Source organism: Stegostoma tigrinum, chromosome 21 (genome assembly GCF_030684315.1).
Source record: "Stegostoma tigrinum isolate sSteTig4 chromosome 21, sSteTig4.hap1, whole genome shotgun sequence".
Classification (NCBI taxonomy): Eukaryota; Metazoa; Chordata; class Chondrichthyes; order Orectolobiformes; family Stegostomatidae; genus Stegostoma; species Stegostoma tigrinum.
In genome coordinates, this window is record NC_081374.1 from 185 (window position 1) to 248409 (window position 248225).

General features: G+C 43.6%; 1 protein-coding gene across 1 annotated transcript; it reads left to right on the forward strand.

Moving 5' to 3' along the window:
* Positions 1–1034: 1034 nt before the first annotated feature.
* LOC125462951 (striatin-interacting protein 1) lies at positions 1035–172703 on the forward strand (the record flags this gene model as incomplete). Its single annotated transcript, XM_059653204.1, has 21 exons — positions 1035–1104; positions 8687–8761; positions 21111–21245; positions 24777–24897; positions 40855–40923; positions 43044–43150; positions 44321–44448; positions 45290–45472; positions 67222–67442; positions 71767–71832; positions 88651–88714; positions 101148–101219; positions 108099–108227; positions 108524–108598; positions 116930–117027; positions 118162–118288; positions 126700–126800; positions 147525–147591; positions 166144–166248; positions 166987–167191; positions 172388–172703. Coding segments are annotated over 21 exons (2466 nt in total), but the record flags the coding sequence as incomplete, so codon positions are not given.
* Between the last annotated feature and the right edge of the window lie 75522 nt (positions 172704–248225).

A 248225-nucleotide genomic window follows, 5' to 3' on the forward strand; every position in this document is an offset into this window, starting at 1 on the left:
AGTAAGATAAGACCTTTGCTGACTGATTATAGACGTGATAGGCCAAATGGCTGTCTCGTGTGCTGTAAATCTCTGGGTCTGAGGATGTAAGTTAACTGCAGAGATGTGGTTTTGTGGGCCAAAAAATGTTAGGAGCCGATATTAAAGGGTAAAAGCAAAAATTCTGTGACTGCTTGAGATTAGAAAGAAACTCCGGTACGTTCACCGAAATCATTTGCTGAAGTAGACTAAATTTGCGTCAGTAATTCATGTGCCGATGTAGATTCTTTGTGTGATCAATATTGTCTTGTGGCAGTCACTTACATACCACAGTTGAGATAAAATTGGATAGCTGTGTAAAACTTTGGATTTCAAATGAAAAGATTTGATTCAAATGAATTTATTCCATGATTAATAGAGCATTTATTCATCTAACCATTGCATGAATGCCAGCTGTTTAGTATTCATATTTCATCGTAATGACTGAGATCCCAAATTTGCTTTGTATTGGTAACTACAAAGTTTAGAGAGCTGCTTATCATCATTATTCAGTTGCTTACAAGTAGAAATTCCTGGAGAAACACAGGAGGTCTGGCAACATCTGTGGAGAGACAACAGACTTAAGAACGACTCGACTTAAAACAATAACTTTTGTCCTCTACAGATGGTGCCAGGCCTGCTGAGTTTCTCCAACCATTTCAGTTTTTGTTAGTTTCACATCTCCAGCATGTGCAGTCCTTTCTTTTAATCGTAATTCAGTTACTTACCTCCTTCTACTTGGGTTGCCAGCTTCACCTCTTTCTTAGTTTAAGTAGGCACATCCCATACTTGTCACTGATTTAGAAATGTTGACTGTTTGTGTGCTTGTACTTTAGCTCCTTGCCATTGCTGCCCTCCCCTGACCAAACAAAAATTCAACTTTGTCCCTTCCTCAAGTGCTGGTGCCTGGCATTTAAATAGCCTTAGATCTACTGTTTTCTTGTAGTGTAATATCATTTCCTCCTGTTTGTGTAATCAAATGTCTTCTGATTTTTGTTTCCCCATGACCTCCACAGGGTTTCTCTGAATCACCTGACCTTGAGTTTGAATATTCAGACAGTGATAAATGGGCAGCAGAACTTTCAGGTAAGGGCAAGAAGTAAAAGATCTCTCAAACCCCAGAACCTTTTTCAGACCCAAAAACCTGACATTGAGTGCTGATGTCTGGTGAAATGAGTGCAAATGCAGAGTTTTTATTAAGCTATCTAGCATTGCATTTATGTGTAATCCCTTCCCTAGCTCCATTCTTTTGCCACAGTCCTTCAGGACATTGCTGGATCTTCCCAGCAAGAAGCTGCATTTGCAATGTAAACAGTTAACACACACATACTTCCATTTCAGCTGGATGTTTATGTATATTTAATTGACTGCAAGTATGCAGGTACATGAGATTATTTAATCTATTACCAGCTAATTTGATCCATGCAGGGAGCTCGGGAGTAGAGATTTCTCTTCTCTCTTTATCTTCTATTTGGCTGTCATGTCTGGTTTCAGGTGGTGTAACAGCAAAAAAAAATGCCAGCGTATAGGTAGATGCCAGCTTGGGCTGTAGAGGAAAACCCTGTCCTTCAGTAACTACTGTACCTTATGAGTTACATGCTTTTTAACCCTCTTGGTCTGCTCTTGTTTTATAGGCTGTAGTGTATTTAGTTCCTCAAGCCTGTTCCACCACTCAACAAAATGATAGCTAATCTGAAACCTATTTTCATGTGCACATCCCTGTCCCATAATGCCTTCTTAGATTTAGACAATAGAAATCTGTTTTACCTTCAATTTAAAATATGCAGCTGCTCTTGTATCAATTGGCATTTGTAGTTAGAGTTTCAAACTCCTCCCACACCTGTGCAGAAATGTTCCTTATTTCATACCTGAAAGGTTTCTCCTTATTTTTTAAACTGCTTCTTATTTGTAGACTCACTAATCAACAGATATTGCGAGTAGTTGGGATAGAGGGAAAAATATTCTGAAACTTTGTTCAAAACATCTTTCAAATCTAAATTCTAGGGAGTACAACTTAATCTCATTCAATTTTATTCTGACACATTTGTGCTGTACTTCTAAACCAGTACAGTCTTCAAAGGTGTGGTGTCCAGAACTGTTCATATTACTGTTGGTGTGGCCTAGCTAGGTCTTTTTAGTTGCTGATGTTCGACCTTTCTTGAGATGAGAACTTCTCTGGCCAGGTTGGCATTTGTTTTCCATCCCCAATTTCATTGTGGTGGGCTTTTGAACCATCCGGTGTACTGTGTGCATGGTATACTTAAATTAACTAATACTGATCTCAACACCCTCATGGGACGATGTTCAATAGATGAAGTTTTGTAGTCATAGACTGACTTGAATATACCCCTTCCAATACAGAGAACTCTCTTTTTATTCTAGAAAAAGTGAAATTGTTTGTTGTGATTGACTTGCTTTTTTTTTAAAGAGTCCTACAAGATTACTAAAATCACCTCAATCTTCTCTTCCAATGACAACATGCTAAATTCATGGAAACATTTTTCATAATTTAAATCTGTCCACCCCTTCATTCATTCTGGTTGTTCTGTTGTGTATCCTTCCAATTTCTGTAATACCTTTCTGTACTGTAGTCCCACCAATATCAAGTGACAGAATTAGCTCACACTTTCAGCTCTATCTTGGCTTTCAATGTATCCTGTAACTGTTGTTCACTGTCAGTAGACTGGAGTTGAAGCGGAGATCAGATTAGCCACAATCGTATTAAATGACAGAACAGGCTTAAGTTGAATTACCTACCCCTCCTCAGTTCTTCTGTTTTATTGCGATAGTTTCCATTTCTTGATTATCACGATCCCTTTCACTTTCCGAGTAGATTATATTCCCATCAAAATAACAATTTCAAGTTCTGAAATAAATCAACTTTGAGGCCAAAGAATTGGAGTGTCAGGTGGAAAGATGAAGTGCTGTTTCTTGAGCTTTCATTGAATTTCACTGCAATAATAAGTACAGAGTAGGAATGCAATAGAGTTAAAACTGGCACGTGATCTCAAAATCAGACTTCAGAAATATTGTGGTGTGGAAGGAGGCCCCGCATGTCTACACCACCTCTCTGATTATCATGACGATGGAATTCTGCTCTTCCCTGTCAACCAGGCATATCAGCTTTGTTTAACTAATCATGTAATCCTGTCTTGAATTCCTTGATTGCATATCTACTTTGACCAGACTCCTCATGATTTTGAAAACTTCAATCCAATCTCCTCTCAGCCTTCTCCTTTTCAAGGAAGAAAGTTCCACCTTCTCCGATCTGTCTTCATAACTGAAGTTCCTCACCCTCAGACCATCATGTAAATCTCTTCTCCACACTGTCCAGTGCACCCTAAAGTGTGGTGTCCAGAACTGTGCATAATACTTAAGATTAAGTCTAATTAGTATCCTATAGATTCTGGTGCTTGTTCTTGTACACTGTACCCCTATCAATGAAGCCTATGATAATAGTGTGCTTCATTAACTCTTCTCTCCGTGTAGTCTGTCACCTTTAATGACATACTAGTGGGGAAATCTTACCACAGCTATACAGATGAAGTGAGACAAAATCTGGAATACCCAGAGCTGTTTTGGTCCCCTTATTTAGGGAAGAATATCATTTCATTGGAGGCATTCAGAAATGGTTCAGTGGGATGATCTCTGGTACGGAAGGCTAAACAGGATGGTCTCTCCTCACTGAATAACTGTTGAGAGGATGTTTCCTCTCATGGGAAAGTCTAGTATCAGAGGGCATTGTTTCAGAATAAAGGGGTGGCAATTTAAGACTGAGATGAGAGGGAATTCTTTCTCAGAGGGTTGTAAGGTTACAAGAGCTGTGGGGCAGAATCCTTGTGTTTCGTTAAGGCTGAGGTAGATTCTTGATCATTGGGAACTAAAAGTTATAAGGAAACTGTAGAAAAGTGGATGTCAGGAATTTTCAGATCAGCCATGATCGTAGTGAATGGCAGAGCCTGTTTTGTATTTTCTTATGTGCACACATGCATCCAGCGCTATTTGCTCCTACACAACCAAGGCCTAACACTTTATTTTATACTGTTTCCATGGCCCTTCTACCAAAATGTATCACCTCTCACTTCTCCGCACTGAAATTCATCCATCTTCTATCTGTCCATGACTTCAGTTTGGCCTTCCTCCAATTTAGAACTTTTAATTTTTAGATCTGGTCCATCCTTTTTCATCACTAATTTCAAAGTAATAGAATTAAGGTCGCTGGTCCCAAAATGCTCCCACACTGACACTGCAGTCACCTGCCCAGCTTTATTTCCCAAGAGTAGGTCGAGTTTTGTACCTTCTATAGTAGGTACACACATAAACTGAATCAAAAATTTCCTTGGACGCACTTAAGAATTTCTTCTCCATCCAAGCCCTTAATACTATGACAGTCCCAGTCTATGTTTGGAAAGTTAAAATCCCGTATCATAACCACCCTATTATTCTGATCGATAATTGAGATCTCCTTACAAATTTGTTTCTCAATTTTCTGTTGACAGTTGTGGGGGGTCTATAGTACAATCACAGTAAGGTGATCATTCCTTTCTGATTTGTTAGTTCCACACAAATAACTTCCCTGGATGTATTCCCAGGAATATCCTCCTTAAGTGCTAAGTACAGCCCGTAATGTTATCTCTAGCCAAAAACGCCACTCCCTCTCCTGTCTTACCACTCTTTCTATTCTACTTATGGCATCTATACCCTGGAACATTAAGCTGCTAGTCTTGTCCATCTCTGAGCCACATATGTGTAATTGCTATGATATCCCATGTTCCCAACCATGCTGTGAGTTCATCTGCCTTACCTGTTAGACCTTTTGCATGGAAATAAATGCAGTTTTAATTTATCATTCCTACCTCATTCTCTGCTTTGTTCTTGCCTGCCCTTTTTGACTTGCTCCTTGTACCAGTCAACTGTACCAGTCTCAGACTGATCTCTTTTCTCGATAACAAAGTGTGAAGCTGGATGAACACAGCAGGCCAAGCAGCATCTCAGGAGCACAAAAGCTGATGTTTCGGGCCTAGAGCCTTCATCAGAGAGGGGGATGGGGAGAGTGTTCTGAAATAAATAGGGAGAGGGGGGGAAGTGGACCGAAGATGGATAGAGGAGAAGATAGGTGGAGACGAGCGTATAGGTGGGGAGAGGATAAGTCAGTCCGGGGAGGACGGACAGGTCAAGGAGGTGGGATAAGGTTAGTAGGTGGGAAATGGAGGTGCAGTTTGAGGTGAGAGGAAGAACAGGTTAGGGAGGCGGTGACGAACTGGGCTGGTTTTGGGAAGGGGTCCCACACGCCACCCCACTCCACAAACCCTGCCAACTGCACACCCCTGCCATGCTAACTGTCCCCTCAACTGCAAGGCAACCAGATGGGTCTGTGCCCTAGGCTTGGACCAACCGAGTATGTAATAAGGACAATCCTATGTGGGCAAACAGGTTTGAATGGGCCTTTATTTACTAGTGTTTCGTAGAATGAGATGGAATCTGATCAAAATATTTAAAATACCAGTGGGACTAGACAAACTAGATGCAGGGAGGCATTTCCCATCATTGGGAGTCTACAACCAAGGGTATGTCACAGGATAAGGATAGACCATTTAGGACTGAGATGAGGAAACTTTTCATGACCAAGTATGGTCAAATTGTGGAATTATTGACCATGGAAGCCTATGGAGGCTGAGACGCTGAGTTTATTCCAGAAAGATAAACAATCTTTCAGATAATAAAGGCATCAAAGGGCATGGGGTGAAAGTGGGGATGTGGTGCTGAGCTAGAGGATCAACCTTGAAGGCTTGAAGGGCTGAATGGCTTACTCTTCCTCCTGGTTTCTAACTTTGTATGTGAAATGGGAGTTTGATGCCTTTTTTTGAATCTGTATGAGACTGTCTCAGAGCAACCATCCTGTGCTGAGACGAACTCTTTGACTCCCATCAGGGAGAGGATTCTTGGCCTTATCAAGCACAAGGAAGAAGGCATTCAGAACTCTTCGGAAAGAATCCAGGCAATCTGTAAAAGATATTACTGCAGAATTAATGAGGAACAAGAAACCTTTTGCTTTTCCATAATCCTGTTGGTCTGCTCAGTCCACTTTTACAGGCAAACCATCAACTATCTGATTACAGACACCGTCAACAGCTGTTTCCAGCACCTCTAGTTTGGAAACAGAATCTACAAGTACATCACAGACCTACAACAATCTTGGAGATGATCTATCTATCATCTATGTATGCATTCTCCATCTATTCAAGTCTTTGTATCTGTATTTTAGCTAATTTTATAAGATTTTATATGAATAATTTTCAACAGTTGTATCTAAAAATAAAGTTTCTTATTTAAAGACAAGAACTTTGCTACTTTTTTTTTAAAAGTTGAAACTGTCAAACTAAAAAAAGCTAAAATTTAAGCCAGCTGTACAAGTTCATAGTTCAAGGACCACTTGAGAACACAGGTGATCTGATCTTCAGAGTTGTACGTGAGGAGTTCAAAGATAAGTGTTGCTCTTTGTTTACTTGAGTACTTAAGCCTGTACTGGGAAAGATGGAGGATGTGATCGTGAATCACCCCTTGAGAGAGCTCTAAGTAGCATGGGAACAATCTATTTAGTGTTGAGAGAAGTGAGTAAACTATATTTGGTGTAATTAGGTTTTAAGTAATAGAAGTGTTGGAGGGTGGTTTTTAGAAATGTTGAGGCTGGACACATGAAAGTTTTCTGCGGTAAGAAAGTGTGGAACTGGATGAACACAGCAGGTCAAGCAGCATCTTAGGAGCACAAAAGCTGACATTTCGGGCCTAAACCCCTCATCAGAAAAGGGGGATGGTGACAGGCTTCTGAAATAAATAGGGAGAGAGGGGAAGGTGGACTGAAGATGGATAGAGGAGAAGATAGGTGGAGAGGAGAGTGTGGGGGAGGAGGTAGGGACGGGATAGGTTGTGCACCTCCAGTCGCGAGCCATTTCAACTACCCCTCCCATTCCTTAGACAACAAGTCCATCCTGGGCCTCCTGCAGTGCCCTAATGATGCCACCTGTAGGTTGCAGGAACAGCAACCCATATTCTGCTTGGGAACCCTGCAGCCCAATGGTATCAATGTGGATTTCACCAGGTTCAAAATCTCTCCTCCCCCCACTGCATCCCAAAACCAGCCCACCTCGTCCCCGCCTGCCTAACCTGTTCTTCCTCTCACCTATCCCCTCTCCCACCTCAAGCCACACCTCCATTTCCTGCCTACTAACCGCATCCCACTCCCTCAAGCTGTCCTATCCCCTCCCTACCTTCCCATCCATCTTCTCCTCTATCCATCTTTGTCTGCCTCCCCCTCTCTCCCTATTTATTTCAGAATCCTGTCGCCGTCCCCCTTTTCTGATGAAGGGTCTAGGCCCAAAACATCAGCTATTGTGCTCCTAAGTTGGTGCTTGGCCTGCTGTGTTCATCTAGCTCCACACTTTTTGTTATTTCGGTTTCCTCAGCATCTGCAGTTCCCGTTATCTCTGAAAGTTTTCTGTAGTCCTTGCATAATCGTTCTAGGAGTTTGGATGATGGAAACTCAGTTAGTGTAGCTTATGTGGATTTTAGCAAATTTTTTGATAAGGTCTTACATAAGAGACTAATTGCGAATGTTAAAGAATTTGGATTTGAGGGACAGTTGACCAGATGGATCAGAAACTGGCTTAGTAATAGGACACAAAGGGTAGAATGGGAAGGCTGTTTGACTGGAGGGTGGTGACCAGTGACATACCACAAGGATCGGGACTGAGACCCTTATTGTTTGTCAGACACATAAATGATATAGATGAAAATGTCGCGGGGGAATGTTAAGCAAATTCGCATTGGTAGAGTGGTAGAGAAGATAGTTGAAGATTACCGGAAAATACAGATAGGTTGGTCAGAAGGGCAGACCAGTTGTAGATGGTATTTAATCCAGAGAAGTGTGAGGTAATCTACTTTGGCAGAAGAAACAGGATGAGGGAGAATTAGTGAATGGCAGGACACTGGAGGAACAGAGGGATCTTGGGTAATTATTCACAGCTCCCTGAAGTTGCAGAGCACGTGAATTGGATAGTTAAGGTGGCATTTGGGTCATTTTTCATTAATCGTGGCATAGAGTACAAGAACAAGGACGTAGTTTTGGAGTTGTTCAGAGCATTGGTCACTCCACAACTGGAGTACTAGGTACAGTTCTGGTCACCTCACTACAAGATGAAAATGGTAGCACTGGTCAGGGTACAGAGGAAGTTCACCAGGTTGTTGCCTGTGATGGAGAAATTGAGCTGTAAGGAGAGACTATAAGACAGGTTTGGATTCATTTCTTTACAGTAGAAAAAGCTGAGGGTGGACATGATTGAAGTGTATACGATTGATGGTTATGGACAGGGTGCAGGAAATTGTGATTAGTGCACTTTTAGTCGTAGTTATGTCAGTGCAGACTCTATGGCAGAAGGTCCTTTTCTACACCGTAAATAGATGATGAGTTGAGTAAAATGAGGCAATGGTCTTCCAACTGCAATGGGGTGGAATCCATGACTACAGTAGAGAGAGAATCTAACCACTCTGCATATGCTGCACTGTGGGCAGATGCTTCCTATTAGATCTGTTTACTATTGATCACGTCTAGGTTACAAGATACATTTTGGTTTTTTTCACTCCTAATATTACTTTTGTTATGTCTTGTTAGAACTCTATAGCTACACAGAGGGCCCTGAGCTTCACTTGAATAGAAAATGCTTTGAAGAAGAATTCAAGACTCATGGTAATGATATTGCTTTTGATGTTAGATGCAAAATACAAACACTGTCTTTGTAAACTAGTTGAGTGTTATCTTGAGGATTGTTTATTTTGAGGCTTAGCCCAATTCTGGTCTAATTTAATGATATTGATATAAGTTCATTAATCCATTGCATTTTTAGCTTTTGAAGAAAATATTCATTTTAAACTATTTCATTTAATATATGAAGATGTCGTGGTGTTTGCCTTGTTAATTATGGCCAAACCTTATTTTATCTCACTGAGCGTGACCGTTTTCCAGTCCAGAGGAGATTCATTGTCCATTTCCGTCCTGACATCAAACAAAACATGTAGTCTGATGTTCTTGCACTCTTTTAACAACAATGTAAATAAACTTTCCCGGGGACTAGAAAATTTCTGATACATTTTACAAGAAGTTCCTACTTTGACATTGTACATGAAGGCTGGAATGAAAATTAGTGTGCTTAGCACCGTGTGTTGCTTCTAAGGCCGAGGCGGTCTATGTCCATATGTAGCAAGATCTGGATGACGTCTCGATTTGGACTGATAAATGGCAAAATATGGTAATTTCACACATGTGCTAGATAATTGAAATCGCCAAAAGAATCTAATCATCTCCCCTATTGTTGTGTCATTATCTAAGCTTGAGAACGTTACCACCTACAGGTTCCCCTGCACACTGCCTTGACGTGGAATTATCTTGCTTCTTCACTATCATGTGGTCAACTTACTGGAACTTTCTTTCTAACAGCAGTGTAGGTACATGTACACCCTGTGGGCTGCAGTGGTTCAAGGTAGCTCAGCACCACCTTTTCCAAGGTGGTTACTGATGGACATAAATGTTGGCTTAGTGTTTGATCCCATTTAACATCTTGTAAAAGAGATACTTACCAAAACTGAAACTCATTTAAAATCTTCAAAGGCTTAAAAGTAGATAAATCTCTAAGGCAGACTGAAATGTATTTTGTGTTGTTGCATGGGGCAGGGGAGGAAATAGGCATGCTTGCGATAATTTTACTTCCTTTCTGGTCACAGGAGAAATACCAGAGGTGTGGAGGCACATCAATGTAGTACCATTATGTGAGAAGGGAGCAAGAGATAATACAGGAAACTACAGGCCTGTCTGTCTCACTTTAGTTGTGGTAAAACTATCAGGAACAGTTCTGAGGGACAGAATTAATCAGCAGTTGGAGAAGTAGGGATTAAGCAAGAACAGTCAGGATGGTTTTGTTCAGGAGAGATCATGTCTGACCAACCTGGTTGAATTTTTCCAAGAGGTAACCAGATGTGTAGATGAGAGCAATGCATTTGATGTTGTCTAATTGGACTTCATCGAGGTTTTTGATAAAATCCCACGTAGGACATTGGTAGCAAAGGTAAGAGTCCGTAGGGTCCAAAGAAATTTGGCCAATTGAGTCCAGAATTTGCTGAGTGCAGGAAGCATAGAGTGATGGTCGAGGGGTGTTTTGTAACTGGATCCCTGTCTGGTAGAGTTCTACAAGGATCACTGTTGGAGGCTTTGTTGTTTGTGGTATACATATACGATTTATCCGTGAGGGACGCTTTGTGAGAGTGTTGGCCAGCCCCCAAAGTCAGTTGCACACGTAGGTAATATCGTTAAGGCATATGGGATACTTGTCTTCCTTAGCCGATGCATATAGTTTAAATCAGGGATGAATTGCTGGTACTGTATAGAAGGTTTGGTTAAGCTACAGCTAGAATACCGTTTGCAGTTATGAAATCCACATTATAGGAGGGATGTTATAACATTGGGCGTGGTGTTGAGCAGAGTTTCTCAGGATGTTACCTGGACTGGAGAGTTTTAGTTATGAAGAGAGATTGCATAGACTGGGGTTGTTTTCCTTGGAGCAGAGGAAACTGAGGAGGGAAATGATTGCAATATGTAAAATTGATGGGCATAGATAGGGTAGACAGGAAGAAGCTTTGCCTCTTGGTTAAGGGGTCAATGACTTGGGAGTAGAGATTAAAGGCAAGGAGCAGGAGGTTTAGAGGGGGTGTGAGGCAATGCATTCTTTGTTTGAGGTAATCTTGATCTTACTGCCTGTAAAAATGGTAGAGGCAGAAACTCTCATGACATCTAAGAAATATTTAGATGTGTACTTGGGATGGCAAGGCATACAGAGCTGTGGACCATGTGCTGAAAAATTGGATTATAATAAGTAAGTGATTTTTTTTTGACCAGCGCAGAATCGACGGATCGAAGGCTTTTTTCTGTGCTATAGACCTCTATGACAAATGAATACAATTAAGGAAATTGAAGGCAAACCAGGGAGTTTAGTGAGTGAGAGTAAATTTTGTTCTTAGTTCTTTAGTGTTAAATTAGAAGTAACTGGAAAGCATTGTGTATGTTGACTTCAGTTTTTTGTATTTTGCAGCTTACAGGATTGTGCTAGGAGAGTTTAGTCAATCAGCAAATTGGTGTGATGAGAGGTGCCCTTTTGAGAGTTTAGATTTCAGTCTAGTGGCATGTGGGTGTTGGTTATTTTTAAATGCATCAAAAAATTAACTGAACCAGTCAGTCTTTCCAGTATCATGACCTCATTCAGTGTTTGTTGGAGAGCAGTAAATTCCTGGAGTATTGATAGTTTATTTGTATTTCACTAGGTTTATGACAGTTTGAGCAGTGTATGTTAGATTTTGGCTTGGCACAATCAAGGATTGATTTTAACTTGGGAAATCCAGAGATTGGAAACTTTTAGGTTGCAGGTTTGGAACCTATGTGAAAGCATAGGGGAGATGTCAGACGTAGGTTCTTTACACAGAAGAGTGGTGGGCATGTGGAATGTGCTGCTGGCAGTGCTAGTGGAGTCAGATACTTTAGAGACTTTTAAGCGACTCTTGGGTAGGCACATGGAGGACAGTAAAATGTAGGATATGCAGGGTAGATTGATCTTAGGATAATAGCTCGACACTCCAACGTGGGCCAAAGGGCCTGTACTGTTCTATGCCCAGTGTTCTTTTGAGTAGTTTTGGAAGAAATCTGCCTGAATTTTGAGCTAAAGTAAAATTTATTTCCTAGAAAGGTTCATAGAAAACTCAGAGAAAGTTGCCTTAATGGAATGTTAATTTGAGTAACTTCCTGCCAGGAGTGTTTAGTTAGAAATTGGCAGATTGTTAAACAAATGGCAAAGCCCAAGCTTTCGGTTTTGTGATTATTCATGTAAGAAATCTTCACAATTCACACGAAGGAACTGGAAAAAATCAGTTGATTTGAACTTGAGATTTAAAATAAAAGCATAATCTTTGTGATTTGATCATGTTTAGGTTTGGGTGAAAGTTTTGTTTTGCTGGATGTTTTGTGATTTTTTTCAACTTTAAATGTTCTTTCAGTTCCTGTACATTGGAACATAGCTAACCTAAGCTCACTGTTTAAAAAGGAGACAAAGGAAATTGGGAATTACGGACAGGTTAGCCTGATGTTGGTTGCAGGGAAATGCTGAAGTCCACTATTAAAGATGTAATAGCAGAATGCTTGGAAAACAGTGGTTGAAGTGTCACCCTGTAAGACAACACTTGGAACAATCCTCTCCAGTGTTTTAGGTGAGTGGTCTCTTTGGCTGGCCAGGATTTCTTTGCAGGGTAATGATGCACATCCAGGTAGAGGAGGAGATTCGTGCTCGAAGTGAAACAACACAGCTGCTCCAGCAAGGGGTCTATCTGCCATGCACCAACCAGAAGTCCTGAACATTTTACCCCGGTTGATCCTCATGGAGGACGCTGCAGAGTAGAGGTCCTGGCACTCATGCATTCACCCTAACTCAACCAGGTTTGTGAACTTGAGGAGCATGTCATCTGCATATGCTCTCAACCCAGGCCTGTGCAGATCTGAGACGGCACGGTGGCTCAGTGGTTAGTGCTGCTGCCTCTCAGCACCAAAGACCCAGGTTCGATTCTACCCTCAGGCTGTGTGGAGTTTGCACATTTGTCCCTGTGTCTGCATGGGTTTCCTCAGCATGTTTCAGTTTCCTCGCATGGTCCAGAGTTGTGCAAGGCAGGTGAATTGGCCATGCCAAATTGCCAGTGGTGTCTAGGGATGTTGAGGGAGAGACGGGCTGAGTGTGTGCACGTTTGTGTGTTGGGAGGTGGGAGGTGGGGGGTGGGGGGGAGCGGAGATACCTGATTGTGATTGGAGAATGGCTCCTGCTGCTTGGAGGCCTTTAGAACACAGGATGTGTACACACTGGAATTGTATAGGCAGTCACTTATGTACAATCCAACCCCAAGCCTCAAAGCTGAAGGTGATGGAATTGGGATGGAGTTTTGTTAGACGTTTAAGAAGCCAAAGGTCTTAACCAAGGCCCTCAACTTCCCTACTGTTTTGAGCTGTTCTGGTGTTGCCGTGTTCCCTGCGCTTGATGGTGTGACTGAGATCTCCCCTGAGAGGAATGAATTCACCCTCACTGAAGCTAAGAAGAGTTGACCTTTCTTTGCCACTCAGGCGCTCGCCAAGGTGTGTATACATTCAGAGTGAAGCACCACACCTCTGAAACAAGCGGTGAGTTCAAACACGCAGCCTGGCACGTGCTCCTTGACCCTCGATCACTGGATGGGGAAAGGGTACCGACAAGATAGCCACCCTGCCAGAACTGGAAGCCAGGTCATTAACGTTGACCATTCCACACCATTGCAGGAGCCATGCAGCTTCATCTGAAACAGTAAGGGTTTCTCACTGGAAGCTCACCATGTACTCGTGTTCCCTGAGGAGCAAGAGGATATGAAATCTGTGCTTTTCTGCTGTCATTGACATTGAGGCTAGCTATGGATGTTCTCATGGCTGCAGTATGTACCACTATCACCAGGTGAAACAATGAAATTAATTTACTGAGCCGGCGGAGGGGCTTTCTTTCCCCTTTACTACCTGAAGATGCTATAAAGGAAACTTTGACTCCACCGGCTCATGTTCCTGTCCGTTCCGGGCACCACTAATAGCTGCCAGGCAGACATGACCTGAAGTGGTAGAGAATTCCACCGGTCTATAACCAACTGCCTTGGCGACCGAGCATCGCATGCAAAATTTCCTGGAACTCCCCAGCAGGGGGAAGGGTGTTTCATCCATGAGACCCATGTCCCCCTGTGCTTCACCTAACTAGCAGTACTCTCGACAGTTGATGTGTCTTCTTCCAAGTCATCGCCTCCAACCCCTGACCGTACGCCTGCATCAAGTGTGGAGGTTGGTCTGCGGTCACCAGTTGGACACAATCCTCCCTTGGACCTACCCCCAGGGTTGACAGCAGGCGATTACTTTGCAGAGACCTTTGAGCCTTAGATTATATCAGACTCGATGCAGGGTGGTTGTTCAAAACACTGCTCTGGTTCTGGAATCAGGCAGACGTGTTGGACATGAAGGTCTGGGAGGGAGTGAGGAGGCCTGGTCTTTCATCGCTACTACACAGCATGCCTTCAGGATACCTATTCTCATTGCAGTCCCCAGTCAGCTCAAGCAGTACCTGAGGCCTTCTAGATCTTGTGGCATGAATGAGACGTCCAATGGTGGGGTACTGTGGGGGTGGGTTTGTGACCCCCTTCCCAAGTGAAGAGGGAGAGTGGTTTTGGGGAGATGCTACCACCGTGTCCATGGCGGAGGCGTTGTTTGTATCAGACTGTGCTGGTCCTTCAGACCGCAAGGAGTGGCGCCTTTCCCAAAAAGTTGGGTGAATAAGGGACACTTCCATCTCAAACTGGCTACCCTCCGCCCTTTCTTCTTTCACAGATTTTGGGACACGAGGGTCATGGGGACGTTGCGTGTTGACTCGGGTGCTCATTATCAAACAGGCCAGGGTGGGTCTTGAAATCCTGCACTTCCTTGATGCGCCCAGGGTCGCTGTTTTCTGGAACGGGACTCGCATCAGTCTGGGGATGAGTGATCTCAGGGGCACCTGGGGAATCCTTCTGGGAGGTTGTCCCCACGTGTTTGGTATTCCTGCAGGGCTTTTCCCCCCTGCCTCACTGGTATCATTAACAGGAACGCTGGTCAATACAGACTTCCCTCGCAGGGCTTGAAGGGGGTAACAGTGGTGTCAGGCATGACTGCTAGGTTGTTGGTCGCAGCATAAGGTAGTTCCTTTTGACATGCCCCACATGTTTACAAACATGACACTGCCCACCGTCTGCCAACTAGAACACCCGGTATGCATCATCCCCATGCTCCGCTATAAATGCACCTTCCATGACCTGCTCTTGGGCTGAGCGGGGGGGTGCGGTGGGGGTTTGTCCAGGCTCCCCAGGCACCAAATGAGTAGAGATGCAGGCCACCAGGCTTCTCAGGGCAGCAGCAACAGATATTCCACACTCGAGGCCCTCCAGTCGGGCAGGCTACAGACCTGAGGCCCGAGGCCCTAAGTATGAATAAACAACACAAGCACCTCCCAGGACAGCAGGTGTTTACTCTTCAGTCTCCAACTGATGCAGCTAGTAAACAGAGTGCAAACTGCCAGCACACAGGAATTCAGCCCTCTACCACCGCCTTCTTTCTCCTAACATCAATCCAATTTTACAGCTAGTTGACCAACTCACCATGGTTCCAATGTGATCTAACCTGACTAACCACTTTACCTAAGGTTTTAGAGTAGATTTATAGCTCAGATTACGGATATTGCGGTTGGTTGGCTCACCGAGCCGGTTCGTTGTTCCGCAGACGTTTCATTACCTTGCTGGGTACCGTTATCAGTGCAGCCTCCGATGAAGTGCTGTTGCGTTTTCCCACCTGTTATTTTAAACTCTGGTGTCTGTTAAGCTGGATTACCTCACTTCCGGTTTTCCTTTGCAATGGAGTGTATATGGAGTCTAGCTCTGTGTTTATTGATGGCTTTCTTAGTGGAGAACCAGGCCTCTAGGAATTCCCGTGCTTGTCTCTGCTTCGCCTGTCCCAGGATCCTAGTGTTGTCCCAATTGTATTGGTGGTTTCCTTATCCTTGTGGATGGAAATGAATGAGTATTGGTTGTGTCTTTTTTTTTCCAGTCGATGTTCATGTACTGTTGTGGTTAATTTCCTTTTAATGTCCAATGTAATGTTTGTCTCAGTCTTTGCAGGGAACCTTGATACGACATTGATCCTGTCCATACTGGGTCTTTGGTTCGGGTGAGCAGTTGGCACAGGGTGGATGTGAGTTTTGTGCTACTCTGATGCCCAGTGGTTGTAGGAGTGTTGTGGTCAGTTCAGATGTGTTCTTGAAGTAAGGTAGTGTGATGAGTGTGTCCGGGTGTGCACTATCTTCCTGGCGTCATTCGTGTAGTAGGCATCTTCTGACCCAGTTTTTCGGGTGCCCTTTGTCTTTGAATACTTGGAATAGGTATTCTTCTTCTTTTTGGAGTAGTTCTGTGCTGCTGCAGTGTGCTGTTGCTCGTTTAAATAATATTTTCATGCAACTTTGTTTGTGTGTTTTTGGATGGTTGCTGTTGAAATTTGGTACTTGGTCAGTGTGTGTGGCTCTCCCATTTACCTTTGTTAATCTTTGTTTGGAATTCCCCGTTGGTCTTGCATTCCACGATGACATCCAAGAATGGATGTTGTTTGTTCTTTTCCTCTTCTCTGGTGAATCTGATCCTGGTGAGGGTGTTGTTTATTAGTTCAAGTGTCTCCTTAAGTTTGATCATTTAATAATGAGGAAGGTGTCATCCACGTAGCATATCCATAGTTTCGGTTGGATTAGCGGAAGGGCCACGCTTTCAAGTCTCTGCATCACCGCTTCAGCTATTAGTCCGGAGATAAGCTAATCCCTTGGGTGTCCTGTTGATCTGTTCATATGTTTGGCCATTAAAGGTGAAGTGATCTTTAAGGGGCCCTATTCTCTCTCTGCTATTCTTTTGCCCTTAATGTACTTGAATCTCTTTGGATTGTTCTTTACTCTATCCCACAAAACTATCTCAAGTCCCCTTTTTGTCCTCCTGATTTCCCTCTTAGGTGTACTCCTGCATCCTCCATAGACCTGCCGAGATTCACTTGAGCCCAGCTGCCCATACATGTCATATGCCTTCTTTTCCTTGACCAGAACCTTGATATCTATAGTAATCTAGTATTCACAACTCCTTCCAGCCTCACTCTTCACTCTAATGGGAACGTGCTGGCCCTGAACTCTTGTTATCTCACTTTTGAAAGCCTCCCACTTGCCAGAAGTTCCTTTACCTGTGAATAGCTTCCCCCAATCAGCTTTTGAAATTTCTTGTCTAATAGGGTGAAAATTGGCCATGCCCCAATTTAGAGCTTTAACTTGGGAACCATACCTATCCTTTTCCATAACTATGTTAAAACTAACAGAATTATGATCACTGGTCCCAAAGTGCTTCCCCCAACACCTCATGACTTGCCCTACTTTATTACCCAAGAGGAGATCAGATTTTTCCTCTTCTTTAAAAGGCCATCTACATATCGATTGAGAATTTTTTTCGGAAAACACTTGGTGGTGGGCTTGTCAGAATGGACTTCAGCAAGGCATTCAATAAGGCACTGCTTGTAGACTGGCTGGCAAGGTTAGAGCACATGGAATTCAGGGAGAGCTAGCCATTTGAATACAAAATTGGCTCGAAGGTAGGAGACAGGGTGGTGATGGAGGGTTGTTTCTCGGATTGGAGGCCTGTGACTAATGATGTGCCGTAAGGATCAGTGCTGGATCCACTGCTTTTGGTCATTTATATAAATGATTTGGATGTGAATATGGGAGGTATGGTTAGTAAGTTTGCAGATGGCGGTAAAATTTGTGGTATAGTGGGTACCAATGAAGGTTATCTGAGAGTACAACTGGACATTGATCAGATAGGCCAATGGGCCATGGCATCGCAGACGGAGCTTAATTCAGATAACTGAGAGGTGGTGCACTTTGGAAAGGCAAATCAGGGGAGGGCTTATACACTTAATGGTAAGTTTCTGGGGAGTGTTGCTGAACAAAGAGACTTCGGAGTGCAAGTTCATAGTTCCTTGAAAGTGGAATCGCAGATAAACAGTGTAGCAAAGAAGGCATTTGTTATGCTTGCCTTTATTGGTCAGTGGTTGAGCATAGGAGTTGGGAGATCATGTTGTGGCTGGACAGGACATTGATTAGGCTACTTTTAAAATGTTGCATTCAATTTTATGCTCCCTGCTATAGGAAAGGTGTCGTGAAATGTCAAAGGATTCAGAAAAGATGTGCAAGGATGTTGCCAAGGTTGTAGGGTTTGATCTGTAGGGAGAGGATGAATAGACTGGGACTGTTTACCCTGGATCATCGGAGGCTGAGAGGTGACCTTATAGAGGTTTATAAAATCATGAAAGGCAATGATAGGGTGCCTAGCCAGGTCTTTTCGCTGAGGTGTAGGAGTCCAAAACTAGGGCGTGTAAGTTTAAGATGAGCGGAGGAAGATATAAAAGGGACCTAGGGCAACTTCTTCATGCAGAGGGTGGTATGTGTATGGAATGAGGTGCTAGAGGTGGTGGACACTTGTACAGTTAGAAAATTTAAAAGGCTTCTGGGTATATGAATAGAAAGGGTTCATAGGGATATGGGCCAGATGCTGGCAAATGGAACTAGATTTATTTAGGATATCTGGTTGGCGTGGGTGAATTGGACCAAAGGGCCTCTTTCCATGTTGTATATCTCTATGACTCTTAACAAATTCCTCTCCGTTCAAGTCCTTAATACTGTGGCAGCCCTGGACTATATTTGGAAAGTTAAAATGTCATACTATTCTAACCCTATTATTCTTACAGTTGTTTGTGATTTCCCTGCATGTTTGCACCTCGATTTCCAGCTGACTTGGGTGTCCTGTCGTACAATCCCATTAAAGTAATCGCCCCTTATTTCTCAGTTCCACCCATATAGCCTGGACAATCTGTCAGGAATATCCTCTGTAAGCACTGCCGTTTTCCTTAATCAAAAACTCCACTGCCCGCTCCTTGCCTCCTCTGTTTCCTCCTTATTGTATCTGTACCCAGAACATTGAACTGCCAGTCCTGTCCCTGCCTCAGCCATGTTTCAGTAATAACTTTAATATCCCAGTCACATGTACCCATCCATGCTCTAAATTTTGGTGCCTTACCTGTCAGGCCTCTTGCATTGAAATAAATATAGTTCAACTCATCAGTTTTCCTTCATTCCCTTTAACTTGTTCTCTTTAATTTCTGTACTGGCCTCGACCTTCTCTCTTGTCTCACTACTGTTAAAGGTACCACGCTTTTGCCAAACTAGTTTACATCCTCCTGAGTAGCTCGAGCAAATTTCCCCACAGGGATATTGATCTCTCTCCAGTTCAGGTGTAACGTATCCCCTTTGTATGAGTCACCTTCGCTGTAGAGGAGATTCCAATGGTCTGAATCCCTGTCCCCTGTACCAGCTCCTCAGCTGTGCATTCATTTGCCTTATCCTCCCAATCCTATTTTTATTGGCACGCGGTTCCAAGAGTAGTCCAGAGTTTACTACCCTTATTCCTGCTTTTTAACTACTTGTCTCAACTCCCTATATTAACTTGGTCGAACCTCATCCCTTTTTCTGACTATGTTTTTTGTCCCAACCTGTGTTACAACCTCCCTTGAGAAATTGCTGCAACTGCTCCAAGGTGTTCTTTTTCCCCAGGCACCAGGGAGACAAGACACCAACTTGGAGTCTCACTCGTGGCCGCAGAAAGACCCATCTGTGTCCCTTACTGGAGAGTCCTCTTTCCCAGTTGCTTGCTTGGGAACATGACCGGTGGGAGCATGGTCAGTATGGACTGGTTGAAACGAAAGGTCTGTTTCCAAGCTGTATGCCTCTGTAAGAAATAATTGTAACAGTAAATAGTACTGTGTCTTGTTGCTGATCCACCGTTCAGATGATCACCGCTGATCATCTGCTTCCAGATTCTCTCATGGCTGCATTCAAGATCCCTTCATTTCTCGAGGGGTTTAAAAAATCCATACTAGTATACTCTGATGTAGAGGTGCCACCGTTGGACTGGAAAAGTCAGAAGTCAGACAACACTAGGTTATAGTCCAACATGTTTGTTTGAAATCACAAACTTCAACAGCGCTGCTCCTTCATCAGGTGGGAGCAGCACTTTGAAAGCTTGTAATTTCAAGTGAACGCGTTGGAGTATAACCTGTTGTTGTGTGACCTCTGACAACATACTCTGTGACAGAATGTCAATGACTGCTGGAGTAGGAAATTCTAAAGAAAGACAACCCTTTGAAGGAATAAATACTGCTCGCTCTGAACTTTTCAACCCCTTATCTGAGACTGTATGTCTCTGTTCTGGTTTCCCAATCCAGAGTATGCAACCTCCCCATATCTATCTTTTAGTCCCTTCAGAATCTTGTATATTTTGGTTAGATCACCTTGCATTCTTCTAAAAGTTATAAGTCAGTTAGCTTAGTTAGCTAGACAGCTGGTTTGTGATGCAGAGTGATGCTAACAGCCTTGTTTCAATTGCCTTGTTAGAACAAGAGTTGAGGAAAAACTCCTTCACCCAGAGAGTGGTGGATATATGGAATGCTCTGCCCCAGAAGGCAGTGGAGGCCAACTCTCTGGATACTCTCAAGAAAGAGATAGAGCTCTTAAAGATAGTGGAATCAAGGGTTATGGGGATAAGGCAGGAACAGGATACTGATTGTGGAAGATCAGCCATGATCATAATGCATTGTGGTGCTGGCTCGAAGGGCCGAATGGCCTACTTCAGCACCTATTGTCTATTGTCTAATTCCTGTACTGGCTGCGGTTATGATGAAGTAATCTCCTCCTGAACCTCCCCCTTTGTCTGACGTGATGTGACCTTCAGGTTAACCTCTATCAGTTTTCTCTCTCTCTCTCTTTCGCTAATAAGAAAGCAGAATTTAAGCATCACTACCAAACTCTGGAGAATATGGTAGGTTGGAGTAGGCCATGGCCTTGTGTTATCACTTGACTGTTACTCCATGTTGTGGGCATCTAGGTTTGATGACACGCGGTGGAATTTGAATTCAATAATAATTTGGAATTAAGAATCTAACAATGATCAGGAAACCGTTGCATCTCATTGATAACGCAGTGTAGGGCTGAAGGAACGCAGCAGGCCAGGCAGCATCAGAGAAACAGGAAAGTTGAAGTTTGAGGTTGGGGACCGTTCGGTTACAGATGGGCAATAAATGCTGGTCCAGCCAGTAATGCACATGTACCGTGAATGAGTTTCTAAAAAAAAAATTGCTTTGCACAGCATCCAAAAGACGACCCTCTCATTTTACATCTCTTTAGTGCAATAGAACCAAAGGATTAAAAATTACACCATGTGAACTGAACCTCTTGATGTATTTGCATTTGCTTTCATGAATGTATTTTTGAAACAGAAATAAGAGCTGTCGTAAAGTGTGATTCATGCTTACATGTATAACCAATACATCATTATTTTCTTCGTAGTGAAAGACAAGAAATGGACTGAAGTGGATATCTCAGAGCATCAGACACATGCCATGAGATTGCTGGATGGCCTAGAGGTAACTGCCAGGGAGAAGAGGTTGAAAGTGGCTCGTGCTATACTTTATATGGCACAAGGTAACATCTAGTTGTAAATATTAAACAAAATGTATGTAAATTATTGATCTCTCACTTTGACAAAGCAAATATTTGCCAAGTCAAGAAGAAAAAAACAGTGTCAACGTAAACACTGCCAGATGAAGTAAAGCGTAGGATGCAAAATAAATTTCAAATTTGTGCTAACCTTAATCGCCAATGCAGCATAAATTTTTTTTTCTGCAGCAGGCAGTTGATTACTGCATAAGGGCAGCATGGTGATAGTGTCATTAGTACTGTTGCCTCACAGCACCAAAGACAGGGTTGATTCCAACATTGGTGTGTGTTTGCATGTTCTCCTCCTATCTGTGTGGGTTTCCGCCAGTTGCCCCGATTTCTCCCCTCCCCTCATTCCAAAGTGTGTAGGTTAGGTGGATTAGTCATGCTAAATTGCCTCATTGTATCCAGGATATGGATTAACCACAGTAAATGCGAGGTTACAGGGATAGGATGGGAGTGGGTCAGGGTGGGATACTCTTTCAACGATCGGCTCAGACTCAATGTGTCAAATGGCCTCTTTCTGCAGTGCCGAAATTCTATGAAGGATAATTTATTAACATTGATACATATCACCTTATCTGTTACAAGTGAAATTGTATCCTAATCCTGGGTGAACAGCTGGAGTCAAAACTACCGGTTCACCTCTCCTATTGCTTGTAATTTTTGAATCCTGCTACGACAGAAGATAGAATTTGAATTTAATGTTAATGGAATGTTTCTGGATGAGAGGACGTGTAAGCTCCTTTTGCTAAGATTTTTGTAGTGCAGACGTGTTTATTTGAAGTGTTTAAGAGCAGCCACAAATTTGTAAGTGTTTTGTAAGGTAAAATTCAGCATCAGGGCCTTCATTGGACACAGTAAGCTGTGGACTCAGCACCGATCATGAATGAGCTCATGGGCACATTTTCCAATCTCATGTTTTAATTTTGTGAAAGCAACTATTGTCTTACTTCTCAATTTTAACTACCTGTACCACCTTCATCCTTTGTTTTATGATGTTTTAATACTGGATCAGAGTCACACAGCAATGTGTAGGCACCACCTCAAGTTTGTGCCTGACAAATGTTTTAAGGAGGTGACCCAAGTGTGTTGATGTGGGTGGTTCTGTCATGGCATATATTATGAGGTTATGTTGGAGCTGTACAAAACTTTAGTTAGGCCACAGCTGGAGTACTATGTGCGGTTCTGGTCACCATGCCATAGGAAAGATGTGATTGCACAGGAGAGGGTGCGGATGCAGACAAAGTTCACCAGGATGTTGCCTAGGATAGTGGGGAGCTGATGGCCTTGTGGATTGTTGCAAAACTATTAATCTAGAGACCAGTTAATGTCCTGGGGACCCAGCTTTGAATCCTGCTATGACAGAAGATAGAATTTGAATTTAATAAAGATGTGAAATTAATAGTCTGATGACCATCAAACTGTTGCTGATTGTTCGTTCACTAGTGTTCTTCAGGGAAGTAAATCTGCCATCTTTTTTGGATCTGATCTACATGTGACTCCAGACCCATAGCAATGTGGTTGACCCTTAAGGGAACAGCAAGAAATGCTGCCCTAGCTGGCGATGCCCACATCCTGTGAGTGAATAAATAAGGAGATGGAGCAGTTTAACTATGAAGAGAGCCTGGATATGGTCTGAGATAACAAAATGTGAGGCTGGATGAACACAGCAGGCCCAGCAGCATCTCAGGAGCACAAAAGCTGACGTTTCGGGCCTAGACCCTTCTTCAGAGATGGGGATGGGGTGAGGGTTCTGGAATAAATAGGGAGAGAGGGGGAGGCAGACTGAAGATGGAGAGAAAAGAAGATAGGTGGAGAGGAGAGTATAGGTGGGGAGTTAGGGAGGGGATAGGTCAGTCCAGGGAAGACGGACAGGTCACGGAGGTGGGATGAGGTTAGGATGTAGGAGATGGAGGTGCGACTTGGGGTGGGAGGAAGGGATGGGTGAGAGGAAGAACAGGTTAGGGAGGCAAATAGGCCTGAAACGTCAGCTTTTGTGCTCCTGAGATGCTGCTGGGCCTGCTGTGTTCATCCAGCCTCTATTTTGTTATCTTGGATTCTCCAGCATCTGCGGTTCCCATTATCACTGGATATGGTCTGGTTGTTTCCTTTTAAACAAAGGGCTGAGAGGGGATCTGATTAAGATATGTAAGATTGAGGGGTAGAGAGACAGCAAGTTTTTCCTTGAAACATCTATAAAGAGGGAGTCATAATTTTTCAGTGGAAACAAGGACATTTAGAGGGGATTTGAGCAAAGATTCTTTTCACCTAGAGAGTGGAAGGGGTCTGGATTGCTCTGCGTGTGAGGGTAGTTGAAACAAGAAATCTCCCAACCTTCAGAAAGTATTTCAAGTGAGTGAACACTTGAAATGCTATAACATTCAAGGGACGGGCCGAATTCTGGAAGTTGAGACTCATGCAGATTTAGAGTAGTTTTATTTTGTCAGTGTCCTCTTATATACTGTACTGTTCTATGAATCAATTTTCACCCTGTTTGTAAGTTTTCACCACATTGTAGGTATTTTCCTAATGAACCTGTGAGATGCTATTACGCACCTCGAGGGAAGGTGGGACTTGAATCTGTTCATGACTTTGTCTGTCTTAGATTTTGATTGGATACTTTCCTTGACTGCCTTTGTTAACCACTGGTGGTTCATCTTTCCCATTGAGTCCTTTTTGGTTGATATACTTTTGCCAAGCATTGTGAAATACCTGCTGAAATGTCTGCTACTACTCATCAACTGCCTTTCCCGATAGTCTGTTTTCCTAGCCTGTTTTAGATAATTATCGTCATACCTCAGTAACTGTTTTTATTTAAGTTGAGGACACAAATTTGAGACACAAGTTGCTCTCTTTCACATGAATTTGAAATGTTACCCTGTAATTGTTGGCCCCTGGTGGCTCCTCAACTGAAATATTCGTTAATCTTACCTCATTACCCATAGCTGGGTCTAAAATATCCTGCTCTCTTGTAGGTTCTGCAACATATTGCTCAAAGAACCAATCCCCGAATACACTAGAAATTCACCTTACATGTCCCTCTTACCCATGTGATTTGTCCAGTGAATATGCAGGTCAAAATTACCCATAAGAATTGTAGTGCACTTCTTATATACATCCAAAATTTGCCAATTTGTACTATAAAATGTAACATTGAACATCTAAAAGGAAATATGTTGGAAAGGCTGAAATCCATATTGAGAACTGTTTGTGTCTCTTTCAGGTGCTCATTCTGCAGCCGTGATATTTTCTGATTCATATTTCTTCTGGCTGGTTTTAATCGTCTGACAAGTGTTTTTGTTCATCCTTTTCCAAATATGCAACCGCCACTTCACATTCTCATATAACTGCCACAGGTATCCGGACCTTTGCCATTCATCCTGTCCACACTCCAGGCTGTCGCCATTCTCAAGTGCTTGAAACATTTTCTTTGCTGTATATGTTCAAGATGGTGTGTATGCTAGTCACGTGATGTTGAAGCAAGCTGATGGTGATTTTTTTGCTGGTTTGCAGGTACTTTTGGTGAATGTAACTCTGAAGAAGAGGTCCACCAATGGATGAGATATAATATATTTCTGCTGCTTGAAGTTGGCACCTTTACTGCATTGGTAGAACTACTCAGCATGGAGATTGAGTGAGTGCAGATTTTGTAGGATTTTCTACATTTCTACATTAAGGGTTTGTTCTGATGAGTTAGTGCAAAATGACAAACGGCCTTTAGCACAGCACTTTTGGTGATGTGATTATGACCCTCGATTAATATGCACCTGTGTGGCATGCAGTTGCTGGCCCTTTTTAAATTTCTGTTGAGGCCTACCCATCAAACATGAACAGGAAGTATACTGGCTGGTGAGCCAGGACAGAAATATGGAAACTCCGATCCAACGTTATGAATCTGTGAAAATCCATCCCACAAGGTTTTGAATGATCCATTATTCACCCTCCCTGACCCCATTCCCACCTCCCCTACCCTTTACAGACTTGCCAGGGCCTTCTGTACCAAGGGTTGGTCCTTGTGATTCATGTAACAGTTGAGGTTTGCAGCATATTGAAGTGTAATGTTTTCTGACTGCCTCCTTTGTTTTTGACCACTATTGGTGATAAGAGTTTTTGGTTGGATGAAGATGGGTTGTGGCAATCAGCAGTGGAATAGCAAAAATTAGTTGTTTCAAAAAGCAGGCATAATTGATTTGAAACACCTCTTCTGTGCTGTGTCAGTCTAATTATTTTAAGAAATCATGAGGAAAAATGTTTCTCGGATTGCTGAATGACACACTGATTGTCATCGGCATATATGTGCAACCTAATCAATGACTTTATATGTTACCAAAGGGATGCGATCAGATGAGGAATCCTTGGTGGACCTGAGTGTTGTTTCTGTTTGGCTTGAAAGGAGAAGGCATTGCCTGATGTACTCTGACTATGTTTGAATAGCTGCCATGCCCACAAGACATGAACAGAGGTCACAAATTGCTTTTAAAATATATATTTCCTTGTTTAAATTTTTAAGTGGACAATGCTGGACCAAAACACGTGAGAAAAGGAGGGACATGGACCAAGGGCAGGCAGAAGGTATTAGTTTAATTTGGTGTCCTGTTCGGCATAGCATCGCGGCCCATTCCTGTGTTATATTGTTGTGTTATATAGGTCAGGCGACACCAGGTTATAGTTGAACAGGTTTATTTGAAATCACAAGCTTTCTAAGTGCTGCCTCTTTTCACTTTACCGGAGGAAAGCTTGTGATTTCAATTAAACCTGTTGAACTACGACCTCGTGTCATCTGACTTCTGACCTTGCCCACCCCAGTCCAACACTGGCATGTCCACTTCGTGGCTTTAGTCTGGTCTGGAAAGAGGTCATTAATGATTATTGTCTTTGCCTATAAGATTCACTGTACAGAAGACCAGACTGCAGACGGCCTGCTTTTAGTTTGAACCTCTCTAAAACTTGGTTTCTGGAAGAAATCCTACGTTCATTTCGAAAATGAACTATTGCACTGCTTTGATCTCAACCACAATGAGAGAGGATTCTGCAATATCAGTTGACGGAAAAGAAGTTTGATTCATTACAGGCTTTCTGAATTCAGTCTAATCACATGAATCAATGTAATTAACTTTGAGTTTTCAAAGTATTCCTCTGCTTTCCTTTGCTTTTCGCTTTTTTTTTTCCTTAGTCTTCTTGGTAAATGTGTGTGTGGTGCAACAGTCATAGTCCAAACTTTTGAGTTAAGCCTAAAGCGAACTTATGAGACCTTTGAAAATTTGGCTTCACAAAGATAAGGCCTTGAAAGCCTAACACAGCCTATTTCAAAAGGGTAAAGAAGTGAGTAAATCTAAAATGTCTCTGTTTATGGACAGAGGAGAAAACCAAAATGAAATTAATCTTGTTACAGCGATCGTAGAGACTGCCGATGCTTGAGAATCTAATATAACAAGGTGTAGGGCTGGATGAACACAGCAGGCCGAGAGCAGCAGAGGAGCAGGAAAGCTCTGAAGAAGGCTCTAGACCCGAAATGTTAGCTTACCTGCTCCTCTGATGCTGCTCGAACTGTTGTGTTCATCCAGCTCTACATCTTGTTATATGAAAATCATCTTTCCCTCATCTGTAACAGAAATTGGGAGTTTCTGTGGGAAGTAGCTGCACAGAGGCTGATACCCTGTCAACAAGCAACGATGGCATTAGACCATAAGACGTAGGAGTAGAAGTAAGGCCATTCAGCCCATCAAGCCCACTCTGCCATTCAATCGTGGATTGGTGGCTTGATGGTTAGCACTGCTGCCTCACAGTGCCAGAGACCCTTGGTTTGATTCAAACTTTGAGTTACTGTCTGTGTAGAGTTTGCATATTCTCCCCAATGAGAACTGTCTGTCTTGCTTAGAGGAGTCTTATGTCCAGCATTAATATTCCTGTTGCCATTTCACCTTTCTTTCACATTTAACTTGGCGTGGAGTCTTCCTCCCATTAGCAATTCTGCTGGAGCTATCCCTGTAGTTGTGTAAAGGGTGATCTGACAATCAATGAAAGATGGATGGTATGGAGCTGTCCTTGTGTGCCAAGTGCCATTCGACTTTAGGAAATATTTCAAATTCCATGCTGGTAAATAGAACATGGAACATGGAACATAGAACATAGGAAAGTACAGCACAGTACAGGCCCTTCGGCCCACGATGTTGTGCCGTGGATTAATCCTAATCCAAAAATAAAATAACCAAACCTACCCTCAATTCACTGCTGTCCATAGAGCATCAAACATAGAACATTACAGCACAGTACAGGCCCTTCGGCCCTCGATGTTGTGCTGACCTGTCATACCGATCTCAAGCCCATCTAACCTACACTATTCCATGTACGTCCATATGCTTATCCAATGACGACTTAAATGTACCTAAAGTTGGCGAATCTACTACCGTTGCAGGCAAAGCGTTCCATTCCCTTACTATGCTCTGAGTAAAGAAACTACCTCTGACATCTGTCCTATATCTTTCACCCCTCAATTTAAAGCTGTGCCCCCCTCGTGCTCGCCATCACCATCCTCGGAAAAAGGCTCTCCCTATCCACCCTATCTAACCCTCTGATTATTTTATATGTCTCAATTAAGTCACCTCTCAACCTTCTCTCTAATGAAAACAGCCTCAAGTCCCTCAGCCTTTCCTCTTAAGACCTTCCCTCCATACCAGGCAACATCCTAGTAAATCTCCTCTGCATCCTTTCCAAAGCTTCCACATCCTTCTTTTCATGCGGTGACCAGAACTGTACACAATACTCCAAGTGCGGCCGCACCCGTGTTTTCTGCAGCTTCACCATAACCTCTTGGTTCCGGCACTTGATCCCTCTATTAATAAAAGCTAAAGCACTGTATGCCTTCTTAATAGCCCTGTCAACCTGGGTGGCAACGTTCAATGATCTGTGTACATGGACACCGAGATCTCTCTGCTCATCTACACTACCAGGAATCTTACCATTAGCTCTGTACTTTGCCTTCTGGTTACTCCTACCAAAGTGTATCACCTCACACTTGTCTGCATTAAACTCCATTTGCCACCTCTCAGCCCAGCTCTGCAGCTTATCTATGTCTCTCTGCAACCTAAAGCATCCTTCCTCACTATCCACAATGCCACCGACCTTAGTGTCATCTGCAAATTTATTAACCCATCCTTCTACGCCCTCATCCAGGTCATTTATAAAAATGACAAACAGCAGTGGACCCAACACCGACCCTTGTGGTACACCACTCGTAACTGGTCTCCAGGATGAGCATTTCCCATCAACTACCACCCTCTGTCGTCTTTCAGCAAGCCAATTTCCGATCCAAGCTGCTATGTCTCCCACAATTCCATTCCTCTGCATTTTGTACAGTAGCCTATTGTGGGGAACCTTCTCGAACGCCTTGCTGAAATCCATATACACCACATCAACCGGTTTACTCTCATCTACCTGTTTGGTCACCTTCTCAAAGAACTCAATAAGGTTTGTGAGGCACGACCTTCCCTTCACAAAACCGTGCTGACTGTCCCTCATCAATTTATTCTGTTCTAGATGATTATAAATCCTACCCCTTATAACCTTTTCCAACACTTGACTAACAACTGAGGTAAGGCTCACTGGTCTATAATTACCGGGGTTCTCTCCACTCCCCTTCTTGGACAGGGGAACCACATTTGCCATCCTCCAGTCGTCTGGCACTATTCCTGTAGACAATAACGAGTTAAAGATCAATGCCAAAGGCTCGGCAATCTCCTCCCTGGCTTCCCAGAGGATCCGAGGATAAATCCCATCCGGCCCAGGGGACTTATCGATCTTCACCCTCTGAAGGATTTCTAATACCTCTTCCTTGTGAACCTCAATCCCACCTCGTCTAGTAGCCTGTATTTCAGTATTCTCCTCGACAACATGGTCGTTTTCTAGAGTGAATACTGTTGAAAAATATTCATTTAGCGCTTCCCCTATCTCATCTGACTCCGCACACAACTTCCCACTACTATCCTTGATTGGCCCTAATCTTACTTTCGTCATTCTTTTATTCCTTAAATACCTATAGAAAGCCTTAAGGTTTACCCTGATCCTATCCGCCAACACATCTCATGTCTCCTCCTGGCTCTTCTGAGCTCTCTCTTTAGGTCTTTCCTGGCTACCTCATAGCCCTCAAGTGCCCTAACTGAGCCTTCACATCTCATCCTAACATAAGCCTTCTTCTTCCTCTTGAAGAGAGATTCCACCTCCTTCATAAACCACGGCTCCCGCGCTCTACAGCTTCTTCCCTGCCTGACAGGTGCATACTTGTCTCGGATACACAGGAGCTTTTCCTTGAATAAGCTCCACATTTCTAATGTGCCCATCCCCTGCAGTTTCCTTCCCTATTCTATGCTCCCTAAATCTTGCCTAATCTCATCGTAATTGCCTTTCCCCCAGCTATAACTCTTGCCCAGTGGTATACACCTATCCCTTTCCATCACTAAAGTAAACATAACAGAATTGTGATCGCTATCACCAAAGTGCTCACCTACTTCCAAATCTAGCACCTGGCCAGGCTCATTACCCAGTACCAAATCTAATGTGGCTTTGCCCCTTGTTGGTCTATCTACATACTGTGTCAGGAAGCCCTCCTGCACACACTGGACAAAAACTGACCCAGCTATAATACTTGAACTATAGTGTTCCCAGTCAATATTTGGAAAGTTGAAGTCCCCCATGACAACTACTCGGTCTCTCTCACTGCTATCGAGAATCATCTTTGCTATCCTTATCTGTGAGAAACGTCCGAGCTCAGTCAACCTCTCCTCGTAAGACAAGCCCTCCAGTCCAGGCAGCATGTGCATGTCCAGCAGTTGCTGAAACGTCAGGAATGACTTTGCTTGCACGACTGCCACTGGCAAAGCATTCCATGTGCTCTCAACTTTCTGGGTGAAGAACCTCCCTCTGAAGTCCCCTCTATACCTTCCTCCTAACACCTTAAAACTATGACCCCTCGTGGCAGTCAATCCTGCCCTTGGGAAAAGTCTCTGGCTATCGACTCTATCCATGCCTCTCATTACCTTGTACACCTCGATTAGGGCACCTCTGCTCCTCCTTCTCTCCAGTGAGAAAAGCCCAAGCTCAGTCAGCCTCTCCTCGTAAGGCAAGCCCTCTAGTCCAGGCAGCATCCTGGTAAGCCTCCTTTGCACCCTCTCCAAAGCCTCCACATCTTTCCTATAATAGGGTGACCAGAACTGGACACACTATTCCAAGTGTGGTCTCACCAGGGTTTTGAAGAGCTGCAGCAAAACCTCGTGGCTCTTAAACTCGATCCCCCTGTCAATGAAAGCCAAAACACCATAGGCTTTCTTAACCACCTTATCCACCTGGGTGGCAACTTTGAGGGAGCTATGCACTTGAACACCAAGATCCCGCTGTTCCTCCACACTGCCGAGAATCCTGCCTTTAATCCTATATTCAGCATTTAAGTTTGACCTTCCAAAATGCATCACTTCGCATTTATCCAGGTTGAACTCCATCTGCCATTTCTCAGCCCAGCTCTGCATACTGTCAATGCCTCGCTGAAGCGTGCAATAGTCCTCAATACTATCAACGACACCTGCAACCTTTGTGTCATCAGCAAACATACTAACCCACCCCTCAACCTCCTCATCCAAGTCATTTATAAAAACTACAAAGAGCAGAGGCTCAAAAACAGAGCCCTGTGGGACACCACTCAGCACTGACCTCCAGGCAGAATACTTACCATCTACAACCACTCTGTCTCCTGTCAGCCAACCAATTCTGAATCCAGACTGCCAAATCACCCTGTATCCCATACCTCCTAACTTTATGAATGAGCCTGCTGTGGGGAACCTTATCAAATGCCTTGCTGAAGTCCATGTACGCCACATCTGCTCGACCCTCATCAACCTGTCTCGTGACCTCCTTAAAGAACTCAATAAGATTTGTGAGGTATGACCTGCCCCCCCTCAAAGCCATGCTGACTCCCTTTAATCACGCTATGCTTTTCCAAATAGTCATAAATTCTATCCCGCAGAATTCTTTCCAAAACCTTTCTGACCACAGACGTAAGTCTGACTGGTTTGTGATTTCCCTATTTCCTTTCTTGAAAAGAGGAACAACATTTGCCTCCCTCCAATCTTCCGGTACGGCTCCCATGGAGAGTGAGGAAGCAAAGATCCTCGCCAGCGGCTTAGCAATCTCCTTTTTCGCTTCCCGGAGCAACCTAGGACAAATCTGGTCTGGCCCTGGGGACTTATCAATCTTAATGTTTGCCATAATTTCCAGCACATCAGCTTCCTCAATCTTGATCTGTTCAAGCCTGTTTTCCTGCTCCTCCAAGTTCTCATTCACAACAAGGTCCCTTTCCTTAGTGAAAACCGAAGCAAAAAACTCATTTTGGGCTTCCCCTATCTGCTCAGACTCCACGCACAAGTTCCCCACGCTATCCCTGATCGGCCCTACTTTCTCCTTTATCATTCTCTTATTCCTCACGTATGTGTAAAATGCCTTCAGGTTCTCCCTAATCCTTTCTGCCAAGGCTTTTTCGTGCCCCCTCCTGGCCCCCCTCAGTCCACTTTTGAGCTCCTTCCGAGCAAGCCTGTAATCCTCTAAAGCTGTGCTAGACCCTTACTTCCTCCACCTTACGTATGCTGCCTTTTTCTTTTTGACAAGAAGCACCTCCGTTCCCATCATCCAAGGCTTCTTAATCTTACCCCTTCTTACCAGTCTCAGAGGAACAGATTTATGCATCATTCGCAACAACTGCTCCTTAAACAGTCTCTACATGTCTGCTGTGCCCTTTCTGTGGAACAGTTGCTCCCAATCTGTACTTCCCAACTCCTGCCTGATAGCGTCATAGTTTCCTTTTCCCCCGTTAAATATCTTCCCCTGGTAACTGCTCCTTTCCCTTTCCATGGCTATGGTAAATGTGAGGCTGTTGTGGTCACTGTCGTCAAAGTGTTCTCTCACCACGAGGTCTGACACCTGCCCTGGCTCATTGCCGAGCACCAAATCCAAAATGGCCTCCCCCCTCGTCGGCCTGTCCACATACTGAGTAAGGAAACCCTCCTGAACACACCTGACAAAAACAGCTCCATCCAAACCATCTGCACGAAGGAGGTTCCAATCTATATTGGAAAAGTTGAAGTCATCCATAACAACAACCCTGCAACGTTTGCACTTTTCAACAATCTGCCGGCCAATGAGTTCTTCGATCTCCCAACTGCTATTTGGAGGTTTGTAGAAAACCCCCAATGAGGTGATTGCTCCCTTGCTGTTCCTAACTTCCACCCATACTGACTAAGTCGATAAACCTTCCTCGGCAACCTCAGCCCATACCATCTCAGTAGACGAGTCCTCATCAAAAGTTCTTTCAGCCACCGTTATACTGTCCTTGACCAACAAAGCCACACCTCCCCCTCTTTTACCACCTTCCCTGACCTTAATGAAAGATCTAAACCCTGGAACCTGCAACATCCATTCCTGACCCTGCTCTCTCCATGTCTCCGAAATGGCCACAACATTGAAGTCCCAGGTACCTATCCAAGCTGCAAGCTCACCTACCTTATTCTGGATACTCCTGGCATTAAAGTAGACACAATTGTCTGTGAGTGGCACTTCTTGGAGTCTATATATTATAAAAGATGCTTGCAGCTTTCCTGTCATTGTTTCTGTGTTTGACGAATGAACATTATATACGCCCAACCACTTTTAGTGGGCATCCACAGTGACTGAGAACATTGAGCCCATAACCCTGACCCTAACCCTATCGCAGGGCTGGCATAGTGGATGAGTAATCGATTCTAACTTTTACCCCCATGAATGTAGGGGAGCTGCTGATAATTTTTGTCCTTGTTGGCACTCTGGACACTGTACCACAAATCCAGTTGGGCCTGCATCTAGCCCTGGCCACCAAACATAACTTCTCACCATTAACTTCATTTTGGACGACCCTGGTGGAGTTCAACTGTTGTTTGGTGGTGATCTTTGCTTGGGAAATTAATTTTTGCTCCTCATAATAAAATGCCATCCTGTACAGTGAATTGGTCTTCCTCGCCCAGAAAGGTTTTACTTATGTTTGTGGTGGCCCTTTTGCTTCCCCCACCACTATCAGCTGTTTCAATTTTGACAGGACCGAATCTTTTTGCGCCCACAGTCTGATATTGTCAGCAGGGTCTAGAAGCGGGTCCAAAAAGTTTAAAGCCAGAACAGACTCTTCTAACGATAACACCACTGGTGGTCTATCTGCCAGCGGGAAAAGGCTCAAGCTGTCAGCATTTGCTACTTGGACTCCCAGCCAGTATTCCAACTTGTGATTGTATGGTCTTACTGCTGAATTCGACCTGAAGCTATGAGTACCAGAGCCTTATCCTCTTTGAGTAGGCCGAGCAGGGATCTATGGTTTGTTAGTATTACAAATGTACATCCATAAAGGTATTGATGGAATTTTCTCATTGTCAAAGATGACTGCCAAGCCTTATGACCTGCATCGGCCAATGTCTGGGAAGTCCGTGCTATTGGTTGTTCCTCCCCATTGGGCCATCTTGGAGCCAACACTACCTTGATACCATATGGGGAGGTATTGCACGTTAGTACTAGATCTTGCCTGAGATCATAGTGCGCGAACACTTCAGATAACAATAGCTGTTTCTTCACTACTCCAAAGACTATGTCTTGGGTATGAGACCATTTCCACAGCTGACCTTTTTACATTGGCATCATAAGGGTGCCAGGATGGAGGCCATGTAATGTAAGAACTTTGCATAATAATCAACCTATCCAAGGGAAGACCTGAACTCAGGTACAGGTGTGGGAGCCGGGGTGCCCATTGATAGCCCTCACTTTTTCTTCCAATGGGTGTGACCTGGTCTTGTCGACTCTGTGGTCAAGTACGTCATTTGGGGTGTCTGGAATACACATCATTCTTTTCTAAGGCATAAACCTGTCTTGGAGAAATGGTTAAGCACGACATCCAAGGTCTCTAAGTCCTCTTTATTGGTCTTACCGCTATTAGCACATCATCTAGGTCAATGCCGACCTGGGATAGACCTTTTAAAATGTTCTCCATCACCTTCTGAAAAATGGCACAGACTGATGATACTCTAATTTGCAGTCTGTTATATTTTCTGATTTAAAAAAAAATGTTGAGCCAAATAAGGTGAATCTTTCTTAACTAATTTCGCCCCATCAATCTTGGGCCCAAGCCTTTTACTGCAATCCGTACTGGCTGAATCAGCTGCTTCTTGTACAAGACCGGAATAGAAGTTGTGCCCTTAACCTGTAAAAGTTCCCTGGTGTAGGTTCTCAGCCTAGACAAGGTCTTATGCAAACTTAAGGGTTGGTGTACGACTTTGCTGGTATCAACCTCCATGAGAATTGGGTAACCATTTAACCAGATGTGTGTTTTGATTGGTTCTGGTTTGGGTGTTGCTAAGCAGTTTAAATGTTCCAAGCCAAGTGTAGGTTTTCCAGGGTGTGCTCTCTCTGTATACCGACCTAAGGGTTCTTTTAGTCAAATTAGGTGTAATGGGGCTCTTTTGCAGCCTTGAGTCAACATTCTGGTAGCAGCAACAATGGCTTGCCAGCCTGGATCCTGAAGAAAATGTTAACTATTTGGCTGAGGTTTGACTTTGTTTTGGGGTTTTGCTGTGAGCTGACTTAGCCCCTCTGTTAAGGATATGTCCTGTGTGAGGCTATGAATTGCCTTCACTCACGTGGCGGCCCTGAGCTCAGTTGGCCTGGTGAGGGTCTCCACTTCCATTTGGCATACCCTGTAACTCATAAGCTCTACTTTTTAGCACTTTCTGATGACAAAGCCAGTTGTTGTGCCTGTTTGAAGTCCAGTTGTGCTTCACCTAGTGGGCGCTCTTGCATTATTACATCATTAATCCCACATAGCAAATGGCCTTTCAGCATCTCATTATGGGTTAAATTTGGGGTGACATGGTGGCTCTGTGGCTCGCACTGCTGCCCCTCAGTGCCAGGGACCTGGGTTCGAATCTGCCCTCTGGCAACTGTCTGTGTGGAGTTTGTACATTCTCTCCGTGTTCTGTCTGAGTTTCCTCTGGGTGGTACAGTTTCCTCCCATGGTCTAAAGATGTGCAGGCTATGTGTATTAGCTGTGCTAATTTGCTCAGTGTCCAGGGATGTGTAGGTTAGGTGGATTAGCTGTGGGAAATGCATGGTTACAGTGTGGGCCGGGGCGGGGGAGGGGGGTGTGGAGTCAGGGTGGTCTTGCTCTTCGGAAGGTTGGTGTGGACTTGTTGGGTCATTTGGGCAGTTTTGACACTAGGAATTCTATGGATTCTATGAAAGTCACCCCCTTTTGCCAATCATCATCACCTGGTTACAAATCTTGACACGGATGCCATTGCTTCTCAAACTACTGAGTAAAACTGACAGAATCTCAGAATTAGAGGTGGCTTGGTATCATAATGTTCCTTAACCAAACCCATCAACTCTTAAAAGGTTTTGTTATCTGGTGCTTAAGGAAAAGTAGGCTCCGAATAATCAAAAAAGCTGTGGGCCCACAAGCTATCAGGAGAATGACTTGTTGCTTTTCATCTGCCCCAGTGCCATTTGCCTGGAACAAATAACACATTCTTTCCACATACTGGGCCTAGCCTTTGATGGCAGAATGAAATGACCACCAAAATGCTTACCCAAATCAGAGACAACTGTTGAGTGAATTTCTTCAGCAGCATATTCTTTTCTCTTGCCACGACTGAAATAATTCTACAGAGACTGGTATCCTGTCAGCAAGCCACCCTTTATTTACATGTGCATAGTACTTGACACTGGTCCAATTTCCTTAGAGGCAGTTCTCGGAGTGAACAGAACCTCCGACACTCCTGTTTATATCTGTCAGCCAGGGCTCCTTGAATGGACCAGGTTAACAACCCCAGTCCAGGAACTCTTATCCAGTGAGGTCCTCCTGGCTGTTCTTGTTACAGTCGCTACAACCTGCATTTGAATACATTTAAAATAAGCTAAATGCCACCAAAGTTTGCGAAAAATCTGATTGGAGTACAAATCTAAGAAATAAATCTGAATCTGATATGAAAAGGAACCAATTGGAAGTCAAAACGACAAGCGTATTGTCGAAAGTAGCCTTGAATACAAAAGAATATACAACGGTAAATTCTCTTCAACTTAATATTAGGAGAAAATGTAGAATTTTGCTGTAAAGGCATACATTTAAAAGAAAGGCTTATCTCATGAAACTGTAGCTTCTCTAAGCATTGAACGGTTTAGATTTGCAGCTTGGACAATATAGGTAAGGGAATCAGTAAAGCAAAAAGATTGTACTTCAGATATTTGAGCTTTTAAACCTCAGTTAGTCTACATCTGGAGCATGTAGAAGATAAGTCAGATCTTAAAACTGATTATGGTACTCTACACAGGATGGTTACCTTAGCAAACAAAAAGGCTGATGTTACTAAAAGAAAGGAAACTATGGTTAGCGTTGCAAGAAATTGAAAGGGAAGCTAGAGTGGAAAGAAAAGCTTCCAGCAGAAGCTGTGGGATATGGAATTAAAAACAGAAATGAGACAGAGAGAATGAGTTATGTTATTGGAGAATGACTTGGTTCGGTTCCAGGTACTGTGTCTTGAAAATCCAGGATAGTCCAAGGACATTAAAAAAAACAGAAGAGAACCAGTAACAAGAAACAGGTGACTCAAGAAAAGCTGCCCAGAATTAAAAAGTCAGAAGTCGGGCAAGTGAAATGAAAAGGGGTCAAAAAAGAACCTGATGATTTCAAAAGAGAAAACGGATTAAGCCAGAAATCAAATTGGCAAAGAACTTGTTTCCTGAGCTAATCAGGGCCCAAGGCAGTTTCCATCCAATGAATTAAGAAAGTAGATATGATGGAGGTTTTAAAAATCATAAGCAGGCAGATGATGTAAATATGGAGAACCCATAAGACATAGGAGTGGAAGTAAGGCCATTTGGCCCATCAAGTCCAGTCGCCATTTAAATGATGGGTGATGGGCATTTCAACTCCACTTCCCTGCACTCTCCCTGTAGCCCTTGATTCCTTCTGAGATCAAGAATTTGTCGATCTCTGCCTTGAAGGCATCCAACGTCCTGGCCTCCACTGCAGTCTGTGGCAATGACTTCCACAAGCTCACCACTCTCTGGCTGAAGAAATGTTGTCTCATTTCAGTTTTAAATTTACCCCCTCTAATTTTAAGGCAGTGCCCATGTGTCCTAGTCTCCCCGCCTAATGGAAACAACTTCTTAGTGTCCACCCCTTCTAAGCCATACATTACCTTGTAAGTTTCTATTAGATCTCCCCTCAACCTTCTAAACTCTAATGAGTACAATCCCAGGATCCTTAGCCATTCATCATACGTTAAACCTACTATTCCAGGGATCATCCATGTGAATCTCCACTGGACGCGTTCCAGGGCTAGTATGTCCTCCTTGAGGTGTGGGGCCCAAAATTGGACACCGTATTCTAAATGGGGCCTTATATTCCAACCCTCTTGAGATGAGTGACAACATTAAATTTGCTTTCTTAATCATGGACTCAACCTGCAAGTTAACAAGAATCCTGGACTAGCATTCCCGGATCCCTTTGTACTTCTGCTTTACAAATTTTCTCACTGTTTAGAGAATAGTCCTTGCCTGTATTCCTTTTTTCAAAGCGCAAGACCTCGTTGCTCACTTTGAATTTCATCAGCCATTTCCTGGACCACTCTCCTAAACTGTCTAAATCTTTCTGCAGCCTCCCCACCACCTCAGTACTACCTGCCCGTCCACCTAATTTCATCTCATCAGCAAACTTCGCCAGAATGCTCCCAGTCCCTACGTCCAGATCATTAATATATAGAGTGAACAACTGCAGGCCCAACACTGAAACCTGCGGGATACCACTTGTCACCAGTTGCCATTCCGAAAACGAGCCTTTTATCCCAACTCTCTGCCTTCTGTCAGACAGCCAATCCTTAATCCATGGCAGTAGCTCACCTCGAAGAACATGGGTCCTCTCCTTACTCAACAGCCTCCTGTGAGGCACCTTATCAGAGGCCTTTTGGAAGTCTAGATAGATAACATCCACTGGGTTTCCCTGGTCTTGTTACCTCTTCAGAGAATTCTAACAGGTTTGTTAGGCACAACCTCCCTTTCCTAAATCCACGCTGACTTGTTGTAATCCAACCCTGCACTTCCAAGAATTTAGAAATCTCATCCTTAATGATGGATTCTAGAATTTTACCAACAACCGAGGTTAGGCTATTCGGCCTATAATTTTCCATCTTTTGTCTTGATCCTTTCTTGAACAAGAGGGCTACAACAGCGATTTTCCAATCATCTGGGACTTTCCCTGACTGCAGTGACTTCTGAAAGATGACAATCAACGCCTCCGCTATTGCCTTAGCCACCTCTCTCAGAACTGTAGGATGTAGCCCTTGAACACTACGGTCAATTTAGCATGGCCAATCCACCTAGCCTGCACATCTTTGGACTGTGGGAGGAAACTGGAGCACCCGGAGGAAACCCACGCAGACACAGAATGTGCAAACTCTGCACAGACAGTCGCCCAAGGCTGGAACTGAACCCAGGTACCTGGTGCTGTGAGGCTGCAGTGCTAACCACTGAGCCATCTTGCCACCCCCCAATTACATCCAATTTTGCCTTCTCGCCTTTAAACTGCAGACTGAACTCTACCATATTATGATCGCTGCCTCCTAAATGTTCCCTTACTTTTAGGCCTTTTATAAAGTCTGGCTCATTACATAGCACTAAGTCCAGAATAGCCTTCTCCCAATTGGGCTCCATCACAAGCTGTTCCAAAAAGCCATCCTGTTAGCGTTCCATGAACTCCCTCCCTTTGAATCCACTGGCAACATTATTCTCCCAGTCCACCTGCATATTGAAGTTACCCATGATCACTGTGACCTTGCCTTTCTGACATGCCCTATCTATTTCCCGGTGCATCTTGCGCCCCTGATCCTGACCACTGTTAAGAGGTCTGCACATAACTCCCATTCTGGTTTTTTTGCCTTTGTGGTTCCTCAACTCCACCCACACAGACTCCACATCATCTGACCCCATGTCACTCAGTGCCATAGATTTAATTTCATTCTTAACTCACAAAGCAACCCCACCTCTCTCTGTGATGCTTACCACATCATGATCATTCAAGATGATTTGTGTCGTTAATTCATCTAATTTGTTACGACTACGAGCATTTAGGCAAAGTGCGTTAATGCTAACTTTCTTATCATTATTAGAGATATTGGAAATCATAAGATGTCCTAAGTTTTCCTTCCTTTTTGCTGCACTCCTAGTCTGCCTCGAGCTTAAACCCACTGGCACACATGCTATCCTGCTGCTTATCTTTCCATTTAACTCCGTACTCCCTGACCCTTTCACTTTCCCTTCCCCCGACTCAGAAGGTTAAGGTGAGAGGAGTACGATTTAAAATGGACCCGAGGGGCAGCTGCTTCAGGCAGAGGGTAGTGTGTATATGGAATGGGCTGCCAGAGAAAGTGATTGAGACAGGTAGAATAGCAACATTGAACGGGGAGGATTTGGAGGGATATGGACCAAATTCAGGCAATTGAAATGAGTTTAGTGTGCACCATGGTCAGCATGGAACAGTTTGGGCCGAAGGGTCTATTTCCATGCTGTATTATTCTATGACCCTAAGATTCTATAACTTACTTTCCCAACTATCTTAGTGGCTACAGTACTTTCTATCACCGCATCCAAGTCACTGACGGAGGTTGTGAATAGTTGGCTACCAAGGTCTTAACCCTGTGGCACCCCACATTTTGCCAAAGACCCATTTATCCTGACACTCCGCTTTCATTAGTTTAGCCAATACTCTCCAAGCTAATAAATTATCCCTGACCCCATCTGATCTTACGCTGCGTGTTAACTTTTTGTATCGTACCTTATAAATGCCTCTTGAAGGCCAGATATACTACATCTAATGGATCACCATTATCCACGCTGTTTCATCTTTGAAAACCTTTGGCAAACAGGGTTTACGGATCATAAAACCTCGCTGGTTCTCCAAATGTCCTGTAATTACTTCCTTAATAATGTTTTTTTTCCAATTTCCCAACATGTTAAATAAACTTATCTGTAGTTTCTTATTTTCTAGCTCCCTCTCTTTTTAAATAAATCTGTTGTGTTAGTATTTTTCTGATCCATTGGAATCTTTTCTGCATCCAAGAAATTTTAGAATATTATAAGATTCCTGGATAGGGCAGGTTTAGAGGGATATGGGCCACGTGCAGGTGTTTGGGACTAGTTCGGTTTGGGAAGCCTGGTTAATATGAGCAATTTGGACCAAGGGGTCTGTTTCCGTGCTGTACGATTTTAACAAATGGATCCACTATCTCTGCTGCCATTTCCTTTAAGACTGTAGGATATAGGCCATCAGGTGCTAGAGACTTGTCTGCCTTCAATCCTAATAGTTTGCTCAGTATTTTTCTCCTTTTGATGATCATTCCAAGTGTATTGAAACATTAAGATAACTCAAACATCTGGTTAATTGATTTAGACTTACTAAATAATTCAATTTTCACTTAATATTGGGAGTAACAATTGTTTATGTCTGTTGAGTTCACATTATTGACCAGTTGATATTGTCTTCCAGCAACAGTGCAGCATGTAGTAATGCAGTGAGAAAGCCAGCAATCTCTTTGGCTGACAGCACAGACCTAAGGTAGGTCACAACAAAATAAGGAAGCTGGGAAGAGAACTTTACTGAGTGCATTTTATTCATTTGCCCGTCAACTCTTTCATTGTGGCGTGTCATAATTTCTTCAATGTTTTCAAGATTTTTGCCTTATGCAAAGTCCTTGCGATTGGTTTTGAAAGTACCTTTTATTTACCTGGACCGCATCTCTTCTATTGTCATGATTTAATTTGAAGGAATTTTTTGGGTTTGTTTTTCCAGCTTATAGGCAAAGTCATCAACCTTGGCAGAGCATAGGCTGATCTCTCATTATAGAGACCACTCGATAAAGTTTAACTTGAGGGTCACCGTGCTTCAAGCGAGGGATGAGGTTGAGAAGCCGATGTGGGAATTAATCCATGCCGTTGACACCATTTGGCAATGAAAGCCAGCCATTCAGTCAACTTAGCTAACTGACCCATGGCCATCTTATATATCTTTGGAAAATAATCTGTTACCTATTTCCCCAACGCGCACATCTTAAAATTTCTGTAGTTTTGTTCTTGTTTTTAATGCAGTAGATTGAGTGCTCAATGTCTTCCTTATTTCTTGAAATGGTGGCATCCACTCAAGGCTCATACTGTAGTGATCTGTAGACATTTCTTTTGAATCATCTAAAGTGTTCAACTTTATAGCCAACTTTGTTATTATAGTCCAGTTTTTCAGTGTTTGGCCCAAAGCCTTGTGTGCTGTGAAATTTCAAGTGAACATCTAAATACTCATTAAATGATGTCATCACTCCTGCAGTGAATTTCAGATATTCTCCACCCTCTGAGAAAAGATGCACTGTGGACTTGGTTCTTGAAACTAAATCGCACTAATTGAATTTAGTATCAAAGGGGAACATTCAGGAGACGGTGATCATTGCATTGTAGGGCTCAGGTTAATGGTGGAGAATGACATACAGTTGCCCAGAATAAGAAAAATCAATTAACAGAGAGCAGACTTCAGTGGAGCAAGAACAGAACTGGTCAGGATTGACTGGAATGAGAGGTTTTGGAAAAAAACAGCTACCTTCAAAGAGGCAACAAGCTGTAGAGCTGGATGAACACAACAGGCCAAGCAGCATCAGAGGAGCAGGAAAGCTGAGGTTTTCAGCCTGGACCGTCCTTCAGAAATGGGGGAGGGGAAGGGGATTCTGAAATAAATAGGAAGAGAGGGAGAGGTGGATGGATAAAGGAGAACATAGGTGGAGAGGAGACGGACAGGTCGTCGAGGCGGGGATGCAGCCAGTAAAGGTGAGTGCAGGTGGGGGGGTTAGGGAAGGGATAGGTCAGTCCACGGACAGGTCAAGGAGGCAGAATGAGGCTGGTAAGTAGGGGGTGGGGGTGGGGCTTGAGGTGGGAGGAGTGGATAGGTAGGAGGAAGGATGGACAGGCTAGGGAGACGGAGACGAGCTTGGCTGGTTTTGGGATGTAGTCAGAGGCAGGGAGATTTTGAAGCTTGTGAAGGCCACGTTTGTACCATTAGGCTGCAGGCTTCCCAAGCGAAATATGAGGTGCTGTTCCTACAACCTTCGAGTGACGTTGTTGTGGCACTGGAGGAGTGGACATGTCATCCAAGGAGTAGGAGGGGGAGTTGAAATGGTTTATGACTGGGAGGTACAGTCGTTTGTCACAAATCGAGCGTAGGTGTTCTGCAAGCAGTCCCGAAGCCTTTGCTTGGTTTCCACGATGTAGAGGAGGCCACATCGGGAACAGCGGATACAGTATACCCTATTAGCAGATGTGCAGGTGAACATCTGTTTGATGTGGACGGTCTTCTTGGGGCCTGAGATGGGGGTGACGGGGAAGGTGTAGGGGCAGGTGTAGCACTTCCTATGGTTGCAGGGAAAAGTGCCGGGTGCGTGGAGCGGACAAGGGAGTCCCAGAGTGAGTGGTCCCTCAAGCAGATAAGCCCACTTAAGGGCTTGCTATTGACTGAGAAAGGATAGGCTAAAGGGCTTTTTGCTATGCTGTAAATTCAACAAATGTACTAATATTGCTTGCTGTTCATCAGTGTTAAGTCAGTGCATTTACCCTGCTCTGCACCAGGAGCCCTATATTAGTCAACGAGTGTCTAATATATTCATGGTATTCCTTTATTAACTGTAAAATCTTGTTTCTCAGAGTGCTACTGAACATTATGTACCTGATGGTGGAGACAATCCGTCAGGAAGCCGAGGAAGATAATCTGGAGTGGAGGGCAATGAGGGAGACCTTCAGAACAGACCTAGGTGTGACAATATGTTCTGTCAGATTTACTGATAATAAAAGGAAACACAAGTGAATTGCTTTTGATGCATGATATTTCATATTCCTAGCTATTTGCTTACATGTGTCATCAATTCTATTTTGAGGGTAATAAAATATTCCAAGCAATGAGGGGAGAGAAATATTTAACATGACATTTTCCCCTTACTCACTCTGTTTTTCCCTCCCTTCTGGTGTTTACTTAATGTGTGCTGTTGTTATCAAGCCTGAATAATTCATAGTTGACATAGAGTTTACAGTACAGAAGTAGGCCATTTATCCTGGGTGGTTACTGCCTGTGTCTGTTTTACATGAAGCCTCCCCCATCATTATTTACCCCAATGCAATTAGTGTATCTTACATTCCAGCTTCCCTTGAATGAATGCACTAAATTTGCTTCAATTATTCCTTGTGCCGGTGAGTTCTGTGTTCTCATCACTCTGGCTAAACAAAATTCTCCTGAATCTTTCATTTTTAGGAGTCATAATTATGAACCTTACTTCATAATTTTACTCTAGATTCTCAGCTTTGTTCTAAGAATAAATATTGAAGCTTTCCAACATCTACCTAAGTTTTTCTTTGTGCTTTGGCCTTCATGAACAAGGCTAATGTTTGATTAGTCTTCAACATGTTGCAAAACGTTTTAGTTATTTATGTACTTATATTCTACAGAGCTGGGGTGGGGACAGTATTGTGAGGAGAGTGTTTTGAAGGTGATATTTATGTTGGAGACAATATAGTTGGGTGTATCAGAAGTTTCTTGTATGAACAGAGCGTCAAAGTTGCAAAAGATCTGGTTCTGCCTGCGGCTGTGTTGAGAATGGAATCATGACATATTATTTGTATATTGTGAGTCAAAAGTTAAAGTCATAAAAAATGATGTGCAACCAGTGTTTAGTTGGAGGAATTTATAGCTCATTGAAGTCTGGATTTCTGGAAAACAGCCTAATGATGGGTGTGCGTTTGTCATGGATCATGTGAAAACTGACCACAAAGTCCCTTCAAAGTTCTGATAATGAGTCAGACTGGACTCAATGTTAATTCTGTTTCTCTCTCCACAGATGCTGCCAGACCAATTAAGTTTCTCCAGCATTGTGTTTATTTTAGATTTGCCTTTATACAAAGTCATAGCTTTGCCTTTTTCTTTTTCCAAGGTGTATCCCTGTACAACAGTGAACCATTTTCAGTTATGCTGTTTGGGATGGTGACCAAATTCTGCAGTGGCCATGCTCCTCATTTCCCCATGAAGAAGGTCCTCTTATTGCTTTGGAAAACTGTGTTGGTGAGTTTTACTAAATAGGTTTGTTTTTATCACTAGTACTTGTCATTTAAAGAAGTTTGTGCTTCACAGTTGCAGTGAAAAAACTGGCAACCTTAGCAGTGATTTAGATGGAAAATCTATTGCATAAAGTCAGAAATATGCACTTATTTTTATCCACATTTGCTTTGAATTCATTTCCTCAACCAGCAAGGGCAATAATATTGGTAATGGATGCAGAGCTGCAGTGCAATATTATTGTGATTCTTGTTTCTGTTTTATTATCTATCGATTATCATTAACCTACCAGGCAGATGGGTGCTGGACTGTGGAGGCATTTGTATTGTCCTGGAACCTTGAGCATCCTATTTTGGCAAAAGCATGAAGAATGACCACTTCAGTAGGGTTCAAATTGCCACTGATTATTGAACAAGTACTTGGGCCAATATTCATAGGTTATTAAAATACACCAAATATTTTACTATCTCACTTGTATGTGAAGTGTTCCCTTTCTCCATGCCGAAAATTCCAAAGTCAGAAATCATACAACGTCAGGTTGTAGTCCAACAGGTTTGTTTTAACTCAAGTTGTTGCAGTGTTGCTCCTTCATCAGGTGAAGAGAAGTACACAGGCACCGAATATATGGGTAAAGAGATAATGGCACAATGATTGTGATTTCAAATAAATGTGTCGAATTACAACCTGGTATCGTAGTAATTTGTGACTTTGTCCACCCCAGCACATCCACATTAAAATTCCAAAATCAGTGAACGTTGACACAAGTTTGTGTTAGCATTTTACGGTTATGATAATAGTTCATCCTTTTTGGAACCTTAATTCAGTGCTATACTTGTCTCTTTAATAGCTGTCACTAGGAGGCTTTGAAGACCTGCAGGTTCTTAAAGTTAAGAAGCGTGAGGCACTTGGTCTTCCACCACTCCCCGAAGACAGCATTAAAGTGATCCGTAACATGAGAGCTGCCTCACCACCAGCGTCTGCCTCTGACCTAATAGAGCAGCAGCAGAAGCGGGCTCGTAGAGAGCACAAGGTGAGAGTGACATGCATTGACCAAATCAAGTACCATTAGTACTGATGTTGTGATTGCACAGATATTTGCACTAGTTTTAGTTTGGCTCTTAAATTTGCACTTTATTTAGCTGATATGTAACTAAATTGTTTCGTTGCAGTAACGCAGCAGCCCAGGCAAAATTTTTGTCTTTCCGTTTGTATCTGATGTGACTATCAGGAAAAAAAAATTCTTGAGACATTCAATTTCATTTCTCCTGCACAGTTTCTAATCTCTTGGCATTTAGGAAATGTTCTAATTTGTCTTTTCTTGCATTCATGGTGTTCTCGATTGTGCCTTGGCTCCTTTGAACATGAATGGATGGTGGAGGTTGATGCAGTAAATTACAAGAGGGTCATGTGGGATTACTGGCACAGAAATGGGCTGTTTTGCTTAAACAGACTGTGTCAACATTCATACTCTACTTGAGCCATCTCATCTTTTTCAATCATCGCAACCATTTACTCCTTTTCCCTTGTATACTTGTCTTGCAGGATTTAAAATGCATGGGGGCAGGTGAAAATTTACCGTAGAAAGCTTAAAACAAAAGCTCCTGAAAACTTTATGCTAAAGGCAAAAAATTAGTCAAGGCAGGTCTGTCCTCTGTATTTTGTTTAAGGGAGAACAGCGGCAGGAGTCAGAATTCGTAAGGAGCAGCACCTTTAATTTCAGATATCTGTCCTGTATTGCTGCTCGAGCTTGTCCAGTCTCCTCACTCTTTTTGGGAAGACTGGTTTTCTTTGGTAGCACTGGCTTGGATATTGGTTAGGATGCCACCTTGGGCTGTGCTGAATTATCCCAGTGCCTTGTTGTACTTCTTATGGTTGCAGTTGCCAACCTCTAGGTGGCAGGAAATAATGCTGGTTGTATTCTTGTTCCAGGTCACGTTGCCAAGAAGCCTCAGGATTTCAGTGGCAACCAGAGTATGTTAGGGTGATAGCCTTGACATGCTCTCCATTGTGACCCTTGCACACAGCGAGGCTGCTGTAGCTAAGGGAGGAAACTGGAAATTGGCTACGGCTCTGGATCTTTGCTGTGGCCGAAGCTCGTACAAGCTTCAGAGGCCATTGTCTGACAGGGAGGAGCTGCTGAGTGGCCTATGCCTTCCCCGTCCTGTACTTGTTCCTCTGTTGACAGAGCCCTGCCTAAGCTCCTGCGGGATCTGCTTTAACTGTGCCTGGGCTCAACTTGAACTGGTGATAATGGGAACTGCAGATGCTAGAGAATCCAAGACAACAAAGTGTGAAGCTGGATGAACACAGCAGGCCAAGCGGCATCTCAGGAGCACAAAAGCTGACATTTCGGGCCTAGACCCTTCATCAGAGAGCTGGTCTAGGCCTGAAACGTCAGCTTTTGTGCTCCTGAGATGCTGCTTGGCCTGCTGTGTTCATCCAGCTTCACACTTTGTTATCAACTTGAACTGGGGCAGGTTTACCTTTGTGGGAGCAGGCAGCAGACGATCTATGCATGTGTGATTCCTTCCTATTTCACTCCCTTCTCTACACGTCATAGAACATAGAACAGTACCGCACAGCACAGGGCCTTCGACCCACAGTGTTGTGCCGAACTTTTACCCTAAACCTAAGGTCTATCTAACCTCCGTCCCTACCTTATACTATCATCCATATGCCTATCTAATAGCCACTTAAATGGCCCTAAAGAGGCCGATTCCACTCCCTTCTCTTCGGCAATGCATTCCACGCTCCTACCGCTCTGAGTAAAGAACCTACCTCAAACGTCTCCCCTATATTTACCTCGAGTCATTTTAAAACTATGGCCCGTCGTAATACCTACCTCCACCCTAGGAAAACGTCTCTGGCTGTCCACTCTATCCAAACCTCTGGTCATTTTGTATACCTACAAAGTCACCTCTCATCCTTCATCATTCTAAAGAGAAAATCTCCAGCTCTCTCAATCTTTCCATAAGACATAGGAGTGGAAGTAAGGCCATTCAGCCCATTGAGTCCACTCCGCCATTTAAATCATGGCTGATTGGCATTTCACCTCCACTTCCCTGCACTCTTCCTGTAGCCCTTGATTCCTTGTGAGATCAAGAACTTGCCTCATAAGACCTTCCCTCCATTCCACGCAGCAACCTTGTAAATCTCCTCTGCACCTTTTCTAATGCTGCCACATCTTTCTTATAATGAGGCCACCAGAACTGGACACAATACCCCAGCTGTGGTTGAGCCAGGCTTTTGTATAACTTCACGGCTCTTGAACTCAATCCCTCTATTAATGAAAGCTAACACACCATACCCCTTCTTAACAACTGTATCCACCTGGGTGGCAGCTTTCAGGGAACTGTGGACATGAATCTCAAGATCCCTCTGCTCCTCCACATTGCCAAGAATCTTTCGTTTGACCCTGTATTCTGCTTTCAAATTTGCTTCCAAAATGAATCGCCTCACACTTGTCGGGGTTAAACTCCGTCTGCCACTTCTCAGCTCAGCTCTACATCCAAACAATGGCCCTTGTAACCGAGAACAGCCCTCCGCACCGTCCACAACTCGACCCCCCCCCCCCTCCTATTTTGTCCGCGAAGTTACTAATTCACCCTTCCACTCCTACATCCAAATCATTTACAAAAATCACAAATAGAAGAGCACTCAGAACAGATCCTTGTGGTACACCACTCATAACTGAGAGCCATGTTGAATATTTTCTGTCCACAACTATTATTTGTCTTCTGATGGTCAGCCAATTCAGAATTCAGTCTGCCACATTTCCCCCATCCCATGCCTCCTTACTTTCTGCATGAGCCTACGATGGAGAACCTTATCAAACGCCTTATTTAAATCCACATATACCACATCCACTGTTGTACGTTCATTCACGCGTTTGGTCACCTCTTCACAGAACTCAATAAGGTTTGTGAGGCATGATCTGCCCCTCAAATCCGTACTGACTAACATAAGTCATTCTGTGCCTTTCCAAGTGATCATAAATTCTATCCCTGAGCCCCTTCCAATAATTTGCCCACCACAAGTAAGACCTACAATTTCCTGGGTTATCCCTATTCCAATTTTTCCACAAGGGAATGACGTTTGCGTCTCTCCAATCTTCCAGCACTATACCCATGGACGGTGAGGACAAAAAGATCATCGTAAAAGGCCCTGCGATCTCTTCCCTCGCTTCTCATAGAATCCTTGGTTAAATTCCATCAGGCCCAGGGGACTTATTTATCATTGACTTCCTCAAAATTCCTAGCACATCTTCACTAACAGTGACTTGCTGTAGCGTACCAGCCTGTTTCACACTGTCCTCCTGTACAGCTAAGTCCCTCTCAGTTGTGAATACTGAAGAAAAGCATTAATTAAGAACCCCTCCTACCTCTTTTAGGCTCCGTGCACAAATTCCCTTTACAATCCTTGATTGGCCCTACCCCTTATCTGGTGATGCTCTTATTCCTCACGTACGTGTAAAAAACCTTGGAGTTTTCCTTGATCCTGTCTGCCAAGGTTTTCTCATGCCCCCTTCTCGCTCTTCGAGGCCCTTTCTTCAGCTCCTCCTTGGATACCTTGTATCCCTCTAGAGTCTTTTCCGTTCCCTGTTGCCTAAAGTTCACATAAACATCCTCCTCCTTTTTAACCAGTTGTTCGACCTTTCTTGAGAACCAAGGCTCCCTCACTCATATTTGCATCTTCCCTGCCTGCTAGGGACAAACATACCAAGCACATGCAGTATGCATTCAAAGAACAAAGAAAATTACAGCACAGGAACAGGCCCTTCAGCCCTCCAAGCGTGCGCCGATCGAGATCCTCTTGTCTAACCCGTCATCTATTTTCTAAGCGTCTGTGTCCATTTGCTCCCCGCCTATCCATGTACCTGTCCAGATATATCTTAAAAGATGCTAACGTGTCTGCGTCTACCACCTCTGCTGGCAACGCGTTCCAGGCACCCACCACCCTCTGCGTAAAGAACTTACCACGCATATGTCCCTTAAACTGTCCTCCTCTCACTTTGAACTCATGACCCATAGTAATTGAGTCCCCCACTCTGCGGGGGGAAAAAGCTTCTTGCTATCCACCCTGTCTATACCCCTCATGATTTTGTTGACCTCAATCAGGTCCCCCCTCAATCTCTGTCTTTCTAATGAAAATAATCCTAATCTATTCAACCTCTCTTCATAGCTAGCACCCTCCATACCAGGCAACATCCTGGTGAACCTCCTCTGCACACTCTCCAAAGCGTCCACATCCTTCTGGTAATGTAGCGACCAGAACTGTACACAGTACTCTAAATGTGGCCGAACCAAAGTCTTATATAACTGTAATGTGACCCGCCAACTCTTGTACTCAATACCCCGTCTGATGAAGGAAAGCATGCCATATGCCTTCTTGACCATCCTATTGACCTGCGTTGCCACCTTCAGGGAACAATGGACCTGAACACCCAGATCTCCCTGTTCATCAATTTTCCCCAGGACTTTTCCATTTACTGTATAGTTCGCCCTTGAATTAGATCTTCCAAAATGCATCACCTCGCATTTGACCAGATTGATCTCCATCTGCCATTTATCTGCCCAACTCTCCAATCTATCTATATTCTGCTGTAATCTCTGACAGTCCCCTACACTATCTGCTACTCCACCAATCTTAGTGTCATCTGCAAACTTGCTGATCAGACCACCTACACCTTCCTCCAAATCATTTACACGTATCACAAACAACAGTGGTCCCAGCACAGATCCCTGTGGAACACCACTGGTCACAGATCTCCAATTTGAGAAACTCCCTTCTGCTACTACCCTGTCTCCTGTTGCCCAGCCAGTTTTTTATCCTTGTAGCTAGCACACCCTGGACCCCATGTGACTTCACTTTCTCCATCAGCCTGCCATGGGGAACCTTATCAAATGCCTTAAATAATCTCCACATTTCAACAGTGCTCTTCCCTGACAGCATCCGTTCCCATTTTGTGTTACCAGTTCTTGCCTAACAGAATTGTAATTACCCTTCCCCGATTATAAACCTTACTCTGCTGTATGCACCTATCCTTTTCCATGACTATTGTAAAAGTAACAAGAGTTATGATCGCTACCGCCAAAATGCTCTCCTGCCAACAGGTCTGACACTTGGCCCGGTTCGTTGCCAAGCACCTCTCATGTTGGTCTATCTCCGTACTGTGTCAGGAATCCTTCCTGAATACACTGGACAAATCCACTCCATCGAAACTATTGCAACTAAAAAGTTTCTGATCATTATTTGGAAAGTCGAAGTCACTCATGACTACAAGCTGTGACTTCTGCACTATTCCTGTATCTGCCTCCCAATCTGCTCCTCCACTTCTCTGCAACTATTAAAGGGTCTGTAAAAAAAAACCAACAAAGTGACTGCTCCTTTCTTGATCCTGACCTCAACCCAAACTGACACTGTAGATGTATAATTCTCAAACTCCCTTTCAGAAGCTGCTATACTTGCCCTGAATAGCAATGCCACTCCACCGCCTCTCTTCCCACCCCCCTTATTTCTTGTAAAGCATGTAAATCCCGGAACTTCCAACAACCATTCTTGTCCCTGAGTTACCAAAGTTTCTGTAATGCCCACAACATCGTAGTTCCAAGTGCTGATCTGCTCTCCAAGTTAATCTGCCTTATTTCTGATACTTCTAGCATTGATGTATCCACACATCAAACCATCCCTGTGTCCACACAAGTATGCTTCATCAACTGCATTTATTAACAACCTCACTCCCTATTGTAAGATAATAAAATGTGAGGCTGGATGAACACAGCAGGCCAAGCAGCATCTCAGGAGCACAAAAGCTGACGTTTCGGGCCTAGACCCTTCATCAGAGAGAGACCCTTCATCAGCCTGAGATGCTGCTTGGCCTGCTGTGTTCATCCAGCCTCACATTTTATTATCTTGGAATTCTCCAGCATCTGCAGTTCCCATTATCTCTCACTCCGTATTGTGTCTGCTGGAAGGCTGAATATTTCTTCATCTGAATTACAAGTCTGATTCCCCACCCCCTGCCAATCTAGTTTAAACCATCCCATATTGACTTGAGCAAACCCCCTCCCAGGATGTTTGTGCCCTACCGGTTCAGGTGCAACCCATCTTAGTGTATAGCTCCCACCTCCCCCAGAATGTGCTCCAGTTGTCCACATAACGGAAGCCCTCCCTCCCACACCAGTCCTCTAGCAACATGTTTAGCTACACTCTCTCCCTATTTCTTACCTCGTTATCACGTGGCATTGATAGTAATCCCATAGATAACTACCCTGTTTGTGCTGGACTTCAGCTTCCAACCTCACTCCCTGTATTTGTTTTTCACGTTCTGAGTCCTTTTTCTACCTATGTCATTGGTACCGATGTGCACCATGACTGCTGGTTGCTCACCTTCCCCCTTACTGATCTTGAAGACACGATCGAGATATCATGGACCCTGGCACCTGGGGAGCAACATACTATCTGTTCATCTTGTTCACATCCACAGAACCGCCTGTCTGTGCCTCTTAGTATTGAATCCCCCACTACAATTGTTCTCCTGTTTTCCTCCCTTACCTTGTGTGGCACAGGGCCAGGCTCAGTGCTAGAGACCTGTCCACTATGGCCTTCCCCTGGTAGGTCATCACCCACATCAGTATCCAAAACGGTATACTTATTATTGAGGGGAATGGCCAGAGGAGATTCCCTGCCTACTCCCTTTCCCTTCCTGACAGTCACCCAGCTACCTTTTTCAGGTACCTTCGGAGTGACCACCTCCTTATAACTCCTCCCTCTCACCCCCTTAGCCTCCGGAATGATCCGGAGTTCCTTCAGCTCCAGTTCCCTGATGCACTTCATTTCTTTGTCCATACAGATAATCCACATTGTAATTAATTTCAAGTACTTTTATTTTAGAAAATGAAGTACGTTTATTTAGAAAAAAAATCACATTGGAGTAAATAATAACGCGAGAATAAAACATTGCTCGACCATAGAAATCTAAAATAATCAGAGTCTGGCTGAATTACATATTCTTGTCCTTATGTAAGTTCATGAAGGAGGACGCAGTTGAGTTCAGAAACTGGTTTGCCCAGCACCAAGGGGATTGTAGTCTTTTCTGTGAGTGCAATAGTGCTGACACAAGGGGTGATCCTCATTGTTTATGACACTTTCGTTTCATCAAATTTCTTAGAGTAGATTTTGCAAGGAAATTGACAGAGTAAACAATGCGACCCTAGAAGGAAGCTACAATAATGAATGCTCAGAGATGGGTGACATCAGAAAGCTGCCTTTGTCCAGGTGAAAGATGGATCAGCGAAGATAGAGAAAAGCTGGGGATGGTGAGAGGAAGGAAACACTATGAATATAATAGATCGGCACCAGCATGGGCCATTTAAGCTCAAGCCATGTATGAGATTATGGCTGATCTACTCCAGACCTCACTTCCTCTTTCATGCCAGCTCTGTTTTTTAATTCTGTCACGGAATATGAGCATCGCTGGCTGGCTAACATTTATTGCCACCAGCTCCACAATATTCAAAAAAACCTATCTGCCTCCTCTTTGAATACTTCTACCTTCCATCACCCTTTGGGGTAGAGAACCCTGATATTTGTTACCTGCTGACTGAAGAAATTCCTTTATATTTCAGTTTTAGCGTCATAGAATTCTATAGCTCAGAAACACGCTCTTTGTCCATGCTGACCAGGTTTCCTAGACTGAACTGGCCCCATTAGCCTGCATTCGGCCTGTATCCCTCTAAACCATTCCTAGCCATTGACCTAACCAAATGCCCAAAATATCATAAATGTACCCGTCTGTACCACCTCCTCTGGCTGCTGGTTCCATACATGCACCACCCTCTGAGTGAGGGAGTTGCTCCTCAGGTCCCTTTTGATTCTTTCCACTCTCACTTTAAACATATGCCCTCTAGTTTTGGACTCCCTAAGCTGGGGAAAAGACCTTGGCTATTCACCATGTCTATGCCCTTCATGATTTTATAAACCTCTACAAGGCCAACCCTCAGCCTCCAATGCTGCAAGAAATGGCCCTACCCTATCTCGCTGCTTCTTATAACTAAAACTTGCCAGTCATGGCAATATCCTTATAAATTTTTTTGCACCCTTTGCAGTTTAATAATAGGTTTCCTATTGGCAAGATGACCAGAATTGTATGCAGTACTCCAAATGTGGCCTTAACAACGTCTTGTACACCAGTAACATGACATCCCAACTTCTGTACTCAGTGCTCTGACTGATAAAGGCAAGTGAGCTGAGTGCTGCCTTTACTACTCTGTCTCCTTGTGACGCCACTCTAAGAGCTATGTACCTGCACCCCTGGTGTCTGCTCAACAACACTCCCCAGGGTCTGAACATTTACCCTGTAACACCTGCCCACAGTTTGTCTTTGCAAAGTTCCACACCTCTCATTAATCTGAATTAAATTCTACCTGCCAATGCTTAGCCCACTGGCCCAGTTGATCATGATCCCTTAGACTCTTAGACAACTTGCTCACTGTCACTACCACCAATTTTGGTGTCATATGCAGACTTACTAACCATGCCTTCTATATTCTCATCCAAATAATTTGTATAAATGACAAACAACAGTGGATTCAGCACCAATCCTTGAGGCACACGGCTGGTCACAGGCATCTAGTCTGATAAAACAGCTCTCCACACCACCCTCTGTCTGCTGCTGCCACCAAGTTAATTTTATATCCCATTGGCTACCTCTCCTTGGATTCCATTTGATGTAATCATACTAACCATCCTGCCTACAGAGCCTTGTTGAAGACCTTTGCTAAAGACCATGTAGACAATGTCAACATTGTCCTCATCTATATATCTAGGATCTCACCCATTTCCTGTGGTTCTACACAAAACAGCCTAATTGATCTTTACCAGGCCCTATTCTCTTTCTAGATACTCTTTTACCCCTAATATATTGTAGAATCTTGTTAGCTTTGGCGGATAAAGAAGAATGAATCTATCTCATGCCTCCGTTTTGCCTTTCAGATTTCCCTCTTTAATGTACTGCTATATCCCCCATACTCCTCAAAGAATTCACTTAACCCCAGCTGCCTGAACCTGACATAGGCCTCCTTTTTCTTGATGGGAGCCTCAATATCTGTAGTTTAGTGTTCCCTACTCCTGCCAGCCTTGTTTTTCTCATTAACTGGAAAATGCTGGCCCTGAACACTCATTATCCCACTTTTGAAAGCCTCCCACTTGACAAATATCCCTTCCCCTACAAACAGCCACCCCCAGTCAACTTCTGAAAGTTTCTGTCGAATGCCGTTAAAATTGACCTTGCTCCAATTTAGAAATTTAACTTGTGGACCAGACCCCTTTTCCGTAACTGTTTGAAAACTTCTAGAAGTATGGTCTCTGGTCCCAAAGTTCTCCCCCACTAATGCTCCCGTCAATCTACCCTGCCTTATTTCCCAAGAGGAGATCAGGTTTTGCCTTAAATAGGGCAATGTACATATTGATTGAGAATTTTTTCCGGAACACTTAACAAATTCCTCCCTATACAAGCCCTGAACAGTATGAAAACTGAAAGAACTATGGATCTGTAAATCAGGGACAAAAACAGAAAAATCAGGATTATTGTTTCGGGTCCAGTGACCCTTCCACAGAAATTCTTTGTCCCAGTCAATGTTTGGAAAGTTAAAATCTTGTAATATGACAACCCTATTATTCTTATGGCACTCCGCGATCTACCTACATTCTTGCTCCTCAATTTCCCACTGACTGTTGAGGGGGGTTAAGTGATCACTTCCTTCTTATTTTTCAGTTCTACCCATACAGGAATATCCTATCTAAGTACTGTTGTGATGTTTTCCTTAATCAGAAATGCCACATCACTCCACTCTTGTCTCCCCTTCTATCCTCTTTATGGCATCTGTAACTGAGAACATGGAGCTGCCTGCCCTGTCTGTACCTCAGCCATGTTTTTGTAACAGCTATGCTGCCCCAGTCCTATATTCCCATTAATGCCCTGAATTCATCTGCCTCTTGAATCAAAATAAATGCTATTTCATTCATCAGTCTTCCCTCATTCCCTGGCATGCTCTGGCCTCCCTAGCCTATTTAACTTTCTCTCTTTAACTTCAGTACTAGCCTCAACCTTCACTTTTGCCTCACTACTGTTTTAGGGTCCCACCCCCTCTCTGAGTAGCTCTAGCAAATCTCCCCACCAGGATATTGGTACCCCTGCAGTTCAGGTGAAACCCATCTATCTTGTACAGATCATCAGTGCCCCAGAAGAGATCTCAATGATCCAAAAATCTGATTCCCTACCCCCTGCACAAACTGTAGTATCCTCCTATTGCTGTTCTCACTGGCATGTTGAACCATGTGGTAATCCAGAGATTACTACCCTTGAGCTGCTGCATTTTAACCTCCTGTCAAACGCGCTATATTCAGTTTGTAGGACGTCATCCCTTGAAATGAATGTCCTCCTATTCTGTAGTTCTGTCTCCTCTAGTTCTCGATTTACCCTACTAGTGGAAGCATCTTTTCAATATCTACTGTAGTAAGCCCCTGAGAATCTTGCATGTTTCAACAAGATCATCCCTCATTGTTGTAAATTCTGATGAGCAAAGGTGTAATCTATTTAGTGATTCTTGAGATGTCACCCCCTTAATCTCAGGAATCAACCTAGTAAATCTCTTCTGAACTGCCTCTAATGCCAGTGTAACTTTTCTTTAATACAGTGATCAAAATTGAGAACAGTACTCCAGTTGCAGTCTCACCAATGCACTATATAGTTATGTTAAACTTACACCTGCAATGTATATGAGATGATTTCTGAACCAGTACAGTGAGGAACTAACTGGAGAACAGGCCATCCTAGACTGGGCACTCTGTGATGAGAAAGGAATAAATGCACTTTCATTGTGTGAAACAGATGGTATGTTGGCCTTTGTAAGAAGAAGATTCATGTAATGAAGCAACAGTATCTTAAAACAACTTGATAGTGCCTTGGAAAGGTCACACGTGCAATATTATATGCAGTTTTGATTCCTTATCTGAGGAAGGATGTCCCTGCTCTCGAAGGAGTGTAACAAAGGTTTATCTGACTGATTTCTGGGATGGTGGGACTGATTTGAGAAGAGGTTGAATCAATGAGAATTACATTCATTGGAGTTCAGAAGAATGAGGGGGACATGTCATAGACACCTATGAAATTCTAACAGGACTAGAAGAGTGTGCACAGGAATTATTCTCAATGACTGGGGAGTCCAGAACCAGGGTCACAGCCTAAGGATGTGTGGTAAGCCTTTCAGAGCCTAGATAAGAAATTTCTTCTCCCAGCAAGTAATCAGAAAAGCTTACATCTGCTCTTTTCATATGCATCAACCCCTAAACTAATGGCCAAAATTCGATTTGCATTTTAAATTGCTTATTACACCTGTATACAGCATTGCTTTTCATACACAAAAACACCCTTATCCTTCTGAGCTTCACTTTGTTTGCAGTCTCTAGTTAATAGTCTATCTTTTGATTCTTCCCACCAAAATTCATGGCCTCTGGCGTACTAAATTATACTCCATCTCCCAAAGTTTGTCTACTCACTCAAGCTATCAATTATCCATTTGCAGATTCCTTGTTCTTTATCACAATATGCTCTTCTATCTATTTTTCTATCGCCAGCAAGTTTGGATACATTATAAAAGCATAGGAACAGGAAGAGGCCATTCGGCCCTTCGAGCCAGCTCTGCTATTAATCACGATTGTGGCTGATCTTCCAACTCAATAGCCTAACCCTGCTCTTTCCCTATAACCTTCGATCCCATTTGCCCCAAGTGACGTGTCGAGCTGCCTCTTGAATACATTCAATGTTTTGGTGTCACCTACTTCCTGTGATAATGAATTCCACAAGCTTTACCACATTTTGGGTGAAGAAATGTCTCCCGACCTCCATCCTAAAGGGCGTACCCTGTGTCCTCAGACTGTGACCCCTGGTTCTGGACATAGCCACCATTGGGAACATTCTCCCTGCGTCTATCCTGTCTACTCCTGTTAGAATTTTATTAGTCTCCATGAAATAGTCCCTCATCCGTCTAAACTTCAGTGAAAGCAATCCTAACCTAGTCAGTCTCTCCTCATATGTCAGTCCTGCCATCCCTGGAATCAGCCTGGTAAGCCTTTGTTGCACTCCCTCCAAAACAAAAGCATCCTTTCTCATAAAAGGAGACTTAAAACTTGTCACAATATTCCACGTGTGGTCTCATCAAGGCCCTGTATAACTGCAACACCAAATCCCTGCTCCTGTACTCGAAATCTGTTGCGATGAAGGCCAACAAGCCATTTACCTTCTTTTATCGCCTGCTGGATCTGCATGCTTACCTTTAGAGAGTGGTGCACAAGGGCCATCCAGGTCCCACTGCACATTCCCCTCTCCTAGTTTACAGCCATTCAGGTAGCAATCTGCCGCCTTATTTTTGCTTCCAAAGTGAATAACCTCACATTTATCCAAATTATACTGCGTCTGTCACTCACCCAACGTATCAATCTTGTTGAAGGACCCTGCATCCTCGTCACAGTTCACCTTCCTACCCAACTTGGTATCATCTGCAAACTTGGAGATGTTACTTTATTTTTTCCCCTTCATCCAAGTCATCAATATATATTGTGAGTAGCTGGGGTCCCAGCACTAATCCCTGTGGCACCCACTAGGTAACGACTGCCAATTTGAAAAGGTCCCATTATTTCCTATTCTTTGTCTCCTCTCTGCTAACTAGTTTTCTCAGTATCTCAGTACATGTCCCCCAGTCCCATGCACTTTAATCATGCACAATAACCTCTTATGTCCCCACCTCTTCCTCCGTTACATTGATGACTGTATCGGCGCCGCCTCTTGCTCCCCAGAGGAGCTCGAACAGTTCATCCACTTCACCAACACCTTCCACCCCAACCTTCAGTTCACCTGGGCCATCTCCAGCACATCCCTCACCTTCCTGGACCTCTCAGTCTCCATCTCAGGCAACCAGCTTGTAACTGATGTCCATTTCAAGCCCACCGACTCCCACAGCTACCTAGAATACACCACCTCCCACCCACCCTCCTGCAAAAATCCCATCCCCTATTCCCAATTCCACCGCCTCCGCCGCATCTGCTCCCACGATGAGGCATTCCACTCCGGCACATCCCAGATGTCCAAGTTCTTCAAGGACCGCAACTTGCCCCCCACAGTGGTCGAGAACGCCCTTGACTGCGTCTCCCGCATTTCCCGCAACACATTCTTCACACCCCGTCCCCGCCACAACCGCCCAAAGAGGATCCCCCTCGTTCTCACACACCACCCCACCAACCTCCAGATACAACGCATCATCCTCCAACACTTCCGCCATCTACAATCCGACCCCACCACCCAAGACATTTTTCCATCCCCACCCCTGTCTGCTTTCCGGGTAGACCACTCTCTCCGTGACTTCCTTGTTCGCTCCACACTGCCCTCCAACCCCACCACACCCGGCACCTTCCCCTGCAACCGCAGGAAATGCTACACTTGCCCCCACACCACCTCCCTCACCCCTATCCCAGGCCCCAAGGTGACTTTCCACATTAAGCAGAGGTTCACCTGCACATCTGATGTTGTATACTGTATCCATTGTACCCAGTGTGGCTTCCTCTACATTGGGGAAGCCAAGCGGAGGCTTGGGGACCGCTTTGCAGAACACCTCCGCTCAGTTCGCAATATACAACTGCACCTCCCAGTCGCAAACCATTTCCACTCCCCCTCCCATTCTTTAGATGACATGTCCATCATGGGCTTCCTGCACTGCCACAATGATGCCACCCGAAGGCTGCAGGAACAGCAACTCATATTCCGCTTGGGAACCCTGCAGCCTAATTGTATCAATGTGGACTTCACCAGTTTCAAAATCTCCCCTTCCCCTACTGCATCCCTAAACCAGCCCAGTTCGTCCCCTCCCCCCACTGCACCACACAACCAGCCCAGCTCTTCTTCCCCCCCCCCCCCACCCACTGCATCCCAATACCAGTCCAACCTGTCTCTGCCTCCCTAACCCGTTCTTCCTCTCACCCATCCCTTCCTCCCACCCCAAGCCGCACCCCCATCCACCTACTAACCTCATCCCACCTCCTTGACCTGTCCATCTTCCCTGGACTGACCTATCCCCTCCCTACCTCCCCACCTATACCCTCTCCACCTATCTTGTTTACTCTCCATCTTCGGTCCGCCTCCCCCTCTCTCCCTATTTATCCCTGTTCCCTCTCCCCATCCCCCTCTCTGATGAAGGGTCTAGGCCCGAAACGTCAGCTTTTGTGCTCCTGAGATGCTGCTAGGCCTGCTGTGTTCGTCCAGCCTCACATTTTATCGTCTAATCTCTTATGTGGACTTTGCCAAACACTTTCTGAAATTGCAAATATACTGCATTGACCAGATCCCCCTTGTCAACTCCTCTAGTTAATCTTCATAGAATTCCAACAGATTTGTCAGTCATGATTTCCCCTTCATAAATCCATGCTGACTCTGCCTGATCCGGCTATTGCTTTCTTTGTGCACCGTTATAAAGCCCTTGCTAATGGATTTGAGAATTCTTCCCACTACTGATGTTCGGCTGACTGGTCTATAATTCCCTGTTTTCTCTCTACCTCTCTCTGTGAATTTTGGAGTGACATTAGCTACCCTTACGTCTGTAGCGACTGTTCCAGAGACTGTAGAATCCTGGAAGATGACCACCAATGCATCCACTATTTCTAGAGCCACTTCCTTAAGTGTCCCGAGATGTAGATTATCAAGCCCTGGGGATTTATCCACCTTCCATCTCACCAATTTTCCTGGCACTATTTCTCAACTAATATTGGTCTCCCTCAATTCTTCCCTCTCACTGAATCTACATCCTCCAACAACTCTGGAATCTGATTTGTGTCCTGTTTTATGCAGACAGAACCAAGATATGTACTCAGTTGCTCAGCCATTTCTTTGTCCCCTATTATGCATTCCCCATTTCTGTCTGCTAGGGACCTAAATTTATCTTTAACCAGTCTCTTCCTCTTCAGGTACTTGTTGAAACTTTTAGCTTGAGTCTTTATGTTCCCTGTAAGCTTACTTCTGTAGTCTATTTTCTCCTTCCTAATTAATCCCTTGGTCCTTCTTTGCTGAATTCTAAACTGCTCCCAGTCCTCAGATTTTTTTATTTTTCTTGGACAATCTTTATGCATTCTGCCTGATTGGATACTCTAATTTTCTTTGTAAGCACGGACTTGACTCTATTCTGTGTCCCGGGTCCAGGAACACCCCACCTACATCCGGGACAGCACCCACGCCTTCCACCTCCTCCAAGACTTCCAATTCCCTAGCCCCCAACACCTCATCTTCAGTGTGAACATCCAGCCCCTGTACTCTTGCAGCCCCCACGTGGATGGCCTAAAAGCTCCCACTTGTTCCTCTCCCGCAAGCCTAACCAGTCCCCCTCCACCCGACACCCTCATCTGCTTAATCAAATCCATCTTTACCCTTAACTACTTCTCCTTTAACTCTTCCCACTTCCTACAGACTAAGGAGATGGCCATGGGCACCCACATGGGCCCAAGCACTGCCTGCCTCTTCATAGAATATGTGGAACAGTCCCTCTTTCACTGCTCCACTGACATTGTCACCCACCTCTTCCTCTGCTACATTGATAAATGTATCGATGCCACCTTGTGCTCCCATGAGGAGCTTGCTGTTCATCAACCTTACTAACACCTTTCACCCCAACCTCAAATTCACCTGGACCATCTTTGATACCTTTCTCTCCATCCCAGACCCCTCTGTCTCCATCTCTGGTAACCACCTCAAAACCAACATCTATTTTGAGCCTTTCTGAAGAAGGGTTGAGGCCCGAAACGTCAGCTTTCCTGCTCCTCTGCTGCTGCTTGGCATGCTGTGTTCATCCAGCTCTACACCTTGTAATCTATTTCGAGCCCACGGACTCCCAAAGCTACCTGGGTTATACCTCCTCTTACCCATCCTTCTGCATGAATACAATCCCCTACTCCCAATTCCTCCTCCACCACCGTGTCTGCTCCCAAGATGGGGTGTTCTACTCCAGCACATCCCACATGTTCTCTTATTTCAAGGATCGCAACTTCCCCCCTTGGTGATCAAAAATGCTCTCAACCGCATCTCTTGCATTTCCTGTACCTCTGCCGTCACATGCCCTCCTCACAACAAAAACAAGGACAGGATCCCCCTTGCGCTCACGTATCACCCCACTAGCCTCCGCATCCAGCATATCATTCTCCGCCACTTCTGCCACCTACAAACTGACCCCACAACCAAAGATATATTTCACTCCCACCTCTGTTTGCCTTACATTGGGACTGCTTTCTCTACGACTCCCTCGTCTGCTCCACACTCCCAAATGACCCCATCACCCCCAGCACCTTTCTCTGCAACTGCAGGAAGTGCTACACCTGCCCCTACATCTCCCACTTCACTTCCATTCAAGGCACAAAACAAACCTTCCACATTAGATACGGTTCACCTGCACATCTGTCAAAGTAGTCTACTACATCCGCTGCTCCCAATGTGGCCTCCTCTACGTTGGTGAGACTGTTTTGTAGAGCATCTGCGCTCTGCTTGTGTCAAATGGCAACTTCTTCCGATCGTCAACCATTTTATTACTCCTCTCCCACTCCCTGGGTGACACGTTCATCCTGGGCCGCATCCAATATCACAATGATGCCACTCGGAAACTGGAGGAGCAGCACCTCATTTTCCACTTTAGGAGCCTGCAGCCCAATGGCCTAAACGTGGAATTTACCATTTTCAAAATCTCCCCACCCCCGGCCTCATCCCATGACCAACGTTTCCCTCATCCCTGTCTGCTTGACCTGATGCAACCTGTCCATCATCTTTCCCATCTGTCCGCCCCTTCCACCTCACTGACCAATCCTTACCACTGTATGCCTGCACTCCCCTATCATCATTCCCACCTACCCTCCCTAGCTCCACTCCTCCTCTTCTATTTTTGAGCTCGCTTCCCCATCCCCATTTCTGAAGTAGGGTCCCGACCCGAAACATCAACTTGCCTGCTCCTCTGATCCTGCCTGGCCTGCTGTATCCTTCAGCTTTACACTGTGTTATCTCTGACCCACCCATCTACATTTTCATCTGAATTATTTGTGCATATATCACAAACAGCAGAGGTCCCAGTACAGATCCCTACAGAACACCACTTCTTGGACCTCCAGCCTGAAAAACAGTCTTCCGCCAATACCCTGTACCTTGTCTGACAAGCCAATTCTGAATCTGTGCGGCCAGGTCACCGTGGTTCCCATGCGTCTAAATCTTCTGGATGAGCCTGCCAAGAGAGACAATGCTGAAAGCCTTACAAAAATCGTGATCATAAAATCCCTAGTGTTGAAACAGGCCAATCGACCCAACAGGTCCACACTGACCCTCCAAAGGGCATCACACACACAGACCCAACCCCCACCCAATATTTTCCATGGCTGACACATCTAACCTGCACACCCCTGCGCACAATGTGGAAATTTAGCATACCCAATCCGATCTAACTTGCCCATTTTTCGACTGTGGAAGGAAACCACAGTACCTGGAGGGAACCCACTCAGACACGGGGAGAATGTGCACACTCCACACAGACAGTCACCAAAGGGTGGAATCAAACCCAGGTCCCTAGCTTTGTGAGGCAGTAGTGCTAAACACTGAGTCACTGTGTTGCCCCAAAATCCGTGTAAACAGCAACCACTGTTCTTGCGCACATTGATCACTTTCGTCGCTTCCTCAAAATTCAATCAGGCTAGTCAGACATGATCTGCCCTGCACAAAGCCCTGCTGCCTGTTCCTACTTAGGCCATGCTTTACTAAATGTGCATAAATCCTATCTCTAAAAATTCTCTCCAATAGCTTCCCAACCACCAGTCTATAGTTTCCTAAATTATCCTGTTTCCCTTCTTGAACAGAGGAACAACATTAGCTCCTTGCTAGTCCTCTGGGACTCCTCCAATGGCTAGCGAGGATACAAAGATCTTGGTCAAGGCCCCAACAATCTCTTCTCTCAATAACCTGGGTAGATACCATTGGGCCCTCAGGTGTTGTCCACCTTAATGCTCTTCAAGAGGTCCAGCAGCACTTCTTTCTTGATCTCAAAATGCCCAAGCATACTAGCACGTTCCACACACATTTTACGATACTCCATAACCTTTTCCTGGATGAATACCAATGCAATATACTCATTTAGGATCTCACCTACATCCTCTGCCTTCAAGCACAAGTTCCCTCCTTTATCCTTGAGTGGTCTTACCTTCTCCCTAGTTATCCTCTTGTTTGTAATATATATATAGAATGTCTAGAGGACTGGTTGATGAAGGTGTAAGGGTGAAGCCAGTCCTGATGAAGGGTGTAAATATAGAACATAGAACAATACAGTGCAGAACAGGCCCTTCGGCCTTTGATGTTGTGCTGACCTGTGAACTAATCTAAGCCCCTCCCCCTACACTATCCTGTCATCATCCATATGCTTATCCAAGGACTGTTTCAATGCCCCTAATGTGGCTAAGTTAACTACATTGGCAGGCAGGCTGTTCCACGCCTTTACCACTCTGAGTAAAAACCTGAAATATCGACTTTCCTGCTCCACTGATGTTGCCTGACCTGCTGTGTTTCTACAGCTCCATACTGTGTTAATGTGTTGGAGACTGTTCAGAGAAGGTTTGCTGGATTGTTGCTTGGAGCGATCATGTTGTCTTGTGTGGATCATTTCAACAAACTAGGTTTCCATTGCAATTTAAAAAATGAGAGCTGACTTCAAGTCTTATAAGATTCTAAATTGTCTTGACAAGGTGGATGTAGAAGCAATGTTTTCTCCTGTGCTCAATTTGTGTTTAGCATCAGACTCTCAACGTTACCAGTTGTTGGGAAATGTGGCATTGAAAACACAGAGATTAGCCATGAGTAGACTGAAGGGTATATTTCTGTACCTGGTCCACATGTTTTTATGTTCAAGGGCACTTGAGGATGAGCAGTGAATACTGGCTTGACCGTTGACACCCACATCCCGTGATCCTTTAGCCTTAAGTGTAGCAGAAATGATCAAAAAAATTGCAGATGACATGAAAGTTGGTAGGTTGGTGAATAGTGGTGGTAAGCTATAATCTGTAGGTGGATATCAATGGACTGGTCAGAAGGCCAGAGCATTGACAATTGGAATCTAACCTGGAAAAGTATATGGTAGTAGATGTAGAGAGTGCTAACGAGGCAAGGGATGAATGGGACCTATAAATGGAACTTTGGAAATGCTAAAGATCAGATAGACCATGATATTCATCTCCACAGATCCTGAAAGTTGCAGGGCAGAGCGATAAGATGGCTAAGAAGGCATACTTGTCTTTATTAGCCAAGACATTGAATGCAAGGGCACAAAGATTATTGTTGGAACTGTCTAAAAGCACTGGTTAAGCCACAACTGATGTCCTATATACCGTTTTGGTCACTTCATTATAGGAAGGATCTGATTCACCTAGAGAGGTGCAGAGAAAATTTACCAGGATGCTGTAGGAGTATGAGATATAAGGAAAGATTGGATAGACTGGAGCTGTTTTCTTTGGAACAGTTGAGCGGGAACTTGAGATAAGATTATCAAGGGCATAGGATGGGTGGTAGAGAATTTTTCCAATTATAGAGAGATCAATAATTGAGACATAAATTTAAGATAAAATGTCAGCCTTGAGAGAAGAGCTGAGAATTTTTTTCACTCGGGTGATGATGGGAGTTTGAAACTCTGTGCCTGAAAATGGGGTTGAATCAAAAACTCAACGTTTAAGCAGTATTTAGACATTCACTACTGTTGCCATAGCCTCCAGGGCTATGGACCAATAGTTGGAAAATGGAATAGTGCAGGCAGATTTTTGTCTCCCGGTGTAGACATGATGATGGACCAAATTAACTCACTTGTGCTGCAAAAACTGAAACTATAAACAAATAAATAAAAATAATCCTTATGGTAGTGAGCTTCACATTCATCCCTGTGTTTGTAAAAGAAATTTACTTTAATTTGCCTCTTGGATCTTTTGGTAGTTCCTTATATTGATGGCCTCTGCAAAAGAGGGATCTTTATCTCTTTCAAAATCTTAAAACCTATGTTAGCTGTACTACTGTTAACACCAGATCCCATACATAGGAGATATCTGAACTTTTGTAATTGTATATGGTAGTAGCTAAGACCAATCAGGATGAAGTTGGGAAGATTTTTTATTTTCAGTATCTAGGTCAGCATTTATTGGCTACTGCTGTGTGGCTTTGAGAAGGCGACACCTTTCTTGAACTACTGCAATCTGTTTAGTTTAGGAACACTGACAGTACAATTAAGGGGGCAGTTTGAGGATTTGCGTCCAATGAAACCAAAAGTGATGATTTGTTTCCAAGTCAGATTGGTGAGTGGCTTGGCGAGAACTTAGATCTGGATTTTTAAAATTTACATGTTATTGTCATGTGTACTGAAGTACAGGAGGGGAAAAGTGCACAATGCCATCATCTGTGGCACCCATCATAGGTACCAAGGTACAAAAACATCTTGGATACCAAGTAATAGATAAACAAGAGTTAAAAAGTTGAGCATTTCTTCACAGAATAGTAGAAAAATAAATTGGTAATAACTTACATTGAAGTCTTTTGTAGTTTAAACTAGGAAAATAAAAGGAATAAGTGAAAAGTTCAGCAGTCTTTGAGCCCTCCGCTTATCTTGCTGTCCTGGGAGACCTCAGTTGTCTGTTTTCGACGCTAGCGCCAAAGATATCATCCTTGCTGCTGAGGCTGCCTCCTCTCTGATCTTGTCCGGTGCCTCAGGACTATGCCAATCCACTCACGCACTGAGCTGAGACACAGCCATGAGCTGCTGAGAGACAAATCAACATGACGCTGAGACCATGCCTAGGCCGCCGAGAAAACAGCCCGGGGCCTGCCATAAACTGTTGAGAGACCAGAGAGCTGTGGGAATAGAGTTCTTGTCTATATTTAAGACTGAGGTAGATAAACAGCTATCCTTTCCTGAGAGAGGATTTTCTTGGTACCAAAGAGGTGCGTGAAGGTTTAACAAATTGATCCCTGGTGTGGCAAGACTGAAGTATGAGGACATTGACTTGGTTAGGATTATGTTGACTGGAATTTAGAGGAATGAGGGGGAAATCTCATTAAAGCCTATAGAATTGTAAGAGGACTAAACAAGTTAGATGCAGGAAGCATATTCACAGTAGTGGTAGAGTCCCAAACTAGGGACCATAGCTTAAAGACATGAAGTAAACTTGTTAGGACTGAGATGAAGAGAAATTTCTTCACTCAAGAGTACTGAGCTACAGAAAGTGGTTGAAGCTAAAACATTGTTTCAAGAAGGAGATACATAACAGTTCTTGTGGCTAAAGGGATCGAGGGATATGAGGAGTAGACGAGTAGAGTATTTACCTCAACAGTCAGCCATGATTGGATGGCTGAGTAGGCTTGAAGGGTTGAATGGCCTACTCCTCCTATCTCTGTTTCTTGATCAGCTGAGTTATAAGAAAAGGGCAGGAAAATGGACATGAGGAATGTCAGATCAGCCATTATCCTATGAATGGCAGAGCAGGCTTGATGGGCCCAACAACCAATTCTGTTCCTGTTTATGGTAGCCCTATGGTCTTAAGTACAGTAAGTTTGAAATTATTGAGTAAATTAGATGAAGACTTGATTTGGGACACAAGCTGATTGCTTTAAGTGTTAAATAGCTTTTGTTCCCTGACAGTTTCCTGTTCATTAAAGCTATTTTGTTCTTGTGTTTCCCAACATAGGCACTGATGAAGCAGGACAATTTGGATGCTTATAATGAGAAAGACCCATACAAAACGGATGATCCGCGTGAAGATGATGATGAGAATGATGATAATGATAACTCGATTGAGGCAGAAACATTTTCTTTAGAAAGGGAAGAGGTTTTGCCACCAGCAATCCCACATGCAACTGTTGAACGACTATCAGTCCCAAAGGGTCTACCTTGGGCCCCAAAAGTGAGGTAAACAGTTTCTGCTCACTGTCTGTTATGTAAGTCAAACTAGACTAGATATATATTTTTTAAATTTGGTTTCCTGACAACATATCTTCCTATCACAAACATTAGTGGTACTAGTAAACATAAATTAGGAATTCCCACTCCTTTTTTGCTCTCTGTAAACACTTTCTTGCACTGCCCTTTACAATTGTACAATGTATGCTCAATATGTAAAACACTACACTAAGGCCAGGATTTTCCATTTCTGCACTGGCTAGCCTTTGATTTTCATTCCATTTAGAATTGAGAGACAAGACAACTGCTAATGAGTAAGTAAACGTTGGTCTGATTATCAACACATTCAGCTGTGAAAAAAGAGAGCTCCAAGCTTGATTGTGCTTTTGATGTTTAAATGAAGTTTATGGAGAGGATCAGGGCAGAAATCTTGTCATTGCATCTCCTGACTGCAGTACAGCATGAAACATTGAAAGGTGAAGATGACAGGACCCAGCGATAGTAGGAACTTCAGATGCTGGAGAATCTGAGAAAGCAGAAAAATGAACAAAAGAGAAATTTCAGGATCCTAGATAAAAAGTTGGAGAGCTGGATGAACACAGCACGCCAAGCAGCATCAGAGGAGCAGGAAGGCTGACGTTTTGGGCCTAGACCATTCTTCAGAAATGGGAGGCAAAGGGAGTTCTGAAATAAATAGGGAGAGAGGGGGAGGAAGATAAAAGATTGATAGAGGAGAAGATAGGTGGAGAGGAGACAGACAGGCCAAAGAGGCGGGGATGGAGCCAGTAAAGGTGAGTGTAGGTGGGGAGTGAGGGAGTCATTAGGTCAGTCCAGGAAAGATGGATGGGTCAAGGGGGTGGAATGATGTTAGTAGGTAAGAGATAGGGGTGGGGCTTGAGGGAGGAGGAGGGGATAGGTGGGAGGAAGGACAGGTTAGGGAGGCAGGGACAAGCTGCGGCTGGTTTTGGGATGCGGTAGGGGCAGGGGAGATTTCGAAACTTGTGAAGTCCACATGGATGCCATTGGGCTGCAGGGTTCCCAAGCAGAATATTAGGAGCTGTTGCTGCAACCTTCGGGTGGCATCGTTGTGGCACTGCAGGAGGCCCAGGATGGACATGGCACCTGCGGAATGGGAGAGTGGAGTTGAAACGGTTCGCGACTGGGAGGTGCAGTTGTTTAGTGCGAACCGAACATAGGTGTTCTGCAAAGCTGTCCTCAAAGCTCCCAGGCTGAGGCATTCAACTCACGTACATTTCAGATGTTCTTGTTTTCGAGGATCGCAACGACCCCCCCCCCCGCAAAAAAAAACCTCTGGTCGAGAATGCCCTCGACCGTGTCTCTTACATTTCCCACAACTCATCCCTCCCCGCAATAATAACCAAAACAGAATCCCCCTCTCCTCATGTACGACCCTACCAACCTCCAGATCCAACGCGTCATCCGCCGACACTTCCATCATCTGCAGTCTGACCCCACCACCAAAGACAGTTTTTCCTCCGCACCCTTATCTGCTTTCTGGCGGGACCATTCATTCTGGGACTCCCTTGTCCGCTCCACACTCCCTCCAGCTCCACCATACAACATAGAACATTACAGCACAGTATAGGCCCTTCGGCCCTCGATGTTGTGCCGATCTCAAGCCCATCTAACCTACACTATTCCATGTACATCCTTATGCTTATCCAATGAAGACTTAAATGTACCTAAAATTGGCGAATCTACTACCGTTGCAGGCAAAGTGTTCCATTCCCTTACTACTCTCTCAGTAAAGAAACTACCTCTGACATCTGTCCTATATCTTTCTCCCCTCAATTTAAAGCTATGCCCCCTCGTGCTCGCCGTCACCATCCTAGGAAAAAGGCTCTCCCTATCCACCGTATCTAACCCTCTGATTATTTTATATGTTTCAATTAAGTCACCTCTCAACCACCTTCTCTCTAATGAAAACAGCCTCAAGTCCCTCAGCCTTTCCTCGTAAGACCTTCCCTCCATACCAGGCAACATCCTAGTAAATCTCCTCTGCACCCTTTCCAAAGCGTCCACATCCTTCTTGTAATGCAGTGACCAGAACTGTCCGCAATACTCCCAAGTGCGGCCGCACCAGAGTTTTGTACAGCTTCACCATAACCTCTTGGTTCCGGCACTTGATCTCTCTATTAATAAAAGCTAAAACACTATGCCTTCTTAACAGCCCTGTCAACCTGGGTGGCAACTTTCAACTTTTCACACCCGGCACTTTTCCCTGCAACCGTAGGAAGTGCCACACCTTCCCCCTCACCCCCATGCCAGGCCCCAAGAAGACTTTTCACATCAAACAGATGTTCACATGCACATCTGCTAATGTGGTATACTGTATCCACTGTTCCCATTGTGGCCTCCTCTACATTGGCGTAACCAAGCGGAGGCTTGGGGACCACTTTGCAGAGCACCTGTGCTTGTATCGCACTAAACAACTGCACTTCTCAGTCGCGAGCCATTTCAACTCCCCCTCCCATTCCTCAGACGACATGTCCATCCTGGGCCTCCTGCAGTGCCACAATGATGCTACCTGAAGGTTGCAGGAGCAGGAACAGCAACTCATATTCTGCTTGGGAACTCTGCAGCCCAGTGGTAACAATGTGAACCTCAAGCTTCAAGATCTCCCCTTCCCCTACCGCATCCCAAAACCAGCCCAGCTTGTCCCTGCCTCTCTAACCTGTCCTTCCTCCCACCTATCACCTCCTCCCACCTCAAGCCCCACCCCCATCTCCTACCTCCTAATCTCATCCCGTCGCTTGACCTGTCTATCCTCCCTAGACTGACGTATCTCCTCCCTAACTCCTCACCTACACTCACCTTTACTGGCTCCATCCCCCGCCTCTTTGACCTATCTGTTTCTTCTAACTATCTTCTCCTCTATCCATCTTCTATCTGCCTCCCCCTCCCTCTCTATTTATTTCAGAACTCCCTTCCCCTCATCCATTTCTGATGAAGGGTCTAGGCCTGAAACGTCAGCCTTGCTGCTCCTCTGATGCTGTTTGGTGTGCTGTGTTCATCCAGCTCTACACCCTGTTATCTAGGATTCAGCAATTTCTCATTGGTTCATTTTTCTGCTTTCTTTACAAGTGGACTTTTAGTTCAGCTTGCAGTATTTCAACGTTTCTCTTTAGGTGTCCTAAAAGAGGTGGCACTGTAAGGGGTGCAATTTATGAGCAATCTACATGGCACCTTTTCAAAACAAAGATTATTCATGGGATGTGGATGTTGCTGGCTAGATGAGCATTTATTTCCTATCCTTCGTTGCCCTTGAGAAGCTATTGTTATGCAGCTTTCCTGTCCATCAGCAGTATGGAGGCTCAGCGGTTATGCATTATGACCTTACTGTGCCTGGGACCCAAGTTTAATTCCAGTCTTGGGTGACTCTGTGGAGTTTACATGTTCTCCCTTTGTGTGCCTGGATTTGTGCCAGGTACTCTGGTTTCCTCCCAAAGTTCAAAGATTTGGAGGTGGCCATGTCAAGTTGCCCCGTAGTATCGAGGGATCGACAGGCTAGGTAGTTTATCGATGGTAAATGTAGAGTCAGTGGTAATGCTGTTTGGAGGTCTGTTGCAGATTCAATGAGCCAAATGTCCTCTATCTGCAGTTGAGAGATTCTGTTTTGGTACAATGATATCCACAGTGCTGTTAGGGAGGAGAGTTCCAGGATTCTGATCTAGTGATATTGAAATAATAGCCAGTGTAGTTCCTTATTCAGCCCTTTTTGTCAACATTTAGATACAGGGTGTAATATGTCCAACAGTTGATGGTTGTGTTGGAACTCATCGTAACGTAAACGGACAGATTAATGTTGAATAAATTCCACTTGATAGCATTGATTGTAATGCTTCCATCACTTGCTATTGATCAAAAGTATACCAATTGGGCGGTGTTTGGCCATGTTGGATTTTCCCTGCTTTTTGTGGATTGTACATGCCAAAGCAGTTTTTCATATTATAGTTTGATGTCAGTTTAGTCATTGTATTGGAACAACTTGTCTTAGAGCACTGGTGGTTTTTGAGTGCAAGTCTTTATCAGTATCCCTGAAACATTGTGAGAGCCCATAGTTTTTTGTAGTATTTCGTTGCTGTTTCTTGATGTCATGTGACTTGAATTGAATTGTGTTGCTGTGCAGCAGCATGCATGCAGTTTAAATTACATTGACCAAATGATAATGATAAAACTGTGGATCCTTACTAAAAAGGACACAATGACAGTTTTTATTTTTGCTAACTAATGTTTCAAGTGGAAATCTAAATCACTTTTAAATTTTCGGTGTTCTCTTGCCCTCATGAATATGATATTTTTTCCCCCACAGAGAAAAAGACATTGAAACATTTTTGGAATCCAGCAGGAGTAAGTTCATCGGTTATACTTTAGGCAAGTGAGTATCCAATTTGTTGGCTCATTGCTCGTTATTCCTTTGATTTTCACCTGCCAGCTAATGCAAGTAAATTGTTATTACTCTACAGTGATTGGGCACAATCTAATTTAATATTCCCTATGAACTACATTGACAAATACTTTCCATTCTTCACTGTCCAAACTGGAACAGTGCAGTAAACCAAGAACCAAGATGACAGGCCACAGTTCATTCCTGAGGACCGATATAATGTCATGCAAATTGTGATTTATATACATGATAATATCATTTATTTTAAATCTTTGAATTTTATTGTTATGGCATATGGGTTTCCTCCACACTAAAGAGGTTTAATTATTAACTTGCAGCATTTCTGCAACATGGGCTATTTTCTAAGACACTATTACAGAGAGACCTTCTGGAATGTAACGGGGCTTTTTATATTGGGAGTATTTCTGAGTGAACGAAGTAAACAGTTTTAGAGCACTAGACTGTCAGAAGGTTCTGGAATTATTATTTTGATTTAGGAAAACATCCATTACTATGAAATAAAAATAACTTTGTACTTTGGTTTTGGGCTGTTTTCAGAAGCCTTGGCTGAAGCTTGGTGTAAAACTATTGCATCTAAGAAAGCAAGGTCATTTTAGTGCTCTTAAGAAAGATCTTACCTCAGTTAAGTTTAAAAGTCCTTGACCAGAAGTGTTTGGATAATACTCCAAAATCATTATATGAAGCAGAGAAAGTCTAAGTCCAGGGACATGACAAATTAAAGAAGATTCTCTGAACCATAATCTGAAGCCATAACGGGTGTCAAACCGTAAATGGGATAGAGAAGGGATTTTTCTCTGGTGTTTGAATACTAGAATGGGATGCTATTGGGATTAAATTTTTACGAGGGTCTTTTAAACTAGTTTATTTGTAAATTGTTGGTTTGCTTCGTTACATTTTATCATTGTTTCTTTTGTGCAATAGCATTTTATTGGTAAAACCAAATTTGCAGTATCACATGTTCGTGTCTCAGTGAAACAAAAAATGTCTTTCAGCCAGATTGCAGTTTAAGATCATATTTGCTTAGTAATAACTGTGATCATAGTATAGATCAGAAAAGTTCCACAGTGCATTTCACCTCTGTTGCAGAGGAGGCCATTTTGTGAGCATTGAATTCAGTAGACTAGATTGAGAGGATTCTACTTAAGATCACTATTTTACGTGGAATAAGTGTTTGAGGCATTAGACGATGAGGAGTTAAAAGGATAGAAGTTGTATCTCCTGTGTTTGTAAGGAAAGGTCCCAGGTGAAGGGGATGGAGTGCTCGAGCTGATGGAGAAGTGGATCACTGTATCATAGTTGGAGCACTCGCTTCGGAATGCTGAAAGGACAGGGAAAAGTGCCCTTGGTAGCATTATGTTGGAAATGTTAGAAATGATGGAAACTTTTAAGTTGATTCCGAAAGCTGGTAGGGTACAAGAGGTTAATAAAATGTGAGGCTGGATGAACACAGCAGGCCAAGCAGCATCTCAGGAGCACAAAAGCTGACGTTTCGGGCCTAGACCCCTTCATCAGAGAGGGGGATAGGGGGAGGGAACTGGAATAAATAGGGAGAGAGGGGGAGGCGGACCGAAGATGGAGAGTAGAGAAGATAGGTGGAGAAGGTGTGGGTGGGGAGGTAGGGAGGGGATAGGTCAGTCCAGGGAAGACGGACAGGTCAAGGAGGTGGGATGAGGTTAGTGGGTAGCTGGGGGTGCGGCTTGGGGTGGGAGGAAGGGATGGGTGAGAGGAAGAACCGGTTAGGGAGGCAGAGACAGGTTGGACTGGTTTTGGGATGCAGTGGGTGGGGGGGAAGAGCTGGGCTGGTTGTGTGGTGCAGTGGGGGGAGGGGATGAACTGGGCTGGTTTAGGGATGCAGTGGGGGAAGGGGAGATTTTGAAACTGGTGAAGTCCACATTGATACCATATGGCTGCAGGGTTCCCAGGCGATAGACTTCACCAGTTTCAAAATCTCCCCTTCCCCCACTGCATCCCTAAACCAGCCCAGTTCATCCCCTCCCCCCACTGCACCACACAACCAGCCCAGCTCTTCCCCCCCACCCACTGCATCCCAAAACCAGTCCAACCTGTCTCTGCCTCCCTAACCGGTTCTTCCTCTCACCCATCCCTTCCTCCCACCCCAAGCCGCACCCCCAGCTACCCACTAACCTCATCCCACCTCCTTGACCTGTCCGTCTTCCCTGGACTGACCTATCCCCTCCCTACCTCCCCACCTATACTCTCCTCTCCACCTATCTTCTTTTCTCTCCATCTTCGGTCCACCTCCCCCTCTCTCCCTATTTATTCCAGTTCCCTCCCCCCATCCCCCTCTCTGATGAAGGGTCTAGGCCCGAAACGTCAGCTTTTGTGCTCCTGAGATGCTGCTTGGCCTGCTGTGTTCATCCAGCCTCACATTTTATTATCTTGGAATCTCCAGCATCTGCAGTTCCCATTATCTAGGGTACAAGAGGAACCAGTCTGTGGCTCTGAGAGGGAGGAGAAGGGGTGAGAGCAGAAATTCACGATACCTGGCAGATAAACCAAGAGTCCTGGCCATCATGTTGAGGGGATGAGGGGATAGAAAAGAAGGCATACCAGAAACACTTTTTTGTGGTAGTTTACTTCATCAGAACACACGTCACAGAGAGGGATAGAAGGTCACAGACCTGAAATGTTAACTCCTGTTTCCCTTTCTATACAGATACTGCCTAATCTATTGAGTTTATTTCCCCAGCATTTTCCATATTTATTTCTGAATGAATAACGTCTCATGCAGCTTGCCAGCTGTCTAATATTTAACCCAAAAGCAAAATGTTATTTAATTGGTATTCTGAAACATAAACAAAAATTCTGGAAATATTCTATATCTTTGATTATCTCTCGACAAACATGTTTTGAATCAACTACCTTTAAGGAGAATGTCTATTCCTTGGAGGCTGAGACCGGAGAAATTATTGTGGGGAACAAGAAGATGGCAGAGACATTAGCCATCTTCACAGATATACTTTATCAGAGAAACGCTAGAATCTGTTTTTAAAGGAATCTTAGCAATACACCAGAAATTCATAGTAAGGTCAAAGTCAACACAAAATGAGAAATCATGCTTGACAACTGTTGGGAATACATATGTATGTTTAAGGATAATCTAAATAAAATTACAAGTTTTATTTTTAACTATGTGGGTATTCTCTGGATTGAAATGGCTTTTCCCATGTGATTTAGAAATGAAGCCACTCATTTCAAGTATGCTGTGGTCTGCCTTTTTTTTTACTGGAAATCAACTAATTTTGGAAAAAAACTGAAACAAAGCTTCCAAGGAAAGAGGAAGATCTGGTTTATTACCTTAACTACTGGGCAGGGAAAACCCTAGCTTTGAGAGAAATAAATGCACCTTTGTGTCTAATTGCCTGGCATTTGCCTGAGTGGGCAAAGGTCTGGCAGATGGAGTACAATGTTGATAAGTGTGAGGTCATCCATTTTGGTAGGAATAACAGCAAAATAGATTGTTTTAAATGGTAAAAAATTGAAGCATGCTGCTGTGCAGAGGGACTTGGGTGTCCTTGTGCATGAATGGCTAAAAGTAGGATTGCAGGTACAGCAGGTATTTAAAAAATTAAAATTTTGTCTGCCATCGCTAGAGGGATGGAGTTTAAAAACCAGGGAGTCTATGCTGCAGTTGTAGAGGGTTCTGGTGAGGCCACACCTAGTGTACTGTGTGCAGTTTTGGTCTCCTTACTTGAGAAGAGATATACTAGCACTGGAGAGGGTGCAGAGGAGATTCACACTGTTAATTCCAGAGTTGAGAGGGCTGGATTATGAGAAGAGACTGAGTAGACTGGGATTATACTCATTGGAATTCAGAAGAATGAGGGGAGATCTTAGAGAAGCATGAAAGATTATGAAGGGAATAGATAAGGTGAGGCAGGGAGGTTGTTTCCGCTAGCAGGTGCAACTAGGACTGTTGGGCATCATCTCAAAATAAAGGGAAGCAGATCTGGGACTGAGGTCAGGAGGAAATTCTTCACCCAAAGGGTTGTGAATCTGTGGAATTCCTGCGGTTGGAGGGGAGTGTGGCCGGGTGTGGTGGGGTTGGAGGGGAGTGTGGCCGGGACCGCACCAGGCACCTTCCCCTGCAACCGCAGGAATTGCTACACTTTGCGTCCTCCCTCACCCCCATCTCAGGCCCCAAGATGACTTTCCATATTAAGCAGATGTTCACCTGCACATCTGCCAATGTGGTATACTGTATCCACTGTACCCATTGTGGCTCTCTCTACATTGGGGAAACCAAGCAGAGGCTTGGGGACCGCTTTGCAGAACACCTCCGCTTGGTTCACAATAAACAACTGCACCTCCCAATCGCGTACCATTTTAACTCCCCCTCCCATTCCTTAGATGACATGTCCATGCTGGGCCTCCAGCAGTGCCACAATGACGCCACCCGAAGGTTGCAGGAACAGCAACTCATATTCCGCTCGGGAACCCTCACAAGCTTCAAAATCTCCCCTCACCCCACTGCATCCCAAAACCAGCCCAGCTTGTCCCTGATAATAAAATGTGAGGCTGGATGAACACAGCAGGCCAAGCAGCATCTCAGGAGCACAAAAGCTAATAAAATGTGAGGCTGGATGAACACAGCAGGCCAAGCTTGTCCCTGCCTCCCTAACCTGTTCTTCCTCTCACCTGTGCCGCCCTCCCACCTCAAGCCGCACCTACATATCCCACCTACTAACCTCATCCCACCTCCTTGACCTGTCTGTCCTCCCCGGACTGACCAATTCCCTCCCCACCTCCCCACCTGTACTCTTCTCTGTCCATCTTCGGTCCACCTCCCCCCCCCCTCCCTATTTATTTCAGAACCCTCTCCCCATCCCCCTCTCTGATGAAGGGTCTAGGCCCGAAACATCAGCTTTTGTGCTCCTGAGATGCTGCTGGGCCTGCTGTGTTCATCTAGCTTCACGCTTTGTTATCTAGGCGGGTAAGTGGAGCTGAGTCTCAAAAAGATCAGCCATGATCTTATTAAATGGCAGGGCAGGCTCAAGCGGCCGGATGGCCTACTCCTGCTCCATGTTCTTATGTTCTTATTCCATTGCTGAATCAGCAATGATGCAACTGATGACGTAGTGGTGCTTAATTCTCAGCTCATTCCTCCCCTCATAGTTATTACTCAAGTTTATTACATTTTGTTGAATACATAATAACATGATTCTAGGGATTTCAATTTCAGTAATGTGGTTATTTTGGAATATTTAAGACTCCTTACTGTTATGGACCAGACCAGGCACTCCTCAAAATAATTTAAGAAGGTAGACTAGACCCAAACTTTTTCTCATTTTCTAGGCAAATGTAAATTGCCTTGTTCCAGAGGCAATGCAACTGGTGAAGCTGCTCGACATTAGGCAACAACAATATATTTGAACATTGTAGTTAAAATACAACCAAAGAGAGAGGAATTTGAATAACTTAACTCCATTGGAAAACTTAACAGGGCAATAGATACGATAACTGTTACTAATTAACTGTTCCAACATAGTAACATCCAATAAAAACACACCCGTTGGTAAAAAGGAAAAGAAACAGATTCTCACATGTACTTCTCCAATCCAGGAGGAAAAGCCATGGAGAAAATTCAGAGAGAGTAGCAGCCAGGAGACATTTACTGAAGCTTCCAACTCTGTTGAGACCCCAGTAACTTCTAAAGCTACTGCAAATGCAAAACTCAGTAAACCTGATCTGAGAGAGCTGGCCACACCGATTCAGGCTGTTTTTAAAAAAAAATCCAAGGCCTCCTAAGCTGTTCAATCAAGTGGTCTTCACTAGCAAGCCCAGTGCCTCTTATTCAATATCTCTCTTAAAAGAAACCCAGACTTAATAACCTCTTAAAACCACAGCATTGTCACATTAGTATGGAGAGAAGACTAAGAGGTGATGTGATAGAAGTCTTCAAAAATATGAAGGGGTGTGGTTCAATTTATTAGTAGAAACTGTTCTCTCTTAGTATGAGGACTGACAACGAGAAGTCACATTTTAGCTAGTTTTCAAAATAACCAAATGAGCTGAGAGGGAATTTATTCCACAGCTTGTTATGGTTTGGAATCCACTGTCTGGAAAGTGGTATAAGCAGATTTATATAAGGCATTTGAAGGTGTCAGATGATTATTTTAATGGAAACAATAAACTGGATTATGGGCTAAAGGTAGGAGAACAGCACTAAGTCGTCATGCTCATTTGGAGAGCAGGAGCAAGCACAGGTTGAAGAGCAGCTTACCGCACCTTAACGCATCCTTAATTTTAAGATGCAGGCGTAAGGACAAACATTTCAAAGACTGGAGATGATGCAGAATTTGACAACATCGTAGGTATGGTTGTCTTTAGTGTACAGCAGAGAATGAAATGGACAGAGGTATGGCAGTTGGAGTTTAAGTGGAGAAGTATGAAGAGATGCACTTCAGAAGATATAATGGAAAAATCCATGGAAAGAAGAATAGGCCATTGACTGTATGCCATGATTGAACTAGGTCATTGCTACATTTGCTGACACCAACTGCTTTAAATTGCACATGAGAATGTGTATGGTTTTGAGGAGGAAAGAAATCAAGGCCTGTCTGGTGGTAGGGAGAGACAGAAATATCAAGACCCTGGGAGAGAACCAAGGTGTTGGGAGGCGGAGGGGAGCCGGGAAGGGGGAGCACAGGAGGAGGAAGTCTGAAGAAAGACAGCCTCTCAGCTGCCCCCTTCCTGTTCCTGGGCCCTCCTTGTTGCGACCATCCACCCTCGTATGTTTTCTCTCCCTCCACCCTTGTTTTTTTCACTCCAGTTCCTCTCAGACTGATTCCCATTTCAGTGTTGTACCTGTTCTATGCGCATGTGTAGGACAGAACATGCACATGACACTGACATTGAGGGGGTGAAATCATGCACATGCGTGTTTCCGAGTGAGTACGCGCACGTAGTTGTTCTGCAGTTTGTGGCAGCAAATGATGTCTTTGGTCATAGTTGATAATTTACCTCAGTGCAGCTTTATGCCATAGAATCCAGCACGCTGTTGATTTCTGTGTTGAATCTTGTGGATGAATCAGCTTTCTCAGATTCACCATATTTGGAGTGGAAAATCTCATCTTTCAAAGGCCAATCCATCATTCTGAGACCATGCACTCAGGTTCTAGAGCCCAGGGAAACACACAATCTATAGCCACTTTGTCAGGCCATGTAAGAATTTTGTACGTTTCAAGGAAATTCTTTTAAACTCTAGAACACACTAGTCAAGCTTCCTTAACCTCTCCTATAAGACTATAGTGATCCCAGGGTTTAGTCTGATGAATCTCCATTGCATTGCCTCTGGTCAGTATATTCTTCCTTTGATTAGGAGACTAGAACTTTGCACAGTATTCTAAACGTGGCTTTGAACAATTGAAGCATGACTTCAATTACTTGTACAAACATCCCCTTGCATGCCCATGCTGTGGAACCCACTTTCTTGCTTGCCTGGCCCTGACTCATTCACTCTGTGCCTGCTGTGTCTCACTCAAAGATGATCACTAGCTTTGCTGCTTTCTCTTTCTCACACATCCACTCTCATCGTCCAGCTTCTCGCTGTATGTCTCCTGAGCTCACACTCTGCCTTCATTCATTCACTCACTGCCACTTGTTCACCAGCTTTTGCTAGCTCTCTTGCCTTTCACTGTGCGTTCCTTCAGTTGGCCGCTTTCAGTCTCATTCACAGATGCTCTCTTTCGACATTTCTGTTGCCATCTCTCCTTCTGACTTTACCCATTCTTAGTTTCCATGGTGCTGTCCGTTTCTATCCTACATGTACCCTGTTGGGTGTAACGTCTTGCTAAAGTGCACTCACTATCCTCCAACTGCCTCGCTGTCTCTTCCTCAAACTAAGTCAGAAATCACACGACACCATGTTATAGTTGAACAAGTTTATTTGAAAACACAAGCTTTCAGAACCTCCATCACAAGCTTTCTCTCAACCCCCTTTTCCCCCCTTCTCCCTGTCTTCTCCACATCCTGACTCGTCTCCAACTCTCTCACTGTCCGTCTGTTTCTGTCTCTCCATCTTGCTTGCTCTATCACCCACCTCTGTCACACCCGTACTCTGCCTGTTTACACCCCTGCACCTACATCTGTCTCTCTTTGTTTCTCGCTCTCTGCCTCTCTCTATCGTGTCTCTCCCAAATGATTGCCCCTCCCTGCCAATCTCTGCCATGCCCCATCTGTCTGTCTCTCTCTCTCTCTCCCCGTCCCCCTCTGTTTCTCTCTCCTTGTCCACCCTTCCCTCCCTCCACCCCGCGCGCTCTCCCTGTCCCCCCCCCCCGGTCTCCTCCTCCTCGTCTGGCTGTCTTTTTCTTTCTACCCCCCCCCCCCGATTCCTGTCTGTCTTTGTCCCCATCTCTCTCTATCTGCTTCCACCACCCTCTCCCAGCTCCGTCCGTGTTGTCTGTCTGCTCCCCGCTTAATTTCTCCCCTCTCTCCTGTTGCATGCATCTCTGCCCCGTTCCCCCACATTCCTCCCCCTCTCCATGCGTGCCTATTTTCCGTCCCCCCATCCATCCCCTCTCTCCTTCCCTCTCCCTGTTCCCCTACAGCCCTGTCTCTGCCCCTTGTCTCCATTCTGCACCACCCCCGCACACCCATCCGTCTCTCTCTATATCCCATACACACACACCCGTCCCACTGTCCCCCGCCCTCTTTCCACTCCCCCCGTCCCCCCCACCCTATTTTCAATCTCACCCCTCACCTACTTCCCTCCCCCCTCACACTCCCCCCCCCCCCCCCACCCCCCGTCTCCCATGTCACAACCCTTAAATCCACGTCCATGCACCCCCACACACTCCTCCTCACACACCCCCCCCACACCCATGCCTCTCACCCTCCCCATCACACCACCACCCCCAACTCCCCCTTATCTCCGTCCCTCACACGCCCCATCTCTGTCCCCCTCGCGCTCTCCCTGTCTCTCCCTCTGTCTCTCTTTCTCTCCCTCATTCCTGCTCCATCCAGCGCCCCTCTCTCACCTCCGCAGTTCTTTCAGTTTTCAGGAAGTCATCATCCAGGGTTCCCTACTCCTGCTCGCTTTACTTTTCATTCTCACAAAAAAATGCTGACCCTGAACCTTCATTAACAAAACCCTCCCACTTACCAGACAACCCTTTGCCTGCAAACAGCCTCCCCTGGTCAACTTTTGAAAGTTCCTGTCAAAGACCTTAAAAATTGCCTTTGCCCAAATTTAGAACTTGAGTATTTGGGCCAGATGTATCCTTTTCATAGCTATTTTAAAAACTAATGGAATTATATCACTGATCACAAAGTACTCCACCATTATCACTTCGGTCACTTGCCCAGCCTTATTTCCAAGAAGAGGTCAAGTTTTTCCCCTTCTCCAGTAGGGCCATCAGGAACTCGCCACAAGACTCCTACAACCACTGGGCATCAGAGTGGCACACAAGCCCATGCCAACCCTCCAAAAACTGCTCACCTGAACCAGAGACCCACTGCCCGCCATGAACAGGACCAGTGTCATCTAAAAAAAATCCCCTGCAGAGACTGCGAGAAACACTACATCGGATGAACAGGAAGGAAACCAAGAACAAGAGTATTTGAACACCAACTGACTACAAAAAGACACAACCAATACTCACTTAGCTCAATCCACATGGACAAGGAGAACCACGACTTCGCCTGGGAGACCACCAAGATCCTGGGACAAGCGAGGCAGAGACAATTACGAGAATTCCTGGAAACATGGCACTCCACGAAGCAGACTATTAATAAACACATTCAACTCGAGCCCATATATATTCCACTACGGAGGAAACCTGGAAGTGAGGCAATCCATCGCAATGGACCCCTAGAGTTTAAAAATCAGGCGGGAGAAAACACCGATGCTTCATTGGAGGCTGTACTGAGGATGTTAGCAAGCATGGTAACGAAACGCCTGCGAAACGACAAACCAGCTCGGCGAGCCAACCAACCTCAACACCCACAACCCGAGCTACAAAGCTGTTCTGCTTGCTCCTAAACCTTGGGGCCATCTGCATGCTGCATGAAAAATTCTTCCTGAACACACTCAACATTACGGCAGTTCCAGTCAATGTTAAGAAAGTTGAAGTCGCATACTGTTACAACCCTGTTATTCATGCCACTATCTGTGATTTCCTTACATGTTTGCTTCTCAATCACTTTCTGATTATTGGAGGGCTGGTAGTACAATGGTATCCAAGAGACCCCTCCCACAAAGTGACCTCCCTCCTCTCTTGCTTACCTGCTTGCATTCGTCTGCTCTCTTGGTAGCTGCCCCTCTCTCTCCCTCATATGCTTGGTCACTTGTTCACCCTCCCATTTGCACACAGTTGCATAGACATCCCATCAGCTACCTCTTCCTGGCTTGGGTGCGTAACTCTAAGCTTAACCATGGTCAATCTGGGGTGTGTATAGGTGGGTTAGAGACTTGACTTGCCCCACATCCAGCAATATGGAAATGCCCAGTCAGTTTCCCCAGACTTCTGTGAACATAGAGCTCTTTCTCCTGACCAGCAGCATCATGGAACCTCTTTCTCCTACATCCTTGAACTTGTTGCTGCTGTGGTGTTCAGGCCTCAGGTTGAATTAAACCACTTCCACATTCACATCTGTTCAGTAGTGAACCTATCAGCAGTAAGTGCAAGAGAACCATAGAACATTGAAACATATAAGAAAGGAGCAAGAGGGTGCCATTTGGCCCTTTAAGCCTGCACTACCATTCATCACGATCATGCTGATTGTCCGATTCGATAGCCTAATCGTGCTTTCTCCCTGTAACCTTTGATTCTGTTCGCCCCAAGTGTTACTTCTAGCCGCATCAACAACTACTTGTGGTAATGAATTCCACAGGCTCACCACTCTTTGGCTGAAAAAATGTCCTGTCATCTTCGAACTAAGTGGTCTACCCAAATCCTCGTGACTGTAATCCCTAGTTCTGTACACACCCACCGTCAGGAACACCCTCCCTACATGTATCCTGTCCAGTCCTGTTTGAATTTTATAAGTCTCTATGAGATCCCTCCCTCATGTATCTGATCTCCAGCATAACAATCCTAACCTAGTCAATCTCTCTTCATATGTCAGACTAATAAATCTTTCCTGCACTCCCTGTACAGGAATAGTATCCTTTCTCTGAAAAGGAGACCAAAACTGCACGCAGTATTCCAGGTGTGGTCTCACCAAGGCCCTGTATAACTGGAACAAGACATCCTTGCTCCTGTACTCAAAATGAAGGCCAACATGCCATTGGCCGCCTTTACTGCTTGCTGCAGCTGCATGCTTACCTTCAGCGACTGGTGCGCAGACACCCAAAAGATTCTGCTGCACATTCCCCCCTCCCAGTTTATAGCCAATCAAGTCGTAATATGCCTTTTTTTTGCTTCCAACGTGAATAACCTCACATTTATCCAAATTAGAATGCATTGGCCATTGATTTGCCCACTCACCCAACCTGTCCAGAGCATGCTGAACAATTTCTGCATCCTTGTCACAGTTCACCCAGCTGCAAAGTTGCATAATATTTATGAATTGGAAGGCAGGAAGTTAGAATTTTTCGTTGAAAATGATAATAGGGAAAAGCAGTGCCCTGGTCCCTTTAAACGATTTGTGCTTTGCCTGTGTGTCGAGATCTTTAAAATGTAGGTCTGAGTGTAACTGGAGTAATTACAGAAAGTTCTTGAAATGGAAACGTTTATAGCAAAAGGGCCTTAAACATGAAAGGCAAAACCTCAGACTTGATGTTTTGATGACAAGTTCAAATTTAACCAATCAATTTAAACCAAGGCCTTAGAATCTAAAACCCTATCAAATTTAAATCTGTTCAGGAGGATCCTTTTTCTGAAGAAGGGTCCCGACGCGTCAACTTTCCTGCTCCTCTGATGCTGCCTGGCCTGCTGTGTCCCACCAGCTCCACACTGTTATCTCTGACTCCAGCATTGTCAATTCTTACTGTCTCCAAATTAAAATCTGATTGTGTTGACAGCCTGAACTCAATAATTTTGAGAGAATTTGTTGCATCATCAGTGGTATTTAAAAAGTTTTTTTGAAAATCGGCAGAGAGGTAGAGAGAGAGAGAGAGAGAGAGAGCGAGCCAGCTGCTATAAATGAACACCTTTTGCTCTTAGAGAAAGCCCATCTAATTTAAAGGTACCATGGCAGTTTAAAACCTTCATAGAAGCAATTACAGAAAGAATATAGTCAGAAGAAAGCAGGAGGTCCCAAAAAACAGTCTGCGTGAACTTAGATTGTTTTAATTTGTTGTATTCTTACCAATTGTATTTATTATGCAGGACTTGGGTTTATTTGAGCAGCATTCCAGTAGAATTTAGTTTAGTTAGGGAGTAGATGGGAAAAATGAGGATAAAATGTTCAGTTTGTTAGTAGCTCTTTTAATTTGCTCATTGTTAAGGTTAAATAAATAGTTACTTATTATCTGTGAGGTGGATCAGAGATTTCATTTCCTTTAAGCTGCAGCACAGTGGCTCGGTGGTTAGCACTGCTGCCTGACAATGCCAGTTTTCCAGGTTCAATTCCACCCTTAAGCATCTGTCTGTGTGGAATTTGTACATCTTCCCCATGTCTGCATGATATTCCTCCCATATTTCAAAGATGTACAGGCTTGGTGGATTGACCATGCTTAATTCTCTGTAGTGCTCAGGAATGTGTAGATTAGGTGAATTGGTGGAATGGGTCAGGGCAGAAGGCACTGTTTCCATTCTGTAGGGATCCTGTGATTAATTTAACAGATTTCGAGGGGAACGGTGAGCTTCTCTGGGCCTTTCAGAGATAACTTTTAAAAGGAAACCTCCACTCCCGTCACATCAGATTTCGGGCTTGTGTCGGTTTAAGTATCAGAGGGATACAGCCATTCCCCCTCTGTAACAACCCTCTGACTCAACTTGGTATCATCTGCAAACTTTGAGAAAATAGATTATTTTCCCCTCATCCAAATCATTAATATATATTGTGATTAGCTGGGCTCCCAGCACTGATCCCAGTTACTGCTTGCCAATTTGAAAAGGACGCATTAACTCCTCTTTTATTTCCTGCCTGCCAACCAGTTTTTATCCATCTCAGTATACTTCCCTCAGTGCTGTGCGCTTTAATCTTGCACAATAATCTCTTATGCAGGATTTTGTCAAATGCTGTCTGAAAGCCCAAATATACCAAATCAACTGGCTCCCCCACATCAACTCTACTAGTTACATTTTCATAGAAGTCCAACAGATTTGACAAGCACGATTTCCCCTTCATAAATCCATGCTGACTCAATCAGATCCTTCCACTGCTTTCTAAGTGCTCTGCTATAAAGTTGTTAATAATGGATTTAACAAATTTTCCCACTACAAATGTTAAGCTTACTGGTTTTTAATTCCCTGTCTTTTCTCTACCTCCCTTTTTCATTATTGGAGTGACATTAGCTACTCTCCAATCTGTAGGGACTATTCTAGAGCCTATAGAATCCTGGAAGATGACCACCAATGCGTCCACTAATTCTGGAGCCACTTCCATAAGTACTCTGGGATGTAGATTATCACGTCCTGGGGATTTATCCACCTTTCATCCCATCAAATTTCCCAGCACCATTTCTCTAATAATATCGATCACCCTCAATTCTTCCCCCTCACTCCACCTTGCATTGTCCAATGTTTCGACGATCTGACTTGTGTCATCTTTTATGAAGTGAGAAAAAAGTATGTATTAGTTGCTCAGCCATTTCTTTGTCCCCTATTGTACATTCCTCCTGTTTCTGTCTGGTGGGGACCTTCATTTGTCTTCACCAATCTCTTTCTCTTCGCATACCTATAGAAACTCTCAATGTTAGTCTATATATTCCCTGCAATCTTACTTTTGCCCTGTATTTTCTCCTTGTTAATCAGTCCCGTGGTACTCCTTTGCTGAATTCTAAACTGCTTCCAATCCTCAGATTTATTATTTTTCTTGGCCAACCGGTACGTTTCTTCCTTCGATCGGATACTATCTCTAATTCCCTTTGTAAACCATGGATTGACCCTTTGGCCCATTTTGCTGTTGTGTCATGTATGAATAAACAGTTGTTGCAGTTCCCTCATGCATTCCTTGAACGTTTGCCATTGCCTATCCACTGTTAGCCCTTTAAATATCTCATCCCCAATCTATCAAGGCCAACTCACACCTCATACCATCATTGATTCCGTTATTAAGATTCAGCGCTGTAGTCTCTGAATTAACTACCTCACTCTCCATCTTGATTTAAGAAAAAAGTTCTACATTGTTATGGTCGCTCATCCACAAGGGATCTTGCACAGCTAGATTGGCAATGATGCCCTTCTCATTACACAGCACCCAATCTCAGATGACCTGCTCTCTAGTGGGTTCTTCCACATATTGGTCAAGAAAACCATCCCATATACACCCTAAGAATTTCTTCTCTGTGGCATTGTGGTTCATTTGGTTTGCCAGTCTATGTGCAGATTAAAATCACCCAAGATCACCGATATTCTATTATCACATACATCTCTAATTTCCTGTTTAATGACATTCCCAACATCACCATTGCAGTTTGGGGGCCTATGTATAACCAAGCGGCAAAAATCATTTGTGCGTGTATTCCTCAACTGTACCCAGTCTCCATTCTGTCAGAGCTAATATCCTTTATCACTGTTGTGTTAATTTACTCTTTAACCAACAATGCCACTCCTCCACCTTTTCCTTTTTGCCAATCCTTCCTCAATACTGAATACTCTGGGACATTCAGCTCCTAACCCTGGTCACTCTGCAACCATGTCTCCATTATCCCAATTATATTGTATCCCTTTATATCTTTCTGCGCAATTAATGCATCCACTTTATTATAAATGCTCTGCGCACAAAGGTATAAAGCGTTTAAGCTCGTTCTTTTAACTGTGTTTGCCTCGCTCTTATTTTTCTCAATAGCCCGCTGTGAATTTTGTCCTTGTTTTCTCTGCCTATCAGTTTTCTTTTTCCTTTTTCTACCTTTTGTTTTTGTCATTGCTCCCTCCTTCGCTGACTTCTTACATAGGTTCCCATCTCCTAGCATATTAGTTAAATCTGCCCCAACAGCTCTAGCAAGCATTTCCCCTTGGACATCAGTCCCAGTCCAGCCCAGGTGTAACTTGTCCAATTTGTACTGGTCCCAATGTTTCAGGAATATGAAACCCTCCCTCGACACCATCTTTTCAGCCATGTATTCATCAGATATATTCTGTCATTTCTACTCTGGCTAACACATTACACCGGTAATAATCCTGAGATCGCCACTACCTTTGAGGCCCAATTTTTTAACTTACTTCCTAGCTCCCTGTATTCAGATTTTAGGACCTCATCGTTTTTTTTTACCAGTGTCATTTGTACTGATGTGCACCACCGGCTGTTTACCCTCACTCTCCATAATGTCCTGTACTCACTCCGAGACATCCTTGTCTCTAAGCACCAGAGAGGCAATATACCACCCTGGAATCTTGTTTGCAGCCACAGAAATGCCTGTCTGTTCCCTTTACAGTTGAGTCCCCTGTAACTATTGACTTTGCACATTTTTTTTTTACCCCTCCCGTCTGCAGCAGAACCAACCATGGTGCAACAAGTTTGGCTGCTGCTGCTTTCCCTGAAAGGTCATTACCCTCACCTGTATGTCTGTTTTGCAGGGGAATGGCCACGGGAGATTCCTGCACTACCTGCCTATCTCTCCTGCTCTGTCTGGTGGTCACCCATTCCCTTCCTGCCCGCAGAGCCTGAGCCTGCGCTATGACCATCTCCCTATACGTGCTATCCACGTTACTGTTTACCTCGCAGATGCTCCACAGTGTCCCCAGCTGCCACTCCAGCTCTGAAACCCGAGCTTCCAGGAGCTACAGCTGAAGACGCTTCCTGCTCACATACTGACCGGGTAGGGGTGGGACTGGAACTGCTCCTGGCCTGTCACGTGGAGCAGGAGGAGCAAACCTAGTCTTTGAGCTCTTCTGCCATGGTTTAACTCTTTGAATTATACCTTTAAGAGTACTTTGTATTAAATTAAATCAAATCTGGTTACCTGTGGCCCTCCTTTACTGGTCTGTACTATCCTGACAGATTAGAAGTCTAAGAAGGGGTACAAGCAATGGATGTTGTGAAGACTTACCTGCCTTACCCACTACTCATCAATCAGCTCTCTTCTTTGTAGTCAGTTGCAGCAGGACAAGAACACTTACTTTCCCTTGCCTGTAGTCGTCTCAGTAACTTTTGTTTTTGGTTGGAGGAGGAGGGAGGGAAACAATGAAGTAGTATTTGGGGTTTAACTGTCTCTTGGCAACTTTCCCTCTACAGACCACGGAAAGAGAAAACTGGCCTGTGATTGGAGGGGCAGATACTTGTAGGTCCATCAGTTCTATTTCCCTGTATTTTGAAGAATTATTTCAAGGATGCATAAGGAAACCTGTGGTTGTGTGTTTGATAAAGTAATATAGAAGGGCCCAAATTAATTTTCTTTTAAATGCTGAAAGGATATAGATCTTTGACCTTGAATGCGCAGTCTCAAGACTAGCTGAGAAACCAGAAAATTAAGTGTATGGTCAACAATTTAAAGTCATGCTTGGACGCTTTAAACAGGTTTTGACATTCTGCAAATCTGCTTTTATTCCTATTGTGGAATCTTGGAAAAATACAGCAGTTGCACTAGCATGGGACCAATATTTAACATTTTGGATCAAGAATGTAGTCTGAGCGCAGGAGGGATATTGTTGTGGATTCACACGTAATAAGAGAGGTTTGCAGATGTAACTGCATCTTGAAATATTTCTTTCTTTGCAGTGACACCGATACTGTTGTTGGATTACCACGGCCCATCCACGAAAGTATCAAAACTCTGAAGCAGGTATGTGACAGATGCAGCTTTCAAATGACCACAACAACAATTCCTCTGAAAAAATTATAAATGTTATTATCAAACTTGGTTTCCTCTGTCTCTTTTGATGTGAAAAGTATACAATCTCCAGATGCTTTGTTTTATTTTCTCTATATTTTTCCATATTCTATTTATGAGGAAATGCTTTCACATGCACCAATACTCCAATAACTTGGCTGCCTTGTCCTGGCTGGTGTCAAGTTTCTTGTGTGTTGTTGGAGCTGCACCCTTCCAGACAAGTGGAGATTATTCCATCACATTCCTGACTTATGCCTTGTAGATGGTGGACAAGCTTTAGGGAGTCAGGAGGTGAGTTATTCGCCATAGTATTCATAGCCTGTGACTTCTCGTGTTGCCAGTGCATTTATGTGGCGAGTCTAGTTGAATTTCTGGTCAGTGACAACCCTGGAATGATGTTAGCAGTGGATTCAGTGATGGTAACGTGAGTGAATGTTAAGGGGCAGTTTTTAGATCTCTTATTAGAGTTGGTGATTGTCTGGCATTTGTATGACACGACGAAGATAGTAAATTGTGCTGCAGCACAATTTTGCTACTGTTCGTGGTGCACAGTGGTTCATGGATGTCCAGTGTTGAATTGCTAGATCTGTGTGAAATCTGTCCGATTTATCATGCTCCTAGGCCACATGATATGGAGGATGTAGTCAATATAAGACAGATGTTTGTGTCTGCAACGATAATGGGATGGTCACTCTTACTAATACTAGCATGAGTAGGTACATCCGCAGCTGGCAAATTGGTAAGGATAAGGTAAAGTATGCTTTTTTTCTCCCCCCTCATGTTGGTTCCCTCAACACCTGCCACAAACTCAGTCCACCAGCTATGTCCTTCAGGTCTTGGGCAGCTTGATCTATAGTGCTGATGACTGAACTACTCTTGGTACTGGACATTGAAATCCACCTCCCAGAGTGCATTTTGAGACATGCCATCCTTAGTGCTTCCTCCGTGTGCTGCTCAACATAGAGGAGCACTGATTCGTCAGTGTGGGTAGACCGTATGTGGAAATCAGGAGTTTTCCTTGCCCATGTTTAATCTGAAGCCATGAGATCTCATGGAGCCTAGTGTGAATATCAAGGGCCACCAGGGCAACTCTTTCCCAACTGCAAACCATGTGCTGCCACCTCTGATGTGTATACCCTGCCAGTAAGATAGAACTTCACCAGGGATGATGGTGATGCCAGGGATGCCATCTGTATGGTATGATTCTGGGAGTATGACTGTATCAGGCTATTGCATGACTCGTCTGTGAGTCATCTGTCCCAGTTTTGATACTAGCCCCCAAACATTAATGAGGAGGACTTTGCTGGGTTGACAGAACTATTTCTGCCATTGTTTTTCTGGTGCCCAGGTTGATAGGTGTTCATCCAGTTTCATTTCTCTATTGAGACTTTGTGGCGATTGAAATAACTGTGTGCCTTGCTCGGCCATTTCAGAGGGCAATTGAGAATCAACTACATTGCTGTGGCTCTGGAGTCACATGGAGGCCAGACCAGGTGAGGATGGCAGCTTTCCTTTCCTGGAGAGCATAAGTGAAGTATTAGTAACAAAAACAACAAATAGGGTCAGCGGAGAAAAGTGGTAAAAAGACAAAAATAGCGGCTCTTATGATTAGGAATGATCTAAATTCATTATTGGCACAAATAGATGTTGCCACCATTTTGGAAATAGTTTCAAGGACATCAAGGCTAGGAACTAATATTTAAGAATATATGATCTTTTGAAAGGATTGGCAGCAAGAGAACGGTGGTAGAGCAGTTTTTTTGAGATGGAATAGGTGCAATGGCAGGAACTTATCCAGGATTAGATAACGTAGAATCAGTATGGATTTGGAGGCATGAAATAACAAGGGGAAGAGGTGGGCATAGTATTTGTTCAGTTTAGTAGAGAATAATTGTAAGATATCCATTGTAAATTGTGTAAAAAAGGAAGTACATTAATCATGAGTGATTTAATCTTTATGTATGTTAGGAAAATCGTTTTGGCAAAAGTAGCCATGAGGAAAAATTGACAGTGTATCCTGCCCAGTTTCCAAGAAAAGTTTCCTCAGCATTCAACCAGGGTTCAGGACGTTTTGGACCTGGTGATCTGTCATTGGGTAGAATTAATCAATGATCCTAGAGTAAAAGATCCCCCTAAGGAAGAGTGACCATAAGATGGTAGAATTTAGCATTTCGTTTGGGCGTGAAAAACTTGGATTGGAAACTTTTAATGTCTTGCCTGAGAAGAGTGAATGTACTGTAGTCAAGATTGAAAGTGACACAAAAGCAGATAAGGAATGATGTGAAGATAATAGGCAGCATGGTGGCTCAGTAATTAGAACTGCTGCCTCAGCACCAGGGATCTGGCCTCACTTCCATTCTTGCTGTCTGTGTGCAGTGTGCATGTTCTCCCTGTGTGCAGTGTGCATGTTCTCCCTGTGTCTGCGTAGGTTTCCCCCAGGTGCTTTGGTTTACTTAACCTACCTTTGGAGAGTGGAAGTCAATTGGCCGTGCTAAATTGCCATGTGGTGTCCAGGGAGATGCAGGTTATGTGGATTAGCTGTGGTAAATGCAGGGTGACATGGATAGGGCGTGGGGATGGGTGTGGTGGGTTGGTGGTTGGGTCTGACTAGAATGTTTTTCAGAGGGATGGTGTGTACTTGGTGAGCCAAATGGCCTTTTTCTGCACAGAATTTTGCAATTCTGCTCTATGGTTCTATGACACAGGGTCTGTAAAAAGATGTAGGCAGATTAAGCAAGTGGGCAATTATTATGTAAACAAGAAAATACAGAAAGCTGCAGAACAGAGGGATTTAGGAGCCTGAACCCATTAATCGCAAAAAGCTACCAAACAAGTTCAGTGAGTGATAGTGAAGAAAATTGAAATGTAAGCCTTCAATTCAAAATAAATAGAGTATAAAAGAAGGGACGTTTTGCTAAAGCAACGCAAAGCACTATTCAGGCCGCAGCTGGAATACCGGGAACTGCTCGTGGCCCCTTATCTAAGCAAAGATGCACTGGCATTAGAGGCGGTCCAGGGAAAGTTCACTGTGTAGACATCAGGTATGAAGGAACTGTTTCATAAGGAGAGGTGGAGTACGTCGAGCCTGTATTTGGAGTGTAGAAAATGAGATATGACCTTATTGAATCACGCAGGATTCGAAAGGGTAAATGCCGAGAGGCGGTTTGCTGTTTTTTGTTTTGCTGTTCATTAGTGGGATGTAGGTGTCGCTGGCAGGCCAGCATTTATTGCTCATCCCTAGTTACCCTTTGAAAAGCTGGTGGTGGTGGTGAACTGCCACCTTGACCCACTGCAGTCTATTTGCTATGGGTTGACCCATAATATTGTTAGGGAGGAAATTCCAGGATTTTGACCCAGCAGTAGTGAAAAAATGGTGATATTTTTCTAAGTCAGGATGGTAAGTGGCTTGAAGATGAACTCGAAGTTGGTGGTGTTCCCATATGTCTGATACCCTTGTTCTTCTAGATGGAAGTGGTTGAGAGTTTGGAAGGTGCTGTCTAAGGATCTTCGGTGAATTTCTGCAGTGCAACTTGTAGATAGTAATCAGTGCTGCTACTGAGCGTCAGTGGTGGAAGGAGTGGATGTTTGTGGCTGTGGCGCTGATTGAACGGGCTGCTTTGTCTTGGATGGTGTCAAACTTCTTGAGTGTTTTGGGAATGCACTCTTCGAGGTAAGTGAGGAGTATCCCTTCATACCCCTGACTTGTGCCTCGTAGATGGTGGACAGGCTTTCAGGAGTCAGGAGGTGAGTTACATGCTGCAGCACTCCTAGCTTCTGGCCTGCTCCTATAGCTACTGTGTTAAGGTTGTAAGCCCAGTTGAGTCTCTGGTCATGATAACACCCAGGATGTTGATAGTGGGGAATTCATTTATGGCAACACCATTTGAATATCAAGGGACTCTGGTTAGATTGTCTTGTTATTTGTGATGGTCATAGCCTGGCATTGTGTGAGGTGATTGTCACTTTCTACTTGTGAGCCCAAGCCTAGATATTGCCCAGATCTTGTTGCATTTGGACACAGACTGCTTTAGTGTCTGAGGAGTCACAAATGATGCTGAACGTTGTGCAATAATTGGTGAACATCCCTACTTCTGACCTTATGGTAGCAGAAGGGTCGATGATGAAGATAGTTGGGCCGAGGACACTACCCTGAGGAACTCCTGCAGAGACGTCCTGGAGCTGAGATGATTTGCCTCCAGCAACCGTGACCATCTTCCTATGTGTCAGGTATGACTCGAACTACCAGAGAGTTTGTCCTTTGATACCCATTGATTCCAGTTTTGCCAGGGCTCCTTGATGTCAAGACACTCTCACCTTACCTCTGGAATTTAGCTCTTTTGTCCATGTTTGAACCAAGGCTGTAATGAGGTCAGAAGCTGAGTGGCTCTGGCGGAACCCAAACTGGGCATCACTGAGCAGGTTATTGCTGAGCAGGTGCTGCTTGATAGCTCTGTTACTGACACCTCCCATCACTTTACTGATGATTGAGAGTAGACTGATGGGGCAATAATTGGCCTGGTTGGATTTGTCCTGCATTTTGTGTACAGGACATACTTAGGCAATTTTCCACTTTGTCGGGTAGATCCCACTGTACTAACTAACGGCCCTGGAACAGCTTGGCTAAGGCAGCGGCACGTTCTGGAGCATAAGTCTTCAGTACCATTACTGGAGTATTGTCGGGGCCGATAGTCTTTGCAGTATCCAGTGTCTCCAACCATTTCTTGACATCATGTGGAGTAAATTGAATTGGCTGGAGACTGATATGTATAACGCTGGGAACCACTGGAGGAAGCAGAGATGGATCATCTACTTGGCACTTCTGGCCAAGATTGCTGCAAGAGCTTCAGCCTTAGCTTTTGCACTGATGTGCTGGGCTCTTCCATCATTGAGGATGGGGCTATTTGTGGAGCCTCCTGCTCCAGTGAGTTGTTTAATTGTCCACTATCGTTCATGACAGGATGTGGCAGGACTGCAGAGCTTAGATTTGATCCATTGGATGTGGGATCACTTAGCTCTCTATCACTTGCGGCTTTCACTTTTTGTGTGCATGTAGCCCTGTTTGGCTTTACCAGGTTGATACCACATCTTCATGTATGCCTGGTGCTACTCCTGGCATGCCCTCCTGCACTCTCAATTGAGCCAGGGTTGATCCCTTGGCTTGACAGTAATGGTCGAGTAGGGGATATGCTGGGCCGTGAGGTTACAGATTGTGTTGGAGTACAATTCTGCTGTTGATGGCTTACAACGCCTCACGGATGTCCAGTCTTGAGTTGCTAGATCTGTGCAAAGTCTGTCCCATTTAGCACGGTCATAGTGGCATACAATACGATGGAAGTTATTCTCAATGTGAAGATGGGACTTCAACTCCACAACGACTATGCAATGGTCACTCTTAGCAATACTGTCATGGGCGGATACATCTGCAGCTAGCAGATTGATAAGGTTGAGGTCAAAAATATTTTTCCCTCTTGGTTCCCTCACCACCTGCCGCAGACCCAGTCTAGCAGCTGAGTCCTTTAGGGCCCGACCAACTCAATCAGTAGTCCTGCTGCCAAGCCATTTTTGGCGGTGGACATTGAAATTCCCCACCCAGAATATATTTTGTGCCCTTGCCACCCTCAGTGCTTCCTCCAAGTGTTGTTCAACATTGATCAGCTGAGGGAGGATGGTAGGTGAGTATCAGCAAGAAGTTCCCTTGCCCATGTTTAACCTGAAGCCATGAGACTTCATGGGGTCCGGAGTCAATGTTGAGGACTCCTAGAGCAACGCCATCCTGACTTTATACCAATGTGCCACCCCCTCTGTTGGAACTGTCCTGCAGGTGGGACAGGACATATCCAGGGATGGTGATGGTGATGGTGGTGTCTGGGACATAGTCTATAAGGTAATGGGCTTCAGATTGGTATGACAGTTTGGCACAACATCGAGGGCCGAAGGGCCTGTACTGTGCTGTTATGTTCTATGTTCTATGTATCATTCCAAGACGAAGACAATATCAGGCTGTTGCTTGACTAGTCTGTGAGAGAGTCTCCCAATGTTGACAGTAGCCCCCATATATTAGAGAGGAGGACTTTGCAGGGTTGACAAGGCAGTTTCTGTCGTTGTCTTTTTCTGTGCCTGGGTCAATGCCAGGTGATCTGTCCAGTTTTGTTTGTTTGAGACTTTGTAGTGATTGGTACAATGGAATGGCTTGTTAGGTCACTAGAGAAGGCTGAGCGTCAGTCCCATTGCTGAGGGTCTAGAGTCACATGTAGGCCAGATCAAGTAAGGGCTGCAGAATAGAAGGAATGAATATTATGTAAATGGGGATACCCTGCAGAAAATTGCAGCGCACAAGGATTCTGTGGGTCTTCATTTGTGAATCATCTAAGCAGCATAAATTGGGACATGTTACTGAAAGGAATGACAGTGGATAAGGCAATGGCATACATTCAAAGACTGAATGGGTGAATGCCAAAACTTTTGTTCCAGTCTGGAGCAAGAGTGTAAAGAGAACAGTGACCAAACCATGGCTTATGAGCCAAGTTAGAGATGGTATTAGGTACAAGAAAGATATACTCATTGTCAAGATAGGATAATATACTTGAGGACTGGGAGCAGTTTAGAAATCATGAAAGACCAATGCTTTGGTTAAGAAGGGGAAACAGAGTAAGAGAGTAAGCTTGCGGACAGCATGGGAATCACAAAATCCCTGCAGTGTGGAAAGATGCAGCTCAATCCGCTGAGTATACATTGATCCTCTGAAGACCATCTCACCGAAACACCACACCCTACCCTATCCCTGTAACCCAGCGTTTGCCATGACTAATCCATCTAACCTGAACATCCATGACACTACAGACAATTTAACATGGCTATTCCACCTAACCTGCATATCTTTGGACTGTGAAATGAAAGTGGAACCCCCAGCGGAAACCCATATAGACATGAGGACAACAAGCAAACTCCACACAGTCATCCAAGGTTGAAATCGTACCCAGGTCCCTGGTGCTATGAGGCAATAGTGCTAACCACTGAGCTACCGTGTCACTTGATTGTAACCAAGCCATCCTGACTGTAGGAACTGACTTTAAAGTTCAGTATTACAGTCTTGCTTAGGTGCTTAACCATGCTGTGCTTGCATTCCGTACAAGGGCTCAAACTCCCCCACTTTGGCCCCGTACTGGCTGGCCGAAGATGCCGGGAGAACTTGGGCTGCCTGCTCTTACTATCGCTGCATTGTTCTCGACGATGCTGTAAACGCTGCAGCACCTCCGTGTTGGGCTTGCTGTTCCAACATTGGGTGGGTTTTCTGACCGTCAAAGTTCCAATCCAGGCCCACAACCATTGCCATGCACCGGACCTCTAGCTGGCCACCAAAATCCAGATCCAGGCCTTTAGGTGCTGACAAAGCCGCTGCCCCCATGACTGAATTATCTCCAGAAGGCAAGTAAGTAGAAAACCAAAATCTAAAAATTAAAAATTAGAAAAATGAGAGGGAAAAGCAGACATATTGGATGGGCCTGTGATAATGGGAACTGCAGATGCTGGAGAATCCAATATAATAAAGTGTGAAGCTGGATGAACACAGCAGGCCAAACAGCATCTCAGGAGCACAAAAGCTGACGTTTCGGGCCATGAAGAGGGTCTAGGCCCGAAACGTCAGCTTTTGTGCTCCTGAGATGCTGCTTGGCCTGCTGTGTTTATCCAGCTTCACACTTTAATTATATTGGATGGGCCTCCTCTGCCACCACCATCTTGTGTCCCTTAGGGTAGGTCCCTTACAGAAACTAGGGAATTTATAATGGGTAACAAAGAAATGCCTGACAAACTAGATTCATACCTCATTTCTGCCTTCACAAAGACAGACGTGAATAACGTACCACAAATAATGGAAAACACAGGATTTGATGACAGGGAGGAAGTGAAACAAATTTGTATCATCAAGAAATGGGGTGGAGCAACTGTGCTTAAGGAAGTGGCATAGAGATAGTCAATGCATTGATGGTCGTCTGCCCAGATTCTTTAGACTCTGAAACAGTTCCCATAGATTGGAGCAGTGTGAATATAACGCCACTGTTTAAAAAAAGGAGGTAGAGGTAAAACAGTGAATTATAGACCAGTAATTCTGAAATTGTTGGTGAGAAAAATGCTAGAGTTCATTATCAAGGACTTTATAGCAGAGCACTTAGAAAGCAGTGATAGAATCAGACACAGTCAGCATGGTTTTACCGAAGTCTGATCTGATAATAAAGGTCATCCATTTAGGGCACTGATACAAGTTTCCTCTGAGTAGTGAATCAGTGCTAACCTTAGCCACAGAGGGCTGTTGAGTTTGGTCGATAAGTATATTCCAGGCCAAGAAAGACATTTTTAATTAGTGCTGGAATTGAGGGTAACGGGGAAAAGCCAGGAAAGTAGAATTGATAGTTTCTGGATCAGTCATGATCTCATTGAACGACGGAGCAGATTCAGTGGCATAACCGGCCCATTTTGGAGTCTTTCTCCCAGACTGGGAACATCAGAAAATTGAGGATATAGGTCCAAAGGAGATGTGCAAGGAAAGTTTTTTTTTATGCAGATGGTAGGTGCCTGGAATGTGCAGCCACGGGAGGTAGTAGAAGCAGATATGATGACAGTGTTTAAGAGGCATTTAGACAGTCACGTGAACAGGCAGGGAATAGAGGGATATGAACCATGTGCAGGCAAATGGGATTAGTTTAGAATTATGTCATGGTCAGCACAGACATAGTGGGCTGAAGGGCCTATTCCTGTGCTGTACGGTTTTATGTTCTATGTTTGCTTCTTCAATCAATGTCTTACTAATACTGGGAATGAACCTGTTGTCATTGGAGGAAAGATTTGGAAGACTAATCTTGTATCTCTTGGAATTAGCTGAAACATGTAAGGTCCTGAGGGGTGTTGACAAGGTTAATGTGGAGAGGATGTTTCCTCTAATGGAAGAATTAAGAACTAAGACACAGGAGCAGAAATTAGGTCATTCGGCCCATCAGGATGCTCAGCCATTCAGCCATGAATGATAAGTTCTTCAATCCCATTCTCCCACTTTGTCCCCATAACCCTTGATCCTCTTGATAATCAAGAACCTATCTATCTCAGTCTTAAATGCACTCAATGATCTGGCTTCCACAGCCTGCAGCAGTAAATTCCATAGATTAACCACTCTGGCTGAAGAAGTTTCTCCTTATCTCCGTTCTAAGAGGTCTTCCCTTTACTTTAAGGCTGTGCCCTTGGGTCCTAATCTGTCCTACCAATGGAAGCATCTTCCCAATAGCTACTCTGTTCAGGCCATTCAGAATTCTGCAAGTTTCAATTATATCCCCCCTCATCCTTCTGAACGCCAATGTGTATAGTTCGAGTCCTCAAACGTTGCTCATATGTTAAGCTTTCCATTGCTGGGACCATTCTCATGAACCTCCTCTGAACCTGCTCCAGGGCCACTACCTCTTTCCTGAGATATGGGGCCCAAAACTGTGCACACTACTCCAAATGTGGCCTGACCAGAGTGTTATACATCAGGACTACATCCCTGATTTTATATTCCAGTCCTCACAAAATAAATGTCAATATTGCATTTGCCTTCCTTACTACTAACTCAACCAGCAAGTTTACCTTGAGAGAATCCTGGACTAGAACTCACAAGTCCCTTTGCAATTCAGACTTCTGAATTTTCTCCTCATTTAGAAAATAGTCCATGCTTCTATTCTTCCTACCAAAGTGCATGACCTCGCACTTACCCACATTGTACTCCATCTGACACTTCTTTGCCCACTATCCTAACCTGTCCAAATCCTTCTGCAACCTCCCCACCTCTTCGATACTACCGGTCCATCCACCTATCTTTGTATCATCTACAAACTTAGCCAGAATGCCCACAGTTCCTTCATCTAGATCATTAATGTAAAGTGAAAAGTTGTACTCCCAACACTGACCCTTGCAGAACACCACTTGTCACAGGCTGCCATTCTGAGAAAGACACTTTTATCTCCACTCGTTGCTTTCTGTCAGATAGCCAATCTTCTATCCATGCTAGTACCTTGCCTCTAACACCATGGGCCCTTACCTTGCTCAACGACCTCCTGTGCGGCACCTTGTCAATGCCTTCTTGAAGTCCAGGTAGATAACGTCCATTGGCTCTCCTTGGTCTACCCTGCTCGTTACTTCCTCAAAGAATTTTAGCAGATTTGTCAGGCATGACCTCCCCTTGACGAAACCTTGCTGACTTTGCCCTACTTTACCATATACTTACAAATATTCAGAAATCTCATCCCTTACAGTGGACTCCAAAATCTTACCCACGACTGAGGTTAGGCTAATCGGCCTGCAGTTTTCTGTCTTTTGCCTTACTGTTTCAAAACCAAAAGTCACCCATTCGAAACAGAGCAATGGTTTTGTTTTTTGCTCTCTGAGGCCCGTAATTGTTCGTGATTCTAAGACCATGAGACATAGGAATAGAAATGAGGTCATTTGACCCGTCAAGCCTGCTGTCCTATTCAGGCATGGCTAATATGTTTCTCAACCCTATTTTCCTGCCTTCTGCCCATAACCATGATACCCTTAACAGTCAAGAACCTATATATCTCTGTCTTAAATATACTGAATAAGCTGCCATCCACAACCTTCTGTTGCAATGAATTCCATAGATTCTTGTCCTGAAGAAGTGGTGGAAGTAGAGTCATTTAATAGTTTTAAGTCATATATCAATAGATTCTTGTTAAGCAAGAGGGTGGTAGGCTATCAGGCATAGGCAGGAATTTGAATTTAAGTTACAAACAGATTACCCATGATGATGTTGAATGGCAGTGCAGGCTCAAGAGACTGAATGGCCTACTCCTGCTCCTAATTCCTATGCTCTTACGAGCAGCACAAGGAATCCCTGAAAATGAGGTACCCACTTTGCGGCACTAAATTATACCAAATCTAATGAAGCTGCATACTCTGGACAGAGTAACTGATTTCAAATCTGATGAATTTGAAGGAAACTTTGAAAACCCGTCTATTCTCATTGTAAATATTGTTCACAATAAAGTATCTAACATGAGGATAGAAATGTGAGAGATTCCATTAACATTTCCATCTTCAAATGATGGCAGGTTCCATCAAAGGACAGTGCTGTCTGATTTTCAACTTCAGTCAGTTGTGCAGATTGGGTGATCCACAACCCTATTACCAGCAAAGCAAAAGGGGGAGCCATTTATATTCTCATTCACCAATATGCTGGTTGTAAATGTTCCCTTTGGGTTTTGCCAGGATATTTTTGTACATGTTATAACCTTGATCTAAATGTGGGCATGAGCCAAATTCTAGAGTTGACAATAAATACTTTTGATATCAAGACAGTGTTTGACTTAAGTTCCCGAAGGAATTGAAGCCTCCACTTATTCATACTTGGCACAAAGGAAGATGGTTGCTATTGTTGATATGATATCCACCCAGAATATCACTACGGGAGACTCTTTAAGCACGCATCCAAGGCCCAATAATTCATAATTGCATCATCATTGACCAGAATTCATTTGGACTAGCCACATGAATGTATTGACTGTGACAGCAAGCCATAAGTAGTCTATTCCAGACTGACTAACTCCTCAAAATGACACCAAAGTTAATAAGGCATACATCAGGACAGTAATGGAATAGTCTGCACTTCCTTTGAGAGATGTAACTGCAAAAATGTAATGAAAAGCTTGACACAACCCAGGACAAAGCATCCTGCTTGTTTGGAAGTCTATATATTACTGGCATAACAAGGCTGTGTAGTGCCTACCATTTCTAGAACACACTGCATCAATTTATGAAGGCATTTTAAATGGCATCTCCTAAACATGTGACTTTTATCACCTAGTCAGACCAAAACAACCGATTCGAAGGAACTCATTATCTGCAAGAACCCATTGAAGTTGTATTTCATCCTATCTAGGCTATGTGTCCACTGACCTTCCACTTCTGTTTGCTCTAAATTGAGAAGCTGCTGACCAAACAGTTGATTTGGAAGTGCATTCATCACATCGCCTGCAGTAGTTCAAAATAAACTTTCACCTCCAGTTCCTTCTCAAGGATATGTAGGATGGGCAATAATTGTTAACCTTTTCAGTGACATCCATTTCCTGGGATTTATTGGATGTTGTATCAAAACCCATAAGATGGTTGATATGGAAAATATCACTTGCATGCAGCGGGAGATTCTGAGATTGGAGCAGCAGAACACTAGTATTGAAATACTGCTTTCCTGAACAGTTTTAATACTTGAGATGCTCTCCCAGAATTGGAATGTGTTCTACTTCCCAAATCTAATTTTGAAATATGTATTCTGTATTCTTGGCTTTTGAAATAGAGCAACTCAGAAATGTGACAGTTTAAATTCGCTATTTTGTCTACTTCACAGCACAAGTACGTTTCAATATCTGAAATTCATATCAAGAAGGAGGAGGAATATTTGAAAAAGCCACTCTCTGCTGTATGTATAATGTTCTTCTAAATTTTGAATTCAGCTCATGTCAGTTAGGAGTAGAAATTTTAGTAATAAATTTGATTCTTAACCTGTATGCCTGTAAATATATGTAACCTTACACAGAATATTCACATCCATTACCACTGACACACAGTGTGATGTGGAGGTGACAATGTTGCGCCGGGGTGGACAAGGTCAGAAGTCTCACGACACCAGGTTATAGTTGAACAGGTTTATTTGAAATCACAAGCTTTCAAAGCATTGTTTCATCTCCAAGTGAAGTGAACCACATAGGCACAGAATTTATAAACAGAATGATCAAAATGTCATATAAATGGTGAGTGTGGAATGTCAACAGGCTGAATAATAGAGATAATGGGAACTGCAGATGCTGGAGAATCCAAGATAATAAAGTGTGAAGCTGGATGAACACAGCAGGCTAAGCAGCATCCCAGGAGCACAAAAGCTGACGTTTTGGGCCTAGACCCTTCATCAGAGAGGGGGGTTGGGGTGAGGGTTCTGGAATAAATAGGGAGAGAGGGGAAGGTGGACCGAAGACGGAGAGAGAAAAAGATAGGTGGAGAGGAGAGTATAGGTGGGGAGGTAAGGAGGGGATAGGTCAGTCCAGGGAAGATGGGCAGGTCAAGGAGGTGGGATGAGGTTAGTAGGTAGGAAATGGAGGTGCGGCTTGAGGTGGGAGGAAGGGATGGGTGAGAGGAAGAACAGGTTAGGGAGGCAGAGACAGGCTGGGCTGGTTATGGGATGAATAGTAAGTCGCTGCAGGTGATCATGTGTCACATGGTGTGAGCAAAGCGCCAACAGCTGAATAACAAGTGAAGGGATGACCTATATTCCGATTATTTCAGATAGAGATAATTACAAAAAATTAAACATAAGGTTGTGCTGGTGACAAACCAAATGGGTGGAATAACATGATGGGTATGAGTCACATGCCTAGGGTCTGACCGATATAACAAGTAATCCAAAACTGTACAAACTAATTAAAATAGAGAGATCACAACAAATTATCAAGGCGATGATATCAAAGTAGGATAGTAAGGAAAATTTTACAAATATATGGTGGCAGCAATATGCATCACAAAAACATTGTAGCAACGTCACATCTTCTTCAACTGTACCTTCTGAAACTGTGCCCTCTAGCACCCAGAAGGACAAGGGCATCTGTTTAAAAGTCCGCTACCATTAGGTTCCCCTGAAAGCCACAACCTAACCTAACTTGGGACTGTACTACCATTGCTTTACAATCATTGGATCAAAAATCCAAATTGTCTTCCTAACTGCACTGAGTGTACATGTACCAGATAGACTGCAGCAATTTAAGAAGGTGGCTTTATTATCATCTCTTGAGCAGTTAGGGATGGGCAGTAAATGATGGCCTTACCAATTTAATCCATATTTCAGAACGGAATGATAAACAACCTAACAATGGCAATAGGTGAGCTTCCAGAGTTAAAAATAGGAAATAAAATTAATTTTCACCTGGGTTAATGAATATCAGCTGGGGTGGCTTTATGAAAGGCAAATTATGTTTGACTCAAATGATTGAATGTGTTGATGAAAAGCGAAAAGTAGAAATTAAGAGTGAATTTCTAAACAAACTTGTATGTAAATAGCATCTTTGTTTCAGCAAAATGTTTCAATCCACTTCAGGTGAGTCACTTAGGACGCTCAAACATGGATTATTTCATAAACTTGGGACTTTTGGATTGGAATAATTAACATTCACTAAGGATTGTTTAATGACTTAAAGCTGTAGCGTTAATAGGTCATTTCCCAGATTGGTATTTTGGAGGTAGCAGGGTACCGCATGGATTAGTATTTGGACCTCAGCTATTTCGGATCAAAATTAATGACTTGGCTGCGTTGATTGAATGTAACATATTCAGATTAGCTGATGATACAGTCAGATGGAAAGGAAATGCTGAGGATTCATTGAGGATGCAGAAGGATACAGACAGATTTGGTATATAGACGAGAACATGACAGCTGGAATACAGCATGCCAAAGTGTGAAGTTATCTATTTGTATGATAGAGGAAAGGGAAAGCTACTTTTCTGGTTGCTGCGAGATTAGGAAATATTCATAACCAGGGTGACATTATTAAAAGGCAGGGGGAAATGGGAAGGCTCTGGAGAAGTTATTGAAGTTTCCAGAACGAGTAATAGTATGGAATGGATTAGCAATCTGACTTCAGACACAGCAGATGAGGGGGCAACAATGAGAAAGTGGTAGTCAACTCAGGATTTGAGGATGTTATACATAAATGCACGCAGTATACAAAACAAGGTAAATTAGCTTGTCGTGCAGATTGAAATTTGTAGGTACGATGTGAACATCAAGAATAGATTAGAATCCCTACGGTGTGGAAACAAGCCCAACAAGTCCACACCAAACCTCAGAGCATCCCTCCCAGACACATTCCCCTTTAACCCACCTAATCTACACCTCTCTGAACAATGGGCAATTTAGCACGGCCAGTCCACCCTAACCTGCACATCTTTGTCTGTGGGAGGAAACCAGAGCACCCAGAGGAAACCCACGTCGGCACAGGGAGAATGTGCAAACTCCACACAGTCACCCGAGGTGGGAATTGAATCCAGGTCCCTGGTGATGTGAGGCAGTAGTGCTGACCACTGTGACACCGTGCTGCCCCAAATGCTGGAAAGAATGATGGATGGGAACTAAATATCTAAGGATATGCATCCTATTGACAGGATAGGCAGAGGGATCAGTGTTGTGCTATTAGTAAGAAATAAAATTAAACTCTTTTTATTCACTCACGGGATATGGGTGTCGCTGACTGACCAGCATTTATTGCTCATCACTAGTTGCTCTTGAAAGGGTGGTGTTAAGTTGCCGTCTTGAACCACTGCGGTCCATGTGCAGTAGGTTGAGCAGTAGATACAACTGAATGGCTTGCTAGGCCATTTCAGAAGGCAGCTGAGAGTCAACCACATTACTGTGGGTCTAAAGTCTCATGTAGGCCAGACCAGGTAAGGGAACGTAGATTTCCTTCCATGAAGGATATTAGTGAGCGAGATAGGTTTGTGCCAACAATGGGCAATGTTTTTATGGTCATCAGTAGATTCTTAATTCCAGATTTTTTTATTATTGAATCTGGGTCCCTAGAACTAATTCCACAAGGCCACCTGAAAAAAACTGCGGATGCTATAAGTCAGAGACACAAAAAAAAATTGCTAGAAAAGCTCAGCAGGTCTGGCAGCACCTGTGGAAATTAATGTTTTGTTTCGAGGAAGGGTCATTTTTACAGTATTCAGCGTGCAGGTAGACTGGGAAAATCGGGTCAGCAACATATCTTCAGAAAATGCATTCATGGAATGTCTACAAGATGGTTTTACGGAGCAGCTTGTGGTAGAGCCCACAAGGAAACAGGGAATTTTAGATTTGGTGATGTGTAATCAGGCCAACTTGATTCGGGAGCTTAGGTGAAGGAATATCTAGGGGGCAATGACCAATAGTATGGTAGAATTCACCCTGCAATTAGAGAGGAAGAAACTGGAATCAGATGTAACAGTATTACAATTGACATGAGGGAATTGATTGGAAGGGGAGCCTAGAAAGGAAGACAGTGGAGCAGCATGGCAGGAATTTCTGGGGGCAATTCAGGAGGCACAGCAGAAATTCATCCCAAGGATGAAGAAACATACCACAGGGAGGATAAGGCAACCACGGCTGATGGAGAAGGCAGGGAGAGCACAGAAAGCCAAAGAAAAAATACACAGTATAGTGAAGATTAGTGGGAAGCAGAGGATTGGAAAGCTTTAGAAAACCAGCAGAGGCCAACTTAAAAAAAGTACAAAGTGGAGAGATGATGAAATGAGGGTAAGCTAGCTGGTGAGAGAAAAGATGATTGCAAGAGATTGTATTTCTAATACAAAAGGTAAGAGAGAGGCAAGAGTGGACATTGGACAGTTGGGAAATGAATCTGGAGAAATAATAAAGGGAAACAAAGAAATGGCAGAGGAACTAAGTAGGTACTTGATATCAGTTTTCATGATGGAAGATACCACTAACAAACCAGAACTTGGAGATATGGGGGCAGAGGTGAGAGTCGTAGCCATCATTAAAGAAAAGGTGCTAAAGAAACTTCAGGGTCTGAAATTGCATAAACTATCTGGATCAGAAGGGCTACACACCAGAGTTCTGAAGGAGATAGCTGAAGAGATTGTGGATGCATTGATAATGATCTTTCAGGAATCACCGGAGTCAGGCAGCATCCCAGAGGCCTGGAAATTGGCTAATATAATGCAAGTGTTTAAGAAGGGAGGGAAGCAGAAGACGGGAAATCATCGACCTGTTAGCCTGGAGGGGAGGGCTTGTCTTACGAGGAGAGGTTGACTGAGCTCGGACTTTTCTCTCTGGAGAGAAGGAGGAAGAGAGGTGTTAGGAAGATGGAGGATGAGGTTGCAGAGTTGAGGTTGTAAGTGCATAGTGAAATAGGGCTGAGCCAGCATGTAATGCTGACGCTCTATAAGGCTCTGGTCAAACCACATATAGAATATTGTGAATAGTCCTGGGGTCCCATACCTAAGGAAGGGCGTGCTGACCTCAGAGGGGTTCCAGCAGAGGCTCACAAGAATGATCCCAGGGATGAAGGACTTGTCATTTGAGGAGCAATTGAGAACTCTTGGTCTATACATGATAAGAGCTCAGCAAGATGAGGGGAATCTCACTGAAACGTACAATATACTGAGAGGCCTGGATTGAGTCGGTATGGAGAAAATGTTTCCACCAGTAGTAGAGACTGAGGACCAAGGACACAGCCATAGATTAAAGAGACAACTCTTTAGAACTGAGATGAAGAGAAATCTCTTCAGACAGAGGGTGGTGAATTTGTGGACCTCGTTGCTGCAGAAGGCTGTGGAGGTTAAGTCTTTCAGTTCCTTTAAGACAAAAATCGATAGGTTACATAGAACATAGAAAAGTACAGTACAGTACAGGCCCTTCGGCCCACGATGTTGTGCCTTGGAGTATTCCTAATCCAAAAATAAAATAACCCAACCTACATTCCCCTCAATTCACTGCTGTCCATGTGCATGTCCAGCAGTCGCTTAAATGTCACTAATGACTCTGCTTCCACGACTACCACTGGTAAACTATTCCATGCGCTCTCAACTCTCTGGGTGAAGAACCTCCCTCTGATGTCTCCTCTACACCTTCCTCCTAACACCTTCAAACTATGACCCCTCATGGCAGTCAGTCGTGCCCTGGGGAAATGTCTCTGGCTATCGACTCTATCCATGCCTCTCATGACCTTGTACACCTCGATCAGGTCACCTCTCTTCCTCCTTCTCTCCAGAGAGAAAAGTCTGAGCTCAGTCAACCTCTCCTCGTAAGACAAGCCCTCCAGTCCAGGCAGCATCCTGGTAAACCTCCTTTGCACCCTCTCCAAAGCCTCCACATCTTTCCTATAATAGGACGACCAGAACTGGACACAGTATTCCAAGTGTGGTCTTACCAGGGTTTTGTAGAGCTGCAGCATAACCTCGCGGCTCTTAAACTCGATTCCCCCGTTAATGAAAGCCAAAACACCAAATGCTTTCTTAACAACCTTATCCACCTGGGTGGCAACTTTGAGGGAGCTATGCACTTGAACACCAAGATCCAGCTGTTCCTCCACAGAATCCTGCCTTTAATCCTATATTCAGCCATTTAAGTTCGACCTTCCAAAATGCATCACTTGACATTTGTCCAGGTTGAACTCCATCTGCCATTTCTCAGCCCAGCTCTGCATTCTGTCAGTGTCTCGCTGAAGCCTGCAATATCCCTCGATACTATCAATGGCACCTCCAACCTTTGTGTCATCAGCGAACATACTAACCCACCCCTCAACCTCCTCATCCAAGTCATTTATAAAAACTACGAAGAACAGAGGCCCAAGAACAGAGCCCTGTGGGATGCCACTCAGCACTGACCTCCAGGCAGAATGCTGACCATCTACAACCACTCTCTGCCTCCTGTCAGCCAATCAATTCCGAATCCAGACAGCCAAATCACCCTGTATCCCATACCTCCTAACTTTATGAATGAGCCTGCCATGGGGAACCTTATCAAATGCCTTGATTAGTGAGGGGATCAGGGCTACATGAAGGAGACAGGAGTATGAGCTTAAGCAACACGTTAGCCATGAATGAATGGCTGGGCCAATTTGATGGGCTGAATAACCTAATTTGCTCCAATGCCATATGGCCTCACTGTTCTTGTGCATGGACTGGGCAAAGTTAAAAGGCAGGTATAGCAAGCAAATAGGAAGACCAGTAGTAGTGACAAATGGATGGGAGCATGAGTAAAACAGTCTTTAGAAACTGTTGTCTTGTAGGTAGACTTTTTACCTAAGCCAGGATATACTTGCCTAAGAGAAAGTGGAACAGAATTTCACCAGACCATGTCTTTGGGGTAAAGAGATTTTCCATGTGTGTAGATTAGGCATTGCAAAGAACAATAGGTGATTTACCAAAGTGCTGAACTTACTGCAAAAGAGGTTCCCCTGTGACTGTGGAACCTGCAACATCAATTATGGAATCAAAGGTTACTGGATGAAAGCAAGCAAGTGGAGTTGCGGATTATCAGATCTGCCATAATCTTGTTGAATGAGGTAGCAGCCTGATGGGCTGAATAGTCTACCTCTGCTCCTACAGTTTATAATTTTATAGTCTCAGATTGAGGTTGACCTTTTTGGACTGAGACCTTGTTTTATTTTATTCATTTTGAGGGATGGGGGTGTTGCTGGCTGGCTTTATAAGTCAAGGCATGGATTAGAAAGGATGTTATGTTGGAGCTAGATGGGACTTTGGTTAGGCCACAGCTGGACTACTGTGTATAATTCTGGTTGCCTCACTATAGGAAGGATATAATTGCATGGAGGAGGCTGCAGAGGAAATTCACCAGGATGCTGTCAGTGATCGCACAATTTTTAAAAGTACTTGGATGAGCACTTTAAATGTCATGTTTGAGGCTGTGAGTCTCGCGTTGGTAAGTGGGCCTTGAGTAGATTCAATGCAGCTTTGACAGTACAGACTTTTTGATCTGAAAGGCCTCTTGTGTGCTGCATGTCTCTATGATTCTATGATCCCATGCAGTAATGCTTATTACCTTCAGACTGTCCATGTGTAATGTATACAATGTAACATACATTCCATTGAAAATGCTTGCCCAGTGGAAATTACGGGTGGAATGCTCATGGTGAAGATCTGCGTCAGATATCGGACTGAAATTCAGGAAGGAACTGGAAAACTAGTTTTAGGACTGTTTTCTTTTCCTGTTTTCAGGGAGATGAAGATTTTGACCTGACACCTGCTGAAATTCTGTACCAGGGTATACTGCCCAGTCTGCCTCAATACATGGTGAGCTGAAAGTCTCTTACAGTATCTTTTTGCACAGAATTATATAGAAAATCTTAGACAACGATAGGCCAATTGAGATAACAAGACAAAGTCACCGAAGTCCGAAGGGACCATAGGATTGCTGTCTCATGAGAGAAATGACTAGTGGTGAATTTAACCTGAGGGTCACCATGCCTTCACAAGCTTTCTCTGACTTTGGTGCACCACTGGAGCCTCCTTCTATCCTTCCTCAATTAAGATGACTAGTATCTAGCTTTCCCCTTCAATACATTTGCACTGTTCAACTCAGTTGTTGTCTTTTATTTATCTAGAAATAAATCCTAGTGCTTATTTTGCTTTTATGTTCTCTTTTTTGACCTGCCTTACTACATATTACTAGATCCCTTTGCACCTTTAACTGATTTAGATCGTTATTTTCCAAGAATGCATGGTCTCCTTATTTCACTCTTGCCAAAATGTAAAAACTTGCACTGTCCTTTATTGAAATGCATTTCTAATTTTATTCCAAGTTTCATAATGCTGTTTATAATGTGTTGCAGTTTTCTTTAATAGTGACCACCCCCACCCTCTGTAATTTGGTGTTATTTGCCAGTTTGGAAATTTCAAAATTTAAATTGTTCATATAAATTATTAATAGCAGTTGACCCAACTGCTCCTGTGGGGCCAACTTTCTCCTCTGCAAATTATCTTAACTATTTGACTGCCTTTTTCTCCTTTGTATCTTGCTGCCAATTTGCTATCCTTTCAGCTGCTGGGCTTGTGTTTCTACAACCTCTAGCCTTATTGGTATATCATTCATATGGTATATTTTAAGTTTTTTTTTGTAATTTACATATAGTATATCTCCTGCACTTAGCTTTCAGTATTTCTGTTACCATCTCAAAGAATTCAGTGAGGCTGGTCAAGTAAAATTTTCACTTGAAATTCATGCTGAGTAATGGTGGTGATTACTTTTAGTATCTAGTATTTTACCCTTTAGTACAGATTTCTTATAAGGTTAGTTTGACTGTTCTGTAGACACGTACCATCTCTCTAAATATAATTATGAGTGATAAAAGAACGAGAAATACAGCACATGAATAGGCCTTTTGGTCCTCCAAGCCTGTTCCTGTCATCATGCCCTAACTAAGCTAAAAAACAAACCTCCTGCCTTGAATTGGTCTGTGTCTCTCTATTCCCTCCCTGTTCATGTAACCATCCAGATGCCTCTTAAATATCGCCAACGCGCCCGCTTCCACCACTACTTCTGGCAGTGCATTCCAGGGTCCTTACCACACTGTGTGAAAAGCTTCTCTCGCATAACTCCCTTTAAACTTCCTCCTCTCACCTTGAACCTGTGCTGTCTTATAATTGAAATTTCAATCCAAAGAAAAAGTGTCTGATTGTCCACCTTATCAATGCCCCTCATAATTTTGTAGACCTCTATTAGGTCTCCTCTTGACTGCTGTCTTTCCAGTGAAAACAATCTTAGTCTTTTTCATCTTTCCTCATAGCCAGCACCCTCGAGACCGGGCAACATCCTGGTGCACTGTCTCAGCACTCTCTCCAAAGTTTTCACGTCTTGCTGGTAGTGTGGTAACCAAAACTGCACACAGTACTCCAAGTGCAGCCTAGCAAGGGGTTTATATAGCTGCAACATGTTTTGCCAACTCTTGTACTCCATGTCCTGGTTGATAAAGGCAAGCTTTTCACATGCCTTCTTAAATCTCTTTGGCCACCTATGTGTCACTTCTAGGGAACTGTGGACTTACATGCCCAAATCCATCTGCATGTTAATGTTCCGAAGGGTTCTGCGTTTTGCAGTATAATTTAGACCTAAATTTGATCCTTCAAAATGCATCACCTTGCATTTGATTGGTTTAAACTCCATCTGCCATTTCTGTGCCCAAGCCACCAATCTAACTATATCCTGTTGTATCCTTTCACAGTTTGCTAGCACTGTTGTCATCTACAAACTTAAGTCCTCCAGATCATTGAAATGAGATCATTGAGAATGTAAGACTGATCCCTGAGAAACACCATTGTTTACCAAGATAATAGGAACTGCCGATGCTGGAGAATCTGAGATAACATGGTGTAAAGCTGGATGAACACAGCAGGCCAAGCAGCATCAGAGGTGCAGGAAAGTTTAACGTTTTGGGCCGAGACCCTTCTTCAGAAATGGGGGAGGTGAAGGGGATTCTGAAATAAATAGGGAGACGGGGAGGCGGATAGAAGATGGATAAAGGAGAAGATAGGGTGAGAGGAGACAGACAGGTCAAAGAGACCGGGTTAGAGCCAGTGAACGTGCATGTAGGTGGGGAGTTAGGGAGGGGATAAGTCAGTCCAGGGGGGATGAGGTTAGTGGGTTGGAGGTGGGGGTGGAGTTTGATGTGGGAGGAATGGTTAGGGAGGTGGGGACTAGCTGGGCTGGTTTTGGGATGTGGTCAGGAGAGGGGAGATTTTGAAGCTTGTGAAGTCCACATTCATACTCTGGGGCTGCAGGGTTCCTGCATCTTTCAGGTGCCGTCATTGTGGCAGTGCAGGAGGCCCAGGATGGACATGTTGTCCGAGGAGTTGGGGGGGCGTGGTGGAGTTGAAATGGTTCGTAACTGGGAGGTGTAGTTGTTTGCTGCAAACTGAGTGTAAGTGTATTGCCACAATGATGCCACCCGAAAGATGCGGAAACAGCATCTCATATTTCGCTTGGGAATCCTGCAGCCCAAGGGTATCAATGTGGACTTCACAAGCGCCGAAATCTCCCCTCCCCCAACCACATCGCAAAACCGGTCCAGCTAGTCCTCGCCTCCCTAACCATTCCTCCTACCTCAAGCCGCAACCCCATCTCCACCCATTAACCTCATCCCGCCTCCTTGACCTGTCAGTCCTCCCTGGACTGACCCGTCCTCACCTATGTTCACTTTCGCTGGCTTTAACCCCGCATCTTTGACCTGTCTGTCTCCTCTCAACCTATCTTCTCCTTTATCCATCTTCTATCTGTCTCCCTATTTATTTCAGAATCCCCTTGCCCCTCCCCCATTTCTGAAGAAGAGTCTCAACCCAAAACGTCAACCTTCCCTGCTCCTCTGCTGCTTGGCCTGTAGTGTTCATCCAGCTTCACACCATTACCAGTTTCCATTATGAAAAACACCCTTCCACAACCATTCTCTCCTTCTATGATCGAGCCGGTTTTGTATCCATCTAGCCAGCACACCCCAAATCCCATGTGAATTTAGTTTTTGTAACAATCTGCTATGTGGGACTTCATCACAGGCCTCACGACAGCCCATAATATGACATCCACAGCTCTTCTCTCATCAATTATCTATGTCACTTCTTCAAAAAAGAAATCAGGTTGGTGAGACAGCATCTTCCCTGTGAAAAAAGCATGCTGCCGGTCACTAATAAGTCCATTTTCTTCCAAATGTGCATACAACTTGTCCCTCAGTTTCTTCTGAAAGAGCTTCCCCACCGCAGACGTCATGCTCACTAGCCTATAATTTCCTCTGCTTCTTTTCTAAAATAAGGGAACAACATTGGCTAATCTTCAATCCTCTGGAACCTCATTTGTGGTCAAAGATTGTGAAGGTATCTGCTGATGCCCCAGCTAATTCATCCCTTGCCTTTCACAGCAACCTGGAATAAATCCCATTTGGCCCTGGAGACTTGTCTAACTTAATGCAATTTAGTATATCCAAAACTTGCTCCTTTGATATATTGAGCTTTGGAACTGGAACTCCATCAACAAACACATTAATTTGGAGCCCATCTACCATCCTCTGAGAAAAATAACAGGAAATGACATCACCGACGCAGGAAATGACATCACCAACCCAAGGAAACCTAAACAGATAAATAGAAAGCAGGACATAATACCAGCGCTTCACCGGAGGCTCACTGTTATCTAGAATGGTGACAAAACGTTTGAAAATGAACATTCCAGCTCAGCGAGCAAACTCACATCCAGAACCTCAACGTGAGCTACAAATCTTCTCAAAACTCGTGAGCTTTGAGTATTCACACACTAATGCCTGACCTCAACATCAGCCATGTCCTTCTCCTCAGTGAATACTGATACAAAGTACTCATGAAGGATCTCTCCCACATCCTGTAGCTCCGTGCATAACGCCCCTCCTTTGTCCTTGAGTGGGCATACTCTTTGCATTGCTACCCTCTTTCTTGTAATGTATACAGGGAAAAAAGCTTTGAGATTCTCCTTGATCCTGTTTTCCTAAAACATTTCATGGCCCCTTTTAAGCCTTCCTAATTCCACATTTCAGTTCCTTCCTAATTTTCGGATACTCCTCGAGGGCTTCATCAATTTGTAGCTGCGTAGACTTACCAGATGATTCCTGTTTCCTTTTGTCTAAGCTTACAATTTCCCTTGTCATCCATGGTTCCTGGATCCTGCCATTCCTATCCTTCAGTTTTGCAGGGATATGCATGTCCTGCACTGTAATCAACTGATCTTTAAAAGCCTCCCGCATGCCAAATGTAGATTTGCCTTCAAATAACTGCTCCCAACCCACATTCCCCAATTTCTGTCTAATGTGGATGTAATTGGCCCTTGTCCAATTAAACACCCCCACCTGAGGGCCATTCTTGTCCTTGTTCATGAGCACTCAAAATCTGATGGGATTACAGTTGCCAAGTCCAGAAGGATCTCCTACTGAAACATCGATCACCTTTCCTGAATCAATCCCTAATACCAAATGTAGTATGACCTCCTCTCTGATTTGGATTGTCAACATTCTGCCTCCAAAAGCCCTCCTGGACACATTTGACAAATTACTTTCCATTCGAGCTTCTGCCTGTAAGGATGTCCCAGTCAATTGTAGGAAATTTGAAGTCGCTCACTTGTCTCCCGTGGACTATTGGGAGGTCTATAGAAAACTCCCAACGTTGGAATTTCACCCTTCCTATTCCTGAGCTCCACCCATAATGCCTCACTGCAAGATCCCGCTGATGTGTCCTCCCTCAACACAGGTGTGATGTGATCCCAAATCAGCAAAATGCAACTTCCCCACCCCTTTTGTTTCCCTTTCTGTCATATCTAAACAGCAATATCTTGGAATGTTGAGGTGCCAGTCCTGTCCCCCCTCTAACCATGTCTCCATCATGGCAATAACATCATAATTGCATGTCGTAATCTATGCTTAGTTCATCTGTCTTACCTGTTACACTTCTTTCATTGAAGTAAATGCACTCCAGACCTGCTATCCCTCTGAGCACCACGATTTCCATCTGCCTGCTCTTAGTCTGTGCTACGCATATCTCACTCTCTCTCTTGTCCTCAGTCCCTGCAATTACTGGCCTGTTGTTCTGGTTCCCACATACTGCCACATAGTTTAAACCATCATGAATAGCTCTGGATTCCCTCCCTCCCAGAATGTTGGTGCCCCTCCAGTTTGGGTGCAACCTGTCCTTCTTGTTCCTACCTTCTCCAAAAGACATCCCAATGATCCATATATCTAAAGTCCTCCCTCCTACACCAGTTTTGTAATCACGTCTTCAACTGTACGCTCTCTCTCTCTCTGTTTCTAGCTTCACTAGCCTGTGGCATTGGTAGTAATTCTGAGATTACTACCCTGATAGTCCTGATTTTTAGCTCCCTACCGAGCTCCCTGAATTGGCCTTGCAGGACCTCTTCCTCCTTCGTAACTATGTCATTTGTGTCACTGTGGCCAATGACTTCTGTCGGTTTTCCCTCCCATTTCAGGATGTCCTGTACCCGCACAGAGACGTCTGTGACCCTTGCATCAGGGACGCAACACACCATCCTGGAGTCTTGTTCACAGCCACAGAAACACCTGTCTGTGCTCCGAGTGATGCGCTACTATTGCTCACCTGGACATTGCCTTACCCTGCTCTACAGCAGAACTAGTTGTGGTACCACAGGTCTGGTTGCTGCTTCTACTATCTCCTGAGGGGCTACTCCTTCACCACTTCACCCCATATTATTCAAAATGGTAGACCTGTTTAAGAGGGGAACATCCACAGAAGACTCCCGCACTACCTGCAACCTCCCCAGGCAGTCACCTATCTATCTGTCTGAACCTGTGGTGTGATCACTTCCCTAAAGCTAGTTACTGTCACCCTCTCTTACACTGCATTGTGTCCAGCTGCTTCTCCAACTGAACCACACGGTCTGTGAGGAGCTGCAGCTGATCACACTGCCTGCCGATATAGATGTCAGGGACACTAGACTACTTCCTGATTTCCTACATCTAGTAAGAGGAGCATACCACTGCCCTGCTTGCCATCTCTGTCCTTGTACACTTAAATAATGAGAATCTTACCTTGCCAGTCATCCTTGAAGTGCTGTTTTGTTTTGGTTCGAAGAGGCCTCTCCCTCTGATTCGATGCTGTTCCTCGAGTCAATCACTGTGGGTGTCCTGCCACGATCCGTTCCCCAGCTGTAGTGACTGCAGCACTGCCTCATGAAATCTTTTTTAACTCATCATTAACTTTGCATGGCAGTAGAATATTTTTCTTTCTTCATAATACTTTGAATACATTTGTATTGTTCCTAATCTCATCTTACACTATCAAGCCCAGCAGATGTATTTCCCTGATAAACAAGCACAATAATGGTGATAATGGGAACTGCAGATGCTGGAGAATCCAAGATAATGAAATGTGAGGCTGGATGAACATAGCAGGCCCAGCAGCATCTCAGGAGCACAAAAGCTGACGTTTCGGTGACCTCTCTGATGAAGGGTCTAGGCCCGAAACATCAGCTTTTGTGCTCCTGAGATGCTGCTGGGTCTGCTGTGTTCATCGAGCCTCACAAGCACAATAATGGTTTCATTTTACCATTTGGAATTGTAACCTGTAATTTTTCTCTCATCTTTTCTTTTTGGCCCAATTCCCAAATGAACACGATTACCTAAGATAACACGGTGTGAAGCTGGATGAACACAGCATGCCAAGCAGCATCAGAGGAGCAGGAAAATTGATGTTTCGGGTTGAGACCCTTCTTCAGACCCTGCTCCGATGCTGCTTGGACTGCTGTGTTCATCCAGCTTCACATCGTGTTTTCTCAGATTCTCCAGCATTGGCAGTTCCTACTATCTCTGAACACTATTACCTCTTCAGTTGTTGAATATTTTGTTACTTAGTTTTATCCTAAAAGTTAAACAATTTAATTTCTTTGTTTCTCTTTGCATTTCCTATTTATACTTTTGATCTCCTACCTATACTTTTGTTTTCTTCCTGATGGTCTGCAGCTGTACATGCTTGATCGTCAATCTCATCAGTATTCATTTTAATCCTCAGTAGGAAATAGGAATAAAACTCTGGCCAGGAGCTCATCATCCATCATTCAGCAATAAATGTTGACCCAGACAGCGACACTGACATCTATGAGTGAATGAAAAAATTTAAAGCAATGAAAATGAACATATTATTTAGAGAAATTGAAAAGTGGGAAGCAACAAATGAAGGAATGTCAGATGTTGTTATGTTAAAGATTTGAATATGTTTCAGATATGTTTTGCAAAGCAAAGATCTAATACAGTTATACCTGTTTGAAACAAAAACTGATGAAGTCAGAAATATGAAAATAAATGCATACATTTTTCGTTACTTGAAAGGAGTGTAGACAATAACTTACAATGCTTTAACAGTACAAAGCAGCCACATCAGCCAGCTGCTGTTTTAACTCACCTGTTACACCAGCACATCCAGTCTGCAAATGATGTTGGTTTTGCGTTTCTGTAGTTCTCTTTGCTGAGAGAGGTTAAATATAGGCTGTAATTCAAAAATGAAAAAAAATATTTTCTAAGGCCTTGGTTTCCCAATGGCATTTAAGTAAAGTGTCTTGGGGTGGCAGAGTTGTGCTCCATTGTCAAGCTTGACTAATAACATTCAGCATGACAGAACCAATTTCCCTCACAACTTGCTTGGTGTTCCCCCTAGGCTGCACTCCCAACTTTCTCTGCAAAAGTTGGCCTCTTTACATTATTACTTGTATGTGTCGTCATCTTATTTTGTACAAGATTTAATTGTCATTATTTAAACTCAGTTTATGGTTCAGTAAACCAATTGTTTAGGGTAATCAAGGTTTAGAGATGCTAGGTGAAAAACAAAGAACTGTTGACACTGGAAATCTAAAGCAAAAACAGCTTGCTGGAGAAACTCTGCAGGTCTGGCAGCATCTCTGGAGAGAAAGCAGAGTCAGTATTTCAGGCCCAGTGATCCTCCTTCAGAGCGAACTCTCCTCTCCACATATGCTGTCAGACCTGCAAGTGTTTTCCAGCAGTTCTCTATTTAAGAGATTTGTTTTTTAGGAGGAAAGCATTTTAAGATTATTTTCTTCATCAATTCCTTCCATCAATTCTTCCCCCACAGATTGCTTTACTAAAGATCCTTCTGGCTGCAGCCCCAACCTCAAAAGCAAAGACTGATTCAATCAATATTCTTGCAGATGTCCTGCCGGAAGAAATGCCGTAAATATTCTTTTCTCTTTAATATTAGGAACTTCAATTTCCCACTTATTGGACACTTTCATTCTTTTCAGTAAATTGTTGTTCTTAAATTTCATGAAGCATAAAGACTGGAACTTAACTGGAAGTAACTTAGTGAAAACTTATTTTCATTTAAGTATTGCAATGTTTGCTGGTACCTTAGTAAGGTACAGTTGTGTTCTGGATATGTGAGATCACATTCTTTTGCCAAGCTGGACTTGATCAAAAGCAAGTTGCTGGTAATCCTGGAAATCTGAAATATGAAAAAGAAATGGCTGGGAATGGATGTTAAGGTGCCATGTTTCGGATAAATGATTTTTTTTTAATAAACCCAAGATGTTAACTCTCTGACCCTATTTGTTGCCTCCCCTGCAGAGTACTTGCAATATTTTCTGTTTCTGTTGTCCTTGAATCCTGTTCCTTTCAGATAACATGCCATTCTTAGGCCCTCAATTCAGATGCTTTTCTTATTTATTTATCTTGTGCCATATACATTATTTTAATACACCTTGTACAGAAGCAAGGATGTCTCGCTGCCGTTAAACAGGGTATTAGTGAGATCACATCTGGAACATTTCATTTAGGTTTTGCCTCCTGTCTGGGGAAAGATGCTTTTCTATAAGAGGGAGTGCAGTGATGGTTTGTCTGATTCCTGTGGTGGTGGGACTGGTATATGAGGAGACTTAATCAGCTAGTATTATATTCACTGCTATACAGACAAGTGAGAGGCAATCTATAAAGTTTTAACAGCCAATTAAGGATTCGATGTTAGGGGTGGTGCAGAACCAGAGATCACAGTCTAAGGATATGGGGTAAACCATTTAGGACAAAGTTCAGGAGAAATTTCTTCATGCAAACAGTGGTGAGCTTGTGGAACTTGCTATCACTGAAAGCAGCCAAGGCCAAAGCACTGTATGACCTTAAGGTGGGCCTGGAGATCATATTTGGTGCTGAAGGGACCGAATGATATCGAGGAAAGCAGGTACAGGCTATTGAGTTGGATGATTGATCATGGTAATGAATTATCGAGCAGGCTCGATGAGCCAAATGGCCTGCTCCCACTCCTAGTTTCTGTGTTTCTGTATTAATATGGTGATATGATTTTTATCCTAATAGCACCACCGTGCTGCAGAGTATGAAACTTGGAGTTGATGTCAACAGACACAAAGAGATCATCGTAAAAGCAATTTCTGCTGTCTTGCTATTGTTACTTAAGCACTTCAAACTCAACCACATCTATCAAGTAAGTAATGCTGTTATGCTACCTAAGTAATTTGTTAATAATTATCAGTGGTAAGTATTGTTTGGTGTGCAATATTTTTTCTAATGTTTTGCTTCGGGTACTGTAGATGGGTCAGTTTTGTCTCGAGTACTATAGATGGGTCAGTTTTAGGTCCAGATAGGCCCAATCAAGGATAGTAGTGGTAAGTTGTGTGTGGAGTCAGATGAGATAGAGGAAGCGCTAAATGAATATTTTTCAACAGTATTCACTCTAGAAAACGACAATGTTGTCGAGGAGAATACTGAGATATGGGCTACTAGACGAGGGGGTATTGAGGTTCACAAGGAAGAAGTATTAGAAATCCTTCAGAGGGTGAAGATAGATAAGTCCCCTGGGCCAGACGGGATTTATCCTTGGATCCTCTGGGAAGCCAGGGAGGAGATTGCCGAGCCTTTGGCATTGATCTTTAACTCGTCATTGTCTACAGGAATAGTGCCAGACGACTGGAGGATGGCAAATGTGGTTCCCCTGTCCAAGAAGGGGAGTAGAGACAACCCTGGTAATTATAGACCAGTGAGCCTTACCTCAGTTGTTGGTAAAGTGTTGGAAAAGGTTATAAGGGATAGGATTTATAATCATCTAGAAAAGAATAAATTGACTACGGATAGTCAGCACGGTTTTGTGAAGGGAAAGTCGTGCCTCTCAAACCTTATTGAGTTCTTTGAGAAGGTGACCAAACAGGTAGATGAGAGTAAACCGGTTGATGTGGTGAATATGGATTTCAGCAAGGCGTTCGATAAGGTTCCCCACAATAGGCTATTGTACAAAATGCGGAGGAATAGAAGACAGAGGGTGGTAGTTGATGGGAAATGTTTGTCCTGGAGACCAGTTACTAGTGGTGTACCACAAGGGTCAGTGTTGGGTCCACTGCTGTTTGTCATTTTTATAAATGACCAGGATGAGCGCGTAGAAGGATTGGTTAGTAAATTTGCAGATGACACTAAGGTCGGTGGAGTTGTGATTAGTGACGGAGGATGCTGTAGGTTGCAGAGAGACATAGATAAGCTGCAGAGCTGGGCTGAGGGGTGGCAAATGGAGTTTAATGCAGACAAGTGTGAGGTGATGCACTTTGTTAGGAGTAACCAGAGTACAGGGCTAATGGTAAGATTCTTAGTAGTGTAGATGAGCAGAGAGATCTCTATGTCCATGTACACAGATCCTTGAAAGTTGCCACCCAGGTTGACAGGGCTGTTAAGAAGGCATACAGTGTTTTAGCTTTTATTAATAGAGGTATTGAGTTCCGGAACCAAGAGGTTATGGTGAAGCTGTACAAAACTCTGGTGCGGCCGCACTTGGAGTTTTGTGAACAGTTCTGGTCACTGCGTTATAAGAGGATGTGGAAGCTTTGGAAAGGATGCAGAGGAGATTTACTAGGATGTTGCCTGGTATGGAGGGAAGGTATTACGAGGAAAGGCTGAGGGACTTGAGGCTGTTTTCATTAGAGAGAAGAAGGTTGAGAGGTGACTTAATTGAAACATATAAAATAATCAGAGGGTTAGATAGGGTGGATAGGGAGAGCCTTTTTTCCCAGGATAGTGACAGCGAGCACGAGGGGCATAGCTTTAAATTGAGGGGTGAAAGATATAGGACAAATGTCAAAGGTAGTTTCTTTACTCAGAGAGTAGTAAGGGAATGGAACGCTTTGCCTGCAACGGTAGTAGTTTCGCCAACTTTAGGTACATTTAAGTCTTCATTGGATAAGCATATGGACATACACGGAATAGTGTAGGTTAGATGGGCTTGAGATCGGTATGACAGGTTGGCATAACATAGAGGGCCGAAGGGCCTGTACTGCGCTGTAATGTTCTATGTACTCTTATGTTCCACTTCTGTCCCAAGGGTGTCATGTCATTGTTAGGGTCCTAGTCATTAACCTCTTTCTGAAACATTCATTCAGGGACATGAGCTATACTGGTTGATGCAACATTTACTGCCCGACTCTAGCTTTCCTTGAGAAGATGTGGTGAGCTTCTTTGTGAACAGCTGCAGTGCATTTGGTGTAGGCATGTCCAGATACTGTTGGGGAGGAAGTTCAGGCTTTTGACACAGTAAGTGAAGAAATGTCCATATATTTCCAAGTTAGGAAAGTGAGGGCTAGGGGGAAACTTGCGCATGGTTGTGTTCCCGTACATCTGTTGGCCTTGCCCATTTTGTATCTTATGAATTGTAATGCTCATGAGTGAGCTTAAGTTGAGAGTATCAGCTGAAAGCCCAATTCATTCATTTTCTCATCCTTGACTGCATGTGAATATTTGACAGTGAGCAAGTACTGATGAGGAGTGGGGTCTGTGCAGATCATTTTTGCTTCCAGCCTAGAGGTTTTGAAGCTATTTGCAACTCTGCTGTTGGAAATCAAAAATATTCTTTTCTGAAAGACTCGTATTGTGATTCATTGGATAAACGTATGGATGATAATGGAATAGTTTAGGTTAGATGGGCTTTCTTTGGTTTTACATGTCGGCGCAACATCAAGGGCTGAGAGGCCTGTACTGCGCTGTAATACTCTATGCTCTATGATTTATTTTTTGGTTGGGGGTTCCTCTTAGTTTTTGAGGCTCCTTTTTCATTTTCCTTAACTTCATCTTTAGGTGGTGCAATCACATGTAACATTACCTTCTGTATTTTGTTGATATATGGGATGTTTGTTTCAAACAAAAATAGAATCTAGAATTGATTAATGGAGTTCCAGAGCTTGTATAACCTGGATGGAGTCCATTCAGCCTTTGTGGCTATATTGATCATCAGGCATCTATCTATTCTAATCCTATTTCCAGTATTTGGCCCGTAGTGTATACTGGGTGTTTCAAGTATTCATCTCCGTAGTTCTTAAATGCCCTGAAGGCTCTGCCTCCATCACGCTTTGAGGCAATGAGTTCCAGATACACACAATCCTCTGGATGAAAAATGTTTTCCTAAAATTCGCTCTAAACGTCCTCCTTACCTTTAAACTTTTCCCCCTAGTTATTGACCCTTTCTTTTATTATTCATTCATAGGATGTGGGCATCACTGGCTAGACCAGCATTTGTTGCCCATCCCTAATTGCCCAGAGAGCAGTTAAGAGTCAACCACAGTGCTGTGGGTCTGGAGTCACATGTAGGCTAAACCGGGTGAAGACGGCAGTTTCCTCCCGTAATTGACACCAGTGAACCAGGTGGATTTTCCCCCACAATCAGCAGTGGTTCGTGGTCGTCATTAGACTTTTAATTCCAGTTTTTTTATTAACTGAATTCAAATTCCACCATTGCCTATGATGGGATTGCACCTTGGCCACCAGAGTATTACTTCAGTCTCTGGATTAACGTTCCAATGATAATACAAGTGGGCCATTGCCTCCCTTTCTACTGAGGGGATATGTGCCTGCCTGTGTCACTCAGAACTTTGTACACTTGATTGAGTATTCATTCTCAACCTTTTCTGCTCTATGGAAAACAATCCCAGCCTATCTAGTCAAATTGCTCCAGCCCAGGCAACATTCTGGTGAATCTGTTTTGTACTCTGTCTAGTGCAATCATATCCTTCCTGCTGCGTGCAGATCAGTAATTCAGCTATGATCTGCCTAATGTTATGTACGGATCCATCGTAACCTCCTGGCCCTTTTATTCAACGCCTTTATAATAAAGGCAAGTATCCCAAACACTGCCGTAACCGACTTTTCTACCTACCCTGCCATCTTCAAGGCTCCATGGACGTGCACGTCAAGGTTTCACTGATACTGTATACTTCTAGGATCCTACCATTCAACATGTACTTCTTTGTCTTGTGAGCCCTCTCAAAATCTGTCACACCTCACTTTTCATGAGAGTTCCATTTGATTCTTCTCAGCTCATCATCCTGTGGTCTAAGGCTTACCTCCTCAATATTTGCCACACTGTCAATTTTTCTTTCCTCCGCTAACTCGTTGATCATTACTGTCTTGAATGTTAATGTACACAAATACCAAAGGACCCAGCGCTAAACTGCATGGTATGCCACTGGACAGAGGCTTCCGGGGCACAAAAGCATTCTTTGACCATGAACCCCCACCCCCCACCTACCACTAAGTCCTACCACTCCTCCTTGAATATGTCAAATGACCTGGCCCCAACAGCTTTCTGTGGTAGAGAATTCCACAGGTTTACAACTCAGTGAAGAAATTCTTCTTCATCTCAGCCCTGAATGACTTATTCCTTATTCGTGGACTGTGACCCCTCATTCTGGACTCCCCCAACATCGGGAACATTCTTCCAGTATCTAGCCTGTCCAGTCCTGTCAGAATTTTTAATATATCTATGTCTTTCCCCCATATTCTTCTAAATTCCAGTGAGTACAAGCTCAGTTGATCCCTTCTTTCCTCATATGTGAGTCCTGCCATCCCAGAAATCTGTTTAATGTTCCTTCGCGGGACTCTCTCATCAGCAAGAATATCCTTCCTCAGAATAGGAGACCAAAACTGCGCACAATACGCAAGTTGTGGCCTGACTGAAGCCCTGTATAACTGCAGGAAGACATCCCGACTCCAGTACTGAAATCCTCTTGCTATGAAGGACAGCCTGCCATTAGCTTTCCTCACTGCCTGCTGCACTGCTTTAGAGACTTTTCGGCCATGACACCCGGGTCTCCTTCTACCTGTCCTTTTCCTAAACTGCCACAATGCAGATGATCTGCCTTCCTGGTTTTGCCACCTCACATTTTTCGACATTATATTGCATTTGCCAAGTATTTTCCCACTCAGCCCGTCTGTCCAAGTCACCCTACAACTTCTTAGCATCCTCCTCATAGCACACACTGCCACCCAACTTAAAGTCATCTGCGAATTTTTACATTAGGATTAATCCATGGCACAACATCGTGGGCCGAAGGGCCTGTACTGTGCTGTACTTCTCTATGTTCTATGTTCTAATTCCTTAACCAAATCGTTAATGTATACAATGAACTGGCAAGGTCTCAGCACTGATCTCTGTGGTACCCCACTTGTCACTGTCTGCCAGCCAGTTCTCTATCCATGTCAGTACATTATCTCCGATACCATGAGTTTGAATTTTGTTTACTGATCTCTTGTGTGAACCTTGTTAAAAGATTTTTGAAAGCCCAGATACAAAACCTACTTGATTCACCCTTGTCCAATCTACTGGTCACATCCTCAAAAAATCCAAGATATGTTAAACATGATTTGCCTTTAATGAATGTGTGCTAACTTAGCCAATTCTATCACAGCGTCCGACTGCTCAGTTATTGCATCCTTAATTGCTGACTGTAGCAGTTTCCCCACCACTGATGTCAGACTAATCAGCCAATAATTCCCCATTTTCTCTCACCTTCCTTTTTTTAAAGTGTGGGGTTACATTAGCTACCCTCCAGTCTATTGGATCTCTTCCAGAATCTACGGAATGCTGGAAAATGATCCCCAATGCTTCCACTATTTCTAGGGCCACTTCCTTCAGCACCCTGTATTATAGAGCATGTGGCCCTGGGGACTTATCCGGTTTTAATTCCCGTCAACTTCCGCAATACCGTTTTCTGACGCAGAAGGATTTCCTTCAGTTCCTCCTTTGTGCTTGATCCTCTGAACCTGATATTTAAGGAGGGTTATTTGTATCTTCCATTGTGGAGACAGATTCAAAGTATAGATTCTTGACCAACCTGCTATGCGAAACCATGCCACACGTCTTACTGTAGTCCATGTGGACAACGTCAACTGCATTTGCTTCATCAATGCATCCAATCACAACCGTGAAAAATTCAAACAAATTTGTTAGATGTGTTCTTCCCCGTTACAAAGCCATGATGAATATCTTTGATTAATCCTTGCCTCTCTGACTGGAGATTAATATTGTCTCAGAATTTTTTCCAGAAATTAATAATAATTAATATCTTCAATAATCATAATAACCTCATTAACCACAGTACACCAGACAGCAGTAATTTAGTGTATGCCATACTGATTAAACTGGCATGAGACAACAGGCATAAGTGAGTAACAAAATTTTTAAAATAATTGGTGTGCACTTCAACACAGAAAGCCATCATCCCTTACACTTGTTACAAACTGATGAGTTCACAACAGAGCTATTTATGATTACCTGTAATACATTCATTGCAACTCAAGTCATTCACAATATATCAAACACTTGTGTTCACACACACATGCAAATATTTGTGAAATAAAACTGTTCAGTGTTAAATTGTCTAATGCATTTTGTGTTCTTTACAATAGTATTCACCAGTCTTTCATTGAAAAATTGAAAACTGTTTCACTTACTTTGAAGTCCCTTTCTTTTCAACCTCCTTTGAAGACCTCCTATCTGTTTTGAAGGCACTTTGCAGTCCTACTGTCTTCTTGCAGCACCAGTGCCGCACCTGAAGACACTTATCCCCACCCTTTGCAATCCTTTTTTTTCCCCACCTTCCCCCTTCATAATTTTGAATGCCTCTAGCAAGCTTGATTTCACTTTCTGTGCTACAAAGAAGTGATCTCAGTTTGTCTGCTCTGACCTCATGACTAAAACTCTACATCTCTGGACTCATAGTGAATTTCTTTCTTCTGTGTACTCTTCCTGACATTTTTTTTGCTTCAGCTTACGTGTTCAAATCTCCACCTAACTGAAACCTTACTAATGATTTTATAAGATTTAATGTTATCTCTTCAATCTTAAACGCCACACCCAGTCTGTAAAACCACGTAACTGCATTAAGGAGCTGAAACCTAGAGCCATCAGTTCAGGTATCACAGTTGCACATTATGAAGTTAAACTATTGAAATCGTACCAGAAAAATAGCCATGAAAATTGGTCAATTATTGTAAAAATGCAACTTGTACCCTTTAAAAAGGGACCCTGCTATGCCTATTATGACACAAATTTTATGGGACTGGGTCATAATTTATTGCCCGTCCCTAATTGCCAAGAGAGCGCTTAAGATTCATCCACATTGCTGTAGACCGGACCAGTCAAGGACAACAGATCTCTTCCTCTAAGTGACATTAATGAACTAGATGGCTTTTTATGGCAATTGACAACGGTTTCATGGCCACCATTAGACTAGCTTTTTATCCATTATCTTTTATTACATTCAAATTTTACCATTTACCATGATGAAATTTGAACACAAGTTCCCAGAACATGAACTTGGCATTGTGAATTAGTCATCCAATAGCATTATCACTTGCATCACCACTTCCCTTTAATTTACCGAATGCTAACAGCTTAATTGGGATGAGTAATAGAAATTGCAGCAACTGATTTGCTCACGGCAAGCATGCGTGACACGATGAAAATGACCAACTAGTATATTATTAATTAATGTTAAATAAATATATGCCAAGACACAGGTTAACTTCCCTGCTGATTTTCAATATAGTTGAAGACAATACAAAGATGATACAGAGGGGTAATAGCATCACAGAATCCTTATAGTGCAGAAAGAGGCCATTCAACCAATCAAGTCTGCGCAGCCCTTCAAAAAGCATCCTATTCCTCATCAAAAAACAAAGAAAATTACAGCACAGGAACAGGCTGTTTGGCACTTTAAGCCTGCACCGATCCAGATCCTGTCTCTAAACCTGTCGCCTATTTTCCAAGGATCCATATCCCCTCTGCTGCCTGCCCATTCATGTATCTCCAGGTACATGTTAAATGACACTATCATGCCCATCTCTACCACTTCTGCTGGCAATGCATTTCAGGCACCCACCACCCTTTCCTTGTAATCCTGCATTTACCATGGCTAAAGCCTGCACATTGTTAGACTGTGGGAGGAAATCTGAGTACTCATTAGAAACCAACAGGGAGAATGTGCAAACTCTACACGGTCGTCCAAGGCTGGAATTGAACCCAGGTCCCTGGTGCTGTGTGGCAGCAGTTCTAACCACTGTGCAACCTAATGTGGACATTCTGTTTAGGGAGAGGAGTCTGAACTATTAAAAAGGCATCATAAGAATACATCTACCATAAGGAATGACCTCCTTGAAGGTGGATAAATCAGGACTGAATAAATTGTATCCTCGGCTGATGTAGGAAGCCGGGGAGAAAATGTAAATGCTCTGAGCAATATTTTCCAAACCTCACTCAATACAAGCGAGGTACCAGAAGATTGGAGGTCTGCAAATGTTGTACCTTTATTCAGAAAATACTACAGTTATAGGTCATTAATACATCCTTGGTTGTGGACAGATGTTGAGGTAAAAGGATTCATTGTTTCTTGAAAAGGCACAGATTAATGAGGAATAGACTAAATGATTATACTACAGCCAGTCTGACTTCATGCAGGGTATTTGTTGGAATCATTTTTGAGGTGAAGCTACAAGGAAGCTATGAAAATTAGTGTGCTTAAAGGGTTGTTTTCCTTGGCAGAATTGCTACGATATTAAACTTTATTCTCTTTTCTTGTCCTGCAGTTTGAATACATGGCACAGCACCTGGTTTTTGCCAATTGCATTCCACTTATTTTAAAGTTTTTCAATCAAAACATCATGTCGTACATTACAGCAAAGAACAGGTGAGGGTCCTGAATTCATTTCTGTATTTACGTGGTGTATGGTATTCAGTCCTTCTGATAGTGGGAACAGTTTTAAACTTGTTGCATAATAAGTACATTGCACAGGGATCAAACATTTCTGCCCATGTGGTTTGCTACAATGCTTTCTCAGTTGTCTACATGAGTGTGTCAGAACAGAAAGAATGACCTCTCTAACGTCGAAACTTAAGGATTAACAGCCCAGTGACAATACTACTCGGCCATTGCCTCTCCTCTGTCTTAAATACGCATAATGACTTTGCCTCCACAGCTCTTCGCAAGAGAGAGTTCCACAGATTAACCACCCTCTCAGACTGAACAACTCCTTCCTCATGTCTGTTCTAAAGGGTTGCCCCTTCGCTTTGAGCCTGTGCTCTTGGTTCTCAGTCTCTCCTACTAATTGAAACATCTTCTCTACACCCACGCTTTGCAGGCCTCTCAATATTTTGCAAGTTTCAATTAGGTCTTCATTTCCCCCCCACCAACCTTCCTTCGACATGAGGCTTAGAACTGCTATCAATATTCCTAACACAGCCTGACCAGAGTCCTAGATAATAAAATGTGAGGCTGAATGAACACAGCAGGCCCAGCAGCATCTCAGGAGCACAAAAGCTGACGTTTCGGGCCCAGACCCTTCATCAGAGAGGGGGATGGGGTGAGGGTTCTGGAATAAATAGGGAGAGAGGGGGAGGCGGACCGAAGATGGAGAGAAAAGAAGATAGGTGGAGAGGAGAGTATAGGTAGGGAGGGGATAGGTCAGTCCAGGGAAGACGGACAGATCAAGGAGGTGGGATGAGGTTAGTACATAGGAGATGGAGGTGCTGCTTGGGATGGGAGGAAGGGATGGGTGAGAGGAAGAACAGGTTAGGGAGGCAGAGACAGGTTGGACTGGTTTTGGGATGCAGTGGGTGGAGGGGAAGAGCTGGGCTGGTTGTGTGGTGCAGTGGGGGGAGGGGACGAACTGGGCTGGTTTTGGGATGCGGTGGGGGAGGGGAGATTTTGAAGCTGGTGAAGTCCACATTGATACCATTGGGCTGCAGGGTTCCCAAGCAGAATATGAGTTGCTGTTCCTGCAACCTTCAGGTGGCATCATTGTGGCACTGCAGGAGGCCCATGATGGACATGTCAGCTAAAGAATGGGAGGGGGAGTGGAATTGGTTTGCGACTGGGAGGCGCAATTGTTTATTGCGAACCGAGCGGAGGTGTTCTGCAAAGCGGTCCCCAAGCCTCCTCTTGGTTTTCCCAATGTAGAGGAAGCCACACCGGGTACAGTGGATGCAGTGTACCACATTGGCAGATGTGCAGGTGAACCTCTGCTTGATATGGAAAGTAATCTTGGGGCCTGGGGTAGGGGTAAGGGAGGAGGTGTGGGGGCAAGTGCAGCATTTCCTGCGGTTGCAGGGGAAGGTGCCGGGTGTGGTGGGGTTGTAGGGCAGTGTGGAGCGAACAAGGGAGTCACGGAGAGAGTGGTCTCTCCGGAAGGCAGACAAGGGTGGGGATGGAAAAATGTCTTGGGTGGTGGGGTCGGATTGTAGATGGCGGAAGTGTTGGAGGATGATGCGTTGTATCCGGAGGTTGGTGGTGTGGTGTGTGAGAACGAGAGGGATCCTATTTGGGCGGTTGTGGCGGGGGCGTGGTGTGAGGGATGTGTTGCGGGAAATGCAGGAGACGCGGTCAAGGGCATTCTCGACCACTGTGGGGGGAAAGTTGCGGTCCTTGAAGAACTTGGACATCTGGGATGTGCGGGAGTGGAATGCCTCATTGTGGGAGCAGATGTGGAGGAATTGGGAATAGGGGATGGAATTTTTGCAGGAGGGTGGGTGGGAGGTGGTGTATTCTAGGTAGCTGTGGGAGTCGGTGGGCTTGAAATGGACATCAGTTACAAGCTGGTTGCCTGAGATGGAGACTGAGAGGTCCAGGAAGGTGAGGGATGTGCTGGAGATGGCCCAGGTGAACTGAAGGTTGGGGTGGAAGGTGTTGGTGAAGCGGATGAACTGTTCGAGTTCCTCTGGGGAGCAAGAGGCGGCGCCGATACAGTCATCAATGTAACAGAGGAAGAGGTGGGGTTTGGGGCCTGTGTAGGTGCGGAAGAGGGACTGTTCCATGTAACCTACAAAGAGGCAGGCATAGCTTGGGCCCATGTGAGAACAGTCCCTCTTCCGCACCTGCACAGGCCCCAAACCCCACCTCTTCCTCTGTTACATTGATGACTGTATCGGCGCCGCCTCTTGCTCCCAAGAGGAGCTCGAACAGTTCATCCGCTTCACCAACACCTTCCACCCCAACCTTCAGTTCACCTGGGCCATCTCCAGCACATCCCTCACCTTCCTGGACCTCTCAGTCTCCATCTCAGGCAACCAGCTTGTAACTGATGTCCATTTCAAGCCCACCGACTCCCACAGCTACCTAGAATACACCACCTCCCACCCACCCTCCTGCAAAAATTCCATCCCCTATTCCCAATTCCTCCGCATCTGCTCCCACGATGAGGCATTCCACTCCCGTACATCCCAGATGTCCAAGTTCTTTAAGGACCGCAACAGCGGTCGAGAATGCCCTTGACCCCGTCTCCCGCATTTCCCGCAACACATCCCTCACACCCCGCCCCCGCCACAGCTGCCCAAAGAGGATCCCCCTCGTTCTCACACACCACCCCCCCCAACCTCCGAAGACAACGCATCATCCTCTGACACTTCCGCCATCTACAATCCGACCCCACCACCCAAGACATTTTTCAATCCTCGCCCTTGTCTGCTTTCCGGAGAGACCACTCTCTCCGTGACTCCCTTGTTCGCTCCACACTGCCCTCCAACCCCACCACACCCGGCACCTTCCCCTGCAACTGCAGGAAATGCTACACCTGCCCCTACACCTCCTCCCTCACCCCCATCCCAGGCCCCAAGATGACTTTCCATATCAAGCAGAGGTTCACCTGCACATCTGCCAATGTGGTATACTGCATCCACTGTACCCGGTGCAGCTTCCTCTACGTTGGGGAAACCAAGCGCAGGCTTGGGGACCGCTTTGCAGAACACCTCCGCTCAGTTCGCAACAAACAACTGCACCTCCCAGTCGCAAACCATTTCCACTCCCCCTCCCATTCTTTAGATGACATGTCCATCATGGGCCTCCTGCAGTGCCACAATGATGCCACCCGAAGGTTGCAGGAACAGCAACTCATATTCCACTTGGGAACCCTGCTGCCCAATGGTATCAATGTGGACTTCACCAGCTTCAAAATCTCCCCTTCCCCCACCGCATCCCAAAACCAGCCCAGTTCGTCCCCTTCCCCCACTGCACCACTCAACCAGCCCAGCTCTTCCCCTCCACCCACTGCATCCCAAAACCAGTCCAACCTGTCTCTGCCTCCCTAACCTGTTCTTGCTCTCACCCACCCCTTCCTCCCACCCCAAGCAGCACCTCCATCTCCTGCCTACTAACCTCATCCCACCTCCTTGACCTGTCCGTCTTCCCTGGACTGACCTATCCCCTCCCTGCCTCCCCACCTATACTCTCCTCTCCACCTATCTTCTTTTCTCTCCATCTTCGGTCCGCCTCCCCCTCTCTCCCTATTTATTCCAGAACCCTCACCACATCCCCCTCTCTGATGAAGGGTCTAGGCCCGAAACGTCAGCTTTTGTGCTCCTGAGGTGCTGTTTGGCCTGCTGTGTTCATCCAGCTTCACACTTTATTACCCCAGTTGACTGTTTCCTGTTAGCTACCCATACAACTGTTCATTCTAATATATTATGCCTTGCACCGTTAACTCTTATTTTGTGTCATAGCTTTCAATGTTGCTGTTTATCAAATGCCGTTTGCAAGTGCACCACATTCACACTTCCTTGACTACTGGGTTAAAGTAGGTAATTTGTGTAGAATTAATGAGTGATAACGTGTTACACTATTTCATGGAGGTGATACGTGAATGCACCAAACCCACTTCAATCATAAATATTCTCTTTTTTGAGAGCACATTTTAAATGTCAAGCATTAATCCATGTTTTCCTAGCTGAGGCAGTAAAAATAAGTGACGCATAAATATGGTCCATTGATACCCCATAAAGACCTCATTGCTGAGGTATAATTTAAGCCCCTGCATTTATTTATATATTTTCTTCTTTTTTCATGAATATTTTGGTATCGCCTGCAGGGCCATATTTGCTATCAATTGCTGTTGAATTCAGTGACTTGTTAGGGCTTTTCAGCAGGCAGTTACGAGTCAACCACACTGCTGTGGATCTAGAATCACATGGAGGCCAGAACAGGTAAGTATGACAAATTTCCAACCCTAAAATTCATTGGTGAACCCGATAGGTTTTTACAGCAATCAGTTGGCAGTGTCAGTTATCACCTGAGAATAGTTTTAATTTCCAGATGTCTTGAGTTCTAAACTTCTGCTGAAGTGTGGGATTTGAGCCTGCAAACTCCAATCATTAGCCTGGGTCTTTGGATTATTAAGTGGCATTATCAAGACTACATCACCCTCTTTGTCATTCTTATGATTGGGAGGGAAAGTTATCAAATTTTACTCATCAATCACTGTTGAAAATAATTATTAACACACAAGAAGTAAGTGCCAAACTAAGCTAGAATGCTGCACATGAAAGAATAGTTGAATAATTTAATATAATGGAACAATCGCAACATGAAAATTGCCATATAAATAATGTTAGTTATGCTGTTAGTACTGTGGAATCAAATCTCAGAAGAAAGTTAATCTAATATATTCTTACTCATTTTTATCAAACTATTATTAGCTACACTTTCTCTGAATAAAATTTACAGACACCTCTCATCTTTCTGCGCCACCCTTACTGGAAATAGCACAGTTAGAAAGACTTCTTGCTAATCTGTGGGGATTCTGTTATCTTGTATCTGAGCAACGACTCAGCATGTGCATTTTGTGAAATTCTGTGCATGTAGGCTGTGAATTGATTGTTTTTAAAAATCTCAAATCTCAAGTGTATGTCCGTAGGTTTCTTGGATATGCAAAATTACCATAATTATAAATTTGGTTGTAAGGCCACTCTATTCGGTCTTTGCTATTCTGCCAAAACCTTCAAACATGAATTTTCAATAAATTGTCTTCTACATTTTGTAACTCTATCTAAATTTGCTAACAGCAACATCCTACTTTGCATACACTATTTGCGAAGCTCGACTCATTCAATCCTGCCATTGAAGACTGGGCTAGTATGTGGAAAAAATGACTTATTTTTTTCCGGACAAGTGACATTGGGGCAGATGCAAACTAATGAGTAATTCTCCTGACAACCTATGGACCTGTCCTTTTTCAGTTATTAGAAGCCTGGCTTTCTCTAAGGCGCTAGATAGTAAAACTTTTCAAAAGTTGACAGATTTAGCTGAGGAATATTATGATCCTAAGCCGCTTTTGGTTTTACTTGGCAGTTTGAGAACCAGGGGAATACGTATCAGGATTTTTGACAAGGTTAAGTTGACTGACAGATATGTGTGATCCTGGTTTAACCTTAAGTGAGATGCTGAGAATCAGTTTGGGATGTGAGATTAATGATGTGACCAAAAGCACCCGCTAGCTGAAGCCCAACTGGATTTCAGACACTACAACCAGCTTTGTCATTAGAGATTGCAGCAAGTGGAGCTTATGAGTTACAGGGTACAGGACACCCTTGCCAGGCCAACTGAGCTTGGAGGGCACCACTTGAGAGAAGGCAATTGCATAGCCTTAATCAGGACATATTCTGAACGCAGAAACTCTAGGTCAGCCCAAAGCAGAACCTGAAATTTTCAAGATCTGTGCTGGCAAGCCATTGTTGCTGCTGGTATGAAGACGCGAGACAGCAAGAGAGTCCCATTAGGCCTAAACTGAGTAAGGGAATTCACATCAGTATCCAAGAGAGTGCACTCCCTGGAAAGCTTACCCACAACTGTTTGGAACAGTTAAATTGCTTAGCAATATCCAAATGAGAATGAAACAAAGCAAACATTAAACGGTCACCCAGTTCGAATGTGTCAGTGATTGCAGACCCGGTCTTTACCAAGTTTTCGCTCCGGACTCCAACCCTTAAGTTTGCATATGACCTCTGCCAGGCTGAAACCCTATACCCAGGAGCCCCTACAGATTAAGGGTACAAATTTGGTTCCGGTTTCTTATGAGAAGCATCCGTTTCAGTTAGCACTGATTGTAATAAAGGGCTGGAGCACAAGCTTGATGGGGCAGAATTGATTGAGAAAGATTCACCTTGATTGGCTCAACATTTTTTGATGAGAAACTAGCTGTTTGAGTGAAGCCCTAACTAGATACCCGAAAGTTATTCCAGAAAAGTCTAGAGGTTATCAAAAGGGCCAAAGCCACCTTACATGTTGATCAAGAATCAATTCCACGATTCTGCCAGGGCCCCCCAATGTCATTTGCCTTATGCACAAAAGTAGAGGCATACACTAGAAGGCTGACAAGCAAAGGAATCATCAAACGCATACAGTTTGAGAATGGGCACCAGTCATACCAATTTGGAGCCAAACAGATCACCTTTGTAGGGATTTCAGACAAGCAGTAAATTGCTTTTCGCAGCTGGATAAATACCCAGTCCCTCGCATAGAGGACTTGTATTCAAAGTGGGCAGGGTGATTACTGTCTTTCACATGGACCATGAACCATGCATACCAGCAATTGCAATTAGATGAAGATTCTGAGAAGTATGCTAAATTAATATTCTTAAAGGTTTGTGCCAATATACCGGACTGCCATTTGGGGTATCATCAGTCTGTGCCATTTTCCAGTGGACGAACAATGAAGAGCCCTTTATAAGATCTGTCCAGGTCACCATTTATTTGGATGACGTGTTAATAACCAGGAAGACCAATAAAAAGCATTTGGAGAACTTGGATGTAGTATTTATATGTTTCTCCAAGCCGGGTGTATGCATTGGGAGGAAAACGTGTGTTCCAGGCACCCCAAGTGACCGAGACCCTTCATCAGAGAGGGTCTCTGATCTAGGGTCTAGGCCTGAAACATCAGCACTTGTGCTCCTGAGATGCTGCTTGGCCTGCTGTGTTCATCCAGCTTCACACTTTTTATCTTGGATTCTCCAACATCTGCAGTTCCCATTATCTCTGACCCCAAGTGACCTGCTTGAGCTACGGAATCAACAAGACCAGGTTACACCCGTTGGAAGATCAAGTGAGGGTGATTAAAGGTGCCGCAGCTCCTACATCTGTAAGAGGTCTCGGGTCTTTCATCAGAATGGTGAATTATTATGGAAAATTTATCTGTAACGTGGCCTCCATTCTGGCACCCTTACATCTACTGTTGAAAAAGGTCAACATGGAAATGGTCTCAAAACCAGGATACAGTATTTAGTGAAGTAAAGAAGCAGCTATCGTTACCTAAGGTGTTGGCACATTATGATCTCAAGTAAGATGTGGTGTTGACATGCAATGCCTCCCAGTACCGTATTGGGGGAGTTGCTAGTGGCCCAGGAGAGAGGAATACCTGATAGCGTATGCTTCCTGGACTTTGGCTTATGTCAAATTAAGACACACCTAGATAGAGAAAGAAAGTTTTATGGTCATCTTTGGTGTGAGAAAGTGCCACCAATACCTTTAGGAATGTAAATTTGTAATAGTTACAGACCACAAATGTCTGCTAGGGCTACGTAACAAGGGCAGGGCCATGCTGCTGATTGTTTCAGGTCCAACTGAGTGGTGTACTCTTATTCTAAGTACGTACAATTACAAGTTGGAATACTGTCTAGTAGACCAAGTGGCAAATGCACATGCTTTGTGTTGCCTCCCACTGGTGAACACACCACTGGCTATGTTGCCACTAGAGGAGACGGTTCCGGTTTTAAACCTTCTGGATACTCATCCAGTCCCTGCCGATAGTATCAGACTGTGGACACAGAAAGATTCCATCCTGGTGAAACTAAAACAGCAATGTATATGGGGAAGTAAAAGGACCATAACCAAACCAGAATCAACCTTTCGGGACATGGCAAGATCAGATCACCATAGAACACAGCATATTATTATGGGGAATAAGAGTGATTTTTCCAAGCAAAGGTCGTCGCCAGACTCATCCAGGGGTATCTTAAATGAAGATGTTGGTGAGAAGATATGGTTGGTGGCCAGGATTGGATGCTGATATAGCTCTTTTAGTGGGGCAGTGCCCAGTGTGCCAACATGGATAAAAATCACCATCAGCAGCTCCCCCACATTCATGGGAATGCCAAGATAAACCCTGGACTTGGTTACACATCGACTGTGCTGCTCCTTTCATGGGTTGTGCTTTTTGTTAGTCATTGTAGACAATCATTCAAAGTAGTTGGGGACATGCACGGAGTAAATTTGGGAAACACAGGGACAGTGATTGAAAAGTTGCGAACATCTTTTGCAGTACATAGACTTCCAGAGGTGCTGGTCACAGACAATGGGTCATTGTTTCCAGCAGGGGCACACATATTTCCTAAAGTCAAAGGTGTTCGGAATGTAAGTGCAGATCAATGCCATCAGTCATCCAATGGTGTGGCCCAAAGAACTGTCCAAACTTTAAAAGGAGGTTTAAAGAAAAATCTACAGCTTCATTCAATACCAAACTGTGTCATTAAACACTACATCGGACAAACAGGAGGGAAACTAATAACAAGAGTACATGAACACCAACTGGATACAAAAAGAAACAACCAATACTCTCACATCTCAATCCACGTGGACAAGGAGAATCACGTCTTTGACTGGGACAACACCAAGATCCTGAGACAGGCTCGGCAGAGACAAGCATGAGAATTCCTGGAAGCATGGCACTCCACGAAGCAGGTGATTAATAAACACAATGAATTCGACCCCATATATATTCCACTACAGAGGAAACCCAGAAGTGAGGCAATCCATCCCAATGGATCCTAGAATTTAAAAACCAGTTGGGAAAACACACCGATGCTTCATCAGAGGTTGCACTGAGGATGTTACCAAGCACGGTAACAAAACATCTGCAGAACAACAAACCAGCCTCAAAATCAACAAATAATAGGAGAATGTAAAAAGAATAGAGGACAGTTAAAGGGGACTTTAATCTTCATGTTGATCTCCTTAGGATATAATGATCATAGCATGATAGAATTTAATATTCAATTTGAAAGTGAGAAAATTGGGCCAGAAATAACTGTTTAACTTGAATAAAGGCAATTACAATAAACCTGAAGATCAAGTTATCTCGCGTGAACTGGGTGGATAAGTTAGCAGGAATGATAGTAGGCAAGCAGCAGCAGTCATTTAGGGAGGTAATTTATGACCCGCAGCAAAAATACAAGCCAGTATTCAGGAAAGAGTCTGAGAAAGATAAATCAGCTATGGCTAACCACGGAGATTAAGGAGCTTATTAAGCCTATTGAAAGAAAAAGCATGACGCCAATGTCAGTGATTGCCCCAAAGACTGGAATAAATTCAGAATCCAACTGAGGAGGACTGAAAAGATAATAAAGGCATAGAAAATGAATTATAAGGGCATGCTAGCAAGGAATATTAAAATTGATAATAAGAACTTCTTTAAATATATAAAAAGAAAGAGAGAGGTCAGTGTGAACATAGGCCCCTTACAAAATGAACTGGGGACACTATTTTAGGGGAGAAGAAAGTAGCAGCAGAGTTAAGCAGATATTTTGCATCAGTCTTTAAGATGGAAGATATTTCAAACAGCCCATTAATAATAAAGAATCCAGGGAAGAATTAAGTACCATAGCCATCACTGGAGAAATAGTATGAGACAAACCTTTGGGGTTAAAGGCAGATGTGTCCACAGGTCCTGATGGCTTAGACAATGGATGCGTTGGTTATAATTTGTCAAAAATTGTTGAACTGTAGAAAACTACCAATATAACAAACATCTCTAGTCAAAAGGGGATGGATGCAAAAAGTAGGTAAATGTAAGTGATTAGCCTAACGTTTATTGTTGACAAAGTATTGGAATCAATTATTAAGGAATTAATAGCCTCATAACCCAATTTGTCCGTATATGCGTGTCTTTATGAAAGTGAAATCATACCTGACTAACTTACTAAAGTTTTTCAAGAAAGTCTCAACCAGAGTGAACAGAGGGGAACTAGTAGATGTGTTGAACTTCTAGAAGGCTTTTGATAAGGTACCTCAAGCCCACGTTATGGGAGGTGATATAATGGTACAGATAGAGAATTGGCTAATAGGGCTGTTTTTCAGATCGGCACCAGTGATCAGTGGGGTTCCATAGGGCTCAGTCCAATTATGTTAATGACTTGCAGGAAGTAGCCACATTTGCAGACAAGACAAAGATAGACGGGAAGGCAGGTTGTGAGAGGACTGAAAACAGTTTACAAATAGATATTGATAGGTTAAATAGGTGTGCAAAGCATTGACAAAATGATTGATTTGATTTATTCGCCTGCACCTAAGTACAGTGAAAAGTTTTGTTTACGAACAGTACAGGCAGATCACACTAAGCAAGGACGTACAGATCATAGGGTGAAGAAAAAAACATGGACGGAAGCGTACAGGGTGCGCGCTAGGCAAGGTCAACATGAGCAAGACCTGCATTATTTGAAGTTAGAGAGACTATTCGTCAGTCGAATAATGGCATGGCAGAAGCTGTTTTTGACCCTTCTGATGCGTGTATTCGAGCTTCTGTATCTTCTGCCCAATGGAAGAGGTTGTAGGAAAGCATTATTGGGTTGGGATGGCTCTTTGATGATGTTGGCAGGCTTTCTGTGCAATGAACCATGTAAATGGAGCCCATGGTTGGAAGGTTGTCTTCCGTGAAGATCTAGGCTGTGCCCACAACTTTGTGTCGTTTGTTATGGTCCTGGGCAGAGCAGTTGCCATACTAAGTCATTATGCACCCTAGCAGTATGCTTTAATGGTGCATCTGTAAACGTTGGTGAGGGACCTTGTGGACATGCCATTTCCTGAGCCATTTGAGGAAGAAGAGACGTTGTAGTGCCTTGTTGACCATCGCATCTACATGGGAAGTCCAGGACAGGTTATCGGTTATTGTCAATCCTAGGAACTTGACATTCTCAACCCTCTCAACATCAGCTTCATTGATGTAGTTGGGGGCATGTTCTCCTCCCTTCTTTCTGAAGTCATTGATCAGTTCTTCAGTTTTGCCAACGTTGAGAGACAGGATGTTCTTATTCCACCACGTGACCAAGTCCTCAGTATTCTGCCTTATCATTGTTTGATATCCATCCTACCACGGTGGTGTCATCAGCAAACTTGTAAATGGCATTTTTTTGGAATTTAGCAATATATGGGTGGACAGGGAGTAAGTAGGGGTCTGAGAACATCCTTGGGGACTTCCAGTGTTGAGTTTTATCTTGGAGGGTGTGCAGTTGTCTTTCTTCACTGATTGTAGTCTATGGTTCAGAAGGCTGAGGATCCAGATGCAGAGGGCAGATCTGAAACAACCTAGGTTTTGAAGTTTTGAATTCAGTCTGGAGGAGAGTATAGTGTGGGAAGATGTAAAGTTGTTCATTTGGGAAGGCAGAACAAAAGAACAGTTTTGTTCAAATGGAAAAAAAACTGCAGAAAAATTTCAAAAAACAGACTTGATCGTACTTGTACGTGATACATGAAAGCTAAAATGCAGAAACAGCAGATAATAGGAAGGCTATTGAAATGTTGTCCCTTATTTTAAAAGTGTTATAGTATAATAACAGGGAAGTCTTAGTGCAACTATACAAGGTGCTGAGAGCATATCTGGAGTACTGGTGAGCAGTTCTTGTCAGCTTTTTAATTAATTCATAGGATTTGGGCGACACTGGCCAGTTAGCATTTATTGCCCATCCCTGATGCCCAGAGGGCAGTTAAGAGTCAAAACATATTGCTGTGGGTCTGGAGCCACATGTCGGCCAGACCAGGTAAGGATGACAATTTCCTTCCATATAAGACATTAGTGAATCAGATGGGTTTTTCTGACATTCAGCAATGGATTTGCAGTCATCAGTAGACTCTTAATTCCAGTTTTTTTAAATTGAATTCAAATTCCATCATCTGCCAGGGCTGAATTTGAAGCTGGGTCCCCAGAACGTTACCTGGATCTCCAGACAATCTGGTTGTAATACCATGAGTACATATCATTTCATTGAAGGCAGTTCAGAGAAGTTTCGTTAAGTCAATCCCTCCCTATCAGGGATCATTCTATCAGCTAAGGCTGAGTAGGTTGGGACTCTATTCATTGGAATTGAGAAGAATGAGAATTGATTGTATTAGGATACAGGATTCTTAAGGGGCTTGACAGGATAAATAGTGAGGAGATGTTTCTCCTCAAGTCTCAAAATAAGGCTTAGATGTGGAGGAATTTCTTCTGAGAAGGTTGAGAGACTTTGGAATTTCTTGCCATAGAGTGCTGTAGGGGCAGAGTCTGTATCTATATTTATGGCTGAGGTAGATTCTTGATCAGTAGGGGAATTAAAATTAGCTTTATTGTCACATGCGTTCACGTGAGTACAGTGAAAAGTTTATAAGTCACCACTGATGGCATAATCTAATGTACAAAAGTAATTAGGTACACATTCTTCAGTACAAACTCCTGGGGGGGAGGTGGTGTGGAAATAGAAAAATAAAGGCTTTAAAAAGCCCAGCATTACTGACCTTTGTGCCATCTTAGGTACAAAAACACAAAGTCATGGGAATAAATTAGAAATATAAAGTTTAAGGTGACAGGCAAAGTGAACGAAAGTGAATGTGAGGAATGTCAGGCTGACCATGATCCTATTGAATGGCTGAGCAAGCTCAAAGGGCCAATTAGTCTATTCCTGTTCCAATTTCTTTTGATCAATACTGGGAACACGATAGTTCGAGTACTATAGATGGGTCAGTTTTTGTCCTGTGTGTGCAGGAGGGCTTCCTGACACAGTATGTAGACCGGCCAACAAGGGGCGAAGCCACATGAGGTTTGGTGCTGGGTAATGAGCCTGGCCAGGTGTTAGATTTGGAAGTAGGTGAGCACTTTGGTGATAGCGATCACAATTCTGTTATGTTTACTTCAGTGATGGAAAGAGATAGGCGTATACCACTGGGCAAGATTTATAGCTGGGGGAAAGGCAATTACGATGAGATTAGGCAAGATTTAGGGAGCATAGGATGGGGAAGGAAACTGCAGGGGATGGGCACATTAGAAATGTAGAGCTTATTCAAGGAAGAGCTCCTGTGTGTCCGAGACAAGTATGTACCTGTCAGGCAGGGAGGAAGCTGTAGAGCGCGGAGGTGGAATCTCTGGTGAAGACGAAGAAGAAGGCTTATGTTTGGATGAGATGTGAAGGCTCAGTTAGTGCGCTTGAGGGCTACGAGGTAACCAGGAAAGACCTAAAGAGAGAGCTCAGAAGTGCCAGGAGGAGACATGAGAATTTGTTGGCGGATAGGATCAAGGTAAACCGTAAGGCTTTCTATAGGTATTTAAGGAATAAAAGAGTGATGAAAGTAAGATTAGGGCCAATCAAGGATAGTAGTGGGAAGTTGTGTGTGGAGTCAGATGAGATAGGGGAAGCGCTAAATGAATATTTTTCAACAGTATTCACTCTAGAAAACGACAATGTTGTCGAGGACAATACTGAGATACAGGCTACTAGACTAAGTGGGATTGAGGTTCACAAGGAAGAGGTATTAGAAATCCTACAGAGTGTGAAGATAGATAAGTCCCCTGGGCCGGATGGGATTTATCCTCGGATCCTCTGGGAAGCCAGGGAGGAGATTGCCGAGCCTTTGGCATTGATCTTTAACTCGTCACTGTCTACAGGAATAGTGCCAGATGACTGGAGGAGAACAAATGTGGCCCCCCGCTGTTCAAGAAGGGGAGGAGAGGCAACCCTGGTGATTATAGACCAGTGAGCCTTACCTCAGTTGTTGGTAAAGTGTTGGAAAAGGTTATAAGAGATACAATTTATACTTTTCTGGATGATTATAAATCCTATCAGTGATAATGGGAACTGCAGATGCTGGAGAATCCAAGATAATGAAATGTGAGGCTGGATGAACACAGCAGGCCCAGCAGCATCTCAGGAGCACAAAAACTGACGTTTCGGGCCTAGACCCTTCTTCGAGAGGGGGATAGGGTGAGGGTTCTGGAATAAATAGGGAGAGAAAGGGGAGGCGGACCGAAGATGGAGAGAAAAGAAGATAGGTGGAGAGGAGAGTATCGGTGGGGAGGTAGGGAGGGGATAGGTCAGTCCAGGGAAGACGGACAGGTCAAGGAGGTGGGATGAGGTTAGTAGGTAGGAGATGGAGGTGCTGCTTGGGGTGGGAGGAAGGGATGGGAGAGAGGAAGAACAGGTTAGGGAGGCAGAGTCAGGTTGGACTGGTTTTGGGATGCACTGGGTGGAGGGGAAGAGCTGGGCTGGTTGTGTGGTGCAGTGGGGGGACGGGACGAACTGGGCTGGTTTTGGGATGCGGTGGGGGAAGGGGAGATTTTGAAGCTGGTGAAGTCCACATTGATACCATTGGGCTGCAGGGTTCCCAAACGGAATATGAGTTGCTGTTCCTGCAACCTTCGGGTGGCATCATTGTGGCACTGCAGGAGGCCCATGATGGACATGTCATCTAAAGCATGAGAGGGGGAGTGGAAATGGTTTGCGACTGGGAGGTGCAGTTGTTTATTGCGAACCGAGTGGAGGTGTTCTGCAAAGCGGCCCCCAAGCCTGCACTTGGTTTCCCCAATGTAGAGGAAGCCACACCGGGTACAGTGGATGCAGTATACCACATTGGCAGATGTGCAGGTGAACCTCTGCTTAATGTGGAAAGTCATCTTGGGGCCTGGGATAGGGGTGAGGGAGGAGGTGTGGGGGCAAGTGTAGCATTTCCTGCGGTTGCAGGGGAAGGTGCCGGGTGTGGTGGGGTTGGAGGGCAGTGTGGAGCGAACAAGGGCGTCATTGAGAGAGTGGTCTACCCGGAAAGCAGACAAGGGTGGGGATGGAAAAATATCTTGGGTTGTGGGGTCGGATTGTAGATGGCGGAAGTGTCGGAGGATGATGCGATGTATCCGGAGGTTGGTGGTGTGGTGTGTGAGAACGAGGAGGATCCTCTTTGGGCGGTTGTAGTGGGGGGCGGGGTGTGAGGCATGTGTTGCGGGAAATGCGGGAGACGCGGTCAAGGGCGTTCTCGACCACTGGGGGGAGAAAGTTGCGGTCCTTGAAGAACTTGGACATCTGGGAAGCCAGGGAGTGGAATGCCTCATCGTGGGAGCGGATGCGGCGGAGGAATTGGGAATAAATTGATTAGGGATAATCAGCACGGTTTTGTGAAGGGAAGGTCGTGCCTCACAAACCTTCGAGTTCTTTGAGAAGGTGACGAAACAGGTAGATGAGAGTAAACCGGTTGATGTGGTGTATATGGATTTCAGCAAGGCGTTCGATAAGGTTCCCCACAGTCGGCTATTGTACAAAATGCAGAGGAATGGAATTGTGGGAGATATAGCAGTTTGGATCGGAAATTGGCTTGCTGAAAGAAGACAGAGGGTGGTGGTTGATGGGAAATGTTCATCCTGGAGACCAGTTACTAGTCGTGTACCGCAAGGGTCGGTGTTGGGTCCACTGCTGTTTGTCATTTTTATGAACGACCTGGATGAGGGCGTAGAAGGATCGGTTAGTAAATTTGCAGACGACACTCAGGTCGGTGGAGTTGTGGATAGTGACGAAGGATGCTGTAGGTTGCAGAGAGACATAGATAAGCTGCAGAGCTGGGCTGAGGGGTGGCAAATGGAGTTTCATGCAGACAAGTTTGCGGTGATGCACTTTGGAAGGAGTGACCGGAAGGCAAAGTACAGGGCTAATGGTAAGATTCTTAGTAGTGTAGATGAGCAGAGAGATCTCGGTGTCCATGTACACAGATCCCTGAAAGTTGCCACCCAGGTTGACAGGGCTGTTAAGAAGGTATACAGTGTTTTAGCTTTTATTAATAGAGCGATTGAGTTCCGAAACCAAGAGGTTATGGTGAAGCTGTACAAAACTCTGGTGCGGCCGCACTTGGAGTGTTGTGTACAGTTCTGGTCACTGCATTATAAGAAGGATGTGGAAGCTTTGGAAAGGGTGCAGAGGAGATTTACTGGGATGTTGCCTGGTATGGAGGGAAGGCCTTATGAGGAAAGGCTGAGGGACTTGAGGCTGTTTTCATGAGAGAGAAGAAGGTTGAGAGGTGACTTAATTGAAACATATAAAATAATCAGAGGGTTAGATAGGGTGGATAGGGAGAGCCTTTTTCCTAGGATGGTGACGGCGAGCACGAGGAGGCACAGCTTTAAATTGAGGGGTGAAAGATATAGGACAGATGTCAGAGGTAGTTTCTTTACTCAGAGTCGTAAGGGAGTGGAACACTTTGCCTGCAACAGTAGTAGATTCGTCAACTTTAGTTACATTCATGTCGTCATTGGATAAGCATATGGACGTACATGGAATAGTGTAGGTTAGATGGGCTTGAGATCGGTATGACAGGTCGGCACAACATCGAGGGCCAAAGGGCCTGTACTGTGCTGTAATGTTCTGTGTTCTATAATATCCTTCTTGCCTCCCCAGAGACTTTCCACCAGTTATAAGGCACAAGTCAGAAGTGCCTGGATGAGTACAGCTCGGTGCTATCTGAACAGAACAGTTTGCTTGATCTTGACTGGGGTAGCATTCTGGAATTCACATCCTTCTATTCCTGGAATCAGCATAAAAGTTAAAGAGCTTTAAAAATATGCAGAGTTCACCAATTTAAATTGGAACTTTCAAACCCAGGTTAATAGAAAGCATGGACCAGGTTTCTGTACTTTAAAATAAGTGGACTATAGCTGCAGGTAAGCAACTGTGATCTGTCAGCACGTCAGTCAAACGGATAAAAGTCTAATTCCCTTATAAACTGTAAGCCCTGCCCAACCCCCACCCCCACCAATAACACATGCAGTCAGACAGATGAGGGGGAAAAATGTGTATCTTATAGGGCAGACGGACAAACTGGGGAAGCAGTTTGGTGATCCCTGTTCACAAGTTTTATTATGATTCTTGTGCTGATTGAACATCTGCTTCTTGATTTAGTTTTTACTTGTTTGTGAGTGGCACAGCGTGACTATGTCATACTTATTCAGATTTCTGCCTTATTAAATAAAATGTAATTAATTAAAATTAGTTAAAACCACTGCTTATGGCAACTGTGAAAGTGAAAATGTATTGTTTTCTTCAGGCTTAGAATCGTTTTTAATACAGGAGCAGTTCTTGAGGTTACGACAGAATCTGATAGTTTCTCACTAACCCGTTCAGCTACTTCGGAGCCAATTTCATAGTCGTTGGCAGGCAAAAAGCCTTTGTCATCAATAACTGGTCACTAAATTGCAGACATATCAGCTATTTGTTGTCAGTTGAATCTCCATTTGTACACACCATGGCTCCAGCTCACCTGCACCTTCTCATGTTGCTTGAATTAGCAGCAGTTGAAACAGCACTTGTGAGTGCAGCTTATTGTTTTCAAATGCAGCAATCCTTTAGCAGGCCTTGGTTTTTAAGACAGTTATTTTTGTGTTTCACTGTACAATAAAAATTGCAGAAAAGCAGGGAGTCTTTTCAATATCTTGTCCACTACTTCATTAGTTCCTACTGCCATCTACACAGTGCATTTCAGTTCTCTGGAACTTTTTCGAAAATGCTTTCAAATACTCCACATCTAGGACGAGGGAAGGAGACAAAATCACCTCTGGATGTGAGTTTGCTCGCTGAGCTGGAAGGTTAGTTTTCAGATGTTTTGTCACCATTCAAGGTCACATCATCAGTGAGCCTCCGGTGAAGCGCTGGTGTTATGTCCCGCTTTCTATTTGTGTGTTTAGGTTTCTTTGGGCTGGCGATTTATTTCCTCTGTTGATGTCATTTCCTGTTCTTTTTCTCAGGGTGGTAAATGGGCTCCAAATCAATGTGTTTGTTGATGGAGTTCCGGTTGGAATGCCATGCTTCTAGGAATTCTTGTGCGTGTCTCTGTTTGGCTTGTCCTAGGATGGATGTGTTGTCCCAATCAAAGTGGTGTCCTTCCTCATCTGTATGTAAGGATACTACTTCTAGTTGGTCATGTCTATTTGTGGCTAGTTGATGTTTATGTATCCTGGTGGCTAGCTTTCTGCCTGTTTGTCCATGTAGTGTTTGTTGCAGTTCTTGCAAGGTATTTTGTAAATGACATTCGTTTTGCTTGTTGTCTGTATAGGGTCTTTTAAGGTCATTAGCTGCTGTTTTAGTGTGCTGGTGGGTTTGTGGGCTTGTGGGCTACCATGATGCCCAGAGGTCTGAGTAGCCTGGCAGTCATTTCCGAGATGACTTTCATATAGGGGAGAGTGGTTATGGTTTCTGGGCACGTTTTGTCTGTTTGTTTGGGTTTGTTGCTGAGAAATCAGCGGACTGTGTTCATTGGGTACCTGTTCTTTTTGAATATGCTGTATAGGTGATTTTCTTCTGCTCTTCGTAGTTCCTCTGTGCTGCAGTGTGTGGTGGCTCATTGAAATAATGTTCTAATGCAGCTTCGTTTGTGGGTGTTGGGATGGTTGCTTCTATAGTTCGGTATTTGGTCCGTATGTGTTTTTCTGTAGACGCTGGTTTGAAGTTCCCCATTGACTGTTCGCTCTACTGTGACATCTAGGAATGGCAGTTTGTTTGTTGTTTTCCTCCTCTTTTGCGAATGTTATGCCAGTAAGGGTATTATTGATGGTCTTGAAGGTTGCCTCTAATTTGTTTTGTTTAGTGATGACAAAGGTGTCATCCACGTAGCGGACCCAAAGTTTGGGTTGGATGTTCGGCAGAGCTGTTTGTTCAAGCCTCTGCATTACTGCCTCTGCTAAGAACCCTGATATCGGAGATCGCATGGGTGTTCCGTTGGTTTGTCTGTAGGTTTTGTTATTGAAAGTGAAGTGGGTGGTGAGGCATAGGTCCACTAGCTTGATGACATTGTCCTTGCTGGTGATGTTGGTGGTGTCTGGTGTATGTGTCTTTGGTTCTTCTAATAGTGTAGTCAGTGTTTCTTTGGCCAGGTTGATGTCGATGGATTTGAACAGGGCTGTTACGTCAAAGGAGACCATTATTTCATCCTCTTTTATGAGGATGAAATAATGGTCTCCTTTGGCGTAACAGCCCTGTTCAAATCCATCGACATCAACCTGGCCAAAGAAACACTGACTACACTATTAGAAGAACCAAAGACACATACACCAGACACCACCAACATCACCAGCAAGGACAATGTCATCAAGCTAGTGGACCTATGCCTCACCACCCACTTCACTTTCAATAACAAAACCTACAGACAAACCAACGGAACATCCATGCGATCTCCGATATCAGGGTTCTTAGCAGAGGCAGTAATGCAGAGGCTTGAACAAACAGCTCTGCCGAACATCCAACCCAAACTTTGGGTCCGCTACGTGGATGACACCTTTGTCATCACTAAACAAAACAAATTAGAGGCAACCTTCAAGACCATCAATAATACCCTTACTGGCATAACATTCGCAAAAGAGGAGGAAAACAACAAACAAACTGCCATTCCTAGATGTCACAGTAGAGCGAACAGTCAATGGGGAACTTCAAACCAGCGTCTACAGAAAAACACATACGGACCAAATACCGAACTATAGAAGCAACCATCCCAACACCCACAAACGAAGCTGCATTAGAACATTATTTCAATGAGCCACCACACACTGCAGCACAGAGGAACTACGAAGAGCAGAAGAAAATCACCTATACAGCATATTCAAAAAGAACAGGTACCCAATGAACAGTCCGCTGATTTCTCAGCAACAAACCCAAACAAACAGACAAAACGTGCCCAGAAACCATAACCACTCTCCCCTATATGAAAGTCATCTCGGAAATGACTGCCAGGCTACTCAGACCTCTTGGCACCATGGTAACCCACAAGCCCACAAACCCACCAGCACACTAAAACAGCAGCTAATGACCTTAAAAGACCCTATACAGACAACAAGCAAAACGAATGTCATTTACAAAATACCTTGCAAGAACTGTGACAAACACTACATTGGACAAACAGGCAGAAAGCTAGCCACCAGGATACATGAACATCAACTAGCCACAAATAGACATGACCCACTATCACTAGTATCCTTACATACAGATGAGGAAGGACACCACTTTGATTGGGACAACACATCCATCCTAGGACAAGCCAAACAGAGACACGCACAAGAATTCCTAGAAGCATGGCATTCCAACCGAACTCCATCAACAAACACATTGATTTGGAGCCAATCTACCACCCTCTGAGAAAAACAACAGGAAATGGCATCACCAACACAGGAAATGACATCACCAAACCCAAGGAAACCTAAACACATAAATAGAAAGTGAGACATAACACCAGCGCTTCACCGGAGGCTCACTGATGTTACCTAGAATGGTGACGAAACGTCTGAAAATGAACCTTCCAGCTCAGCAAGCAAACTTACATCCAGAACCTCAACCTGAGCTACAAATCTTCTCAAAACTCGCTAAAATCACCTCTGTCACACACTTTCTGACAGCTGCGCAGTGCTATCCCATTTGCACTGAAACATCAGTCTTGATTATATTCTTGAATCTCAGCAGTGGACTGGGAACTAATGATCTTCGACTTCAGCTAGCAGTGCTGCCACTTAAACACGGCAAACAGCACACTCCAAAAAAATCTGACTGTAAGGGATTCATTAAAATTTTCAGACTCGAGTTATTAATTTTTTTATTCGTTTCCAAATCTCTGCAGTATTTCGGTTCTGGATTTTCCTTACTGTGTTGTACGTGAACTCCCTGAACTGACGGCAGAGAGCTTGGTAAGTAAGCATACATGTGACCTGAAATGCTTTCTGTGCGACCTTCCAGGAAAGATTACAAGGACTGGATGTTTTTGCAGAACACAGGAGGTTTCAGGAGATGCAAACTTCCTTGCTGTATAATTGAATTTTGTTTTAAGAAGTGAAAATTATGTAAATATCATTGTATGTGCATAGAATACAAGTAGTCCTTATTCTTTCAGGATTTGTCCAATAACAAATGTGATTACCCACATGCAGAAAGATAAATTGAGTACCTTGATTTTGTATTTTTAAAATCACTCCAATTGTCTGCAGCACAAATTACTTCATTTATATAATTGTGGGTAATATATAAAATTTTGCTGCAAACGTGGAAGTAAAATAACTTAGAACAATTTGATTCATTTTTTGGACCAAAGAATAATAAAAGCCGAGATAAATTAAATTGTACTATTTTGAAGGTGTGCATGAATTAAAGAAACGTATTGATGTGTACAGACACAAATCTGTGAAGATGGTAGAATTAATTGATAAAGCTGACTTAAAAGTAAATACAGTATGTTAAGACCTAGAAAAGGATGCAGGTAGGGATATTCAGGGGTGATTTAATAAAGACATTTAAAATTACACTAGGTTTCGAGAGAATAAATGAGGTGTTTCCATGACAGAATAGCCATCAAAAGAACCAGAAAGAACATGAGAATTTATTTCCTGAAGCAAGTTGTTTCAGATTTAGAACACTATTTCTTCAATGTCATCAGCTGTCCCTCAATTCAAGGATGATATCTACTCTAATGATAAGTTTACATACCGAAATATAAAAGGTGAACAGGAGTAGGCTGTTCAGCACCAAGACCTGCTCTGCCATTCAGTAAGGTCACAGCTGATCCAACGTACCTCACATTCACTTTCCTACCCTGTCCCTGTAACCTGTGATTTCCTAATGATTGAGAATCTGTCTGTTCCAGCCTTGCAAGCTTACTGAACCCACAGCTCTCTATGGCAAGGAATTTCAAAATGTTTCATGCACCTGTACCCCCAAGTCCTTTAGCCACAAGCTATATCTAACTCCTTCTTGAAGATACTCAGTCTTTTGGCTTTAACCACTCCCTGCGGCAGTGAATTCCACAGGCTCACCACACTCTGGGTGGGAAAAAAAATTCTCCTCATCTCAGTCCTAAAAGGTTTACTCCTTGCACTTAAACTACGATCCCTCGTTCTGGACTCCCCCACAATCAGGAACAGCCTCCCTGCACCTAATCTGTCTAATCCTGTTGGAATTTCATAGGTTTCTATGTGATTCTCCTCATTCTTCTCAACACTAGTGAACACATGTTAACCAATTCAATTTCTCCTCAGTTGTTAGTCCTACCATCCCTGGAATCCATTTGGAAAATCTTCATTACTGTCCCTCTATAGTGAGAACCACCCTCCTCAGATAAGGAGACGACAATGTTCCAAGAACACACTCACCAATTCCTGACATAATTATGTGATTCTACCACTGTTTTGTAAGTGCTGTGCCAAAATTAGCCAAGAATGTACTGTAGCTCCTTCGACACTATCAAACACACTAGTCTATAATTCTGTCTGCCTCCCTTTTTAAATAGTGGGATTACATTAGCCACCCTCCAATCTACAGGAACAATTCCAGGATCTAAAACATCTTGGTCGGTGACAGCCAATGCATCCCATATCTCTAGGCCACTTCCTTGAATACTGTGTCATATAGATCATCAGGCCCTGGGGATTTATCAGCCTTCAATTCCATCAATTTCTCCGACACCATTTCTCAACGAGTACGGATGTGCTTCAGTTCCGCCTGCTCACTAAGCCCTGTGTTTCCCATCATTTCTGGCATAGTACCTTGTGAAGACAGAAGCAAAATATGAATTTAGATGTCAGTCATTTCTTTGTTCATTTTTATAAATTCCTGTTTCTGGCTGTAAAGGACCTACATGAGTTTTCACCGATTTTTTTTCTTTTTACATCTACATAGAAACTTTTACAGTCAGTTCTCATGCTCACCACAAGCTTACTCTCATACTCTATTTTCCCCTTCTTAACCAAACACTTGGTCCTCTGCTGACTTCTAAACTGCTCCCAATCCTCAGGTGTATTATTTTCTCTTGCCCATTTTTATGCCTTTTTTTGCTAATATTAATCTAATACTGTCTCTAACTTACTTCATAAGCGATGATTTGGCCACTATTCTCTTCGCACTCTTGCATCAGACAGAAATAAACAATTTTTGTAATTCAGCCATTTGCTGTTTGAATGTTTCCCATTGCCTTATCCACTGTCATTCATTTCAGTAACATTTCCTAATCCATCACAGCCAACTCACCCCCTCATACCATCATAATTTCCCTCATTAAGATTCAGGACCCCAGTCTCAGAATTGACAACTTCACTCTGCAGCTTGATGAAGAATTTTGTTGTATTTACGGAGTTTAATCAGAACAAGTGTGAATTGATGCATTTTGTGATGTCAAATGCAAAGGAAAGTATACAGCAAATCGGACATTTAGGAACTTTGATATCCAGAGGCATCTTGGGGTCCACGCCCATAGCTCCCTAAAAGTGGCAACACTAATAAATAACTTGATAATGAAGACGTACATCACACTTGCCTTTGTCAGACAGGGCATTCAGTTTAAAAGTTGGCAAGTCATGTTGCAGCTGTATAAGACTATAGTCAGGCCACTGACATAAGGTTCACCAGCCTGTTATTTTATGGATTATCCCCGCGGCTCCTCTTAAACAAAGGTACAATGCTGGTTCTTCTCCAGTCCTCTGAGACGACATCTAAAGAGGATCTGATTTGATTTATTGTTGTCACATGTACCTGATTACAGTGAAAAGTTTAGTTTTGCAAGCTGTACAGGCAGAACATAGCAAACAAGGGCATACAGATCCTAGGGTGCTCAGACAAGACGAGGCATACAGGTTATGTCTGCATAGGAGATGCACAAAGCAAAATCAACTTTGGAAAGATTGTCATTATTTGAAATTAGAGAGGTCCATTCAGCAGTCTAATAACAGCATGGAGTCTGTTCTTGAATCTGTCGGTGCGTATTTTCAACCTTCTGTATCTTCTGCCCAATGGAAGAGGTTGGAAAAGAGCATTACCGGGGTTGGAGAGATTTTTGATTATGGCAACTTTTCCACGGCATAGAGAAGTGTAAATGGAGTCCACGGACGGGAGGTTGGCTTCTGTGATGGTCTGTGCTGTGCAGTTGCCATACCAAGCTGCTGTGCACCCGGATAGATTTGTTTTCTGTGGTTCATCTGTAAAAGTTCATGAGGGTCCTTAAGGCTGTGCTGGATTTCTTATGCAGCTTGAAGAAGGAGAGGCATTGTTGTGCATCTTTGACTGTTGCATCTCCTTGACAGGTCCAGGAGAGGTTGTTGGTTATCATCATTCCTAGGAACTTGGTGCTTTCGACCTTCTCCACCCTTGTTCTGTTGATGTAGATAGCAGCGTGTCCTCCTGTTTTCTTCTTGAAATCAATGGTCAGTTCTTTTGTTTTGCTGACATAAATTTCTTAGCAGGCTCAAGCAATTTCTTCACCTGCCTCCCTCAGCAATCTGGGATAGATTCCACCAGATCCTGGGGGCTTGTCTACCGAAATGCTTTTCACAACATGTAACACCACCACCATGACATGCTCTAGAATACCAGCATACCCCTCTTGTGACTCACCATCAACCAGGTCCTCATTTGTGAATACCAATGCTAAGTATTCATTTAGGACTTCACCCACTTCCTCCCGCTTAACACAAATTCTCTCCTTTGTCATTGAGTGGATCTATCCTTTCCTACAACAGGGGTAGAGTGTAACATGGCTGACTTTACAGATGGTACAAAAATAGGTGGGAAAGCAGGCTATGACGAGGAGATAAGAGTTTTTTAGAATTAGAATTAGAATCCCTACAGTGTGGAAACAGGCCCTTCGGCCCAGCAAGGCCACATCGAATCTCGGAACATCCCACCCAGACCCATCCCCCTAATCTACACCTCCCTGAACACTATGGGCAATTTTGCATGGCCAATCCACCTACACTGCACATCTTTGGACTGTGGGAGGAAACCCACACAAACAAAGAACAAAGAAACCTACAGCACAGGTACAGGCCCTTTGGCCCTCCAAGCCTGCACCGATCAAGATCCTCTGTCTAACCTGTCATCTGTTTTCTAATGGTGTGTGTCCATTTGCTCCCTGCCCATCCATGTACCTGTCCAAACACATCATAAAAGACGTTAACCTGTCTGCACCTACTGCCTCCGCTGACAACGCGTTCCAGGCACCCACCACCCTCTGTGTAAAGAACTTACCACGCATATCTCCCTTAAACTTTCCTCCTCTCACTTTGAACTCATAACCCCTCGTAATTGAGTCCCCCACTCTGGGGGGAAAAAGCTTCTTGCTATCCACCCTGTCTATACCCCTCATGATTTTGTAGACCTCTATCTCTATCTTTCTAATGAAAATAATCCTAATCTACTCAACCTCTCTTCATAGCTAGCACCCTCCATACCAGGCAACATCCTGGTGAACCTCCTCTGCACCCTCTCCAAAGCATCCACACCCTTTTGGTAATGTGGCGACCAGAACTGTACACAGTACTCTAAATGTGGCCGAACCAAAGTCCTATACAACTGTAACATGACCTGCCAACTCTTGTACTCAATACCCTGCCCAATGAAGGAAAGCATGCCGTAAGCCGCCTTGACCACCCTATTGGCCTGCGTTGTCACCTTCAGGGAACAATGGACCTGAACACCCAGATCTCTCTGTTCATCAATTTTCCCTAGGACTTTTCCATTTACTGTATAGTTCGCCCTTGAATGAAATCTTCCAAAATGCATCACCTCGCATTTGCCCGGATTGAACTCCATCTGCCATTTATCTGCCCAACTCTCCAGTCTATCTATATTTTGCTGCAATCTCTGACAGTCCCCTTTACTATCTGCTACTCCACCAATCTTTGTCATCTGCAAACTTGCTGATCAGACCACCTACACCTTCCTCCAGATCATTTACATATATCACAAACAACAGTGGTCCCAGCACAGATCCCTGTGGAACACCACTGGTCACAGGTCTCCAATTTGAGAAACTCCCTTCTACTACTACTTTCTGTCGCCTGTTGCCCAGCCAGTTTTTTTTAATCCATGTAGCTAGCACACCCTGGAACCCATGTGACTTTACTTTCTCCATCAGCCTGCCATGGGAACCTTATCAAACGCCTTACTGAAGTCCATGTATATGACATCCACAGCCTTTCCCTCATCAATCAACTTTGTCACGTCCTCAAAGAATTCTATTAAGTTGGTAAGACATGACCTTCCCTGCACAAAACCACGTTGCCTATCACTGATAAGCCCATTTTCTTCCAAATGGGAATAGATCCTATCCCTCCGGATCTTCTCCAGTAGCTTCCCAACCACTGACGTCAGGCTCACCGGTCAATAATTACCTGGATTATCCTTGCTGCCCTTCTTAAACAAGGGGACAACATTAGCAAGCCTCCAGTCCTCTGGGACCTCACCTGTGTCTAAGGACGCTGCAAAGATATCTGTTAAGGCCCGCGCTATTTCCTCTCTCGCTTCCCTCAGTAACCTGGGATAGATCCCATCCGGACCTGGGGAGAATGTGTAAACTCCACACAGACAGTCGCCCAAGGCTGGAATCCAACCTGGGTCTCTGGTGCTATGAGGCAGCAGTGCTAACCACTGTGCCACCGTGCCACCTCTAAAGGTGGATATTGAAAATTTAGGTGAATGGGCCAGAATCTGGGGCAGATGGAGTTTAATATGGGAGGCGGATTCAAAGTAAATTAGCACAGTGGCATCTCAGCATCTTCGTGCATGAATCACAGAAAGTGAGTCTGCAGCTACAACATTTAGTAAGAAGGGCAAATGGAATCCTGGCATTTATTACAAAAGGATTAGATTATAAAAATAAGTTGTGGTTACATTGAAATAAGGCATTGGTGAAACCACGCCTGGAGTATTGTGTCTAGTTTTGGTCTTCTCATTTGAGGAAGGTTGTGATGGTATTGGAGCATTTCAGAGGAAGTTCACCAGATCGATTCCTCCCTCTGGATGTGAGTTTGCTCATTGAACTGGAAGGTTAGTTTTCAGACGTTTCGTCACCATTCTTGGTAATATCATCAGTGAGTCTCCGATGAAGCACTGGTGTTATGTCCCGCTTTCTATTTATCTGTTTAGGTTTCCTTGGGTTGGTGATGTCATTTCCTGCATTGGTGGTGTCATTTCCTGTTCTTTTTCTCAGAGGGTGGTAGATGGGTTCCAAATCTGTGTGTTTGTTGATGGAGTTCTGGTTGGAATGCCATGCTTCTAGGAATTCTCGTGCATGTCTCTGTTTGGCTTGTCCTAGGAGGGATGTGTTGTCCCAATCAAAGTGGTGTCCTTCCTCATCTGTATGTAAGGATACTAGTGATAGTGGGTCATGTCTTTTTGTGGCTAGTTGATGTTCGCCTGTCCTGGTGGCTAGCTTTCTGCCTGTTTGTCCAATGTAGTGTTTGTCACAGTTCTTGCAAGGTATTTTGTAGATGACGTTCATTTTGCTTTGGACAAACAGGCAGAAAGCTAGCCACCTGGATACATGAACATCAACTAGCCACAAAATGACATGACCCACTATCACTGGTATCCTTACATAGAGATGAGGAAGGACACCACTTTGATTGGGACAACACATCCATCCTAGGACAAGCCAAACAGACACGCACGAGAATTCCGAGAAGCATGGCATTCTAACCGGAACTCCATCAACAAACACATTGATTTGGAGCCAATCTATCATCCTCTGAGAAAAAGAACAGGAAATGACATCACCAACCCAAGGAAACCTAAACCGCTAAATAGAAAGCGGGACATAACACCAGCGCTTCATCGGAGACTCACTGATGATGTTACCTAGAATGGTGATGAAACGTCTGAAAACTAACCCTCCAGCTCAGTGAGCAAACTCACATCCAAAACCTCAACTTGAGCTACAAATCTTCTCTAAACTCGATTCCTCCCTCGAGCAACTATTTCTGTGAGTTTCCCCCATGTCTGCATGGGTTCCTTGTGGGTTCTCTGGTTTCCTCCCACTGTCTAAATATGTGCAGGTTTGGTAGATTGGCCATGGGAAATACAGGGTTGCAGGGATAGGGTAGGATATTCTTCGGAGAGTCATTGGAGTCAATGATCCGAGTGGCCAGCTTCTGCTTTGCAAGGATACTGCGAAAGAATTGTCATATGCGAAATGGTTGAATAGCTTGGGCTTGTACTCGCTGGAGTTCAAAAGAATGAGAGATCTGATTGATCTCTCTCAATCAGAGACCGCCTCATTCTTCTGAACTCCAGCTAAAAGGGATTGGTACAGTGGAGATTGAACAAATATTCCACCATTGAGGGATAGTCTCGAACAAGAGGTCATAGATGTAGAGTGAGGGGAGGTAGGTTCAAATCTGAGATGAGGAGAAACTACTTCTCTCGGAGCTTTGTGAATCTTATGGAACTCACTGCCCCACAGTGTGGTAGAGGCAGAATCAGCCAATAGATTCAAGAAAGAAATAGATATGTTTCTGATGAAAAGTGGAATAAAGGACCATGGGGAGAAGGCAGGAGGGTGGATTTGAGAGCAGGATAAGACCAGCCATGATCGAAGAGCTGAATTGCCTACTCCTGCTCCAAATTCCTATGTATTTCCTTTTACATCTATAGAATATCTTGGGATTTTCCTCAATCCTGTTTCCCAACGACATTTCATGGCCTCCTCAAGCCATACAAATGTTTTGTTTGAGTTCTTCCCTGCTAAAGGTTTCTCCCTGTCTTGTTACACCATCAAGCTTGTTCAGCTTCCTGTGATATCAATAACAGGTCACTAGTCCACAGTGGATATACTGATGCATGTAGACCTCCAAAACATAGTGGTAATGTTGGGGAAGGCATTAAACAGAGAGTTAGAGAATCAAGAGATAAAGATACAGGTGTAAATGGGTAACTAATCTATGTACAGATTGAGCGAATCAAATCAGTAACATAACATGGGGAAGTAATAACCTAGTGGTATTATCGCTGGACTGTAAATCCTGAGACCCAGGTAATATTCTGGAGACTGAGGTTCAAATCCTGTCATGACAGATGATGGAACTCACTTGAATTCAGTAAAAATCTGAAAATAAGGTTCTAACGATGACCATGAAACCATGTTGGAAAAACCTGTCTGATTCACTAATGTCCTTTAGGGAAGGAAGTTGTATTGGCTGTACGACATATTGGTTAAGCCACTTTTGGAATACAGCATGCAGCAGGGAGGATGTTGTAAAACTTGAAAGGGTTCGGAAAAGATTTACAAGGATGTTGCTGGGGTTGGAGATTTGTTGAGACTAGATTTACTGGAATTTGGAAGAATGAGAGGGGCTGTTATAGAAACCTATAAAATTCTAACAGGATAAGAGAGTCCAAATGCAGTAAAGATATTCTCAATACGGAGTCTTAGATGTAGGGTCATGGTCTAATGATATGTGGTAGGCCATTTTGGGGAGGCACAGTTGCTTCGTGGTTAGCACTGCTGCCTCAGTGCAGGGATTTGGATTCAATTCCAGCCTCGGGCACTGTCTGTATGGAGTTTGCACAAAAAGCCTGCCGTTGTCCACGAGTTTTCTCGTGCTTCTTTCCACAGTCACTTGGTGCCAGTTAGGTAGAATAGCCATGTTAAATTACTCATCATGTCCAATCATGTGCAGGTTAGGTGTTTGACCGTGGGAAATGGAGAGATAGGTTAAGGGGAGGTGAGTCTGGATGGAATGTTCTTTGGAGAGCTGGTGTGGGCTTTTTCTTCCTATTTCGTAGTGGGATGTGGGCATTGCTGCCTGGCCAGCATTTTATGCCTCTCCAGAGTTGCCCCTGAGAAGGTGATAGTGAGCTGCTTTCTTGAACCTCTGCAATTCATTTGCTGTGGGTTGATCCACAATGCCATTAGGGATGGAGTTCCAGGATTTTAACCCAGCAACAGTGAAGGAACGGTGATATATTTCTAAGTCGAGGGTGAGTGGCATGGAGGAGAACTTGAAGGTGGAGGTGATCCCATATGTCTGCCGCCCTCGTCCTTATAGATAGAAGTGGTCATGGGTTTTGAAGGCATTGTTTGTTTGGGGCCATGTGGCCTGTTTCCACATTGTAGGGATTCTACGATGATGATGATTCTGTGACGATGACTATTTTGGACTGAGATGAGCAGAAATTTCTTCACCCAGGGAAAGGTGTGCCTGTGAAATTTTCTGCCACAGAAAGAAGTTAAGGCTAAAAACATCTAATGTTTTCAGAAGAAGTTAAATATAGTTCTTTGGGTTAAAGGGATCAAAGGGTAAAGGGAGCTGGAGCTGGATGAACTTCGGATCATGGGAGGCAGAGGGGGTTATTGAGAGGAGTTACAGGGAGGTAGTCACTCCTCAGGTACAAGAAAAAGGCAGATGGGTTACAGTCAGGGCCTGGAAAGGGAACCGGCAGGCAGTGCAGGGATCCCCTGTGGCCATTCCCCTCAACAATAAGTATACCGTTTTGGATACTGTTGGCGGGGGCGGGGGGGGGGGCGACGTACCAGGGGAAAGCAGTGGGACACGGGCCTCTGGCACAGAGTCTGTTCCTGCTGCTCAGAAGGGAAGGGGGAAGAGGAGCAGAGCAGTAGTCATTGGGGACTCCATAGTTAGGGGACAGATAGGAGATTCTGTGGGGACGAGAGACACTCACGGTTGGTATGTTGCCTCCCAGGTGCCAGGGTTCATGATGTCTCTGATCGTGTTTTTGGGATCCTTAAGTGGGAGGAGGAGCAGCCCCAAGTCATGGTCCACATAGGCACCAACGACATAGGTAGGAAGAGGGATGGGGATTTAAGGCAAAAATTCAGGGAGCTAGGATGGAAGCTTAGAGTTGGGGCGAACAGAGTTGTTTCTCTGGTTTGTTGCCCGTGCCACTTGCTAGTGAGGCGAGGAATAGGGAGAGAGAGGAGTTGAACACATGGCTACTGGGATGGTGCAGTAGGGACGACTTTGGATTCTTGGATAATTGGGGCTCTTTCTGGGGTAGGTGGGACCTCTACAAGCAGGATGGTCTTCACCTGAACCAGAGGGGTACCAATATCCTGGGGGGGAAGTTCGCTAAGGCTATTCAGGTGGGTTTAAACTAATTTGGCAAGGGGATAGGAACCAAAATTTTAGTTCGAGTATAGAAAAGGTTGAGAATAGGGAGGTCAGAAATAAAGTTTCAGGGACACAAGATGGTACCAACAAGCAAGAAGTTGGTTTGAAGTGTGTCTACTTCAATGCCAGGAGCATCCGGAATAAGGTTGGTGAATTTGCAGCATGGGTTGGTGCCTGAGACTTCAATGTTGTGGCTATTTCGACATGGATAGAGCAGGGACAGGAATGGTTGTTGCAGGTTCCGGGATTTAGATGTTTCAGTAAGAACAAAAGATGGTAAAAGACAGGGAGATGTGGCATTGTTGGTCAAGGACAGTATTACAGTTACAGAAAGGATGTTTGGGGACTCGTCAACTGAGTGAGTATAGGCTGAGCTCTCTCTTTAGGTCTACTGAGATACAGGCTACTAGACTAGGTGGGATTGAGGTTCACAAGGAAGAGGTATTAGAAATCCTACAGGGTGTGAAAATAGATAAGTCCCCTGGGCCGGATGGGATTTATCCTAGGGTCCTCTGGGAAGCCAGGGACGAGATTGCCGAGCCTTTGGCATTGATCTTTAACTCGTCATTATCTACAGGAATAGTGCCAGAAGACTGGAGGATAGCAAATGGGGTTCCCCTGTTTAAGAAGGGGAGTAGAGACAGAGACAACCCTTGTAATTATAGACCAGTGAGCCTTACTTCAGTTGTCGGTAAAGTGTTGGAAAAGGTTATAAGAGATAGGATTTATAATCATCTAGAAAAGAATAAATTGATTAGGGATAGTCAGCATGGTTTTATGAAGGGTAGGTCGTGCCTCACAAACCTTATTGATTTCTTTAAGAAGGTGACCAAACAGGTAGATGAGAGTAAACCGGTTGACGTGGTGTATATGGATTTCAGCAAGGCGTTCGATAAGGTTCCCCACAGTAGGCTATTGTATAAAATGCGGAGGAATGGGATTGTGGGAGATATAGCAGTTTGGATCAGAAATTGGCTTGCTGAAAGAAGGGTAGTGGTTGACGGGAAATGTTCATCCTGAAGTCCAGTTACTAGTGGTGTACCGCAAGGGTTGGTGTTGGGTACGCTGCTGTTCATCATTTTTATAAACGACCTGAATGAGGGTGTAGAAGGATGGGTTAGTAAATTTGCAGACGACACTAAGGTCAGTGGAGTTGTGGATAGTGACGAAGCATGTTGTAGGTCACAGAGACATAGATAAGATGCAGAGCTGGGCTGAGAGGTGGCAAATGGAGTTTAATGCGGATAAATGAGAGGTGATGCACTTTGGTCGGAGTAACTGGAATGCAAAGTACTGGGCTAATGGTAAGATTTTTGGTAGTGTAGGTGAGCAGAGAGATTTCGGTGTCCATGTACACAGATCCTTGAAAGTTGCCACCCAGGTTGACAGGGTTGTTAAGAAGGCATACAGTGTTTTAGCTTTTATTAATAGAGGGATCGAGTTCCGGAACCAAGAGGTTATGCTGCAGCTGTACAAAACTCTGGTGCGGCTGCACTTGGAGTATTGCGTACAGTTCTGGTCAGCGCATTATAAGAAGGATGTGGAAGCTTTGGAAAGGGTGCAGAGGAGATTTACTAGGATGTTGCCTGGTATGGAGGGAAGGTCTTATGAGGAAAGGCTGAGGAACTTGAGGCTGCTTTTGTTGGAGAGAAGAAGGTTGAGAGGTGACTTAATTGAGACATATAAGTTAGAGGGTTAGATAGGGTGGATAGGGAGAGCCTTTTTCCTAGGATGGTGATGGCGAGCACGAGGGGGCACAGCTTTAAATTGAGGGGTGAAAGATATAGGACAGATGTCAGAGGTAGTTTCTTTACTCGGAGAGTAGTAAGGGAATGGAACGCTTTGCCTGCAACGGTAGTAGATTCGCCAACTTTAGGTACATTTAAGTCATCAGTGGACCAGCATATGGACGTACATGGAATAGTGTAGGTTAGCTGGGCTTCAGATCGGTATGACAGGTTGGCACAACATCGAGGGCCGAAGGGCCTGTACTGTGCTGTTATGTTCTATGGAGAAAGCAGGAACAGGGTACTGGTTTTGATTATTAGCCGTGATCATATTGAATAACAGAACAAGCTTGAAGGGCCAAATGACCTAGTCCTCCAGTTTTCTATTTTCCCATGTTCCCGTGTTGATAGATAAGGGAGTCCAGGGTTATGTGGCTGGCAGTAAAGTAGACTAGAGACCACAACTACATCAGCTATGATCTTAGTAAATAGCAAAACATGTTCAAAGAATCAAATTGCTTATTCCTGTTCCTTATTCCCATGTTATAAGATTGAGAATAGCTTGCACATCTGTGTGGATAATGATACTGCAGTATTTTCTGCACTGTGGATCATGTAAACCAAAGGTAGTCAGTTTAGTTTCTGCTCAGAACGATGGAAGATAAGACTTTTCAATTTAGGTGGTACTTAACACTGACACTAGGTGGCAGTCAATCTTTGAGGTTGAATAGCCAGTGTCAGAAAGATTCTTAAATAGTAATGAAAGCTACTAGCTTTACTCGACACTGGTCTAAATTTTGATATTCTTCAAATCTCCAATTCAAGACAGTTAGGTTCAGATCAGCATGAAGCTATTGCAGGATTGTGATGAAGTTTCTTCACCGTTTAAAAACTTTAGGGCAGAATCCTCAGAATCTCATGATTTACTGAGTTAAGTTCTTTAGCCAGGTGATGAATACACCATAGTTCCTTGTGCTGTTCTTGATGTTTTTCCTTGTATTTGTTGTAGGAAGTAGGTGATTGGGAGATTGCATATTAGGGTTTTCACTGCCATGTCACAATAGTTTCCATAGCATGATATGTCTCTCTCCCTTCTTGAAGGTGGTTAGAGTTGTTGTATTCCTGAAAGTCTGGGGGGAGAGGAGTGCAGGAAATTGTTCAATTACGTCCCAAATCCGCAGGATGCATACCAGGAATCATCTTGTGAGCAAAATAGGGTGAGCCAGTGGCCGAGTGGTATTATTGCTGGACTATTAATCCAAAGGCCCAGATAATGTTCTGGGAACCTGGGTTCGAATCCCACCATGGCAGGAATGGTGGAATTTGAATCCAATTTTGTTTTTTAAAATGGAATTAAAAGTCTAATGATGACCATGAATTCATTGCCGATTGTCAGAAAAATCCATCTGTTCACTGATGTCCTTTAGGTAAGAAAACTGCCATCCTTACCTAGTCTGCCCTTCATGTGACTCCAGGCCCACAGCAATGTGGTTGACTCTGGGCAGTTAGGGATGGGCAATAAGTGCTGCCAAGACACAGATGCCCTCATCCCGTGAATGAATTTTGTTTAAAAAATTGAAAATGTGGAGAAACATCAAAGTCAAGTCAAAATACTGTTTCGGCTACATGCTTTGTTGTTTCTCAACTATTTGATTGTTTGCTATGGCACTCCAGTCAAAAGTGATAGATTCTACCGCAGCATACAAGGAGATAGTCTGAAGAGTGACAGCTGCCTTTGTAGATTCACAGTTGAGTTGAAAATTTTCATTCCAGCCTTGATGGATAATATATTCGTCCTTAAGAGAAAGAGCATCCCTGCAAACAGAGGAAATTTTGTGCACCAGGTGGCCACAGTAATCTCGAAAAAGCTCCATATGTTATGATAGCATATTGTTGAATGGCTTGGGTTGTTCCATTTGGTTTTTGTTCTAGGTCACATAAATCATCATTCTTTTCACCGAATATATCCAAGTATCGGGAATACAGGGTCCAAGCACAAACTGTAGTAGAGCTCACGTTATTTGATTCTACCATTCAAGATTTAAATTGTTTGGGTAAAGGTTTTCCAGAGTAGAACAAAGAAGAAAGAAAATTATAGCGCAGGAATAGGCCTTTCAGCCCTCCAAGCCTGTGCTGATCGAGATCCTCTATCTAACCTGTCATCTGTTTTCTAAGGGTCTGTGCCCATTTGCTCCCCGCCCATCCATGTACCTGTCCAGACATATCTTAAAAGACGCTAACATGTCTGCGTCTGCCACCTCCGCTGGCAACGCATTCCAGGCACCCACCACCCTCTGCGTAAAGAACTTCCCACGCATATCTCCCTTAAACTTTCCTCCTCTCACTTTGAATTCATGACCTGTAATAATTGAGTCGCCCACTCTGGGGGGAAAAGGCTTCTTGCTATCCACCTTGTCTATACTCCTCATGATTTTGTAGACCTCAGTCAGGTCCCCCCTCAATCTCTGTCTTTCTAATGAAAATAATCCTAATCTACTCAACCTCTCTTCATAGCTAGCACCCTCCATGCCAGGCAACATCCTGGTGAACCACCTCTGCACCCTCTCCAAAGCGTCCACATCCTTTTGGTAATGTGACGACCAGAACTGTACACGGTACTCTAAATGTGGCTGAACCAAAGTCTTACGCAACTGTAATATGACCTGCCAACTCTTGTACTCAGTACCCCATCCGATGAAGGAAAGCATGCCATATGCCGCCTTGACCACCCTATTGACCTGCGTTGCTACCTTCATAGAAAAGTACAGCATAGTACAGGGCCTTCGGCCCACAATGTTGTGCCGTGGAATAATTCTAATCCAAAAATAAAATAAAATAGCCTAACCTACACTCCCCTCAATTCACTGCTATCCAGCAGTCGCTTAAATGTCACTAATGACTCCGCTTCCATGACTACCACTGGCAAACTATTCCATGCACTCACAACTCTCTGGGTGAAAAACTTCCCTCTGACATCTCCTCTACACCTTCCTCCTAACACCTTAAAACTGTGACCCCTCGTGGCAGTCACTCCTGCCCTGGGGAAAAGTCTCTGGCTATCGACTCTATCCATGCCTCTCATTACCTTGTACACCTCGATCAGGTCACCTCTTTTCCTCCTCCTCTCCAGAGAGAAAAGTCCGAGCTCAGTCAACCTCTCCTCGTAAGACAAGCCCTCCAGTCCAGGCAGCATCCTGGTAAACCTCCTTTGCACCCTCTCCAAAGCCTCCACATCTTTCCTACAATAGGGAGACCAGAACTGGACACAATATTCCAAGTGTGGTCTCACCAGGGTTTTGTCGAGCTGCAGGATAACCTCGCGGCTCTTAAACTCGATCCTCCTCTTAATGAAAGCCAAAACACTATATGCTTTCTTAACAACCTTATCCACTTGGGTGGCAACTTTTAGGGAGCTATGCACTTGAACACCAAGATCCCGCTGTTCCTCCACACTGCCGAGAATCCTGCCTTTAATCCTATATTCAGCATTTAAGTTCGACCTTCCAAAATGCATCACTTCACATTTACCCAGGTTGAACTCCATCTGCCATTTCTCAGCCCAGCTCTGCATTCTGTCAATGGACCTGAACACACAGATCTCTCTGTTCATCAATTTTCCCGAGGACTTTTCCATTTACTGTATAGTTCGCCCTTGAATTAGATCTTCCAAAATGCATCCCCTTGCATTTGCCCGCATTGAACTCCATCTGCCATTTATCTGCCCAACTCTCCAGTCTATCTATATTCTGCTGTAATCTCTGACAGTCCCCTTCACTATCTGCTCTCCACCAATCTTAGTGTCATCTGCCAGCTTGCTGATCAGACCATCTACACCTTCCTCCAAATCATTTACGTATATCACAAACAACAGTGGTTCCAGCACAGATCCTTGTAGAATACCACTGGTCACAGGTCTCCAATTTGAAAAACTCCCTTCTACTACTACTCTGTCTCCTGTTGCCCAGCCAGTTCTTTTATCCATGTAGTTAGCACACCCTGGAACCCATGTGACTTTACTTTCTCCATCAGCCTGCCATGGGAACCTTATCAAACGCCTTACTGAAGTCCATGTATATGACATCCACAGCCTTTCCCTCATCAATCAACTTTGTCACGTCCTCTCAGAATTCTATTAAGTTGGTAAGACATGACCTTCCCTGCACAAAACCCCAAAGCCCATTTTCTTCCAAATGGGAATAGATCCTATCCCTCAGTATCTTCTCCAGTAGCTTCCCAACCACTGACATCAGACTCACCGGTTGATAATTACCTGTATTATCCTTGCTACCCTTCTTAAACAAGGGGACAACATGAGCAATTCTCCAGTCCTCCAGGTCCTCACCCGTGTCTAAGAATGCTGCAAAGATATCTATACGGCCCCGGCTATTTCCTCTCTCGCTTCGCTCAATAACCTGGGATAGATCCCATCCAGGCCAGGGGACTTGTCCACCTTAATGCCTTTTAGGATACCCAACACTTCCTCCTTACATATTGTCAACTTGACCTAGAGTAAGCAAACATCTATCCCTAATGTCAACATCTGTGATGTCTCTCTCCTTGGTGAATACCGATGCAAAGTACTCGTTAAGAATGTCACCCATTTTCTCTGACTCGGCGCATAACTTTCGTTCTTTGTCCTTAAGTGGGCCAATCCTTTCTCTAGTTACCCTCTTGCTCTTTATATATGAATAAAAGGCTTTGGGATTTTCCTTAACCATGTTTGCCAGCCATATCTCACGTCCTCTCTTCGCCCTCTTAATCCCTCGTTTCAGATTCGCTGTACATTCCCCATATTCTTCCAAAGCTTCGTCTGTCTTCAGTCATCTAGACCTCATGTATACTTCCTTTTTCCTCTTGGCTAGTCTCTCAATTTCACCTGTCATCCATGCTTCCCTGATCTTGCCATTTCTATTCCTCGGTTCCACAGGAACATGTCTCTCCTGCATGCTAATCAACCTCTCTTTAGAAGCCTCCCACGTTTCAAATGTGGATTTACCTTCAAACAGCTTCTCCCAATCTACGTTCCCCACATCCTGCCGAATCTTGGAATAGTCAGCCTTCCCCCAGTTTAGTACTCTTCCTTTAGGACCACTCCCATCCTTGTCAATGAGTATTGTAAAACTTACGGAATTGTTGTCGCTATTTCCAAAGTAGTCCCCGACTGTAATTTCAACCACCTGGCTGGGTTCATTCCCCAACACCAGGTCCAGTATGGCCCCTTCCGGAGTTGGGCTACGTACATACTGCTCTAGAAAACCCTCCTGGACACACTTTACAAAATTCTGCTCCATCTTGACCCCTAGCACTGAGTGAGTCCCAGTCAATGTTGGGAAAATTAAAATCTCCCATCACCACCACCCTGTTTCTCCTACACCTTTCCATTATCTGTTTACATATTTGTACCTCTATCTCACGCTCGCTGTTGGGAGGCCTGTAGCACAGCCCCAACATTGTTACTGCATCCTTCCTATTTCTGAATTCTACCCATATTGCCTCACTGTTTGAGTCCTCCATGGGGCCCTCCTTCAGTACAGCTGTGATATCGTCTTTGAATTGTAGTCATGAATTGTGCTTGGAATTCTTCTCTCCTGCTTGAGGACTGAAGTATGTATTTTCTCCCTCTTTCTCATGTCTTGATGCTTCGTGAATGTTCATCACCAGTTGAGCAAGTCTTAGGCCTGTCTGGCAGGTATTAGTTCACTGGATGAATTGGTTGGTACTTAGATCTTTAACCCAACCGTGACATAATCCAGGAGGCTGGTGCTTTGATGTGGGTTTCACATATATATTTTTGATATAAGAAAGTCTTGTTGTAACAAGACCTGTTGAACACATTTTCATCAGCAGGTGAGACCAAATGCAGTGGCTTTTGATGCCACCCAATGGTTATACAGCAGAGCCATGGAAAATGTTAGCATTAAAGCCTCCTTGAAAAATATCTCCTCTTTTGGGCTAGCAGCAAGGACTGCTTCAAGGTCAGAATATAATCCTTCTTGAATGTGGATAATCACATTTCATGTGAAAGAAATTGCTGAAAGGCACTTTTATATTTTCATGGAACCTAATTCTAAAATTTGTTGGAGGAAGAATGTATTGATATACCTCACAGGAGTAGCAGAATTGAGGAGGAAGGGTCACCGAACCTGAAACATTAACTCTGCTTTTTAGTTCACAGATGCTGCCAGACCTACTGAGCTTTTCCAGCAACTTTGTTTTTGTTCCTGATTTACAGCATCGGCAGTTCTGTCGGTTTTTCTTTACCCACCAGTCCCAGGGTCATCACAATGTAAAGATTTTATCAAAATATGCAGTATACCTAGGAACAAAAACAAAGTTGCTGGAAAAGCTCAGCAGCTCTGGCAGCATCTGTGGAGGAGAAAACAGAGTTAACGTTTCGGGTCCAGTGACCCTTCCTCAGAAGTAAAATTCGGCAATTCTTTGGTCAGTATTTTGCTGTAAAACAGTCCATCTCCAAGTTAAATCAACAATCATAAATAAGGCGCGATCTTCACCTTAGAACCAAAGAAGTTAAAAATATTACTCATCATAGCTATTGGCAATTTAACATGTTTGGTTACATTGGGTGAATGTTCAAACATTTATTCAGTTTGTTTACCCCTAGGAAACAGGCGATAATAACCAGTTCTGCTGGAGGAATCTCTTTTCGTGCATAAACCTCCTTCGAATCCTTAATAAGCTGACCAAATGGAAACATTCAAGGACAATGGTGCGTCTGAGCATGTCAATTGTAATTAAATGCAATACATAATATTTCAAATAGTAAATGCAGTGTCCTCTTTTTTTTTAATTGAACACTTATGGGAAAACTCAGCTGTAGTAATGAAAAGAGCAAAACCTCAATTCTGATACAGGCTAGCAGCTCACTCATTGTACAGTTTCTGACGCACCAGCATAAGTAGGTGCCTATTGTTTCATATTGCCATTGTTGTTAGATTTTGAAAGCTCAGATTCAATGGGAAAGTGAATGGTGAAACCTTAAAAATAAAAAGAGAATGACCTTCCTGAAAACTTGAAATTTATCATGCCTTCTTGTAGTCCACTTGGTAAAAGATTTGTTACAGCACTCTGTACTGTACAATGTTACATTAAATATTTTGACAAACAAAATATTGTATCCAGTCTTTAAAAAGATGATGGATGAATACAGTGGATACTTTAATGTTTGTCAGTGAATCATATTAGTGGCTTTTCAGCAGTTTCCAGATATGAGGACTCACCATGGACCATAATGTTTCTTCAATACTAAGTAACAGCTGTAAATCCCTAAACTATAAAATAAATTCAGTAATCTGTCATGCCAACATTTTTGGAAATTTTAAGTGCTTACTAAATTGTGGTTGAAGAAGTTGTGTGAAATTGTATAAAATGCTATTCTACAAGGAAAGTTTTTAAAAACTGGCTCTCATTCATTGCCTTTAGTGAATATTAGTTCTTCATTACATAGATGCTGGTAGTATTTAAGTCAGCTCCAATCCTGAAACGAGCACTCAAAGTGAAACAAGCCATGATGCAGTTATATGTTCTGAAGTTGCTGAAGGTACAGACCAAATACTTGGGTCGCCAATGGCGGAAGAGCAACATGAAGACAATGTCTGCAATCTATCAGAAGGTGCGCCATCGACTGAATGACGACTGGGCTTACGGGAATGGTATGTGTTTAAAGTTTGTATGTTTAAAAAAAAATAAGAAATAAAAACCTTACTCTCAGTTCTTTTGTAATAGAAATCAAAAGATTGATGCTGTGGTTAATTTTGCTATAATCTTCATGTTATCTTTGCCCTGTAATGACTCCCTTCCTGGAAACACGTCCTTAAATTGCTGGGATGGAGTTGGATATCAAACTCTACTCTTCCCGGAGTTATAAGAATTAAAGATTTGTCAAACGACGCTTAAATTCCCCAATTCATCTGTCTTCTTAGACTCTGACGAATGAAAAACACAGTCCGGGTTTCTTTTGTTATGGACCAGACCAAAACCCCTGAAAGTATGAGGAAGTTAGCCTACTGACTAACGTTTTCTTATTTTAAAGGCAAGTGCCAGGCATTGCATTCCATTTGCTCTTAAAGCAAAATTCATACATTGATATGATTAGTTTAGATTCCCTACAGTGTGGAAACAGGCCCTTCGGCCCAACAAGTCCACACTGCCCCTTAGAACATCCCACCCAGACCCATCCCCCTATAACCCTCACACCCCTGAATACTACAGGCAATTTTAGCATGGCCAATCCACCTAGCCTGCACATCTTTGGACTGTGGGAGGAAACCGGAGCACCCGGAGGAAACCCACACAGACACGGGGAGAATGTACAAACTCCACAAAGTCAGGTACCCGAGGCTGGAATCGAACCCAGGTCCCTGGCGCTGTGAGGCTGCAGTGCTAACCACAGAGCCACCATCCTGCCCCAAATAAATCGAAAGGAAAGATTGTAATAACCTAACTCTACTGGAAAACTTTACAGAATAATACATTATTCAACTACTAAACAGTAACCGTTACCATGCAGTAACACTCCATAAACACACCCTTGGCAAAGGCACATTCAGTAAAACAACTTGTCTCGCATGTAATTGTAGCTGCAGGAAGACAATCCTAGCTTTTAGCTGTAACAGAGAGAAATGAGAGCTTGAACTCCGCTTAAAGATACCAGCAAATGCAGAAAGCTAAAACCAAAATCCTGGTTCTGAGAGAGCTTGACCCCACTTACTAAGGCTGTCTCCATAATTTCGAATATTTAAAAAATAAACCCCAAGGCCGAACAAGCCATTTACGCAATGTCAACTGGTCTATCCTTGACTCCTCCCTTCCCTTCCTTGACATTTCTGTTTCCATTTCTGGGGATACACTGACCAATGTAAACCCACTGACTCTCACAGCTACCTGGACTATACATCCTCACACCCAACTTTCTGTAAAGACTCCATCCCATCCCATTGTCTCAGTTCCTCCATCTCTGTCGCATGTGTTCAGATGAGGCCAGCTTTGACAAGGGAGCCTCTGAAATGTCCACCTTCTTCCTCAGCCAAGGATTTCCCAGCTCCGTTGTCAACAGGGCTCTCAACCACGTCTAACCCGTCTCCCACGCTTCCACCCTCAGCCCTTCTGTTCCTACCCACAGCAGTGATAGGGTTTCCCTTTATCCTCACCTACCATCCCACTACCATCCACATCCAGAAGATCATCAGATGCCATTTCCGCCACCTCCAGTAAGATGCCACCACCGGACACACATTTCCCTCCCCTCCCTTGACGCCTTCCATAGCGGCCGTTCCCTCCAGGACACCCTGGTCCACACTTTCTTCACTCCCAAAACCTCTCCACAGCCCTACGGCACCTTCCCCTGTAACCGGCAAAGGTGCAACACCTGCCCATTTACGTCCTCCCTCCCCAGTATCCAAGGCCCCAAACGTACCTTCCAGGTGAAGCAACACTTCACCTGCATTTCCCAGAATCTAGTCTACTGCATTCACTGCTCACAATGTGGTCTCCTCTACCCTGGGGAAATGAAGCATTGACTTGGTGTCCGCTTCGCAGAACATCTACATTCTGCTCACAGAAAAGATCCTGAACTACTTGTTGCCGGCACTTCAATGCACCACCCTACTCCTTGGCCAACATCTCTGCATCTGGCTTGCTGCAGTGTTCCAGAGAAGTCCAATGCAAGCTGGAGAAACAACACTATTTTCCACTTGGGGACCCTATAGCCCCCTGGACTCAATAGTGAGTTCAATAATTTTAGGGTCTAAACTCTCCCATGTCCGAGCCCCCGACCCCACACACCAGGCCTTGTTACCACATAGCCTGCCATTACACACCCCCTGTTGTTAGTCATTCACAGCCCCCATTAACAATTACTTACCTTCCCAGACTGATCGTTAGCAACTCCTTTGTCTTTCCAACTGTCTTTCTCTCTCTTTGGGCTCTATCCTATCATTTACTGCCTACCTCGCCCACCTCCCTATTTTCTGCATATAAACTGACATTTTCCAAGCCACCATCAGTTCTGAGGATGGCTCACCGGACCCAAAACGTTAACTTGCGTTTTTTCCCTTCACAGATGCTGCCAGACCTGCTGAGCTTCTCCAGCAATTTTGTTTTGAAGTTGTTTACTGCATTGGCTCTGGAGCTGACTGCTCAGTTCACTATCTCTGCCTCAATCTTTTCTTCATTTATTAAAAAAGACCAAAATAAATTACACCTCTTGAAGCTGTAGTATTGTCACATTTACCCAACAAGAATGAATATTTATTACAAATTAACAGATTCTATGATTCTACCTACAGGTAAACAACTATGAACTATTGACATTTAGACAATGTTTAAATTTCCAATTTGCCTTCTCCTCCCCTTAAAAAACACAAATAAACACAACTGCATGCATTCACACATGGTGTTATGGGTGGAGGGAAACATAGAAGATCAAAGCAGGAGTAGGTCATTCAACTCCTCAAGCCTGCTCCTCCATTCATTATGATCATGGCTAATCATCAAACTCAATTCCATAATCCCAAACACCCCCATCCCAAAATTGTTTGATTCCTCCAACCTCCTCCTTGAAAGCACATAATTTGGCCTGAACCGCTTTCTGTGGTAGTGAATTCCACAGGCTCACCACTCTCTGGTTTTAAAAAAAAAAGTTTTTCTTCATCTTTAGTCCTTGTTCTGGATTCCTGCACCATTGGGAACATCCTTGCCTCTAACCTGTCCAGTGTAGTTAGAATTTTGTAGCTTTCTATGAGGTATGCAACCATTGTTCTAAACTTCAGTGAATACAATCCTAATTGACTCAATGTCTCCTCATACATCAATCCTGCAGTCTCAGAAATTATCATGGAAAACCTTTGCTGCACTCTGTCTCTTTCAGGAATCTTCTTTTCCAATAAGGACACCAAAACTGCACAAAATATTCCAGGTGTGACTTCACCAGTGCCCTGTCCAATTAGCCGCCTTTACCACCTGCGTGCTATCAGAAACTGGTACATGAGGACACTGAGATCTCATTGAACATTGTTTCAATGTACAGCCATTCAAATAAATAATCAGCTTTCCTATTTTTGCTAACAAAGTGGATAGTCGCTCATTAATCCACATTTTACTGCATCTACCATGCGTTTTCCCACTGATTCAGCCAATCCAAATCACACTGCAAACTCACAACTCATCTTTCCACCCAGCTTTGTGCCATCCATGAATTTTGAGATATTACTTTTATTTTCCTCATCTCAAACATTAGCATGTATTGTGAATAACTGGGGTCCTAGTACCAATCCCACAAGTCACTGCCTGTATTCAGAAAAAGAACCATGTATATTGTCTATTAACCAATTATTCAAATCCATTCCCATACACCACCCCAACCCCATGTGTTTTAATCTTGCACATTAATCTTTTATGTGGGACTGTGTCAAAAGTCTTCTGGAAGTCCAAATAAACAAGGTCTGTTGGTTCCCTTGATCAACTCTACTAGTTACATCCTTGGAAAATACCAGTAGATTTGGAAAAGGTAGAATGAATTTCAATGACCCCAGTCTGCATTGTTTGCTCAGGTTATCCCTTTGATTGCCAGGGCTTGTTGTTCTCCATAGCACAATTGGACAGCACATCCCTTCAGCCCACAATGTTGTGCCAAACATGACACCAAATTAAGCTAATCCCTTCTGCCAGCAGAGGCGGTAGAGCAGAGCACGATAGCGTCATTTAAAATGTATCTAGACAGATACATGAATGGCCAGGGAGCAGAGGGATACAGATCCTTGGAAATTAGGCGACACATTTAGATAGAGGATCTGGATCGGCGCAGGCTTGGAGGACCGAAAGGCCTGATCCTGTGCTGTAATTTTCTTTGTTCTTTGTTTTAGCCACTCAGGAGCCAATCATACAGTTGTTGGCAGACTGGCTTTTGGCATTGACAACTAGTCATCACTCCACAAACTAATCAGCTACTTCTTCTGGCTGAATCTCATTTTGTACACAGCTTTTGATTTCAGTCCCTGGTGACATCCCATCTACAACCAGCCTCCTCCTCTGCTTGAACAAAGCAATAGGGTGAGCTCCACTTATGACTTTTTCGTAATGGGATTTTGTAAGGTGTAGCAATCGTTCTACTACCTTTGATTTTTAAAACAACCCTTTTCTCATTTCAGTTCCTAATGAAAAATACAAAAACATTTTTAAAAAGTATTTACACTGCACTTTCCTGAAAACATCTAAAAATAACTCCTCTCCAATGAAGTATTTCTTTGTTGGCCAGCATAACTATTTGCACCCCCAATTTTTTCATTTTGTTTTAGTATTCATTTTGGATAATATAGTCTTTTCTCACAATACTTGGAGTTATTGGTCAGTTTTCCCCATGAGAAGTTCATAAACCTCCATTTTTAATCACTGCAGTCTGTTTGGTGAAGATACTCATGTTATGTGTTCTCACATGAATTGCAGTGGAGATTCATGGTGGGAGGGATAGTATCGCAAGGTAGTCTGAAATCTCGGAGCTGACCAATTTTCCAACTCAATTATGCTTAAATCTATAATCTAGGCTGACCTGCAGTGAAATATGAAAGGTAGTGTTGCATTTTTATTCTTGCATTCTTTATGATAGAACTTCAAGTGCAATTGTATTTTTGAGTGGAATTTTCTTTTAGATCTGTAAACTTAGTGGGAAATTAATGGGCATTCATATTCTGGAATGATAAAGCCAAAGGCCTTCTAAATTTGAATATTTCAGATCTTATATCCTAAAAAAAAGCTAAATCATTGATAAAGAATAAAATATTATCGTTTTAAGTCAATTTTAAATGACAATAGTTTTAACTTTAGTATCCTAATTTCAAAAATGTTATTTTTAGATCTTGACGCCCGCCCGTGGGATTTTCAGGCTGAGGAATGTGCGTTGAGAGCCAACATTGAACGTTTTAATAGTCGCAGATATGACAAAAACCCAAGTAATCCTGATTTTGCTCCAGTGGATAACTGTTTGCAAAGTGTACTGGGACAGCAGCTGGTGCTGCCAGAGGAATTCCAAATGAACTACGACTTGTGGCTTGAGAGGGAAGTGTTCTCGAAACCAATCAGCTGGGAGGAGCTGCTTCAGTAATTTCCAACTCTATACTGTATCAGAGTCAATCATTCTGTAACTGTTTAATAAATTAATCAATGACTTCATGAACTTAGGTTTTGCAAGCTGAAAGATGTTACAGTTTTATTTATCAACATCTTGATGATGGGAATCAAAGCAAATTTTCTTTCCAACTATTGTATGTGGTGCTAAACTCCAGTCCCTAGTATCTGTTGGAAAATGCTTATGTGGTAATTATGTGGGATATCATTGGGCCTGTCATGACTCGTATTGTTAAATAACTTGTTTTGGTTCGCACATGCTTAAACATTTGGTTGAGGTATCAGGACAGCCATAGCTTCAAGAACTAAGGTGTGCACGAAAGGAAATGAAAGAATCAAAAGAAGTAGCAATTGAGCAATGTTTCAAGGTGCAGGGAATCAATTGACTGATCGTTAACTTTAGTGAAAAGGTAGATCTGATGGGAAAGCAGTAAAATACTATTTTATGCTTGTGTCGACTTGTTAATATTAGCCAAGAATTTAATTTTGTTTACCACTAGAATTCTAGTTTTGATATATATATATGTATATAGCATTGCTCTTATGTAATTGATAAGTACATAATGCAAGATTTTCTGGCCCTCGTACAAATATCTTGGACATTGTGAGTGGAACCTTAATTGTTTTAAAGTGGTGTGTGAAAAAACTTTCTCACCTAGCAAATAGTTAGGTTATTAGAATGCAGGGTTTGAAAATGTGATGTGAAGGCAGGTTCGATTGAGGCTTTCAAGAGGGCATTGAATGATTATTTGGAAAGAAATAGTATGTAAGGGTATGCGAAGAAAGCAGGAGATCAACATTAGATATGATGTTTGTTTAAGGAGCTGGTGCTGACATGATAGGCTGAATGGCTTGCTTCTGTGCCAAAATACATCTGAGAATCTGTAATTCTGTGAGACTTCATGTTGTAACTTTACAATGTTCAGTCAAGTTGCAACAGTCAAACACCTGTTTTAGGAGCAATATTCTAAAGAATCAATTAAATTCCACTTAATGGATCTCCAAGACAACTTTTGGAGAATGCAGAGAATCAAATCCTTTCCATTAGTTCCAACTGTGTAGACTTGTGATCATCTAAGTAAATCAGTTAACATTTGTTCCAGTTGTATAGAATCGTAATGACCTATAGATCCCTTTCCATTCACTCCACTGACACGTAATTCCTGATATAAATAGAAAGTGACCTGCATATTTTGTTATCTGTATATCCACATAAATCCTTAGTGTTATTTTTCCAGTGTCAAACACCAGGAGAACCATCTCTCTACAGCTGTCTATAGCCTTTTTAAAAATGTATTTTAGTTTACTTCTTGCTTCATCAACTTGGTTAAAGCATGATTTAATCAAGTGATCTGAAGGTATACCTGCTGCTTTTTCATCAAGCTAGTTATGGACTTATCAAGAGTTGTGTCCATCCTTATAACCAAAAGGACTAGAATACAGCCATAAAATAGTCATTATGATGAAAAATATTTGAAAGGGGCATGAACAAGTGTCGTATTTTAATTGTGAAAGAGTTTCTCAGTCACAAGGTTGAGTGGTTGTAGCTGGATACAGAGCAAATGAGAGAGAAGTGAGAGTCAAAAGAACTGCAGATGCTGGAATCCAAGGTAGACAAACAGGAGGCTGGAAGAACACAGTAAGCCATGCAGCAGCTGGAGGAAAGGAGCAGTCAACGTTTCAGGTATTAAAAACAGAAGTTGCTGGAAATGCTCGGCAGGTCTGGCAGCATCTGTAAAGAAAAAAATCAGAATTAATGTTTCAGATCTGGTGACCCTCAGAACGTCCTGAAGAAGGATAATACCCAAAACATTGACTGCTCCTCCCCTCCAGATGCTAAATGAGAAAAGTGAATTGCTTCCGTTGTTGGAGAGAGGAACCTTAACCTTAACTTCTTTGCAATGTAAACAGTAGCAAATTAAATAAACTGTTCATTGGATAATAGAATGGCTATAGCACCGAGGAGGACATTTGACTTGTGTCCATATCGATTCTCGCAAGATCATCTCACCTCGTCAGCCTTGCCCATCTTTCCTCATAGCCTTGCAATTGTTTTTCCTTCAGATAATAATTGAGCTTTCTTTTGAAGGCTTTGAAATCACGAATCTTGAATTTGCCTACCTGGATTAAAAAATAATTAACAACAAAAATCAGTATACATGAACAAAAATCATGTATCTGTGATTTTTAACCTATTTTTAACAAGCTCCTCAGTCAAGAATTTCATAATTTGTGGGGCTGTCAGGAATGGAACCCTCATGGGTCAGAAGAATGACTACCTGCACCACAAGTTTAGGCAGTCCATTTCAAATTTTAATAAGTCACTGCTGTTGAATAGGTACCTAGGTGTCTGTTGATATGTAAGTAACAAATTGACGATTTTGAGACACTAAACTCAGAATATTTTATCAGCATCACTGCCCTGAAACGACTTCTTCCATACGTTGGCTCCCCAATCTTGTAAGAATGTTTTTGTTTTGTGAAAGCTAATATTAAACTGTGAATGATGGGAATCTGAAATAAAAACAGAAAATGCTGAAAATACCCAGCAGGTCAAGGAGCATCTGTGAAGAAAACTTCAATCTGAAACATTAACATCTTTTCTCTCCGCAGATGTTGCCTGAACTGAGTATTTCCAGTATGTTTTGCTATTACCATCTTAGTTTTGTGGATCGATTTCAACGAGTGCAAATTAATCTGTGCAAAATTGCCAAGAGTCATCTTCACTGTTAATTATCTGACTAACAAAACTGAATGAAAATACTAGAGAAAACAGGTAAATCAATCAGCAAATGAAAGTTATAATTTTTAATAAGGTACTTGCTAAACTGTATATTGATTTGTATTTCTAGCATTCAAATGTTATTTTAAATCTGCATCTAGAAAACAAAGGCCAGGATAAATTTAGTAAATTCCCTGACCTAAATGTGCTGGTGGTATTTGAATAAATTTACATTCCTGCTTAAAAAACATTGATTTTATTCTCACAAATCTCTGATTCTCACAAACAAATTATGTGCGTTACTCAGTTTAACTGCTGATACACAAATTGAAAAAATGCTTGAATTTATCACTAAGGAAGGAATAGTGAGACATCTGGATAGAAATTGGACAGATGCAGTATTGTGTCACAAAAGGCAGGTCATGTATAAGTAAATTAATGGAATTCTTGAGGACATTATGACCGTGATGGACAATGGGAAACCAGTGGATGTGGTGAGTTGAGATTTCCAGAAGACATTTAACAAGGTGTTGTACAAAAAACTGCTGCATAAGATAAAGATGCACAGCATTATGAGTATGGTGTTAGCATGAATAGAGGATTGGTTAACTAACAGAAACCAAAGAGTGGGGATAAATGAGTGTTTTTCTGATTGGAGATCAGTAGCTAACTGTACCTCAGGGATCAGTGCTGGGACTACAATTGTTTACAATTTACATAAAGGATTTGGACTCTGGGACCAAGTCTAGTGTGTCAAAGTTTGCAGATGACACTAAAGTGAGTGGTGGCGCAAAGTTTACACAAGACATTGAAAGTCTGCTGAGAGTTATAGTTAGGTTAAGTGAGTGGGCAATAGTCTGGCAGATGGAGTACATTATTGAGAAAGGCAGGGTCATCCATTTGGGTAGGAATAATTGCAGAATGAACTGTTATTTAAATGGTGAAAAATTGCAGCATGCTGCCATGCACAGGGACCCAGGTATCCTTGTGCATGAATCACAAAGTTGGTTTGCAGGTGCAGCAGGTAATTAAGAAGGCAAATGGGATATTGTCCTTCATTACTAGACCGATGGTGTTTAAAAACAGGGAGGATATGCTGCAGCTTTGTAGGGTGCTGGTGCGGTCATACCTGGAATACTGTGTACAGTTTTGTTCTCCTTCCTTGAGAAAGGATGTACTGGCACTACAGTTGGTGCAGACAAGGTGCATTAGGTTGATTCCAGAGTTGAGAATGTTGGCTTATGAGAAATTGAGTAGATTGGGACTATACTCATTAGAATTTACAAGAATGAGGAAGGATTTTATCAAAACGTATAACATTATGAAGAAAATAGATGGGATAGAAGCACCGAGATTATTTGCAGTGGCAGGTGAAACTAGAACTGGGAGGCATAGCCTCTAAATGAAAGGGAGTAGATTTCTGAATAAGTTGAGACGGAACTTCTCTCAAAGGGTTGTGAATCTGTGGAATTCCCTGACCAGTGAAGCATTTGAGGCTACCTCATTGAATGTTTTAGAGACAAAGATCGATTTTTGAACTGCACAGCGGTTGGGTAAGTGGAGCTGAGTCCGTGAAAAGATCAGTCATGATCTTGTTGAACGAGAGAGCAGACTCAAGGTGCCAAATGGCCTATTCCTGCCCCTGTTACTCATGCTCTCGTGAGATAACTGTAGCACATGGCACTTTGGTTCTCCAATGCCTGTCTGTATTGTGGGCTGCAGGTTCAAACAGTTGCTGTTGACATAATAATGCATTTGCAAGAGAACTTTAAATCAGATCAATCACAGTTATAAAATGGAGCCCATGGTTATAAGGGATAAAAGGTTATAAGCCTTACCTTAGTTGTTGGTAAAGTGTTGGAAAAGGCTATAAGGGATAGGATTGAAAATCATCTAGAAAAGAGTAAATTGATTAGGGATAGTCAGCACGGTTTTGTGAAGGGAAGAACGTGCCTCACAAACCTTATATAGTTCTTTGAGAAGGTGAACAAACAGGTAGATGAGAGTAAACCAGTTGATGTGTATATGGATTTCAGCAAGGTGTTCAATAAGGTTCCCCACAGTAGGCTATTGTACAAAATGCAGAGGAATGGAATTGTGGGAGATATAGCAGTTTGGATTGGAAATTGGCTTGCTGAAAGAAGACAGAGGGTGGTAGTTGATGGGAAATGTTCATCCTGGAGACCAGTTACTAGTGGTGTACCGCAAGAGTCGGTGTTGGGTCCACTGCTGTTTGTCATTTTTATAAATGACCTGGATGAGGGCGTAGAAGGATGGGTTAGTAAATTTGCAGATGATACTAAGGTCGGTGGAGTTGTGGATAGTGTCGAAGGATGCTGTAGGTTGCGGAGAGACATAGATAAGCTACAGAGCTGGGCTGAGAGGTGGCAAATGGAGTTTAATGCAGACAAGTGTGAGGTGATGCACTTTGGTAGGAGTAACCAGAAGGCAGAATACAGGGCTAATGGTAAGATTCTTAGTAGTGTAGATGAGCAGTGAGATCTCGGTGTCCATGTACACAGATCCTTGAAAGTTGCCACCCAGGTTGACAGGCTTGTTAAGAAGGCATACAGTGTTTTAGCTTTTATTAATAGAGGGATCGAGTTCCGGAACCAAGAGGTTATGCTGCAGCTGTACAAAACTCTGGTGCGGCCGCACTTGGAGTATTGTGTACAGTTCTGGTCACCGCATTATAAGAAGGATGTGGAAGCTTTGGAAAGGGTGCAGAAGAGATTTACTAGGATGTTGCCTGGTAAGGAGGGAAGGTCTTACGAGGAAAGGCTAAGGGGCTTGAGGCTGTTTTCATTAGAGAGAAGAAGGTTGAGAGGTGACTTAATTGAGACACATAAAATAATCAGAGGGTTAGATAGGGTGGATAGGGAGAGCCTTTTTCCTAGGATGGTGATGGCGAGCACGAGGGGGCATAGCTTTAAATTGAGCGGTGAAAGATATAGGACAGATGTCAGAGGGTTTACTCAGAGTAGTAAGGGAATGGAACGCTTTGCCTGCAACGGTAGTAGATTCGCCAACTTTAGGTACATTTTAAGTCATCATTGGATAAGCAGAGGGACGTACATGGAATAGTGTAGGTTAGATGGGCTTCAAATCAGTATGACAGGTCGGCACAACATCGAAGGCCGAAGGGTCTGTACTGTGCTGTAGTGTTCTATGTTTATAGGACCTTTCTGCCAAAGCATTGCTGTCCACACAATTGCATGTGTTCCTTTTTTCTTATTTAACACAAAGTTTTATGTATGTTAGTAAGTTGTCAAATTCTATAAGTTTGTTGGTGACTGAATTTTACTAGAGTTGTACCTTTTCCTCCCCGTGATTTATGAATCCTTGTGGAATATTGCAGTGTTGAGAAGAATACAACAGATTTTATAATTGCTGGAGCCTGGATGTAAATGTAAAACCTTTTATGATTTATAGCTTGGTTTGTGTTCCCATTATTTATTTCGAAGAAATTACAAACTTTTCATGAGAAACAATACAAAGGAAGCCTGACAGGCCAGTCACGGTGGAGGAATTGAGATTAATGTAAATACCAATCACCTATGTCAGCTTGCATGTCATTTGCAGATGCTGCTGCCAAGGGTGTAGCTTGTAAAGATGGAAGACCAAAGAGAGTCAAAGATGGATCTGTACCGCTGAGATGGGCTGCATTTGAACCAGGTAAGATCAAGGCCCAGAAATATAAATAGATGTGTTAAAGGTAACAAGGAAATACAGGCTTAAATATAGTGGAAAAAACTGATCAAAAAGCTAAAACAGGGACCTCTCCAGAGTATGTATGTCAGTCTGACCCACAACCTTTACTTTTTCCTTTAGCTAAGGGAATGGGAACTAAGGATTAGATGTTGGTAAATATTTCCCACTGCTCAAGCAGAATATTACAATTCCCCAAAAAATAACTTTGAAAGAAATGAATCTCCATGATGCCAATAGAAAGCTTTCAATGGGCAAGGTGTCACATTTTAAAGATTTGTAATATAATAAACTAAAATCAACATGGGTCAGATATTAATTAGCAGCAACTGTTATGAGACTTAAAAAAGGAGTCATACCAACTAAAACCTGAAATCTGCCCTATGAGACACATTACAACATGTATCTGACAGAAATACGGCATTAAGGGGTCAGTCACAAAGGGTGAAATCTTATAAGGGTCTGAGCAACATGGCCTGTAGCAAGATTTGTAGCAGAATTGGATAAGATGATGTGACCTTTCCACGTCAAGAGTGAAAGGCTATATCTTTTTGGCATTTTTGTCTGGATTCAAGTGGGAAAGGACTATTTTAAAAGCAAAAATTGTGGAAAGAGCTTCTGCACTTTTAAGAAGCAAATTGCTGAAAATCATTCTAAGTCGTGTTAACTTGGCTGGTTTGTTGAAGCAAAGTAAGGCTCATTGGCATATAATTTTCTGAATTATCCCTGTTGCCCTTAAATAAAGGAATAATATTGGCTATTCTCCAGTCTTCTGAAACCTTGCCTGTAGCTGAGGATAAGTCAGAGACTTTATAATTTGTGAACCAGTTCCTCTGAAAATCCTGTGAAGATGGAGTACTGGAGGAAAAGATGATAGAACTGAATGACTTGGGAAACAAAAGGAATACCCCGTAAAATCCAGAGAACTGTTGCTATTGAACTGTGTTCCCAATAATTTGTAATAAAGGCAGTTTTTAGACAAGGTTGGAATTTTAACCGGTAGGGTATTATGTTGACAGTTCGTAGTTGTTTACCTATAAGTAGAATCTGTAGGGAAAAGTAGGGACTTTACCTATTTTGATAACGTATTTTTAACTTTTCTGACAATTCCAAGAACAGCAGGGCTTGATTTTCAGTGTGCTCCCCCAGTGAATCTTGACAGTATTCCAACCCTCTGATCTGCTGTTGTTTTGTGGTGATCCAGTTAAGTTTCTGATAAATGACAACTCCCAGGATGTTTTTAGTGGGGGAATTCAGTGATGGTAACACCACTGAATGTCAAGGGGCGATGGTTGAAAGGTCTCTTATTGGTGATGTCATTGCCTGGCATTTCTAATGGCATCAGTGTTACTTGCCACTTGTCAGCTGAAGACTGGATATTGTCCTGATCTTGTATTTGAACATGGACTGCTTCAGTATCTGAGGAGTCGTGAATGGTGCTAATCGTTGGTGAACATCCCCACTTCTAACTTTATAATGGAGGGAAGGTCATTGATGAAGCAGCTGAAGATGGTTGGGCTGAGGACACTCCCCTGAGGAACTCCTGCAGAGATGTCCTGGAGCTGACATGACTGATCTACAACAACCACTCCAACCAGCTCGCCCCCTGATTGGCATTGATTCCAGTTTTGCTCAGGTACCTTGGTGCCACACTTGGCCGAATGCAACCTTCATGTCAAGAGCTGTCATTTTCACCTCCCCTCTGGAATTCAGCTCTTCAAAGTGGACATGGGGAAGATGTTTCTACTAATAAGAGATACAAGGGCCCAAGGGCACAGTTTCAGAATGAAGGGACGACACTTCAGAACTGAGGTGAGGAGGAATTTCTTCAGCCAAGATGTGAATCTGTGGACCTCATCACCACAGAAGACTGTTGAGGCCAAGTCATTGACCATATTTAAGACCGAGATAGATAGACACAGAGAAACTAACGAATGTTACAGGGAGAAAACAAATAAATGGAGGTGAGGAACAGATTGACCACGATCAACAACAGAACAGACTCAGTGGGCTAACTGGCCTTATTCTGCTTCTATATCCAATGGTATAAGTCTCAACCACATTGGATAGTTAGGAACCAGCAGGTTTTTGACAAGCTACCACACAAAAGGTTAAAGTCATAAGAGCCTCTGGTGTTGGAAGTAACTTAAGGAATGGATAGTGAGTTGGCTCATTGCAGGAAAAAGTGAGTGGGAAAAGGACGCTCTTTTGCAAACCGGCGGCCCAAGACCGATGAGGTTCCACAGGGATCAGTGCTGGGACTGCAAATGTTTACAATATATAGAGTCATAGTCCGAGAGATGTACCTATACAGCACGAAAACAGACCCTTCAATCCAGTTGGGGCAGCACGGTGGCACAATGGTTTGGCACTGCTGCCTCACAGCACCAGGGACCTGGGTTTGATTCCACCCTTGGGCAACTGTCTGTGTGGAGTTTGCACATTCTCCCCAGGTGCTCTGGTTTCCTCCCACAATCCAAAGATGTGCAGGTTAGGTGAATTGTCTATTCTAAGTTGCCCATAGTGTTTAGGGATATGTAGATTAAGTGGGTTACAGGTGAATAGGTCTGGGTGGGATGTTCTGAGGTTCAGTGTGGACTTCTTGGGCCGAAGGGCCTGTTTCCATACTGTATCATGCCGACCAGATAGCCTAAATTAATCTAGTTCCGTTTGCCACCATTTGGCCCATATCCCTCTAAACCTTTCCTATTCATGTACCCTTCCAGATGTCTTTCAACTGTTGTAATTGAACCAGCCTCCACCCCTTTCTCTGGCAACTCATTCCATACACGCACAAATGTCTGTGTGGAAAAGTTGCTCCTTACATCCCTTTTAAATCTTTCCTACCTTAAACCTATGCTGACTTCTGGACTCCCCTATCCTGGGCAAAAGAGCTTGGCTATTCACACTATCCATGACCCTCATGATTTTATAAGCTCCTATAAGGTCAGCCCTCAACACTCCATGGAAAATGGCCCCAGCCTATTCACCCTCCCCCTATAGTGCAAACCCTCCAACCCTGGCAACATCCTTGTAAATTTTTTCTGAACCTTTTAATATTTTACAACCTTGTTCCTATAGCAGGGAGACCAGAATTGAATGCAGTATTCCAAAAATGGCCAAATCAATGACCTGTACAGCTGAGACATGACCTCCCAGTTCCTATACTCAGTCCTCTGATCAATAAAGCCAAATGTGCCAACCGCATTCTTCACTACTCTGTCTACTTGCGATTCCACTTTGAAGGAACTGTGAACCTTCACCCCAAGATCTTGTGCTCGGCAGCATTTCCTAGGACCTTACCAATAACTGTGTAGGTCCTGCACTGAATTGCTTTACCAAAATGCAACACCTTAGGTTTATCAAAATTAAATGCTGCCACTGCACGGCCCCTAGGCTGATCCGATCCAGGTCCCATTGTACTTGAGGTAACTTTCTTCACTGTCCACGACAACATGAATTTTCATGTCTTCTGCAAACTTACTAGCCATACTTGCTGTATTCACATCGAAATCATTTATATAAATGACAAAAGGCAGTGGACCCAGCACCAATCTTTGTTGGTCATAGGCCTCCAGTTTGAAAAACAACCCTCCACCACCACCCTTTGTTTCCTACCTTGGAGCCAGTTTTGTAACCATATCATTAGCTATCCCTGTATCCCATGTGATCTAACCTTGCTAACCAGTCTACCATGCCGAACCTTGTTAAGTGCCTTGTTGAAGCCCATATAGACAACATCCACTGCTCTGCCTTCATCACTCTTATTTGTCTCTTGTGCTAATGACTTGGAGGAATGAAGTGATGTACTGAGCCAAGTTTTCAAGCATTACAAAAATAAGTGGAAAGACAGGGTGTGAGACATAGAAACAGATTACAGAGAGATATTGCGATGTTACATAAGTTGGGAAAAAATTGGCAAATGGAATTTCAAATGGGAAAAATAAAGTTTGACATTTGGGACAGGAGAACAAAAGAACACAGCATCATTTAAATGGAAAAATATCTGCAGAAAGCTGCAACACACAGGGACAGGGATACTTGTGCAAGAAACACAAAGTTAGTACACAGGTGTAGCAGATAATCAGGAAGGTTCATGGAATGTTGGCCCTTATTTCAAGGGAGTGAAGTAAGATTGGGGAAGTCTTACTGCAACTGTAGAAGGTACTGGTGAGACCGTATGTGGAGTACTAAGAGTTTTGGTCCTCTTATGAAGAAAAGGTGTCATTTCATTGGAAGCAGTTCAGAGAAGGTTCACTAGCATGATCCTTGATATTAAGTGATTGTCTTACGAGCAAAGGTTAAACAAGTTGGGTCTCTAATCATTGGATTTTAGAAGAATGAGAGGAGATCTCATTGAAACATGTACGATTCTTAGGGAGCTTGACAGGGTGTTATCTCTCATGGGCAAGTGTAATGCCAGAGGACAGATTCTAAGATTAAAGGGGTGCCAAATTAGACCAAAATGAGGAGGAAATCCCTCAATTTAAGGGTTCTATGAAACTCCTTGCCACAGAGAGATGTTGGAGCAGAGTTTTTGTGTGCTTTGAGGTTGTGCTACATATTTTCTTGATCAACAGGGAAATCAGAGAATATGGGGAAAACGCGGGAAAGTGAACGCGAGGAATGTTGGATCAGTTACGATCCAATTGAATTGCAAAGCAGGCTTAGGGGACTGAATGGCTTGCTCCTGTTCAAATTTCTTGTGGTCTTATTAAATGATGCAGCCAATTTGTACACCACAACCTCTCATAAACAGTAACAAGATAGTGGCCACAAGGGGAAAACTTCTTTCCATATTAACCCTGTCAGGTCGTCTCAGGAACATACGTGTTCATGAGATCACCTCTCATTCTAAACTCAAATGGATACAAACCTAACTTGTCCAACCTTTCCTCATGAGGTAACCCCAGGCATTAGTCAAGTGAATCATAGAAATGATACAGCACAGAATGGGGCCATTTGGCCCATCTTGTTCATGCCAACCGTAAGGCACGCAGATGCCCTTTCTAATGCCATCTTCCTGCACATGGCCCATAGCCCTGCAGCTTACAGTATTCAAGGTGCAGATCCAGATGCTGTTTGAAAGAGTTTATGGTCTTTGCATTCAACACCAACTCCGACACCAAATTCCAGACACCCTTCACTCTCTCTTGGCGGGGGGTGGGGGGAGAATTTCCTCATATTCCCTCTAATCTTTCTGCCACTTAGCTTGAATCTGTGACTACAGGTTTTTGAACTATCTGCCAAGGGAAGCATGTTCCTCCTGTCTACTCTGTCCCTATCCCTTACAGTTTTGTATATTTCAATCATGTCACTCCTTCGCCTTCTCCACTCCAAGGAATATAACCCAACCTTTCCAAACTCTCCACGTCATTGCTATTCTCTGACCCTGGCAACTTTCTGGTAGATCTTCTCCTCTCCAAAGCAATTATGTTCTTCCTGTAATGCGGTGACTAAAACTGCACACAATACTCCAATTGTGGCAACACCAATGTCTTGTTCCGTTATCGTCACACACCGAGTTTTGTATTCTATATCTCTGCCAGTGAAGGAGAGCATTCCATATGCCTTCTTTCCAACCTTATCTGTCTGTACTTCTACTTTTAGGTACCGGTGTACTTGCATGCCAAGCCTGTCACTTAATTTACCTGCTGTGTTCATCCAGCTCTACACTTTATTATATAATTTTGGAGCTTACAACTATCCTGTATACTATCCACTATACAGCCAGTTTTTGTGTCATCTGCACATTTCTCAAATATGACTCCCGAATTCAAGTCCAATTGTTAATTTATAAAAAGGACAGCAGGGCTCCGAACACCTAGCCCTGTGGAACCCCACTGGAAAAAGATTTCCATTTGCAAGGCCAGCCATCAACCATTACCCTTTGTTTCCTGTTACTAAGCCAACTTTGAATCCAAATCGACACATCACCCTATATTCAGCGGGCGTTTACTTTTTTGATCAATCTGCCATGTAGGACATTGTCAGATGTCTTACTAAAACCCATGTAGACAATATCCACTGCACTACCTTCGATGGAGCTCTTTGTCACTTCCTCAAAGAATTCAATCAAATTTGTAAGGTATAATCTTCCCTTAACAAAGCCATGCTGACTTGCACCCGACTAGATCATGCCTTTCTAAGTAACTGTTTATCCGATCTCTCAGGATTTATTCTAACAATTGTCCACCACCAAAGTAAGACTGACCCATAATTGTTTAGAATTTCCATTGTACCCTTTCTGCACAATGCATTTCTCCAGCCCTCTGGCACCTAGCCTGTGCCTAGTGAAGATTGGGAAATAATCCTTAGAATGTCTGTTTTGTTCCCTAACCTCCTCGAACATCCTAGGGAACAAGCCATCCAACTCTAGCAACTTATCCTGTTTCAAGGATTCTCTCTCATTACGATTATCTTGTTCAATATTTCACACTGCTGTTGGAGTACCATATCCACGTCATCCCTTCTCATTGTGAATAAGGATACAATAAAATCATTTAAAATTCTTCTCATATCCTCTGCATCTTCACATAGGTTACATTCTTTATCTCTAATAGGTCCCCACCTTTTCCTTAACTGTCCTTTTGCTCTTTATTTACTGGTAAAACATCGTTGGATTTTCCTTTATCTTGCTGGCTAATATTTTTTCATGCCCTCTCTTTGATTTCCTTATTTTTTTTTAAACTTGATCCCTGTACTTTCTATACTACTCTAGACGACTGAGCATGGAGTTTTTTTGTCACTATTGTTAGCTTTCTTTTTCTGTTTAATCTTTCCCTTTATTTTTCTGGACAACCATGAGAGTCTAGATTTACCAGTACCATTCTGAACCTTCTTTGAACCGCTTTAAACAAGTTTATACAGAAAGAGCCAAAACTGTGTATTTTATTCCAGAACTGAAAAACACAAATTGCTGGAGAAACTCAGCATCTTGGCAGTATCTGTGAAGAAAGAAACAATTAATGTTTCTTAGCATAGTGACTATTCATCAGAATTGTTTTAATGAAGAATCCCTGGGCTTGAAATATTAACTCTGTTTCTCTCCTCCCCCGCTGCTGCTAGACCTGTTGAATGTCTGTAGCAGTTTCTGTTTTGGTTCCAGATCTTCAGCACCCACAGTTCTTTGTTTTATCACAGTACTCCGGATAAGATCTCAACACTTATTATTCTACCCTTAAAGATTTGCAGCAAACTGCAGCTCAATCAATATGGCAGCTGAAATCAAGCAGACTTACTTTCATTTTTCTTTACTCAGAGAGTAGTAAGGGAATGGAACGCTTTGCCTGCAACGGTAGTAGATTCGCCAACTTCAGGTACATTTAAGTCGTCATTGGATAAGCAGAGGGACGTACATGGAATAGTGTAGGTTAGGTGGGCTTCAGATCGGTATGACAGGTCGACACAACATCGAGGGCCGAAGGGCCTGTACTGTGCTGTAATGTTCTATGTTCTACTTCAAGGACACTTGGTGCCTTTCTGTCTCAAAATATTCTCATGCATTGCTTTGAAAAGCAACATTGTCTTGTGTAGCTAAAAATGTGCACCATTTGATTTTCCAAATTGCTGAACTGTCTTGGCGTTTCAGTTATGGCAGTGTCCATATTCCCTTCCAGTTTTTAGTACAAAAAAAGAAAAAAAATGATTCTTTACAATATTCACAAGTATTCTTAACTTAAAAATGCATTTTTAACAAAAGAATATAAAAGCTATTATATAAAATAGAAACATAAGCTATATGATCCTATATAAGAAGTGTAGGACCAACCTTGTTACAAACATCAGAAAGAAAGATTTATCCCTTTTTACCCCAGAAATCCCTTGAGAGGCACTCAAACCTCAGTGAAATGTCATCCTTATCTTCATATGTCCCGGTCAGCTGACACAAATATAATTACTTTGAGCTAAAATCTGCACAATCTCTAGGTCTTATTTTCTTCAATTCATGTCTCTACTCAAGACTCTTAAACTGTTAACTCAGCTCATTATTACTTATTGTGAATTTTCTGTACTTGTGTCTTCAACAAATTTGTAGAATCCCTTCCCCTCCAGCACTTCCACAGCTTTCCAGTGTCTTGTCACTGACTTCTAAGTACTTCAGGACTTCTCCCTAGCTCTGACTGCCTGATGATCGTTAACAACAGTTCCTCTGCACTTATGGACCATTTACCCCTGCATCAGCTGACTTCTGGCCCCTTTTCCTTCTCTGCAGTGGTTGTAAAACTCAAGTCAGCAGGCTACAATGAAGGTTCGTAACGTATTCCTGTTATTTAAGAACTTGGATTCTAAAATGAAAGAAAAGTTGATTTAGTTTTCAGTTCTGTGAAGTCTGACTTTTGAAGTAAATATTATCCTGAACCATTCACTTGATGGAATCTTTTCAGATTCTGGGAGATTTTGAGAAAAAAGAGCAATGTATTTACTATCTCACCAGCCATTCCTCTTCAGGACAAGGGGACTTGCCAGATTTTAATTCTGATAACTTCATTAGCAACATTTTCTGATGGTTGTAAATGCCAAAGATCCCTTGCACCCTTTCATAATCTGATTCACAATTATTTCTGGATTTTATTTCTATCCTCTAACATGAAATTGATGCAAAATAATTGTTCAATCAAAGAACAAAGAAAATTACAGCACAGGAACAGGCCATTCGGCCCCCCAAGCCTGCGCCGATCAAGATCCTCTGTCTAACTTGTCATCTATTTTCTAACGGTCTGTGTCCATTTGCTCCCTGCCCATCCATGTACCTGTCCAAATATATCTTAAAAGATGCTAACGTGTCTGCGTCTACCACCTCCGCTGGCAACGCGTTCCAGGCACCCACCACCCTCTGTGTAAAGAACTTTCCAAGCATATCTCCCTTAAACTTTCCTCCTTGGACTTTGAACTCATGACCCCTAGTAATTGAGTCCCCCACTCTGGGAAAAAGCTTTTTGCTCTTCACCCTGTCTATACACCTCATGATTTTGTAGACCTCAATCAGGTCCCCCTCTCAATCTCCGTCTTTCTAATGAAAATAATCCTAATCTACTCAAACTTTCTTCATAGCTAGCACCCTCCATACCAGGCAACATCCTGGTGAACCTCCTCTGCACCCTCTCCAAAGCATCCACATCCTTTTGGTAATGTGGCGACCAGAACTGTACACAGTACTCCAAATGTGGCCGAACCAAAGTCCTATACAACTGCAAGATGACCTGCCAACTCTTGAACTCAATACCCCGCCCAATGAAGGAAAGCATGCCATATGCCTTCTTGATCACCCTATTGACCTGCGTTGTCACCTTCAGGGAACAATGGACCTGAACACCCAGATCTCTCTGTTCATCAATTTTCCCGAGGATTTTTCCTTTTACTGTATAGTTTGCTGTTGAATTTGATCATTCAAAATGCATCACCTCGCATTTGCCCGGATTGAGCTTATCAGTGATAGGCAACATTTATCTGCCCAACTCTCCAGTCTATCTATATTCTGCTGTAATCTCTGACAGTCCCCTTCACGATCTGCTACTCCACCAATCTTAGTGTCATCTACAAACTTGCTGATCAGACCACCTACACCTTCCTCCAAATCATTTACATATATCACAAACAACAGTGGTCCCAGCACAAATCCCTGTGGAATACCACTGGTCAGGTCTCCAATTTGAGAAACTCCCTTCTACTACTACTCTCTGTCTCCTGTTGCCCAGCCAGTTTTTTATCCATGTAGCTAGCACACCCTGGACCCCATGTGACTTTACTTTCTCCATCAGCCTGCCATGGGAAACCTTATCAAACACCTTACTGAAGTTCATGTATATGACATCTACAACCTTGCCCTCATCAATCACCTTTGTTACATCCTCAAAGAATTCTATTAAGTTGGTAAAACATGACCTTCCCTGCACAAAACCATGTTGCCTATCACTGATAAGCTCATTTTCTTCCAAATGGGAATAGATCCTATCCCTCAGTATCTTCTCCAGTAGCTTCCCTACCACTGATGTCAGGCTCACCGGTCGATAATTACCTGGATTATCCTTGCTGCCCTTCTTAAACAATGGGACAACATTAGCAATTCTCCAGTCCTCCGGGACCTCACCCGTGTCTGAGGATGCTGCAAAGATATCTGTTAAGGCCCTCGCTATTTCCTCTCTCGCTTCCCTCAGTACCCTGGGATAGATCCCATCCGGACCAGGGGACTTGTCCATCTTAATGTCTTTTAGGATGCCCAACACTTCCTCCTTTCTTATGTCAACTTGACCTAGAGTAAGCAAACATCTATCCCTAACGTCAACATCTGTCATGTCCCTCTTCTTGGTGAATACTGATGCAAAGTACTCGTGAAGAATGTCACCCATTTTCTCTGACTCAGTGCATAACTTTCCTTCTTTGTCCTTAAGTGAGCCAATCCTTTCTCTAGTTACCCTCTTGCTCTTTATATATGAATAAAAGGCTTTGGGATTTTTCTTAACCATGTTTGCCAACAGTATCTCATGTCCTCTCTTAGCCCTCTTAATCCCTCGTTTCAGATTCGCTCTACATTCCCCATATTCCTCCAAAGCTTCATCTGTCTTCAGTCGCCTAGACCTCATGTATGCTTCATTTTTCCTCTTGGCTAGTCTCACAATTTCACCTGTCATCCATGGTTCCTTAATCTTGCAGTTTCTTCAGGACCATGTCTCTTCTGCATGCTAATCAATCTCTCCTTAAAAGCCTCCCACATATCAAATGTGGATTTACCTTCAAACAGTTTCTCCCGGTCTACATTCCTCAGATCCTGCCGAATCTTGGTATAGTCGGCCTTTCCCCAGTTTAGTACTCTTCCTTTAGGACCACTCCCATCCTTGTCTATGAGTATTGTAAAACTTACAGAATTGTGGTCGCTATTTCCAAAGTAGTCCCCTACTGTAATTTCAGCCACCTGGCCGGGTTCATTCCCCAACACCAGGTCCAGTATGGCCCCTTCCCAAGTTGGACTACATACATACTGCTCTAGAAAACCCTCCTGGACACACCTTACAAATTCTGCTCCATCTTGACCCCTAACACGGAGTGAATCCCAGCCAATGTTGGGAAAATTAAAATCTCCCATCACCACCACCCTGTTTCTTCTACACCTTTCCATTATCTGTTTACATATTTGTACCTCTTATATCACACTCGCTGTTGGGAGGCCTGTAGTACAGCCCCCGCATTGTTACTGCATCCTTCCTATTTCTGAGTTCTACCCATATTGCCTCACTGCTTGAACCATCCATGGGGCCCTCCTTCAGTACGGCTGTGATGTCATCTTTGACCAGTACTGCAACTCCTCCACCCCTTTTATCTCCCTCTCTATCCTGCCTGAAGCATCGATATCCTGGAACGACTAGTTGTCTATCATGCCCTTCCCTCAACCAAGTCTCAGTAATAGCAATAACATCATACTTCCAGGTACCGATCCAAGCTCTAAGCTCATCTACTTTATCTACTACACTTCTCGTATTAAAACAAATGCACCTCAGACCACCTGTCCCTTTGTGTTCATCATCTGCTCCCTGACTGCTATTCCCTTTCGTCACACTGACTCCATTATCTAGTTCCCTCCAGGCTTTCGTTACTACCTCTTTTCTGTCCAATATTTGGTTCCCATCCCCCTGCCACATTAATTTAAACCCTCCCCCACAGCATTAGCAAAAGCACCCCCAAGGATATTGATTCCACTCCGGCTCAGATGTAGACCGTCCAATTTGTAATAGCCCCACCTTCCCCAGAACCGGTTCCAATGTCCCAAAATCTGAACCCCTCCCTCCTACACCATCTCTCAAGCCACGCATTCATCCTGGGTATTCTTTCATTTCTGCTCTGACTAGCACGTGGCACTGGTAGCAATCCTGAGATTACTACCCTTGAGGCCCTACTTTTTAACTTGGCTCCTAACTCCCTAAATTCCGCTTGTAGGACCTCATCCCGTTTCCTGCCTATATCATTGGTGCCTATATGCACCACGACAACTGGCTGTTCACCCTCCCCCTTCAGAATGTTCTGCAGCCGATCGGAGACATCCTTGACCCGTGCACCTGGGAGGCAACATACCATTCGGGAGTCCCGTTTTCAACCGCAGAGCTACCTGTCTACACCCCTTACAATTGAATCCCCAATGACTTTCGCCCTTCCGCTCTTTATCCCACCCTTCTGTACAGCAGAGCCAGCCACAGTGCCATGAACCTGGCTACTGCTGCCTTCCCTGGGTGAGCCATCTCCCCCAACGGTATCCAGAACAGAATACCTGTTTTGGAGGGAGATGACCGCAGGGGACACCTGCACTGCCTTCCTGCTCTTCCTCTGCCTTTTGGTCACCCATTCGCTATCTCCCTCAGCAATCCTAATCTGTGGTGTGACCAAATTGCTAAACGTGCTATCCACGACACCCTCAGCATTGCGTATGCTCCAAAGTGAGTCCATCCGCAGCTCCAGAGCCGTCATGTGGTCTAACAAGAGCTGCAGCTGGACACACTCCCTGCATGTGAAGGAGTCAGGGACATCAGCCCTGTCCCTGAGCTCCCACATTGAGCAAGAGGAGCACAGCACAGGTGTGAGATCTGACATTATTAAACTTAACTTAGATAAATGAAAAAAGAACCAAAACGTTTTTGGCAATCTCACGACATATAAAGAAACGTGAAATAGAAAAAACCTTACCTTATCGACACACCACCGAGTTTTTTTTTGGTTAGAGGAGGAGGGCGGATGGAAGACATTACATGTGTAGTGTCTTGGGGGGTTCAGCCGCTGCCCAAATAAATGAAGACCGTTCCCGCCCGAGGTAAGCTTTTTAAAGTCGGGGGGAAAATCCATCTGCAGTTTTCTTATTTTCCATTAGTAATTCCTCAGTCTGTCTCTGGAGGACTAACACTCACTTCCACTATTATTTTTATAATACTAAAATCATGATCTATCAGATGTCGAGTGTGTTTTCTCTCCTACACTACTATCTTGCTTTTTATTAATTATGTAGTCATTCTTTGCTATCCTTTATATTCTAACAAATTTCAGATCTACTGCCATCTTTGGGGAATTATGATTTTACTTTCCCTTTGATATTATCTTTAACTTCCTCAGTTGGCCATGGAAGGTGCAAATTTGCTTTAGATTCTCTCTTTCTGACTGTTGTATCCTTAAATGTCTGCCAATCTATTCCTAATCCTGGTTTCCTAGTTCAATTTGGCCATCACTGACTTCTTGCCTCAATACCTTTTATTGAAGTTTGAATCATTTATCTTCGGTCCACATTTCTTTCCCTCAAACTAAAGGTGAAATTTAATCATATTACAATCTCTGTTACTTAGAGATACCTTTATAATAACTCTGCCTCAAAAGATTAGAACAAATCTGGAATAGCCTGCTTTGTGGTTAGCTCTACAACAGTCTTCTAGAATTATGGAATTTTACAACACAGAAGGGATCCATTCAGCGCATCATATCTGTATCAGGCAACATCCTGGTAAACCTCTCTGCACTGTCTCCAAATCATCCATGACCTTCTGGTTTGTACCGACCAGAACTGCAATCAATATTCTAAATGTGGCCTAACTAAAGTTTTGTACTGCTGTCATATAATTGCCAACTTTTATGCCCCAGCTGATGTAGCCAAGTGCGCTGTCTGCCTCCTTGACCACGTTCTCCACCTGTGTTGCCACTTTCAGGAATCTGTGAACCTGTTCACCCAGAGCTCATCTCACTGTATGTCAGTGCTCCTAAGGGTCCTGCCATTTATTGTATAATTCGCACCTGAATTTGATCTTCCAAAATGCATCACTGCACATTTGCCCAGATTAACCTCCATCTGCCATTTTTCTGCCTAAATATGGAATCTGTCTATATCCTGCTGCATCATTTAACAATCTTCAGCACTGTCTGCAACTCTGACAATTTTGGTGTTGTCCACAAACTTATTAATCAGATCACATGGATGTGAGTTTGCTCGCTGAGCTGGAAGGTTAGTTTTCAGACGTTTCGTCACCATTCTAGGTAACATCATCAGTGAGCCTCCGATGAAGCGCTGGTGTTATGTCCCGCTTTCTATTTATCTGGTTAGGTTTCCTTGGGTTGGTGATGTCATTTCCTGTTCTTTTTCTCAGGGGATGGTAGATTGGCTCCAATTCTATGTGTTTGTTGATGGAGTTCCGGTTGGAATGCCGTGCTTCTAGGAATTCTCGTGCGTGTCTCTGTTTGGATTGTCCTAGGATGGATGTGTTGTCCCAAACAAAGTGGTGTCCTTCCTCATCTGTCTGTAAGGATACTAGTGATAGTGAGTCATGTCGTTTTGTGGCTAGTTGATGTTCATGTATTCTGGTGGCTAACTTTCTACGGATCCTCCTAATGATTGTAAAAAAAAACTCTTCTCTGTTCCAAAGAGATTAGGTACAATTTCTCTTCTTTACCCATCACAATACTGCTCAGTTGCACAAGACCCACACTTTCAACAAGGCCATTGTATGTAATTTCTAATTTGATAAAGACAGAAGCAAAGTACTCATTTAGTATTTTGCCATTAACCTTCACTTCAGTGAGTTGCTCACTCTTCTAGGCCCCATTCTTTCCTTCAATAATATTTTACGACTAATTTGTTTGAAAAACGTTTCACTCTTTGTTTTAGCATAGCCTGCTACCCCTTACTCATGCTTCCCCTTAGCTTCCTTATTCAAGCTCTTGTGAGTAAATCATCAGAAGTCACCTTTAATTCAGCTACTTACAATAAGGTTATTGAAACTTTCTTGCATGTATTAAACCCCTCAAGTAAGCAACTACAAGCCTGTGACCCAATTTAGCTATTAACTGATTAATAGCGCGATCTGGCCAGGAATTCAATCAAGAGTGGCCTGTCACTGGGGAGAGTCTTCAGGGTTCAGTTCTCGTGCAGTGTTGTTCTTTGAAGTTTTGCTGTTGAGTTTTTCTGGTGTTTGATTCTCATACAGATGTTCTCTCTGGTCAAGAGGAAGAATAAGGCTTATGTTAGGATCTCTGGTCAAGAGGAAGAAGAAGGCTTATGTTAGGATGAGATGTGAAGGCTCAGGGCAATTAAAGGCTACGAGGTAGCCAGGAAAGACCTAAAGAGAGAGCTCAGAAGAGCCAGGAGGAGACATGAGAAGTTGTTGGCGGATAGGATCATGGTAAGCCCTAAGGCTTTCTATAGGTATTTAAGGAATAAAAGAATGATGAAAGTAAGATTAGGGCCAATCAAGGATAGTAGTGGGAAGTTGTGTGTGGAGTCAGATGAGATAGAGGAAGCGCTAAATGAATATTTTTCAATAGTATTCACTCTAGAAAATTACCATGTTGTCGAGAATACTGAGATACAGGCTACTAGACCAGGTGGGATTGAGGTTCACAAGGAAGAGGTATTAGAAATCCTTCAGGTGAAGATAGATAAGTCCCCTGGGCCGGATGGGATTTATCCTCGGATCCTCTGGACAGCCAGGGAGGAGATTGCCGAGCATTTGGCATTGATCTTTAACTCGTCATTGTCTACAGGAGTAGTGCCAGATGACTGGAGGATAGCAAATGTGGTTCCCTTGTTCAAGAAGGGGAGTAGAGACAACCCTGGTGATTATAGACCAGTGAGCCTTACCTCAGTTGTTGGTAAATTGTTGGAAAAGGTTATAAGAGATAGGATTTATAATGATCTAGAAAATAATAAATTGATTAGGGATAGTCAGCACGGTTTTGTGAAGGGAAGGTTGTGCCTCACAAACCTTATTGAGTTCTTTGAGAAGGTGACCAAACAGGTAGATGAGAGTAAACCGGTTGATGTGGTGTATATGGATTTCAGCAAGGCATTCAATAAGGTTCCCCACAATAGGCTATTGTACAAAATGCGGAGGAATGGAATTGTGGGAGATATAGCAGTTTGGATTGGAAATTGGCTTGCCAAAAGAAGGCAGAGGGTGGCAGTTGATGGGAAATGTTCATCCTGGAGACCAGTTACTAGTGGTGTACCGCAAGGGTCGGTGTTGGGTCCACTGCTGTTTGTCATTTTTATAAACGACCTGGATGAGGGCGTAGAAGGATGGGTTAGTAAATTTGCAGACGACACTAAGGTCGGTGGAGTTGTGGATAGTGACGAAGGATGCTTTAGGTTGCAGAGAGACATAGATAAGCTGCAGAGTTGGGCTGAGAGGTGGCAAATGGAGTTTAATGCAGACAAGTGTGAGGTGATGCACTTTGGTCGGAGTAACCGGAAAGCAAAGCACAGGGCTAATGGTAAGATTCTTAGCAGTTTAGATGAGCAGAGAGATCTCAGTGTCCATGTACACAGATCCTTGAAAGTTGCCACCCAGGTTGACAGGGCTGTTAAGAAGGCATACAGAGTTTTAGCTTTTATTAATAGAGGGATCGAGTTCGGGAACCAAGAGGTTATGGTGAAGCTGTACAAAACTCTGGTGCGGCCGCACTTGGAGTATTGTGTACAGTTCTGGTCAGCGCATTATAAGAAGGATGTGGAAGCTTTGAAAAGGGTGCAGAGGAGATTTACTAGGATGTTGCCTGGTATGGAGGGAAGGTCTTAAGAGGAAAGGCTGAGGGGCATGAGGCTGTTCTCATTAGAGAGCAGAAGGTTGAGAGGTGACTTAATCGAAACATATAAAATATTCAGAGGGTTAGATAGGGTGGATACGGAGAGCCTTTTTCATCGGATGGTGACAGCGAACACGAGGGGGCATAGCTTTAAATTGAGGGGTGAAAGATATAGGACAGATGTCAGAGGTAGTTTCTTTACTCAGAGAGTAGTAAGGGAATGGAACGCTTTGCCTGCAACGGTAGTAGATTCGCCAACTTTAGGTACATTTAAGTCATTGGACAAGCATATGGACGTACATGGAATTGTGTAGGTTAGATGGGCTTGAGATCGGTATGACAGGTCGGCACAACATCGAGGGCCGAAGGGCCTGTACTGTGCTGTAATGTTCTATGTTCTATCCAGTTTATCAGGCAGATGTTTATGTAATCTCACCAAAACATGGCCGATTCTTTGAGTCCATGCCTAACAGCCTGTATTTGTTTCTTAACCATTTATTCCAGAGTTATTGCTGTGTATAATAGCTTATCTTTTGTTGATTTAATCAGTCCATGAACAGCAATTAAAGTTCTGCAGTCTGTAATATCACGCAATTTTAGCCTCTCTCCTGCATTTGAGATACTCTCTGATTTTGTTTCCTATTATTATTCCAGTATGCATCATATGCCTGCTTCCTATTCCTTATTTTTTTCATCAATATCCTTATTCATCCAGGATACTCCAGATTTGGATGCTCCGTGTTTACTTCTCATGTGTATGTACCTAGATTGCAACTTTTTCATCTCTGTTTTGGAAGTCTCCCATTGTTGTTGTTTCCAGGAGTAGAATCAGACGAAGGTGCAGCCAGAGCTCAGTAATATAAATCTAACTTACCTTGGGGATTCATGGCCTTGTTTCCAGGAGCGGAATCAGAGGAAGGAGCACCCGGAGCATCCAAATCCAAACTTATAAGGTGACGTCACAGGAGAATTATGATCCAATTGGCTGGTGGGAAGTCTGCCCTAAATTTGAAAAAGACACTCCAGAACTAATAAGTTATGTAACTGGGATTAACTAACTCATAACTTAATCAACCAAGTGGAGATGACTGGACAGGTAATGTGCTGAAGCTGAGAGATGTGATCTCGTTGCGAACTGCAGTGACCACATCTGCAGCAAATGTTGGTTGGTCAACGAAAGTCGGCTCAGGGTTGATTAGCTGGAATCTGAACTTCAGATACTGCGGCACATCCGGTATGGGGAGAAATACCTGGACACTTTGTTTCAGGAGGCATTCACACTTGGTAGATTAAACATTTCAAATTCGGTCAGCGATCAGGATCAACAAGGTGTGACTGCAAGTGAAGCAAGTAGGAGGATCCTGAGTTCAGTAACAGAGGAGTCTCAGCTCTTGACCTTGTCCAGCTGGTACAAGGTACTTACACCCTGTGAGAATAAGGAAAAGGGCTGCAGGGAGAATGAGCCAGCTGACCACTGCACCGTGGTACAGGATGCCATTCAAGAGGAAGGGAACAAAAAGACAAGTGGTAGTTGTAGGGGACTCTCCATTTAGGGGGCTTGATAGCATCCTTTGCAAGCAGGATTGAGAGTCCTGCATAGTGTGTTACCTGCCCGGTGCCAGGTTGAGGGGCATCTCTGACCGATTTGAAAGGATATTGGAGCAGGAGGGCAAGGACCCAGTTGTTGTGGTCCACATTGGGACAAACAGCATAGGGAAGGCTAGGGAGGAAGACCTGTTTGGGGATTATCAAGCACTAGGAAAGACATTAAGGAACAGGACCTCAAGGTTGTAATCTTTGGAGTACTACCTGAGTCACTTGCAAATTGGCACAGTGATAAGAAAATTAAGGAAGTAAACACATGGCAAAAGCAGTAGTGTGAGAAAGAAGTGTTCCATTTCATAGGGAATTGGCATCAATTTTGGAACAGGAGAGATCTGTATCTCCACCTTAATCGATCTGTAAGCAGTGTTCTAGCGAAAAGGATAACTAGGATAGACACTAGGACTTTAAGTGAAATGGGGGCAAGGGAAGCAGGAAATATAATGGTAAATAGAAAAGGAAACAGCAGGTTAACATTTGTGCAGGAGGGCTCAACTACATTGAGGGCTATGAAGGAAGTTAGGAGAAAGGAAAACTCAGGCTATTATTTATGGAGATGTTAAAACTTAAAAAAAGGTATAAAAATTAGCATAGAGGCACTTTACCTGAATGCTCATAGCATTCTAAGCAAATGGATGATAGTATAAGGAAGGGGTAGAGGTTAGATGGACCTGAGGTTTAGGGTAAAAGTTCGGCACAACATCATGGGCCGAGGGCCCTGTACTGTACTGTTCTATGTTCTAAGGTAAATGAGTTAATGACACAATTCATTGCGAATGAGTATGATTTAGTAGCTATTACTGAGACATGGTTGCAGGCTGGTCATGACTGAAAATTAAGTATCCAAGGCTATTCAAAAGGACAGACAGACAGAGAGATGGTGTTGCTCTGATATGTAAGCACGACATCAGGGCAATAGTGAGATAGCATAAGTTTTATGGAGAATAAGGTTGAATCCACCTGGGTGGAAATGAGAAATTCTAAAAAGAAAATGCCACTTATAGGCGTAGTTTGTAGGCCACAAAGTATTACATCACATTGGGACAAGGCAATAAATAAAGAAATAATTAACATGGTAAAAATAGTATGGCAATTATCGTGGGGGACTTTAATCTACATGTCGATTGGTTGAACCTGGTCAATGAAGCCAGCCTTGAGGAGGAGTTCGTTGAAAGTATCCATGATAGCTCTCTTGAACAGCATGTGATGGAACCAACGAGGGAGGAAGCTATCCTAGATCTGGTCCTGTGTAATGAGACAGGGATAATTAAGGATTTCATAATTAGGGATCTTGTTGGAAGGAGTGATCATGGTATGGTTGAATTTAGAATACAGATTGAAAGTAAGAAGATAAAATCCAATACCAGAGCCCTGTGCTTAAACAAAGTATAATGGGATGAGAGGAAACTAGCAGACTGGGAAGTCTTAAAAGATCAACAGAAAGCCACAAAGAAATGCTATGAAGAAAAGTAAGATAGATTATGAGACTAAACTAGCTCAGAATATAAAGACAGATTGCAACAGTTTCTATGAATATATAAAATGAAAAAAACGTGGCTACGGTAAACATTAGTCCTTTAGAGGATGAGAAGGGGGATTTAATCATGGGAAATGAGGAAAAAGATGAGGCCATTGAACAGGTATTGTGTCGGTCTTCACTGTGGAGGACATGAATATCTTGCCAGTAATTGATAACAAAGAAACTAAGGTAGGTGAGGACCTAGAAATGATCATTATCATGAAGGTAGTAGTGTTGGGCAAGCTATTGGAGCTAAAGATAGACAAATCTCCTGGCCCTGATGGAATGTGTCCCATTAAAGAGGTGGTGGGATTAATAGCAAATGCCCTCGTCGTAATTTTCCAGTATTTGGTGGACTCTGGGACCGTACCAACAGATTGGAAAACAGCCAATGTGATGCCACTGCTCAAGAAAGGAGGTAGACAAAAGATGGGGAATTATAGGCTAGTTAGCTTAACTTCCATAGCGAGGAAAATGCTTGAATCTCTCGTCAAGGAAAAAGAACAGCAAGACATCGGGATAGAAATTGTCCCATTGGATGGGTGCAGCATGGTTTCATGTAGGGCAAGGCATGTTTGACAATTTGTCGGAATTCTATGAAGACATCATGAGCACACTGGACAATGGGAACCCAGTAGACGTGTATCTAGATATCCAAAAGGTATTCAACAAGGTGCTGCACAAGATAAAAGTACACAGCATTACAGGCAATGTATTAGCATGGATCAAGGATTGGTTTAACTAACAGGAAGCAAAGAGTGAGAATAAATTAGTGGTTTTCTGTTTGGCGAACAGTGACTAATCATGTGCCTCAGGGATCAGTGCTGGCACCACAATTGTTTATCGTTTTCACAGACAATTTGGAGTTCGGGACCACATGTAGTACGTCAAAGTTTCCGGATGACACTAAGATGAGTGGTACAGCGAAATGTGCAGAGCAGTGTGAAAGTTTGCGGAAGGATATACATAGTTTGTGAGTGGACGAAGGTCTGGCAGATGGAATTCATTGCTGATAAATGTAAAGCCATCTATTTTAGTTGGAATAATAGCAAAAGGGACTATTACTTGAAGGCTAAAAAATTACAGCGTGCTGCTGTGCAGATGGACCTGGGTGTCCTTGTGCATGAATCACAGAAGGTTGGTTTGCAGGTACTGGGAGATAACAAGAACTGCAGATGCTGGAGTCAGAGTTAGTACAGTGTGGTCAGGCAGGTCCATCAGCATCAGAGGTGTGGGAAAGCTAACATTTCAGGTTTCCACCCCTCATCAGGATGGGGGAGGGAGAAGGGAGCTCGGAAATAGGAGAGGTGGGGGATAGGGAAAGTAGGTGGGTTGGTGATAGATGGATGCAGGTAGGGAGTTGTAGAGATTGGTCAAGGGCATTAGGAAGGGCAGGACGGATAGGTAGGAAAGAGGAGGGACACATTGTTCCAGGTCAAGGAGGTGGGGATGAGATGGAGGGTTGGACATGGGATAAGTCCGGGGTGGGGAGATTTTGGAATTGGTGAATTCTACGTTCAGGGCATCAGATTTTAAGCTCCTGAGGTGGAAAGAGAGGTGCTGTTCCTCCAGTTTGCATGTGGCATCATTGTGACACTGGAGGCAGCCCAGGATGGAGATGTCACCCAGGGAGTGGGAAGGAGGAAATTAAAATGGTGACTGGAAGATGCTGTTGATTATAGATGCTCCACAAAATGGTCACTGAGCCTGCACTTGGTCTCACCAATGTAGAGGGCGTCACATTGGGACTAATGGATACATAGAGCAGGTTGGAAGATGTATAGGTGGGATCCCTGTCGGATTTGGAAAGATTGTTGGGCCCTTGGACAGATGTGAGAGGGGAGGCATGAGGGCAGGTGTAGCACCTCCTGCATTTCCAGGGAAAGGTGCTCAGTGTGGCGGGGTTGGTGGTGAGTGTGGAGCAGACAAGGCCAAACCTGCTGAGCTTTTCCAGCAACTTCTGTCGTTGTTTTGGCTGAGGACTTTGGTGGTACAATGGTAGGATCTCTACCTCTGAGTCAGGAGGCTCAAACCTCACCTGCTCCCGAGGTGTCTCATAGCATCCTTGACCAGATTAATTAGAAAATATCTAACTGCTTCAGCTGTGAACGAGACAGAGAGAATTGCGCTCTCTCTCTCTCTCTCTCTCTCCCTCTCTCCCTCTCTCTCTCTCTCTCTTCCCCCTCTTCCCCCCTCCCCTTTCCGTTTCATATTCAATGTGACCAGTGTGTCTTTCAATGACAACAGCTGTGAAGCACAACCACAGTAAAGATTTTGACGTCATTCTGTTGTTTCTATGGAAACAATAAAAAAAAAGCTCTGTTTCATCACCTCCCCATGATGGTAAAATCTACACTAACGGTGTATTCTATTCTGGATAAATTAATGAACTTCAAAACATTTCACATGTTTGTTTCATCCTATTCTGAAGTTAATAATTCACATGGTTTCTATTTTAGCATTTTCCTGAGCTCTGACTTGGAGCCCAGTTGTAGGTGAGGTGGATAGGGAGTGGGTAAAGGGGCTAGACGGGGAGACAAAGTTAGAGGGTAAAGGAGGAACATGGAGAAAATGAGGGTAAAAGGGGAGAGACTGGGAGTATATCAGGGTGAGAGGAAGGTGACAAGGAGAAAATGAGAGTGAGGGGAGGGATTTCTTTTTATTCTTTTATACACTGATGCGACATGACCATCACTGGCTGAGCCTGTGTTTATTGCCCATGAGAAGGTGGGGATGAGCTACCTTTTAGAATTGCTACAGTCTAAGTGCATTAGGGAGGGAATTTCTGGACTTTGACCTGGTGACAGTGAAGGAGTGGCAATATATTTCCAAGCCAGGATGGTGAGTGGCTTGGAGTGGAACTTGACGGTTGTGGTGTTTCTACGTATTTGCTGACCTTGACTTTCCGGATGGAAGTGGTCAAGCGTTTGGAAGGTGCTTTTGAGGAGCCTTGGTGAATTCCCACAGTGTATCCTGTTGGCAGTACATACTGCTGCTTTTGAGTGTCAGTGATGGATGGAGTGAATTCTTGCAAATGTGGTGCCTATTAAATAGGCTGTTTTGTCCTGAATGGTATCAAGTTCCTTGAGTGTTGTTGTAGCTGTACTCATCCAGTTAAATGGGGAGGCAGGGAAGGAGGGACAGGTAAGGGAGGAGATAATGCAAAAGGGTAAATGGTGAAGAGGTGAGAGCAAAGTAAGGCGTGTAGGGGTGGTGTGTTGGAAGGCAACTGATGTGGGAAGACGTTGGGGTATTAGAACACAGAACATAGAACAATACAGCGCAGAACTGGCCCTTCGGCCCTCGATGTTGCGCTGACTTGTGAACTAATCTAAGCCCCTCCCCTGACACTACCCCATCATTATCCATATGCTTATCGAAGAACTGTTTAAATGCCCCTAATGTTGCTGAGTTAACTACATTGGCAGGCAGGGTGTTCCACACCCTTACCACTCTCTCAGTAAAGAACTTGCCTCTGACATCTCTCTTAAATCTGTCACCCCTCAATTTATAGCTATGCCCCCATGTACAAGCTGAAGTCATCATCCTCGGAAAAAGACTCTCACTGTCCACCCTATCTAATCCTCTGATCATCTTGTATGTCTCTATTAAATCCCCTCTTAGCCTCCTTCTCTCCAATGAGAACAGACCCAAGTCCCTCAGCCTTTCTTCATAGGCCCTGCGCTCTAGAACAGGCAACAATCCTGGTAAATCTCCTCTGCACCTTTTCCACTGCTTCCACAACTTTCCTGTAGTGGGGTGACCAGCACTACACGCAATATTCTAAATGAGGCTGCACTAGCGTTTTGTACAGTTGCAGCATGACATCACAGCTCTGAAACTCAATCCCTCTATCAATAAAGCCTAACACACCATAAGCCTTCTTAACAGCACCTATCAACTTGGGTGGCAACTTTCAGGGATCTATGTACTTGGACACCAAGATCCCTCTGCACATCCACACTACCAAGAATCTTTCCATTGACCCGGTATTCTGCCTTCCTATTATTCATCCCAAAGTGAATCACCTCACATTTATCCATATTAAACTCCATTTGCCACATTTTGGCTCAATTCTGCAGTTTATCCAAGTCTCCCTGCAACCAGCAACATTCTTCCACACTGTCCACCACTCCACCAACTTTAGTGTCATCTGCAAACTTATTAACCTATCCACTAATGCCTGCGTCCAAGTCATTTATAAAAATGACAAACAGCAGTGGTCCCAAAACAGATCCTTGAGGCACACCACTACTAACCTGACCCCACGCTGAATATTTTCCATCAACCACCACTCGTTGCCTTCTTACAGAAAGCCGGTTTCTAATACAAACTGCTAAATCTCCCTCAATCCCGTGCCTCTGTATTTTCTCCACTAGCCTACCATGTGGAACCTTATCAAAGGCTTTACTGAAGTCCATGTACACCACGTCAACTGCCCTACCCTCATCCACATGCTTGGTCACCTTCTCAAAAAACTCAATGAGGTTTGTGAGACATGACCTGCCCTTGACGAATCCATGCTGACTATCTCCAATCAAATTGGTGCTTGCTAGATGATTATAAATCCTATCTGTTATAATCCTTCCCAAAATTTTTCCCACAACAGATGTAAGGCTCACAGGTCTATAATTACCTAGGTCATCCCTACTGCCCTTCTTGAACAATCTCCACAGGGTCTACACACAACTTCCCACTTCTATCTTTGACTGGCCCTATTCCTACCCTAGTCATCCTCTTATTCCTCACATATCTATAGAAAGCTTTCGGGCTCTCCTTTATTCTACCTGCCAATGTCTGCTCATGTCCCCTCCTTGCTCCTCTTAACTCTCTCTTTAAATCCTTCCTAGCTAATCTGTAACTCTCCATCGGCTGATCTGAACTATCTCGTCTCATCGTCTCATAAGCCTCCCTCTTCTGCTTAACAAGAGATGCAATTTGTTTCGTAAACCACGGTTCCCTTACCTTATCGCTTCCTCCCTGCCTGACAGGGACACACCTATCAAGGACATGCAAAATCTGATCCTTAAACCAGCTCCACATTTCGATTGTCCCCATCCCCTGCATTTTGCTAACCCATTCTATGCCTTCTAAATCTTGCCTAATCGCATTATAATTGCCCTTCCCCCATCTATAACTCTTGCCCCATGGCACATCCATATCCCTTTCCATTGTTAAAGTGGACATAACCGAATTATGGTCACTCTCTCCAAAGTGGTCACCTACCACTAAATCAAACACCTGGCCTCGTTCGTTACCAAGTACCAGATCCAGTGTGGCCTCCCCCCTTGTCGGCCCTTCGACATACTGAGTCAGGAAACCCTCCTGCACACATTGGACAAAAACTGATCCATTCGACGTACTAGAGTTATAGCATTTCCAGTCAATGTTAGGGAAGTTAATCTCCCATAATGACCACCCTGTTCTTTTCACTCCTGCCCAGAATAGTTTTGCCGATCAGAGGATGGAACATCAGAGTGTGTGGTGGAGAATAGAGCAACTTAGATGGATTTGTAAACCAATATTATTTAAAAGTGTAAGGTATCATCAGGCTTATTACCTTCTGATTCTCGTCATTGAAACCAGCAAAATATTTGCTTTACTGCTGGGAAATGATACTTTGAACCCTCTGAGATCTCAAACCAAAAAGTTCACTTTGACCTCGCCCGTTCGTGTCGAAGATTGCAGGCAGTGGTTGAAGGGCAAGCGAGAGATCCTTACCGTCTGGTGAGAATTGAATGTTCCACTGACCTCAGTAAGACTGATTACCTGGTCATTATTTCATTACAATTTGAGAGAGCTTACAATGTGCCAATCAACAGCCATGAGTTTTACATGACAGAAAAAAGCTACATTTCAGTAGTAGTTCATTACAAAACATTTGGGACTTCCTGAGGTTGTGAAAGATGCTAAGAAATGCATGCCTACGTTTTGACTAATCACCGCTGCATTAATTACTTTTCTTAATTCCATCCTGTATTGCCCAATGTACACCACCCTGTACACCAAGCTGCCTTGCCCTGGGTTCCCAGGGTGTACTTATCTGAAACAATGGAGTACTCCTTAAATATAAAACTGATTTGAGAGAATGGTTCCAGGAATGAGAAACTTCAGTGATGAGTGTAGGTTGAAGGAGTGGAATTGTTCTGCTTGGAGGGAAGGCTGAGAGGAGATTTGATGGAGGTTTCCAAAATCATGAGTGGACTGGTTATAGTAGATAGGGGCGTTGCTGCTCATAAAAGGAACAAGAATAAGAGATGTGAAAAAGAAGCAATGGTGATGTGAGAAAAAAATCTTTTTTGCACAAAGAGTAGTTAGGGTGTGGAATGCACTGCTTGGAAATGTAGTGTAGCAAGGTTTAGATGCGGCATTCAGAGGGCATTGGATGATTTTTTGTCTAGAAATGGTGTACAGGGATATATGGGAAGACAGGAGTTGGCAATAGTTAATAGAACCAGTGCTAGCACAATAGGTCAAATGGCTGCAACAATTCTCCGATTCTGTTAAATGCAGAGTAAGGATATTTTCAAAGAAATGTTAGAGCTGACTTTGTTGTGGTATATCATTTTACAAAATAATCCCAGGTACAGATTATGATCATTTATTTTGTCAACACATTGGGAGAGCTGTACCTCAAAAGATTCTGAGGCAGGACTCTGTTTAGCCAAGAAATCATCGGATATTTTATACATGAAAAACACATAGGCGGTACACTACTTGAATTCCAACGTGATCTGTTTAGGCTTAGATAAATCAAAAATACCTCTGCTGCAGATTCTAATCAGGCATGGTGTTTGGTACCCCTGGCCTTATTTTCCCCCGCCCCCATCTTTAGGTGCTGCCCTAATCTTTCCTCTGGAGCCTGCTTATATTTAATCTTGTGACCTGGTGAGATGAACTTGGTCTACAATATCATGATATTGAGCATAGCTCAGAGTGGTACTGATGTATATTTGTTTCTTACCCCCGTGAATTATGGAGGTGACCCATATTCAAAACCCATTTTCAGTATTCCCCCGACACTCTATCAAAGGAGCCTTGACATTTGGGACTACTTTGAGCTAACTCACAGAGATCAAACTCCCAGATTAATTCCAGAGGTGACAGGTGTGTGCGATGACAGACTGTGAGAGGAAATGTGATTTGGACAGATTAGGTGAATGGGCAAATGTAGTATGATAGAACATAAAACATAAAAAGTACAGCACAGCACAGGCCCTTCAGCCCACGATGTTGTGCCGTGGAATAATCCTAATCCAAAAATAAAATAACCTCACCTACATTCCCCTCAATTCACTGCTGTCCATGTGCATGTCCAGCAGTCGCTTAAATGTCACTAATGACTCTGCTTCCACGACTACCACTGGTAAACTGTTCCATGCGCTCACAACTCTCTGGGTGAAGAACCTCCCTCTGACGTCTCCTCTATACCTTCCTCCTAACACCTTAAAACTATGACCCCTCATGGCAGTCAATCGTGCACTGGGGAAAAGTCTTTGGCTATCGACTCTATCCATGCCTCTCATTACCTTGTACACCACGATCAGGTCACCTCTCTTCCTCCTTCTCTCCAGAGAGAAAAGTCCGAGCTCAGTCAACCTCTCCTCGTAAGACAAGCCCTCCCGTCCAGGCAGCATCCTGGTAAACCTCCTTTGCACCCTCTCCAAAGCCTCCACATCTTTCCTATAATAGGGCGACCAGAACTGGACACAATATTCCAAGTGTGGTCTTACCAGGGTTTTGTAGAGCTGCAGCATAACCTCACGGCTCTTAAACTCGATCCCCCTGTTAATGAAAGCCAAAACACCATATGCTTTCTTAACAACCTTATCCACCTGGGTGGCAACTTTGAGGGAGCTATGCACTTGAACACCAAGATCCCGCTGTTCCTCCACACTGCCGAGAATCCTGCCTTTAATCCTATATTCAGCATTTAAGTTCGACCTTCCAAAATGCATCACTTCGCATTTATCCAGGTTGAACTCCATCTGCCATTTCTCAGCCCAGCTCTGCATTCTATTTTTGATTTCTCTGTGTTTGATTTTGTTTTGTATGAATGGCCTGAGATGGTATGAGTAGTCTCATTGATCTGCTCATCACACACACTATGAAACATTTCTAATGAGTAGCTTAATTTTATCTGAAGTGAACAAGGGACTTATTCTGAGAAATAGATTTCGTGCAGCGCCAAGATCCCACATGAACCACCTAGAACTTACTGAGAAACTAACAGCCTAAAAATAAAGCTGATCCTGTGGGTTTCACTGATCAGCCAGTGCTATAAATTGCAGTAATAGTGATGGTAGGATGGACCCCAGTGCTAAAACCATTGAGACAATATCCAAGAGCAGTATTAAACTCTCCTTGACCAAGAAACATAGCAAATTGTCGAATGGGAGTATGGGAACAGTTCTTCGTTGTTATGCCGCTGGCCCCCATTATCAGGCAAAGACACTCCAGGAATTGTATGTGAATATAGTTTGGGAGGAACTAGTTTAGTGGGAATGGTATCCCGTCTCCATACCAGGGCATTATGAATGAAAACATAATTCTTGGAGTGAACCCAGAACAGTATTGTGTGCAATTCTGGTCTCCCGCCTATAGGAACGATGTTGTGAAACTAGAAAGGATTCAGAAAAGATTTAAGCATGTTGCCAAGGTTGGAGGGTTTGAGCTGTAGGGAGAGACTTAATAGGCTGGTGCTATGTTCCCTGGAACGTCAGAGGCTAGAGGTGACTATATTGAGGGTCTGGATAGGGTAAATAGGGAACGTCTTTTCCCTGGGGTGGGGGAGTCTGAAACTAGAGGGCGTAGGTTAAAGGTGAGAGGGGAAAAATATAAAAGGGACCTTAGAAGCAACTTTTTCCACACACAGGATAGTACGTGAGTGAAATGAGCTGCTAGAGAAACTGGTGGAGGCTGGTGTGATTGCAGCATTTAAAAGGCATCTGGATGGGTACATAAGTAGGAAGGGTTTAAAGGGATATAGGCTAAATGCTGGCAAATGGGACTAGATTTACATAGGACATCTGGTCGGCATGGACTATTTGGACCGAAGGATCTGTTTCCATGCTGTATATCTCAACGATTCTATGTAGATCTGAGCAATGAAAGGGCAGGCAGTTGAAATTCAGTATGGAATATCCCAGACAAATAGGAGCACGTTCATAACGAAGCAAAAGAAGGGCCCCTAGTTCTGTGACTTGATGTAGCGCTCACCAGTGCAGGCAGTAACTTCTCTTCTATCAGAGAGGCAGAAGCAAAGTCAAGTGTGTCAGCCATCTGAGTTGCTGAGAGCCTGTAGTCAGCATTATACTTCTACAGAGAAAAAGGTAATGTTAGTAAGCAGTCGTTCAGCCACAGTATCACAACAGCCTGCTCCACCAGAAACCATGTGGATGCCCAAAAAGAATGAGTTAGGGATTAGATATACAGAATAGCTTTATATACAAGAATGGCAGCTGTGAGTGAGTTACTGGCTGCATTCTAACCAAGGGGTTGGGACAGTTTATATGTATTGGGAAGAGAGGTCTTGTACAACACACTTCATCTGATTTTTTTTTTTAATTTGCCGACAATGAAACTGTCACTTTAGTGTTTATAAACAGTTAAAAATGTTCGGTTGATCCAAAACCAAAATGTGCAAAATTGACCTCCTAACCAATTTTCATCACTGACTGCAATTTGGAAATATTTAGTCATGAAGGGATTTCCACTGGAAGGAATCACATGCCTGGCCAGTTTATGTAAATAGGAGGTTGTTATAGTTCATATTACTACAACAGGTTTACTAGGCCTCTGGTAATGGGAGTGGGTTGCAGGAAGTATGGAACTGCATCACAGGCCGGATTAGAGCAGACAGCCTGAGCTGTAACCCAGCCTGTCCTGATCTTAGCCAGGACAAGTTGTAGACATTTTTACTGTCCCTCTGTGTCACCTGTTGCTGCTGCTGCTGCTGCTCCATGGCCATGAGAGAATCAGGCTTCATGGTGCTGTTGCCTGAGGTAAATAACATGCTGCTCCTCACCTTCTGAACTCAAATGTAACAAGTGGTAACTTAGCTAAGATGCTGGGAGCACTTGGTGCTTCAAGCTCTGTCAAGTGAGAAAACAGAGCAAAACATCACTTCTCAATGCTACTTTCATGGTCAGAAATCACATGACGCCAGGTTACAGTCCAACAGGTTTACACACATGGGCCAAACACGGACAAGTGGGACTAGTTTAGTTTGGAAACTTGATCTGCATGGGCAAGGTGGACCGAGCGGTCTATTTCTGTGCTGTTTGACCCTATTGATAACATTTGTACGTCTTTGATTTAAGCCCTGCTGGTGATTAAATCTGATGAACAGGTGCCTCATTCATGAATATAAATTGGCGTTCACATAACATACCTGAGCTTCAGTGGTAATTTAACACAGGTTACCTGTGCTGTTACTACAGTATGCCCTTTGCCCTCAGCCATGCCCTGTTTTGCTGCTATCTTTTGTCCTCTCTTCAGGCCCCACCACAACGCATTCCCTGACATGCCTCACCTCTGTCACCCTGAGAGACTGCATTTCTCCAACTTGTCCCAGTGGCCATTGGCGTGTGATCCAGATTCTGAGCATTGGCTGGAAGACTAAATGAGGAAAGAAACAAGAAATCACAGAATCCCTATACTGTAGAAACAGGCCATTCAGCCCAACGGGTACACACCAACCTTCCTAAGAGTATCCCACCCAGATTCATCTTCCTACCCTTTCCCTGTAACCCTACATTTCTCATGGCTAACACACCTAACCTATACATCCCCGAACACTTTGGGCAATTTAGCATGGCTAATCAACCCGAACCCTTTGGACTGTCGGAGGAAAATGGAGCACTCAGCAGAAACCCACGCGGACACGGGAATGTACAAACTCCACACAGTTAGTGCCCGAGAACGGAATTGATCCCAGGTCTCTGGAGCTGTGAGGCAGCAATGCTGACACCCAAATCACCCAATCTCCTTTCAGGCAAAGGTCCAACAATGTCGAGTGGAATCAGGACTGATTTTGTTACCGCTATAGGTTGAAACAGTTGTATATCAAAGCTAAAAGGAGTTCACTCATCTCAGAGCTAGAATCTAGCTTCACCTCTCTGCCTGATTCAGTTTCCTAAATAACTGAGTTATTTGAGGTTGGAGAATTTAACATGAATAAAGTTTTTGAGAAGATTTGTAGCTCAGTTTGCGGATGAGGCGGTAGACTTGCTCGCCGAGCTGGTGTGTTTGGTTGCAGACGTTTCATGACCCTCCTAGGTAACATCATTGTTGCACCTCTGGTGACGTGTTGGTGTTCCGTCCTGCTTGTTTTTTATATGACTGTTTGCTGGGGTGGTTGACATTACTTACGATTCTGCTTTTCAGTTTACCCGAAAAGCACAATATGCCGTTAGCTCAGCAACAGACCACAACAAGACGTCAATACAGCCAGACACACTAGTCACCCTACTGTACATCAGAGACGTATCAGAGATGACCACACGACTACTCAGACACCTAGGTATTAGGGTAACCCACAAACCAACAACCACCCTGCGACAGCTTCTGATAGAGCAATGCAGCGCAGAACAAGACGTTCGGCCCTCGATGTTGCGCCGACCTGTGAACTAATCTAAGCCCCTCCCCCTGCACTATCCCATCATTATCCATATGCTTATCCAAGGACTGTTTCAATGTCCCTAATGTGGCTGAGTTAACTACATTGGCAGGCAGGGTGTTCCACGCTCTTACCACTGAGTAAAGAACCTGCCTCTGACATCTGTCTTAAATCTATCACCCCTCAATTTGTAGCTATGCTCCCTTGTACAAGCTGAAGTCATCATCCTCGGATAAACGTAAAGGATCCCATAGTACAACCAATAAAACTAAGGCAATGTACAAAATGCCATGTAAGCACTGTGCAAAACATTACATGGGCCAAACTGGAAGAAAACTGACAATAAGGATGCATGAACACCAATTAGCCACCAAGAGACATGACTAATTCTCACTGGTCTTAATCCATATGGACAGAGAAGGACATGAATTCAACTGGGGCAACACATCCATAATAGCACAAGCCACACAGAGACATTCCAGGTAATTCCTGGGGGCCTAACCTCCATCAACAAATGCGTTAGACTGGACCCGATACCCAAACCACTGAAAAACAGAACTGGAAGTAATGCCAACCGCCCCAGCAAACTGAAGTTTATAAATAACAAGTGGGACAGAACAGCAGAGCTTCACTGGAGACACACTAACGATGTTAACTAGCAGGGAGACAAAATGTCTGCAATTACCATGTTATTTTTAATTTTTTATAATTATCTCTCTACCCCAATTAATTCGATTACAGATCATCCCTTCATTTGCTGTTCACCTTTTGACACTTTGTTCACATTGTCTGATCATTTTGAATCACCTGCAGAGACTTACTAGTCAGCCTGTCAACACTCCATTAACATCATTTGTGTGATCTTTTGATCTTTCTGCCTCTAAATTCTGTGCCTCTATGCTTTTCTTCACTTCACCTAATGAAACAGCAATGCTCCAAAAGCTTGTGATTTCAAATAAATTTGTCAGACTGTAACCCGGTGTCATATGACTTCTGTGCTCAGCGTAAAGATTGCTTGAGGGAGTCTGGCACCATTAATGTCTGTGGTGTCTGCAGCAATATTGATAAAAATCATAATCACATACATGGGAAATGTTGGAATCTTCAAAAACATTAATAGAACAATGGGAGCTACGTGCACTTTGGAATTTCTTTAAATAGAGAAGACATTATATGACCAGTAGACTCACCTAAAGGCCGGTAATTGTAGAACTTCTTTGATCATAAAGTTTTATTTAAATATCAGGGAGTGCTGGCAAAATCAACTGAAAGTTTTTCCCCTTTCAACAAATCAATGTGACTTTTTATTTTGTTTTTAACTACTAACTACAGACAGTAAAGCATCAGTGTAGCCAATTAGAATTAGATTCTATTGTCACGTGTACTCAAAAAAAAATAGGAATACACAAGTGCAAAGTATGAAAAAGAAGGAAATAGGGGGATATGGATCCTGTGAGTGAAGACAGTTTTAATGTGGAAGGGCAAAATGTATCGGTGCAGACTTGGAGGGCTGAAGGGCCTGTTGCTGAGCTTTGTTGTTTTTTAAGAGACAACACAGTATGGAGCTGGAGGTACACAGCAGTTCAGACAGCATCAGAGGAGCAGGAAAGTTGACCTTTTGGATCGGGACCCTTCTTCAGAAATGGTGAGGAGGAAGGGAATTCTGAAATAAATACAAAGGAAGGGTGAGGTTGGGGTAAGTAGGTGGGATGGTGATGGGTAAGTGCAGGTAGGGAGTGGTAAAGATTGGTCAGTCGGATGGTTGGGCAGAAAGGTGGGAGAGAAGTTGGACAAATTGTATCAGGTCAAGGAGGAAGGGATGAGAGGGAGGGCTGGACATGGGATGAGGCCGGGGGTGGGGAGATTTTAAAACTGGTGATTTCCACATTTAGGCCATCGGGCTGTAGGCTCCTGAGGCAGAAAATGAGGTGTTGCTCCTCTAGTTTGAGAGTGGTGTCATTGTGCCACTGGAAGAAGCCTAGGAAGGACATGTTACTCAGGGAGTGGGAGAGGGAATTAAACTGGTTTGTGACCAGAAGGTGTTGTCATTTGTTGCAAACAGAGCACAGATGCTCTATGAAATGGTCTCCGAGTCCATATTTGGTCTCTCCAATGTGGAGGAGACCACTCGGGAGCGGCAGATACAGTAGACCCAAGTTGATGGATATGCAGATGGACCCCTGTCTAATGTGGAAAGTTTGTTTTGTGTCTTGAATAGAGGTGAGGGAGGAGGTGTAGGGACAGGTGTAGCACTTCCTGCAGTTGCAGGAAATGGTGCCAGGGTGGTGGGGTTAGTGGGAGTGTGGAGCAGATGAGGGAGTCACAGAGAAAGTGGTCCCTACGAAAGGCAGATAGGTGTGGGGTGGAAATATATCTTTAGTTGTTGGGGTCAGATTGTAGATGGTGTAAAATAATACGTTGAATACGGAGGTGTGATGGCAGAAGTGCAGGAAATGCAAGAGATGCGGTCGAGAGCATTTTCAACCACCGAAGCAGGGAAGTTGTGGTCCTTGAAATAAGAGGACATGTGGAATGTGCGAGAGTGGAACACCCCATCTTGGGAGCAGGCACAGCAGAGGCAAACTAATTAGGAGTAGGGGATCGCATTCTTGCAGGATGGTGGGTAAGAGGGAGTATAACCCAGGTAGCTGTGGGAGTCAGTGGGCTCAAAATAGATATTGGTTTTGAGGTGGTCGCCAGAGATGGAAACACAGAAGTCCGGGAAGGAGAGGGAGGGATCAGAGCTGGTGCACGTGAATTCGAGTTTGGGGCGAAAGTTGTTAGTGAAGTTGATGAACTGTCAAAGCTCCTTGTGGGAGCACGAGGCAAGACCTTTATTGCTCCTTGTTCTTTTGTCACCATTCTCTGGCGCCATCTTGGTTGCAAAATCAGAAATTACAAAAAAAGGCAACAGCAAAAAAGTTTTAGAAAGATAAAATTTAAGAAAAATGTCCAGATTTTAAACTCCAAGTCTCATTTCCGTAAAGGTGTTTGGAACTACTGATGCAGGCACCCAGGCCTAGATATGGCCTAGAGTCTCGGTCAGTCTGTGAGTCTTTCATTGATCCCTCGGAGGAGCCATGTTCTTGTTGTTGCAGCTGACAGATACTATCACTGTGACACAAGAGCCATAAGACTGTACTGAATGACTGGATTCAGCTAACGATAGTAAACAGTGAAGTGTAGTCTCTGAGGGTGTGCAATTGCAGCATCACTGAAGGTCAGTACTTCCCCAATGATTTCAGGTGCTCCCCCAAATACTTTTTAAAGGTTATGCTGCACAGTGTCCAGCATTCCAGAACCCCGCCAATTTCTGGATGTAAAACATTTTCCTCAAACCCCTCTAAACCTCCTACCTTCCCATTTAAAACGGTGGCCCCTTGTCACTGACTTTTTCAACTAACAAGAACGGCTGCTTTCTATCTACCGTGTCAATGCCCTCATAATTCTTATACCTCAGTCAGGTCCTCCTCAACATTTTCTGCTCAAGAAAACTACTCAATGTAATCCAGGCTCACTTCATTGCTAGAGATAGTAGGAACTGCCGATGCTGGAGAATCTGAGATAACTATATGTTGAGCTGGATGAACACAGCAGGCCAGGCAACATCAGAGGAGCAGAAAAGGTGACGTTTCAGGTCTGGACCCTTCTTCATTGCTAAAATGCTTCATCCCAGGCATCTGAGGGAGAGGGTGTCCCCTTCAGCCTCTCTCCTCCCCCTCTTCTCTAGCAAATTGTGCTGCTCCACAGAATCACGAAAGTGTTACAATGCAGAAGAAGGACTGTCTTCCCCATGCTTTTGTTTGTTATTTCTAATCAAATAATCATCCAATATGCTGTTGAATGCTTCAGTCAAGAATCTGGGGCTCATTGTTTGCTAATCTCCCAATAAAGTGGCATAGTACTGTAGTTATTTGTACTTAGGCAAACCTCTGCAATAACCTTTGCTTTGAAATTGGCAAGCTATTGACCATCCCAAAAAAATCCAATGTGTCTCAGAGTTTCTCTCCAGGACAGCTGGCAATGTTTAAAGGGCTGGTGCATGGGTCGGGGTGAGAAGACAATGGGAAGGCCATTCGTCACCAATTGCCACATTATTAAACTCATTGAAGATCTTGTTTAACTTCCTGACAAGAGCAGCATGGAAATTAGACTGTTCATTCCGACAATTCCAAGTAGTCTGTGCAGAAATGTTACAAAGAACAAAGAAAATTACAGCACAGAAATAGGCCTTTCAGCCCACCAAACCTGCGCCGATCGAGATCCTCTGTCTAAACCTGTCCTCTATTTTCTAAGGGTCTGTATCCCTTTGCTCCCTGCCCATCCGTGTACCTGTCCAGATACATCTTAAAGGACACTATCATGTCTGCGTCTACTATCTCCGCTAGCAATGCATTCCAGGCACCAACCACCCTCTGCATGAAGGACCTTCCACGCATATCTCCCACAAACTTTCCTCCTCTCACTTTGAACTCATGATCTCTAGAAATTGAGTCCCCCACTCTGGGGAAAAAGCTTCTTGCTATCCACCTTTTTTATACCCCTCCTGATTTTGTAGACCTCAATTAGGTCCCCCATTCAATCTCCATCTTTCTCATGAAAATAATCCTAATCTACTCAACCTTTCTTCATAGTTAGCACTCTCCATACTAGGCAACATCCTGTTGAATTTCCTCTGCACCCTCTCCAAAGCATCCACACCCTTTTGGTAATGTGGCGACCAGAACTGTACGCAGTACTCCAAATGTGGCTGAACCAAAATCTGATACAACTGTAACATGACCTGCCAACTCTTGTACTCAATACCCCGTCCAATGAAGGAAAGCATGCCGTACGCTTTCTTGACCACTCTATTGATCTGCGTTGCCACCTTAAGGGAACAATGGACCTGAACATTTATTGTTGGAACATTAGAAAATAGCTTTTAATCTGTACAAAATAAATGTTGATGGACAAAATAGTTCAGGCTTGTACTTTCATATCTCCTGCATGGCCACTTTCGTTCCTACTCCCACTTCTGTCCCTGTAAGGTGCTTCTGCCTCTCTACAATATTGAGGGGGCAGCCACTAGAAGTTGCCACTTCTTTTTTCTGCTGATGCCAGACAGGCAGCTCTCACTTCATGGATCATACAGTGTAGAGCTGGAAGAACAGCAGACCAGGCAGCATCAGAGGAGCAGGAAGGTTAACATTTCTGGTTGGAATCCTACTTCAGAAATGGGGAGGAGGAAGGGAGCTTAGAAATAAATAGAGAGGAGGGCTGGGGCTGGGCATGGTAGGTGGGATGGTGATAGGTGAGTGCAGGTAGGGAGTGGTGGGGATTGGTCAGTGAAGTGGGAGGGGCAGATTGTGTCAGGTCAAGCAAGAGGGGATGAGAGGGAGGTTTGGTCATGGGATGAGGCCGGGGTTGGGCAAATTTTGAAACTGGTAAAATCCACATTTAGGCCATTGAGCCTCAGGAGCCTACAGCCCTCACCCGAAACATCAACTTTCTTGGTGCTCTGATGCCTGACCTGCTGTGATCCTCCAGCTCCATACTGTGTTATCCCTGACTCCGGCATCTGCAGTTCTTACTGTCTCTCACTTCGTGGAAGTCCTTTGCATCTCAATTTGATGTTGGTATTTCCTAGTGGTCAATAGGCCGTTTGAACTTAAAAATAATGTTAGATGAACTACACACATGAATTGGGGTTGCATACTTTCTTTGGAAATCAGCCCAGCTCCACAGGTCCTTCCAGATTTGAAGCTTAAGACACCATATTGGTCATCTCAGAATTCCTGAATACCTAAAATATCTGATGAAAATTATCCTGCAGATGTCCAATCAGAAACAGTGAAGGGGAAGAATCAAAATTGTTTCTAAAAATTAAGCAGATATTTGAGTTATTAGTTTCTAAAAGAATGTTGAGAAAGATTAAATAATTAAACTCCAACAGTACTTGACATTTTATTTCATTTTTCCAGCATCTGTAGTATTTTATTTGTGGAGGTAAGATTCTCACTTTGGCTTTGTGTTGGAAATATCACTGTCTCAGATACTAACTATAGAATTTATTAGCATTAAAATTGAAATTACAGGAACAAAATTTAATTTCACCTTCCTGCAAGTTTGAGTCGTGTGACTACATTGTACAGGAAAAGCAGGAATTGCCAGCATCATTCTTGCTGACTTAGATGGCAACTTGCCATGCCTACATTTTCTTTGTAAAAATAAATTTCGTGAAGAGGCCAGTTTGATCCAGGTGCTATAAATATCCTGTACAGCTCTCCTCATGAATACACTGGCACTAGCTAACTGACTCTACAGTGATTTTACAATAAATCTCTTTAAATACCTAGACATACAGGCCAGGTCATTGAAACTACCTAAACAATCAGATTCCATTTGTCTGTAGATTTATTGAATTGACCAGAAATATTAACAAGTCATTCAGACTACATTGTCAGACATTTGAGATTTAAAAACGCGTTGGAGACTGGAACAATATTCATGTCTATAATATTTTACCCTAAATTCCTATGTATTGTAGGTTTCCATTAATGTATGTCTAGTTCCAATTGTATTCTGTCCTTTTTAACCGGACTTAGGTTCATAAAATGGTGAAAAATTAATGACTTACAAATTGGATTTGTTTTCCATTCTGATGGGAGACTCAGAGCGAACCCTCAAATTCAGAGACAGGATGTCATGTTGCAGCTAGGCCACATTTACGAGTATTGTGTTCAATTCTAGTCATCACATTACAGGAAGGATGTGGAGGCTTTGGAGAGGTTAAAAATTAGCTTTATCAGGGATGCTGCCTGGATTAGCAGGTTTGAGATTATTTTCTCTGGAACATCGGAGGCTGAGGGTAGACCTGATAGAAGCCTGTAAAATTATGAGATGCAGCGATAGGGTTGATGATCAAAATCTTTTTTCAGAGAGTTGAAATGTCTAGTACTAGAGAGCATGTGTTTAAGCTGGGCTGGGGTGGTAGTTTTTTCACAGAGTGATAGGGGCCAGGGGTAGTGATGGAGGCAGATATGATAAGGGCATTTAATGAACTTCTAGATAAGCACATGGATATGAAAGGAATGGAGGGAAATGGACCAAGGACAGGCAGAAGGAATTAGTGTAATTTGATGCCATGTTCGGCACAGCATCGTGGGCCCAAGAGCCCGTTCCTGTGCTGTATAGTTCTATGTTCTATTATGCAATTCTTCGCAGGTTCACTTCTACTCATTGGGAGAGATGCATCCAATTGATTTAAAATAAGGGGAGGCATACGTAATTCCCTGATAAAATTTATATGAGTCCAGTTCCTTGCTCATCCCTATTGTACACTCCATCCGGTACAGGGATGAGTATGCAGTATTTGAGTATTTCTCTTTCTCCAAGTTTGTTCATCAGCTGGGGAACATAAGAACAAGAGTAGACCATTCAGCCTTGAGTATGCACCACCATTTGATATGATCGTGGCTGATCTGTGACCTGACTCTATATGCCTACTTTGGCCCATATCCTTTGATATCCTTGCTTAATTAAAAAAGAAAGTCTGTCTCAGATTTAACAGTTGACTTAGCATCAATTGCTGTTTGAGGAAGTGAGTTCCAAACCCCTCCAGTATTCTGTGTGTGTACAAGTGCTTTCTGCTGTCTCTTCTGAATGGCCTGGCCCAAATTCTTCGACTATGCTTCCAGTTCTAGATGCAGGTGAAGAAGCTTATCTCGGAGTACAACAGAATCTTGATCAGCTGGCCCATGGGCCAAAGACTGGCAGTTGGAGTTTAATTCGGGAAAAGTTGGTAAAGGAAACCAGGGCAGGGGTTACATAATTAATGGTAGAGCCCTGGGGAGTGTTGCTGAACAGAGAGACCTGAGGTTCAGGTACATAGTTCCTTGAAAAGAGCATCTCAAGTAGACAGGGTGGTGAAGAAGGCGTTTGATATGCTTGCCTTCATTAGTCAGACCATTTGAGTTGGCACATCATATTGCAGCTATACAAGACCACATTTGGGGTACTGCATACAGCTCTGGTTGTCTTGCTATAGGAACCATGTTATTAAATTGGAAAGGGTGCAGAAAAGATTTACCAGGATTTAACTGAGACTGGAGGATTTGAGTTAAAAGGAGAGCTGGATAGGCTGGGCCTTTTTTCGAAGGAACATAGGAGGTTGGGGGTGGGGAGGGGTGCAGTTACCTTGTAGAAGGTGAATAGCAAGGGCCTTTATCCCGGGGTAGGGTATTCAAAAACTAGGGGGCATAGTTCTAAGGTGAGAAAGGAAAGATTTAAAATGGGCCTGAGGGGCAACTCTTCCACACAGAGGGTGGTGTGTGTATGGAATAAGATGCCACAGGAAATCGTAGAGGCTAGTATAATAACAACATTTAAAAGACAATTACATGAATAGGAAAGGTTTAGAGGGATATGGTCCAAACACAGGCAAAAGGGACAAGTTCTGTTTAGGAAGCTTGGTCAGCCTGGACAAATTAGACTGAAGGTCTGTTTCCATTCTGTATGACTTTATGTCAGTTAAACTGAGCCGAAAATCTCCTTGTAAGTAAAAGAAAAGCAAAAAAAAAACAGGCAGAGATTGTAAAATAAGATAAGAAATAAAATAAGAGCTGATTTAATTATTTTAAAAGAAAGAGACAGGTCAAAATGAACATGGATCCCTTAAAAAATGAATTTGATGAGATAGTTCTGGGAAAAATGAGTTGGCAGATGGGTTAAACAGATATTTTGCATTGGTTCCGCACGGAATAATGAACCAGCTCAGTGAGCCACCCAACCACAACTCTTGCATTGGTCCTTTTGGTGGAAGATATTTTGAAGATCTTATTAATACCAAAGAATAAGGAGGAGGAATTAAGTACCGTCACCGTCACTAGGGAAATAGTAGTAGATAAAATAATGGGGCTCAAGGCAGACGTCTGCCCTGGTTTGCATGGTTTGCCTCCTCGGGTCCGAAAAGAAGTAGCAGCAGAGAGTGGATGCAATGGTTGTAATTTGCCAAAAATCATTGGATGCTGGAGAAGTACCAGAGGATTAAAAAGCTGCTAATGTACACCACTGTTCAAAAAGTGAAGGATACAAGAAGCAGATAACCATAGGCCAATGAGCCCAACATCAGTTGTTAGAAGAATATTGGAATCAATTAAGGACCAAATAGCAGCATGTTTGGAGAATCATAACTTAATCTAGCAGAGCCAGCTGGCTTCCTGAAATGGAACTCATATCTGATTAGGTTAAAACATAGAAGATAGAGCAGTACAGCACACGAATCTTTTGGCCCACCATGTCTGTGGTGACCACAACACCATTCTAAACGAATTCCATCTGCCTGCACATGGTTCATATTCCTCTCTTGCCCTCTCGTTCATATGTCTGTCTAAATGTTTATAGAACATAGAACATTACAGCACAGTACAAGCCCTTCGGCCTTCAATGTTGTGCCGACCTGTCATACCAACCTGAAGCCCATCTAACCTACACTATTCCATGTACATCCATATGCTTGTCCAATGATGACTTAAATGTACTTAAAGTTGGCGAATCTACTACCGTTGCAGGCAAAGCATTCCATTCCCTTACTACTCTCTGAGTAAAGAAACTACCTCTGACATCTGTCCTATATTTTTCACCCCTCAATTTAAAGCTATGCCCCCTCGTGCTCGCCATCACCATCCTAGGAAAAACGCTCTCCCTATCCACCCTATCTAACCCTCTGATTATTTTATATGTCTCAATTAAGTCACCTCTCAGCCTTCGTCTCTCTAACGAATACAGCCTCAAGCCCCTCAGCCTTTCCTCGGAAGACCTTCCCTCCATACCAGGCAACATCCAAGTAAATCTCCTCTGCACCCTTTCCAGAGCTTCCATATCCTTCTTATAAGTGGTGACCAGAACTGTACGCAATACTCCAAGTGCAGCCGCACCAGAGTTTTGTACAGCTGCAGCATAACCTCATGGTTCCGGAACTCGATCCCTCTATTAATAAAAGCTAAAACACTGTATGCCTTCTTAACAACCCTGTCAACCTGGGTGGCAACTTTCAAGGATCTGTGTACATGGACACCGAGATCTCTCTGCTCAACAACACTACCAAGAATCTTACCAATAGCCCAGTACTTTGCATTCCGGTTACTCCTACCAAAGTGCATCACCTCACATTTGTCCGTATTAAACTCCATTTGCCACCTCTCAGCCCAGCTCTGCAGCTTATCTATGTCTCTTTGCAACCTACAGCATCCTTCGTCACTATCCACAACTCCACCGACCTTAGTGTCGTCTGCAAATTTACTAATCCATTCTTCTACGCCCTCATCCAGGTCATTTATAAAAATAACAAACAGCAGTGGACCCAACACCGACCCTTGTGGTACTCCACTAGTAACTGGTCTCCAGGATGAATATTTCCCATCAACCACCACCCTCTGTCTTCTTTCAGCAAGTCAATTTCTGATCCAAACTGCTATATCTCCCACAATCCCATTCCTCCACATTTTGTACAATAGCATACTGTGGGGAACCTTATTGAACACCTTGCTGAAATCCATATCCACCACGTCAGTCGGTTTACTCTCATCTGCCTATTTGGTCACCTTCTCAAAGAACTCAATAAGGTTTGTGAGGCACGACCTTCCCTTCACAAAACAGTGCTGACTATCCCTCATCAAATTATTCTTTTCTGGATGATTATAAATCCTATCTCTTATAACCTTTTCCAGCACTTTACCAACAACTGAGGTAAGGCTCACTGGTCTATAATTACCAGGGTTGTCTCTACTCCCCTTCTTGAACAGGGGACCACATTTGCCATCCTCCAGTCATCTGGCACTATTCCTGTAGACAATGACGAGTTAAAGATCAATGCCAAAGGCTCGGCAATCTCCTCCCTGGCTTCCCAGAGGATCCGAGGATAAATCCCATCCGGCCCAGGGGACTTATCTATCTTCACACTCTGTAGGATTTCTAATACCTCTTCCTTGTGAACCTCAATCCCACCTAGTCTAGTAGTCTGTATCTCAGTATTCTCCTCGACAACATTGTCGTTTTCTAGAGTGAATTCTTAAGCATTGCAATTGTACCTGCCTCCCTGACAATGCATTCCAGACCTGCCATCATCCGTCTAAAAAGCTTGCCATACACATCTCCTTTAAATATTTCCTCCCTGACTTCAAACTTATGCCCCTTGGTATTTGACATTTCCACCCTGGGAAAAGGCCTCCAACTGTTCACCCTATCCATTCTTCTCATAATTTTATGTACTTCTCCAAATTGCACCTCAGCTTCTGATGCTCAAGTGAAAACATAGAACATAGAACAATACAGTGCAGAACAGGCCCTTCGGCCCTCGATGTTGCGCCGACCTGTGAACTAATCTAAGCCCCTCCCCCTACACTATCCCCTCATTATCCATATGCTTATCCAAGGACTGTTTAAATGCCCCTAATGTGGCTGAGTTAACTACATTGGCAGGCAGGGCATTCCACGCGCTTACGACTCTCTAAGTAAAGAACCTGCCTCTGACATCTGTCTTAAATCTATCACCCCTCACTTTGTAGCTATGCCCCTTTGTACAAGCTGAAGTCATCATCCTCGGAAAAAGACTCTCACTGTCCACCCTATCTAATCCTCTGATCAACTTGTATGTCTCTATTAAATCCCCTCTTAGCCTCCTTCTCTCCAATGAGAACAGACCCAAGTCCCTCAGCCTTTCTTCATAGGGCCTGCACTCCAGACCAGGCAACATCCTGGTAAATCTCCTCTGCACCTTTTCCAATGCTTCCACATCCTTCCTGTAATAGGACGACCAGAACTGCACGCAATATTCCAAATGAGGCCCCGCTAGCGTTTTGTACAGTTGCAGCATGACATCACAGATCCGGAACTCAATCCCTCTACCAATAAAACCTAACCCATCGTAAGCCTTCTTAACAGCACTATCAACGTGGGTGGCACCTTTCAGGGATCTATATATAGACACCATGATCCCTCTGCACATCCACACTACCAAGAATCTTTCCATTGACCTGGTATTCTGCCTTCCTATTATTCCTCCCAAAGTGAATCACCTCACATTTATCCGTATTAAACTCTATTTGCCACCTTTTGGCCAAGTTCTGCAGTTTATCCAAGTCTCCCTGCAACCTGCAACATTCTTCCACACTGTCCACCACCCCACCGACGTTAGTGTCTGCAAACTTACTAACCCATCCACCAATGCCTGCATCCAAGTCATTTATAAAAATGACAAACAGCAGTGGTCCCAAAACAGATCCTTGAGGCACACCACTAGTAACCGGACATTAGTAACTCCTCCTCCTTACTAACCTTAATCCTTTCAATTCTAGTAGCCTGTAACTCAGTCATCTCCTCTACAATATTCTCCTGTTCAACAATCTGAGTTTGTCCAACCTCTCCTTATCACTAATACACTCACTTCCAGGCAACATCCTGGTAACTCTCTTCTGCATCCTGTCCAATGTCTACATACTTTTTCTGTAGTGTGACCAAAACTGCACACAATACTCCAAATACAGCCTGACTAAAGTCTTATACAGCTGCAACATGACTTGCCACCTTTTATAGCCGATGCTCTGACCAATGAAAGCAAGCGTGCCACACAAGAGTGAGAGGATGTGGCTTTAAAGTGATTTGCAAAAGTAAGAAATGTGATGTGAGAAAAAAAAGATGTACTCAATGTGTAGTTAGGTTATAGAATGGCTGGAAGTGTGGTGGGGGCATGTTCAAGTATTCCATTCAAGAGAGCATTGGACAATAATTTGGATAAAAATGACATGAAAGATATGGGGACAAAGCACGAAACTGACACTGGGAAATGATGAGATAACACGGTGTAGAGCTGGATGAACACAGCAGGCCAAGCAGCATCAGAGGAGCAGGAAAGCTGCAGTTTCGGGTGTAGACCCTTCTTTGAAGAGCTGGTTCAGAAATAATGACACCCTTCTGCATCTTCACACATCAGTGATTCTGTATATTGGTTGGAGATCACCACAAACCGATCACCTTCACATTGGAAATAACTAAAGTTGTGTGACACTGTCACCATGCTAAATAGGATTGATTTCAAACATGCCCAGCAAATCAAAACTTGTCCTCTGTAGGCCTTCAGCAGTAGGTGAATTGCTTTTGACACAATCTGTAACCACATGGATAAACATATGTCCCAGTCTACTGCTGCCCCTAAGCTAGGGGTCAGCCCTGGTTGAATGGAGGAGGGCATAAAAACAAAATTGCTGGAGAAGTTCAGTAGATCTAGCAGCATCTGTGAAGGATAAAACAGAGTTAACATTCCGGGTCTGGTCACCAGATCCAAAACATTAACTCTATTTTCTCCTTCAAAGATGTTTCCAGACCCGCTGAGTTTCTCCAGCAATTTGTTTTTTTCCTGATTTGCAGCATCCACAGTTCTTTTGGTTTTTATTTATGGATGAGGGCATACCATTCTTCAGTAAGAATGAGATGTCAACCTGAGGAAGCTACAAAACAGGAATACTTGTATGCCAAACAGCAAGGAAGAAATTTGCAACTGACAAGAGCCAAGCAATACCACAGTCAACAGATCAGCTCTGAGTTCTGCAGTTCTGGCACATTGATTTGTGCACCGTGTTGTGGGGACAATTACAACTCACTAAAGAAGACTTTGTTCTCAAGGGTAGGTAACCCAGCACACATCAATGTAAAAGATATGAGAAAAGAACTATAGATGCTGGAAATGTGTGGAGTGAAAGGAGAGTTAACATCACCGACTGAAAGTTCCCCTGCAAGCACTCTCCATAACGATTTGGTAAGATATTGACGTCCCTTCTCTGTCACTGGGTCAAAATCCTAACAGCATTATGGGACTACATACAGCACATGAACTGCAGCAATTCAAAAAGGCTGCTCAACATCACATCAAGGGGAAACTAGGGATAGCCAAAAAAATACTGGCTCAGCCAATGACACCCACCTCGCATCATTAAAAAAGATAAAAAGAACTCCCCCATCACCCTAATTTCCTCACTGTTCCCTCACCTACCTTAAACTCCTCCCCTCACACTCCACACCCTGGGATCCTTCACTCATTCATGGAATTGTATAGTACAGGCAAGGCCCTTCAGCCATTGAATTTGCAGCAACAAAAACCTACTCTAAATCTACACTCGTCCCACTTTCCAGCACTGGGTTCATAGTCATGAATGTTATGATGTCTATCCAAGTAATTTTTTAAAATTTTGTGAGTTTTCTCACCTCCACTACCCTTCCCACACAATGCATTACAGATTGCTACCACCCTCTGCGTGAAAAATGTTTTCCTCAAATCCCCTCTAAACTTGGAATCCCTGCAGTGTGAAAACAGGCTATTCGACCCAAAAGTCCACACAACCCTCTGAAGAGCATCACATCCAGACCCATCCCCATACTCTAACCCTGTAACCCTGCATTGCACCAGTTTATCCACCTAATCCACACCCCTTGGAACAATGGGTGATTTAATATGGCCAACCTACCTAAGCTGTGCATCTTTGAACTGTGGGAGGAAACAAGAGCACCTGGTGGAAACCCACGCAGGCAAGGGGAGAATATGCACATTCCACACAGACAGTTGCCCAAGGGTGGGATTGAACTTGGGTCCCTGGCACTGTGAGGCAGCAGTGCTAACCACTGAGTCACCGTGTCACCCTCGTCTTTCTGCCTTGCATCTTAAAATTGTGTTATTGACTTATTAGCTAAGGAAAATAGTTGTTTTCTATTCACCCTATTGTTCTATGTTCTATCCGTTTCCCTCATAATCTTATACACCTCAATCAGATCCCCCCTCAACCTTCCCTCCTCCAGACTATACAGCCTGAGCTTATCCAGCCTCTCTTCATAGCTAAATTGCTGCTGAGCAAAACCCTGATGAATCTCCTCTGTACCACCCATCCTGTGCAAGCATATCCTTCCCATACTGTGATAATCAGAACTACACACAGTACTGCAGCTGTAACCTAACCAAAATTCTGTACAGCACCAAAATAACCTTCCTACTCTTATAATCTGTGCCATCACTAATAAAAAGACGTGTCCCATATGCCTTCTTAACTACTGTCTTGTCCTGCCACTTTCACAGATTTGTGGACAAGCACCCCAAGGTTCCTCTGCGCTTCCTAAAGTCCTGTTGTTCATTGATCTTCATTCATCTCTCAGTCTCCTTCATTCCATACAAACTTAGCCTCCTTCACGCCCTACATCCTCTTTTACTCCTTAAAGCTCTGACCAGCTTCACCCCTTATAGCCCTGATCTGCTTCATTCCCTACACACCTTTGCCTCCTTTACTCTTGGCCTCTTTCACAAAAATGAAACCAGGGATTTTCTGCTTTCAGCCTTTCACAGATTCATTGATGGAGGATGAATGTGAAAGAATTGGTTTCAGATCCTGACATTGGATTCCCATTGCTGACTAATATTGGAAAGTGCCAATCTTTCACTTTGTTCAGTTCATTAGCTTCTCCAAATCCTAACGAGTCAACTGTTCGTGTGAAATGGAATGGGCTGTTTGAATGCACTTAGGTTGTTTAGGGATGTATTAATCAACCTGATTGAATCAGTGATTATTTGTGAGTATTTCTATTTCATTCTTTATCATTGAGTAAATAAAAAGAGTTTCCATTACTGGCTTCATCCAATTTGATTTCAACATTTCAAAAATAATTAAATTTAATATTTAATAATGAAATGAAGGATTTGAATAATACAGGTGATATGATAAATCGGCAAACTATCCACCCTTGCCTATTCATGTAAGGCACAATATTGGTGCTTTCTATGATTTCTCATGTATTAGAATCTGATTTGAAGATACTGTTTGCATAGTGATGGTTGCTATGGAAATGCATGAAAACGTACAAGCATGTAATTTAACACATGGGAATTAAAAGCTCTTCCCTGTTTCTAAACTTCAACAGCAGGGGTCAGATGCTGCCGCTTTGCGTCTCTCTGTATAACCTTCAGTCCAGATGTAAAAATGTTACATTGCAGTTCGACACCCACGAGGAATTAAAATCCTACCGATGTTCTCTGAACTCTGGTGCCACAGTTTGGAACTTGTCTTTTACCCAGTGATGTCAAGCAACCTGCTGAACCCGTCATGCTAGTTAATTTATAACAAGTGATTAACAGTGCAGCTAAAATGGGGTTGGGGGAGGGTGGGAGATAGAAACTTAAGACAAATCAAGTCATTAAATGTTGAGCTGGAAAAGCACAGCTAGTCAGACAGCATCTAAAAAGCAGGAAAGCCAATGTTTTGGGCCGAGAGAGAGAATCTCATTAAATGAAGGGTACGGACGCCGAATGGTTGTTTCCTGCTTGTGTGTCCAGAGGGTTGGGGATACAACAGGAGGATAGACTGATTGGCTGTACGGGAGAGAGGACAACAGAGTTGGATATCAAGTGCAGTGCCTGGAGCACTGATCCAGTGAACTGAGTTGTTTAAGATCCATCCAAAACAATGATGAACATTCATCATTGCTTCCTTAGGATAGCGGAAATACTTTTCAGAAAATCAGGCATTGGAAGTGCCCATTACAAAGATACCTGCCTCAGAAGTCTCACCAACACCACATTGGTGACTGATTCAGTATAGATAAGCCCAGTCAGTATGTGGGTTGACTCCCTCCTATCAGATCACAATTAAACCTGGAACTTGGCCATCTGAATTCATGAGCATCACTGAGCTTTGCACCTGGAGCTCCAGCTCCTGTCTGCAGCTTCCCTTTCTAAAACAGAAATGTTTCCAGATGTACCAGCCTTATAACTGAAAGTGGAGAGATGATGTGATATTCTGTACTCAGTACCTCTCCTCTCTGTTTCCTTCTTAGTTTGAAAGATGAGAAAATAGAAGTTCACATATTATCTTACAACATTGCTCAATCCACTGCATAGAATGAGCTACTTTCTCAGGCAAGTTATCACCAAATGTTCATAGTAGAACAATACAAACTGCAATGGAATGATTGACTTCTGTGGACATTGATTAAGGGAAAAATCTGAGCAGGTGGTCAGAGAATTCCTCCCTTGTGAGATTGAGAAATGATAGTTTTAATCTCTTTTGACTTCCTGAATTAACATCTCACCTGAGAGACACATTTCAAAAAGTGAGTTACCACTGGTACCTCAACTCACAAGCATTGATCCATAGGCTGGTGTGTTACAGATTGAACCAAAAACAAATTGCTGGAGAAACTCAACAGGTCTGGCAGCATCTGTGGAGAGAAAACAACATTAATGGTTTGAGTACAGTGACCGTTCTTCAGAACTGAATCATTGGACACAAAATGTTAACTCTGCTTTCTCTCCACAGATGCTGCCAGAACTGCTGAGTTTCTCCAGCAATTTCTATTTTTGTTTCAGATTTCCAGTATCCACATTTCTTTGTTTTTCTTGTGCTCCAGATTGAGCTAGGCTCACCTACTGAAGACAGCTTTCATCAAACTATTGAAATCCATGTGTTTACGATCCTCAGAGCGGTCTGTAAGGGAGGGTCCACACCTCCCATTAATGACCCTGCTGCAATCTTTGGTGCACCTCAACCTGTATTGATCATCCCTAGCTCCCCGCCGTGGCTCCAAATAGCTATTTACATGTGACATTGGCCACACCCCTGGTATCTTCTTTGGACAAGAAAAGGTGGGGAAACTAGATGGGGACATTGCCAGATCTCCTACTTTGGCATCTCAGGGATTTTCCAACTCTGGTACATCAAGAGTGATATTAGCAGACCAAGTGGGTGTGCCTAACAATGTGAAAAGTGCATAATCACAATGTTGTGAAATGTGCACAGCTCAACAAAACACGGATGACTGTTGCATCCAGTTCAATCTTCAGTTATCTGGACTCATGTCTGAACACAGAACATAACGACAAGAAATGAGCCTGATGATGTATAACTCTCCATCTCTATAATACAACTTAGAGGTGGGCACAATAGTGTCATTTAAGATGTATCTAGACAGATACATGAATGGGCAGGGAGTAGAGGGATGCAGATCCTTGGAAAATAGACGACAGGCTTAGATAGAAGATCTGGATCGGCGCAGGCTTGGAGGGCCAAAGGGCCTGTTTCTGTGGTGTAATTTTCTTTGTTCTTTGTCCTAAGTCATGTTCATAACCTTTCAATTGTCTGTCATGCTACATTTCTCTGTGCCATGTCCTGTGATGATAGGGGCAAGCTACATAGCAGTGGGTGGGATTTGACAGGGAAATGTTCCTGTGAATCTATGCATCTTTGACATTGCAGCACTCCATCAATTAATCTTTGGATAGTGCAATACTCCCTTCATATTGATCCTTAAACGTTGCAGATCTCTCTCAATCCTAACCTCTGACAGTGCAGTACACTCTCCATACTGACCCTCTCAGAGTGCGGTATTTCCTTGATATTGACCCTGTGATACTCCCGCAATACTGCCTCTCTGACAATGTGGCACTTCCTTGGTACTTACCCTCTGATGGTGCAGCTCCACGTCAGTAATGACCCTAGGACAGTGCAGCATTCACACAACACTGACCCTCCAACAGTGCAGTGCTCCCTCAGTTCTGACCCTCTGACAGTGCAGGACTACTTCAGCACTGACCTCCCAACATTTCAGTCCTCCCATAGTACTAACCTCTGACAATGCATCACTGCCTCAGCATTGACCCTTTGACGGTGCAGTGCTTACCTCAGTATTACATTGTGATGACAATTTAAATCTTGTGATTAAGTCACTTGGGTAGATTTGACAACATTTGCTAATTGTCATGAAGATGAGTGCTAACAACTTGGCAGACAGGTCACCAGAAGGGTTTAGATTTGGTTTGTGGTGTTAGATGCCTAGACACAGTAGTTTGTGATTGACATGATAACAAAGTGTGGGGCTGGATGAACACAGCAGGCCAAGCAGCACCTTAGGAGCACAAAAGCTGATGTTTCGGGCCCAGACCCTTCATCAGAAAAAATGGATGGGGAGAGGATTCTGAAATAAATAGAGAGAGAGGGGGAGGCGGACTGAAGATGGATAGAGGAGAAGATAGGTGGAGAGGAGTGTATGGGTGGGGAGGTAGGGAGGGGATAGGACAGTATGAGGACGGACAGGTCAAGGGGGCATGATGAGGTTAGTAGGTAGGAAATGGAGGTGCGGCTTGAGGTGGGAGGAGGGGATAGGTGAGAGGAAGAACAGGTTAGGGGGGCGGAGACGAGCTGGGCTGGTTTTGGGATGCAGTGGGGGGAGGGGACGAGCTGGGCTGGTTTTGGGATGCAGTGGGGGGAGGGGACAAGCTGGGCTGCTTTTGGAATGCAGTGGGGGAAGGGGAGATTTTGAAGCTGGTGAAATCCACATTGACACCATTGGGCTGCAGGGTTCCCAAGCGGAATATGAGTTGCTGTTCCTGCAACCTTCGGGTGGCATCATTATGGCACTGCAGGAGGCCCAGGATGAACATGTCATCTAGAGAATGGGAGGAGGAGTGGAAATGGTTTGCGACTGGGAGGTGCAGTTGTTTACTGTGAACCGAGCGGAGGTGTTCTGCAAGGCGGTCCACAAGCCTCCACTTGGTTTCCCCAATGTAGAGGTAGCCACAACGGGTACAGCAGATGCAGTATACCATATTGGCATATGTGCAGGTGAACATTTGCTTGGTGTGGAAAGTCATCTTGGGGCCTGGGATAGGGGTGAGGGAGGAGGTGTGGGGGCAAGTGTAGCACTTCCTGCTGTTGCAGGGGAAGGTGCCGGGTGTGGTGGGGTTGGAGGGGAATGTGGAGCTGACGAAGGAGTCGCGGAGAGAGTGGTCTCTCCGAAATGCAGACAAGGGTGGGGTTGGAAAAATGTCTTTAGTGGCGGTGTCGGATTGTAGATGGCGGAAGTGTCGGAGGATGATGCGTTGTATCCGGAGGTTAGTGGGGTGGTATGTGAGGACTAGGGGTATTCTCTTTTGACGGTTATTGCGGGGGTGGGGTGTGAGGGATGAGGTGCGGGAAATGCGGGAGACATGGTCAAGGGCATTCTCGACCACTGCGGGGGGTTGGAGACGTTGCGGTCCTTGAAGAACGAGGACACCTGGAATTTGCGGGAATGGTATGCCTCATCCTGGGAGCATATGCGGCAGAGACGAAGGAATTGGAAATGGGGATGAAATTTTTGCAGGAAGGTGGGTGGGAGGAAGTGTATTCCAGGTAACTGGGAGTCGATGGGCTTGCAATGGACATCGGTTTGTAGGTGGTTGCCTGAGATGAAGACAGAAAGGTCCAGGAAGGTGAGGGATGTGTTGGAGATGGCCCAGGTGAACTGAAGGTTGGGGTGGAAGGTGTTGGTGAAGTGGAGGAACTGTTCGAGCTCCTCTTGGGACCGTGAGGCGGCGCCGATACAGTCATCAATGTAACGGAGGAAGAGGTGGGGTTTAGGGCCAGTTTAGGTGCGAAAGAGGGACTGTTCCACGTAACCTACAAAGAGGCAGGCATAGCTTGGGCCCATGCAGGTACCCATGGCCATCCCCTTAGTCTGTAGGAAGTAGGAGGAATCGAAAGAGAAATTGTTGAGGGTGAGGACGAGTTTGGCTAGGCGGATGAGGGTGTCGGTGGAGGGGGATTGGTTGGGTCTGTGGGACAGGAAGAAGCGAAGGGCCTGTAGGCCATCTGCATGGGGAATGCAGGTGTATAGGGACTGGACGTCCATAGTGAAAATGAGGTGTTGGGGTCCGGGAAATTGGAAGTTCTGGAAGAGGTGGAGGGCGTGGGTGGTGTCACGGACATAGGTAGGGAGTTCCTGGACCAAGGGGGAGAAAATGGAGTCCAGATAGGTGGAGATGAGTTTGGTGGGGCAGGAGCAGGCGTAGACAATAGGTTGACCAGGGCAGGCAGGTTTGTGGATTTTGGGAAGGAGATAGAAGCGGGGTTGGGGAACAATGAGGTTGGAGGCTGTGGGTGGCAGGTCACCTGACATGATGAGGTCATGGATGGTTTGGGAGATGATGGTTTGGTGCTCAGGGCTGGGGTCATGATCAAGGTGGCGGTCGGAGGAGGTGTCGGAAAGTTGGCGTCTGGACACAGCAATGTAAAAGTCAGCGTGCCATGCTACAACTGCTCCCCCCCCCCCCCTTGTCTGCGGGTTTGATGGTGAGGCTGGGATTGGAGTGGAGTCCTGCCCATTCTGCAGGGGAGAGGTTGGAGTGGGTGAGAGGAGTGGAGAGGTTGAGGCGGTTGATGTCTCGACGGCAGTTGGAGATGAAGAGGTCAAGGGAGGGTAGGAGGCCTGGGGGTGGTGTCCAGGAGGAGGACTTGTGTTGAAGGCGGGAGAAGGAGCCAGTAGGGGGGGGGGGGGCGTTAGGCTCACGGTTAGAGAAGTAAGCGTGGAGGCGGCGGAAAAACTGCTTGATGTCCAGACGTGACTGGTATTCATTGATGTGTGGGTGGAGGGGGATAAAGGTGAGCCCATTGCTGAGGACTGGCCGTGAAGCACCTATATAGAAAACCAAGGATTTCTAGGAGGGTACTTGTTCCTGATTGGCAAGCTGCTAAATTCAGTTCTAAGACAGTTGTGAATGAATAAGGATGTGCTCACTGTGGTGCAATCCATGCTTGCATATCCCGATGCCATTCACCGAGGTTCCGTTTTCCTGGATTTGGAGCTTTCCTGATTTTCACAAACTATATTGTGAGTCACTGTGGTTCAGAGAGAGGAAACAAAGTGCCTTTTGAAACCGAGATCTTGTTTACAAGGGCAAGTGTATCACTGCAGTATCAATCAATATAAATGCAGGAGGATAAATGAGAACGTTCATAAGAAGTCAAGGTGAGTTATCAGAAAGACAGAAACAGCGAAAGGTACAATCTCCGGGGGCAGTGACGTCAAGCCAGTTTCCAGTGCCGTCTGTTTAGAGTCATGTGATTGCTGAGGTCATATCACAATTTGGCTTGTTTAGAGCCCAAGGGACCGAGATCTTCTCTGTGTAAAGCTGAGCTGAGTGAAGCAGAAATTTAACAAATCAAAGGATTTCAAAGCTTGTTTCAGAAAAGCATTCAGCTTGCTCTCTTCAAGGGGACATCATATTCACAAAAAGTGTTTAGTATCTTTTATCACAGAGCTGTAACCTTTTGTGTACCAGTCATGCGGACCTGAAGGTCACTGGGTCGTTCAGAATTAAACAAGCAACATCAGTGGCTCTGAGGCATGGTCAGTGTCACACCTTTAATCTTGTGCTAACTTGCTATCCATTCTTGCAAATCCGGGGATAACTTACACAGTCAAAATTATGATTATGGTAGTAAACTTGCTCAACAGTTACCCTGATAATCCTGTTCTCTAAGACTAACAACTCTGACAATCCTACTTGCTAAAAAACCTATTAATAGACCCTACCATGGGACATTGCTGATCAGTACATTTAGCGGAAAGCCCTGAGCAAACCTGCCTCTCCAAATACCAGTAGCACAATGGGAGGGGAATATATTATCATTAATTTTTTTTCTCTCCTTAAGATTAACACCAGCCTGGGTGATTGATCAACTATCTTTGTGTTTATCAGCAACCCCAGGTTTCTGGAGCATATTTAATCCACACGAGAATTTTCTTCTCCCTGTTCATTACCTGCTGTTCTACAGCAGAACACAAAAGACTGTTGGAAGCACAAAACTGTTAAGATTGAAATTAAACTTTTAGAACTTCAGAGAATGGAATGGGCATTTTTAGGAAATCCAAATGTAAACTGATAAATCAGTTTTTATTTTAATCAGGGATGTGCACCCAAATCTCTCTGAAAACTAATAATGACAAGTCTCATGCTTTTTAAAATTACTCTCTGTGTTTTCTATTCTTCCTATTAAAATGAATGGCTTAACACCACTCCACATTATACTTCAAATTCCATCATGTTTCTATATATATTATATGTACATATCTTTTGTTTTATTCAGGCATGAGGTGGTGGCTGGCCAGAATTTATTGCTCATCCCGAGTTGCCCTTTAGTGGCTTCTTTGTAACCTCTGCATAACTTAAGTTTCCACTTGACTTTGCACTTTCAGACATAATAGAAGGGTAGTTTTTTTTAAATTCAGCCTGTTGAGAGATGTTTGACCTACTTCTAGAGAAAGAGGAATTGAACCTGGACCTCCTGGCTTACAGGTACCACAAGATTCTCATTTCACTGATTAGAAAATATCTACTGTATCTGTTCAGAGCTATTATGACATACATAGCAGATGGAAATTGAACTTGGTCGCCTAGCTCAGAGGTACAGACAATACCACTGTACCAGAAGACCCTAATTTTGTATGGTATTGTGTTAGGCCCAACCACCTTTCATCAATGATATTCCCTCCATCATAAAATCAGAAGTGGGAATGTTCACTGATAATGGCATCATTCATAACACTTCAAAGGCAGAAGCAGTCCAAATGCATCAAGACATGAGCAGTAGATCTGGTGATATAATGCAGGTAATATTCAGGCTACATAGTTTCCAGGAAGAGGTGATCTTCAACAAACAAGAATCTCACATCTTTTCTCGATATTAAATGGTAATACCATGCAGAATCGCTCACCATAAAAATGCAGGGGTTTACCAATGACCAGAAACTGACCTGGATCACCATATAAATGTTATAGCTTCAAAAGGAGACCAGAGATTCAGAATATGCTAGTAGTAACTCATCTCCTGTCTTTACCAAGCCTATGCACCATATACAAGGTAAAAGTCAGGAATGTGATGGAATAATGTCCATTTATCGCACTGAATGCAGGTCCAACAAAAGTCAAGAAACATGACACCATCCAGCCTACTTGATTGGCACTCTATCACCCTCAAGATTCAATCCCTCCACTACTAACACACAGGGGCAGGAGCCTGTACCTTCTAGAAGATGCCATGCAACAACTCACCACTGCTCCTCTGACAGCACCTTTCAAATCCATGACCTCAAACACTTAGAAGGTCAAGTGCTATAGACACATGGGTTCACCATGACCTGCACGTTCCCCCACCAAACCACACACTTTTCTGACTTAGAACTGTATTGATGATCTTCTACTGTTGCTAGTCAAAATCCTGGAACTCCCTCCCTAACAGCACTGTGGATGCCCCTGCACCTTGTAGAATACCATGGTTCAAAAAGGCAGATCATCCACACCTTCTCAAGGGCAACTAAGGAAGGACAATAATGTTGGCCTAAGTAGTGATACCCATAACCCATTAATGAGTTAAGAAAAATCTCTCGGCCTCTTCATTTAAGTCATTAATATTGATTGGAAGTAGCTTAGATGTGTGACACTCCACTAGATACAGCCTGTCAACTTAAAAATGCCCCATTGTGCCCATTCTTTGTTTCCAATTTTCTATCCATGCCAATATATCACTCCCAAACTTAGGAACCCTCTTTTTTCTATTATCGTTTAATGTAACACCTTATCAAGTACCTGTTGGAAATCTAAGTTTACAGCTACTGGTTACCCTTTATCTACCCTACTAATTGTGTCCTCAAAAATTCTAATCAATTTGTTAAATTCAATTTCTCTTTTGCAAAACCATGTTAATTTTGTATGGAAATACAGTGTTTTCTAAGAGAACTATTAAGACATAATAATAGATTTCATCATTTTCCTGGTGACTGATGTCAGGCTACCTCATCTGTGATTCCCTGTTTTCCTTTCTGTTTTGAATAAGAGATTCATAACGAATAAAAATTTACCTTTGGCCCAGGCTTTCTGAGCCAACTTCAACAATCCTACTTTCCAGCACTTGGCACATAGTCTTGAACGTTGTGACATTTTTGACCATTCATCCAAATACATTTTAAAGGTTGTGACACTTCCCAACAGTGCACTTAAGATTGCTAGCACCCTCTGGGTGTAAGTGTTGATCCTCAAATTCCCTTTAAACCATCTGCCCTTCACCTTAAAATTATGCCGCTCATTGTTGACTCTCCAACTAAGGGGAAAAACTACTTCCTATACATTCATATATTAGCCTTAACACTAAACGTTATAAAGATACTTACCATGATCATCATCCAGCCTCAAACACGTAATCCTAGAAAGTGAGGAAAGAGAGAGGTTGTGGGAGAAAGAATGCCAATGGGAAGAGAGAGAGGGATACCATAAAGAATATTAAATACTGTTCTGTCTCTCCAGGTTGTTGACAAGTGATGAGGGCCCGGGGACACGGGAGAGAACTAACGTGCACCGGGTTGATCAACTAATTTTTCTAGTACCACCCCACCAACCTCCGGATCCAACGCATCATCCTCCACCCTCCCCTCCAGCCCTATCACACCTGGCACTTTTCCCTGCAACCACAGGAAGTGCTACACCTGCCCCTACACCTTCCCCCTCACCCCCATCCCAGGCCCCAAGAACATAGAACAATACAGCGCAGAACAGAGCCTTCGGCCCTCAATGTTGCGCCGACCTGTAAACTAATCTAAGCCCATCCCCCTACACTACCCCGTCATTATCCATATGCTTATCCAAGGACTGTTTAAATGCCCCGAATGTAGCTGAGTTAACTACAGTGGCAGGCAGGGCGTTCCACGCCCTTACCACTCTCTCAGTAAAGAACTTGCCTCTGACATCTGTCTTAAATCTGTCACCCCTCAATTTATAGCTATGCCCCCTTGTATAAGCTGAAGTCATCATCCTCGGAAAAAGACTCTCACTGTCCACCCTATCTAATCCTCTGATCATCTTGTATGTCTCTATTAAATCCCCTCTTAGCCTCCTTCTCTCCAGTGAGAACAGACCCAAGTCCCTCAGCCTTTCTTCATAGGGCCTGCGCTCCAGAACAGGCAACATCCTGGTAAATCTCCTCTGCACCTTTTCCAATGCTTCCACATCCTTCCTGTAATAGGACGACCAGAACTGCACGCAATATTCCAAATGAGGCCCCGCTAGCATTTTGTACAGTTGCAGCATGACATCACAGATCCGGAACTCAATCCCTCTACCAATAAAACCTAACACACCGTAAGCCTTCTTACAGCACTATCAACCTGGGTGGCAACTTTCAGGCATCTATGTACATGGACACTAAGATCCCTCTGCAAATCCACACTACCAAGAATCTTTCCATTGACCCGGTATTCTGCCTTCCTATTATTCGTCCCAAAGTGAATCACCTCACATTTATCCGTATTAAATCTATTTGCCACCTCGCGGCCCAATTCTGCAGTTTATCCAAGTCTCCCTGCAACCTGCAACATTCTTCCACACTGTCCACCACTCCACCGACTTTAGTGTCATCTGCAAACTTACTAACCATCCACCTATGCCTGTGTCCAAGTCATTTACAAAAATGACAAACAGCAGTGGTCCCAAAACACATCCTTGAGGCACACCACTAGTAACCTGACCCCAGGCTGAATATTTTCCATCAACCACCACTCGTTGCCATCTTACAGAACTCCAGTTTCTAATCCAAACTGCTAAATCTCCCTCAATCCCATGCCTCTGTATTTTCTCCAATAGCCTACTATGTGGAACCTTATCAAAGGCTTTACTGAAGTCTATGTACACCACGTCAACTGTCCTTCACTCATCCACATGCTTGGTCATCTTCTCAAAAAACTCAATGAGGTTTGTGAGACACGACCTGCCCTTGACGAATCCATGCTGACTTATCTCTAAGCAAATTGGTGCTTGCTAGATGATTATAAATCCTATCTCTTATAATCCTTTCCAAAACTTTTCCTACAACAGACGTAAGGCTCACAGGTCTATAATTATCTGGATCATCCCTACTGCCCTTCTTGAACAAGGGCACAAAATTTGCAATCCTCCAGTCCTCTGGTATTAAACCTGTAGACAATGAGGACTCAAAGATCAATGCCAAAGGCTCCGCCACCTCCTCCCTAGCTTCCCAGACAATCCTAAGAAAAATCCCATCTGTCCCAGGGAATTTATCTACCTTCACACCTTCTAGAATTGATAACACCTCCTTCTTACTAACCTTAATCCTTTCAATTCTAGTAGCCTGTAACTCAGTCATCTCTCTACAATACTCTCCTGTTCCTCAGTGAAAACAGATGAGAAATAATCATTTAACACCTCTCCAATCTCCACAGGGTCCACACACAACTTCCCACTTCTGTCTTTGACTGGCCCTATTCCTACCCTCATCATCCTCTTATTCCTCACATACCTATAGAAAGCTTTAGGGTTCTCCGTTATTCTACCTGCCAATGTCTGCTCATGTCCCCTCCTTGCTCTTCTTAACTCTGTCTTTAAATCCTTCCTAGCTAATCTGTAACTTTCCATCGCCTCATCTGAACCATCTCGTCTCATCGTCACATAAGCCTCCCTCTTCCGCTTAACAAGAGATACAATTTGTTTGATAAACCACGGTTCCCTTACCTTATCGCTTCCTCCCTGCCTGACAGGGACATAACTAGCAAGGACTAAGATTTTCCACATTAAGCAGATGTTCACCTGCATATCTGCTTGTGTGGTATACTGCATCCGCTGTTCCCATTGTGGTCTCCTCTATATCGGGGAAACCAAGCGGAAGCTTGGGGACTGCTTTGCAGAGCACCTACACTTGGTTCACACTAAACAACTGCACTTCCCAGTCACGAACCATTTCAACACCCCCACCCATTCCTCAGATGACATGTCCATCCTGGGACACCTGCAGTGCCACAATGATGCTACCTGAAGGTTGCAGTAACAGCAACTCATATTCCGCTTGGCAACCCTGCAGCCCAATGGTGTCAATGTGGTCTTCAGAAGCTTCAAAATCTCACCTCCTCCTACTGCATCCCAAAACTAGCCCAACTCATCACCGCCTTCCTAACCTGTCCTTCCTCCCACTTATCCCCTTCTCTTACCTGAAGTCCCACCCCCATCTCCTACCTACTGACCTCATCCCGCCCCCCTTGACATGTCCATCCTCCCTGAACTGACCTATCTCCTCCCTACCTCCCTACCTACACTCACCTTTACTGGCTCCGTTCCCGCCTCTTTGACCTGTCTGTCTCTTTTCCAGCTATCTTCTTCTCTATCCAACTTCTGTCCGTCTCCCCTTCTCTCCCTATTTATTTCAGAACCCCCTTGCCCTCCTCCATTTCTGAAGAACGGTCTAGGCCCGAAACGTCAGCCATCCTGCTCCTCTGATGCGGCTTGGCCTGCTATGTTTATCCAACTCCACACCTTGTTATCTCAGATTCTCCAGCATCTCTGCCATTCCTAATATCTCTAAAATTATTTGCATTGGTTTTATTTGAGAATATTACCTCCAATATAATAACTGCTACAAAGCTGCACATTCAGGACCGTGGACAGCTCCCTCCAGGTTTCTGAAATGGTCCTGTTCTCATTGCTTTAATTTACAAGAGAAATGACCGAACGTTAACATCTAGGCCTGGCCAGGACAACCTTTTGTTTTATTAGGTATAGAATATTAATCAGAAAAGGAAAGTCACTGAGGACAGGATAACAGTGGGAACAGAATCAGGATCAGAAAAGGCATTTTGGGATGGTCTTTCATCACAAAGTGTAAATAACAGGTGACGCTCTGGATATTAAGAAACACCTGAAACATTGAGATCAAAAAATTCCGTCATCGGATGAATATATGAGCAACCCATTGAATTGTCACAGAGTCGATCAGATTGTGCACTGTGCCAAGCAAATAGGAATGCTTATATTCTTGCGCATACATGCAGTGACGAGCATCTTCTGCTCTGCTTTAAAGGAAAGAGTAGATTCATCTTGTGGATCAGTTTCGACACATTAATCAGATTGTTGTCAATGATGAACAATTTATTATCTTTTTGGCTATTACTTATGAAGCAATAAATAGTGACTTCTCACTAAAATTGTCTCCCTATCTAAAAGCCTGCAGCATCACATGGAATATAATTTTAATTAGGGGCCAGCAGGGGCAATGATACTCCAGACCCTCTATCAAACTTCTCTCTGTGTGACCTTTCTCTTTTTGTCTTTGATGCATTTTTTCCTTCCTCCTTTATCTCTGCAATGCCATCTCCCCCAACTCACTCACTGTCTTCTATTCTGCCCTCACACATTCTGAAACACACTCCCCTTTCTGTCTCTGCCACTCATAGTCTCCAACACACTCTCTCTCTCAAACACACATTCTCTTCTCTCACACATATTTCTTCCTCTTCTGTCTTCCTTTCTCACGTATACTCTTTCTCACACACACACATGTGCTCTTAAACCATTGCCAAGTCTCACGTTCCCACAACGTGGATAGTTTTCCATGACAATCCTGAATCACATGACAGCCTTTCCCTGAAGGTGAAATTGAATTTGGTTTACTTAATATTTGCGATGTTATCTGCAAAAGAAACTACTAAATTATCCATTAGTAATCAGTTTCAACTACAATATTTAATAAAACAAAGCACATATACATTTGTTAACCAAGACTCACTGCATCGTTGATTTAAAGGGAATGGAGAAGGAAACATGGAATCGTAAAATACTTACAGTGTGGAAGCAGGTCATTCAGCCCACTGAGTCCACACTGACCCTCCAAAGTACACCTCACCCAGATCCACACCTCTACCCCGTCCCTCCATCCCTTCTAATCCACCTAACCTACACATTCCTGGACACTATAGGCAATTTAGCATGGCCAAATTGTACATTGTTGGACTATGGGAGGAAAAAGGAGCATCCGGAGGAGAATCGTGCAACAAGGGGAGGATGTGCAAACTCAATGCAGACAGTTGTCTGCACTCTGGCACTGTGAGGCAGCAGCACTAACCACTGAGACTCTGTGCAGCCCTAGTTAACCCATCTGTCAATGACTGGGAACCTTTTATCCAGCAAGAGACCCACAGACTTCACAGCTCAACAGGGTGTAACATTTCTCCACCAAAGTGAGTAATTACCACAACTTCTGCTTGACATTTATTTATAGAATATTAACTTATTGGAATAGCAGCAACTAATGTTACAAAAGCCATGTGCTATAAAGTTTCAGAGAATTTTGAAGGACAGTAAGGAGAATTAAAAAGCAGGTACCAGAAATAATTGAGGTTTAAAAAACATATGATTCTTTAGAGATTTTGAAGAATGAAGAGCACAAGGAGTGTTGGTTTATGTTATCTTCTGTTGTATTTGGATTTCCAAAAAAAACATCTGAAGTGTCAAATACATGGTTATCATACAAGAGAACTCACTGTGTTGAGGATAATGGAGTAGCATGATGAGAGGATTGACTAACCCAGAGAAACAAAACCGGGAGTAAGTGGAACATTTTCACTTTGGCAAACTGTAATTATGGGGAGTTACAAGGATCAATGCTATGATCTATATTATTGACCTGAATGAAGGAACTGGTTGCATTGTATTGTATTTTGTCTACTGATGGTACACAGTTAGGTCAGAAAGCAAGTCGTAAGAAGACACGTTCTTCCTATGACTGCATGGGTTTCTGCTGGGTGCTCTGGTTTCCTTCCACAGTTCAAAGATGTATTTAATGGATTGGCCATGCTAAATTGCCAAGTAGTGTCCAGGGTCATGCAGGATTAGTAAATGCTGAGTTACTGCAATTGGGTGGTGTCTGCTCTTCGGAAGGTTAATACGGACTCAATGAGCCGAATGGCCCGTTTCTGTGCTGTAGAGATTTCATGATTCTCTGGATTAATTAGGAAGGCAAATGGAATGTTGACCTTTATTGCAAGGAAGATGGCACTTAAAGTAGCAAAAGCTTGTTGCAACAGACTCCCCAAATATTTTGCAACTTACCAATTTGCAATTTGGTCTCATGCACTTGAGTTGCTAGTGTAGTACCATATCAGAAGTCTGAAGAAGAGTCATGGGACTCAAAACTTTAACTCTTGTTTTTTTCTCTATGTATGCTGCCTGACCTGCTGAGTTTCTCCAGCAATTTCTATTTTGTATTGACTACACCATTAGTCAGATTCAGGAGGTAGCATTGAATGAATGAGCAAGCCCAAATGAGGGGTAGCATCACATTTTCTCAGTACAGTCGAGAATGGAGGCTTCCAAGTCATATCATTATTCAATGGAGATAGAAACCTGACAATCGTCTGTTTAAAAAATATATGGACAGTACATTGATAGATGCAACAGTGCCAGAACAGAACGAATCGTGGCAGGAAGGGGTGAATGTGACCTTGACTGTGACTGGTACTGCCATCCTGTTGCAGGTTGTGCTTAAGTCTTCTTGCAGCAGCTGATACTCTCTGGCTGCCTCCACCTTGATGCAGGCAGTGCAGTGATATGTCCTAACAATCAGCATTAAGTCAATGTATCAGGCATACGGAACAGCAATAGGAGGAAGTTGCACAGTGCTAAACAAAATTAATCTCAGAATCTTTCTTCATTGAGCACAATTCATCTTTTTCTCATCTAGCACAATTTCACCCTGATGATACTGGAATTGAACATTTTCTAAATTGCTTCACAAATTAACATTTGCAGATAGTTTGATTGCTTATCACTCCCAGAGTTGAATGAATTGGGAAAAAGTTTCTTTTTAAATTCCCTGTCCCTTTCTAGCTTCCTGCTTGCTGAACTTTGCTGAGGAATTTAGTTATTGTTGATGTTACAAGTGATTTAGCAGGTAGCATTTACATTGTCTTTTGGAACCATTGTTTTGTCCAATAATGTCAAAAAAAATTAAAATGGAGCAGTAGGAAGATCTGGTAAGATTACTAGACAAGATGTTGTGCTCTAGTGCATACACCTTGCTGTTATCCAGTATATTTGGACAAAGAGAGCTGCAAAAATCACAGCAGGTTCTAGTTACATGTTTATTATATATTTGAGTTGTGCAAGAGTATTTTATCATAAACTTATGAAATACAGAAGACCACTGTTTGACTCACTGCCTTGTGTGTCTCTTATATTTGTTAAAATAACTCAGTTGAAAGATTTTGATATGCTTGCTGAAAAAGAGCGTCTTGCTTATTCTGACAAGCTAGAAAACAGTTCTCTTAGCTAATAAAATGTGAGGCTGGATGAACACAGCAGGCCAAGCAGCATCTCAGGAGCACAAAAGCTGACGTTTCGGGCCTAGACCCTTCATCAGAGAGGGGGATGGGGGGAGGGAACTGGAATAAATAGGGAGAGAGGGGGAGGCGGACCGAAGATGGAGAGTAAAGAAGATAGGTGGAGAGAGTGTAGGTGGGGAGGTAGGGAGGGGATAGGTCAGTCCAGGGAAGACGGACAGGTCAAGGAGGTGGGATGAGGTTAGTAGGTAGCTGGGGGTGCGGCTTGGGGTGGGAGGAAGGGATGGGTGAGAGGAAGAACCGGTTAGGGAGGCAGAGACAGGTTGGACTGGTTTTGGGATGCAGTGGGTGGGGGGGAAGAGCTGGGCTGGTTGTGTGGTGCAGTGGGGGGAGGGGATGAACTCCCACTTCCTACAGACTAAGGGGGTGGCCATGGGCACCCGCATGGGCCCCAGCTATGCCTGCCTCTTTGTAGGTTACGTGGAACAGTCCCTCTTCCGCACCTACACAGGCCCCAAACCCCACCTCTTCCTCCGGTACATTGATGACTGTATCGGCGCCGCCTCTTGCTCCCCAGAGGAGCTCGAACAGTTCATCCACTTCACCAACACCTTCCACCCCAACCTTCAGTTCACCTGGGCCATCTCCAGCACATCCCTCACCTTCCTGGACCTCTCAGTCTCCATCTCAGGCAACCAGCTTGTAACTGATGTCCATTTCAAGCCCACCGACTCCCACAGCTACCTAAAATACACCTCCTCCCACCCACCCTCCTGCAAAAATTCCATCCCCTATTCCCAATTCCTCCGCCTCCGCCGCATCTGCTCCCACGATAAGACATTCCACTCCCGCACATCCCAGATGTCCAAGTTCTTTAAGGACCGCAACTTTCCCCCCACGGTGATCGAGAACGCCCTTGACCGCGTCTCCCGCATTTCCCGCGACACATCCCTCACACCCCGCCCCCGCCACAACCGCCCCAAGAGGATCCCCCTCGTTCTCACACACCACCCTACCAACCTCCGGATACAACGCATTATCCTCCGACACTTCCGCCATTTACAATCCGACCCCACCACCCAAGACATTTTTCCATCCCCTCCCCTGTCTGCTTTCCGGAGAGACCACTCTCTCCGTGACTCCCTTGTTCACTCCACACTGCCCTCCAACCCCACCACACCCGGCACCTTCCCCTGCAACCGCAGGAAATGCTACACTTGTCCGCACACCTCCTCCCTCACCCCCATCCCAGGCCCCAAGATGACATTCCACATTACGCAGAGGTTCACCTGCACATCTGCCAATGTGGTATACTGCATCCACTGTACCCGGTGCGGCTTCCTCTACATTGGGGAAACCAAGCGGAGGCTTGGGGACCGCTTTGCAGAACACCTCTGCTCAGTTCTCAACAAACAACTGCACCTCCCAGTCGCAAACCATTTCCACTCCCCCTCCCATTCTCTTGATGACATGTCCATCATGGGCCTCCTGCACTGCCACAATGATGCCACCCGAAGGTTGCAGGAACAGCAACTCATATTCCGCCTGGGAACCCTGCAGCCATATGGTATCAATGTGGACTTCACCAGTTTCAAAATCTCCCCTTCCCCTACTGCATCCCTAAACCAGCCCAGTTCATCCCCTCCCCCCACTGCACCACACAACCAGCCCAGCTCTTCCCCCCCACCCACTGCATCCCAAAACCAGTCCAACCTGTCTCTGCCTCCCTAACCGGTTCTTCCTCTCACCCATCCCTTCCTCCCACCCCAAGCCGCACCCCCAGCTACCTACTAACCTCATCCCACCTCCTTGACCTGTCCGTCTTCCCTGGACTGACCTATCGCCTCCCTACCTCCCCACCTACACCCTCTCCACCTATCTTCTTTACTCTCCATCTTCGGTCCGCCTCCCCCTCTCTCCCTATTTATTCCAGTTCCCTCCCCCCATCCCCCTCTCTGATGAAGGGTCTAGGCCCGAAACGTCAGCTTTTGTGCTCCTGAGATGCTGCTTGGCCTGCTGTGTTCATCCAGCCTCACATTTTATTATCTTGGAATCTCCAGCATCTGCAGTTCCCATTATCTCAGTTCTCTTAGCTATGTAGCTGAGCCTGACTGTTTCCTGTATCTTACTCTTGGCAGATGTTGTTAAACTATTTCCAGCATAACACAATAAGTTTTGGTTTAGATGATGTTACTGTGGACTAATTTGTATTTAGGACTGTTGCTGTATTTGCCTTTCTTCGGGTAGTCCCATGATTTCAGGCAGATGGAAATAGATATATTGTGATACAAAAGGCACCACAATTGTGTTATCAAGCAGAAAGGACTGGAGTGTCTTGTGTTGTAGGTTACTTTTTGCATGCTTGATATCTGATATGTAACACAATGGAAGTCAGGACACTGACTGTGATGTGTCATTGCAGCAGACTCTAATTGAAGAGAGAACAGTGATGCAGCTTATCAAGACTAATAAAAGAATGGCTGTTCATCTTCCTTCACCATCTGTTAATAACTTGGACCCTTGCATCCAGCAAGAGACCACAGACTGCACAGCTCAACAGGGTGCAATCTTTCTCCACCAAAATGAGAAATCACCTCAACCTCTGCTTGACATTTCTTTTATTCATAGATACTAACCCATTGAAATTTGATTTTATTAATGGATTTCCAATTTATATGTCATTTCAGTTATGAACCAATGCTTCAGCCTGTAAATCAACATATTTTATAATAAATTCCATATTTTGATTTTGCTGCATTTTCTACCAAATTAAAACTATCTATACATGGCCAGATTTAGAGGAAAGGTCTTCAACTCTACCTTCTCAGAATCCCAGTTATCGTGTTGCCTTTCTGTGTTTGGAGTTTCTTAAATGATTGTAAGACCCCAGCTTTAAACATTTTCCATGTAACCAACTTCCCTCCCTACACCAAATTTCAACATAGAACCCATGCAAATGCAGCAACATTTTGTGGATTTTTTTTCCATTTTAGGAAAAAGCTCCGTTTTCTATCAATCTCTTTGACAACCAACTATGTTCGGAGAAGTTCAGGAACCTCTTGAGTCAGTTGTATCTTTAAATGCCACTGATGCAAGGTCCCACTCATCTGCTGAATTTAAGGAAAGACTTTAACTAGAGTGATTAGGTTGAAATAGCAAAATGCATGTCAAATCAACATTACATATTAACTGATATCACATTCGGCCTACTCTGCGTACTTCCAGAACACAAACATATTGTTGATGACAACACCTTCATCGAGGTTGCACACTGCTTGGGTCAGAATCACAGAATTGTTACCATATAGAAAGGGGCCATTTGGCCCATGGTGTCTGCACTGGCAATGTTATTGGGACAAAAGTGCACTCAATTGGTATGGGTGCTATTTTGGTGCCAATGCTGATAATGCCAAAACTGTGAAAGATGTAGCTGAATTCTATGGCCAGTGTGTTTCCTGGAGGATAGTAAGATTGGAAGACCATAGACATTGCAGCAGAAGTGCGCCATTCAAGTCAATAAAATCTGCTCTGCTAATGAATGAAATTGTGGCTTATCTGATCATCCACAACTCCATTTCTCTGCCTTTTCCCCTGTGACCCTCGGTTCTCTTATTAATTAAAATCTATCCATCCCTCAGCCTTGAATATACTTAATGGCTCAGCATCAACAGCTATCTGTTGTAAAGGAATCTGCATATCCCTCAGAGAAGAAATTCTCCTAAATGTCAGTCTGAAATGTGCAACCCCTTATTTTGAGCTAATGCCCTCTTGTCCTGGACTCTGCCATTGGGGGAAACAACCTTTTTCTCATTTTCCCTGTCAATTCCTGTAAGAATCTTATATGTTTCAATAAGGTCACCTCTCATTCTTCGAAACTCCAATGAGTATAGGTCCATCCACTTAACCTCACCTCATAAGATAGTCCCTCCATACTGATACCAACCTAGTGAACCTTCCCTAGACTGCCTCCAAAGCCAATACATCTTTCCGTAGATAAGAGGCCCAAAACTGTTCACAGTATTCCAGCTGTGGTCTGACAAATATCTTGTATAGTTTAAGCTAATCACTACTTTTATATTCCATTCCCTTTGAAATGAAGGTCAACATTCCATTTGCTTTCCCTGTTACTTGCTGTATCCTTTTCTATTTATTCATTTGTAGGATGTAGGTGGCTCTGGCTGGGCCCAGTATTTATTGCCCGTCTCTAGTTGCCCTTGAGAGGGTGGTGCTGAGCTGCCTTCTTGAACTGCTGCAGTCCACCTGCAGTGATTTGTCCCACAATGCTATTAGGGAGGGAATTCCAAGATTTTGACCCAGTGACAGAGAAGGAATGGTGATATATTTCCAAGTCAGGATGATGAGTGGTTCGAAGGGCAAGCTGAAGTTGGTAGTGTTCCCGTGTATCTGCTGCCCTTGTCTTTCTAGATGAAAGTGGTCATGGGTTTGGAAGGTGCTGTCTGACTTGCTGCCTTTGGTGAATTTCTGCAGTGCATCTTGTAGATAGTGCACATTGCTGCTACTGAGCGTTGGTGGGGTAAAATGTGGATGCTTGTGGATGTAGTGCCAATCAAGTGGGTTGCTTTGCCTTGGATGCTAGCGTTTTATGATTCATTGATGAGGATACCCAAATCCCACTGTTCTGTAGCTTTCTGCAATCTTTCTCCATCTGAATAATATTCAGCTGCTCTATTCTTCCTGCCCAAGTGCAAAATCTCACATTTCCCCATATTATATTCCATTCACCTCAGTTCCAGGACATTCCTGCAGGAGTTCATCAATCAGAACAAACATTTACACTAAATAATTTCAATGGAAAGACTAATTCCTAAACTTTTAGCTTTAAACGACAGCACAATTTCACAATGTAGTGATAAGTATGTGTAGCACTAAGAAGCTGAGTGATGGCATAGACCACAGCTTTCACTAAAAACAGCTGCCTTAGCACTGGACCTACTGCTGCCATGGAGCAGATCTTTGCAGCCATTATATGGCATAACCACACAAATAATCAATTCTGATCCCATTATACTCTGCAATTCATTGATTTATTACCTACTACAAAATACTCATCAACACACAACTTTTTAAATTATTAATTATGTTACCATGCATGTTATTACATACAGTAACTTTGCTGATATATTTACAAATACTGTCCAATGATGTAATAGGACAGTTCAAAGAAAGATTGTAGGAGGCCATGGCAGGAACGGCACCAGGTATACCTAAAAATGAGATTACAACTTGGTGAAGCCACATGTGCGCTAAACACTGGAAACAATGTGACAGAGAGGTAAGTGACTCCACAACCAAAGGATCAAATCTAAGCTCTGCAATCCTGACACATCCAGTTTTGAATGGTGGAGGACAACTAAACAACTCACAAGGGGAGGAAGTTGTGCGAATATCAACATTGTCAATAATGGGGGAGACCGGAACATCAGTGCAAAAGATCAGGTAGAACATTTGCATCCATCTTTAACCAGAAATGTTGACTTGTTAATCCATCTCTGGATTCTCAATAAAGCAGTGTCTATTCTTTGTCATTCTCCATTCAAGGGTATTACCATCACTAAATATCCCACTATCAACATTCTCGGGTTACCACTGACCAGAAAATGAATTGATCAGCCATATTAATATTATGACTACAAGAGCAGGTCAGAGGCCAGGAATACTGACTAACCCAACTCCTTACTCCCCGAAGCCTGTCCACCATCTACAAGGTACAAGACAAGAGTGTGATGGATTCCTCCCCACTTGCCAGAATGAGTACAGCTCCTACAACATTCAACAACTTTGACACCATATCCAGGAAAAAAACAGCCCACTTGATGGGCACTGCAACGAACCTCTTTAACATTTACTTGCTTCACCACCAATGCAGAGTGGCAGCAGTGCATACCATCT